This window comes from Budorcas taxicolor, chromosome 18, assembly GCF_023091745.1.
Source record: "Budorcas taxicolor isolate Tak-1 chromosome 18, Takin1.1, whole genome shotgun sequence".
NCBI classification, from domain to species: domain Eukaryota; kingdom Metazoa; phylum Chordata; class Mammalia; order Artiodactyla; family Bovidae; genus Budorcas; species Budorcas taxicolor.
The window spans coordinates 22,501,511-22,789,868 of record NC_068927.1 but is presented as its reverse complement, the minus strand read 5'-3'; the positions used below and the strand labels follow the sequence as shown (position 1 = coordinate 22,789,868).

General features: G+C 41.6%; 1 protein-coding gene and 1 non-coding gene across 2 annotated transcripts; both read left to right on the top strand.

The window, feature by feature from the left end:
• Positions 1-76,085: 76,085 nt before the first annotated feature.
• TOX3 (TOX high mobility group box family member 3) lies at positions 76,086-195,157 on the top strand. Its single transcript, XM_052656610.1, has 7 exons — positions 76,086-76,172; positions 163,698-163,763; positions 167,958-168,212; positions 183,858-184,127; positions 188,183-188,410; positions 190,003-190,083; positions 194,477-195,157. Exons 1-7 carry the CDS (start codon positions 76,086-76,088, stop codon positions 195,155-195,157), a joined length of 1,668 nt encoding a protein of 555 aa, XP_052512570.1.
• Positions 195,158-203,971: 8,814 nt separating this feature from the next.
• On the top strand, positions 203,972-204,043 carry TRNAC-GCA (transfer RNA cysteine (anticodon GCA)). The gene has a single exon. It is a non-coding gene; the product is annotated as a tRNA-Cys (tRNA).
• The last annotated feature ends 84,315 nt before the right edge of the window (positions 204,044-288,358 follow it).

Here is a 288,358-nt window from a genome sequence, read left to right as displayed (position 1 = left end):
CCCCCATCCATCCTGAAGTCTGCAGCAGATGTGATCTTCTTAAATTTAATTTAATCATAGCACCTCTTTGTTTAACAACACCCTTCCACTGATAGAAGAAGCTCCAATACTTTGGCCACCTGATGTGATGAGCCAGCTCGTTGGAAAAGACCCTGATGCTGGGAAAGATTAAAGGCAAAAGGAGAAGAGAGTGGCAGAGAATAAGATGATTAAATCGCATCACCAACTCAATGGACACAAATATGAGCAAACTCTGGGAGACAGCGAAGGACAGGGAAGCCTGGCGTGCTGCAGTCAGCAGGGTCACAAAGAGCTGGACAGGACTTAGCGACTGAACAACAGCAAGCTTCCATTGCTACCCCGGTTTTACTTAGCTGTGTGTGACCAACCAGCTTCACCAATCTCTCAAGCTCCAACCCCACCTCACTTCTGCCCCCTCCCCACGAGCCAGCTCCAGAGTTCCACTTCAGTTCTTCGAACTGCCCCAACTCTTCTCTACCTCAGAGTTTTAAGTGGAGTTTTTCTTTACTTGGAACATTCTGTGTGCTTCCACCACTCAGCTGTTCTCTCTCTGCATTCCATCTCTGATTACCCCACTTAGATTGTTGTTGTTGTTTAGGCTCTAAGTCGTGTCTAACTCTTTTGTGACCCCATGGACTGTAGCCAAACAGGCTCCTACGTCCATGGGATTTCCCAAGCAAGAATCCTGGAGTGTGTTGCCATTTCCTTCTCCAGGGGATCTTCCTGACCCAGGGATCAAAACTGCATGCATCTCCTGCATTGACAGGTGGATTCTTTACCACTGAGCCACCAGGGAAGCCCCTGCTGCTGCTGCTGCTGCTAAGTCGCTTCAGTCGTGTCTGACTCTGTGCGACCGCATGCACTGCAGCCTACCAGGCTCCTCCATCCATGGGATTTTCCAGGCAAGAGTACTGGAGTGGGGTGCCATTGCCTTCTCCGAGGGAAGCCCCTACTTACATTAAATCCCCCCTAAACATTGTTTTCTGTGTCCATCTTTTGTTAAACTTCATCACACACCGCAGTTTAGTTATGTGATATGGGTGGGAGTCTCCTCTTCAGGACTGTCTTCCTCCCTAACAAGGGCAGTGACACTGTCTGCCTTATTTATCACCATGTCCCCCACACGTGGGACAGTGCTGGTGTAGAATAGGTATTAAATTAACTCATATTTGAGAAGTGGAGCTAATGACATCTGCTTTATTTGATATCCTTCACTTAACACAGAAAGACTGCTTGCTACATACCAGGGGCACACATTATTTTGAAAAACTTCAGAGGCTCATGAGGAAGGTCAAGTGCTGGAGGCTTGGTGTCAAGATCTGGGTAGAGGACGTGTGATTTGGGGCTCACTCCCCCTTTTCCTTCAGAGCTCTGTTCTTGGGTGTCACCAGCCCCGCATCCCAGGGACCTTTTCTTCCTCACTCCTGTTGGTCTGGTTGCCTTAGATTCAGAACAGAGTATACTTTGGGCATGCTCAAGAATGACCATAGTCACCTACTTAGGAAAATGAAATTAAAAGACACTTGCTTCTTGGAAGAAAAGCTATGACCAATCTAGACAGTATATTAAAAAGCAGAGACATTACTTTGCCAACAGAGGTCTGTCTAGTCAAAGCTCTGGTTTTTTGAGTAGTCATGTATGGATGTGAGAGTTGGACTATAAAGAAAGCTGAGCACCAAAGAATTGATGCTTCTGAACTGTGGTGTTGGAGAAGACTCTTGAGAGTCCCTTGGACTGCAAGGAGATCCAACCAGTCCATCCTAAAGGAGATCAGTCCTGGATATTCAATGGAAGGACTGATGCTGAAGCTGAAGCTCCAATACTTCGGCCACCTGATGTGAAGATCTGACTCACCGGAAAAGACCCTGATGCTGGGAAAGATTGAAGGTGGGAGGAGAAGGTGAGAGGATGAGATGGTTGGATGGCAGCACCGACTCAATGGACATGAGTTTGAGCAAACTCAGGGAGTTGGTGGTGGACAGGGAAGCCTGGGGTGCTGCAGTCCATGGGGTTGCAGAGTCGGACATGACTGAACTGTTTATCTATTTTATGGATAGCAGTTTGTATCTCTTAATCTCATTCTCCTAATCTGTTCCTCCCCACCCTCCCCTTTAGTAATCACAGCTTGGTTTTCTACATGAGAAAATGCAGTTCTGATCCTAACATAGGCTTGGGGTTTGGTGTGCTGTTTGCTTTTATTCTGAGGCACATGTTCCGTACAAGACTCTGGGACACAGTGACATAGGGATGTGCAGGGAACACTGGAGCAGGACTAGGAGCCTCACCTTCTTATCTCATTTTGTGTTGGTGGATTAGTTGCTAAGTAATATTTGACTCTTTTCAACCCTGTAGTCTATAGTCCACCAGGCTCCTCTCTCCATGGAATTTTCCAGGCAAGAATATTGGAATGAGTTGTCGTTTCCTTCTCCAGTGGATCTTCCCAACCCAGGGATTGAACCCATGTCTCCTGCATTGACAGGGGGATTCTTTACCACTGAACCACCAGAGATTCCCATCTCATTCTGCATTAACCATATGATATTGACAGAGAAGGTGTCTCTTTACCTCCCTGAGTCAAGGACTTTCACTCAGGTAAAATAGGGTGATCAATCACTGCCCCACCTACACTTTTGATCACAGAGGAAGGCTTTCTTATCTCTCCTTGCTATTCTTTGGTACTCTGCATTCAGATGGGTATATCTTTCTTTTTCTCCTTTGCCTTTAGCTTCTCTTCTTTTCTCAGCTATTTATAAGGCCTCCCCAGACAACCATTTTACCTTTTTGCATTTCTTTTTCTTGGGGATGGTGTTGATCACTGCCTCCTGTATAATGTCAGAAACCTTTGTCCATAGTACTTCAGGCACTCTATCAGATCTAATCCCTTGAATCTATTTGTCACTTCTACTGTATAATTGTAAGGGATTTGATTTAGGTCGTACCTGAATGGTATGTGGAAAATTCTTAAAGAGATGGGAATATCAAGCCACCTTCCTGCCTCCTGAGAAATCTGTATGCAGGTCAATAAGCAACAGTTAGAACAGGAAATGGAACAAAGGACTGGTTCCAAATCAGGAAAAGAGTATGTCAAGGCTGTATTTTGTCACCTTGATTATTTAACTTCTATGCAGAATACATCATGCAAAATGCCTGGCTGGATGAAGCACAAGCTGGAATTAAGATAGCTGGGAGGAATATCAGTAACCTCAGATATGCAGATGATACCACCCTTATGGCAGAAATAGAAAAGGAATTAAAGAGCCTCTTGATGAAAGTGAAAGAGGAGAGTGAAAAAGTTGGCTTAAAGCTCAACATTCAAAACACTAAGATCATGGCATCTGGTCCCATCACTTCATGGCAAATAGATGGGGAAACAATGGAAACAGTGACAGACTTTATTTTCTTGGGCTCCAAAATCACTGCAGATGGTGACTGCAGCCATGAAATTAAAAGACGCTTGCTCCTTGGAAGAAAAACTATGACTATCCTAGACAGCATATTAAAAAGCAGAGACATTACTTTGCCAACAAAGGTCCATCTATTCAAAGCTATGGTTTTTCCAGTAGTCATGTATGGATGTGAGAGTTGGACCATAAAGAAAGCTGAGCGCTGAAGAATTGATGCTTTTGAACTCTGGTGTTGGAGAAGACTCCTTGAAGAGTCTTTTGGATAGCAAGGAGATCCAACCAGTCAATCCTAAAGAATCCTGAATATTCAATGGAAGGACTGATGCTGAAGCTGAAGCTCCAATTTTGGCCACCTGATGTGAAGAACTGACTCACTGGAAATGACCTTGATGCTGGGAAAGATTGAAGGCAGAAGGAGAAGAGGGTGGCAGAGGTTGAGATGGTTGGATGGCATTACCAACTTGATGGATACGAGTTTGAGCAAGCTCTGGGAGTTAGTGGTGGACAGGGAAGCCTGGCATGCTGCAGTCCATGGGGTCGCAAAGAGATGGACACGACAGAGCTCACTGAACTGACTGAACTGAACTGACTGAACTACTTTTTTGAGTTCTTCTCAGACTTGAATAAAATAATAAGTAATTATAAGGGAGCTTAGAGGAAAATGAAAATACAATGAACTTAATGGCTGTGAAACGCTAAACTGAGAGTTAGATAAAAAAACCTAATGTTATTTATGTCTTTCCTGGGTACCTGTGCTGAACACTTGATGTACAACACTTGCACTCTCCCCCAAATAATCTCTGAAGAGGAAACTGGGAGCGAGGATGTTTAGGTCACTTGTTCATGACTATGCAGGTAGTAAGCAACACAGACACACAGAAGTCGCTCAGTTGTGTCCGACTCTTTGCGACCCCATGGATTGTAGCCCACCGGGCTGCTCGGTCCATGGGATTTTCCAGGCATGAATACTGGAGGGGGTTGCCGTTTCCCTCTCCAGGTAGTAAGCAAAGAGGTTCTCAATTCTCAAACCAGACCTGAGTGACTCTGAACACCAGGATTCTCACTTCTCTGGGCAGTTCAAAACAGCCAAACACTATGTGCCATTCTAGAGTCCATTCCAGAGCAACATTCAGCCTCTAGATAAATGTTTCCATGTGTTTGTGGTCTGACTGCTTTGAGGTCTTGACCCTGAGGACAGGTAGGATGGACGCAAGATCAGCGCATCCTCCATTGGTGACATTAAATCTTCTGTGCTCCCTTAATCCAACCACAAGTCCCCTTGTAGAAGTCACAGATTTGCAGGCAATGGGGACAAGTCTTGAAAAATCAGTTTCAGACAATCCACGTTCCTCCAAGTCACTATTGTGGGCTGTCAGCCTTCTAATTCCAGGAATGCCTCCCTCGCTGCTGGAAACTCCATCACATTGACAGCTGCTTTCTGAATTCTGAGAACGGCTCCCCATTCCACTGGTAATGGAGTAACAGGGTCGCGGCTGCATCAAGAGAGATGAAGCCTGTAGCAATTTGGTAGCAGCTAACACCCCAAATACCCCGAGCTTCATCTGTATTCATTCTCCCCCGGTGCCATGGATGGCTCCCGCGGACCTGAGTTTATCTCAGCCTCAAAGCTAATAGAGTTAAACCAGCTGGTCAATTTAAACAGGAGCAGAACCAGTGAGATGTTACTGTATTCTGAGATGGTGCTAATAAACTTTAATAGATTTCAGCTAACAATTTGGTATAAATTAGACATCGCACTGCTGCTGAGGTAATAACTTTTGGCACTAAATAACAGAAAATCAAGCTCTGTGATGTGCTTCAAAAGCACCTTCATTGAGCCTCCGAGATTCAGGCAGATTTCACTATTGATTACCGCTTACTCTTCCCAAAGCTTTAAGAAAACAGCAAACTGCTCCAAAATGTACCCCCTCCAAAGAGCCCAGACTTTTTCTCCCACTGGCTCGATAGCTCATTTACATGGAAAGGACTTTGGAATCAAAATGGGGGACATGATGGGGAGAGGGGACCTCCAATAGTTGACTCAAGGGCACACAAATTTGAGTTTATACTTTTCTGGAATCTTCCAGAATGTTCATCTGCTGAATTCATTTTAATTCAACTCTATTTAATACTATAATTTGTAATTAGCAATCTTATAATTAGCTTGGGTTAAGGACTGGAGTCAATTTAGTGTCTGGACATGGCATTAGAGAATTTGCTCAGTTCCTGGCTATGGCACTAATTATCCCTGTGACCTTGAGTGAGTCAGTTAACTTCAGTCCCCTTACCTGCCTGCCTGAAAGTGTTGCTGTTAGGTGGAAGGAAATGCGGGAATCCATCTGAAAGTGTGTTGTAGACTGGGACAGGCTCCTCAAGCATGAGCTGTGAAATCCAGTTGGCCACACGACCTCATGCTGGGAGTCTGAAATTCAGAGATGCCAACATGAGCTCTGGAATGGACAGAAGGCTCCTTGTTACAGACACACTGGCCCCAACCCATGGGTTCTGGCATCTAGCCTGCTCTCTCCCTCCACTGCCTGTGTGGGACCCTCACAGACCTGGAACCATGTTCAGGGTCAGCACTATGACTTGTGTGGGTCTTCACAGGGGTCAAAAGATTTCTTCAAGAACTGAGCTCTTCATAGAGTCATTGTTATGGAAATATTTGCATGCAAGACACACATACCCTCCCCCCCTCAACAATTTAACATCTCTGCTCCGGGATGTGTCTCTCAGTCACAGTCAGGGCAGAGTTTCATTAGGAGCCTCTTCTTCTTTCTTAGTGGCACAGAGGAATGATGCATCTGGCAATCGTGGTCATCTTAGATGTGATGGATTATGGAATCATGTGTCTCTTAGAACTGGGTTCTCTTCTGGATGCTGCAGAGAATGGGGCCCAAGACTATATGTTCCCTCTCTTGTAATAGTCACATCCTGCCACAGAGGAGTGGGGCAAGCCAAACAGGCAAAGAACTGCATACAGTATTGTGTTCTGAAATGACTCAACAGGAAAAAAGGATAAAGAATACTGGGAGGCTTGGGCTACTGTGGTGAGGATGGTCCACGAGGGCCTTTCTGAGGAAGTCAAGCTGAGTGCAAGAAGAGAGATTACATGGTAAGATCTGGGACAAAGCTTTCCAGTGTGAGGACAGAGAGAGGGACCCTGAAATGGGAGTGAGGTTAGTGGGACAATGGCCGTGCGGACACAGTTGGGACGAATGGGGAGATTGGGATTGTCACACATACACTCAGTCAGTTCAGCTCAGCTCAGTTGCTCAGTTGTGTCCGACTCTTTGCGACCCCATGAATTGCAGCATGCCAGGCCTCCCTGTCCATCACCATCTCCCGGAGTTCACTCAGACTCACGTCCATTGAGTCCGTGATGCCATCCAGCCATCTCATCCTCTGTCGTCCCCTTCTCCTCCTGCCCCCAATCCCTCCCAGCATCAGGGTCTTTTCCAATGAGTCAACTCTTCACATGAGGTGGCCAAAGTACTGGAGTTTCAGCTTCAGCATCATTCCTTCCAAAGAACACCCAGGGCTGATCTCCTTCAGAATGGACTGGTTGGATCTCCTTGCAGTCCAAGGGACTCTCAAGAGTCTTCTCCGACACCACAGTGCAAAAGCATCAATTCTTCGGCACTTTGCCTTCTTCACAGTCCAACTCTCACATCCATACATGACTACTGGAAAAACCATAGCCTTGACTAGACGGACCTTAGTCAGCAAAGTAATGTCTCTACTTTTGAATATACTATCTAGGTTGGTCATAACTTTTCTTCCAAGGAGTAAGCGTCTTTTAATTTCATGGCTGCAGTCCCCATCTGCAGTGATTTTGGAGCCCCCCAAAATAAAGTCTGACACTGTTTCCACTGTTTCCCCATCTATTTCCCATGGAGTGATGGGACCGGATGCCATGATCTTCGTTTTCTGAATGTTGAGCTTTAAGCCAACTTTTTTGCTTTCCTCTTTCACTTAAACTAGATAGCTAGTGGAAAGCTGCTATATAATACAGGGAGCTCAGCTTGGTGCTCTGTTGATGACTGAGAGAGGTGGGGATGGCAGGGTGATTGGAGGGAGGCCCAAGAGGAAGGGGATATATGTATACATATATAGCTGATTTCTCTTCATTGTACAGCAGAAACTAACACAACATTGTAAAGCAATTATACTCCAATTAAAAAAATATATACAAGTCCTTTCATGCATAATTACCTGAATATGTGCAAATGAGAAGAGTTACATGTGGCTCCAAAGACTGAATCTCTTAATTCTCCCATGATTTTTCTCCCCAAACCTCCACTTGATCGTAATCAGACTATATTAGTTTCCCAGGCTGCTGTAACAAAATACCACAAACTTAGATGACTTCAAACAAGAAAAATGTATTCTCTCCACAGTTCTAGGGGCCAAAGTCTTAAAACAAGGTGTTGGTAGGGCCATGCTCTCACTGAAGAATCTAAGTGAAAATATGCCCTAGTCTTTCTCTTAACTTCTGATATTTGCCTGCAGTCCTTGGCATTCCTCGGTTTGAAGATATATCACTCTGCTCTCTGCCTCCATGAGCACATAGCATTTTCCCAATGTGTTTGTGTCTTTTTTCTTCCTATAAGGACACAAGTTATATCGGATGAGGGGCCAAGTTCAGCACGACTTCATCCTAACCTGATTATATGTACCCCATTTCCAAATAAGGTCATAGTCACAGGTACTGAGGGTAGGGATTTCAATGTCTCTTTTGGGGGGACATATTTCAACTCATAGCAGAGACACTGATGGGACTTCTTGGGAAAATTTCTTAATGAAGTTCTAATGCTACTTTGATAACATGGGGGTCAAACCCTCCTACCGTAAGATAGGTCTCCCATATTTTGCCTACAAAGGGCAGAAGCCTTGACTCCATCTTCAGCATGTAAGAATCCAATGCCTGGCTTCCCTATGGACCTTTTCTTATTTGTCTTTTAACCCAAGTGATTTTGAAGCTTTATTTTGGTGGAAGCAGCTTACCGTCACTCACACCTCTAAATTGAATCATTGATTTAAAATTAACGTTACTGCCATTGGATGGTACAAATGGCAGCAACAGCAAATTGAGAAGTTTCAAACAACTTAGTGACTGGTTGTCATCAGTCATTTTGGCATAAAAATAGGTAGTTAATTCCTCAGTCTATTCCCTTTACTATCCATTGCCACCTTTGAAAGTCATCATAAAATAAGAACAGTGAACATTTATTGAGTGTGTACCATGTGTTAGGTATTATGACACACAGTTTAAGTAGATTGGGAGCCCATTTAATTCTTGCAGTAACCCCAGGAGGGAGGTACTGTGATCCTCCCTTTACTTAGGGGAACACGAAGCTTACGAGAGCTTATGTGTCTTATACAGGGTCACAAGACTGGGGAGCCCTAGAGACGAGATTCTCACTTAGAAGCCCTGCCTCTAAGGTCCATGGATGCAACCACTCCGCTTCTTCTCTTCAACAGGCAGCCCCCTCATCTTACAGCAGAAGTGAGATGCATCATTCCCAATGTCACACAACTAAGAGATACCAGAATGGGGAGAAGAGCTTGGGCTTGCTCTTCTGTCTCTTGCTTTCTCAAGACTTTGTTGACATCCAACGCCCAGGGGGACTTCCCTGGCTGTCTAGTGGTTAAGACTCAGAGCTTCCAATGCAAAGGGCATGGGTTCGATCCCTAGTCAGCGAGCTAAGATCCCACATGCTGCACAGTCGAAACCAAACCAAACAACAACCAAAAAACCCCAAAGCCCAGTGAAATGTTCCAGCTCAGCATCTGACCCTCATCTCCAAGAGAAGGACTCAGATAGTCCATGAGACGACCTAGTTGGCAAAGACTTGCCCAGCAATATTGCTCCTGCTCAGTGGATCTCAGCTTCTGGGAAACCCAGAATTTCCTCAGGGTGTTGTGGGCACAGAGATGCCCAACTGAAACTGTTATCATGAAGCTAATCTAATCAGAGCCAGGTCATTTCTGTCCCAGATGACCACTGGGTGACAGAGACTAGAACCAGAAAAATGTAGCTGGCCCACTTTTCTGAGATTGAAAGACTAGATTCTAAATGGGAAATCAGTTTCATCTCCTGATCCCCATCCTTCCAAAGCTATTGGATGCCTTGAATATAGTCTCATAAAAGATTCTGAGTCTGAGCACCTTGGTCTGAGTCTGGGGAAGGGAACTGGGTGGCTGGGGACCAGGGGTGGGAGGGACATTTCTCAAGTATATACTTTTGTATTTTTTCCCCTGTGAATGTACTAGAGAATACATTTTAAAAGATTTGAAGCCCTACCTTGGAATCATGAGAAAATATTAAATACATTGTAATCAATTCATTAGGTCTCCCATGGACACAAGATAAAGCAGTGTCTGCATAAGAGTGGTGTATTTCTTATCTCTGGACCCTAGTCATGATTTCCATAATTTATACCTTGTGAAGATAGACCTTCTTATTTCCCAAGGAGGAGATTCTAGGGCAGTTGCCAATGTTTACACATTTCTCATTCTTCCTCCAAACTCATCATGACTACATGAGTGGCAAAAACTTCTCAGCTGTAAGAGGGGACACATACAGAAACTCATGGGGGGAGGGGATCTTCGTTGTGTCAGGCCTTGCTCCTTCCTGTTGCCTTCACTGGGAGTAGGAGTTGGTATCACTTTACCCACTGGGGGCATCCTTCCCTTGTGCTCCTGGGAGCCATTCCTTCCTCCTTCCAGCAGGAATTAGATAGCAGTTGTGAGGGGCCCTCCCTGGTGTTTGGGACATCAGCCTCTATCAGAGTTTTAAACAGAAGAGGAGCCCAGGTGTGGAGATTCAGGATGAGCCTGCTTCGATGCTCCTGCCTGGGGAAACTGCCCTTGATAAACACATTTGTTGCTCATACATTTTCTGTTGGCTGTCTCCCCTCATGTCCATCTTTTGAAATGGCAGTGTGTCTGAACCCAAGTCCCAAAGCCAGCTCCCTGAAACCTAGGTGCCGACTACGCATGATCCAGCTGCAGGAGAGAGATCATCCTCTGGAGACCCTTCTCCTCACCTCCCCTTAAGAATATTGAGAGTCCCCCCTGCCTAGCACGTTGCCGACCTTCTCACCCGTACCTGGGTGAAGGTATAGCCCCCTTTGGAAAGCCCAGCTCAGGATGAGAAATGTTTTTTCTCTGGAGTGCAAGGTTCTGTGTAAGCTGAGACTGTGCTGGGGAAGGTGGAGAGATGGTGACATTGAGACATATTATGAGTTGGATGGGATCCTGCCTGGGAACATACATGTAGAGTAGTCAGAACAGCTTGCCTTCCACTAAATCTCATATGTGTGAGCATGTGTAGGTTTCGCCTGCCTGCCTGCTCAATCACTAAGTTGTGTCTGACTCTTACAACTCCATGGGCCATAGCCCAGCAGGCTCCTCTGTCCATGGGATTTTCCAGGCAACAACACTGGAGTGGGTTGGCATTTCCTTACTCCAGGGGATCTTCCCAATCAAGGGAACGAACCTGCGTCTCCTGCATTGGCAGGCAGGTTCTTTACCACTGAGACACTGGGAAAGTATGTATGTTTAGGGAGCACTAAATTCATTCACCTCATCAGTAATACATCAAATGTCTTTATTCCCCTCCCTTGTTCCAAAATGGATTGGAAAGGACAGAAGACATGCCAATGATCTGTGCAAGCTGCGTTTAAGCCCCAGGAGGGTACCTGGCAGGGAAGAAAAAGTTGATGAACTATGGCTTGTGTCTGGCATGATGTCAGGCACAGAGTAGACACTCAAGCAAAACTGTTGAATGACTGAATGGATAACAGAGGTTCTCTCACAGCGTGATTGTGTGAATGAAATGTGATGATGTATTTGTTTACACTAACTTTTTAGCACCTTCTATATGCTGAGTACCTTTCTAGGCGATCGGGAGTACTGGCAAGCAGGATAGATAAGATCCCTGCTCCCATCAAGCTTATCTTCCATCAGGCAACCGACCAAAACAAACAAATAAATGCACAATGAAAGGTGTGGAACTCAATTACTTTGGATCTTTTGCTCCTGTGGAAAGAAGTGGAAAGGAGGAGACCTGTAAGCACATCACACTGATGGGCAGGCCCATTCATCTGTTTGCTGGGTGGCTTTCAGAGAACATCCGCCTCCATGGGACATGTGCTAATGTGTATAAACATACACATGCAGACTGGCACACCATCTTCTTAGACTTGTAATGCTCCAGAAATATACAGGATAGTTTTCTGAAAAAATGCGCAGGTATGTGCCCTTACCAAGAATCTAGTCAAGGATCCAGTGAGATCTTGGTTTGTTTGGAGCCATTGTCAGATGGCTCAGTTGCTCAGTTGGGTCCGACTCTTTGTGACTCCATGGACTGTAGCCAGCCAGGCTCTTCTGTCCATGGAATTCTCTAGGCAAGAATGTTGGAGTAGGTTGCCATTCTCTTCTCCAGGGGATCTTCCCAACCCATGGATCGGACCCAGGTCTCCTTCATTGCAGGCAGATTCTTTACTGTCTGAGCTACCAGGGAAGCCCATATTCTCAGATCACTGTCCTTCAAATCAAAACATTTAGACGTATATTTTTTTGTTTTCTTGACCATGCAGCAGGGCATGTGGGATCTTAGTTCCTTGACCAAGGATGGAACCTGTGCCCCTTGCATTGGAAGCATGGAGTCTTATCCACTGGATCACCAGGGAAGTCCCCATCTCTCTCTCTCTCTCTTTTTTTAAGTTCTAAAAACTTTTACACAATTTTTAAAGGTTTCTTTCCATTTTCAGTCCTTACAAAGTATTCCATGTGTTGCAACATACATCCTTAAGCCTATCTTGTACCTAATAGTTTGTGTCTCCCACCCCTCTCTCCCTGTACTGCCCCTCCCCCACACTGGTACCCCCTAGTTTGTTCTCTATGTCGTTGAGTGTTTCTTTGCTTGTTGTTATACCCACTACTTTGTTGTATTTTTTAGATTTCACATATAAGTGATATCAGACAGTATTTGGCTTCCTCTGGTAATTTTTTTTAAGATTTTTTTTTTGAAGTGGAGCATTTTTAAAGTTTTTATTGAATTTGTTATGATATTGCTTCTATGTTTATGATTTTGGCTTTTTTTTTAATGTTTGTGGAATGTTAACTTCCTAACGAGGGATTGCACCCACGACCCTTGCATTAGAAGGCGAAGTCTTAATCACTGAACCACTATGCTTGTTTCACTTAGCATACTTCTCTGAAGTCCTGAAACCTGCGTCTGACTCTGGCTGTATCTGGGAAAGGGTCATGGCTCCTAGGTCCTGTACCCTATGTGTCTGTCCTAGAAAGGTAAGGAGCTAGAAGGTGAGGGAATGTGAGAGGAGGAGAGATTCCTAAAGAGGTGACATGTTGTGCTCCTCTTTAGGATCTTTAGGATTCTAAGATCCTAAAGATTTGGAATTCCTTAAGATTTGGAATTCCAGTGATTCCTGGAATATTCTAAGACTCTGACCTCTTTGGGCTGGTTAGATGCTCCGGAATTGAAGGGTGGTGGGATCTATGGCTTTTTCATGTGGTTGACCTCACTTGGATGTCACAGAGAATACCACCTACATTTGAGAGACCACACTCAGGAAAACTTAACCTTTTAAAAGATCAAGATTGAGTTTCCTCTTCAGCATATTTGGACCACTCTGATATGTCTAATATGTGAATTACTCACAATTTGCCCATTATAGTGTTGTCATGGTGACTCACCAATTATGACCAGCAGGATTAAGAAGATGAGAAGATGTCTGTGAAGCTCTCCAAAGCTGATCAGTGAGTACCACGGGAGAGAGAAAGAGGAGGATTGGGGATGATGGGTCCTGCTTCTAGTGTGCTGAGATGGAAACAGATTGTGAGCCCCGGGCAGTCTGCTATGTTGGTAGCAGGGGCCATCTGCTCCCTGAAGATAGGCATCTTGTCAGTCTCATTCATCACTCTACCGTCAGCACCTACCACAATGCTGGTACAATCCATGCACTCAGTTATGTTCAATGAATGAATGAATGGTTACGAATTTCCTCTTTCTCCCTATCGAGTAAATATGGTACAAGTATAACGGGTGCAGGTGTCCCAAGTGTAAAGAAATGAGTAGTGTTGGTGGTGGTGACGGGGAGGGGGAGATTATTATCAGACTAAGAGACAGGGCATTACCTTGACTCTGCTTGCAAGAGCCCAGAATAAATCAAACTGCCAATGAAATAAAAAAGAGGGACATCGCTGGTGATCCAGAGGCTAAGACTTCACCTTTCAATGCTGGGGGTGCAGGTCTGATCCCTGGTTGAGGAGCTAAGACCTCACATGCCCCATGGCCAGAAAATTCCCAAACATAAGACAGAAGCAATATAACAAATTCAATAAAAATTTAAAAATTCATTAAAAAAAATGGTCCACACCAAAAAATTTGAAAAAAAAAAAAAAAGATAAAAAATAATCATCGTCAGTGTGTTGAGCCAATAAACAGACAACTTCTTGCAAATTTTGTAGAAGCATAATTTGATATCACCTCTCTGGAGAAGAATGTTGGCAATAAGCTTCAAAAAATTTAAAATATGTTCAATAGTTTGTACCTATTGTATCCAGGTACAAAACTGGCTACAAAAATAATACCCAGGGAAATGGTGTACATAAACTTACTCAGGAGTTTACCCTTGGGAGAGATTTGAGGATATATCATGGATGTTTAACTACTAGGATGTTCATTGATGATTCATTTAAGATAGAAAAATATCAGAAATAGCTTAACCATTCTACAATAGTAAATTGTGGTCTTTCCTGGAATACCATGCTGCCATTCATTTTTTTCCCTTTTTTAGCTTTTTAAATTATGTAAGTATGATAACACATTTATAGGAGACTTGGAAAATACAGAACCAAGTTATGTATGGCTCCACTATACATTACAATTATTTTTTAAGTAGATAAATTGGGATTTTTAGTTGGAGTTTCAATATCAAGCTCTCAAAAGTTAATAGAATGAACATACAGAAAATTAGGAGGCATAGTAGGCCTGAAAACCACCATGAACCAATTCAACATAATTAAGTTTTATAAAATTTTCACACAACAGTCCATGCTGCCGTTTAAATGATGCCTTAGACATGTGTTTGTCAACATAGAACTTCGTGTATTCATGAGGATTAGGTCAGGCTCAGGTGAAAGAGAAGAAAAAAGGGTTGCTTTAGTGTCTTATGTGCAAATTTAAGGCTTTGATGGGACTCCACCGACTTCTAGAATTGAGCTTCCAGAAGGTTGCTCTGCTAGGAATGATAAAAACCCTAAGCACTGGGTAGCCATCAAAGAGTTGTAAGAAGCACATGGCTTTCCCTTGCACTGCTCCTTCTTTGTAAAGAGGTCCTTATTCTTCTCAATGAAGTTTGGAGCTGTTCTTGTTTGTGTGACTTGTGCAAACTCAGGCAGGGCTTACGAAGACTCTATAGACGATAGGGTTGGAAACATGGGACTCCAGACAGTCATGACTCTGTGTCCCTGATTAAGCTGCTTTTAATTTTTGTTGGCTCTTTCGCTTCCATTATATTCTAAATTAATAAACAAAGTTTGGAGAAACACATTTTTTTCAAATATGATGCTACAATAATAAAAGGCGTATGTGGAGGGTAAATTAGGTTTCGTTTAGTCTTTCCCAGAGTAGCCCCATGTGTAATTGTGTTGGGTGATCCCTGAGACACCAAGAAACATTTATAAAGATTTTCTTTACAAGCCCACATTTGGAGCCTTCTATGAAAAGGCAAGGCAGCAGCATTTGTTCATTAGGATGGACCCTGAAGCAAGGAAAACATCACTAGTCTTACTAGAACACTCGATTCAATCAAATTAGATAGGAGATCATCACCTCATTTCCAGCACTGCAAGGCTGCGGCCCCAAGCCAAAATAACTGGCACCCAGTGTTGACTATGATTACTTCTGAGAGGCAATAGAGTTCTGGGAATCTGGTGAGGTCTGAGAAGGAGGGGGTTTCAGAGGACTAAAGTCAGTGGTGAAATGTCGGTGGTGACATGTTCACGGCAGGAAGAGCTCTGATTTCCTTGGTGGAAAAGAAGTGCAACACGGGTCCTGATTGTGGAGCAGTGCATCAGTTTATATATTTACCCCAGTTTTACTGAGATACAATTAACATAATAGAATTGTATTCCTTTAAGGCCATAATAGCTTCCCTGGTGGCTCAGACTGTAAACAATCTGCCTGAAATGCAGAAGACCCCAGTTTGATTTCTGGGTTGGGAAGATCCTCTGGAGAAGGGAATGGCTACTCACTCCAGTATTTTTGCCTGGAGAATTCCATGGACAGAAGAGCCTGGCAGGCTGTAATTGATGGGGTCTCAAAGATTCAGATACAACTGAGCAACTAACACACACACACACACACACATACACACGGTGTATAACATAATGATTCAATACATGTATGTATGTGTGTATATATATATATATATATGTTGCAAAATGATTACCATAGTGTGCTTACTTAACATCATCACCTCAGAGAAGTACACTTTTTTTTCCCCTTGGGATGTGAATTTTTAAGATCCACTCTCTTAGAAACTTTCAAATATTCTAATCAATATCATTAACTATAGTCTTCATGCTGTACTTTGTATCCTCTGAACATTATATCCTTACCTTGTAACTGGAAGTTTCATTTTGACCACCTTCACCCATTTCTCCTACCCCCACCTCTGGCCTCTGCCAAGCACCAATCAGTTCTCAGTTTATACATTATTGATGCAACTTCCATTTTACTGACGTTTTGTGGTTCATTAAATGTGCCTTTTCAGTAGAGGCATTTAACAATAAAATGGAGAGAAGTCCATGGTAGAAATGCTTTACTCTATGAGGCATTCACTGGGTTGCAAAAAATGGCAACCAGTTTGAGTGCGCTTATGTACTAGGAAACTTTTGTATCTTATAAGTTCCTGAGTAAGAAGCATGGCTGGAGGAGGGGCAAAATTTAGAACCAGGAGTTGTAAAGCTTTAAGGGGTCTGGTAAGCTTAACTGGCCAGCTCTTTCTAATTGCTAGTGGGGGTACAATGTTCAAAATGGTTGCTTCAGATACAAACTATTATATATAAAATAGATAACAACAACAAGGTTCTACTTTATAGCTCAGGGAGTTATATTCAATATTCTACAATAAACCATAATGGAAAAAAATATGAAAAAGAGTATGTGTATAACTGAATCACTTTGTTGTACACCAGAAACTAACACAACGTTGTAAATCAGCTATGTGTGCATGCCAAGTCACTTCAGTCATGTCCAACTCTTTGTGACCCTATAGATTGTAGCCTGCCAGGCTCCTCTGTCCATTGGATTCTCTAGGCAAGAATACTGGAATGGGTTCCATGCCCTCCTCCAGACGATCTTCCTGACTCAGGGATCAAACTCGCATCTCTTATGTCTCCTGCATTGGCAGGAGAGTTCTTTACCACTAATGCCACCTGGGAAGCCCAAATCAAATCTACTTCAATTAAAAAAAAAAAAAAAGATGGCTGCTACAAAAAATGGCTGCCCTGGCCACCCTCCAAGCCTACACAATCCTACAGTTTCAACACCCCAAATTACCTGATACTGTTTCTTCATGTTCCAAAAATCTGAAAAAATAGAACATGATTGGTTCACCTTACGTTCTATGTTTATCCATTGTCCAGTCAGCTGTGGTTGAGGGGTAGGACCATGTTGGCATAGGGAAGCAGAATCTTTGAGAAAATACCAGTAAAAGAGCAGATCTTCTAAGAAGGAATATGGAGCAAATTGAAATTATCAGCCTAGAAATGATTTGCATCTGTAATGTATTAGCCCAGAAGGAGAAGCAAAAGCATTGAGCTCAAAGACTGGAGGGCAGATTCCTGGGAGACAGGAATCATGCTCTGTTTTTCCTTCTTGTGGCTTCTCCATTTACATCTCTACCACTTTTCTAATTACTACCAGCAGAGCAATCAATACAAGGTTATCAACAATAGTGACAAGTTAATTAAGATGAGCAAATTAATCAGGTAATTAAGTGGCCTTCCCTGAGAAGGTGAGCCTATTGAGGTGTTAGTGATATTAGGTTACATCAAATTGTCTTTATGGGGGCTCTTAGGAATCCTGGTAACTGTGGAACATGTCAGCTGGATCTAAAAGTTTATCCTCCTCATTAATGGGTACATGATTTCTCTTGATCTTATCTATAATAAGTCCGTATTCCAATACACTCCCAGCGCATTGATCTCATCTCCCTGTATGAGCCCTTTGTTTCAATGGCAGACATGGGTAGTTAATATCCCAATACTTATTCTTTGCTTTTACCCAATAAACAAAACTCTATCTCTTTCCAAAACTCTTTCCAGCTGAAAGACTACATCTCCCAACCTCCCATGTAGCGAGAAAGTAGCCAATGAGATTAAGTGGTAATCTTTGAGTTGTTCCTCTGGGTTTTCTTGAAGAGGCTGACCCAGCTGGAAGATATAGTCTATTTCTGTTATTATATTTTTCGGTCTATAATTTCCATTTGGTTAAGACACACACACACACACACACACACACACACACACACACACACTTCTATCTCTGCTGAGATTTTCTATATTTTTCATTTGTTTCAGAGGATCGTGTTGATGGCTGGGACATTTTTGTGATGGCTGCTGTGAAGTCCTTGGCAGATGACCCTGCCTGTGATTCATCTCAGTCCTGGTGTCAGTTGATTGTCTGTTCTCATTCATTTTCTCTTGTGATTTCCCTGGTTCTTGACGTGATGGTTTTCAACTGTATCCTGGACATTTGGGCTATTCTTTTTAGGAGACTCTGGGCCCTATTTAAATCTCTTATTTCAGCAAGCAAACTCAGTACCCAGTTCCTGACATGATTTTGTGGGCTGGGGAGAGATAAAGCTGAGATACATCTCATAAGATGAGAACTCAAAGGATGAGTTCATAGAATGAACATATCCAATGACCATTTAATTTTCAGAGCTATTCTAGTACAATTTTGGTCAGCTGGGTAATGCTGAGGCTCCCACCAGTCTCTAGTCAAGCCACTGGATGGGACTGAAGGGTCTCCCCAGCCGGCAGGATGGCACTCTGTAGGCAGGAGAGATTCAAGTCCCCAAGACATAGAGGGTTTCTGGGCTGGTCTGGTTCTTGGGGCTGGAATATGCTCTCGGTGGAGTCAAGGAGTTTCTGAACAAATGAGGAATTATGAGGAAGGGGGCACTTATTTCAGCTGCTTCGTCTGTGGGGCAGAAAGGCAGAAGAAACCTGGTTCTGCTGAAACCCACCATACCAGCTTTAGATAAAATATCTCTGTCCTTTTCTTACATAAGAGAAAACAATGCTATCATATTTTAGCCACTGTTATTCATATTGTCTGTAATATGCAACAGAACTTAATCTTGATTGACATGGTATCTAAAGGAGGGAAGAATAAACTGGTAGTCTTCAAAGCTGTCTGTCTCCTGTTCCTCTGAACTGAGTGGTCTAACAACCCCATGTCTGTAACTCAATCTCTCCTTCTTGGCTACAGGTATATCCTCTCTTCTGCATCAGAGAACACCTTCTTATATGAAGGGATGGAGTGATTGTTTTAAAAGACTCTGATAAGCTTGAATCTGAATTCCAGTTTCATCACTGACTACATTTGTGACCGTGTGCAGTTATTTCAGTTATAGCTATTAATATAAAACAGCGATGAGGGACCTCTCTGGTGGTCCAGTGGTTAAGAATCCACCTTGCAAGGGACGTGGGTTTGATCCCTGGCTGGGGAACTAAGATACTACCTGCCATGGGGCAGCTAATCCCATGGGTCACAACTAGAGAGCCCAAGCATTGCAAAAAAAAAAAAAAAAAAAAATCCCATATAATGCAACTAAGTGATGCAAATAAGTTAAAATTAATTAATTAAAAAATAGAACAGTGATGAAATAACTGTGATTCAAATCTGTGTTGTAAAGATTAAAAAATACAATGCATATAAGGCACCTAGTCTGATGGCTATTTTATCATCATCACCATTACCATCATCTTCATCATCATAGAAAACAGTAAGAGTAATTTTATAAGAAATGACTCACATAAAATACTGCATATAAATAATCATTTTCAAAGTACTTACTATGAGCCAGGCACTGAGTTACACAACTTGTGTTTACTTATTTAATTCATACAAACTGACGAGGTGGTTTCTGCAATAAGCATCATTCTCCTTAGGTAAGTTGAAGAGACTGGGGCTCAACGACTGAGAATGTAGAATAACTCAAGGATAAGAGTTAGAGCTGAGGCATGATCCTGGGTCAGTCTACCTGTAGAGGGAAAGCTTTTATCAAGGAGAATATAGATCAGGAAGAGGTCTCTCAGAGGTTGGGACAGTATCTGCCAAACTCTTATTCTGTGCCAGGTCACACATACAAAGATGGGCAAAACATGGCCACGCCGTCAAGAGGCTTCCTGTGTGATCGAAGGAGATAGACAGCTAAGGAAATGTTCACCCTAAAAACCTTGCGTTGTGTGAGATATGTGAGCATGGGCTTCATCTGGGGCAGGCAGCAGAAAGCAGGCAATTCTAGGGAACTAGAGAAATGAGTTAACCCTACCACTCAGAGAGCCTGATTCTACATCTCCTGAAAGGTCTATTTTCTAATAGAATTTTGAAGGGTCTCTGTTTTCTTGTTCTGCTTTTAGCAGAACAGCATGGCAGCACTAACCAAATCATACCTTTATAAAAATTGTGTAATTGTGAATGAAGGAAACGGTGGCTGGCAGTTAAAGCCAGGAAGTACTGGAAGACTTCAGCAGGCATGGCACTTTCCTTCCTAGAGGTCAGAGGAAGCACCAGGGCAAGTTATGCTTTGCTTCTGTTTCTGTTGTGGCTTCCCTTACACTTCTTTTGCTTTTTTTGCTTGCAACTTCCACCAGCATGGGGCTTCCCTGGTGGCTCAGCTGGTGAAGAATCTGCCTGCAAAGTGGGAGACCTGGGTTGTTCCCTGGGTTGGGAAGATCCCCTGGAGAAGGGAAAGGCTACACACTCCAGTATTCTGCCCTGGAGAATTCCGATGTTCTAGTTCATGGAGTTGCAAAGAGTCAGACACAACTGAGTGAGTAGATGCCAGTTGGTTGGATTTTTGGCAAAGCCCATGTGGCAAGGGAGACAGAAGTCAAGTAAGAAACCAGAGGCTCGACTGAGATTGAAAACCAGGTGCTCTTGAATTCACATGAGGTACCACTGGTCATTTCTTTTTCTCAAAAGCAAAATAAATTAAAAACTTCTGATTTTTGGAAAATATAAAGAGAAGCCACACAGAAGAACTGAATAGACATTTTTCCAAGGAGGAAATGCAGATGACCAACAGGCACATGGAAAGATGCTCAATGTTGCTAACCACTGGGGAAGTACAAATCAAAACCACAATGAGATATCACCACACACCTGTCAGGATAGTAATCATCAATAAGAATGCAAATAACAAATGTTGCAAGGATGTGGAGAAAAGGGAACCCTCATACATTGTTGGCACCAATGTAAATTGATACAGCCACTGTGGAAAACAGAATGGAGGCTTCTCAAAAAAACAAAACAACGAACCACCATATGAGCCAGAAATTCCACTCCTGGATAGATATCCCCCCAAACCAAAAACATTAATGCAAAAAGACATATGCACCCCAATGTTCACAGAAGCATTGTTTACAATTGTCGACATATGGAAGCAACCTATGTATCTGTCAACAGATGAATGGATAAAGGCATGGCATACATATGCATATACATATAATGGAATATTACTCAGCCTTAAAAAGAGTGAAAGTTTGCCATTTGCAGCAACATGGATAGACTTGGAAGACATTACACAAAGTGAAATAAGAAAGAAAAAGGCAAATACTGTATAAAATCACTTTTATGTAGAATCTAAACATTACAATAAACTAGTAAATATAACAAAAGAAAGAAGCAGACTCACAGACATAGAGAATAAGCCAGTAGATACCAGTGGAGGGGGCAGGGAAAGGCAATTCATGAGTGAAGAAGTGGAAGGTAGTTTTACTGGGCATAAGATAGGCTACAGGGATGTATTGTACAACATGGGAATGTAGTTAATATTTTGTAGTAACTGCAAATATAATGAACCTTTAAAATTGTATTAAAAATTTTTAAAAATGTGAAAAGGGAGAAAAAAAGAAAAGTCACAACCTAGGAGAAAATGTTGTGATACACGTAACTGACAAAGACTCGTGTCTAGAATATATAAAGAACTTCTAGTAAAAGACAAATTGCCCAAGAAAAAAATGGACAAAAAGTTTGAACAGACAGCTTACAAAATAAAATATACAAATGACCAATAGGCACATGAAAAGATGCTCATATTCTTAGTCATTAGGGAAATGTAAATTACTGTTACAGTGATATACCACTACACGTCCACTAGAATCGCTATAGTACTGGGAATCCAAGTTTTGGGAAGGATGTAGAATAACCAGAATTTTCATACACGGCTGGCAGGGTTGTAAAATGGTATAACCATTTTGGAAACGAGTTTGGCAGTTTCTTAAAGTGAATCATTCACTTTCCTGATGATCCAGCTATTCCACTTATGGATATTTAGCCAAGACAAATGAAAATACTTGTCTGCAAAAAAACTTGTCCAAGAATTTCACAGTAGCTTTATTCATAATAGCCCCAAACTAGAGACAGCCTAAATATCCATCACCTGGTGAACGAATAAACAAAAATGTGGTACAGCCAAACAATGAAATACTACACAGCAACAAAAAGGAATCATCAACTGATTGAATAACTTACTGAGCTACAGATAACACACTAGAGGGATGAATCTCAAAAACATCCAGGCTGTGTTTGGCAGAAGCCAATACAATATCATAAAGCAATTATACTTCAATTAAAAATAAATAAATTTAATTATTAAAAATAAAACACAAAATATCCAGGCTGAACCTGAGCCACAGAAATCTGACACATATACTATACAATTCCATCATATGAAACTTTAAGAAGAATCAGTGACCGTATTAGTTTTCTACAGGGGCTGTAGAGATGGGTGGTTTAAAAAGCTGAATTTACTTTCTCATGATTCTAGAAACTAGAAGTCCAAGTTCAAGGTGCCAGCAGGGTTGGCATCTTCTGACGCCTCTCTCCTTTTTTTGGTTGTGTTGGGTCTTCACTGCGGTGCACATGTTTCTCTAGGTGCCATGCACAGGCTCAGTACTTGAAGCACATGGACTTAGTTCCCTTGAGGCTGGTGGGATCTTAGTTCCCCAACCAGGAATTGAACCTGCGTCCCTTGCATTGGAAGGCAGATTCACTACTACTGGACTACCAGGGAAGTCCTTGAGGCCTCTCTCCTTGACTTATCATTGGCTGTCTTCTCCGTGTCCTCACGCTCTTCCCTCTGTGTATGTCCGGGTCCTGATCACCTCCTCTCATGATAACAACAGTCATACTGATAAGTCCACTGTTCGGTCCATACTGAACAGTCCACTCATAAGACCTCACAACACCTTAATTGCCTCTCCAAAGGCCCTATGTCCAAATACAGGCACATTCTTAGATACCGAAGCTTAGGACTTCAGCATATGAAGTTTGGGTGTGCGTGCTCAGTTGCTCAGTTATGTCTGGCTCTTTACGATGCTACGGACTGTGGCCTGCCAGGCTCCTCTGTCCATGGGATTTCTCAGGCAAGAATTTTGGAGTTGGGCCCCCCATTTCCTCCTCCAGAGAATCTTCCTGACCCAGGGATTGAACCCATGTCTCCTGCATTGGCAGGTGGGTTCTTTACCACCACACCACCTAGGAGGCAGGGAAGGACACATTTCCGTCCATAACAGTGACAGATAGTTGCTTTGAAACCAGAGGTGGAAAAGGACTTGGCTACAAAGGGACATGAAGAAACGCTTTAGGATAGTAGAAGAATACTGGAGTGGGTTACCATGCTTTCTTCAGAGGTCTTCCCTATCCAGAGATCGAACCCAGGCCTTCCACACTGCAGATTCTTTACCATCTGAGCAAACAGGAAAGTCCAGAAATTAAATTATAATTCTGTAATTTAATTTTTCTGTATCTTAATTTGTTGGTGATAATGCAGGATATACGTTTGTCAAAACTCATTGAAATGAATATGTGAAATGAGTATTTTATTATATGTAAATTATACCCTTATATAATTGATTTAAAATCAAAACCTTCGCAAAATATTCAGAATTTTTGGTAATAAAAGTAACACTATAGATCACTTATAAAAATTGGCAAAAACAAGCTATAACTATGCATGATTGTACCACTGTCATAATTTTGTTCTGTGTCATTAAGACATATTCATATTACATATTTGTACATGCATAACTTTTAATGGCAAGAAGCAATACATATTTTTATTTTTAGCAATGTCTTTTTCCCCGCTCAGTAATAGAGTGCAAGCATCATTCACTGTTATTAAAGTTTATTCCATTACTTCAATTTTGAATAATTTCATAAATTGTACATCATCCTTTAATTAGCTGGTCTCAATTGTTTAACATTTAGGTCATTCGTAATATTTTTTTTCCTTATCATAAGCAAAGATATACATTCTCATAGTTAAATCTGTGCGCAAATCCCTAATTATTTTTTTAAAATCCGTTCTAGAAGTAGAATCTGGGTCAAAGGTTCGGCAAATTTTAAGACTTTTGATATCTGTATTTCATACATATGTAATTCATCTACATATCACCTCTAATTGGGAAAATCTGAACTATGACAACAGAGTATTTATAAATATATTTGCCAGTAAGTGTTAGTCGCTCAGTTGTGCCTGACTCATTGCGACCCCATGGACTGCAGCTCACCAGGCTCCTCTGTTCATGAGATTTTCCAGGCAATGATATTGGAGCGGGTTGCCATTTCCTTCTCCAGGGGATCTTCCCAACCCAAGGATCGAACCCAGGTCTCCTGCACTGCAGGCAGATTCTTTACCAACTGAGCTACAAGGGAAGCCCATATTTCCCAGTAGAGGGGAAGAATATGGTATACCATTACTGTTTTAGTTTCCTTTTCTTTGGTCACTTTCACCAACCTAGTCTTCCTGGCTTGGCTGTGATGAGATTGGACCCAGGAGTTTTAATACAACTCAGTTCAGAGAATGGAGCAGGAGCGAAGACGGATGGCTTCTGACTGTCTAAGTTCCTCCATGCCAGGGTCAACCAGCTGATATTGGCCCTGACGCTGAACAGATCCCTAGGCAAAGGGAATTTCTGAAGCAGATCCCTAGTTCAATTACAGCCCTGGCCTGTGGGTTGTATGTAAAAAAGCTTCTCTGCCCAACAATCCTGTTTCAGTTTTAGGCAGTTAATACGGAGGGTGAACTATTTCACATTTACAGAATAAGAGCGATCAGGGCCAACACCCATTCTGTTATCTCCCTCACAGGCTCAGAGATCTACTAACACTTTGATGTATTAACACTTTGTTCAGTTACTAAGCTCGCCTTTGGGGAAATCATCATCAACAACAACAATAACAACAAAAAGGAAAATGTTGATATGCAAAGAGGATCACTATTCCTACCACCTCCTTCTGAAAGGAAGGGAGAGAGACCAAGTAAATGCTCCTTAGTAACTATGGAAAAACAAAGCATTTCCTGGTTGGTAGAGGGGCACGTTTTTCTTTTCTACAACATTCTGAGCTCTTGCTCCTGCCCCTGACTTTTGCTCGACTTTCCTGATGAGGGAGAAAGTCTGTTCGTCCTTGAGACTGGAATGTTCCATAAAGGCAGAGCTGTTGATGCCGGTAAAAGAACAATGTTGTGTATTGTGAACAGGGGAATTGATGAGGTCAGAACCACCCCAGGGACAAGAAAATATATATTTATATAAGAGGCAGTAAAACTTGTCTGCAATTAAGTTTTACCCAAACCCTCAAATCTGTTGTTTGGTTTTAAGCAGATGTTGAAAAGGTTTATCCTGGATTCTGTCTTTATTGATAGGATGTCTTTTGATCTGCAGCCAAATAAGAAATCTGGATGTTATTTTGGATTTGGAAATTTCCTTTAAATAAACATATTAGTTAAGTATGTAAATCTGCTTATCATCACTTTGGGCATATTGCCAGAGTGGGAAACATCTGGGACCTAGTGTCAGCCGACTTATTAATTCACACTTAGAGTATGTTTCACCCAGGTTATTGCTGAATAATATTATCTTGATTGCCTAAGTCAGCTGTGTCTTGACAACAGTTCATTATGAGTTTGAGGTTTAAATTTTGACTCATGAGAAATCCAGCAAGCAAGACCTGTCTGAGTCTAGGGATTTGGGCTTCCAGCCCTCTTCAGGATTGATTTCGGAAATTAATTGTTAACATTTTGGATTATGAATGGTGGAGATCTGTGTTATTTATCTGAACTGGCCAGCATGTAATTCCGGGAAGGGATTATATGACCTCCTCCTGATAAGCACTGAAGTGGGGTCATTAATACAACTTTCTGCCATAAAGCTCTCTCCACTTGATGGAAGCGTCTCTCCCTCCAGTTAAGATGATACCTAATTGACTTCAAGTCTGTAGTGAATCACTGTGTCCGGTGGGCTGGCCAATGATGAATGGCTTCAGCCTGGGGTTCTCACTAATAAAGGTAATAGAGCGTATAAATCCAGGGAGCTTCTGTCCCTCACTCGCTTGTGGGCCAGGAAAGCAGCACCAGGGGATGAATGTGTTTGGAGGCACCCAGTCAAAGAAGACTTTATGCTCAATAGAGAAAACAGCTCTAGTCATTGGTTGCTGGAGCAGCCAGAATCCATATTGTAAGGCCCAGAGACTTGAACTGTGGAAAAGAGGAACTTCAGAGAAGCTATGTTTATGCGGGTCTTCTTAGTACACGCTTCTTAGTACACGTCTGCAGGACTTTGTTGGTGTAGCAGCTAGTGTAAGGAGCACTAGCAGCTGTAACAAGGATCCCTAATTTCCACAATAGAAGAGAATGAGAGTGTATTCCTAATTCACATACCTGTGCAATGTGGGTCAGCAGAAGTGGAAATGGGAACTCTCTCCCACAAGTCCTTTCTGGATCAGGCTCTTTCCATCCAGTGGCCTGTCACCCCTAGGACTTTGGCACTCTCCATAAGGCTGGAAGGTGAGAGAAATGAGAGGGTGGGGAGAGATTTTCTAAGCCAGGCTGGGAAGTGGTCCTTGTCCAGAATTCAGTTGCATGGTTATATCTACTGGGACGGTACAAAAATGGTTACATCTATGATAACTGTCAAGTAAGCTAAAAATGTCATGCCCTGAGTCCAGGGGGAAAACATTTGATACACATTTCATCTTGCAGTGGGGCCTCCCAGGTGGCACAGTGGTAAAGAATCTGCCTGCCAATGCAGGAGATGCAAGAGGTGCTGGTTCAATCCCTGGGTCAGAAAAATCCCCTGGAGTAGAAAATGGCAACCCACTCCTGTATTCTTGCCTGGAAAATCCCATGGACAGAGGAGCCTTGCAGGCTACAGTCCATGGGGTTGCAAAGAGTTGGAAACAACTGAGAGAGTAACTCTTTAAAGGGGGATAAAAAAGAAAGATCAAGAATGGAATTAAGAAGGATACAGCACCTAGAGTAGATGTTTGTTGTGACCAAGACACCCTACTGGGGTTGGGGCATAAAGTGTCCAACGGCAGGAAGCTAGGGTGGCAGGTCACTCCGTTCAACACTGGTCCTATGGCCGTACTTTGCTGAATGTGGAAAGGGCTAGAACAGAGTTGAGAAGTGAGCATGACTAAACTTAGGCCTCTTGTCATCGTGGTTTTCCTGTTCCCAGGATAGCCAGCTCTCCTTTTCCCCACACCTGACCCCAACTGCATCTTTGTCTATGTAGCCCTAATGGAGAAGAAGAGGCCATGAGTCACTGGTTAGAATGGCTCATGGACTTGGTTAAACAGAGCTCTTCCTGTCCTCCTCCTGGGCAGGAGGAGATAGAGTTAGCAGGCAAAATATCTATTATCCAGAGGTTTTAGTGGCCTGAGAGCAAGGATGCCCAGTAGCCAGGGTAAAGATTCTAATCTTTACCATGTTCACTAACATGTATGTTTGTGAAGACAGGGGTGCTGTCATGGAACAAGCTCTCTGGGGTGACTTCACGGACATCTGCTCTGTCTGTAAACATGCTCAGACAAGAACAGGGGAAAAAAAACAAATGATGTGCCAAGGTAAGGATGGGGAGAAGTTGAGAGCAGTGCACCCAGGGTTCAGGAAAGTGTAAAGAATTAAATTTAAATAATTTAATTCTGTGAAGAATTAGAAACAATGATAAAATTGACTTAAATTTTTTCCATATAATTGTCAACATTGAAAGTGTTAGTTGCTCAGTCGTGTCCAACTCTTTGCAACCCCATGGACTGTAGCCCTCCAGGCTGCTCTGTCCATGGGATTCTCCAGGCAAGAATACTGCAGTGTGTAGCCATTCCCTTCTCCAGGGCATCATCCCGACCCAGGGATCAATCCCAGGTCTCCTGCATTGCAGACAGATTCTTTACCATCTGAACTACCATCTGAGGGTATCATGGTACTCCAGCAATTCTAAATGGTTTTCCCCGCCCTTCACACTATGCCCTGAACAGCATACTTGAAGCCTGCAGGGAACACTGGGGAAGTTAACTGCCATGGTTAGGGTTGGTTCCCTGTCCCATTTTTTCACACTGCCCCCTCCTGTCCTCACCCATCAGTAGCCCTGGGGGATGTGAAGATTCAACTGGCACAAACTCCAAAGACTGAGAAAGGACACATCTGGGTTGTTGCTGTTGTTGTTTTAATATTTTATTGGACTCTATATATTTTAAAAATATATGTTGAACATGAGTTTGAACAAGCTCCAGGAGTTGGTGATGGACAGGGAAGCCTGGCGTGCTGCGGTCCATGGGGTCGCAAAGAGTCGGACATGACTGAGCGACTGAACTGACGGACTAATAGTTGCTTTACAATGTTATGTTAGTTTCTGCTGCTGCTGCTGTTGCTAAGTCGCTTCAGTTGTGTCTGACTCTGCGACCCCGTAGACGGCACCCACCAGGCTTCGCCGTCCCTGGGATTCTCCAGGCAAGAACACTGGAGTGGGTTGCCATTGCCTTCTCTGTGTTAGTTTCTACTGTACAGCAAAGTGAATCTGCTGTGTGTAATCATAGACTCCCTCGCTTTTGGACTTCCTTCCCATTGCGGTCACCCCAGAGCACTGAGTAGAGCTCCCTGCGCTCTACAGCAGGTTCTCATTTGTTGTTTAGTCACAAGTCATGTCTGACTCTTTGTGACCCCGTGGACTTTGGCCCGCCAGGCTCCTCTGTCCATGGGATTCTCCAGGCAAGAATACTGGAATGGGTTGCCATTTCCTTCTCCAAGGGAACTTCCCAACCAAGGGATTGAATCCACATCTCCTGCATTGGCAGATGGATTCTTTACCACTGAGCCGCCTGGAAAGCCCGGTTCCCATTAGTTATCTATTGGCTTTCCCTGGTGGCTCAGACAGTAATAGTATCAGTATTGTGTATATGTTAATCCCTATCTCCCAGTCATCCCATCCTCCCTTTTCCCCTTGGTATCCGTACGTTTGTTCTCTACATCAGGACGCATTTGTTTTTAAAATGGCATTTTGTTTTATTCAATACTTGGTGAATGATTGTTTTCTTGGAACAAGGGGAAGCCTTATTAGGGAAGAGATGGGGGAGGGTCAGTCATGTAGGGTCATAAGACTATGATATGGAATTTGTATTTTATAATACAAGAAAGGGGGTGAGTGACTAAAGCTCTTTCCTGCTCCCCCCTTGTCCCCATAATTTGCATTCCTGCTGTCACTCGCTGCTCTTCTATTTACTAGTTTCAACAGAGTGTGCTCCGTCACACGCCAGCTTCCCTGTCTCCCCAGAGTTTACCTACCCCACCTCTACCCTGTTCATTTATCTATCTTCTGAATATCTTCTCACTGAGATCCAATTTCTCAATCTGGTGTGTTTGCTAGCCTGCAGACTTGCAATCTGATGAGGAAGGAAAGTTTGAATGGTTCTGGACCACATCATGATCAATGGCAATTGTCAGACCTCACATCAGTTATCTAGGTTGGGAGAGATCAACCAGATGAAGCCGTATCTTCCTTTTCTCGTGAATGGCATTTATTACCTTGGACTTTTCTTGAGTCTTTTGGGGAAAAGAGATGAGCCTATAAGTAAGGAGGATTGAGAAGGAAGGAAAGAAAGATTAGGAGCTGTTGAGGCCTGGGAGAGTTTCAAGAGAAGGGTGAATGTCAGCCAGTGATTCCCTCACCTGACCTCTGGACTGAGAGACGTTATCTTCGTCAATAGAGTACATTTCTCTTTTCAGTTTTCAACAAGCCCTTCTTTCTCCTGAACACTGGCTGTGGACTTGAGAAAAAACAACCATTTAAGAACCTAAAGTGTAAGCTCACTGGTTATCCTCTGATTAAAGAATAAAAATAACAGTGTTTTTTTTTTCTTCCCTTCTTTTTACACACACACACATGAACACGCACACCCATGCTCACAATTTGTCAACTAATGGTGAGAATTTGTTGCTGGATTCCTCTCTGACATAGATCAAATGGATTTTATCTTTTACTGGCGTGGAGTATGGTTTCTATGGAGTCCCTGCTTTACTTTTTTTCTTAAAAAAAAAAAAAGAACATAAATTATAGGAATAATGTGGCAAGTTATAGCAATGAATGGATGAAGGCCTAGAGGAGAGGGAGGGCAGGTGGATCTGGGCTTCTTGCCTAAAAAGAGTACGTGCCTTTTATTTTACAAAAAGAAAAAGGTGATACTTAATTTCAGGTTTCTATAGCAAGGAGAGTGGAACTGAGCCCTGGACTTTTCTGGATTCCCTTGAGGAAGATGACTCAGTGTGGTTCCTTAGACACTTGAGCTTACCTGTTTTCACCTACTGTGATGGTTGAAAAAACCCATTATATCTTCCAAATTCCTGTAGAGGAGGAGTAGGCTGAGTAAACTCTGACCCCTGTAGAGATTACTTTGGAGATTCAAGAGCAAATATATCCAAATGTGATTTGAGAACCCGCCAAATATTATGCAACCATTAAAATTTATTGATTACTCACTCACCCTTGGATCCCAATCAGACAAACCTTGGCTCCATATCAGACAGATAGGATCCCTATCTGGCTGGAGAATGAAGGCATGCATTTATTATGTTAGGATTCTTTCCATTTCAAGGGACAGAAAACCCAATCCTTAACTGACTCAAACAAAAGAGATAAACTATTGGTTCATATAAGTGAAAAATTGAGGGGTGTAGCTCTGCGTGTGAGTTAGTTATTGATGAGCAGTATATAATGAGATTCCTTCAACATATAGTAGTTAAAACGACTACTTTTGGACTTCTTTGGTGAGCCAGTGGATTCCATGATCCCACTGCAAAGAGTGTGGTTTTGATCCCTGGTCAGGAACTAATATCCTGCACGCCATGCAGTGTGGCCCAAAATTAACAACAACAATAACAAAACCCAGCTCCTTATTTTGTTCAAAATCTGTGGGTCAGCAGAGTAAGCTAGGCTCAGCTGGACAGTTCTGGTCTCCACTGACTTCCCTCATTCATCTGTAATCGCTGTGGATGGGGTTGGTAGCACTGCTTCTGGCAGTTGACTGGAATGCTTGGCTCACCCCTTCCCCGTCTCTCATCCTGCTATGCTGGCCCAAGCCTTGCTGCATCCTGGGCAGATTCTGAGGGAAAGAGAAAGTGCACACCACCACCTCCACTGTCACTACATTGGCCAAAAAAGTCACAGGACCAGTGCATAGTTATGGGGCAGAATAGTTTCCATCTCTCAAGGATCCCGGTGAGAGAATTTATAGACTCATTCCAAAGGGTTTGGATGCAGTGAAGGGTAAAAACTTGCTTCCGTTTTTCTCCAGTTGGTTTCCTTAAGATTAACTTTAGGCAAAGCTGTACTGGGGACTTGAGCAATGTCATCATTCTGTTCTGTTGACTTCAGCCTCCAGCTCCACATGTTGGCACAATGGCTGCAGCAGTTCCAGCCCTCATGTTCAAGTCTAGTGGGAAAGAACAGCCCATCAGATCACTTCCTGCTTTCAGTCTCATTGGCTAAGCGGGTCGTGTGTGCCCATAACTAAATCAGTCTTTGTGACAGTACAGTGATCAGCCCAGTTCTGACTATGTGCTCCACCCACGCACTGCAGATGAAACCCCAGTAGAAATGCAAAGGCTTTAAGTAGGTGAGTGATTGAATCTCAAGTAAAAATCGTTGGCTCTTGCCAAGAGGAGTAAAGGATGCTGCTAGTGACAGTGATAGTGCAGAATGACAGCAGACATCCATAATGTACTCAGAATAGAATGCAGCACGTTTGCGGAGTCTCAGTTTGTTGGTTTTATAGACTAACACAGAAGGGTAGGAGCAGTGCCATGCAGCCAAGATTTGAGCTCAGATCTTCAGACCCCAAAGTCTACACTCCAGTTTGAATTATTTTTTTCCTCCTCATGACTGAGCATAACTCTACATTATATGAGGAATATATGGTCCTCCCTGGAGGGACTTTTACTTTGTAATAGAAATATCACCCTGATGGCAGCTTCAGCTTTTCACGATCATCTTCTCCGTGTTGCGGGATCAATACACTTTCAAATACTTTCCCATTCACCAAGGCATTATCTCCCCAAACTTCTTTGTCCCTGCTTATATTTGTCAACTTTACAATCCTTTTATTACCAGCAAAAGCTTTGGGAAGCAACAAATAAAAGCAGGGATTATAAAAGGATTCTTATTAAAGCACGCTTTCTTTGAGCACAGAGTACAATGCCCTCCGTTCTCCCCTTGTGAAAAGATGTGTTTTCTTGTTTAATTAGAACAGACCTCCATTCCATTAGAAGAGGACAAGTAGGGCAGCCGGATTGAGACTCCAGGCCCCAAGGAAAAAAAAAATTATTTATTTAAGCTCCAGCCGACTTTAAGAGCATATTGCAACTTTGTGAAATGTTCGATCATATTCTGAGATGATGAATACATGTAAAGCACTGTGTCCTCACTGTATGGTAACTGGTCATAGCCTCCATTTTTGTTGTTTATTTTGCTGTTGTTGTTACTTTGCAATTAAAGCCTGTGTTGGAGAAACGCAAAGCCAAGTGCATCAATTAGGGTCCTAGCAGCAAACAGATGGCACACTCAATTTGGATAATTCAAGGCAAGCTTAGTAAAGGATTGTTTGCAAAGATGTGAGCAGGGTTAAAGGAAACCATGAGGGATAGTGTCATACCCTAGAGTTAGCAGACATGGGCCCTGTCTCAAGTAGAGCAGGGGTTGGCTCTATGTGAGACATGATCCGTGGTCCAGATCCAACTTGCTACCTGTTTATGAAAATAAAGTTTTATTTAACCATAGTTGAGCCCATTTGTTTTGGGCTTCCCTTGTGGCTCAGCAGTAAAGAATCCACCTGGAATGCAGGTGACACAAGAGATGTGAGTTTGATCCCTGGGTTGGGAAGATTGCAAGTTCAACCCCTGGGCCGGGAAGATCCCCTGGAGAAGGAAATGGCAACCCACTCCAGTATTCTTGCCTGAAAAATTCCTTGGACAGAGGAGCTTGGTGGGCTACAGTTCATGGGGTCTCAAAGACTCAGACGCAGCTGAGCTCTCACGCAGGAGCCCATTTGTCTACTATTGTCTGTGGCTGCTGTCGCATTTCAAAGGTGGAATTCAATAGTTGCATCAGAGACTGGATGGTCTGCAGTACCTCAAGTATTGACTCTCTGGCACTTGACAGAAAAAAATGTACATCAGTGCCAGGACAAGGCAAGGGTCTTAAGAGTCAGGAATTATTTTAATTTTGCACCCTAGCCACCACACTTGGCTAGCCTAGTCTCAGCTTGATTTGCTGATTTCAGCTTCCTGACAGGAGCTGGGACTTTCTGGGCAGAGATTCAATCAGTGCATGGCAACCCTGCAGATGGACATGGGGCACACACACCACCATCTCCTCCTGCCTTCCAAGCCCTCGTATGGCCCTATCCACTCGGAAGGTGCGGGGTCTGGGGGCTGGTATATAGGGTTCATATAGATCAGCCTCCTGGGGAACAGAGTTGGGTGAAGATGGCGGGAGAGGACATGATAGTTGTTAAGAGAGATTTGCTCCTCTCTCCAGGAAAGGCACCATGGTATCCAGCACTACCTGCCAGCGCTTCTCACACTTCTCCATGTATCTGAATCACCAGGGGATCTTGTAAGATGTAGATTCTGACGCTTTAGGTCTAAGGTGGGGCTCAAGATTCTGTACTTCTGACAAGCTCTGAGATGATGTCAAAGATACCAGTCCCTGGACCACATAGTGAAGTCCCAGGGTACAGAAATGAGGATTTAGGGGTGGTTATTCTAACTTAGGATCTGGATCTGTTGTGGGTGAACTTCAGGGTTTGGGCAAAACATTTTCTTATTTCAAAACTCATGTCCCGGGGACTTCTCTGATGGTTCAGTGGATAAGAATCCTCTTGCTAACAGAGGGGCCACGGGTTTGATCCCTGATCTGGGAAGATTCCACATGCTGCGGAGAAACTAAACCGGTGCACCACAGCTACTAAAGCCCATGCGCCCTAGAGCCTGGGCTCTGCAACAAGAGAAACCACTGCAATGAGAAGAAGCCCGCCCAATGCAACAAAGACTATCCCCTGCTTGCCACAACTAGAGAAAGACTGCTTGCAGCTATGAAGGCCCAGAGCAGCCAATAAATCATTTTATTTTTTTTTAAAGCATGAAAGGGTACAAAACTCCAGGGCTTGTTGACAAAGCAAGCAATAATAATCATACCACCTCAAGGTGGCTTACATGAGATCATACACGTGAAAACCATTGTCTCCCAGAAAGCGAAAGTGTGAGCTCTGATTCTTCTCAGGCTGAAAGGACCCGGCTGTCTCTCAACCTGAGGGATCCTGTCCTCTCCCTGGCTCTGCAATGCCTTGCGCAGCAGATATGTAAGAAGCCTCGTCCCCTGATGCTGCGGTAAGCACATCTCAGCTTCTAGAGAAATTTTACCTTGGGCAACTGACAACTGTCAGGAAAATGCGGACGGGGAGGGTCGACCTAAGCTGCGTACATGTTCCTGTGGGTGGGGAGCTTGACGGGAGGGTTGAGGGGTGGCCCCCAAGCTAAGGAAAGTTGGTCTGAATTGTCCACGCAAAGGCATCTTTGGCAAATAGAACCTGTTAACCAGGCCACAAGCAGTGAGACCCTACTTTTTCTTATGGGATGCGGTGATAAAGAAATTACATAGTTATTTGAGAGGAACATAAATAAAGATTAATAGGTTAATGAGTTATTTTCCTTTCATTACTACACTATTGTACTTTATTATAATTGCTTTGCACTCATTTAATTAAATTTGAACTGGGGCCAACACAAGATAATTTGTTTTCCCTGTACTGAACAATGAGTATGCAGATTGGATGTACTGAAGCAGTAATCAGCCCTCTGTTTGCAACACTTTTCTACTCTGAGTAGACATTATAATTGATAATTTGATTGTTGCAGCACTCTGTGCAATATATTTTAAAGCAACATTAACATAATGGAAATTGTGTTGTGAGCTTAATCTCAGCTTTTCACTGAGAGGCTATCTGGCTCCTCGGTGTAAACCAGTGAGGATACGACAGCTGCAGAGCTAGCCCTGTCTCTCTGTGCCTCTCTCTCTCTTTGTCTATCTCTCTCTCTCTCAAGCTTTTCTCTCTATCTCTCTCCCTCCTTCCTCTCTTCATTCCCTTCCTTCCTGTTCCTTCCTCCATCCCTCTCCAACCTTTTCTGTAATTTTTCCTTCCTCCTTCTCTTCCTTTCTCCCCCATCTTCATTTTCTGTCTCTCCCTCCCTTCTTCCCTCCTTTCCTCTTTCTCTTTCCTTTCTTCCCTTCTTCCACAACCACGTTCACTTTCTTGTCTTGCCTGGTTCTCCAGAACCGCTGAAGAAGGCAAAGGGAAAGTGGGGAGTGTGGACAGCAGCCCACCCAGGCTGCGTCTCTTTATTTTGAGACCCATTCACGTCCCTGGGACGTTCGGGAAAAGCAAGCGAAGGCCTTTCCCGCAAACAACCAAATGAGATATTATTCAAGGTGGTCAGAGGGACAGCCAGCTCCACACTTTGTGTTCTTGCTGATCTTATGGTCATAATGGATTGATTTGCAAAGCGGTCATGAGTTCTTTGAGGGCAGAATCTGCCAAGGTTGGCAGATGAGGAAAAAGCCACTGGCATCACCTTTGTCTAAAATCCTTTATTTTCTTGGAACTGCAAACACTTTCTTGAAAAGATGCAGCCCTTATCCTTATGAATACACTCTCAGAACCAATTCTTTTTGGCCCAATGGTTTCTTTGTCCCATAGTGGAAATTGACGAGGTTCTGCTTAATGATTCCAGGCCCAAGATCTTGGGCACAAGTAGGGGAACCTCATGCCCAGGTGACTTACGTTGAACTTTCACAACTCTGTAAATATTTGCTTTGGGAGAAAACCACCTGTGAGTGGTTGAAAATCACTGTTTTGCAAGAGCCTGTGGAGGGGGGTTCTGAGTGTTCTTTGTCCTCCTCTACACTGTCTGGGCCCTGATTTTTTTTGCAAAAATCTAATTTCTTTGAAGAAAAGCCTGTCCTTTCATCTCTGCTCTTTCTGAGGCCTGGGCACCCACACTCTAGTCTCCTGTTAGATTTTCAAATGATCTGTCAGTGTGACGGAGCGTGTTCCTACAAACTCCATGTTCCTTTGGATCAGGCAGGAGGAGAAGGGGGCGATAGAGTATGAGATGGCTGGATGGCATCATCAACTCAACGGACATGAGTTTGAGCAAGCTCCAGGAGATGGTAAGGGCAGGGAAGCCTGGCGTGTTGCAGTCCATGGGGTTGCAAAGTCAGACACGACTCAGTGACTAAACAACTTGGATCAGGCAACTTTGAACAGAAGGTAGATTTGTCTCATAAATGTATTAATTTTCTCCAGTGAACACTTGAGTGTCAGAGCTGGTTCTGAGTATCTTGTTTTGTTTTTCTCTTCTGTGTTTTTATTTTTCACAGAAAATTGAGCTAGAATTTGACTTGCTTACACACCAGTTACTCAGTGGAGAAGTAGCTCTACTGAGTTTTACTTTTTCCCTCACTGTCTCCTTTTTTTAAAAAATCGTTTGGCCATGCTGCATGGCACGTGGGATCTTAGTTCCCTGACCAGGGATGGAACCCATGTCCTCTGCATCGGCAGCGTGGAGTCTTAACCACTGGGCCACCAGGGAAGTCCTCACTGTCTCCCTTTATGTTTAGGGAATGCATCTTTCAGTCACATTGTCATGAGACAGACTCTTCTCAGCTGGGTTTCCTGTTCTAATTCTTTTCTTTTTTTCTAATAGAAAGAGGGCCCAGAGACATAACTATTTTTATATTTTACCTTTTTTTTTTTTTTTAAAGAAAAAGAATGAAGAGAGAACTCCTATTTGTCTGGCTGGAGTGTGCTTCCTCTTGTCCACAGAGGCTGTGTTTGAGTTGAGAAGCCTGCAGCTGGGATGTGATCCCAGCCTAGTGACACGATCCCAGCTTCTTGCATCAGCCCAGCCATGGCTCCTCGCCTCTGGGAACATCTCTAAGGGAGCCTGCTCCCAAACAGGGACCTGAGGGTAGATTCGTGGAGCTCAGGTACCAGGTCTTCAGGCCTACAGCAGTTTCAGACCAAGGGAAAACCACAGCAAAGATCATCTCTCCAGGTCCCGATCGTGGATTCCTGCCGCCTGCAGCGTATGCAAACATCATAGCACTTTGGGTTACTCAGTGAGACTCCTCAGTTTGTATCTGCTGTGACATGGTTACTAAGACAAAAATTCAAGTGTACATAACTTATTTGGAGATGATCCCAGTAAACATCAGGAGAGGAAGGAGGGAATGGGGCAAGGTAGGAAGATAGGCAATAAATGACATGTCATCAAGCCAGTGGGCAACTGGGGCTCAATCCTGTTGTGGGAACTTGGGGATCCAACACAGAACATGCACACAGAGCTGTCTCACTGACGAATGAGAAAGCTGGGGGGTATCTATACGAGCTGTCCCCAAACTTTTTGGCACCAGGGATTGGTTTCACAGAAGACAATTTTTCCATGGATCCCAGGGGGTGAGAGTGGGTGAAGCAGAGGGTTCGTTTCAGGATGATTCTCATAAAAGAGTGCAATATAGATCCCTTACATGCACAGTTTACAGTAGGGCTTGTGCTCCTATGAGAATCTAATGCTGATCTGACAGGAGGGTGAGCTCAGACAGTAATGCAAGCAGTGGGGAGAGGCTGTAAAGACAGATGAAGCTTCGCACATATACCCATTGCTCACCTCCTGCTGTGTGGCCTGGTTCCCAACAGGCTGTGGGCTGGTACCTGTTTGTGGCCTGGGGATTGAGGACTCCTAATTTATACAGCAGTTCCCATTAATCATTTCTTGAGAATGGCTCCCTGCAGTGCAGGGTGAATTTGGCGGCATAAAATCTCAGGGATTTTGGTTCTGCTGAACATGTGAACAGAGCAGGCTCTCTATGCCAGAGAAGGATCTCAGGTGAGATGCAAAGGCTGGCAATTGGAAGGTGAGCCTCTGCAATGCATGTGATGTAATATAATGCATGCAAGCTCAGTCATGACCCACTCTTTGCAACCCAATGGACTGTAGCCCCCGAGGCTCCCCTCTCCATGGGATTCTCCAGGCAAGAATACTGGAGTGGTTTCCATTTCGTACTCCAGGGGATCTTCCCGACCCAGGGATTGAACCTGGGTCTCCTGTGTCTTCTGCATGGGCAGGGAGATTCTTTGCCACCATGTCACCTGGGAAGCAATGCATGTGACACTTGTGTGTTTAGTCATTCAGTTGCGTCCGACTCTTTGCAACCCTTTGGACTGTAGCCCTCCAGGCTCCTCTGTCCATGGGATTTCACAAGGAATTCCTGAGAGGACATGAATGGGTAGCAGGAGACATATTCTGTTTTTCCCTAGAAGATAAGCTCTGTAATAACATGGGTGAGCTCATGCACTGTTCTATGTTCCATAGTGCTCACCTGGATAATCATATTTCTCATCCATTTGGCACTCACGGTAGGTGTACTGCTAAGCACATCCCAGGGTGGACGGCATTATCAAGCCTCAAAAGAGCCCCCTAAGGTAGGTCATCATTACCTCCATTTCAGGTGAGGCTATGGAAGTGCAGTGAGTTAAATTTACTCGCTAAAGTGTTGTCAGGGTTTCCCTGGTGGCTCAACTGTAAAGAACCCACCTGCCAATGCAGAAGCCGCAGGAGATATGGGTTTGATCCCTGGGTCAGGAAGATCCCCTGGAGAAGGGAACGGCAACCCACTCCAGTATTCTTGCCTGGAGAATCCCATGGACAGAGGAGCCTGGCGGGCTACAGTCTATGGGGTACAAAGAGTCAGAAACGACTAAAGCCACTTGGCACACACAGACACACAAAGTGCTGTCAGGGTGGTCAAACACTTGGGGATACTCTGCTAGAATGCTTCTCCAGCTTTCTGGTTGGATTCTGAGTCTAGAAGCTCCAGAGATCACCACTTCTCCAGCTATGAAAGTGAAAATGTTAGTCACTCAGTCGTGTCCAGCTCTTTGCGACCCCATGGACTGTAGCCCACCAGGCTCCTCTGTCCATGGGATTTCCCAGGCAAGAATACTGGAGTGGGTTGCTATTTTTTCTTCAAGGGATCTTCCCAACCCAGGGATCGAACCTGGGTCTCCTGCATTGCTGGCAGATTCTTTACTGTCTGAGCCACTAGGGAAAGCCCTTTCCAGCTCTAGCTGTCACTTGATAACATCTCACGTGTCTCATCCTAAGGGAACTGCTTTACATTCGTTGTTTTGCTTTAACTTTCTCATTCCCATTTTGGAGTTAAGGAAGGCAATGTTCAGAGAGATTAATTCACACACCTGGTGAATGGAAGAGTCAGGCTTCGGACAGACCTGCACACCAGACACCAAAGCTGCTGATTTCAAGACACTGACTTTCCTACCTGGCCCACCCCCTCCCCCACCCCACCTCCCACTCCCCACCGCAGGGAGCCGGCCAGGGATGAAGGAGAGAAAGAAAGCAAGTTACATCCCCTGATTTGACCCAGAGAAAGCAGGTGGGTCAAAGGTCAGGCCAGAGAGGAGGGTCATTAAGAACATCAAAGACCCCCCCTCCCCCGCTCTGCTTCCTATCAGGAACGTGGCACAATCAGCTCCGGTGGTTGCTGTTTCTTTTGAATAACCTGTGATAATGCCCAGAGTGTTTTACAATCTACTTGCCCTTCACCTGGCGCAGTGGCAGGTTTCCCAGAATGGAGCCAACCCCGCCAAGTCTGTCAGAAGCCACGCCTACAACCCTTCGGAAAGCTCTTGGTCAGTCTTTAAGACCAAGCGCACCACACAGCACCATGCCCCACAAGGAGGACTTGAGTGCTTTCTGCTCCGTGCATGGGGACAACAGCCAATCCTGCCCAGGGTGCACGGCCTTTCTGGGGGGGCTAGAGCATGCGGGAAGAAGGGGTACCCGCCTCGGCTCTTCTGCGGGGCATGCTGGACCCTCACTAGGGGGCGCCAGGCAGGGGCTTCCTCTCTCTCTCCTTCACTGGCTCCTTCCACCCTCTTCTCTTTGGTGTGTCTCTCGCTCCTGCAGAATCCTTTCCAGAAAAGGAAATCCGTGTGGTCAAGCAAGCCCTACCCAGGAAATCAGGACCCCCGGTTTTAACTAGCAAAAAACAAAAGATGCTGGTCGGAGGTACGAGGTCCCAGCTCGTTCCTTCCATTGCCCACCAGCCAAACATCCCTCCTCTGCTCTAGATTGCAGCTCACAATCTGCACCACGGGCCAGTGAACCACTTTATGGTTTTTCAGCACTGTTGAAAAGACAAGAAATTTTTTCTTATGCCACTTACAATTATTTTTGAGCCTTAAAAAAAAAAAGAGTCAGTTACCTATGCTTCCTCTGGAGAAGGGAATGGCTCCCCACTCCAGTATTCTGGCCTGGAGAATTCCATGGACTCTGTAGTCCATGGGGTCGCAAAGAGTCAGACACGACTGAGCGACTTTCACTCACTCAGTCACACCTATGCTTAGTTTTATTTTTTAAATGTTTTCATTTTTATACAATTTATTTTAAAGTGGTAGATTTCATCCCTAAGAAAATGCAAGATCATTGTCATTCCTTGGAACGTCAGATCTGGCCACCCTGGACCTCTGCTCATCTGTGCCAACTGTCTGTTGGCACTGAGTTCTGCTGTCTCTTCTAGGTGGGGCATGTACACCCCACCAGAGCCCCTGCTCACTCTGTTTTATGCCACCCTCCTTCTGGGTTTCCTCCTTCTGGGCTTCCCTGACGGCTCAGTGGTAAAGAACCCACCTGCCAACGCACCAGATGCATGCAGGAGACCCAGGTTTGAACCCTGGGTAGGGAAGTTCCCCTGGAGGAGGAAATGGCAACCCACTCCAGTATTCTTGCCTAGAGAATCTTGTGGACAGAGGAGCCTAGTGGGCTATAGTCCACAGGGTTGCAGAGAGTCAGACACGACTGAGCAACTAAACGGCAACAACCACCTTCTGGGTTTATGAGTCTATGGAAAGATAGAACCCCAAAGGGACCTCAGACGCAACGAAAAATGCGCACAGTTAAGGAGTTTACATGTCTGTGCTTTTACTGTGTGAGGAAAGGTTGAAAGCAAAAGGCCAGCAATAACCTGAGATGGATCTTAGATCAGGCAGAAATGAGGTGCCCTGGATGCACCATTTTCAAGGTACCCTGACACATAGGGGATCATGGGTTCTCCAAGCCAGAGAGGCACAGCCACCAGGTTCTGCTCTGCTCATTGAGAGATTAGGAAGCCAAAGCCCAGAGAGGGGAAGTGACTTGCCCAAAGTCACAGAGCTGCTGATTGTCAACACCCAAGGTCTAAGCCAGGATTGCTTACTCCCGGCCCAGTGCTCCTTCCCCGCCAGGAAGTCTCTCCACCTTGATTTGAATACTGTCTAATGTTTCCCCGTCACCTGATCCGTTAGGCTCCTGTGATGATGTGTCTGGTGTGCAGAGCAGCTCTCACTAAACACATTTCAGTAAGTGAGGAAAATGAGGCAGTGAGCTCAACTGGCATAAAAGCGGAGTAGGTAGCTTTCTGGTGGCATAATTTGAAGAATAATGGAAGGTGTGTGTGTGTGTGTGTGTGTGTGTGTGTGTGTGTGTGTGTGTGTGCTCAGTCAGTCATGTCCAACTCTTTGCGATCCCATAGACTATAGCCCACCAGGCTCCTCTGTCCAGAGAATTTTCCAGGCAAGAATACTGGAGTGGGTTGCCACTTCTTCCTCCATGGGATCTTCCTAACATAGGGATCAAACCTGTGTCTCTTGCATTGGCAGGCAGATTTTTCACCACTGAGTCACCTAGGAAGCCCCCTCTCTCTGCATGGGGGAAGCCCTAATACATTCTTCCAGCCCTTTTATAAGAGAGGATAAAAGGGATAGGGAAAGAAGAGATTAAAAACTACCGAACACCAGTCTTGCTCCCTTTCAGTTCAGTTCAGTTCAGTCGCTCAGTCGTGTTCGACTCTTTGCAACCCCATGAATCACAGCACGCCAGGCCTCCCTGTCCATCACCAACTCCCAGAGTTTACCCAAACTCATGTCCATCAAGTCGGTGATGCCAGCCAACCATCCCATCCTCTGTCATCCCCTTCTCCTCCCACCTTCAATCTTTCCCAGCATCAGGGTCTTTTCCAATGAGTCAACTCTTCCCACGAGGTGGCCAAAGTATTGGAGTTTCAGCTTCAGCTTTAGTCCTTCCAATGAACACCCAGGACTGATCTCCTTTAGGATGGACTGGTTGGATCTCCTTGCAGTCCAAGGGACTCTCAACAGTCTTCTCCAACACCACAGTTCAAAAACATCAATTCTTCAGTGCTCAGCTTTCTTCACAGTCCAACTCTCACATCCATACATGACCACTGGAAAAACCATAGCCTTGACTAGACGGACCTTTGTTGGCAAAGTAATGCCTCTGCTTTTGATTATGCTATCTAGGTTGGTCACAACTTTCCTTCCAAGGAGTAAGCGTCTTTTAATTTCATGGCTATAATCACCATCTGCAGTGATTTTGGAGCCCAAAAAAATAAAGTCTGACACTGTTTCCACTGTCTCCCCATCTATTTGCCATGAAGTGATGGGACCAGATGCCATGATCTTAGTTTTCTGAATGTTGAGCTTTAAGCCAATTTTTTCACTCTCCTCTTTCACTTTCATCAAGAGGCTTTTTAGTTCCTCTTCACTTTCTGCCATAAGGGTGGTGTCATCTGCATATGATGTACTCTACATAGAAATTAAATAAGCAGGGTGACAATATACAGCCTTGACATACTCCTTTTCCTATTTGGAACCAGTTTGTTGTTCCATGTCCAGTTCTAACTGTTGCTTCCTGACCTGCATATAGGTTTCTCATCTGGTATGCCCATCTCTTTCAGAATTTTCCACCTTTTATTGTGATCCACACCATCAAAGGCTTTGGCATAGTCAATAGAGCAGAAATAGATGTTTTTCTGGAACTCTCTTGCTTTTTCGATGATCCAGAGGATGTTGGCAATTTGATCTGTGGTTCCTCTGCCTTTTCTAAAACCAGCTTGAACATCAGGGAGTTCATGGTTCACGTATTGCTGAAGACTGGCTCGGAGAATTTTGAGCATTACTTTTCTAGTGTGTGAGATGATTGCAGTTGTGGGGTAGTTTAAGCATTCTTTGGCATTGCCTTTCTTTGGGATTGGAGTGAAAACTGACCATTTCCAGTCCTGTGGCCACTGCTGAGTTTTCCAAATTTGCTGGCATATTGAATGCAGCACTTTCACAGCATCATCTTTCAGGATTTGAAATAGCTCAACTGGAATTCCACCAACTCCGCTAGCTTTGTTTGTAGTGATGCTTTCTAAGGCCCACTTGACTTCACATTCCAGGATGTCTGGCTCTAAGTGAGTGATCACACTATTGTGATTATCTAGGTCATGAAGATCTTTTTTGTACAGTTCTTCTGTGTATTCTGGTCACCTCTTCTTAATATCTTTGCAAATCTGGAAACATCGGTTTTGGATTTTTCCCCTCTTTCTTTCTTCCTTTATTTTTACTATGTAAACAGAAGAATGGCCTAACAGTACTTCACATTTTCAAATTACTCCATGGACTCCTCAATGATCCTTGTCAAAATCCATAAAAGGCAGAGTGGATGATGAAATCTACTTTCCGAGCAGGATACTGAGTCAGCAATGGGATGAACAACCCCAGATTCACTCAGTGGCTTAGAGATGAGGCTGAGTTTGAACCCAGGATCACTTGGGACTTCAGCATGAGCGAAGCTGAGTCTCTCAGAAGAATTGTTATTTAGTCGCTAAGTTGGGTCCAACTCTTGGCGACTCCATGGACTGTAGCTCGCCAGGATCCTCTGTCCATGGGATTCTCCAGGCAAGAGTACTGGAGTGGGTTGCCATTTCCTTCTCCATTCAGAAGAATTATAGCTTCGGTTTTGGGAGCATCTGCAATGTGCCGGGTATGTGCTGGGAACTTTATAGACAAAATCTCATAAATCCACAAGACGCTTCAAGGTAAGCATATGGCCGGCTGCATTTCACCACTAAGGAAGCTGAGGAAGGCCCCAGCATGCTCAGAATAGCGCCCAAGATCATCCTGCAGGCCTGAGACTGATTCCAAACCCTGCATTCCCTCTGCCACACTGATTCTGCAATAGAGAGAGAAAAAACAAAAACTGTCCACAATGCTCTCCTCTCCTCCAATAATCTTGTGTCAGGGTCTTCCTTAATCCCCGCCTTTCCAGTGACCTCTCCTGGGTGTTTGCGGGGTGTCCTCCAGTTCCTCTGGGATTGTCTGAAGGTGAGATAATGTTTGGGTCATGTTGCTACTAAAGAAAAATAAATCCTACATGATAGCTCATGGTGCACTGATTCTCCATTTAGCTTAGGGCTGTCACTTTTAATGATTCTTTGGAAGGGAGTAGGGCTGGTTTAAGCTGAGTAACGAACATTTATTCAGGAAGCAGAAAGGCCATGCCACACCCTTGACGTGGTGTACTAGAGAAGAGAGACTAAACATTAACCAGAAGGCAAACACGGAAACATAGGAAAGTTGGTGCATGGAGCAAAAAGCAAGGGATGCTCGGCAGCAGTAGCTAAGCTCGTGGCCTCAGAAATCAGCCAAGGCCTGCGTTCAAACCCCTCCTTTGATGCTCACTAGCTGCATGTGTGTGTGTGTGTGTGTGTGTATTAGTTGCTCAGTCATGTAGACTCCTTGTGACCCCATGGACTGTAGCCACCAGGCTCCTCTGTCCATGGGATCCTCCAGGCAACAATACTGGAGTAGGTTGCCATTCTCTTCTCCAGGGGTCTTGGGCAAATGACTGAACCCTTTTTAACCTTCATTTTCTCCGTGAATCTGGGGGTACTAATAACATATTCCTCTGAGAGTTGTGATATAGATTAAATGATATGATGTATAGAACATATTTGGAGACTGCCTGGCATTCTTATGGGCTCCATCCATGAGAGCTCTTGTTAGATACAGTCAAACTGCAATTAACCTATTTTCAGGCTGTCTCCTCTCAAGTTTTTGTGCTATGCTCATATTTCAAGAAAAAGGTCACATCGGGCTTTTAAAAAATTATATTATTCTTTTAAATTTTCGAAAGCGTGTTCTGTGGCCACGACAGATTCAGGCTAAATTACCTACAACGGGAATCAGTCCTTGCAATAAGAATGGCTCTTTTACTATGACAGGTGAGGCTCCACAGGCAGCGAAGAGAGTGGGGCATCCACTCTACTTATGGAGGAAAGATGGTAGACAGGAAAGCAACAGGTTATTTGAAATCTATGCAGAGCAGCCCTTGGGGAGAACGCCAAGTGTTGATTAACCAAGTCCTGGTCCTGGGTTGGGGCACCCTGGTCCACTGATGCCATGCAGAAATGAAACCTGGCAGAGGGTGGAAAACAGCAGCCGCGAGACTTAGGGGAAAAGAAGCTCCCGGTTCGCACGAGGCAGAATGAAAGCTGACACCAGTCCTTCCTGAAAAAAGAAAAGGAGCGTATTCGATAGAACAGTGCGCGGTATCTGTGATGAATGCGGTGACTCTGGGCCTGTACAAAAGTCTACTGTGCCATTTTGGATACCTTCTGATGAAAAGGATATGGTGCCATTAGTGAGGCCCAGTGCAACACAGCTGAAGTGATCCGGGGCACACAGAGCCGTGAGTATTTTCAAAGGGAAGTGAAACCAGGCTGGCATCCTCCAGGAAAAGGGTGAGCGAGAGGAGGGCATCACGGAGGGACACAGCATTCTGAAGTGAAAACAGCAAATAAAAGCTACAGAGGCTGTTGGAGTTCATAGGTCTTTCTCTTTGCCTCCCCATCCACTCCCGCTCTAATTCAAACGAGGCAGGCAGTTTAAAAGAATTGTATGTTAACAAGGCATTTAATATACAGGCATTTAAAAAATGCTAAATATTTACCTGAGAACCAAGCAGAGAAAAAAAAGAGAATGATGCATTACAGGATTAAGGCAAGGAACTTCCCAGGTGGCACTAGTGGGAAAGAACCCGCCTGCCAATGCAGGAGACACAAGAGATGTGAATTGGATCCCCGCGTCGGGAAGATCCCCTGGAGGAGGGTGTGGCAACCCACTGCAGTATTCTCGCCTGCAGAATCCCATGGAGAGAGGAGCCTGGTGGGCTATGGGCCACAGTGTCACAGAGTTGGACACAACCGAAAAGACAACTCAGCACAGCACATCAAATAATTGGAGAAAAAGGGAAAAGGAAATCAAGAAATACTAAGCAGTTGATACGTTCTAGAACTGCCTTTGAAGCCCAATATCTGGGTTCAACCCTCATCCATGAACTGTGTGACTTTGGATAAGTTCCTTAACTTCTCTGAGCTGCAGGAACAATACAAGCCCCTACCTCATTGTGCTTCAGTGACGATTAAAAATAATAGTGTATGTAAAATAGCTAGAAGAGGGCCAGCCATGGAATGGAGACTCATAGTTACTATCATTGCAGATTTTATCAGTGTTGCTCCACTGAGCATCCCTGGGAGAGCATTCATGTTTTACATGCAAGGACACTGAGGCTCAGAGAGGGTAAATATTTTGCCCAAGGTCACAAAGGCAGTAAATGTTGCAGCTTGTATTTGATCCCAGGTTTGCCTGACACATTCACTCCCCATCCTGCCTCCTGGCAGGGAGGTGATAAGAGGACACACAAAATCCTACAGCCTTGTTATGTTTAATCCATGCTTCCTTCATAGATACACTTTTGTCTAGGAACCTAAGTCATTAGCACATATATATGCTTTCTACACCTACGAGGGCTCTGCAGCCCTCAGTGAAAACCTGACTTATATTTGGAGATCCTAGGGAAATGAACATTCTCAGAAGTCAAAATAAGTGGGGCACACGACTGCCTGCCTTACAATCGGGTAAAAATAGCATTCAAGACAATGGCTTGGGGAGAGAGGGTTCAGTTTTGTAGCAAGTGAGTATGGAGCATCTCTGATGATTCCTAAAGCTTCTTGTTGCATGGAAATGGTCCTGCCCTCAGCAAGCTTACTGTCCCACAGGGGCATCTGTGGATAGAAGCGGCTCTTCTTACTTGCCGTTATCCCTTTGTAACTTTCAGATCAGAGGTTGGATTTTTCTCAGGACTGTCTAACCACAATGATGGATTGTGGTACACCTAAAGCAATCTGAACAACATATTCTCTTTTTCCAGTAGTAGGTCCAGTATAGGTATGTGGCCCAGTTCTAAGCAATGAGATGTAAGGAAATATCTGCAGGAAACTTCTGGGCTCTCTTTCTCTGGTAAAAGAGATGTGAGAAGAACTTTTTTCTCATGCTTGCTTTGTTTCTGCTTGGTATGCTGGTGTGAGGATGTGATGCCTGGAGCCACAGCAGCTATCTTGCAACCATGAAGGAAGACATTACTGATTCATTGAATGATAAATCAGAGAGACAGAAAGAGTTTAAGTTCTTGGTGATATTTTTAAAGTATTGGGCTAATACTAAAACCACTTACTTCTACTACCCTTGCTGTGTCAGTTAACTGTTTTTAAGAATGTTTTACTGAAACCACTGTTACTTGGAGTTTCTCTTAACAGGTCAATATTATGAGATGACTTTGGGATGGGAAGTGGATATGAATGTTTCATATACTCTCAAACCACCCTAATATGGTTAGAGATGAGAACCACTTTTCTATCCCACGAAAATCTTAAGTTTCACAGAAAAGATAAGAGTGTTCAAAATAGTAAGAAACTTCTTTATGGATGGAGTATCAGTGGGAAAATATCTTGGAGAACAGAGCATATTATTTTCCCTGGGTGAGATGATAGGATCTGTGCCTGTGAAGATAAGACAGAATGGTATTTGAGTGAGCAAAATCCTAAGAAGCAGAGGCTATGTACGAGGAAGGGCAAGTAGCTCAAGTTGGTTGGAGCACAGTGTGCGAAAAGTAGGAGATGAAGCTGGCAAGATGGCTTGGGGCCAGGCTGGGTGCTGGATGGTTGTTCAATGCCATGCTAAGAACCTGGTGCCTGACACTGAGCTCATATCTATAGACAGTGGCAAGAGAAGTTTAAGACCCAGTCTGTGCCACTGAAATGCTTCCAAAGCAATTGGGAAGATAAGGGATGCTCATGTGAAACTCTCAGGGATGCAAAAAAGCCATATATAAACTTCCCAGCAGATGGCTTGGGGAGAAATAGCCTCAGGACAGCAGAGTCTGGAAAGAAGGGTGTGGGGTAGAATAGGATCAAGAATAGTAGGATGTTAGAGGTGGAGAGATACCAGTTGCCTCAGCGTCTGAATTCCTAAATGATGCCAGAGTTCCATTTATGACGCTCTCAGAAAATGAATCATTGGATTCTAACTTCATCTGGGACAAGGGTTTTGCTAGTTTACACCTATCATTGGACAGTTTCAATGATCATTCCGTTTTTAATACATTATAGCAGAATCAGTGTTCTTTAGTCCACTGAACTTAGTTTTGCCCTATGAGTCTGGGGGTGGGCTGTGTTGGATTATTGGTTTTACTACTCAGTAATACTAATACGTCCAGTTTCCTTCCCATGGCCTCATAGTAATTTCTTGACCCTTGAGTTTGAGATGATTTGATTTGGGCAATTGGAGTATTGGTGGATGTGATACCAGAAGAGGCTTTGATTTTTGTGTGCCTTTTTGTGCTTCTTCCATCACTATGAAAAAATTATTCCCCAGGGCACCTACTGATTCTCAAAGAAAAAGGAACATAGAGAACAAAACTGAACCCAAACCATGACCTGCAGCCAAGCCCAGGCAAGCCTACATCAGATCAGACAAACTCCAGTTCTCCTGCAGATACCTACAAGGTCAATGAATGTAGTAACAAGCCACAGTGTTAATGTGGCAATAGCAGACTGAAACGTACGGCAACAAAGATTCGGTTTACTCCCTTTTACACCTGAACGCTCTTCAAATAGATCGAGGTCATTATTATTCCCCGAAAATATTATCACTTTGTTCTCCTTTGTCCCCAGCGCTGATAACCATTTCTTGTGTGACATGCATTGCAAATCCCTGCTGTATATAATTGCTCACTCTTTCACCCAGAACTGAGCAAACGATACTCCAGATGTAATTTGCCCCTCACAGAGTCTATTAGGATCATCATCGCCCTTCAACTGAAAATAATACTTTATTACTGCTTAAAATTGCATTAAATGAAAAAGCAGTTCTGTTGTTGGATTGTATTGAGCTTCGGGTTAATTAAAACCCTCCGATCTTTTCTTACTCAATTGCTGTCAATCTAGCTCTCTGACCCTGTATTTACATCGTTGACTTCTGAGATGCTAAAAACAAGATTCTATTACACTTAAATTGTATATGGTTGGTTTTGACCTAACAACCTGAACTGCCAATACAATTTAAATCCTTATTCTGTCATCAAACACACCAACTACTCCTCCTTTATATATGCCATCCATAAATTGGGTGAGTATGCCTGCTATGTCTTTATCCGAATCACTGAAGAAGGAATATTGAGCATAATAGGTGTAAAGACAATAACCTTATGACATATCTCTAGAGAGAATGTCTTCCAAGTCGAAGATATTCTTCCAGAGCATATCCTCCAGGTTAAATATAAGTATGATTGGTTGACTGATTTCAAGAAATCAGTCCTGAATATTTATTGGAAGGACTGATGCTGAAGGCCATAATTTGGCTACCTGAAGCAAAGAACTGACTCATTGGAAAAGACTGATGGTGGGAAAGTTGAAGGCAGGAAGAGAAGGGGATGTCAGAAGATGAGATGGTTGGATCGCATCACCAACTCGATAGACATGAATTTGAGCAAGCTCTGGGAGTTGGTGATGGACAGGGAAGCCTGGCAGGCTGCAGTCCATGGGGTCGCAAAGAGTCGGACAGACTGAGCGACTGAACTGAACTGATGGTTGGGTGAAATCAGCAACAAATTCCCTTTTAACCTCACAGTCATCCTACCTGCCTTTTGGCATATCCATGAGTATTGTGAGTGACATGATTAGAAGCCTTGCTTTGAACAATGTTTAGCACTGGAGTAATTTTATGAAAAATGGAAACTGGGGGGTACAGTATTATCTGCTCTTGGAGAACTGATGTTGAGTCTTGGTAATAATTCCTTCCTATGTGTGACATGGTTTAAAAATCTCTCCCATATAACTGTCAGGAAACCATGTTGAAATAATGTCTCTCTCATTGATATAGTAGCATAATTTGGTACAATGCACTCTAAGATGATGTGTCTTAGGACATACCGCCCTGCACTTGGTCCAGTTTCCCACATGGCCTCCTGGACCAGAGGCATTTGTGCACCATGCCAAATCCATCCTGGCCCCAGCATGGGCATGCATTTCTCCCACAGTCATGAAGCTGGATTACCACAGCATCTGCCCATGTTATAGATGGAATGGCTTGCTGAGGACCCACACTTCTCATGTCCTACCCCAGGGGTTGCCTATGCCCCGGAGGTGCAAGCTGCTATAGGACGTCTACTAGGCACCTTCACGCCTCTGATCCAGAAGTGCAGAGAAACTGAAGTCCCTTGGACATCCTTTTTCCTTCCTCCTCGCAGATGGATGAGACTGAGATGAGGCAGTTTCCTATGGTCTTCAAGAAGACATCTGTTTTTATTTTTAAATAAAATGAATAGCACAAAAATATTTTCTCACTATAATTATGTTATTAATAATATTCTAGGTCCTTAGTTGCTGACAGTGATGCTTCTGAACATTATTCATTAATATCCTAAGTCATTTTATGTTTTTAACAAGAGTGGCTATGGAGTTGTGGCTTCAAATACTGTCTACAAATCCCCCCAAAACTTCTGGAGATACACATGCTAAGTCACTTCAGTCGTGTCTGACTCTGTGCGACCCCATGGACTGTAGCCTGCCAGGTTCCTCTGTCTATGGGATTCTCCAGGCAAGAATACTGGAGTGGTTTGCCATTCCTTCCTCCAGGGGGTCTTCCTGACCCAGGGATCATTGGCAGGCAGGTTCTTTCCCACTAGCGCCACTTCAGAGACCCATATATATATGTGTGTGTGTATATATACATGCACACACACACATATAAAATAAAATTTTAAAAAGGAAGGCATCCAGTAAAACTAAGCAATCAGTGTGTTATCAAGCAACAAGCTTCCCTGTGTGGCTTTCTCTCCTTCCCTGCTTCCTAGGTACAAAAGTTCTTACCACAAGCTTTGCCTCCAGCTTAGCCAATGCCCATGGTGTCCTTTGCTCTAAACCCTTGGCACTCATGTCCTCTGCTCATGGATGACTTCCTGTCACCAGCACCCTCTCTGGCATCTCAGCCTGCGGTGGGGAGAATTGATGCCACCAGGAGCAGAGGATCAATAACCCATATTCCTTCCTCTTTGGGTGGGATAACTCAGCAAGTTCTACCCTGTCTCTCAGAGGTCCCCAGGGAGACTGAACTCCAGCTACCCACAATGCCAACCATTGACACGTTCCTTATTGGCTCTCTTTCCTTTCTTGTTTCATCGCCCTACTCCTGTTTTGGTGCTTCTCAGGATCACCTCCTGAATAAATGACATCTAAAATCCTTGACTCTGCATCTGCTTCTTGGAAAACTGACCCTAAGGCACTAGAGAACTTGAGACTTTTCCCATGATAAGAGCCCCCTCCTAGTGAGTGGCTCCCAATCTGATGGAAAGAGTGACAAGGGAATCCGTTGACCAGATGAGTTTTAAATTATTTCCTCTATTTCTGTATACCATTTCTGGGTAACATTTAGTCAAAGACCTGAATCATCAAGGTTAGTGTAATAGCCTGTTACCATGCTATTGTGGCATGTCATCTGCAACTTTATGTTAGTAGAGTTTGCTTTTTTGCTTTGTTTTTGTCAAAATGTTATTTCTGTCATTTGAATGGGTAATAAATGGGAACATGGTAAAAAAAAAAATGTGCAAAATGATAGATAATGAAAGTAAGCCCCCTCCCCAACCTAAGTCTATCATTCTGTTACAAATGTCTTTCCAGAAATACTGTATGCCTTAACAGTCACACATACATACTATACACACAACACACACATCCTTGCACAGGCACGCATGCTTATGTCCCTAGAGGACGGGTAGAATCCTGCCCTATACTCTCAGACTCTTCTGAATACTGGTGTCTCAAGTGAGAGTAGATCATTGGTTTTAAACTTCTTATTCTATACTGGAGTGCAATTGATTAGCAATATTGTGTTAGTTTTGGTTGTACAACAAAGTGATTCAGTTGCACATACGCATGTATCTATTCTTTTTTCAAATTCTTTTCCCAATTAGGTTGTTACATAATATGGAGCAGAGTTCCCTGTGCTATACAGTAGGTCTTTGTTGGTAATTCATTTTAAACAGCAGTGTGTACATGTCAATCCCAAACTCAAGTGAGAGTAAATCTTGGTAATCGTTTCACACCAATAAACCTATACCTGCCTTCTCCTTTTAATAAATGTGAAGTTCTCCATGATATGGATCAGTTTTGCGTTGATGGCTGTTCGGGTAATCATGGGTCTTTAAAATAATCTAAACTATAACAATAAAACCTTAGAACAACAGCTGTTTTCTTTGCGATCTGACCTGGGCTTGGCTGGGGAATTCTGCTGGTGCTGTCTATGGTCATGCACAGAAATGTGCTCAGTTGGCAAGTGGACTTGGGGCTGGACACTGGGATGGCTGGGCCTCTTGCTGTTGCTCCATTAAGTCTCAAGGCCTCTATCTTTCCCCACGAGCCCTCCATGGCCTCTCTATGCGGGCTCCCCAGCAGGGTAACTGTTATACAGTGGCTCAGGGTTCTGGCCCGGTTCACTTCCTGGGTCTGGAAGATCCCCTGGAGAAGGGATGGGCTACCAACTACAGTATCCTTGGGCTTTTCTGGTATCTCAGATGGTAAAGAATCTGCCTAGAATGCAGAAGACCTGGATTTGATCCCTGGGTTGGGAAGATCCCCTGGAGGAGGGCATGGCAACCCACTCTAGTATTCTTGCCTGGAGAATCCCCACGGACAGAAGAACCGGCGGCTACAGTCCATAAGGTCGCACGGAGTCAAACACGACTGAAGCAACTAAGCAACAGGGTTCTGGAATCTTCCAGCCTTCTTAGAGTTAGGCCAGAAACTGGCTTATTTTTACCTCTGTCTTCTATAGGGCTTCCCAGGAGGCTCAGTGGCAAAGAATCCACCTGCCAGTGCAGGAGCCATAGGAGACACAGCTTTCATCCCTGGGTCGGGAAGCTCCCCTGGAGGAGGCAGTGGCAGCCCACTCCAGTATTCTTGCCTGGAGAATCCCACGGACAGAGGAGCCTGGCAGGCTACAGTCCATGGGGTCGCAAAGAGTCGAACATAACTGAGTATTCAGGCACACTATCTTCTGTTGGTTGGACCAGGTCACGGGCTCCACACCGATTCGAGGAGAAGAGACATCATGGGGGTGTGTATACAGGGAGCTGGGGTTCATTGGAGGTCGCCAATCTGCTAGACCATTATGGGAGACTTCAGGGGAAACTAACTAGTTAGAGGATCAGGGCTCCCAGCAGATGTATAGCTCTTTTTTTAATCGGATTTGTGATATTTTATTTGAAAAGATAATTATGCTTTTTAATAGTGGCTGAAAATCACTAATTTACATCATGGAGTTATAAGAGGATTTAGGGAGATCATCCAACCCTTCCCCTTCATTTGACTGATGAGAGATCTGAAAATCTCAAAGGGTAATTAACGGTTGAAGAATGACAACATGCCCCTGACTCATGGTCCTGGGGTCAGCACCGCAAGCCTTTATTCCCCCTTCTTGAGCCCTAGTTCCCACTGATCTTCCATCTATGAGCTTCAACCTATTCAGTTGCTGGTTTAACAAACGTTTGTTGAGCACCTGTTATGTGCACGAGCTTCTAGAGCACTGCCCAGAAGGTCAGTATTTCAGTTATTCTAGCCTCACATGCAGGAGTGGTGTGCTTGGGCCATCTCAGTGCTCATGTTCAAATTCACATTGAGTGACATCTTGTTAGTGGCTTGAAATCAGCCATGGTGGAAATATTCACAGCACAAAACCCAGCAAACATTACAAATCATTGCTCTTTTATTTTTCCCAAAGGGTTGGTTGTTAGTCATTTACCAGCACCAGCACACCCTGGACTGATTCTTAAATCACATTCTACTTTGGGCCGAGAGGGAGGGATTCCTTTACCACAGGCCCTGGTGACCTACATGTCTCTCTATTTTTGTTCGTTTATTCACTCACTCAGTAAATGTTTATTGATCAGCTGCCATGTGATAGGCCCTGTCTTAAGAAGACAGCCTCTATTCTTTTCCCGACAATTGTTTTCAGGCAAGAATGTGGGCTTAGTTTTGCTAGATCTGATTTTTTTTTAAAGAGAGACTGCTCATTCAGATTTTTGTGTAGAATGACCTGATTTTTCAATGGAAGCCACAACATTTTTAAAGGTTGATACTACTGCCTGAGCCAAAGTAAACACATCCTTAAGTTGTGCTTGTCATGGAGGCCACCGGTTTGTAACTGCTGCTTTGACCCTAACAGAAGTGTGTGACAGCAAAGCCCTGGTCTCTCCGATGTACTTTCCCCACAAGTCATGCTGCAGTTAAATCATCTGGAAAGCCAGGGGCACACACGGAGTGCTCCATCTTCTACACTGTGTCTCTCATGATAAGTTTGAGATGCATGTTCAAAGTAATTCTTTGCTTAAAGACCCCTGTGGCCTCCCCTGCCATGCCCGCTTCTCCAGTCTGACATTCCACTTTTCACTAAGCCGCCTTCTTTTGGTTTCTTGAACAGTTCGTGCTCTCTGCCACAGGGCCCTTGCACTTGCTGTCCCTTCCTCCTGCAACACTGAACTTTCACCTCATTGACTCAACACAAAGATAATTTGCTCAGGGAATCCCCATCCTCCTAGACCAGATCGCGTTCCTCTAATGTAGCCTCTGTTATGACCATATTTCCCTCCTTCGTAGCATTTTGATGGTCACAAAAATGCACTTCCTATACGTCTCTTACTGTTGTTGTGGTTCAGTGCCCAGTCTTATCTGACTCTTCGTGATTCCCATGGACTGCAGCATGCCAGGCCACCCTACCCCTCACCATCTCCCAAAGCTTGCCCAAATTCACGTCCACTTCATTGGTGATGTCATCCAGTCAGCTCATCCTCTAATGCCCTCTTCTCCTTCTGCCCTCAATCCTTCCCAGCAGCAGGGACTTTTCCAGTGAGTCAGCTGTTCGCATCCTCTGTTACTGAAAGTGAAAGTGCAAGTCGCTCAGTCGTGTCCAACTCTTTGCCACCCCACGGACTATATAGTCCACGGAAGTCTCCCGGCCAGAATACTGGAGTGGGTGGCCTTTCCCTGCTCCAGGGCATTGTAACTGACTGACATCTCAAACTTCTGACTCTGAATCTCCCACCAGCAGCTCTGTGCTGGGGCTGCCCTCCCCACAGGCCACTCCCAGCCTATGACTAAGCACAACAAGAATACAAAGGCAGGTCCATTCTTGAGAACTTGAGACTCTGAGTGGGCCTTGGCCTTGCCTAAACTCTGGGAGATAGTGAAGGACAGGGAAGCCTGACGTGCTGCAGTCCATGGGGTTGCAAAGAGTTGGACATAACTGAATGACTGAACAACAACGTCTTCCTTAGAACAACTCTGCAGCCTGGGACTACCCCTCTCTTCCCTTCCCAGAGCTGCTTTACTGCCTCCCAGGCTCTCTGGCCCTCCCAGGCTCTCTGTCCCCCTCTCTAGCCTTCCCTGGAGAAGGAAATGGCAATCCACTCCAGTACTATTGCTTGGAAAACCCCATGGACAGAGGAGCTTTGTTCACAAATAAATCTTTTTCATGTTCAGTCCTGTCTTGGAGGCCATGAAATAACACAAGTTTCTATTCCAGTGGTAGATTTATATTTATATGTGTAATTATTTGACACTATTCCAGTGGTAGATTTATATTTATATGTGTAATTATTTGACAAATGTTTACCTCTCAGACTAGGCTACAAGGGTCAAATCAGTGCAGGGATATCTTGGGCTTATGTTGGGGCTTACCCAATGGCTCAGCTATGAAGAATCCACCTGCAATGCAGCAGATGTGGGTTCAATCCCTGGGTCAGGAAGGTCCATGTGGTTGCAAAGACTCGGACATGACTGAGCACATTATCTATCTTGGCTTATGCCTGGCACACAGTGGGTGTTCAGTAAATACCTGCTGATTTAACATATGAAGGAAACAATGGAAAATAAACAGCATTATGGAAATGGAAGTTATAGTTCAATGTAACATAGGCTTGTCCTAACTGCTTCTGCTGCTGCTAAGTCACTTCAGTCATGTCCGACGCTGTGTAACCCCACAGACTGGATCCTACCAGGCTCCTCCGTCCCTGGGATTCTCCAGGCAAGAACAATGGAGTGGGGTGCCATTTCCTTCTCCAATGCATGCAAGTGAAAAGTGAAAGTGAAGTTGCTCAGTCACGTCCGACTCTTAGCGACCCCAAGGACTGCAGCCTAGCAGGCTCCTCCGTCCATGGGATTTTCCAGGCAAGAGTGCTGGAGTGGGCTGCCATTGCCTTCTCCGTGTCCTCACTGCAGCCTGTGCTAATTTCAACATGGAAAACTGAAATTGGGGCACATCTCCTGGAGAAAAGGTATATAAACATAAGAGAAATTCAGCCAGTCCAGGCAGCCCATGTGGTAACTTAGGGACTTAGAGCTGGATTGCATTCCAGTACACTTGGAGGCATCACTTGTTTCTCCTTTCCCTAAGTCATGATAGTTTGGTAAAAGAGTAGCACTGATCTAACAGGAAGGATCGGTTCAGATATACGAGATAACCTCAGGAGTTGGCAACGCAAACAGACTTGACAAAAGAGCTTTAGACTGGGCTAGCTTGAAACTTACAAAGACTCAACTCAGTACCTTGGACAAGTCATTTCTCCTCTTTGGATTTTTTTTAAGGTTTGTTTATTTAATTGTAGCTGTGCTGGCTGTTTGTTGCTACACTCAGGTTTTCTCTAGTTGCAGTGAGCAGGGGCTACTCTTTAGCTGTGGTGGCTGGCTTCTCCCTGCAGTGGCTTCTCTTGTGGAGCACAGGCTCTATGGCGTATGGACTTCAGTACTTGCAACACACAGACTTATTTGCCCTGAGACATGTGGGATCTTCCCAGATGAGGGATCGAACCTGGGTCCCTGGCATTGGCAGACGAATTCTTAACCACCAAGGGAAGCCCTTTTCTTCAGATTTTGATGTTCTCATCTGTACCACAAGAGAGATGGCCTGGGGACTCTGAGGCACTTCTAGACTGAACAAGTCTGAATTCTAAGTGGAGTGGACAGAGATCGGTGGGGCCGGGTCCTCTCTCTTGTTCCTGACTATATGCCAGGTATCCACCATGGAACCTGGTACTTAGGAGGCTTTTGATAAATCTTGCTTGAATGAATTAACACAAACATGAATGGAGGCCACCTCCTCGTTCCCCTGGGTACGCAGTGTTCCAGGCCCCAATCTGTGCTAGCAAGAAAGGCAGGAAGCTGCTGTTTACCTTCAAGGGAGCGGCTGGGTGATGTGCCTGTGTAAACAGCCATTTACCCAGGTGTCAAGAGGAGCCACTGAGAGAGAACACACATTTATTCCTTTCCTCATGGTAATGACCCAGAAATCCCGGCTTGCCTTTCTACATTTTCCCAGGCACTACTGGAGTGGGAGCCTGGTGTTTTTCTGCTTCAGCCTGAACAAGACTCCCACCTTCACTCCACCAGCCTTCCCCTAGTCACTCCTCTAGTGACCCTCCATGGCAAATATCAGCATCTGAAGTTATCGTATTATTGAACGTTTTTGCCTGCTTGCTCTGTCCTTCCCCTGCAATGGAAACACCTTAAGATTGGCCTGTTTTGTTCCCTGCCCTATTCCCACACCTGGAGGAGTGCCCTCTACTGGGTGGGACTGCCCAGTCAATAGATGCTGACCAACTGATGAATGAGTAAAGTTGACTCCAAGCCTGGTCCAATGTAGTCATTAGCCTCAAGTGGGGCCTGAAATTTCCACCACTAAACTCACCTCTCTGGGGTAATTCAGCATTCTTCGCTCAGTTATGACACAGCACTGTTGAAGTTTGGGTCATATCTCTTACTCTAATTTACTTAATATATTTCTCTAATTCATGTCTCCTCTTTTCATAAATTTATTTCCAACACACTCTGTATGTCATAACTGTAAATGGAAACCATTAATCACTTTCCATACAGAGAAGGGGACTATAAAAATAAATACAATGAACCTTCCATGGTGGATAGAACTCTACTTCAATATTTTTTTTTCTTTTAATACTATGCATTTTGTTGTAGGCATTTACAGATGGTATTGTGATATAAATAATAAATAATAGGGTCCATAGGTTTTACCAGACTTCCATAGGAGACATGGCATTATTCCAAAAACTCCGAGAAGAGATACGAGGATATAGTCTGCAATGGTCCAAGCTTGAGGCCTCTTCTTTCTTTGTTAAAAAGGAAAATCAGGGACTTCCCAGGTGGTGCATTCATTAAGACTCTGCACTTCCTATATGGGGGATGTGGGTTCGATCCCTGGTCAGGAAACTAAGATCCCACATGCCACAAAAAAAAGTAAAAAAAATTTTTTTAAAGAAAAATCAAATAGTATTAAGATAGTATGCAAGACATGCTAATACCAACCTGGATATACTTTCTGGTGCACATACGTATTCATTTATGTTGGTCATATATCTTTGAATGGAAAGTTTGGACCATAGGGTATCTGTACGTTCAGTTTTATATACACAGTCAAAGAGTTTTAAAAGTGGTTTTTTACCAGTTTATAATACCCACCAGAAGTATGAGAATTCCAGTTATTCCATTTCCTCACCTCGTTTACTACTAACAGTCTTTTTCATTTCAGCTATTCTAGTGGATACGCAGTGCTCAATCCCTGTTGCTTTGCTTTACATTCTCCCTGTGACTAATAAGGTTAAACAGCTTTCCAAGTTTATTGGCCACTTGGATACCCCTTTGAAAGATGGCTCTTTAAATCTTGTGCCTTTCCCCACCCCCCACCCCCGTATTTTTCTTATCTACTTGAAGGAGTTTATATATATATATATATTCTGGATATGCTTCTTTTAGTATTCCAATTTTTCCTCACTCTATAGTCCCACTCTCTTAATAATGTCTTTTCCTGAAGAGAAATTCTTAATTTTAAAGAAGCCCAGACATCTGATCTTTTCCTTTATAGGGTTTATGTTCTGTTAGGAAATCTTAGCTGGGACTTCCCTGGTGGTCCAGTGGTTAAGAATCTGCCTTGCAATGCACAGGACTTGCGTTCGATCCTTGGTCAGGCAACTGAGACCCCACATGCCACAGGGCAACTAAGCCCAAGCACCACAACTACTGAGCCTGTGCGCTCCGGAGCCCATGTGCCACGACTAGAGAGTCCGTGCACCGCAAAGAAAGATCCCGCATGCTTCAGCTAAGACCCGATGCAGTCAGACAAATAAATACTATTTTAAGGAAGAAATCTTAGCTAATCTCAAGATCATGAAGACGTTCTTCTATTCTGTATTCTAAAAACTCTATTGTTTTACCTTTCACATGTACATCTATAATTCACTTTGGGTGCATGGAGTGAATTATGAGTAAACACTCTTGTTTTCATTTCATATGGGTTTTTCATAGGATTTCAAAACCATTTTCTGAACAATCTATCCTTTCTCGGTGTTCTGCAGTGTTGCCTTTTTCACAAAACAAGTGTCCATATATGCATGGGTCTTCTTCTGGACCCCCTATTATCACCTTTGGTCGATTTGTCTATCCTTAGCCCGATGCCAGGCTTCCTCAGTGGCTCAGTGGTAAGGAATCCACCTGCCATGCAGGAGACAGGGGTTTGATCCCTGGGTTGGGAAGATCCCCTGCAAAGGAAACGGCAACCCACTCCAGTATTTTTGCCTGGGAAATCCCAAGGACAGAGGAGCCTGGAGGGCTACAGTCCACGGGGTCGCAAAGAGCTGGACATGACTGAGTGGCTGAACACACACGCACGCAACCATTTACGCTGGTTGCTCATTATGCACTATTTCATTTGGTATACTACATATTTTGTGAAGTTTGGACTTCACTTTTTGATGAGGATATATTCATATATAAGGGGAAATAATATGGTTATTTTAAAAATTAAAGGAATAAAAAAAAGTAGCTAGAAAGAAAGCTCGTCTTTATATGTTTCTTGGGAAAGCCAAGCTTACAGAATATCAAGTTATATGTGGAGAAATTGTATTATGGTTAGACTCCTGCTGTCTTACAATAGCTTCTCCTTACTAAGCTACATTAGGGAGGCATTTCTTAGTTCAGCGATTTTCCAGGTTAGTGAGTTACCTATGGGAACACAAACTTACTTGCTTTGTTACCTACTAGATAACAAAGGACCAAAAGTTATAGGAATCTTCCAATTCTAGGAAAACATTGACTTTCTCAAACTAACCTTAGCATGCAACCAAATTTAAAAAAGAAAAAAACTTCTTTCTTAGAGAGACATAGATCTGTAGAGTACTAAAATTTATATAAAGGCTCAATTTGTAAACTCCATTCCACTGCTTTTCTAGACTTGAAATCCAAATTAGGAAGTGAATATTTGTCTGAGATAACTTTCATCTTATTCATTCTACCCAGGTCTTTTATGATCATTTTGAGTCTGAATTTTGTCTCCAACTGTATTAACTAATGTTTCCATCATTTCATCAACTAAAAATTCAGTAGCTGTGTCTATGTCCTAATTTATTTATGAAAATGTTGAGGAAATTTTTTTAAAAAAATCAGAGTCAGGAATAGAATAAAACCCTTTACTAAAGGGTTTCTGTAGGTTGTCAATAATAAATCAACACCCTTTGTGTATGATATTCAATCTATTTCAAATCCACCTAACTACAGTATAAACCCATTAACATTTCTGTTGTTTTACTAGAGCTACCAAATATTTTATTCCCATTCAAACCTTCTCTTTGGTGAACTTCTCTATGACTAACTTAGTCATAGACCATAAGACCCAATCCTCAGGTACCTGACCACGTTAGATTAAACCAGGGATGAACAAACTGGGCCAGATTTTCTATCTCAAGAGCCTGGTAAAGAATTTATATGACAGATCTTAAAAGTTCTCATCACAAGAAAAAAAATCATAACTATGTAAGGTGAATGATGCTAACTAAACGTACTTGCCGACTAAGGTCCGTCTAGTCAAGGCTATGGTTTTTCCAATAGTCATGTATGGATGTGAAAGTTGGACTGTGAAGAAAGCTGAGCGCTGAAGAATTGATGCTTTCGAACTGTGGTGTTGAAGACTCTTGAGAGTCCCTTGGACTGCAAGGAGATCCAACCAGTCCATTCTGAAGGAGATCAACCCTGGGATTTCTTTGGAAGGAATGATGCTAAAGCTGAAACTCCAGTACTTTGGCCACCTCATGTGAAGAGCTGACTCATTGGAAAAGACTCTGATGCTGGGAGGGATTGGGGGCAGGAGGAGAAGGGGACGACCGAGGATGAGATGGCTGGATGGCATCACCGACTCGATGGACGTGAGTTTGAGTGAACTCCGGGAGTTGGTGATGGACAGGGAGGCCTGGTGTGCTGCGATTCATGGGGTCGCAAAGAGTCGGACACGACTGAGCGACTGAACTGAACGGAACTGAAACGTACTGTGGTAGTCACTTCACAACATGTTTTCAGCTGACCCTTGAACAGCATGGGTTTGAATTGCTGTTCACTTACACACAGTGAACAAATAGGTCCACTTAAACACAGATTGTTTTCAACAAATATAGCACTTGTAATTTCATTTTTCAGATCTTTAAGTTAACGAAGTGTGGGGAAAAGTTTGCATTTGATTAGAGATCGCAATAGATGGCACCAAAAGAACTAGGCTTTGAGTCCTGTTTCTATCCAAACTGTTTCATCTTTCTGCCCTTAGGCAGGTGTGTCATTTATCATTTACCAGTTCCTTTGCATGTGAGGCAGAGATAGCAGTATGCAGAGTTTTCACTGAAGGAGGGGTACAGGTAGTGGAACCCCTAGTACCCATATTGTTTGAGGGTCAACAATTTTATTCTCACACTCACACACATACAATCATTATGTTGTATGCCTTAAACTTATACAATGCTGCTGTTGCTGCTAAGTCGCTTCAGTCGTGTCCGACTCTGTGCGACCCTATAGATGGCAGCCCGCCAGACTCCCCCGTCCCTGGGATTCTCCAGGCAAGAATACTGGAGTGGGTTGCCATTTCCTTCTCCAATGCATGAAAGTGAAAAGTGAAAGTGAATTCCCTCAGTCATGTCTGACTCTTAGCAACCCCATGGACTGCAGCCCACCAGGCTCCTCCATCCATGGGATTTTCCAGGCAAGAGTACTGGAGTGGGGTGCCATTGCCTTCTCCGAAACTTATACAATATGCAGTCTCTAAGTCATGTCCAACTCTTTGCCACCCCATCGACAGTAGCCTGCCAGGCTCCTCTGTCCATGGGATTCTCCAGGCAAGAATACTGGAGTGGGTTGCCATGCCCTCCTCTGGAGGATCTTCCCCACCCAGGAATCAAACCCATTTCTCCTGCATCTCCTACACTGCAGGCAGATTCTTTACCCACTGAGTCACCTGGGAAGCCCGAACTTATACAATGTTGCATGTCAATTGTATGTCAATAAGACTGGGAAAAAATTTTTCGAAAAAGGCATGAGGCTTGAGTCAGCTCTAAGAAGCCAAACAGGAAGGTCCTGTGACTTGGGACCTGAGACCACCATCACACGGCACCCATGATGGGCCTTGTACAAGCAGAAAAGTGGGAGTGCTGATTGGCAGATGGAAAGAAAAGAACCAAAGCCCACAAGCTAAGAAAAATAGAAGTTTTTTCCCATGAGGTCTAACTTTATAACTCGCACTTTGATTCTGTGAAATATTTTTATAGTTTTAAAGTAAGCTTCCTTTTGGCTTGGGCGAATCTCATAACTGTACTCTCTGCAAAGTCCGTATGTTGAAACCCCAACTCTCAAAACCTCAGGATGTGATTGTTTTTGGAGACAGGGCCTTTAAAGAGCTGATCAAGTTCAAATGAAGCATTTAGGGTGAGTCCTTAGTACAACCTGACTGATGTCCTTCTAAGAAGAGATTAGGACATGCAGCAAGATGGCATGGAGGCTCTGGCACAGAGAGATGACCACGAGGAGAGGCAGCATGAGGGTGGCCATCCACAAGCGAAGGACAGAGGTCTCAGGGGAAACCAGTCCTGCCAACACCTTGGTCTGGTGCTTCCAGCCTCTGTTGTGTAAGTCACCCAGTTTTTGGCATTTCATATGGCAGCCCTAACCAACCGATATAGCAAATCAAGTGGGTTTCACTGCTCTCAGTTGCAAGTAACAGAAGACTTCAACTTAATTGACTCAGAAGATAGAATATATACTATTTCACATAGCTAGAAATCAGGAGGAAAAGAGCTCCGGGGCTGGTTAATTCAGTGACTCATGACATTGTCAAGGATCTATGTTCTTTGCATGTTTCTGCGTTACCATTCTTATCTCAGTGTGTCAGCTCTGACCTCAGGCTAGACTCCCTTCACGTTGACAACATTTCCAGACATGACACTGTCCAGAAGAAGAAATTATTATATCTTCTTGCTTCCTTTTAAGAGCAAAGAAACTCTTCTTAACAAGCCCTCCTGCACTCTTTTGCACGTCTCATCAAACAGATATACATCATAGCTAAAGACTAAACTTATCACTGGCAGTGAAAATTGGGGACATCATGATAGAATCTACTCTGAATGAATACGATCCAGTGGAGGAAAATGGGCCTACATAAAATAAAGGCAGGGTTAAGCAGTAAGAGGAAATGGATTTGGGCCAGGAAAACAACTGTGTCTTTCTGGTTTCTTTTACCATGTTTCCTAGGCCACAAGCAGAAGGAATTGGCACCCCACTCTAGTATTCTTGCCTGGGAAATCCCCCTGACAGAGGAGTCTGGCAGGCTACAGTCCACGGGGTCTCAAAGAGACACAACTCAGTGACTGAACATGCATGCTAGACCACAATTGTGTGTACAAGAAATTTGACGAGTGCATTGCAGAATTAGAAACACTTCTTTAATATCACTGCTCTAATCTGTTGACCTTGTTAATATTTACAAACAGAAACAAATAAGTTTAGATGATGATATCTTCATAATCTTGCATAATTTAAAAGTTTTGTATACATGCTACAGATCCCTTTTATAAGAATGAGGCTCAGAGACTTAAAATGATTTCCTCAAGAACATACATTATTTACTCCTGGAAGAATGGGAAAATGACTAGGGGGCACATGTCAGTGAGTCATGATAGAATAGATTAGAGATATAAAATTAGAGATGTAAAATCAAAGGAATCTAGGTCACTTTATGAGGGCCTTGCATGTTAGGGGAAGGAGGTTTAAAGCTGATTAACTTAATATCGTAAGATCTTAATCTAAGGAGGGACAAGATGCAATGGTATTTCAGGAAGACTGATCAACAAGTCATTTCCAAAAACAGTTCATAGGTTTCTTAACTAAATAGCACATAAGGACCATATTCAATTCTGGATTCATTCATTATCCTTCAGTCGTTGTTTATTGAGCCCATGCCTTGTGAAAGACCCTGTATTTAGCAGGCAACAGTGCTGGAGTGGATTGCCATTTCCTTCTCCAGGGGATCTTCCTGACCCAGGAATCGAACCCAGGTCTCCCACATTGCAGGCAGACGCTTTACCATCTGAGGACCAGGGAAGCCCCGTAGTTAGCAGGAGGGACCAGTAAATGAGTAACATAGATACAGTGCCTTTCCTTGTGTCACTTTTAATTTTACTTATTTATTTTTTGGCTGCACTGGGTCTCCCTTGCTGCATGCAGGCTTTCTCTAGTTGCGGCCAGTGGGGGCTCCTCTCTAGCTGTGCTTCATGGGCTTCTCGTCAAGATGGCTCCTGCTGTTATGAAGCAGAGGCTCTAGAGCTTGGGCTTCAGTAGTTGCAGCCCATGGGTTTAATTGCTCTACAGCATGTGGAATCTTCCCAGACCAGGGATCGAACCCAGGTCCCCTGCATTGGCAGGCAGATGCTTAACCACTGAACTACTAGGGAGGTCCTCCTTGTGTCACTTAAAGTCAGGGGAGTCTGTATTGATCAGGATAGGCTAGACTATGCAACGGCAACAAACACTCATATGGCTCAAAAACATAAAGATGTGTTTTTGCTCATGTAAATTCCGAGGTGTGAATGGCCTTCCTCTGTTTTCTATCTGTGGCATTTGAAACACCTGGCCCCCAAGGACAGCACAGTAGGGCAAGAGAGATACGGAGGATGCATGCATGCGTGCGTGCTAAGTTGCTTCAGTCGTGCCTGACTCTTTGCGGCCCTATGGACCGTAGGCCCCCAGGCTCCTCTGTCCATGGGATTCTCCAGGCAAGAATACGGCAGTGGGTTGCCATGCTCTTTGGCAGGGGATCTTCCCAATCCAGGGATAGAACTCGTGTCTCTTATGTCTACCTGTATTGGCAGGCAGGTTCTTTACCACTAGCGCCATCTGGGAAGCCCACAGAGGATGCTTATTGGATCTTAAATGTTCTCAGCCTGAAAATGACACATTTGCTCATGGTCCATTGATCAGAACTGGTCATATGACCCCTTGTCTAATGACAGAAAAGGTTGGGAAATACACGATGAAGGGAGGGGGCAGCACATGAACACTTGAAAATGGTAACTGTCTCTGCGATAGGGTTTTATAATAAATAAACTCGAGTAAAGATTTGTTTCTTCTTAATTCACTTATAAAATTGTCCTACTCAAGGAGTGGTTATATAAACAGCATTTTAATGACAACTTCTGCTTGAGGAGAAAAAGTATCATATTAACCTTGCTCTCAGACTCTGGGTATAAGGAGAAGATAAAGAATAACAAGTCAATACTAAAGAAAGGTGGCATTTTTATTTCTTTGCCCTGCAGTGATGCAATAGAAAGAAAAGACCTCAGTTTGCATCATGGCTCTCCTATTGCTCCTTTTGTATCCTTAAGCAAGTCATTTAACCTCTGTGAGCTTACTTCTAAAACTTAAAAAAAAAAAAAGGGAATAATACTATCTACTTCAGAGAGATGTCATGAGGATTAAAATTTTAAATATACATATGCAAATGTCTACATTGCACCACAACTGGCACACAGGATAAACTCATTAAATGTTAAATGAGTCTGCTGAATATGAGTCAAAGCAAATTTTAGATCAGAGAACCCAGCCATGTTTTCATGTCATCCTCCATGTAGACTCTTGCATGAAGTCTAACTCAGCTGCAGGGACTTCAAAACTTCATTACCTTTCACTTCTCAGCCTGCCTCCCCCCGACCCCCCACACAACTTGCTGGCATCTTATCTCACCAAGCTCTTCAAGATTCACTCACTGCTCCAGCTAAACAATTTTACTTGCTGCCTGAGATGTTTGATAAGTCTCCTAAAAAAACTCTTCCCTTGTCACTGATTTCATTTTTTCAAAATATTGTGAGCTCCTCCATATCAGACCATTTCCTATGGAGGACTGTACTTTCTGCCCCATTGACGTCAGGCGTGGCCACCTGATTATCTGACTCACTTTGACTAGTGAAACGTGAGTGGAAGTGATGTGGGCAGAGGCTTCAAGAGCCATAGCATGTTTTCACCACCTCTTTTTTCATTTCCAGAAGACCAGATAGAAACTTCTGCTTCAGCTTTGGTCCTGAAATGAAAATGTGGCTGGTGGCAGATAAAATTTCAGTGAGAAACAGTCCTCTGTAGTGGTAATCCACGAAGATATTACAGGTCGTCACTGTAGCATAATCTCTCAAGGATGACCGACAGGACTCCATATTCCGGTTGCACATATGAGCTCTTTTCCTTAATGACTGTGTTCAAAAGCTCCTTTACTTAGGACACTTATTCCTCCCTCTTGTCTCCCCCAAATGCTTTCTGCTTTCAAATGCCTTCTCCAGGAAGCTTTCCCTGATAACCTTGATCCTAAACCATCTCTCCATTCTCTAAGTAATACCCTAACATATTATCTGCAAATGTATCTGTGAATAAACGTTTGTTGACTACATTAGGGAGGAAATGCTTCTCCTAAGACATGAACGATGGGCTTCCCTGGTGGCTCAGATGGTAAAGAATCCACTTGCAATGCAGGAGACCCAGGTTTGATCCCTGGGTTGGGAGGATCCCCCGGAGAAGGGAATGGCAACCCACTCCAGTATTCTTGCCTGGAGAATCCCATGGACAGAGGAGCCTGGCAGGCTACAGTCCATGGGGTTGCAAAAAGTCAGGCACAATTGAAGTGACCAAGGACTCATGCAAGACACTAATGATAATATTTCATCATTATAATACTTTCCCTGTGTCTTATAATCTTCACTGTGAACAGGGATCATACTTGCTTCCATTTCTGGAAACGGCATCAGGTACCTAGGAAGGCACAGGAAAGAAAAAGAAGAATAAATGACATGAATTTCAGTTCTGACTAAGATGGGATAATCACATTCTACCCCATCTATTCCACTAAGCACAGCATTTGGTACTTTCAAATACACAGTGGGGACTCATTTGGTGATGTTTCTAGATTAAGAGAGTCTTTCAGTAAAATCATTGCTGATGATATGTGGCTCTGGACAGCAGAATAGGTTTCTTGTTTAGACCAGTTTAAGCGCTTCCCAGGTGGTGCTAGCAGTGAAGAATCCGCTTGCTAATGCAGAAGATATGGGTTCAATCCCTGTGTTGGGAAGATCCCCTGGAGAAGGAAATGGCAACCCACTCCAGTATCCTTGCCTGGGAAGTCCCATGGACAGAGGAGCCTGGTGGGCTACAGTCCTCGGGGATTACAAAGAGTTGGATATGAATGAACACAGCAACAACAATAGAACAGTTAAATGCAAAAACTTTTGGAAACTCTTATCTCTGGGACTGAGCTAGACTCACAGGTGTTCGCAAGAAAACTAGACCTTTTATGGCTATAATTTTGTTATTGTTGTTAAGGGAATGTGACAGGCCAAGAAGTGTTTGTGGGGATCTCTCCAGGTTTACAACTGCAATGTCCCCAGTGAAAGATGGGGAGAAGCATACGATGGACCACCCCATGGGGTCAAAAGGGAGATAAATGGTGGGAAAGGATGGCCTATGACACCCAGGGCAGTGTTTGTATGATGACCTGCATAGCTTGTGAAACTGGCTTCATTTTGCAGGGAAAAAGAAATGCTGAGGCATAGTAGAGAGTCCTTTAAAAACTAGTTGTTTACTTCAGGGGAAAAATAAAATGGTTATAGACATAGCGGCACTGGACAGATAGGGCAATAGCTAAGCAACTTGAGGGGAAAAATTAAATTTTGATTTTGTGATTTAAGGTCTAGAAGAATCCAAGACTCTCATGGGAGGTGTTGAGGGTGAACAAGGGAGGAAACCATAAGCAGGAAGGAAGGCAGTGGGTGGGGGCAGAGGCCAGCCTTAGGACCAACCGCAAAAGTTAGGAGGCTGTCATTGTTCCTAAATTTTATTTTTAATTGGAGGATAACTCTTTGACAATGTTGTGTTGGTTTTTCTATACAACAACGTGAATCCGCTATAAAGGTACATATATCCCCTCCTTCCTGAACCTCCTTCCCAACCCTCTAGGTCATTGCAGAGCACCAAGCTGAGTTCCCTGTGTTATAGAGCAGCTTCTCACTAGCTATACAAATCAAATCTACAACGAGGTATCTCTTCCTACTGGTCAAGATGGCCATCGTCCAAAAATCCACACACAGTAAATGCTGGAGAGGATGTAGTGAAAAGGGAACTCCCTGGCACTGTTGGTGGAAGTGTAAATTGATATAGGGACTATGGAGAACAGTTTATGCGAGCCCCTAAAAAACTAAGAATAAAACTGCCACATGAGCCAGCAATCCTACGACTGGGCATACACTCTGAGAAAACCATAATCAAAAAAGACACAGGTACCCCAATGTTCACTGCAGCACTATTTACAATAGAGGGTGTTATTTTTACTGGAGCGTCTACCTCAAGAGGTTTCAAGCAGGCATCAGTTCTGAAGAGCCTTCCATGATCTTCATTTCCTGCCTGTCCTGGGTTTCTGGGCTGTGGCTTGGGTAAGTGGAAGAAGGAAAAGGAGGTGCTGTTTCATTGAACAACTCTAGGGGGCAGCATCCACATGGCTTGTATGTAAGGGAAGGAAGTTGTCCTCTCCTTTCCCACGGATAGCCATAAAAGAAGGAAACATGATGTTTTCTCTGAAACACTTGCCATGACCCTCTTTCTATTTAATTTCTATTACATATGTAACCAGTTTTCAATTCTCAGAGTCCTGGTTGGAAATTTTTGATATTTCCCTTTTCTTCAACATGCTGTTGATCCAGGGCACACTGAGTAGATAAAATGAAATGGTTTTACCTGCTTACCTTCAACAGAAAAGCTCTTTTGCGAACTAGCTTCACTTCTTTAAACATGTTTTCTTAAAAAAAAAAAAAAAAGCAAATCCTCTAACCTAACTTGTAAAACATTTAATTTTTTGGGTATACGGCTTTCATGACCATCCAAAAGTCAGGCTGACTGGACAATGGGAGCTGCCGGGAGTATTGTTCATTGGCCACAAAGCCATGAGGTGGTTCTCTCTCCCGGGTCAAGAGGTCAAGCTCCACAGCATTAATTTTGCTGAGTTTCATTGTTATAAATAACAAACAAGGTCATGTATTTTCATTTTCTTGTTTCTAACTGCATGCATCTACTCCCGAGGATGAACTCCATAAACAGGTGGCTGGAATGCTGGGGGAGAAAGCTTGAAACTGTTCCAGGAAAGAGGGCATGTCCCACTCTGGCGAAAACAGTTTGATGAGTTAGAGATTTCGTTACTGCAGGATACGCACCTGCACGATTACTCGAAAAGCAAACACTCGTGTGTTTGGCATGCACGGATCTATATAAATTAGGGGAGATTATTTTGCTGCTAGTCCTTGGCTGTTCGGGGATCAAAATGTAATTGTTTCCTAATTCTTAAGAAACAGAATCTCTACTGGACTCAGTTCTTTTTTTGGTGCCTTTTTTTTTTTTTTTTTTTACAGTTTTATTGTTTCTATGGTTATTAAAAATAACATGCCCTATAAATTCAACCTAGAGACTTGGGTGCTTATCAAAGAAAGGATATCATCAGAGGCTCTAACTAAGGGAGGTATTTATGTGCATTGGTATATAGTTCTGTCGTGGAAGGACTTAATATCTGTGTAATGGGTTTTTTTGCCTTCATGGCCCTATAGCTGTCCTTTGGTGAAGAATAAAAGATGGACCGACTGCTACCCATCGCTAAGAGAGTCCTGGGTCCTCAGCTTTCATTGTTCAGTCAGGAGGCTTCGTGGGCGACCCTGCAGGGCCCCTCTTGCTGGAAACCCTCTGAGTTTCCTGATTTCCAATCCTGTAAAAACCTCCTCCCCCATCACTACCTTTGTCTCTTTGGGGGGTTGGGGAGTGGGGAGAAAAAACCTTTTTCACTTGAGCAAAATAAAAACTACCCAGTATTTGTTTCTGGAGTGTAATTATAAACTTCATTGTACATTCTTCCTGGCTTTGATGCTTATCTTGAAGAGTTCAGTGAAAATAAATTGTTTTTATGAAAGCAGAGAAACCATTTGATAAACACGCTGTCTCTGAAAATTGTTCCTGCAAAAGAGGTCATTCTTTCACTTTAAAAGAAATAGAATATATTTCAGAAAACAGGCAAGGCAACAGTTTAGGATTTCTGTGAACACAGGATATTTTTTTTTAAAACAGGGTGTAAACACATTGAAAATTGCACACCTCCTGGTTGTATGGAGTGTATTGGTTTTTAAAACAGCTTTATTGAAGAGCTACTTAGGTCACAAGCAAATACTGGCTATATTTCATATTTCTGGAATGAATTCTCAGCTCAGTACTTTTTTTTGCTACTAAGGTTTTGGGGGTTACTATTTCATAATTACTATATATCTGTTGGAACCTATGGGTATATCTATTCTTAGGAAAAGTCAAACTTAGCTGGGAAAATGATTCCTTTTCTGGAGCTCTTCTTGTGCTTGGTAGCACAGAGACCCATGTGGCCAAAATTGGTTGTAGTAATATGAGAAACAACCTCATGTGCATAACAATACACATTTATTATTTTTTCCCCACTGTCTCATGTGTTTGTACATCTTGACCTAAGTAAAACTATAAAAATAATTCACATTTTCAGACCAGAAAAGTTCGGATTTACTGAAACTAACCATGGCAGTGCTTGGGGATTTTTTTTCACACTGTAATTCCTAGGTGAAACTCTTTCCTGGTGATTAGTTTTGAGCCTGAGCTAGAGATGTGTAATGAGGGCCCCGAGGTCAGAATGCTTTCTCCATACCATGTGTACATTCACTATTGTGAGAGCCTTGGTTGGTCTTGACTTGATTTTATCTGCATGTGATTTAGACTATGAAAGTGAAGTGTTGATTCTTGACAGGAAACTCTCTTAAATTTCACGGAGATGAGTTATACAGACACTAAGAATCCATGCTAGATAGAAATGCTATGCTTTATGACGTGAAGCCAAATTCAGATATAAAGCCAAGTATAAGACATTTTACCAATATAATACGTTAGCTGTTACTGTGGGAATAGAAAAGAAACTTCAGTAGCTCTGGCCTTGTTAATTTCCATTTGGAGCCGCTGTTAATTTGGCTACATTACATATTGCAAACAAGGACCATAATGTTTGGATAGAATTTTTTATGCCCCAAACTCAAGAAAATTAAACTGTATATAATGTTGAGTACAATCCTCATGTGAGGAAGCAGAATACAGGTTAAATTACCATGCATAGGTCCCTAAAAGTGGGGAGGGGGGGGTCTCATTAAGATATTTGGTTATAAAACTCAGCAGGCTTAATGCATCCTCATGGGGACTCTCTTGCTTAATTTGGAGCCAGATAAAGCAGAGAAATAAAGTTTTTGAGTCCTGTCAAGATATAAAAATGGTGTTTCGTAAAGTTTGTGTATTTTACCCCCATTTTTAAAAGATGTCTCGGATGATACCAAGTATCCAATTACAAACATCAAGCTAATAAGACTGATATTTTGGACCCAAATCATATTAAAAACACTACAGGAATTTTCTTATGCCCCAAAGTTGTATTTTGGCTTCATAACTGATTCTTGTGCTGCCTTCTTCTAAATCAATGACTGTTAGCACCATGCAGCATAAATTCAAAGCATGTTTAAGATATGCTCTTGGAGAAGTTTCTTCAAATTCAAGGCTAATGTAATACAAAGAAAGCCTTTGTCTGTGGCATAAAATGCTGACAGCCTGAAAAAGGTGACACCCTTACGATGACAAATAGCATGACAGTTACAATTGCATTAAATTTTTTAAAGCATCATTCTAAAATTTTTAACCAATGGGCTTCAGATCCACTGGAACCCTTAAAACTGGGGCGGCATTCTGAATACAATGAATCATCAGAACAGCGCTAAATGAAACAACGAATAATTCTAGTCTTAATGCGGACAAAGGCTTGAACACTGCAGGATACACAAGACCCCCCTCCCCAACCCTCAGGCAGTTTGTTCTTCTCCAAATCCGAACTGCTGGGTTTACTCTTTCCAAATCTTACCTCAACCGGGTTCCCTGGGAAGGATATTCCACTATGAATACATCTGTCTCTCTTCCCTCCCTCTCTTTCCCTTTCTTCCCCAACTCCTTCTTTCTCTTCTTCCTTCTCACTTTCCTTTCTTAAATGCATATTTAATTATTGCAAACCACCTAAGTACCAAGGGTGGTTGTTGGGAAACAGCAGTGATCCTGTCTGGGCTCTTGAGCAGTGGTTCTGCCCCCTCCCTGGAACTTTCTTTTACTATGGATAAAATACTATGGATGCAAATTTGCATATCAGATGGCTTCTCCCCATAGCAGCAGCAGGTATGTCATCACGGGATCTCCAGGTAACTAGATGCGAATGTGTGCGTGTATATAATGTGTGCGTGTATATAACGTGTGCAGGAGTGTGACGGGTCTACTTCTTCTTTGAGGACTTTCACATGTGTCATTTTGGGCTCCTCCTCACTCCCAAGTGCCCAAAACAGTGTCCAGCACAGGGGAAGTCAGGCGAAAGTAGCTGCTGAAGGCACAGGCTATGCACAGTGGCCAAAGTCAGGGGTTGGTATACAGCCTTCCCGGATGACTATTTCTGGTTTAGGGATTTTTTTTTTAATTCAAAGTGTCTCAACATATGTATCTTCAGACGCATCAGTTTCTTTTTCCCTCTCCTTAATCAAGATCTACACTCAGAACTTTCGCTTACATTACTTCCTAAATCATCATCATCTTAAAATATCGACGAACAATATTGTTTCCTTCCCCCAAAACATCTGCATTGTAACGGGGAGGAGGATACTAAGAGCAAGCCTTTCTCACAACAATGGCCAGGAGGTGGTACCCCTAGCCCCTGACATTCCTGCCTCTTCGGAGCCTCCTGGGAGAAGGTTGTCAGTTTCTAGTCTCTACAGCGCAATGCTCAATGCCACGCATGCGCTCACATGCAATTCCAAATCTCACAGCTAGTGGGGTTTCCAGTGCGAATATTTGTATTCCTGATCCTCGAAGTCTGATTACAGCTTCAGGTTTTGTCTCTCTGTAACTTTGATTATACTTTGCTTCATCCTCTGTAATCAAGCTCAGATTGCTTCGGATGCGTGACAGAACGAGCAGAAGGTGAGGATTGTGAGTGCGCGAAGAAAAACTCCCCTTCCCAGCCTTTGGGGGCTCCTTTAACAACTATCTGGAAGAAAAACAAAAAAGATTTCTTTTTTGGTACCTCAGCTCAGCAGGCTGCTCCTTTCCTGTGGCCAGATGCTGCACTCTCCACCATTGTTAAATACTAATAGTGAAACTTAACTTAAAAGATGTACTCTTGCGAGACAACAGGTGGCCACTGCAACCTCGGGCTCTGATTGGTGGAAAAGGCCACAGGCGCCCAGTGGCCCGGAGAAAGGGCCTCCACTTCTGCGTTTCAAGAACCTGCTCGATGGGGTGTTGTCCTGATAATATCTCAGCTCACTGCCAATTTGTGCAACCCGCTGGGCCATTAGGGAGCGCCGCTGGGTTGTCAACGTTAAATGGAGACTCGGGAGAGGAGACCAAAGCTTTTTCAGAAGGGGGGGATTGGAGTCAACCTCGCGACAATATAAGTAGTTGTTCCTTCCCTGAATACACACAGCTCTCTCACGCAGTTTCCAAACACCTGACTCTACTAAGGGCAAATACACAAACTTTCGCCTAATTGAAGTTTATTTTTTCCTGCTTGGTTCCAGAAAGATAATATTGGGCAAAGGTACAGACACAAGGTGTCACCAAGCCAGGGAGAATAGACGAAACGGAGAGAAAGTCCTGTGATGCTTGTCCGAAAAACTTCAGGCTGTGGGCCAGCAAAGTGTGATCAGGGATGAAAGTGTGAGAGAGTGTCAGCTAAAATATCTGTAAATTTCTCCCTTCCGGTTAGTTTCTAGATAACCAAATTGGGGCGGGGGGGGGGGGGGGGGGGGCAAATCTCACAGCCTCTCCCTAACTTTCTCTTCTGCTGTAAAATCCCTTCCGTTCTGCCAAGGCTGAGGGCCAAACTCTCAAATGAACCCGAAGCAAAGTGGAGGGTAGGGACGTGGGAGTAGGGGGTAAGATGCAGCTTAAAGAAAGAGAAAGAAAGGAAGAGGGGCTGGGAGAGTGCAGTGTGAGGACGTTAATCACCCAGAACCTTTTAGGAAAATAGGGACATTTTCTCTCCGAGAGCAGTGAGTGATCTGCCTAGATCCAGTTACTCAAATGTCTTTCGAATACAAACAAGAGCAAAGAAAACACGAAGAGAAGCGACACGAGCCAGAACCCCGGAGCTTCAGGTCTGCCTACCTGTGAAAGGCCAGGCCCCCACCCCTCCCCACAGGTGTACCCTGGCCCCCGGCTCTCGGGAGGCAATCCTGCAGGTGACCTGCTGGGTTAGGTACCTCCGAGAGGAAGCGGACACTCGCAAGGGAAGGCGGAGTGCCGTAAAGGGACCCGAGGACCCACGAGAGAGGAATGGGGGCGAGGAGTGGAAACCGAGGGAAAGAGCGGTGGTGGGAAGGGAGTGGACGGCGCGTGGATGCTGATGACTGCAGCCGGGGGGCCCAGGGCAGCGGTGGTGGGAAAGGGGGCTGGAGGGCCACACCGGGCACCGCTTCGGGCTGGCCGAAGCGGCCGAGGGAAGGAGGGGAGCGAGGAGCGCTCCGAGGCAGCGGGGACAAAGAGGACCGGAGAGGGAAGGGGGGCGCGGTGGGAAGAAGAGGGGCCCGGGAGAGGGGGAGGCCGCCGGCAGGGCGACGGGGCGGGTGAGGGCTGCGCGAGGCGCGGGGTGAGCTGCGAGGGGCCGCGCGGGGCCGGGGCCGGCGGGGCGGGGTCCGCGCGCCCGGAGGCGGTCCGGGCCGAGAGCGCACCGGCGGGGCGGGCGGCGCGCCAGCTGCCCGCGGTGGGAGGGGCGGAGCGGCGGCAGCGCGGGGAGGGGACCGGCGGCGGAGGGAGGCAGGAGGGGGAAAGGAGGGGAGGGGCCGGGCCCCTTGTCTCCGCGGCTCCTCTCCTCAGTCCGCCCGGGGAGGAGGAGGAGGAGCGCGGCCAGCCGCCGCCGCCGCCGCCGTCGCAGCCTCGCCCCGCGCACCTGAACTCGCCGCGCCGTCCCGGGCCCCCGCGCCGCGCCCCGCGCCCCGGGCGCCCGGCCCGCGCGCAGCGCTGCCTCGGTGCCCCTGCGGGGCGCGTCCCCCGGGCCGCCTCCCGCTCTCCCGCGGTTCGCGTGGCCGCGCCTTTGTGTGCGGCGGCCGCGGCTCCCGGGCTCCTTCGGCTCCAGGTCGCTGCGCCCCTCCGGCCCCGCGTCCCGCGCGCCGCCCCCGGGACAACCCCAGCCCGGCGCCCCCCGACGGTGGATCTAGCGGCTTCGAGGAGGCGGGCACCGGCCCCGGCGAGCCCTAGTCCCGGCCCCGCGGCCCCGGGCCCGGCTCAGGCATGGATGTGAGGTTCTACCCCGCGGCGGCCGGGGACCCCGCCGGCCTGGACTTCGCGCAGTGCCTGGGGTACTACGGCTACAGCAAGGTGACCGGGCCGGGCTGAGGCCGGGGGGCGGCGGGGCGGGGGCCATCTCTCCATCCCGGGCGCGCCCAGCTCCGCCTGCTGCACTTTTCTCTCCCCACTCCACTCCTTTCCCTTTGCGCCTTCGTCTCTGTCCAACTCTCTCGCTCTACTCTTTCTGCCCCCTTCCCACCCCCCCTTTTTGTCCCTCATCCTGCGCTCCCCTCTCCCCTCCGCCTCTCCTCCCACTATCTCACTCCCCCACCCCCCACTCCGCCGACTCTCTTTGGCTGCCCCCAAAGAAGCGAGGAGCAGCCCAAGAACTGCAAGGGGGCACTCGCTTTGTTGTTGTTATTAGTAAACCCGATCGCAGGCTCCCCGAGTTTGGGGTGGAGGGGGTCAATGCAGGAGTCCCCAATCTTGTGGTCTGATGACCTCGCCACCCCTCTCCCAGTCCATCTCACCTCCCCCACGCCCCCGAGAGCTGGACTCTGGGCCGCTTAGGGAAGGAAAGGAACTAACTTTTGAGCGTGCCCTGGATGGGGGGAAGAGGGGGCCGGGAAGTGGTGGGACCCCCGCAGGTAGCCTTTGCTGCCCTTTCGCTGGGGCACTTTGGACCACGCAACGGAGGGGCCCGCTCTTCCCGGGTTAGCGCGAGTGGCTTCTCATCTTTCATTTTCTGGGGAGGGGTGAATTTGGCATTTCGGGGAGATCAGGGTGGGAGACCTCCACACCACGCCCTGGATCACCCCACCTCCGTCGCCTCCCCCTGCGCCAACTTTGAGGACCGAGCATTTCAGGTGGAGGAAGGTGGATCTCTCGGAAGGGCAGCTGGCGCCGCGCGCAGCGGCGAGTCCGTGCGGGAGCCGGAGTCCTTGGGCCAGGGCAGCGCGGACTCGCGTTCTCCATCCTTTCTGAAGCCCCCAAGGCCAAGCTTTGAAGGAAACATCACCCCGAGGGCGATATTCAGAGAAAGAGCTGTGCCTTTCGAATGTGGTTTTTCTTTCTCCTTCCCCCTCCCTGCTCCTCCCTCCCCCACCCCTACCCCCCTTTTTCTTTCAAATCGCAGTTTGTTTATGATTGCTGGGATAACAGAGGAGGAAATAAAGAGCCTGCAGAAAGAAAGGTGCTATACAAAACGAATGAGTACATAGCAGGAAGAAGGGGAATTGTATCTTGAGGGAGGAACGGTTTGCAGTGCCCCGCGGCTGATGGAGGCTTATGTTCCTTTCTATTTGTTTATACTCCCATTCGATCGCAACTCCAGTGCTGAAGTTTGTGAAAGACCATCAAGGTCTCTCTCCTTCACCCTTGTCCCCTGTGTCATCATCGTCCAGCTCTGCGCCTGGCACTGAGGGGCCTCCCAGCAAGTATAGAAGGAAGGGACATTATTCAGTGTGTTTTAACCCTTTGGTGATGGGAGGGCGAGGCGGGAGCATTCAAGCTCTCCAAATTCCTGAGCTTTGAAAGAGAAGCAACAAAAAGCCCACCGAGGTAGCTAGAGTTACTGTTTAGTTTCTGTCCTCTGATTTTGGATTTACTCAGCTTATTAAATGCTTTAAAAAGTCCCCCATGTATGCTCAGTTAGGGACTCAGGCAGCCTAATTAAGTATGTAGTGTATCTGAGAATCCACCTAATTGTTCCAGTGGGGTATTATTTGTCTCCTTACAACTTAGCCTTGTGTATGCAAGCCTTGTCTAACTGGGCAGGTTCTTATTTTTGGAAGCCATTACCTTTCCTAATGTAACTACTTCTTTCTCTGATTTGAGATCAGCAACACTCCAATGACACCAAAATAGAAACCTTTTGTACTAATCCAGTCACTGCAATGCGTGGCAAATCTCTGTTCACTAGGATCCCAAGGGTACTTCAAGGGACCAAAGGAAATTGTGGGTGTTTTGTGTGTGTCTCTTTTTATTTTTTGAGAAAGGCTATTTGGAGTCAATTTAAACTCAGAACATTATTTATTTCAGGGAGGGTCTAGAAAGCTTAAAAACAGACAATATTTATTGAAATGCTTGTTCACCTTCAGGAGTAGGGACGCAAGTTGGATTGCTGTCATATTTTCTTAAAGCAGCTATTTGCCTGAAATAACTCGGTTTCATAGTAATTCTGCAATCTGTCGTCTTAAGTGCTCTGTGTACCCAACTTATGAAAGTTAGCACTTAATATTGGTACAAATCAGATTGTACTTATTTTAAGGGATGTTTGCATTTCATTCCTTGCAGATAAAAATACAAAAATCTTTCAACTGAGCCACGATACTATATTTTCCTACTCTTCATTTCATAAGTGAACAACCCAACTCTATTCCCTGTAATTTTTCTTTATGGAGAGAATGGAGAAGAAGAGGAAGTATTAACTTCATGGGTATAAAACAGCAAGTGCTAATTAAAGGTTTATAGCACTTCGTTTCATAGCTAACTTGTGTGTCTGAAGTGGCATTATTCAATACAGATTTATATCGAAAATGTAAAAACTAGCGGACAAAGGCATGCATTTATTTTATTTGAAAACACCTGTAATTATTAATCTCCAAAGACTTTAACTTTTAATCATCTATATTATCTTTCTGGATGGGAAATGATGGCTTTCTAAGAAAGTCTGTTTCTGCCCTTTCTTGTTTTAATGACCATCTGGGAAACTTTAGAAGAAATACAGAGCCCTCTGCTCCAGGCTTAACAAGTGCAAAGTTAGCGCTTATCTTTAAATTTATTTACAAACCGTGAATAATAGGGTTTCATTCATTTCTGTCTTTAACAAATGACTAGAGTCCTTTGTATAAATTATATCATGTGCATTATCTTTACATTCTGTGAGTATATGGATCCTTTTTAAATGTCAGCGATCATGAAAGTGTGTAACTCTGTCTATGGAGAATGGATGAAAGAGTTTTGAGGGTTCAAAAGTCATTGCAAGTAGGAGAATAACTTCAAATAAAATATAGCCAGGATCATTAAAATCAGTTAATAATTCATGAACCAGCCACTGATGTATAAACTTAAAGTCATCTCTATTTCCTCAGGGCTAATTTCCATTTTAATTTCAAGCGGAAAATCTATTGTTTGAGCATTTCTTTTTCTGATGCAGCTAACAAATTAAACTAACACCTATATATATATATTTGAAAAAGGCCTTATCTTACTCAAGTGAATTAATGACCCATTGTCTATATATCTGGATTTTTTTCTTTCTCCGGGTTCAATTTGTCTTCACCAGTAAGAAGATAATATGCAATCTATCCATCAGCATGTTCAGAAGTCTGTTTCCCCTAAATAAACTGTTGTATTTAACATGGGTGTAAGCAAGATAAAATCACACTGCGGGTTAATAATGAACTTGGACCCAACTCTAGTTACTTTCCTGCATGTTCTTAGGGCTTCCCTGCCCCCTTTCAAAATACCAATATTGACTTCTTACCCTATATAGAATGGTCCTAACTGTTGTAACCCTATCAGTCCCAAACATTCCTTTCTAATTACTATATGTGTTATTGATCACTCTGCTTAATTAAGACGCTCTGATGTGAACTCTTTTCCTCCACCTCATGGGCTTCTACCTTAACTAGCTTGAAGAGTAGGAGGACCTGAAGGGTGATTTGTCATTGGTCTATATTGGTGGAGACCATGGTTTAAATTGAGAACATATTGAGAGGGGAGGGGTGTAAGACTGAAACTCTCTTTAAGTTAATATCTTGCACTAACATAAGAACTCATGATTTCATCTACAGGTTCTAGAGTATGGGAGTATTGAACTTTGAGAGCAGATTGAGAGATTTTTCATGTCTGGTATTTAAATAAGATGTGAAAACCACATTGTGAAAGAAATAAAATGTTTCTAAGGACCTTAAAGCAGGGGTCATAAATGCAAAATGTCTTTAGTGACATCTGGTTAACCTTCATGAAGCCAGGTGTTGTGGTTAAGTGGAGAACATGCCCCATTGAAAGGGGGCGCCTTGCTCAGCATTATTAGATTTTTGTTATACCAACATTTGACCCAGTATCTCCATATTCTGCATTTCTGTTTTTTTTCAAGATAATGATAAGCTTGGTTTTTATGGAAATAGCCTGAATTTTAAATATTGCAAATTAACAAACAATTATGTAGCACTCTCAAGCATGCTCAGCTCTCGTCTTGACAAACTCATAGGCAGGTGAGAATTCAAAATATCATTTTTTAATCAGTCATTTCTAGTTTACGTTGAACTATGTGGGCGATTCTACTGCAGTGTCCACCTACATGGATTGTTCATTTGAGTGAGTGGGGGAGATACAATTTAACTACTTTCAGTGTAGTTCTAATCCAATGGTTTGGATTCTATCATTTGTTACTTTTATTGTCTCAAACCAATGGAATAGTTGTTATAGACCAGGATTTGGCAAACTGTATCCTGCAGGTCACATCTGGCCCCTTGACTCTTCTGGTATGGTCTGCAAGTTAAGGTTGGTCTTTGGATGTTTAAATGGTTGAAAGAATTTGAAAGAAGTATAAGATTGGATTGGCCAAAAGTTCATTCGGATTTTAAGTAAATTGGTACAGAAAGTCCCAAGTGAACTTTTTGGCCAACCCAATATTTTGTGACTGTGAAAACTACATGAAATTGACTTTTGTGTTCCATAAATAAAGTTTTATTGAAACACAGCCCCACTCATTTGTTTACATCTTATCTGGGAGGTGGGCTGCTTTCATGCCGCAGTGGCAGAGTTGAGTCATGGTGACAAAGACTGCATGGCTTGCAAAGCCTGAAGCATTTGCTGTTTGCCCCTTTATAGAGAAAGGTTGCCAACCCCTGTTCTAGATAATTAGTCCACTGATGGTGCCATAATCTTCCTGTGTTCCAAGCCAAGGCAGCAGAAAGAAAATCAAGCTGGTCTAACTGGAAAGATGTCTATCTCAGAGAATGTTTCTGGAAATGGTTCTAAAATTGTGGGGTCTCAGCCCTGCCTTTGGTCATGGTTATGTAGGAGGAGGCTTGTAGAAGATATTGAAACTTATCTTCAATAAGATCTGATTGAAGCTCTTACTGATCTTATCATCAATAAGAATCTCTGGGAATGGGATCTAGGCAGCAGTGTTTAAAAGCTCCTCAGGTGATTCTAATGTGCAGCCATGGCTGGAAACTTTATTTTAGGCTGAGGATCCTGGAGTGAGTAGTGTCAAGGGGCAGTAAAACTGGGTATGAAGTTTGTGATTGCTATAAAGAAGATAAGACCTAGGGCAGAATGGTTGGTTCCAGGTCGGCACTCAGGGTCTTTTGAGGACCTTGGCAATGCCTCAGTCCTATTGGTCTGGGCTCCCCTTCACGTCCTCCATTTAATATAAAATGATGTGATACCATATCTCAGTTGCTATTGATGAGGTGGCTTGTGTTTGTATTTTGTAGACATTTAATTAAGCATCTGTTTGTTTTAATTTTGTGGTGTATGTCTGTGTGCACATGTGTATGTGTGCTGTGTGGCCAATTATTTTTTTCTCATATTTTGAACATTTTTATAGGCCCCCAAGAGGCTTGGAGTTCTAGGTGTCCAGTCTGTGGTGACTAATGAATAAAGTGATCTTTCTGACAGTAACTAGATATCCATAACCCTCCCCCTGCCACTCGCATTTTGCCATCCCAAACAGTGGAGTGTTGATGAGAACCCTGTGCTCAGTGGAGCCTAACACAGTTAGCCAAAGAGTGTTAATTTCAGTCATTTCAGGTGAAGTCAATGGTTGTCTGTGGCCACCACATTCAAAGTATGTGTGGATATTGGAAGAACTTTCTATTCCAGATCACAAACTGTCAGGGGAATGCTGAATCCCCTTGAGGACTTGTTTTGTTCACTTTGCACCAGTATTTTTTAAAAAAATAAATGAATCATACGCTTCTAAAAGTCTTTGCACATAAGGCTGGATTTCCAGCTTTTCCCTCCTCATAAGTTTGGCAGTACTAGACCTGTACCCACTTGTGGCATCATCTCTTGTTGCCCTGATTCAGATGGCCATGCATTCCACCGTTCACCATGGTCCTCTCCTCCCTCTCTTCCTCATACTTAGATCTCTGTAAACCTCTGAGGTCCCAGGAGGCTTCAAGTTTGGAAACTTTGATTAGAAAGAGATGAAATTAAGTGAGCATCAAATGATGCCCAGACCTAGTGAAATGAGGTCACTGTCATTAGAGAAGTGTTCCTTATGGTATGTAGGAGAGTAGATTAAATGGAAAAGAGTAATTTGTGATCATATTATAGAGCAGTGTTTCTCAAACTTTAGCATATACGGTGATCACCTAGAGTGGTTTTTATAACACAGACTGTTGGACTTCACCCCTAGAGATTCTGAATCATCGGTCTGGGGTGGGGCTGCCAGGTGATGATGTCATGCGGTGAGTAGCATGGCATGGAGGGTGTTAAGTGATAAGGGAAAGAGTTTGTTCTGTATATGTTTATGGGCTAGAATGCTTTGGGCTGCAGGGAATAGAATGCCCAGCAAACAGTGGCATAAACCATAAGGACACTGGTTTACTTGCAAGCCTTTAGGTGGGCCATCTCTGGCTGTTTTGGATGGTTCAGTCATGTCTTCCCTGGTGGCTCAGATGGTAAAGAATCCGCCTGCAGTGTGGGATACCTGGGTTCTATCCCTGGGTTGGGAAGAACCCTTGGAGAAGGGCATGACAACCCACTGCAGTATTCTTACCTGGAGAATCCCATGGACAGAGAAGCCTGGTGGGCTACAGTTGATGGGGTCACAAAGAGACAGACACGATCGAGTGACTGAGCACAGTACAGTCATGTCTTCAAGAAACCTGTGTGCTTTTCTTTTTATTCTGCCATCCTTGGGAGTTTCAACAGTCTCCTCATGGTCACAGGGTGGCTGCTGTAGCTCTTGGCATCACATGCCCACGTGATATCATGCAAAATGGGAAACAGGAGAGCGATGTGGTGGGAGTGGTAGCAAAGGAGCACTTTCTCCTTCTGTACGTCTCTTATGAACACAAAGTGGGGAAGATGGGGTGGGAGATTGCGACCGACATATACACACTGCTATGTGTAAAACAGATAGCTACTGAGAACCTCCTGTATAGCACAGGGAACTCTACTCAGCGCTCTGCGGTGACCTAAATGGGATGGAAATTTGCAAAAGAGGGAATATATGTATACATATGGCTTCCCAGGTGGCTCCGTGGTAAAGCATCTGCCTGCCCATGCAGTAGATGTTAGAGGTGCAGGTTCGATCCCTGGGTCAGGAAGATTCCCTGGAGGAGGAAATGGCAACCCACTTCAGTGTTCTTGCCTGAAAAATTCCATGGACAGAGGAACCTGGTGGGTAGGCTACCGTCCGCGGGGTCACAAAGAATCAGACATAACTGAGCACGCTCGCACATACTCTGGCTGATTCACTTTGCTGCACGGCAGAAACTAATACAACATTGTAAAGCAACTATACTCCAATAAGATTTTTTTTAAAAAAGAATAGCTTTCTTGATAACAGTTCCACTAAACTCTTTTGACTTATTGATCAGAAATGGATCACATGTCCACCCTAGACCCATCATTGGCAAAGAGATTGCTGTGATCAACTTCAGCCAATCCTGTGTCATCCCCTGGGGCTGGGCACTAGTCTCATGAGCATAATGAATGTTATGCTCTCTTAGCAAGGAGGAAGGCTGTCGGAAAGACACCTGTGTCTACTGTGGGGCACGTCTGAACAATTTTGAGAGGACTGGTGGTGTGGGTGGGGCTGTCCTGGGTGAAGATGGCTCTGACTTTTTTGTGTGGGACCTGACAAGAGGTTGTGAGGGTGGGGGCAGGGAGGAAGGATTTGAGCTAAGGAGAGGTGGGTATGGCTGTGAAAGAGAGAGGCAAGGAACAGAGCATCTCTGTAGCTTAGGAAGGAGAAAAGGAGGCTGAGTGTTTGAACTTGGGACCTGAATGAATGTTGACCTCAAATAGAAGCAGAGAGGCCAAAGGAGGAGCTGGTGTTGAAGGACAGATAAAGCTGATCGAGGATGTTTTCCTGGAACATTCCCACAGAGATATCAAGTAGGTGCCCTAGAACCTGCCAGTGCCCTGGAACTCAGAGAGAGAAAGAGAGATCGGGGCTGAAGGACCAAAGTCGAGGTCTTTCTCTATGTGATAAAGCACTGCAAACAGAAGTGACTCCTTTAAATGTAAGGAGACAGGGGTGCAAGGATATATGCTTAATCAAGAGGATTGGCTGATGTGGTAGTCGTTAATTCAGCTTCCCCGTTAGGAAGGTGGTATGTTAGGACATCACATGTGAAACTCAGAAAATTTGGAAATCTTGCTATACCATTACAACTATGATACAAAAAAGGAGTGTGTGTGTGTGAGTGTGTGATGGCATATTTTTTCTATCTTAACAGTCATTTGGAAAGAAGCATTCTTAAATAGTGGTCATCAACTGGGAAGGATGCAAAATTTGTAACACTTTATGTTGCAACCACATCAGCCACTTTTGAATGAAAATATTTCATGTGTTTTTCTTGATGTAAGAGGTACACGTTCAAACTGGATTTTGTGATGTGTTAATGATGGCATTAGTATCTTAGGGAATCTGTTTTGAGTGTGGTTAGTGAGGAAAGACAGGATTTCAGCCAAGTATGTTTATAAATTCAATATATTTTACAGGTGGATTCAGCACTCTTTAAAAAACTGTTAAAATATAAGAAATAGAGGCTTTTATTCAAGGTCTGCATGAGCTTCTGACAGATTTTACTTTCTCTCTCTGTAGTAGATCATTTTATGTTCTTTGTTTCCTAGGTTTGTATCTTAATCCCTTCCTTTGGGAGGCCATGTTCTTTTAAATATGTTCCATGGGTGTGTAAAGCACATGCGCCATTGGAAAATGGCCCTTCTTGTAGGACTAACCTTCTGTCTTTAATCTTAATTTAATTTTACTTTGTTTATAAAAGAATACTTTTCATGTCTTCATAATCCTGAAGTTAAACAAATTGGCCGATATCAGGAAGTGTTTGGATTTCACTAAATACTATCTGGATGACGTAGATTCATTCTTTTGGAGGAACTGGATTTTAAGGTGGGCCCTTCTATTCCAGCGCTTGCAAGTTTAATGTGGCCTTTGCTACACTGACTATGAATTGTTTATATAAAAGTATTATGTTAAATATTGTAACGGAAGTGAGTTCTCAATATATGTTAAATTGATATGGTAGAACTATACCGTATTATGAGATTTTCCAGCAGTTTCTACAGCTAATTTGTAATGAGCAAGGGATTTTGATGTGCCATAGAATAACAAAAGTTTTCCACTTTCTTTTAAAAATCTTCTAGATACAGGAAGTAGAAGTTCCAAATGCTGACCTGCTAGAAAACTTGTATTAAATATGTATGTTTGACTTGAAACTTTTTTTTTTTTTTTTTAGAAAAAGGATGAGTTAAATTTAGAACTGTTGAGTACTCATGAAGAATACTAGCAGATCTGTTTTCTAATCTTTTATGCTTGCCTCTGGGCTTCCCAGTTGGTGCTAGTGGTAAAGAATCTGCCTGCCAATGATGGAGATATAGAAGACATGGGTTCGATCCCTGGGTTAGGAAGATTCTCTGGAGGAGGGCATGGCAACCCAGTCCAGTATTCTTTCATGGAGAATCCCACGGACAGAGGAGCCTGGTGGGCTACTGTCCATAGGGTTGCAAAGAGTCAGACATGACTGAAGCAGCTTAGCACTCACACATGCCTATCTTTAGGGAGAAACTCAACTCTTATTATTTGGCTTACACAAAATATTCTAACAGTGTTTAATGGAGAAGTCGTCAAAACTGTTGTACAGGTAAAACTTCTTTTGAATCCAAGTAGGGAAAATCCTCAAACTGAGTTAAATAGAAAAAGGGTTGTGAGTTTTGCTTCAGGCATAGCTGGATCCAGGAGTTACAAAGGGATGCTGTCAAGACTCTTTTATATTAGTTCTGTTTTCATCTGTTTAGCTTCTTTCTCAGTCAGGTTATACTCAGATGGTGGAAAGATGTCCAGTAACAGCTGCAAGTCACACCTGCACAGCGTTCCCAAGAGGGAGCAATTCTCTTCCCCACTTGTCTTAGTACCTTGTGTGCGTCAGGTCTCATTGGACAGAACTGGGTCACGTGCCCAGGCCCAGCGTCCCATCTTAGAATCAGAGGTGCGTACTGGCAGCCCCCACAGAAACCAGATGAGCCAAGAGTTGGGAGCAACGGTACCTCAGAGGGACACCAAAACACTGATGTTACAGTGAAAGGAAGTGGATGTGTGGTATTAAAAACAGAGAAAAAAAATCCATTTAAACTGCTAAATGAAGTGAAACTTGATGCTTTTGAAGAATTTTGAAGATTTGAGTTGTTCATGTTTCTTGTTCTTTGTGGAAACCAGAAATAGCCTGTGCCTATTCATTGTTACTTATTATGCATTTATTGGGAATGCACTTCTTATGAGGGCCTATTAGATGTGGTCTGCCTTTGAGAAAACTCTGGTTTGGTGGGAGAGCAGGTGTTTATATGTGAGTGTTCAGGAAATACGGGTGTGTGTGTGGGTGTGTCAATATGGGTACATGGGGATATATTCTGGACAGAGGCCAGTGGTTGGTTTGGTAAAACCGTTCCAGAAATGGTCAAGGAAGGGGAAACTTTGATGCAGGTAAAGAAGAACCTGTGAGTTAGGGTTTGCTTGCAAGTAACAGGAAAAAAAAATCTTGAGGGCACTCCCACTTGGTAAATAAGAGATGCTTGCTCTTTGGAAGAAAAGTTATGACAAAGCTAGACAGCATATAAAAAGCAGAGACATTACTTTGCTGACAAAGATCCATATAGTCAAAGCTATGGTGTGTTTCCAGTAGTCATGTACAGATGTGAGAGTTGGACCATAAAGAAGGCTGAGCACTGAAGAATTGATGCTTTTGAACTGTGGTGTTGGAGAAGACTCGTGAGAGTTCCTCGGAAATCAAACCAGTCAGTCCTAAAGGAAACCAGTCCTGAATATTCATTGATAGGCCTGATGCTGAAGCTGAAGCTCCAATACTTTGGCCACCTGATGCAAAGAGCTGACTCATTAGAAAAGACCAGAATGCTGGGAAAGATTGAAGTCAGGAGGAGAAAGGGATGACAGAGGATGAGAGAGTTGGATGGCATCGCTGACTCAATGGACATGAGTTTGAACAAGCTCTGGGAGATGGTGAAGGACAGGGAAGCCTGGCGTGCACAGTTCATGGGGTTGCAGAGTCAGACACGACTGAGCACCTGAACAGCAACAGCTATGGTTAGCAGTCTCTGCTCTCACTGCTGGGGGCCTGGATTTGACCCCTGGTCAAGGAACTGAAATCCCCACAAGCCGTGAGGTGTGGCCAAAATATGGAACAAAACAAGCAAAACACAAAACCTCAAAAAACTACTTGAGAAGCAGTGGCTTAAGTGAGGTAGATTCCCCTCGTCCCTAATGAACACTAGAGGTAAGTAGCGCAGGGCTACTATGGGGGCTCCCTAAACATCTGGGACCCAAGCTTGCCTCCAACTTCCATGTGCCCCTTGAACTTATGGTTCAAGGTGGAGGGCCAGTTATCTTCATGGTCCAAGCAGCAGGAAGGAAATGCGGTCAAGGGAGGTTTCCAGAGGCTGCCACAGGACGCTTGCTTATTCCTCACTGGCCAGAGCTGAGACACAAGGCCACACCTACCAGTGCAAGTTTGTAGCTGTCCGTGTGCCCAGGCAGACACTCAGGTACTGAGGAAGCAGGCATGAGTGCTTGTGAGTGTGGTCTGAGGAACCCTTTCTGGTTATCTCAAGTACAAACTGTGATGTTGTATTTTACTTCATTCAGTGTTTTAGCTTTTATTTGCCCCTTAGAGGGTGCAACGGAGAAGGCAATGGCACCCCACTCCGGTACTCTTGCCTGGAAAATCCCGTGGATGGAGGAGCCTGGTAGGCTGCAGTCCATGGGGTTGCTAAGGGTCGGACACGACTGAGCAACTTCACTTTCACTTTTCACTTTCATGCATTGGAGAAGGAAATGGCACCCCACTCCGGTACTCTTGCCTGGAAAATCCCATGGATGGAGGAGCCTGGTAGGCTGCAGTGCATGCTAAGGGTTGGACACGACTGAGCGACTTCCCTTTCACTTTTCACTTTCACGCATTGGAGAAGGAAATGGCCACCCACTCCAGTGTTCTTGCCTGGAGAATCCCAGGGACGGGAGCCTGGGGGGCTGCTGTCTGTGGGGTCGCACAGAGTCGGACACGGCTGAAGCGACTCAGCAGCAGAGGGCGCAGAGGTGCAAAGGCGCAGTGGGGGGGGGGGGGGTGCCATCTGTCTCTCCACTGTCTTCTGTCTCTTCACTGTCTCTTTTAGTGAAAGAGACACACCATGCTGTCTTTTCAATCCTTTCTTCAGCTTTGGGGTTTTATTTGGGCATACTTAAAATACGCAATGATTGATCTTTGCAGGAGCTGCAAATTCAATGTCCTGACATGAATTGATTACTTATATTTTAGGTCCAAATTTCTTTCCTTTTCGAAATACCTCTTGAATTTTTACACTATCATTTCTCAAGTCCAAACTCTTGGTAACAGAGTTGTATGCAGAAGTCAATCTTTAGTTGCATTTTTTAATGAGATTGTTTTTCAATGGACTTGCTTCTTCTTTGATCAAACCCAGCTTACTTCTGACTCATCATATCCGTATGTCCACCAAATCTTCCCCAGAAACCTATGGTTCTCTTTGCCCTTTCTCCTCACTTAACCCCCTGGTGCCTTTAGTTAACCTGTGACCACTGCAAAGCCAAGGCATCCCTCCCCACCGTGCCTCCTCAGCCCCCTCCCCTTTTGCTGTGTAGGCTTTGTCAGCCTTTGCTCAAGCCTATTTCTCAACTTCAGGGTAACTGAGAACTGTGGCCATTTTCCCTACTAAAAATTAAACCTGTCTGTGTGTACCTGAGTCCTTTTGTTCATCTGTTTATTCTCTTGGACATTTTCCAAATGGAGAGCCCAAGGGCTCCCCACTCTTTTCAAGTCACAGTCAGACCAGCTTGCCCCTCAGTCTTAGGAGTGAACTCTCAGCTTTCACTTCACAGGAACGTTGATACTATCTGCTGGGAACTGCTCTACTGTCATCCCAACTTGTGTAGGAACCACTTCTCTCTTTCATCCAGACCCAGAGGAGAGCAGTCTCTACTCTTCAGGGGAAATCCCCACCACCCCACCCCCACCCCCATGACAATGTCACTCCTTTTCTGACTGTTAAATATTCTTGATTCTGCAGACAACTCCTGTCTTTCCTGTCTGGTCCCTGTCAATGGTTACTTTCAAAAGTGCCTAGATGTCCCCTGACCTCTACTACATGCACTTCAGATTTTTCCACCTTCAGTTTGTTGAGGGCCACCTCACTTGTCATAATTTTGACTGTCTCCTCAGTCCATCCATGGACCTCCCTGGTGGCTCAGATGGTAAAGAATCTGCCTGCAATGCAGAAGACCTGGGTTCGATCCCTGGGTGGGGAAGATCTCCTGGAGAAGGGAATGACTACCCACTCCAGTATTCTGGTGCAGAAAATGCCATGGACAGAGAAGTCTGGAGGGCTACAATCTGTGGGCTTGCAAAGAGTCAGACACGACTGAGTGACTAACACACACACATTATAGTACGTGTCACAGTTTCGTTCAACTCACTTTTCTCCCTTACATAAATTAATGGTAAATGAACACTATCACCAGTGGAAAACCCTATCACTTCCCAGACTTAAAGGAAAATCCTAAAGATAAACACCAGGGGAGTAAACAGTATTCTGGAAAGCTCACTGGAGACCTTGCTGGCCTCAGGCTCTGCTGTCTGTTTGTTGAAAAGGAGGATTTGCAAGTGTTAGCGAGGTGTGGAAGCTGTGTTAGCATCAAACTGAGATGCTGCCTTTGATTTTATCTGGGGTCTTGAAAGGGAGTTCAAAACAGAAGGACTTGCTCAAGATGTGATTAAACATTCTTTCTTCCTTGTCTGTGGACCTTGCAGAGCAGTGCTTCTCAAACTGAGATGTGCATGCAGGTCAGCTGGGGGTTGGGATAAAATGCAGATCCGTGGGTCTCGGGGTGCTGGAGGGTTGGCGTTGCTAACCTGTTGGTGCTGGGTCCCGGCCACGCTGGTAGTTGTGAGTCAAGAAAGGACCATCTTCATTGACACTTATCTGACTCTGTGAACCCCTGTTTTTTTAACATCTCTCTACACCATTGCTCAAACAGGAAACCTCTACCTAGACTTCCATGTCTTTCCTACTCCCAGACCCTTCTCAACACACTGCAGTTTGCTTCTGTTTCTCCTTTTATTTATTGACACCGTCTTTTCCCTCTTCTCCTGTGAGCTCTGCCTTGCCCAAGGAGACTTCATTCGTTCTTGCAAGAACATGGAGTGCCAACTTTAGGTGAGATCCTACTTTAAGCCCTGGAGCTATGCTTTTCTGAGGGCTCCTTGAAATCTCCTGTCTCTACCCCTGCCCTTCTATCTGCTGTGACCTTCTTTGTCTCTGGCTCCCAAATATGGTACATTTGGGTACTTCTGCTCTTTTGTCCTGTCTGCTTTCTCTCCTCTTCCCAGACAGTGAAAATATCCTCCCATAACCTGTCTCCTTACTGTTTTGCCCCTGTATTCCCCCCCCCCCCCCCACTTCATGTGTAGGTCTTGTTGTCTGCCTTTCGTGTTCTCTCTCTGATATTGTTTGTATCAGATATCTATTGCTGTGTAACAAATTAAACCTTGTGGCTTAAAGAAACAGGTTTCCCTTGGGATTCTGCAAGTCAGCAGTTTAGGCTGGATCCAGAGGCGCAGTTATTCTACTTTTAAATTTATTTATTCTAATCGGAGGATAATTGCTTTACAGTGTGGCACAGCTATTCTTATCTTAGCTGGGTTCTCTTATGTGTTTGTGATCGATGGCAGGTCGGCTAGGAGGCTCTGCTTCTGGAGGTTGGCTGACCGTCTGCTGGGCGTCCTCACTTCTCCTGCAAGTACATGTAATCTCTCCCCTCTGGCAAGCCAAATTGTACACAGGAGTCTGGATGGCAGCATTTTAAGAAGTTCAAAGAACGCTTGAGTTCAGGCTCAGAAACTTGTCCTTCTTGCACATTCTACTGCTCAAAGCCAGCTTCAAGGGGAGAAGTAGATTCCATTTCTTGAAAGGAACTATTGCAAATTCACATGACAAAGGCGTGTGGATACAGGGAGATGTGGGGCTTTGTTTTTTTTTTTTTTTTTGCAGTCTACCCCTCAAGGCCTCAAATCTTCATCTCTGGCTCCATATGCATTTCTCACCTCCTACATGGCAGCTCTCTAGAAGATATTACCACTTCCCTGTCTCCCATCTATTCAAATCCAACAGAAGCCATATGGCCACCTGCATCCCTCTTCCCCCAAAGCTCCCCTTCACATTTTCACCATTTCTCTCCATGCCCTCACCATTTTCATATACAAAAAATTAATCATGATTGCTTGGCCCCTTTCATTCCCTTAGGGCAATAACTCTTCATGTTGTCTTCATTTTTCCTCTCATGCACTCTTTTGCATCTATCTTCTTCCTTTCCATTGCCAGCATCCTAGCCCAGGCCTCTGTCATAACCCCAGGCTCCTCACCAGCTCTGCATTCTCTACATTTCTCCCACCTGCAGCTGAGTCTGTGCTCCACTTTGATTTGATCCTCAAAAGGATATTAGTCTAAGCATCATTCGCCTTCTAAAAGCACTTCCAATGGCTCATTTTTGTGTATACCAGTGCTTTCTCAGCCTTGCCACCTCTTTTTGGCCATATCTACATACCACTGATATTATTTATTAAATATTTTGTGGACTTGACTAGCAGTCCAGTGGTTAAGACTTTACCTTCTGGTGCAGGAGGTGTGGGTTTGATCCCTGGTCAGAAAACTAACATCCCACATGCCTTGAGGCCAAAAAACCAAAACATTAACAATGAGAGCAATATTGTGACAAATTCAATAAAGACTTTAAAAATAGGTCACATCAAAAAATTAAAAAAAATGTTTTTTTACATAGGCTCACTTTTTATTTCATATCACTATTGCATAAGGCAATCTTGTATTGCTTGCAATATGTAAAAATTAGCCATACAATAAATGCAAAACTGTTAATATTTTTTAAACACTTATTTTATATATCAATTAAATTAATCCATTTATGCATAAAAGATATTGGGAGTATTGGCCTACTGGCTAAATTGCTTTGTCCTCAATTTGACATTGAAGACCCTTCATATCTAGTAACAAAGTTAACCACATTAAGGAAAAATAAAATTCCTTAGAAAAGATTATTGAATTTTATTAAGGGTCATTACAGTGGCTATAGATCAGCACCACAAAGTAGGATTGCCTGTCTTAATATTTTTGTGCATTACTTAGATATATCAGTTGTTTTGAACATATTAATTTGAATTAGCTATTTTCCCTGGCCCTCAAAGCTCTGTTGTTCATACTTACGTTCTTGGTAGCATAACAGTCTTGTTCTGTCTGCATTGATAATTTTTCAAATATTATCTCCAGTTCTGACTTTGACTTGACAGGTTTCCAGCTGCCAGTGGGCCAAAATTTTGTACTACGTATTCCCTTATTCATGGCTTGTCTTAATTCTAGATTCCTAGGAAATACTTTAGTTGTGATGTATACCATTGTGATCATCTGAAAAATCACCTCATTGTTAGACACTTTGAAAACACTGATGTTTGAGCAGATGCAAGATGGGGGGCACTCACCTGCCTTCCCCACGATTTTTGAACCTGTGTGTTTATTAGGGTAAAACTGGTGGAAGTTCAGGGTAGAAACCAAGTGAAGGAAAACCAAGTCAGTTTAAAGGAATTCTGATAGACTTATACAGAAAGCAAGAAGAGTGACAACAGAAGGCAAGAGGGACAGTGGTTGAGCGTGATCCCAAAGACACATATCTAGAGAGACAAAAAAATGATGTCCCGATGTGGGGAGGAAAAAGAAAAGGGTATTTTTTTTTTTTTTTAAGAGGCCAAGTCAACCTTAAGTTAACCGATAACTTTTGGACTATAGTCAACACTTCATTGCTTAACTACTAAAATTTCCCAGTGAAATGCAATCCACATGTGAGAATTCAACTTTTGGGGAAATGTTTTTCTGATGATAAATTTGGCCACTATACTTAATGGTTGACACAGAATACTTGTCCTTTAGTTTCCTATCAGAAATGATGCTCTTGAAGTCTGCTGCTCAATCCTTAGTAAAAACTGTTATTAAGAGATAATATATTTATGGCGAATGGTCTGAAGAAGATGCAGTGCAGCCATTCAACCAGATAACCTAATTTAATGTGAGGCTTCTGCCAGCCTGAGAGCTGCCTGCTCAGGGGGATGCCCTGTTGTAAACCCCGCTCCACAGTTGCCTTCACTGGGTCTTTCTCGTGTATTGATTGCACACTCCTAGAGCTTCACTTTGCACAAATAGTAGTTTCATGAATATCTTCTTTTCAGTTCTGTTTAGGCTGTATCCCATTACATATCCCAGGGTCCTCTTTTATGATGTCTTACCAGAGAATCTTCTTAGGTTACTGTACAGGAAAAGCTGGGGGAAGAAATCACTTAGCTTTAGCTAATAGGTATTATTAATCTTGTTATTCTCATTTCTTTGCATTGGCTGCCAAGAAGCTTGGAGTCCAACATGAAACTTACTCAGTAACTATCCAGGAAAGTAGAATGTACATTCCGGTCATCTTGGCTTTATTATTTTCTTAAAATTTTTGCCTTGATTCTTAGAAATATACTCTCTCTTAGAATCAATTGTACTTTTAAAAGTCACCCAACTCTTGTGGAGAAAGACAGGTTATGAATGAATACTTAAAATGCTCCTAAGTACAATGAGTGTGTTTATATAGTGTCAAGGATACCTTGCATATCTTTCTACAAGAGAAATTTCCACTTAGGAAATTAAAGTCTACTGGTTATGTCAATATTGTGCAACTGAAAAAAAAAATCACCGAACACATCCCTTCCCCCTTTGGTCTTTTTATAAGGACAAGTCTAATTCTCAACATAAAATGCTTGCTAGAGTTCATCACTTTTAGGATATTTTCCCCAGAGTTAGGGGATCTATTGAATTGATGAGTATAGAGAAATTGGGATAGTCCCCGAGCATTCAAATCAGTATTTGAGCTCTGTTATCAGTCAAAAATTTCCTCTAATTGCTATATGTTCACAGTATGCTATCATTAGCATTTATCTTGGACTTCCCTGATAGCTCAGCTGGTAAAGAATCCACCTGCAATTGAGTAGACGTGGTTTTAATTTTACCTGAAGACTGTGCTAAGATTATGCCAGCATTGGGACTCCATTGGACCAGTTGTCAAGTGGTGACTGGTCCACACATACATTCCAGGGCCCATGAGTTGGCTCCCTCATAGTTGGAAAACATTTCTGAGCACACCCAGGGCATTTGATCTTTGAGAAAGCACTGCTGTCTTGGTTCTGGGAAGCCTGCCCGGTGCCACGTGAGCTCTGCCCAAATTAAGAGAAGCAGTTAACCTCTTGTAAAACCAGCTACCCTCTTAGATTGCTTTAAAGTGACTCATGGCAATGCAGATGTACTTAACCATTGTCTTGGGGCCACTGTTTTGTTTAATCAGCTTCCTGAAAAGTGGAAAACTTTATTTTGGTAACTTTGGAAAGCAGCCTGACTCATTCCTCCTTCAGTTGTTTATCTAAGGTTGGCCCAAGAGGTCTAATGGATTTTAATGACTCTGAATGTCGAGCAGTTGGCAGGCTGGCAGGGTGTGGGGGCAGAAGCCCGGTTGGAGCCACTTTCCACTATGTATGGGCTCTTTGATCTCCAGCACATTTGTGAGCCTCATCTCTAAAATGGGAATTCTGCTCTGTTGGGTGGTAGACAGACACTGGTGAACAAAACGGAGAAATCCCGCTCATAGGACTTCCATTTTAGAGGATTCTAGACCCACCTGCTACATGGGATTGTTGTGTGTAATAAATAAGCTTCTTGTTTTTGTTCAGTTGCTAAATCATGTCCAATTCTTTTGCGACCCTGTGAACTACAGCCCACCAGACTCCTCTGTCCATAGGATTTTCCAGGCAAGAACACTGGAGTGGGTTGCCATTTCCTTCTCCGGGGGCTCTTCCCAACCCAGGGATCGAACCCAGTCTCCTGCAATGGTGGGCAGATTCTTTATCACCAAGCCACCTGGGAAGCCCATAAATAAATTTAGTTTGTAGAAATTAATGACAGCATTTATAGCATAGAGTTGCTGTAAATATTGACTGTAGCTCTTTGTATACTAATGGCTTCATTATTGTTAGCTATTATCATCATTGGAGCTTCCCAGGTGGCACAATGGTAAAGAATCTGCCTGCCAATGCAGGAGACACAGGTTCAATTCCTGGGTCAGGAAGATCCCCTGGGGGGAGAAATGGCAACCCACTCCAGTATTCTCGCCTGGAAAATTCCATGGACAGAGGAGACTGGCAGGCTACAGTCCACGGGCTCGCAAAGAATCAGACACAGCTAAGCACCATGCATGGCACAGTGATCATCATCATTATTCTAGGCTATTATTTTTCACCTGAGATCAGGTGAATTTCTTCAGATGTGGAGAGATTGCTAAAGAGACTGTGGGAGAAGGATCTTGCCCCGGAATATCAAATATATGAATGGAACTGTTTGGAGGACTTTCACCTTAAACATTGATAGATGGATCCTGTTTTCTTTGCTTAATGTATAACTAGATCAGGGTTTCTCAACCTCAGCACTATTGATGTTTGGGGCCAGATGACTCTTTATTTTGGAGCTTTTTCGTATATTATTGGGTGTTGGCAGCAACCCTGGCCTCTAGCCACTAGATGCCTGTAGCACCTCCAGTAAAACAACCAGAAATGTCTCTCAACTTGGCCAAATATTTTTTGGGGGGCAGAATTGCCCCTGGTTGGGAACCGCTGAGCTAGAGAAATATTTTGGAAAACTTTCTGGTTTTACCATTTAGAAAGTGCTAACTGGGATGAATTACTCTTTCACTACAAAGAGCATTTATCTAAATATAGGGCAGGTTTTCCTCTAGGGCCTAATGGAGCTAAAAGGAGGCTCCATTACCATGTGTGCCTCAGAATAGCTAAGAAGGCCAGTGTCTGTTTTGGGGAGTCACCGGGGAAGGAAGTCCTTGGACCAGGTAAGAGAATCAACAGCTGTCTTGGCATCTGGCAACTATTTTCTTTTTCTTCCTCTCTCTTTCTGTTTGGGGATCTCGCTGGGCTAATAGTAAAAAACTTTTGAATTTGCAAAGCTATGTGATACAGTAGATTGAGAGGAGAAGGTCTGTGTTCACTAGACAGAATAATTGTTCATGAACTTGGGACTTGGCTCAGTTAGGATCCACCTCTGCCTCTAGATACATGAATTAAGTCAGTCACAAAGCTATTTGGAGTGTCTTGTTAAAATACCACCAATGACTGGTTGTATGGTGCATAGAAGCTTAAGAAACAGTTTTGACTTTCTACACAGTGACCTCCATGTCTGTCAGTCTTGACTGTCTGTCCTCAGAACACATCCCTGTGTCTGGCGTGCAGAAAAATCTCAATTTATAACTAGCTGAAATGTTTTATGCCAATAGTCAATGTTCCTTGTTTAAAGATTCTATAGACTGATTACACATTCCTTGAACAATTGATAGGATGTCTTAAGGAACCTGTAGCAATGTGTTCAAAAGAACAAATTCCAAGAACATGTACTGTGGTGGTCCAGCATTTTCCAAGCAATAAACTGCCAAGCCTACCTGGCTGATCCTTCCCAGAGCAGTCATCGCCATGACCTTTCCCTCTCTACCATGCTTGGAATTCCCAAAGGGAAGGGGGGAGTGCTGCGGACAACAATGTGCCCTCTTGGGCTCTGATCAGGGTTTTATTGTCAGGAAATCCCCCTTTTCAGGGACTTCATTGTCTGCATCCTCTAACCAGCCCTCCTCTAAACCGCTCCCCCATCCCCTACCAGCCAACAGATTTCAAGGCTTTATGGAAATGAAAAGTTGCTCTTCTTCACAAAGAAAGATTGGGGGAGATAAAGTGATTAACACTTATTTTGTTCAGGAATCCATCCGAGCCACCATCCTTGAACACTCATTTGGCTTGTTGGAAGGGTAATCTCTTTCAGAAACACTGGACAGAATTGACCAATTCATTATGTATGTAAGTCTGCTTAAGAATGTTTAATTCAGTGAGTCCTCATCTCCAGGCTTCGTAATCTCCTGCCTTGGCTATTCTGTTCTCTTTGAGTTTCTGCAACTCATTTCTCTCTTGATTATTGAATCTTTCCCTGGACATTCCAGACATGGTAGAATCTCAATGAATAGATGGATGGGGGTAGGGAATTCCACACTCTTTTAGTTGGTTGTCGATGACGGAATTGTTCTGGGGTAATTAAACTTGGGCAACTACAAACTTGAAAAAAGTATGAGAATACTTAAGCCAGTGGAAATGTTGGAGCATGCCTTAGAGGCAGCAGTCGCTTATAAAATGTAGCTACTTTGGCCAATATGGGAGAAGTTCCTGGAAAGCCAATTCTGGAAGATCTAAAGGAAAACAAGTAAACATTTCATTCTTTATGAGCAGACCAATGTTTTTGCTATTTAAAGAGAGAAACAGTTCAATTGTGGGTATCTTTCAGTGGGATATATCTATATCTATATATATATTTTTAAAATTCATTTACTCTTCTTTTTGGGTTTACCTGGCAGGTTTGTGTTATAAATTAATGCAGTATTAATACTTATAACAGGGAAGGAAGGGAGTGGGGAAAATATTTTAAAAAATTGGGAAACGTTGAAAGGGGGTGTGTGTGTGTGTTTGTGTGCACATGCAGGCACGTGTACTGGGACTCAGATGGATGTCCCAGTGGTAGAAAGTAGCAGAGGTGTGAGATGAGACCTTCTCTTTAGCTATTGCCTTTGTAGTTCAGGCCTCCACGATCTCTGATTGCAAAGAAGCAATGAAATACATTTATATGTGCTTGACAGTAGCCACTGATTTGAAATTGATGTTTTTCCCTTTAGGTGTAGCTGGTAAAGTTGCTAATGGCAGGCTGCATGCTTCTTAACAAGTGGCCAGATGTCTGAAATAGAATTTGATTTATTATTTTATTTTGTATGTGTTTCACTCATGTGCCTAAGTAATTTAGGGAAGTGCTCTGGACTCCAGATAATTTTTTTTTTTTTCCGTTTCCTTTGCAGTAGGAGGGCTTCAGGGAAAAGGGCAGAAGGGAAAAAGAAAACAACCCCACAAACTTCTTCGAGTGGATCATTACATTTTAATAAGTACATGGGTAGTCCTCCCCCAATCATCAACCTTTGTATTCATCCAAAATGTTCTTCAGTTCATTTTATTTACTGTAGCTAATTAGTTGCAGTGAGTTCAACACACAAGGTGGCAGTCAAGTCCTGCATGTTTACTTTCCAAAACTCAACCCCCAGACTCATGACCTAAGAGGGGTGGGATGGGGGATGGGAGGGAGGCTCAAGAGGAAGGGAACGTATGTATGCTTGGAGCAGGTTCACTTTGTTGCACAGCAGAGACTAACACAGCTGTAAAGCAATTACACTCCAGTTACAAAAAAAGTCAAACCCCAAGCCTCCTCTTTTTCCCCTTAAAGAACATGCATTTTAGACTTTTGTGGAGAGGGGAATGGCAATCCACTCCAGTATTCTTGCCTGGAGAATCCCGTGGACAGAGGAGACTGGTGGGCTACAGTTGGTGGGATCGCAGAGTTGGAGACGACTGAATGACTAACACTACGCTGCTTAGACTTTTGAAACTGGAATAGAACAGAGCAGAATTTTTTGTTATTATTATTATTATCATTCCAGCTAAGGAAACTGGGGGATTTTACTTTAGCAGAACTTGGCGGGGGAGGTATGCGGAGGAGGAAAGTCATAGAGCCACGACCAGGCAGCAGAGGGAGGTTCTCAGTGGCAGCCCAGAGGGAAGGACAGAGACTGCATTTGGAAAGGTCTCTCCAGGCACACTTCAGAGGTTGGGCTTTATCTTTCAGGCACTTTGCTCCAAGGGTCATGCTTATACTTTTATTTTGGAGGTTGGGTAGACCTGGCATGAGGGGCTGGGGGCAGCCTGGGGAGGGGAGATTAATGGGTCCCGGGTGGGGGGAGGGGGTAGCCGTGTTCTTCTCACAAGACTTGGGTCCATTTTAGCGTCTTTGAGAAGAGGCAGGGCCTGGGGATGTTCATTCCCTTTATGTCTGGTTCAGAAATGCTGAAGGCTTCCAACATCTCATTAAGGGCTCTTGTCCTTGTCCCCATGGTGTACACATCCCCGTGGTGATTTGACATCATTTGCATTTTCTGGCCCATCATGTAAATCATAGTCATTTTTAGGAAGAAAGAATCACAAACACCTAAAAAAACTGACTTACATTCATTTCTCAAATTCCAGCTCTAATATGTCCTTTTCTTTCAGGCGATCAAATGTCTTATCAGAATTATTTTTAAAAACTGAAGTAGACCCCTTTTAGGGCCTATTGGATTCAGTGAGTTATTAAATTTCACATCTTCCAGGGTATATTTTTTCCTGATGCCATAGTTCAAGATAATGTTTTTTTAATACTACATGCAGAATTCCAGAGATTCATAATATCTTATGACATCTTAATGTCCATAGTGACATTCCACTGGTCATATCCAGCTGTGATAAACAGCTCTGTACTCTATAAAGACGACAGTCACTAAGTAAAATGCAAGAAGATGCAAACAGTCCCTGGGTCTTATGAATAATGTTACAGAACCTGAATGTTAATTTTGAAGAAAACACATGCTTAAATTTCAAGTTTATGCCTTCAATTCATAGTCCTTTTATTCTTCCAGGAAAAAAAAAAAATATCAAGCAGCTATACTTTAAATGAATTTAATGAACTGCAAAGACTGACATTTTCACTATAAAAGTCACACTTCATTTAATGAGTAGTTAAATATTGATGCTATATTAAAATACAGGCAGAATAAAAATGGCACAATGGATTTCAAAATAGGAACTCAGGGTTCTTTTATGTTGAAAATTTCATGAATGGAAAAAAGTATCATTCATCAGAATGTCTTCATAAACACAAATATTCCTGAACAAAAAAATCATATTAGTCTCCAGTACATAAATCCCAGTAGAGGAACTGAGATAAGTCTCTCTTTCACTGTTTGATTCTCTTATCAGTCTTTGTGGCCTAAGGACCCAATGGTGTGAAACAAGGTTCTTACCTTCAATGAGAAGGATGCTAAAATTATAGGGGTGGAACCTAGTTTGCTTGAACTGACTTGCTTAGATATGAAGAAAAAAACCACTGTATGTTGATGACTATTGTAGAAACATAATTGGGTCAGGTCCTATTGCTCCTGTTATTCCCCTGCTCAGAGCTCTCCGGTGACCCTCTGACTCACTCAGCCAAAGCCAAAGTCCATGTAAAGGCCTGTAAGGTCTCAGCTGGGTGGCTGCCATGATCTTGATCTCATCTCTTAGGTGAGGCGCACTCTGCTCCTGCCGCCCTCAGAAACTCCAGGCACCCTCCCGTCTTTAGTTTACTCCCTGTAGTCTGGCTCCCAAACCCCTTTCAGCAGATGTTTTCATGTTTCCCTCCCTCATCTTCCTAAAGTCTTTTTTCCCAAATGTCCTTTTCTCAGGGAACCTTTTAATGACCAACCTATTAGGACCTTTCATGGGCCCTCTTCCCTTCCCATGATATTTTTCTATCCCCCCTTCTCGTCTCCATTTTCCTCTACTCATTTGGTCTTACAATAGACATGGTGTTTATTTCACCGACTGCCTGTCTCCCTTGTGCCAGGACATAATGTTGTAAGGGCAGAGAGTTTTATCTCTTCTTCATTGCTTAATCCCCATTGCCCAGACCTGTGCCTGCTTTAGAGGAAACATTCAAGAAGTATTTGCAAAATGCATAAATGAAAAAAGAAACTGTTTTTTGAGGTAAAGGTGGGAAGCATTAGCCATGGTAGTTGGGCATGAGGACCAGAATATCAGGAGAGACTCCTGGGGTATAGATTTGGGAGCGATCTGCATGGGTAGGGTGCCCAACTCATCTTGGGTTTTCTGGGACTGTCCCAGTCTTCACAGGAAAGAGCCATGTCCTAGGAAACCTCTCCATCTCAGGTAGACTGGGGTGGTTGGCCATGCTGTGCACAGAGGACGTGCTGAAAGCTCTTCGAGTTTGCAGGAGGAAAGGGCTTACAAAGCCACCTGCCATAGGCACCAGGAAGGTAACATGTGACTGCAGCTGACTTGCCTGTGTATATGGCCGCAGACTGAGAGCAGAACATGGACCTCATCTAAGGGCATGGTTGCAACTCTACTCTGACCAACTCTAGCTCCAAGGAATTAGAGGAGCTAAGTCCTGTAATTTGGAGAAGGCAATGGCACCCTACTCCAGTATTCTTGCCTGGAAAATCCCATGGACGGAGGAGCCTGGTGGGCTGCAGTCCATGGGGTCGCTAAGAGTCGGACACGACTAAGCGACTTCATTTTTGCTTTTCACTTTCATGCACTGGAGAAGGAAATGGCAACCCACTCCAGTGTTCTTACCTGGAGAATCCCAGGGATGGGGTAGCCTGGTGGGCTGCCATCTACGGGGTCTCACAGAGTCGGACACGACTGAAGCGACTTAGCAACAGCAGCAGCAGCAGCAGCAGCAAGTCCTCTAATTAGCTAAGCTAATTGTTCAGTATTTTCTAAACTCCGGTTTTCAAGGGGATTCAGAACTTTTGATCCCATGCTATTTTTCAATTGTTAAATCTTGGCAGCTCGTTTGAAACCTTCTAGGGACTGCATATGGCCTGTGGGCTGTCATTTAGCTACCTTGGCTGCAGTAGACAGGCTCCCAATTCTATAGGAGACGAGTCCTCTGAACCTTAATTTTAATCCTTAAACGAAAACAGTCATTCAATGTCTTTGTTGTTTGGAGAAAACAAATCCCATTGTGAGTTGTAAGTAAAGGTTTCATGTGGAAATTTGGAGTATAAATGTTTGTGGAGTATTTCCAGAAACTAGTCTAAGCATGTTACCTCTATTGGTAAATTTAATCCTTAACTCATAATGTTAAGTCCTGTTAAGGTCCCAGTTTACAGATGAGGAAACAGAGGCGTGACTAGATTAAATAATTTATTCATGGTCACAGGCTCAGAGGGGATAGATCTGAGATTCAAACTCAGCAGGCTGGTTCAGAGCCTGTGCTCCTTACTCTCGTGCTTCTTAAAACGTAGTGAGCATCAGAATCACCTAGAGGGCCTGTTCGAACCGAAATTGCCGGATCTCACATCCAGAGTTTCTAACTTGGTCTGTGGTGGGGCCAAACAATTTGCGTGTCTAACAGGTGATGCTATTGCTGCAGCCTCAGGATCTCAGTCTGAGTGAGCATCACTGCTCTGAACCATCCCAAGGCCTCTGAAGGGACCAGAGACCATTGGAGAGAATATGATCCTATCCATTGGAGTTGTGTACTTTCAGTCCATTTCTGCAAAGTGGATAGTCTGGTGATACAGTGGCTTCCACAAAGGCAGCGATAGACAAAGGCAGAACACATTTAACAAGTATAACATGGGTTTCATGTAGAGTGAAGTGCTTCCTGGACCCCTGTGGTCTTACACAACTTAAGTTTCTTTGCAGCTGCATACTAAAGCCCTCTCTCTATGTGTATTTCCAAACAGCTGTCAGAGAAGGTAGGGCCAGCCAGGGATGGGAGCAGACAGCTGGGATGAGTTTGTGTAAGACTGGAGGGAGGGAAGTGGTGGTGAGCTTCAATCATCAGTGGGATGTGATTTGATTCCTGGCTATGAGGATATGTTATTAAACCATACCGAATGATGTAGAAAGGGTTTCTTTTCCATTTCCTTTTCAGTCTTTTTACAGCAATGAGAAAAATCTCAGTTTGGTGCCACTATGTCATTAACACCTAATACTTGCTAATCTCTCCTTTTTAACAGAGCTTGAAAGAAAGCGAGGCCAAAGCAGAGAAGAAGAAGGAAGGAGACATAGGCAGAGAGAAAGAGGAGGAAGGAGGGAAACATAGGACTTGGTCACAAACTTTCTGTAGCTAATAGCTTGCTAGAATGAAATTGATCATTTTTCTTTTATTGTATTACTTTTGATGGTTATGTTGTATTCATGGCAAAGTACTGGTTTTCTACTTATAAATTTTCATTTTGTTAATAAAAAAGTATAATTTTTCTTATTCAAATGGCTGAATTAAAGAGAAGTAAAGGCTCACAATGCCTTAGCCACAATTCCCAAATTCTGAAAGCTCTGAAAAACAAAGTTTTCTTTATTAAAAAAAAAAAAAGTTTACGATAATACACTTGCAAAAAAACCTGAACCGAACTTAGGTAAGACTGTTTTTATTTTCTACTTATCCCCCTTCGTGTAAATATTCAGACATTTTGCTGCAAAAATATTTGCGTGTTTGATTATGGGATGCTGCCCAGGCCACTAGAGGTATCATGTCATAGATGGACTATACATTGTATTACTTTTCTAAATCTTAAAAACGCTCAGCTGTAAAACCCATCTGTCCCCAAGATTTTGGAGAAAAAAGAATGTGGACCTGCTTTAAATAAAATTCATAGAGGTGGTATACAAATATTTGAAATTTGGCAGACACTGATCTGGGGTGAAGAGCTGTAATTTGAAGTGCGTGTTTTTGATCCCCTGGAGAAGGTCACGGCAATGCACTCCAGTGTTCTTGCCTGGAGAATCCCATGGACAGAGGAGCCTGGCGGGCTACAGTCCATGCGGTCACAAAGAGTTGGACAGGACTGAAGCAACTTAACATGCACACATTAGGGTGAGCAAAGCAAGCATAAGATTTAATAGTTTCTCAGCTTTAGCTTGCTGTGAGCAGTTGCTAGTGGTTCCATCTCTCTTTGTTGTATTTGTATTTTGCATCAGATAAGGTGCTTGTCCTGCTGCTAAGCCTGATCTTTGGAAATAAAGGCTTTTCAGGAAAGTTATAATAAATGACAATATTTTCATTGGCAAACTGAAGATAGTCGACCAAGAGCTAGTTTTTTTAATATAATTTTATTTATTTAGTTAGTTATTTTTGACTGTGCGGGGCCTTGGTTGCTGCATGAGAGCTTTCTCTAGTTGCAGTGAGCGGGCTCTAGAGTTGTGACTCAGCAGTTGGGGCACGTGAGCTTAGTTCTGTGGGCATCCCAGATGAGGGATTGAACTGGTGTCTCCTACATTGCAAGGCAGAGATATGTTCTCAGGATTTAAAAAATTAATCCTATAGATTCACTTTTTATATTTAGATCTTATATACCATTGCTTCATAAAACTGGGCATATCTGACATGTGATATCTGCACCCTTAATCCAGTTTCCATGAGGCATGGTATTTGTAGGTCGTTTTACTACTTCTACGTAAGAGGAGATGTCTGGTGTTTAAATGCATCTTCTCAGTGTGAATTGGCTGATTGCCCAACGACCATATCCCTTTATTTTTCTCAGCTAGGCTTCACTTCTTTCATCCAAACCAGTCCAGCAAAGAGACAGAAGAGACAGAAGTAGTAGAGAAGCAAGACTCAGGTGCTCACAGAAGAGACAGTGAGAAGTGATGAGGGGCATCCTGCTTCGGGGCATGGCACATGGCCTTGGTTTCCCGACAACCACCTCTCCCATAGAAAGACCTAATCTGGTGTGGTTGGCTAGTGGATCTTGGTTGGCCAGCTGACAGTATATTTTATCACTTTGTGTGAGGAGTGAACTGGTCCTTGTATTTTTAGTTTAAATAAGAAGAAAGCATTTGGGAATAAGGAGGTATAGATTTCAATATAACATCCATGAGCTAGTGTAGATTATATGGGTTTTAAACAATTTGTAGCCTCCAAAATGTTTGTAGATAAGGCAGTTTAGCCCATCCATCTGCCAAGGACATTTAGTGTGAGAAAAGGTTGGTTTTGCGTGCCTTGAGTAATACTCTTTTTCCTTTGATCTTGGCAATAGTTGTCTCTTAATTGTCCTTACCACGAGGAAGGATTTCTTGATAACTGACATTTAGCCTTTCTGTAACTTCTTCCAGTTACTAAAGTCAGTCTCACTGCTTATTGTCCTTGGTGTTTATACTCAAGTGTAAATTTTGGTAGAAAAAAAGAATTGAAGTGATTTACTTAATCACAGAATATTAATGATCATAAAAATATGATTCAAATCAGAAACATCCCATCCTACCATAGAAGAGAATGTTTGGAAAAGCGTGCCTTATTCCTCATGCTTGAAATCTGTGAGAAATAGATCAAGAAAAGCAGTTGTTCTTTTTATTTATATTTTTCAGATGGACATTAAGCCCCTGATTCTAAGTTACTGTAAGTTGCTTTTCCTCCATGTCACACACATAGTATTGCATTTTTTAAAGGTAAATGTAGATATTTGAGAAATACATAGCTGGCAATTCTTGTAAATATTTAAATTCTGTACAGGAATATTGATATTAAAGCTGTATTAAGACTGATACCATTAGCAGCAATATAGAGAAGATGTTTTATTAAATACTAATTTCATATGTTATTTAACAAGTAGCTGGCTTTGAGCACATTAATCTCTCTTTTTAATTCAAGGTTGATGGTCTGGGTCTTACATAGTGTATCCCTGAATAGGCCATTCAATAACTATGCAAAATATCTATTTCTCCCATGGGTATTTGTGCTTTGATATATTCTGATCCTTATTAAATTTAAACAGGATCAAATTTATACAGCTCTGGCAGAGATTTATTAAAATACACTGAATGGACAGCTTGTGGGAGCGTAGTGTACTGTAATAACATATGCCTTTTACCAGAGAATAGTAATTATTGAGAATCAAATAAATCTGTAGGAGGTTAAATATATATGGAAAAGATATCAATTGCAGTTCTTCAAAACAAGACTGAAATATTATTTGAAGATGTGTTACTGGGCAGAATAATGAACCTCATCCCTTCAGACTCTAAATATTTGGTAATATTTGGCATGCAGGTTTTTAGAGATGCTTTAAATTCCAAAGGAGGGGAGGGTGGAATTCAGCATTATCAGAAGTATTACATGTGTTTCGCATACTCCATCTGCAGAGGCACCTGTTTTTCACTTTGCCCTACTTTTTATTAAATAAAATTGAAAACATATGTATTATATGGTTTGCAAGAAATCATTTTTTGGAAGTAGAAATCTGTGTCTCCTTTGCTTGGGGGTTTGGGAGAAGGTGCACAGATGGATGCAATAGAAACTTTTTTCATAGTTTTCATTGCCTTTATTTTTTAAATATTATTTTTGTTCTTAATTGTGTGTTTCCTTACATATTTTCTTTTCTTTTTCTGTTAAGTAACTTTTCTTTTTTTTTTTTTAAAAAAATTTCAAATTTATTTTTTAATTGAGAGAAAATTGTTTTACAATGTTGTGTTGGTTTCTGCCATACAGCAGCACAAATCAGCCATAATTTTACATGTATCACTTCCCTTCCCTATATATTTTCAAAGTGGTCTTGGTGTGTTTAATCTGATGGGAAAGTTAGCGGTATTCCCAATGTATTGGTTTTTTTCCTTTGGTATGATGGCAGAGGGAGAAGGCAATGGCACCCCACTCCAGTACTCCTGCCTGGAAAATCCCATGGATGGAGAAGCCTGGTAGGCTGCAGTCCCTAGGGTCTCTAAGCGTCGGGCACGACTGAGCAACTTCACTTTCACTTTTCACTTTCATGCATTGGAGAAGGAAATGGCAACCCACTCCAGTGTTCTTGCCTGGAGAATCCAGAAACGGGGGAGCCTGGTGGGCTGCCATCTATGGGATTGCACACAGTCGGACACGACTGAAGTGACTTAGCAGCAGCAGCAGCAGCAGCAGCATGATGGCAGAGGACAGTTAGTACTTACTTAACTTGGAGGTAAGATACATGTAACCTATCAATTCCCATGGCTCTAATATTTTATCCTTCATAAACTGCTTAATTATGTTACATTCATCATTATTAGTGCTTTTCTCTTCTCCTCTGTATTTATAGACACTCTTGGGAGCTGATTAGGGCATCATCACGGTGAAGGGAGCTCTCAGTGAGGCAGGAAGAGATCTTCCTGTAGCAAACCATCCTGGCCTGCCACTACATCCTCCACCCAGGATCTGAGTTTCTTTCTCCGTCTAATTCTTTCTAGTATAGAGACAGAGGTGTAGGTGGAGTTGGCCGCTCATCTTTTCTGGTCAGAATAATGATGAGCATCAAGTGAGACTAGACTAAAGTGTCCAAGGGAAGCTTTGAGTGGTGGTGTCGAGGGGGAGTGAGTTAAGACACTCCCGGAAGTCCCCCCAACTCTGTCCTAAATTAGACCGGGTGCTGGTAAGGAATTATTGGGCTTCTCTGGTAGCCCAGTGGTAAAGAATCCACCCCTGCAATGTAGGAATCCCAGGAAATGTGGGTTCCATCCCTGGGTTGGGAAAGTCCCCTGGAGGCAGGCATGGCAACCCACTCCAGCATTCTTGCCTGGAGAATCCTATGGACAGAGGAGCCTGGCGGGCTACAGTCCATGGGGTTGCAAAGCGTCAGACACTGACTGAAGCGACTGAACACAACCCACAGCACCGCTCAAGGGATAGTTAGGGCAGGGGATAGGAAAGCTATTTTCTGCTCTGTATTAATAGTGTCTAATGAGAGCCAACCAGTCCATTCTGAAGGAGACCAGCCCTGGGATTTCTTTGGAAGGAATGATGCTAGAGCTGAAACTCCAATACTTTGGCCACCTGATGCAAAGAGTTGACTCATTGGAAAAGACTTTGATGCTGGGAGGGATTGAGGGCAGGAGGAGAAGGGGACGACCGAGGATGAGATGGCTGGATGGCATCACGGACTCGATGGACGTGAGTCTGAGTGAACTCTGGGAGTTGGTGATGGACAGGGAGGCCTGGCATGCTGCGATTCCTGGGGTCGCAAAGAGTCGGACACGACTGAGCGACTGAACTGAACTGAACTGAACCTAATTTTTGTACTTAATATTCATTAAACATCTCTCTCTCCGTGTTTTATTAGAGAGTCACTGTTTGCTTAATGCATTCATTGTAGTATTTTTTAAAAATAATTACTTATTTGGCTGCACTGGATCTTAGTTGCAGCATGTGGGATCCTTGTTGTATGAAGCAGGATCTTCCATCGCAGACCATGGGCTCAGTAGTTGTGAAGTGAGGGCTTAGTTGCCTCTCCACACGTGGGATCTTTGTTCCCTAACTAGGGATTTAACCTGGGTCCCTTGCACTGCAAGGTGGAGTCTTAACCATTGGATCACCAAGGAAGTCCCTCTTTGTAGTATTAGGCTGGGTCATAGTTAATGTTTGCATGTGCATGGCAGGCACTCTATAGAAATGATTCTTTAGGTTCATGGTACATTAGGGTTTGGGGTTTTATTTTGTCAGATTTATTGAGATATAATTTACATGCAAATGCAACTTTCCAGTCTTAAGTGTACTGTTTAAATTTTGATGAATTTGTACTGAATTTGTACCGTTAACAACCATCTCAGTGATTACAGAGCATTTCCATCCTCAGAAAGGTTTCTTCATGCCCTTTAGCACAACTTCGGAGAAGGCAATGGCACCCCACTCCAGTACTCTTGCCTGGAACATCCCATGGGCAGAGGAGCCTGGTGGGCTGCAGTCCATGGGGTCGCTAGGAGTTGGACACAACTGAGCGACTTCACTTTCGCTTTTCACTTTCATGCATTGGAGAAGGCAATGGCAATCCACTCCAGTGTTCTTGCCTGGAGAATCCCAGGGATGGGGGAGCCTGGTGGGCTGTCGTCTCTGGGGTCGCACAGAGTTGGACACGACTGAAGCGACTTAGCAGCAGCAGCAGCAGCACAACTTACCCCAATCACTGATCTCTCTACAAGATGTTTATAATATGTATTTATGTTTAAGAGAACTAGGTTAAATCAATAAATGGGTAAATGTTTAGCTATGTCCACATTTAGTAAACCACTGTGGTTAGCATTAATGTTAGTTTTTTCAGTCTGCTACATTTTGGTAATATGAGTCATAATCAAGAAGAGGAACATTTGAGTAAAAAGTTTATATCAATTATAGTAAAAAAGATTTTTAAATGCTCTGAATTATTTTTTACTTAGCAAATAATATAATTGGCTCTGTTGCCAACTTTTCTCCTTCATTATTGCTTATGAACAAGACAGATTTTTCTAAATGTGCACAAGTGATGCAATTAAATTGCAGGCAAGGGTCCCTTTCTCCTGCAATTATTTTTTTTTTAACTTGTGTGTCTGTTTCTACGTGGGAAAAATATCATATTTTTTCTTTGATAATATTAGATCCACAGGGCTACATAGAACTCCTTTCTGAAATTTGATTTAAAGATATTAAATGAGATGATTTTTCAATCTAAATGCATTCATGTTCACCTTTAGTCAGTTTTTTCAGACATTATACCTGTAACTATATTGGAAATCTGTGTGGAATTTGAAAGTTATTTTACATTCAAGGTCATCTACAATGCCATGGCTTTGAATTGTATCAGCTCAAAGGTCTTTTCAGTTCTGAAGTAGACAATTCTTTGAGGTTTTTTTTTGCAATTAGATGTGTGCATGTTTGATTTGTGTGTATGTGTGTGTGTGTGTGTGTGTATAAGTGTGTACTTATAGGACTGTGTATACAGATTCACACACAAAAAGAGAAAAACCCCAAATGATTGTGCTGTAGATATTTTAGAGCTATCATGTTCAGAGGATTGACTGTAAAGATCATTAAAATAAACATTCTATATGTTGATTATATCACTGTGAACAGTGATGAAGACAGAAAGCTATTTGCTGTTGTGTCGAACTCTTTGCAACCCCATGGACTGTAGCCAACCAGGCTCCTCTGTCCATGGGATTTTCCAGGCAAGGATACTGGAGTGGGTAGCCATTCCTTTCTTCAGACTAACTTCCTGACCCAGGGATCAAACCTGGATCTCCTGCATTGCAGGATGATTCTTTAACATCAGAGCCACCAGGGAAGGAAGTTAAAGGGCAAAAAGAAAAAAAAAATCAGCTTATTCGGTCCTTCCATTTCATCTCCTTCAAATTTAGAGTAGCCTGATCCACTAGCTTCATAAATGCCAGGCTCTTAAATCCTTTGCAGTAACAAGGGCATGTTTTAGTGTTGTCAGAACTTTTGTTTGCACCTGGTGTTACACTTGATCACTGAATAATTGAGTGATAATGACTGTTATTTTTAAACTAAAGTATAACATCAGAGGAGGATGAGAAACACATAATGATTAACTTCCCAAGGGGAGTAGGGAAAATATTTATGTGTCAAGCATGGTAGAACTGTTGAAAGTACATGCAATCAGCTATGCCAACTCTGAACAGAAGTCATGAAATGATTTGTCCTGCAGCTCAAAAAAATCAGACTCTTTTAAAAATTTCATAAAGATGAAAATTCAAGCAAAGGAAAGTGAGTAGAATTTGGACATAAGTGAACAAGAATTAAGAAACTATCATAACAAGCCAAACACAACTGTTCAGGACCAAGGACAGGGGCACAGGCAAGCCTCTTCCCACTTAAAACATTCCCTTTTTGTTTTTTTCCCCCTTTTTTGGTAAACTCCTCATAGTTACGCCTTAAGTTATCCATTTGCTTCATTTACTCATTCAGCAATTATCTACTGAGTATCTATCTTGTGACAAAAGAAGGCAGATCAGAGCTCTGCCCTCATGAGACTTGTTTTCTCTTGGGTCCTTTTCTAAAGTTGGCTTTTTTATAAGATTATATGCTCTTTCTCATCTAGGGCTTGGCTCCTCCTCCAGGGTAACTCCTATCTTCTCTATAAGTACCTGCTGTTAGATTCTCAACCTACTGGTCTTCTTCTGTTATATTCACCCTCCCTAGTTTTCACAAGCTTTCTATTTCTAGAGCTATTGAAGTTGCAAGTACTGTTCTTATCTCAGCTTTTATAACCATATTGAGAAAATAATTACTGTTTTCCTTATTTTTAAATGGCTGTTCTAAAGATGAATGAAGGGTGCTCTGAGTAGTTTAGTGGTTAAGTGTCAGTTGGGTTCTTGCTCAAAACCAGTTATTTGGGGCTTTCCTGGTAGCTCAGTGGTAGAGAATTCATGTGCCAATGAAAGAGACACAAGTTTGATCCCTGATCTGGGAAGATCCTGCATGCTATGGAGCAGCTAAGCCCATGTGCCACAACTACCGAGCCAGGGCTCTAGAGCCCAGAGCTGCAACTGCTGAAGCCAGTGCGTTCTGCAGCCCAGGCTCCACAACAAGAGAAGCCACCTCAATGAGAAGCCAATGCACCACAAAGAGAGAGTGGCCCGCACTCGCTGAAACTAGAGAAAAGCCTGATCAGCGATGAAGCCCCATCACAGCTGAGAAATAAATAAATAAATAAAATCTTAAAAAACAAACAACCATATGGAGTTAAGTTTGTAAGCATTGGCTCTTGAACTATGACTGAAATGATACCCAGAAACAGAAGACATACAATGTCTAATTTTTAAAAGGTATCTATTTAGCTTCTAATAATTTGGAATTTGCTAAACTTGCCAAAGAATTGATGCTTCTGAACTGTGGTGCTGGAGAAGAGTCTTGAGAGTCTCTTAAACTGCAAGATCAAACCAGTCAATCCTAAAGAAAATATCCCTGAATATTCATTGGAAGGCCTGATGCTGAAGCCGAAGCTCCAATACTTTGGCCACCTGATGCAAAGGACTAACTCATTAGAAAAGACGCTGATGCTGGAAAAGATTGAAATCAGGAGGAGACGGGACAATAGAGGATGAGATGGTTGGATGGCATTGTTGGTGATGATCAGGCAAGCCTGATGCATGTCCATGGGTTGCGAAGAGTTGGACATGACAAAGTGACTGAACAGAACTGAACTGAAACTTGTATTATATTTAGGAAGTCTGATATAGTGGAAAAACATAGATATGGAACTTAATAACCCTTTGTTTGACTCCCACAATTAAGCATTTATTAGCTTGGTTCCTTTGTGTATGTATTTAATGATCTCTGAACCATCATTTCTTTATAAATAAGGGAATAGTAATACCTACCTCAAGACATTGTAAGTCTTAATGAATGTAAAGCATGTAGAAAAATATATGTAAATTCCCTGCCCTCCTTTGTATTTTTGTAAGTAGTGAATTTCCCCTTATAATAAAATTCTTCATTTTAGATTTTTCAATTTTAGATTGGTCTTTCTATTTCAAATACTAGGTCACTCTGCTTTTACTCAGTAGAGCTTTAGTTTTAGAACTAGAATAGAAGCAACACAGAAAAATCATGTCAATTTTATTTTGGAGAAGAAACCAACATTTACTGAGCCCTTTTAGGACCCCAGAGATGGGAATACCAGGCCACCTGACCTGCCTCTTGAGAAATCTATATGCAGGTCAGGAAGCAACAGTTAGAACTGGACATGGAACAACAGACAGGTCCCAAATAGGAAAAGGAGTATGTCAAGGCTGTATATTGTCACCCTGCTTATTTAACTTATATGCAGAGTACATCATGAGAAATGCTGGGCTGGAAGAAGCAAAAGCTGGAATCAAGATTTCTGGGAGAAATATTAATAACCTCAGACATGTAGATGACACCACTCTTATGGCAGAAAGTGAAGAGGAACTAAAAAGCCTCTTGATGAAAGTGAAAGAGGAGAGTGAAAAAGTTGCTTAAAGCTCAACATTCAGAAAACGAAGATCATGGCATCTGGTCCCATCACTTCATGGCAAATAGATGGGGAGATAGTGTAAACAGTGGCAGACTTTGTTTGGGGGTACTCCAAAATCACTGTAGATGGTGATTGCAGCCATGAAATTAAAAGACGCTTACTCCTTGGAAGGAAAGTTATGACCAACCTAGACAGCATATTCAAAAGCAGAGACATTACTTTGTCCACAAAGGTCCATCTAGTCAAGGCTATGGTTTTTCCTGTGGTCATGTATGGATGTGAGAGTTGGACTGTGAAGAAAGCTGAGCGCCGAAGAATGGTGTTGGAGAAGACTCTTGAGAGTCCCTTGGACTGCAAGGAGGTCCGACCAGTCCATTCTAAAGGAGATCAGTCCTGGGTGCTCTTTGGAAGGACTGATGCTAAAGCTGAAACTCCAATACTTTGGCCACCTGATGCGAAGAGTTGACTCATTGGAAAAGACTCTGATGCTGGGAGGGATTGAGGGCAGGAGGAGAAGGGGATGACGGAGGATGAGATAGCTGGATGGCATCACCAACTCTATGGACATGAGTTTGAGTGATCTCTGGGAGTTGGTGATGGACAGGGAGGCCTGGCATGCTGCGATTCATGGCGTTGCAAAGAGTTGGACACAACTGAGCAACTGAACTGAACTTTAGAACCCCAGGTACTCTACTAGGATCTTGGTATTTCTTATCCCATTTTAACCATGAGAGAAATTGTTTTCAGTATGTTTTCAATTTCTCCCTCATCTAGGCTTCTGTAATTTTCACTCATGCCTTTACCCTTGTAATGATCCTAATTATATGAATGTTTGTGAAGTATAGGACTGGTCCTCAATATTTCTATACATTGAATATACAAAGAGGAATCAGTTGTCTATCATCTTTGTGATGAATATACCATACATCTCCGGGTATCATAACACAAAATGTTTCTGGAACACAGGTAACGTTGTATTTCTGGTTGTTTGTAAAATGGTGCTGCTGGTAGTGATGAGTCTCAGAGGGCAGAAGTGAAAATGGAGAGCCAGTTGGCTTTTTGTACAGTATACATCCCTATTATTGTGCTTTGGGGAAGAGTGTGAATATTCAGTCTTTGTGTTGGTGTCTCCACCTATTTTTTCTTAAGCCCTGCCCCCAAATTAGGTGCAGTCTGTTTGTGTTATAGCCATTCTTCCCTTGTGATTCTCTACTGTGGTGCCTAATATGGTATGTGCATATATAGTTTTTAGAATTGCAAAAAGAAAATTGATCTACTGTTGACTGTTATGAGGAGTACTATTTATTCTTTCTGCTTACTTTGCTTGCACCATTTTTTTTTTTTAGTCTCTTCCACCCTGTCCAAGCTTGTGTTGAAATCCTCCCTGGCATTCCCTTTGCTTAAACCATCTTTCTTTTTTTCTCTTTCTCTTCTTCCTTCCATCCTCATGCCAGGCGTGTTCCTTACTCAGGGCTCTAATACTTGTTCCTTCTTCCTCAAGGGATCTTCTTCCAGCTCTTGATCTTCTTCCAGCTGGCTGCTTCTCATTGTTGATGCCTTAGCACAAACTGTCAGCTCCTTCCAGAAGCCCTTCCTGTTCCCCCTCTCAAAAACATCCTTCCCACAAGGCCTTTTTAGTAACATAGCCTTATTTTCTCCATCTGAAATTCTTAAGTAAGGTCATCTCTCTTTGTCTGTCCCCCCCTCGTCTGGGGCAGAGACCTTGGTCTCTTTTGTTGCTAGCTACATCTTAAGTGCATAGTGTAGCACCTGGCATGTGATGATGAATATTAGCATTTGATTCATAAATGGCTGTATTGAGCAGTGGCTGTGCTTTGGTAAATAGGAAACAGAAGCTCTTGTTGACTGGAATATTTCTGGAGTAAAGTTCGGAGTTCTAGAGTATTTAGGGTTGGGATCATTTTTGAAGGAGTTGAACACAATCCATCAGTTTGTAGTTTTTTATTCAAAAATCACCCTGGCATTTTGGCAACTATATCTGAGGCAAATTTTTATTCTCTTGATTCAGTTGAAAGAAAATCAATTGGAACCCATATTTCTGTCTCTTTTCCAGAATATGCCCTGATTTTGGGGGTATAGTAACAAAAAACATATCATTCTTTTCATGGTCAAACTGTCTTGGAGATGAACCACCAAATATCTGTACAACCAAACAGATGCTATAGAGATGGTCACTTTGCATAGATTCTCTCACATTTGATCTTCATGTTTACTACAGAGAGAGATCTGATGGGTCTTACCATTTTAAAACCTGGGAAATAGCAAAGTGTAATTGGACTTGAATTCTGATTCCAAGTTCACTCCTCCACTGTCTCCTGTTTCCTCCCTCAGAACTGAATCTATCCAGTTAGGCAATAAATATCTTGCTTGGTTTTAAGCGTTCTTTGAAGTTATACAAACACAATTTTGCACTGAAGAGTGTGTTTTTCAAGTACACTCAGTTTTTGAGTCAGAGAAGGCAATGGCACCCCACTCCAGTACTCTTGCCTGGAAACTCCCATGGACGGAGGAGCCTGGTGGGCTGCAGTCCATGGGGTCGCCAAGAGTCGGACACGGCTGAAGCGACTTAGCAGCAGTAGCAGCAGCAGTTTTTGAGTCATTCAAGTGTGGGCTAATAGTTTTCAAACTTCTTGAGACCTGAAGACTCACTCTTGCAGAGGTTGCTGGGATTCTTCATGTTTTCTTGGAATAGTTCTTACTTTTCTGGGACTGTTTGGGTTACTCAGGGTTCATTAATACCCATAATGAAAAATGCAGATCTGTGCTTTATAAAGAAGCATGTGCCTAATAGGAGAAACCGAATATCCAAACCTGTGAGCACTTTACCACCTATTAAAATTGTTTTTAAGGGAATTCTCCTGCAGACCAGTGTTAGGGCTCTGCGCTTCCACTGCAGGACTTCAGGGGGCACAGGTTGCATGGATCCCTGGTTGGGGAACTAAGATCCCACATGCTGAGTGGTGCAGAAAAAAAAATCAATTTTAAGATTTTTTTTTTTCACATACTCACTCCTCTTTTGTATTACAAATACCTTTCTTTGGGGTATACTCCACATTAATGTTTCTATTTTAGCATCCTGAACTCAGAGCTTTTTATAGGATGTACTTGTTCTAATTAATTATGATGCATATTCTCAGGTTGATGCTCAGATGGTCACAGCTTGACCTGAGGGAATCTTCTTAAGCTTTCTCCTTGGTCCTCTCAGCATCTCTCCAGGCATTCCTGAAAGCACTTTTATTTTCTGAGAATCAAAACAATTTCCAGTTGACCTTGATTTTTTTTTCCTGTCCCCAACATGTGGAATCAGCTATTCTCCAAGGAGTTCTGATTCTTTAGTAGAGAATAGTATTGGAGTCTAAAATTTGGATGCTGTACCATTCAAGTGCCTTTGAAAAGAAGAAGTGATTCCCCTGTTAGGCCATTTTAGGGTGAGATCTGTAAAGGTTAAAGTCATGAGTTCAAATAGCTATTTCCAGTTTAAATCCAGTATTACTAAATCCATTTTTATTTTGTTCTAAATATAAATTTATATATATATTTCTGCTCAACAGACCTACTCCTAGATTTTTAAGGCCTTTGTCCTCTTAAGTATTATATTTTATTCCTTTCTCTTCTATAATATTTAATCTCATTCATCATTTTATTGTAATCACTTTATTGACAAAATAATTTTGAGATTATCTATGCTTGTCATAAGAGAAAAGGGAAAAATGCATGAAAACGAGACTTGCGTTTCATCTTTTAAGTGGCATCATTTGACCAAGGTTTATGTCTTTGCTCATTTTCTTGGAAATGCAACAGATATATTTTTCATGTATAAAGGGAGGTGACGAATTACTGGGGACTAGAGGGATATAGCTGATTTTGTACTTGGATGCTCCCTCCAAACCATTATCAGCAGGAAATAGCTCTGGTTTCTGGGGATGGGGGTGGGACACGGGGTCCTTTTAGGTTCATCTCACAAATATCATGATTGGCCATTATTTTTGCACCAGCTTAGTGTTTGGACTTGCCAATTCCTATTTAAAAGTTAATTATATTAGTAGCATTGCTAATATCAGTATTATGTTTAATATATAATAAGATTATATGCTAAAATCTATTTTAACCAATACCCAGCAGTTAATGTGTTTATACATATTTAAGTATTATGTGTGCTTGTGTGTGTACACGTACACACACATATGCATGCATGTTAGACTCCAGTGCATTATCTCAAGGAATTATGAGTGGGTGTGTGTGATTGACAAGTGTGAAATTAAATTTAATATAAGAGTCTCTGTCTTAGGTAAAATATTTGAAAGGACGCTGGTAGTGAAAAGCTGTCTAGCTTTGGAAAAAATGGCTTATGTGTTTTGGGAGCAAGAGGTCTGAATGTTAAAATTTCATTTAAATGGCAAAACATTTTTAGAACTACACTGATGAATTTGGCTTTAGTGGGAAAATGTTAATTTGCCTATAACATGAAGTACAAGTTATTAATTGCACCAAAGATACCATACTAATTAAAAGGTTCATGTATAGTTGTCAGAGGTTAACAGTGCACACTGACAGACTTGGAATAGAAACTAATTATGTTATGTTCTCTAAAAGGAGTATTTTTACCCACGAATGTACCATACCTTATTATAGTACTGTTTTTTCTTAGTGTGGAAAGAAGTCTATTAGATGTACTTTATAATAAAACTGCAGTGATAAGCATTCAGACCAATGGTGAGGCTATATAAATAGCTTTACTTGCAACATTAGCTTCAAACATGGTTACAGAGATAATTCCAAAGAAACATTTATTCATATTTTCAGCTCATAAGAAAGATACACAGAGTGGAACTTTCCTAAACTTATTATCTTGGGTTGAAAGAACATCACAAGAACCAGGATTTCTAGAAATACTCTAATGCTTCTTTTACAATTACTTTCTCAATAACAATCATCTTTTGATTGTTAGTATGCTAGAGATTCGTGCTTATTCGGTCTTTTATTGCACTTTAAGCCCCTTAATTGTTATATATATATATATATATATATATATAGATAGATATATTATATCTATATATATATAACTATATATAGGGGCTTCACCAGAGGCTCTGTGGTAAAGAATCCTCCTGCAATGCAGGAGATGCAGGACATGTGGGTTTGATCCCTGGGCTGGGAAGATCCCCTGGAGCAGGGCATGGCAACCCATTCCAGTATCCTTGCCGGAAAAACCCTATAGACAGAGGAGTGGGCTATGTAGTGGGGCTACGGTCCATGGGGTTGCAGAGTCAGACATGACTGAAGTGACTGAGCATGCACACATAACTATATATGTGAATTTAGATTGGAAAATATATTTCATGTGTAAGAATATAATTAATGTTTCAAGAATAATAAAGCCATCACTATCTAGCCAACACCCAGCTTAACTGAAAGTTATGAATAACGTTGACACCTCCACCGTGTCCTCAGTTGCAGCTCTTTCCATCCCACCCCCAGAGGCAGTCGCTTTCCTGAAGTTTACATTGATCACTCCCTTGTTTTTCTCTATAGTTTGACTATACATCTAGTTATCCCTCAACAATATGTTGTTTGGTTTTACATATTTCTAACCTGTTTAATAAGTAGAATTCTGCTGGACATTTCCTTTTCTGCTTGCTTTTCCCCCCTCAGTGTTATTTTTGTGACATTCATCCAAGTTTATGCATCTGGCTGCACTTTTTGGGTATACATTGCTGTACACTATTCCACTGTATGGACTGAACTGAATTCATCACCAACATTTTGCTGTTATGAACAAGATCCCTGCACACATCCTGTATCTGTATTCCAGTGCTCTCCTGTGTTTCTCTCCTATCTTTGCTTAGGAGTGCAACTCATGAGTTTTAGGGCAGAATATGTGCTGGACTATATGATGCTGAACTGTTTTCCAAAGTAACTGTATGAATTTACACTCCCACCCAGATGTATCTGTGTTAGACCTCTCCAAAACAGTCTTCGTATTAATGCCTCCAGATACTTGTATGATTAATTAATTCTCTAATTATATCAAAGGAATTTTTTTCCCTATATAATGGAAACTTATAGGAGTTCTGCTATGTTAGCTTATTTCTTTGATTACAATGCTTAGTCAAAAGTGCTCAATATTTTTGATCAAATATTAAACGTGTTCAGAAATAAGCCTAAAGCTCATTCATAATATTGTTATAGCTATGTCAAGGCTGTATATTGTCACCCTGCTTATTTAACTTATATGCAGAGTACATCATGAGAAACACTGGGCTGGAGGAAGCACAAGCTGGAATCAAGATTGCTGGGAGAAATATCAATAACATCAGATATGCAAATGACACCACCCTTATGGCAGAAAGTGAAGAAGAACTAAAGAGCCTCTTGATGAAAGTGAAAGAGGAGAGTGAAAAATTTGGCTTAAAGCTCAATATTCAGAAAACTAAGATCATGGCATCTGGTCCCATCACTTCATGGCAAATAGTTGGGGAAACAGTGGAAACAGTGGCAGACTTTATTTTTATGGGCTCCAAAATCATTGCAGATGGTGATTGTAGCCATGAAATTAAAAGATGCTTACTACTTGGAAGCATCTTACATTCTTGGAAGGAAAGTTATGACCAACTTGGACAGCATATTCAAAAGCAGAGACATTACTTTGTCCACAAAGGTCCGTCTAGTCAAGGCTATGGTTTTTCCAGTGGTCATGTATGGATGTGAGAGTTGGACTATAAAGAAAGCTGAGCACCGAAGAATCGATGCTTTTGAACTGTGGTGTTGGCGAAGCCTTGGACTGCAAGGAGATCCAACCAGTCCATTCTAAAGGAGATCAGTCCTGGGTGTTCATTGGAAGGACTGATGTTGAAGCTGAAACTCCAGTACTTTGGCCACCTGATGTGAAGAGCTGACTCATTGGAAAATACCCTGATGCTGGGAAAGATTGAGGGCAGGAGGAGAAGGGGACAACAGAGGAAGAGATGGTTGGATGACATCACCAACTCTATGGACATGGGTTTGGGTGAACTCCGGGAGTTGGTGATGGACAGGGAGGCCTGGCATGCTGCAGTTCATGGGGTCACAAAGAGTCAGACCCAACTGAGCGACTGATCTGACCCACTCCAGTATTCTTGCTTGGAGAATTCCATGGACAGAGAAACTTGGCAGGCCCCCCAGCCCATGGGGTCACAAAGAGTTGGACATGACTGAGCGACTAACACCTATGCAAACTCCATAGCTTAGTTGTGATATAATTGAGTCCTCTGATATACTTTCACTCTTTCCTGGGTTTTCTTCTGTCACCTAACATAATTGAAAGTCACTATTTTCAAATAATATAATCTAGACACCAAAAAAGAAAGAAAAAAAAATAGTATTAGGCCTGTGTATGTGCTTAGTCTCTCAGTCATGTCCGACTCTTTGTGACCCCCTGGACTATAGCCTGCCAGGATCCTCTGTCCATGGGGGTTCTCTGGGCAAGAATATTGGAGAGGGTTGCTGTACCCTCCTCCAAGGGATCTTCCTGACGCAGGGATCAAACCCAGGTCTCCTGCACTGCAGGCGGATTCTTTACTGTTTGAGCCACCAGGGAAGCCTACCTATTAGCCCTAATAAAATGTAATTAAGATCATATAATAGCCAAACTGTAAAAATGATATCATGTATAAATGAAATCCTCAGTATGTAACTTCTGGACTTTAGTACCAGTTCTGGACGAACTGATACTTTGGGTAGCCTATGGCATTTCTTTGCTCTATTAATAGGAAAATAATCATATGCTTCATTTTCTATTTTTGACACAATGTTTTCCTAAATACTTCTCTTCTTGTTTGTGGCTTGCTTTGCTTACTGAACTGTGTGCAAACAATTAAGCATAAATGTTGAAATGCAGACTTCATGACTCCTTTGAGGTGTACCTTCTTAGACTTTATCACAGAAGCCCCCCTGATGGTAAAGAAGGCAGGGAACTCACATTCTTCAAGATCATTTTGCTGCCATCAATTCTCTAAATCTCTTATTTTATTTATCTTTTTTGTTTTATTTTTTTAATACAGTTTTATTTTTTAAACATAGTTCCTCCATGTGTACTATAATACAAATCATGGCTTTCTCCCTCCACCCCCACTCTTTGAGTAAAATTTGTCTGGAAGATTGTCAACTTCATTCTGTGACTTGGATATTTTTATGTATATCCAATGCGTCCATGTACCCTAGTTAAATAGTGGTGTTCCATCTATTTTAGCATTAAATATGAGCTATGTGAGCTTCATCACCTTGACAGCCAGTGACCACTTTGTTGGAAGCCTTAGAACAGTGTGAGCAGAATTAAGATCTCCGTGGGGGACTCTAATCACAGTTTCCTGCCACTTAAATTCATTAGTCTCCATGATGACCTCAGTGAGTACTTGGCACAAGCATTTGTTGGTCAGTTGCTCAGTCGTGTCTGACTTTTTGAGACCCCATGGACTGCAGCATGCCAGGCTTCCCTGTCCTTCACCAACTTCCAGAGCTTGCTCAAACTCATGTCCATTGAGTTGGTAATGCCATCTAAGCATCTCATCCTCTGTCATCCCCTTCTTCTCCTGACTGCAATCTTTCCCAGTATCAGGGTCTTTTCTAATGAGTCAGTTCTTCACATCAGGTGGCCAAAGTATTGGAGCTTCAGCTTCAGCATCAGTCCTTCCAATCAATGAATATTCAGGACTGATTTCCTTTTGGATTGACTGGTTGGATCTACTTGCCGTCCAAGGGACTCTTAAGAGTCTTCTCCAACACCGCAGTTCAAAAGCATCAATTCTTCGATGCTCAGCCTTCTTTATGGTCCAACTCTCACATCCATACTTGACTACTGGAAGAAACTTAGCTGACAAACAATACTATATTATAAATGGAAAAACCATAGCTTACAAACAATACTGTGTTATAAATGGTAGTACTTTTTAGATGAAGTAGATTTAGAAGGACATTCTAAGGGAAATTAGAATTCTAAGGAGAATGTTGATGTATGATTTAATCATGTTTTTGAAATTTTTTTAATGACCCTAAGTGGTATCCCATTGTTGGAGGCCTCCACAATAATTCCATTCTCCTTACTCCCCCATAAAAATTCTTTTACCTTGAACCTTGCCTTCAGCTTCTGATTACTTTGTGAACCTGAACAGTATGCTTGTAATAAGCAACTTCTGGTAGGAGGCTGGCTGCCATGACCCTGTGAACTTTAAGAGAAAGGTCAAGAATCCATAAGACCCTTGAGTCATGCACTGCAGCTCTTTCATAATGACTATGGTCTACCATTCTGTGTGATGCATCACTTGATGAGTTGGGTTGATATGAAGGTTCTGATGACTATATGTTTTGAATTTTTTCCTATGGAAAGTTGTTCACCTTCTTGTTCTTTCCTCTTTTCTGTTGGACCTCGCTTCTAGCAGTTAGAGAAAAACACTCCTCTCTATCTGTTGTATTTGTTCATGTCTTTTGGTAGTTAGACCTTTGGGCATATGAGAAATGAAGCTTGAGCATTTTGTGTGTTTCAGGCATGTGCCTGCTAAGACTTGAAACCAAGAGGCACTCGGTGCATTGTTTTTAGCATAAGAGTTTCAATTGCACTGCTTCCCAAATTCTTGGATGTAGATAAAACAGCCTTGGAATTGAATATTGAGACCCCTCTCTGGTGATTGTAATTTTGTGTGTCCACTCAGGGCTAAGTTAATAAAATTCATCACTGAGGTTTCAAATAGATTTAGATAAAAATTGAGATTCTCCTAGAGACTCTTCATTCTTCTTGTGTTTTAAAATTATTAACTGGTTGATTGTGATCCTGATTTTGCATTCACCAGAAGGAACTTGGGGCTTATCCATGAGGTCAAAGCAGTTGATGATTTTTGTGGCAAAATGCAGTCATCAGCTCCATGAAAACTCAATTTCGTTACATTGTCTAGTATAATCTGTAATTATTCCTATGCTTCCAAATTGTCAATCAGCATGCTTAAAGCTTAGTTTGGACACCCCGACACTCAGAGTTTATTATAGCTAAAGGAACAAGCAAACAAGTCATCCCTCTGAAAAAAAAATGGATAAGCCAGTTATTATTGTTATTCAAATGAGAAGTTAATAAAGTCAGAACTATTGGTAGCAGAAATGAATCATTACATCTAAACTGCATTGATGACTAAATAAGAGTAGCAGAAGAGTCAGATTCAGAGATTCTTAGCCTGGCTTTTTCTTTCCCATGTATTCGTATCCTTAACTGATCTGTGTTTTCTTAGTTCTTTAAAAGTTTCTCTGTCTTTAATGTATCACTGCTGTTCTGTCTATCTCAATAGGTCTTTAAGAGGCTTCTTTATGTCAACAGTGAAGCACGCATCTCTTCCATCCTTTGAATCTCACCTGTGCTTTCCAGTGCTGTCGTGTAAGCAGGAAAGCAAGTGTGTGTGTGTGTGTGTGTGTGTGTGTGTGTGTGTGTGTGTGTGTGTGTAGAGTACTGTGTGCACACAGACATTTCTCATTCTCTTCATTTGAGAATGTGATCTTCTTAAGGGAGCAAGCCGGGCCTTTAGGTTCTTTCCCAACCACAAAAATTGTTGCACAACAGGAATGCTTGGCATATGTTGCCCTTATGTTCAATTTTGCTAAAAGAAACGACTTAATCCCTGGACTTTCAAGACCTGCTATTTATTAAATATCTCATATCATGCTATCATGAATAGGAAGTTGCTGATTCTACTGGAGGACAAATATCAGAATGTGTCTACTTGATTTCAAAAACAACAATAAATCAAACTTTGGAGTGATGTGTAATTATCTCACATTTTTGTTCTAAAAGAGTATTGTTTCGTAGTATTGAAACCGGTTAATTTACAATATGTGTGTTGTTTCCATAAATGCGTCCCCTGGTTCAAGCAAGGTTGTAAAATAACAGCTTCCATTTACTGTTTATTTCTTATTCTTTGAAGGTTGGAGAGAAGCGCATTATATATAATTTTCTCTCGAAAACCTGTTGATACAGTTTCAATATTAACTATTACTTTCTGTTGCCTTTCTCTCTCGTAAAACATTGGAAGATCCAGTTTATGCTTTGACTTGGAAGCTAAGGTAACATTTTGCCATCTCCCACTCTTTCATTTATTTCATTTGCTCATTCATTCAACACAGGTGCATTGTGCTGGATATTTTTGGAAGAAAGTTGATAGCAATAATTGTTATAGGTCGTGTAGTAGAAATGTGCTTTATGGTTGCTGTCTGGTCCTCACAAGGAATGACACTATGGGTTCAGGACTGTCATCATCTCCATTTTACAGGGGACAAAACTGACAGCTACCTGATGCTAGGTCACTTGGCCTGAGTCACACAGCTGTCCTAGAACCCATCCCTGTTTGACTTCATAGTCCAAGGCTCTTTCTTCATCCTGTATTTTTATGAGCAAACACAATTTTTAATGGGAAAATATCATTTTTATGGTGGAATGATCCCAATAAACAGCAAGCTGAAAAAAAATTCAGTAGATACAAGTAATTATTTAAACCAGAGGATGGAGAACTATGGCTTGAGGGCCAGTTGTTAAGTTTTTGTAAATAAAGTTTTATTGAAACACTGCCATGCTCATTCATTTATGTATGTCTGTCTTCTGTGACTGCTTTCATGCTGCCTCAAGCAGAGCTGAGTAGTTGCAATACAGACCAGATGGCTCATAGAGCCCAAAATATTGATTTGGCCAATATTCTGTGAAAGTGTACAGAAACCCAAACTAACTTTTTGGCCAACCCAATAATTACTGTCTGGTCCTTTAAGAAAAAGTTTGCTGAACTCTCTGAAATGTAAAAATGCATTGTTATTATTATTTTTCATATTAATATTATACCAGCAAGCCAAAGTTATACTTAGAACAAGAAGCAATATTGTTTGATTATGTTTTGAAATTCCCAGAAACTGAATTACCAAGGTTTAGTCTTCATCAAGATATTATGGAATTCTTATGTTAGTGTCTCAAAAAAAGTTGGTAATAATTGTAAAATACTTTCTCTTCTTTTAGTTTTGTTAAAAAGTTATATTTAGAGCTCATTCTGGCGTTCTTCATTTTGACTACAATATGATCCATTTATTTGATCGAAGTTCACTGCTAAAGATTATCTTTAAAAACCTTAGGGCTTTTCATTAGACATGGCAGCCAGGATCAATGGTAATTTTCCTTCTTTGCTACTGAACTATTTTCTCAATCTGTCCTTTTTGTTGAGAATAGACTTTTACATTTTACCTGAAAATTGTTTCCTTTTCTTGAAGACCCCATTCTTGTAGGTTTGATCTGTATGGTATTGACTACTGCTTATCTTGTTAGAAACTGGCTTTCTGGCTAATATACAAGAGAAGATATTTTAGAAATGAGAGTTAAACTTGAAGCATGGAAGAGTGTAGCTTTTTCTAGCCATGTTAAGTTTCCTTCCTGTTTTTTATGGTTGCAGCTTTTGTGTGTGTTTCTGGTAATGCTCATGGGCTGGCAAACAGCAGGCACTCAGGAAATGCTTGAGTATTTGCCTTATTGTAGGGTTGGAAGGGACTGTCAGGAAAAAAAATGTAGTTGCAGTGTTCCAGAAAACCATGCATTGATAAGCCATCTGGGAAGATGTGGCCACTTTATTGACAGGACTCATTGACATGCCCATGTTTTGTTTGGTGGGTATTCAACTTACAGGAAACTGATACCTTCCTTCCTTTTTCTGTTGCTTCCTTTCCTCAAGTAATTGCAGGATGGTGAGACAAGTCAGTACCACTCCAGGAAGGAAGGCAGAGGGAGCCTTAGTTGGTGGTATGGTTGTCTCTCATAGATCATTCTAGATAAGGAGGGTTGTCACAAGCAATCTGTTTAGCAGTGGTTTCCATATTATGGCCTCACATAGCTCAGGGAGTGACTTTAGGATCAGGAAAGAAAATATTAGTAATTGTCTCTATGTTTCTCATCCTTTTCATTACATTTTTTGGTACATTTTAAAGTATGTATACCATGTCAGAATGGTGGTAATTAGCTATATAAATTAAACTAAATAAACCTGCATATGTTGACAGTGGATGTCAGTGATTTTAGGGAGATACTTCAGTCGAGTGTGGAGTCTGCTTATCTGCATCACCTGGTCTCCTTGATCAAGGACCTTAGTTTGTCTCTCTGTAGAATGGGTATAGTCATGGTGCCTGTCTCAGATTGTTGTGAGGAAGTAATGAATTAACATACCGAAAGGGCTCTGAAGTGTGCCTGGTACAATGGTAAATAATATGAAAGTATTAGCTATTATTATTTATGAGAATGTTTTAGTAGAGATGTACAATAAAAAATTGTAGACTACTTAATTAGAACATAAGATTTCAGAATCAGACCATTCTTAGTGAGTCCACGTTTTCTTGCTGTGCAGTTGTGGACAAGTTACTGAACCTCTCTGAGCTTTGTTTCCTTAGTTGTAAATGGGGATAGTAATAATAAAAATACCATATTTCATTGATCAAGGCACACATTTATTCACATTTTAACAATCTGTAGTTGGATTTTATCTTACAATCGGTGGTGTTCTAGATTTTATAAAATATGATAGTTTCTTTTTTACATCATATAGATGTTGTGAAGGATGAATTAGATAATTAACAGGATGTGATTAGCAGAATGCCTAGCATACAGAAGGTACTCAATAAATGTTAACTGTTATTATTACTGAGACACATTGGCATATGAATTATTCTAAAAGGAGGTAAGAAAGCAAAACGCAGTGACCGTCACTGGAAGGTTTTGGAGATCAGCTCTTGATAACTAGCAGGAGTGTAGATTCAGCCTTCACAACTCACAATTCCTCTATGGTACCTAGCTTGAGAAATGTGGCGGCACTTAAACGTTCTCCAGAAGTCTTTGTGAAACATCCAGTGTGATACTGTTGGTTCATGTGATCAAATGCTGATGAGGTAGCGCCAGTAGTGGTCAGTTCGCAGGGTATTTGTTGACTATGAGGCTATGTCCTCGGCCAGTGCTGAGGAGCTGATATCCATGAGGTGTACGTGTTTTATTTATATACTCGATATTTGTTTGAGTCATAGTGCCATTCCTCCAGTGAAGGAGATGTTTAAACACAAGAAGTACTTGTGCATTTACAGGGTAAAATTTGACGTGATGTGACTTCCTTTGCCAACTAAATGTTAGTGTGTTACTTCTTTTAAATCTCTTAGGATAATTTCTTTCATCTGGAGAGGAAAACCATAGTCAGTGATCCCTTTTCCAGTTCTAGAATGCCCTGTCTTTGTAAAGATGGAAAACTTCTGGCTTGCATAACAGTATCCATTCTTACATAGAGCCAGAAGCAGGAATTCATAGCTGTCACTTTGAAGCCAGTGACTTTTGTGTTTAAACCAAAGATTGATGCTTGCTATGGTTTTGTGTTTGTCTCAGACATCTTGTATGCTCTCAGAAACTGACAGAGAACTGACTTGGAAAAAGCTTTTATGAAGGGTCATGTGTTTATACCCTGTACCTAAGATAATGCAAGAACTGCTGTTCGGTACTTCTTTGCTCACCCTCTACCTGTCCAGGAAGGTATATTTTTGAGACCATAGTGAAAGCATATTTTCATCTTGCTAGAACCATGAGTCCAGGTGTGCACTCTCTGCCAGCTGAGAGTTTCCTGAGGTGGATCTTAGATCCTTCAAGATTGCTGGAGAGGAGATTGGTTTAGAAATAAAATAATTGAAATGAAATTTACATCCTTTTTACTTGGGCTGGGAGACAGGAATGAAAGAGGGCCTTGGACCAAAATCCTTCAGGCAGTTTTGCGTCATCGTTTTGTTTATTCTGGACTTTTAGAATCACTGTGATCTTTAAAAATCTGATTCCAGAAGTGATGAATTCTTCATACTTTGTCTAGAATCCTCTAGTTCAGGTTTTTTTTTTCAATTTTTAAAAATTTTACTGGAGTATAGTTGATTTACAAAGTCCTGTTGGTTTCAGGTGTATAGCACAGTGATTCAGTTATACATATACACGTGTATTCTTTTTTTCAGCTTCTCTTCCCTTATAGGTTATTACAAAATATTGAGTATAGTTCCCTGTGCTATACAGTAGGTCCTTATTGGTTATCTTATGTCTTTTTTAAAATCAGAAACCTTATACTAATGATATATGTGAACACAGCTTTAGTGAATATTATGAGTATCTGGAACACGTGCCACGAAGAAAAACGAAGGAATATCTCTCAGATAATTCGCAAGGACAGGGTGTTTGCGTTGTTCCCAAGTAAAGCCGCCTGGCTTCCTCCAAGCAGCTGTCTGCCTCGCTAAGACTGGTGTGGGAGCACCCAATTCCCTTCTTGCCTACTGGCTTTCTAATTTTTCCCCTGTGATCATAGTTATAAAACCTAATTTCCACGGGGGTCTTGTGAATCATATTAGTAGCTTTCTGTTATAATAGCAATTTTATATTGCATTGGTATTCATTTTCACTATTACGGAATAATCAAATCAGCACCTCTCTTGTTATGCCGTTGAAATAGAAAATAATGGACTGTAATGTAAAACTGCTAATGTAATGAAACTCGCTCATTGTGTGAGGGTAAGAATGTCCTCCTTTCTTGTTCCAGCTCACTTGAAACTGTGATTGAGGAAGGAAATGGAAAGCATTTCTACATCTGTGATAAGGCCCTGCGTATATCCTTCATTTGAATACGTAATTGTCTTTTTATGGCTCAGGCAGTGACAGTCGGTCCACACGCTCGGAGCCCTTCCCTGCCACTGGGGCAATGCTCAGGCTGGTGAGCAGGAGGTCATGTGGATCAGTTTCATGCCGCAGTCTCCCTTTTAATCATGAGTAACAGTTGATGTCTCTTTGCTTCCAGAATTGTTTGCACTTGCTTTCGTGCTCATCCAGGCCTTCTCCTGGCTTAAAAAAAAAAAAAAAATCCAACTTGAAGAACACATTTAGGCTACATTGTTAGAAAGTACAACAACCTCCCCCCCCCCCCCCCCCCCAAAAAAAAAGGTTCTGATTTGACAGGAATCTTGGGAGGGCGGTCAAGTGACTGCCTAATGAAGATGAATGAAGAAAATTGCTGGTACCAGGATCATGCCGGGGCTCCCAGCCCAGGTTGTTGAAAGTGTGATGGAATCTCATCGCTTCATTTATCAGTGTCATATTTGGGCTAAAAGTGAGCAGTATTGTTCTCATTTCTCCCAGATGGATAGGTCAACGTTAATATTTATTGCTCTTGTAGAACATTTGTTTGATGTATTTCCATTAGCTAGGCAATAATAGAAAAGCAGTGGAGAGAAACATAAAGCAGTTCTCTTCCTATTCAGTTGAAATACAGCATACACTAATGCAGAACTGCAGCTTGAAGTGCCCCGAATTTCCCCCCTTTTGGTTGATGACATGATTGTATATATTAGAGAGTCCCATGAAAATAATGGGGAAGTGGCAGGAATATAATGTATATTGAGAGCAGCTGGTGGGGTATAAGTTGGGCTGTCTTTTGATTTTCATGATTTGGTCATGTAATTGGTGGATTCCTCTTGGCTATATATTAAATTCTTAGCCCGGTATCATATTTTGGAATTGGGAATAATGTGCAGTAGATCGCATTATCCTCTGGGTTCTATGGCGAATCTCAATAAAGCTAGCATTTTCTTCACATCATAGAGCAAATTGTTTTCAGTCGCTGAATAATGTTGATTTTTTTTTTTCCTTTCTGTCTCTGTGGGAGAAAAATACCGTGTTCCACAAAGTATTTTCCCATATGTTTTGAATATATGAGAAGATAAGACCCTAAACACTCGAAGAGATTGGCTCTGCAAGGACATCCCGATTTATTAGCTGATACTCACATTTTGCAGGAATCTCAACGTTGGGATATTATTTTCTGCTGTGGCACAAACCTAGCTCTTTGTGAGGTAGGTGTTGTCTTAAGTGCAAAGCAAACATCCTAGCCATATGTTTCTATAATTTAAATTAATTTGGTACAGTCATACTGTTAATCTTTAGTGACTTGTTGATTGGCATTTTGCAGACATATTTCTGGAAGGCTCCCAATACCATTTTCTGCAGCCTTTCTGGCAGTAGCAAAGAGCAACATTTCCACAAATTGGAATCTTGTACAGCACTGGGAAGCAAGCCAAGATTTAAATTAGACAATAACCTCTGCTCTGTATATAGCTTCTATTCTTCAGCTGTAGGCAGAATGATTTGTTTAAAACAGTCAGCCCTGTAGCATATAATAGACTGATATATGAGTCACTCCTTGGCAATGTGTGTTTCTTAAATTTATATAGATTGAACAACTGGTTGGTAATGTACTTAGTTACAGTTGTACAAACAATAACTATTAGCAGGGCTGAAACAGGCCTGGAAAAGCTACACCGGGCTGGTGTTTGCAAGGATCCTGAAGTATTGCCGAATTTCAGAATAATTCCCCTTTGGAGGCTGAGGGAGACTCTATTTCATAAACATGAGTGTGCTTTTTTAGCAAAGTAGCAATAAAAGTTTGATGTTATAGTTTTCTGTTTCTCATTTTCTATTTGTTTAAAATTGAATTGGGGAACCTAATTTGCTTCAAAAATTAAACTTAACATCAGTCTACCTTTGGGGCAGGATAATTTGGTTGCAGGGTCTTTGTGTGTGGGTTGTGTGCATGTATAAACGTTTCAAAGAACACGAGTATAAATACGTATTTTCCATTTTTTTCCCCAGGTTAGATTTGTCACTGGCATTAACCGTTCATAGGTTGAAAGAGATCTTTCTGGACAACAAAGATCTTTTCTTAAGGGAAAAACCTGTGCTCCAAGTTCAGTTCATGTTTATTTAAAAGATTAAATTCATTAGATCAGATCTCACTTTTTTTTTTTTGGTCCAAAAGAAAATTGATTTTGCTTACTATAAAAGTGGGATCTGAAAGAGGATATTCAGGAATACGCAAATGGAGGCGATGGAGGAATCTGTTTGTGCAGCTGAACAAAGCAATTGTGTTTTTACCGCTGAACATTTACTTAGCCTTGGTGTGAAAATTTCTGAACAGAATTGTCACCTGTCTTTAGAAAGTGCTTCTTTTGTAAGGCAAAGGGGATCATTTTGATCTGAAATGTTTTAATGCCTTTTTTTTTTTTTGGCTTATGCCAACTCGAGCATTTATAAAATAACACACCCTGTAAATATTGAACAATACAAAGACATCTTTCATAACAGTTTATAGTATGTTGCCTGTGCTCTGTGGAAGCCAAGCAGTAGTTAGTGGCAAATGATATGCCAATCAAAAATTATTATTGCAAGTATAACCTGGTATAATGCAGTATCTTATCGGGAAGTGTCAACTTGATATAAGCCAAGTCTTTGTCTTTTAAAGTTAAGCTCCTGTTTGCCCTCAGTTAATTCTGTCTCCCAAAGGCTCATTTGAATTGCATAAAGGATAATCTACTTGACAGTTTTATACATTTAAACAATCTTGATTATATGGTATTTTACAGGTTTTTTTTTTTTTTTTTTTTAAAGCTCTGAGTTACTGTTTTGTGCAGGCTTTTAAGTCTTTAGTTTAGAAAAGAATGAGAAAAACTCATGGGTAGAATTTGATCCTTTTTTGTGAACAGCATTTAGTAAAATTGGATACACAGCACCTCTTTTCACCGGCCCCATAGTTCTTAGTGATGATGTTTGATCACTGTTGATGGTGTAGAGTCTGCTTTCAAAGTTTCTCAGACTAAAATTCCAGCGAGAATAACTGGAAGAAAACGTAATACTCAAGTTTCACTCTTCTGAAATAGGCATTTATAGATCGTTTTTTACCCTCTCGCCACGGTCATTTCGAGAATTTCTAGATTAATTTGGAGTCGGGGATTTCAAAATCAAGTGCCTTGCTGCAAGAATTTGGAGATCATCAGTGGGCCAGCTGTGCTGTGGAAGGGCAGGGGTGGGTATCAACACTGTTGTGGTCACTGAGAACACAACATCTGATATGATCCACCTTGGCTTGGAACCCTGTGTCCACCACACATGCCTGCACTGTGGTTTCTGAACAAAGTTGCTAAAGTTCTCTGAGAATCAGCTTCTGCATCGACAACCAGAGGAGACCGCAATATACACCTCATTTAGGATTGTGATCCAGGTGAAATGTACTGAAACCCCAATAAATGTTATTCCAGTGTGTCTATCCTAAAGGAAATCAACCCTGAATATTTGTTGTAAGGACTGATGCTGATTCTCCAATACTTTGGCCACCTGATGCGAAGAGCTGACTCATTGGAAAAGACCCTGATGCTGGGAAAGATCGAAGGCAAAAGGAGAAGAGGGTGGCAAAGGATGAGATGGTTAGAAAGCATCACTGACTCCATGGACATAAACTAGAGCAAACCCCAGGAGAGAGTGGAGGACAGGGAAGCCTGGTGGCTGCAGTCCAGTGTGGCAAAGAGTCAGACAGGACTTAGAGACTGAATAACAATATGGTCTATTCATTCAATGTTTTAGAACTAGTGAGATTTGGGAATATGGATCCAGAGTGGTTAATACTTAAATTTCCTTTCACCAGCCAAATATTTAATAATTATTTGATCATTATTAGGAAGGTCACATGGCAATTCTCCATATCTTTTGAAGAAATGTGTTTTAAAGACAAAAATAAGGCATTGGAGAATTGCATTTTGAGGAGGTAGGAGGATCTCTGTTTCCAAAGTACCCGGTAATGTAGAGTTAAAGGCATCTTAAAGGTAAAAGGGGTTTTCTTTATCTCTCTTATTGGTGGATGGTCAACAGTCCTGCAAGGTCTAGGTCAGTATTATCTCTGTTCTCTGGATGAGGAAATGGGAGCTTACAGAGTTTAAGAAACTTATAAAGAGCTTACATAACTACAGCCCGTGGGTGGGATTTGAACCCATGTGCTGCCAACTGCAAACACATGCCCTCGTCAGTATCAGCAGACAGTGATCCTATTTTTAAGAGAAAAATTTCTCCTGTGGAATTTCTGAGACCCACCCCTCCATGTATGGTGCTGAGGTGGATATTTTCATCAATGAGCTAATGACACCCTGTTGGCCATTTGACATAAACTCTTGTACCTGCAGTATACAACACAGGTGAATGGTTTGTCATAGGAAAGCAAGCAAGCTAAAAAAAAACTTACTCTCTCCTCCAATGTGATAGCATCATTGTTGCCATATAACTTTGCATCTGATATAAGAGTACTGAATAAATATTTATCAATGGAGAGATGAAAAGAGTCATGTGACCAGATGCAAATGAGTGTAATACAAGCAATACATAAGGGCTGAGAATATGGTTTTTGGTGGAAGTTTTGATTAGAGAAATAGATTTGACTAGGGCTTTGAAGGTCAATATGGACACTGAATGAGTCATTCAGTGATGGCCTCAAAACCTGTGAGACTAGAAATGTTCAAATGGAAGATGAATAGACAAAATAGAAGATGGTGATCTGGTCAAAATAGCCCAACAGCTGTATAGCCTAAGAGCTCTAACACCAGGGGCTTCCCTGGTTCGCTGGTGGCTCAGATGGTAAAGAATCTGCCTGCAATATGGGAGACCCCGTTTGATCCCTGGGTCAGGAGGATCCCCTGGAAAAGGGCACAGCAACCCACTCCAGTATTCTTGCCTGGAGAATCCCAATGACAGAGGAGCCTGGTGGGCTACAATCCATGGGACTGCAGAGAGTTGGACACGACTGAGCGACTACACTTTTCTATAACAAATAGACCTCGAATGTGTAATGAAATACACATAATAGAGGTGTAGTTCTTGTTCACCCATACCGATCAAGATTGATTCCAGTAGTTGGGAAACTAGGCTGGTGGAGATTCTGCCATCTTCTTTTAAGTGCCAGCACCTTCTGTGATAGAAAGGGAAGCAGAAGATAGAGAAGCCACACTTACTTCTCAACTGTCTCCTTCCAAACGTGACACACATTCTTTCTGCAGTGATGACAGCTAGTTGCCCAGCCTGGCCAAAGGCATTTAGAAACAGCCAGTAAGTCTATACCATGAAGAGAGGAGCCTGACTTTTAGAAAATAATTAGCTGGAGCTGCCACACATGACAGAAAGATTTGTCTGCTAGTATTAAAGGATTCTTTGGGGAGTTGGAAGAAGAGATTATAAAATTATTCTTAGAAGTGTGGCTGGAAAGATTGTAAAGGAGTTTTGGATGATCAGTTGGGAAATATCTGCTCTTCTAAGATATAAAATTCAAACCTTTCAATGCTGGGGAAGATAAATGTTTAAGGAGCATGTGCCCACAGGGAGAGTTATAAACACTGGGAGAGCATCTAGAATATTGACACCGAATATAGAGAATGTGGCTGTGATCAAGAGTTGTCTGGCTGGTTGTGGGCTTCAATGCTAGGTCTTTGGGAAATAGTTCTTCCAAATAGAGGGGGAGACTTTATAGGAAAGGTGGGGTTTCAAGAGATAGAAGCAAAGGTACTGAGTATTTGGATGAAAAGATGCCTTTTCTAATAAGACATAGTCTTTAGGAAGGTTCTGAGATGGATAGGAGTGAAAATGAAACTGAGGAAATTTTCCTGTGGGTAAAAGAGAGGTTGGGAAGGACAAAAAAGACTGTTTAGGGTGGTCAAATATTTATAACCAATTGTCTCTCTTCTTGCTGGTAATTCTCTTCAGGTGATATTTGGTATAAAGTGGGCTTTATGGTTTCTCATCACCCTGTAGTTTATTAGTGCATTTATTTTTTTAAGCTCTCCTGGGAATTCACCATCACTTTTATGTTATGGTCCAATTTATGGATATGCTGAACTTGAATAAAGATTTTAGCTCTCACTTTTCCAAAGAACTGGTTTCTGAGAGGGAGAGGGTGGATATGCATATGTTCATATGAATCTGTCTGTGTGTGGGGTCGGTGTATGGCTGTATGTTCAAGGTTAAATATTTCTTGACCTCATCTTACATTTATTTCTCCCCTGTACATCACTCTGCACATGTTGTCTGGAATACTGAACTGAGATCCTCTTTCCTTTGCCCCAGTTTTAAGTCACTAGTTTCAGCTGCTTCTGCCTTTTGCAGGCAAGAAGTCCTTTGCAGGTGTGAGTATTAACGAAGCGAAGGGAAGCATGCTTCTGTCCACTTGTTCTGTGTTCAGTGAAAGTACAAAGTACATGTTTGTTTCGCTTGTAAGTATAAAGGGGAAAAACCCACCTGTTTTGCCTTCAGAAAAATTCTTTTGATCTGACTGTTCTCAGAACGAAAGCTGGGGTGAACTTTTTTTTTTTAGTTGGATTGTCTGATCTACCTTGTGCCTCGCATGAAAACAAAATTGGGAGTTGAAAGAGTCTACTCTTGAGGAAAAAGAAAATAAAGACGCTTTTCATCATTCTGCAAATCAGAAGCAAAGATACAGCCTTTCATTTTTCTCGTCATATCCGATAACACCTGGTAACGTTTGGAGCCCTGACTCAATTGAGAAGGAGAAGAGTGCCTTAATTTTGATCGGCCATCTGTCTTAGATCCCAGATACAGTGTGTGAAAATTCAGTTGTTCGTGAGCGTTCTACATAAAAAGGAAAATTAAGGAATTTTTGTATAATTTAAAAAAATGATTGACAACAATAGCACCATTAAAAAGTTTATAAAAATGGCCAAAGTAATTTGATACCCAGATTCATTGCACACATCCATTTTGAGAAACTGATCTAATTTATAAATCCTGGAACAACTGAAGGAATAATATTTCAAAGCCAACCTTTGTCGTGTCAAGGGGGCCCAGCAGATTCAAGTCCTTCAGAAGCCAGCCTTCCTCTTGCTACCAGCCCCAGGGCATGTGGCCCTGAAATTAGCTTGGCCTGTGTTTCATGAGAAACAAGAAATCTTCTGAGAAAATGATTATGGGATGCTGAAATATATGAGTGTGTCATCTTCTGATTCTTGATATGAAACCTGTACTTCAGTTTCTACTATCTAAGCTTGGAGACCATGCTGTCAGTGACCTCATGGAGTCACTTATTCCTTCTTGCAGGAAGTGTTTACTTAGCACCTGTCTAGTCCCACAGTGTGTCCGATACTCAGAACAAAATAGGAAAAAGGGATGCAGTTTCTATGTGACATTGACAGTCAATGGGTGGGTCAAGCACATTCATCAAATAATTACCAATACTTTGTCCACATGATACAAAGAGCCGACTCATTGGAAAAGACCACAATGCTGGGGAAGATTGAGGGCAGGAGAAGGGAGCAACAGAGGATGAGATGGTTGGATGGATGGATGTGTTGAATTTGAGTTGTTGGTAAGACATCCATTGCAACTTTCAGGAGGAGCTGGAAAACAGAAACTCAGTATAATGACTGATATTTAGCCTGGAGAGTGTTGGTAGTGACTGATGCATCAGACATGATGAATTTTCAGAGTATGCATTAAGAAGAAACTGCGAACTCTTCAGGGGAATAAGAAAACTGGCAGAGAGTCTTTCCAAATAAAAAATACTCTTTCCAAAAGGGGATGGTTGAAAGTGTCAGAGGAGGGAAAGTGACCATTTGAGACAGAGCGGGGAAGTGTCGGTGAATTTTGGTAATTAGGAGTCCAAGAGTTTTCCAGTGGACCAGGATTAAGAATCCACCTGCCGCTGCAGGAGACATGGGTTCAATACCTGGTCTGGGAAGATCCCACATGCCGAGGAGCAACTAAGCCCGTGTGCCACAGCTACTGAGCCTGTGCTCTAGAGCCCGGGGCCACAACTGTTGGAACCCATGTGCCCTGGAGTCTGTGCTCCGAAATAAGAGAGTAGCCTCCATTGACAGCAACTGGAGAAAAGTCTTCATTCAGCAGCAAGAAGACTCAGCACAGCCATAAAACAACAAGAACAACAAAACCCCCAGCAGTTCATTAAATAGAGGAAGACACTTGCAGCCTTAGGAATGAATGAAAGATCAGGTGTGGAGTCAGGGTGGGTAGGGGTGGGGTGGGAAAGAGGAGAGATTTATTTTAAGAGCGGCTCTGGTCTCAGTGGCCTTTGGTTCCCCTTCCCCTAAAGGATTTGAATTTTTTTATAAGTCTAGAGAGGACTCTGTGAAGTGGGAGAAGCTGAAGGATCAAATGAGAGGTAAATGAATAGAGGCAGGTCTAGATGGGAGTGGGATGTACAGGAAGAAGAACACGTTTTCCTTGGTAAAGGAAGCAAAAGGATGATTTGACGGAATGGTTTGGGGGTGATAGTCGAAGAACTCAATTGATGGCCTCTGCTTTCTTTTGATAAGGGACACAGTTCTCTTGTGGAGGAGTGGGTGAGGACTGGCAAAGAGCTGGAGGGGAAGGGAGAGATTTGGCAGAACCACTCTGGGATGTGGATCTGCAGTTGCAGGGGACTGCTGAGTGTTTTCAGGGCTCTGCTGAGATCAGAAACTTAAAAATACAGAGATCATGCCTATTGGGAGTTACATATTTTTGGTGCTGTCTGTGTATGGGTGTATGTGTATTCTATAGTGAAAGCTCCGCACACATTTGTTGAACAAGAGTCAGTCATAGGTTGGCAGATAATTTGGGGTTAGACACTTTTTCCTAGAACCCAAGTAATATGTCAAGATTTGAATTCCTTTTCCTTGTTACTTTCGTGACCTTGGTTTCCTTTCTCTTCAGTTGATATTTTCTCTGCCACTAAAATAAAAAGTTAATGTCAGAATGAAAAATTAAATCCAAACACTTACTGTGTCTCTTCTATGGATAAAGCATTGTATGTAGCTAGCCTTGCAGAAGAGTTGGAGGGGACAAGATGGTCCTTGGCCTTAAAGAGCTTCCAGTGTGGTAGGAGAGGTGGGAGAAAGCATAGGAAGAATTCATCATTTTCAGCACATGCTGAGCATCGTGAAAGACATGGGAAGGAAAGGCTTTGAAGATTTCAAAGAAGGAGAAGCAGCTCTGCTGGCCTGGGCCAAGAAGGATCCTGCAGAAGAGGAGGTGATCCTAGTGCATTCTTGCTGAATGCATAGAATTTCAACAGGAGGCCACTAGCTGGGGGCAGGAGTGTTTGGGGATGGGGATGGAGAGAAGCAGCGCTTCAGATGGAGAAGATGGCCTGGAGCTGGGGAAGGCTGGGATGTGTTCAAGAAGGAACATATATACCAGGAGACTACATATGGAGGAAGTACAGTCAGTTAGTTACTCATTTTCAAGTTTAGGGACCCAAAAGTTTATCTTTCACTTACTTAATAAAGCTGAGAGGACCTCAGATTCAAGGTAGACAAAGTTCATTTTTTATTTATTGGATTATAGTTTTGGCTTACAATATTCTGTTAGTTTTAGGTGTACAGCAAAGTAATTCAGTTACACATATATATGTATATGTCAATATTATTCTTTTGACTCCTTTCCACTATAGGCTACTACTATGAGATATTGAATATAGTTCCCTGTGCTATACAGTAAATTCTTGTTGGTTATCCATTTTATATATAATAGTATGCATCTGTTAATCTCATACTCCCAATTTATCTCTCCCCTGCCCCTTCCCTTTTGGTAACCATAAGTTAGTTTGTTTTCTATGTCTGTGAGTCTGTTTGTGTTTTGTAAATATGTTCATTTAGATTCCACATATGAGTGATATCATATCTTTCTTTGTCTGAGTTAATATGACAATCTCTAGATCCATCCATGTTGCTGCAAATACCATTATTTCTGAATTTCGTTCTTTATATGTGTCAGAATCAGGAGGAAAATTTTGCTTTTCCCTTTTAGCCACTACATTTTTGATCCCAAAATTTATAGACTTGTAGAATTCATACTGATGGCTTCATAGACAACGTGTCAGTTTCCAAAGGGCCCAACAACAACCTTTGTCACAACCAAATTGCTTTGTGAGAAATAGTTTCAAATTTATTAGAAATTTCCTCCAACTTTCAGTTAAAATTTCATGCATTAACTTTAACCACAACATCTAGACTGATTCTCTTGTTTTCAAAACAATATTGAGAAAATAATGGGACAGTCACAGTTGCAGGCTTACAAATTTGTTGTCCTAGAAACAGAAGCAATCCTTATAACCCTGTTTCTTCTAGATGGTATTTCCTTCTGGACATGTCTGGATAATTCCTTATGTTTAAATGGTGTGTGTGTTGGGAGGCACTTCCCTGGTGGTCCAGTGGTTAAGACTTTGCCTCCCATTGCAGGGGATGGGGGCTCGCGTCCTGACTGGGGAGCTAAGGTTCCACATGCCTCATGGTCAAAAAAAAAAAAAAAAAAAAAGCAGAAGCACTATTGTAATAAAGACTTAAAAAAAAAAAGTGGTCCATATGAAAATAACAATCTTTAAAGGGTGTGGGTGAATAAAAGTGGAGAGAGGAAGTGTTTCTTGCTTCATTACATGTATGCTTCATTTTGAACTACCCCTATTTTAGAATTAAATATTGTCCTAAAATCAATCTGTAATACCTTTTGTCTTATTTATTATTCTTAATTGGAGGATAATTGCTTTACAATATTGTGTTGGTCTCTGCCATGCACCAACATGAGTCAGCCATAGGTATACGCATGTCCCCTCCCTCTTGAACCCTCCTCCCGCCTCCCACCACATCCCAGCCCTCTAGGCTGTCACAGAGCTCCGGGCTGGGCTCCCTGTGTCACACCGCAAACTCCTATTGGCTCCCTGTTTTACAGATCGTACTGCGTATGTTCCAGTTCCGTTCTCTCACTGCGTCCCACCCTCTCCTTCCCCGCCTGTGTCCACAAGCCTGCTCTCTGTGGCTGCGTCTCCGTTGCTGCCCTGCAAATAGGTTCATCAGTACCCTGTCTCACAGTTCCTTTTAATATATGACACTTCTCAGCCATGAAAGAATATTGGGAAAGCTCACTTTTCTCTCTCGTGCCCCGACTCATGACAAAGCGGGTGTCTTCCTTTTGCCTTGTCTGTCCTCTGTGACTCAGCTGCTCTGGAGAGGAGGGGTGTGAGGTGGAGAGCCGACATGGCGTTGCCTCGTGCTCATCACCACCTGAAACCAACAGTTTCTGGGCCATCCAGCTCTTTGAGCTCATCAGCAAACAAGGCCTTTTCACTAATCCCAGAAAATGCACCTTCTGCTTTATTATAAGAGAATCTTGTTTGTCCACTTGTTCTAAGGGCTTTGCCTTTACAGATGTTTTGGGACTCTTGTTTATCTATTATGGGATGATTTATATGCGAAGACCATAATGCTTATTATTTTTTCTCCCATAATAAATGAAAATTATAGGGTAGCCGTCCATCACATTTATTTACTTACTTGTTCATTTATTTACATTGATTTATAACATTAAATAAATGTCATCAGTTTTTATTTTTAAAAAATTTATTTATGTATGGCTGTGCTGGGTCTTCGTCGCTGATGCCTACTTTCTCTAGTTGCAGAGAGTCGGGGCCAAGTCTCCATTGCGGTGTGCAGGCTTCTCATTGTGCTGGCTTCTCTTGTTTGTGGGCCATGGGCTCTAGGGCACACGGGCTCAGTAGTTGTGACTCCCGGGCTCAGCTGGCCTGTGGCATGTGGGATCTCCCCAGACCAGGGATCAAACCTGTGTCCTCTATGTTGGCAGGTGGATTCTTAACCAGTGGACCCTAGGGAAGTCACATATATACTATATATATATATATATTTTCTTTTTCTTTTACATAGGTGAAATCTTCCTTAGCCATAGGCGTCCCCCTTGCTTCTCCCCTTTTCTCTTCCACCCAAACTGGAGTTGAGTCCTGGAGTTTCTTCGGTAGGTGTTTTCGTGCCATCAGGCTTCCCTGGTGGCTGAGAGGTTAAAGCGTCTGCCTGCAATGTGGGAGACCTGGGTTCAATCCCTGGGTCGGGAAGATCTCCTGGAGAAGGAAATGGCAACCCACTCCAGTATTCTTGCCTGGAGAATCCCGTGGACGAAGGAGCCTGGCGGGCTATAGTCCACGGAGTTGCAAAGAGTCAAAAGGACACGACTGAGTGACTTCACTTTCACTTTCATGCCATTGCCTGTGTGTCAGTATTGTCTTCACAACTCCTCGAGGGCGGCTGGTACTCTCCCTCCGTCATCTTTCTGCTCAGCACCTTCCGTGAACAGCAAAGTATTTTGGTGTCACTAAATCCAACAGATGTATTTCAGCTTCATCCTGCTTTAAGTGTTTGCAGTATTTAACAGGACCCGTTCCTCTCTTTCTGAAGCTTCTCTTGGTGTCGGGAATGCCACTCTGTCTAAACTACACTTCTGCAACCCTCGCCATGCTTTCACAGGCTCCTTTGCTGTGTCAACGTCCTGGACTTGCTCACTGTTCTGTTCGAGGCTTCTTCTCCTCCTAGTCTCATTCCTGTTCATGGTTGTGTTAAACATCTGCACCCATGAGTCTTAACAAAGATTCTCACCAAAAAATTCTCACTGTTTCAGACCTTTCCCATAAACTAGAGATGTTTCTTGGGTCTCTGAATCCCAGTTGTTGCCAGACACAAGTTTGAGTGTCCAGTGCACAGTGAGGCCAAACAATACCTAAATGTTGGAGTTTAGAGCAGGGAAAGGTTTATTGCAGGGCCATGCAAGGAGACAGGTGACTTGTGCCTCCAAAACCTCGATCCGTGAAGAATTTCAGCAAAGCATTTTTAAAGGCAAGGTGAAGGAGGGGACGTGATTAATTGTTGGAAACTTCTTGGTGTCTGAATTCTTTGTTCTTGTAGCTATCCACATTGATCAGATCACAATGTTTCTATACACCTCCAACAAAACAAATGCCATTCTTTGTTCTGAAACTTTTTATCTCTATATGAATGAACTCTTAAAGGTCAGAGCCCTGAGAATAGGCTATCCTGTTTATTTCAGGCTGTAGACAACTTTTTTTTTTTTTTTTTTTTCCGCAAAAATACAGAACCAACTTGACTAAGCCCAGGCAGTAGAACAGAGCTAATATGGAGTCAGATTTATTCTCCCTTTTTGCAAAACTCCGGGTTTTTCTTGGCTCCTGAATCTCAACACAGTTAAAATAAACCCATGATTCAGACCACCCCACAATCCCAAGTCTGATTCTGTTCCGCATCCCCTGCTTAGATGAATGGCACTGCCGCTCACCCAGTCTCATGAGCCTCAAACCTTGCCACCTTCCCTGACAACAGCCTTCTCCCTCACTCCTCTCAAGTCATCATGAAGTCCAGGGAGAAATAAATTCCTGGATGCCCAGGATAAGATAGATAAGGAAAGATAATTTCCCCATCTTCCCTCCCTTACCCCCACCATTCCCACCTTAGGTCATCATGCTACTATCACCTCTCATCTGGTCTGTTGTAATATTTTCCTCCTGATCTACCAGCATTTATTCTAATCCATTTTACAGCCTATGTCCTTCTTCATGGCATATCTCACAGGTGAAGTCTCATCAAATATTTCTATAATCATTTAATTGCTATCTTATCTCTCTGCTCTCAGCTATATGCTCCATGGAGTCAGGAAACATCTTTTTTAGCTCACATTGTATTCTCAGTATTTAAGCAAACTTCCTGGCATGTAGATTTTATCAGAATATATTTACCGTAAGAATGAGTAAATAAATGAACAGTAAAAATTGATTATTTCTCTTTCTTATTTTCAGTATTTTTTAATTTATTATGTGTTTTGTGCTGATAGACATTGAGGAAATACTTCTTGGGAGCAGTTCCACTGTAAATAATATAGTTTTTCTAATTATCAAACTAGTAGGTGCTAATTTTAGAAAGCATAAAAGAAGAAGAAAAAATTTTCACATGATTTTGAATCATGACCATTGTCCTACAATATTAAAGTCACTTTAGAATTGTTTAAAGTAAAATTCACAAATGTGAGACATATAGCCTTTCTAGGATGTTTATATTTGATGCATATCATCCTTGGTAAGACCCTGTTTAGTAACAGTTAGGAGCTGTTGGAGTTCATAAGGTTTGATGACTCTTAGGCTTCATTTAAAATATACAGCACTGTTTATTGTCAAAGATATGTTTTCTACTTTAGGATGACTGCTACTTTGTAAAACCCTTTATTATTACCTGGACCTCCCCTCATTCAGATTTTTCAAGAGCAGGGTGAAGATTCCTTGATTAATATCTGTCCCAAAGCAACACTTGATATAGTCCCAGATGACCACCTATGACATCCACTTCAGGTTCTACCATTAGAAATGAAATCTTGTCTCTTTGGTAAAGTTACTTTCCTTGTATTAAAAACTTCCCTGACCAGTAGGGGAAGCAACATGAAAAACTTTTGCCCAGCAGGGGAGAGAAAGCAGGTGAGGCTTTCCTTGTAGCTCTTATTTTTGAAAGACATGTGCAGGGAGTTGATCATTGTTCAGCGCTAGAATGAGATGAACACTGAACACTTAGTGTTTTCTCAGCCCTTCTTTTCTGGTCAATGCAAGGATCAAGGACTTTGACTTAATAGAATACATTTCTTGTTATCTCTGGAGGGTTTATTTTTCCATGGAGATGTGTGATCTTATATGTTGAGAGTTTCCCTATTATATGTATCTCCCCCCTACACCCCAATGGTGTATTAGGATATGAAGCTTCACCTCTTTATAATCTGATGCAAGTCATTAAAACATGATGAGAGTAAACAGTTTGGGTGATAGTTGTGGTTTTTAAGGGCGTGGTCTTTCTGTGAGCATTTATTTTGGGTATGGAGCATTTAGACAGCACAGTGAAGGGAGCAGCAGCCAGTGCCAGATGGAATCCAAGGGGTTCCTGGAATCTGTTCCTTATCCCAGGGGCCCTGTTAGACAGGGTTCATTTTCAATATTAATCTTGATATGAAGGCAGCTGCGCTTCTTTAAAAAATCATGCCCTAGGACTTGCCAGGTGGTGCAGTGGATAAGAATCCTCCTGTCAATGCAGGGGATGTGGGTTCAATCCCTAGTCCAGGAAGATCCCACACACCATAGAGGAACTAAGCCTGTGTGCCACAACTACTGAGTCTGTGCTCTAGAGCCCAGGGGCCACAGCTACTGAAGCGCACACTCTAGAGCCGGTGCTCGACAAGAGAAACCACTGCAATGAGAAGCCCGTGCACCGCAACAGAGTAGCCCCCACTCGCCTCAATTAGAGAGAGCCCTCACAAAGTAATGAAGGCCCATAGGAGGCAAAAAAAAAGAAGAAGCAGCAACTGTTAAAATAACAATCGTACCCTAAATTCTTTTTATTAGGGCCAAAGAAATTTATAGATAGGCTTTATAGACGGATCTGACTTTTCCCCTCCATTATTAACCAGCACTATAGAACATGTAGTAATTTTTCCTTTGTGCCATATATATTCTTCCACTAGTAGCAGTGAGAAAGAAATTCTCTTCCTAGGAATAAATGAAGTCAGTATAGGTTGATAAATATGTACATTTAAAAAATAAGAGTCACTAAATAAAGTGCTAACATTTTACTTTAAAGCCAAGTAGTTTGCCTTTTTTAAGAAGTTTCCGAGCAAAAATTTCCTCCCCTAATAGATGGCATTTTAACTGTGGCCTATTAAGAGGGTTGGGGCCTCCCAGGTGGAACTTGTGGTAAAGAATCCACCTGCCAATGCAGGAGACATAAGAGACACAGCTTCGATCCCTGGGTTGGGAAGATCCCCTGGAGGAGGGCATGGCATCCTACTCCAGTATTCTTGCTTGGAGAATCCCCATGGACAGGGGAGCCTGGCGGGCCACAGTCCCTGGGGCTGCAAAGAGTCAGACACAACTGAGCAACTAAGCACATCAAGAGGATTGGTTCATGTTTAAATAGGATGCACGTAGTCCAGCCTAGCTAATATTCCTTTGTGATTGTTTTAAGATTTTCACCTGTTTTACCTCATTTGGGGTCACTTTTGCATTTACAACTTGATACGGTTTGCCTTCCTAGAGTTGAGTCACTCTTCTAGAATCGAATGTGGATTTTGCTGAAGAGTAAAATTTGATATACGATTTAAGAAGAGCTGCTTACAAATTGCTGTATAATCACATCTTTTTAAATTCATGCAAAGAAATGTTAAGGTAATCTTGAATGTACTGGCATACAACGACTGTTTGGGATTCCAAGAATAAAATGCCTCCCTTATTTAGGAATGCTTAAACTCATGGTTATTTTATGTAAAATGCTAAAATAAGTTTGAGCTCTACACCAGATTAACACTGACATCTTGACTGAATTCCATTATTTGTTTTTAAGATGAAAGCCAACAGTTCCTACTTTGAAGGGATTTTATTTTATGGTTATGTTTAAAAAACCATTAGCCTCATACTCCAACTAATTAAAATATAGGTCTAAAGAGGAGGGAAACCTCCTTTAAAAATAAATATAAGATATAAAATCTTAAGTTACAGATTTCAGAGTAGTTGTTTGGGAGGCATGTAATTTCCCTCCCTCCTGCCCTGAGACCTTATCAGAAGTGGGATTTAGAGTCTCCTGTGAGCCCTTTCCTAGTAAAAGATTTTAGCTAAATAAACAAACATAACTGGTAGGATACAGAGAACTAATGAAAGCTATATGATCGCCCATCTGGTAAAAAGTTGTCCCTGCAGAATTCAGGCAATCATAAAATCACAGAAAAAATGTATGTAATCAAGATATTCTTGCAGTGTGAGCAAAAACTCCCTGCCCTACACTGTAAACCACTAGTCCTGACATGTTTCCATAGCCAGCACAGAACCAGGGTCTTGTACATTCTTACAATTTCTTATCAGGTATCTGAGACATGTTCTTAAGCTTTTGGAAATGATAGATGTGAATTAATAGGCATTCATAGACATATGTAATCCTGTTTGATTTAAATGATTATGTATTTGCTGACAAAATCTTATCATTGATAACTTTTGAATTAAATGGGCTTCAAGTATTTGGTGCATCAAATACGTCTGAGACTGGAAAGTAGACACAATAAGTCACTTATCATTCTTTGGGAAGAATTTATAGGTTTATTTCTCTTTTTAAAACAGCCTTAGAATAACGGCTAAAACTATTTTTGTTTCTTGACTTATTCAAAACAGGGGGAAAACATGCAACTGAGTATTTATATAAGTGTAAAGCTTCAGAGCTGACAACCAACTAGTTGATACATATTTGAAACCCATTTAAGATAATCCTTAATTGCAGTCAATAATCTTATAAGTAGATAACATCCAAAGGCAGCATAATGCCCACTTGAAGAAAGAACACTGATTGTGTTTGGATAGTGTAACAGCAAGAATCCTGTAATATGTCTTTTAAAAGACTAACTTTTGTTTATGCTTAATGTATGAATTGATCTATATCCGGATTTCTCAGTCTCAGCACTATTAGCATTTTGGTTTTGTTTTGTTTTTTAGCAGCCAATGTTTTTTTCTGTTGTCATTTGCTTTTTAATTAAACCTATTTTGTATTGGAGTAGAGCCGATCAACAATGTTGTGATAGATTCAGGTGGACACTGAAGGGACTCAGCCACGCACTTACATGTGTCCGTTCTCCCCTAAACTCCCCTCCCGTCCAGGATATGGCACTAACAGCACTTTGGATAGGATAATATTTCGATGCGGGAGCTGCTCTGTGCATTGCAGGATATTTAGGAACATCCTTGGCTTTTACCCACTAGATGCCAGAAGTACTCTTTAGTTATGACAATAAAAACTCTCTCTAGTCAGTTAGTTTAGTCACTCAGTCGTGTCCGACTCTTTGAGACCCCATGAATCGCAGCACGCCAGGCCTCCCTGTCCATCACCAACTCCCAGAGTTCACTCAGACTCACGTCCATCGAGTCCGTGATGCCATCCAGCCATCTCATCCTCTGTCGTCCCCTTCTCCTTCTGCCTCCAATCCCTCCCAGCATCAGGGTCTTTTCCAATGAGTCAACTCTTTGCATGAGGTGGCCAAAGTACTGGCATTTCAGCTTTAGCATCATTCCTTCCAAAGAAATCCTAGGGCTAATCTCCTTCAGAATGGACTGGTTGGATCTCCTTGCAGTCCAAGGGACTCTCAAGAGTCTTCTCCAACCCCACAGTTCAAAAGTATCAGTTCTTCAGCGCTCAGCCTTCTTCACAGTCCAACTCTCACATCCATACATGACCACAGGAAAAGCCATAGCCTTGACTAGACAAACCTTAGTCGGCAAAGTAATGTCTCTGCTTTTGAATATGCTATCTAGGTTGGTCATAACTTTTCTTCCAAGGAGTAAGCGTCTTTTAATTTCATGGCTGCAATCACCACCTGCAGTGATTTTGGAGCCCTCCCCCCCAAAATAAATAAACTCTCTAGACAGCATCAAATATCCCCTGGTTGGGGGGGGGGGGGCCCAAAATTACCCCTGTTTGGGAATCACTGGTCTCTATACCTGTGTATTTATATCTGTAAATCTATAGCTTTATTTTATCTCTATATGAGCATAGTTTTAGGCACCCCAACATTATATGATACAGTTTAGGAGCATTAAACTTTATACTTAAGGAATCAAAGAGTGGAAGACAATGCAGAAAATCATTTTTGGTGGAATTCATACTAACTCATAATTAGAGAGATTGATTGAAACTAGAGAACACATGTTTTACCTTTGGTTGGGAGAGTTTGGTGACTGAACTAAAAAAATAGTGTAATTAGTTAAAATGTTTTCATTTAAAAATAGCGAAGAACATTTTGCTTAATGCATGGTTCCTTTTTTACATTTGAAATTTCATAGGGTTGTGCACGAAGACCCAAGAGACTTATTGAAGGTATTTAGAATAAATATGTCCCATCATTAGAGACCTTAAAGTTTGTTTTCAGTGGAAAGTTTCTGAGGTCCTGGGTCATTTGATTGCAGTATGAACTACAAAGTCTGGCAGGACAAGGAAAAGAACTCAGATTTTATCTTAGATGACTTTCCATTTCTATTTTAAGACTTGGCAGTGCTTTGGCAAACCTTCTCAATAGTTCACCTGAATTTGAAGTGAACTGAATCGCGTGCGCAAAAATAAATGGCTTAGAAAAAAAATAATAAATGGCTTAGCTACACACTAACGCTGCCAGTGGCAAGGACCCCTGAGTTGATTCTGAGGCTGTTGCCTCAGTAGTTGAGTACTTCCTGTGTGCCAGGCCATGGGGCTGTGATGGCCAATGGGCCACATACAGCCTCTGCCCTCGAGGGAGTCAGACATGGAAACAGATCGTTTTAGCACAGTATAGTGATGTCTTGTGGCTCAGCTGGCAAAGAATCTGCCTGCAGTGCGGGAGACCTGGGTTCAATCCCTGGGTTGGGAAGATCCCCTGGAGAAGGGAAAGGCTACCCACTCCAGTCTTCAGGGCTGGAGAATTCCATGGACTGTGTAGTCCATGGGGTCACAAGGAGTCAGACATGACTGAGTGCTCTTCACACTTCCCTTTAGAGTGATGTACAGTTTGCTTTGGAGCTTGAAAGAGGAGACTCTAGCAGAGCCCAGGGGTGCACAAGGTGCTGCCAAGGAAGGCTTTCCAAGGTGGTGGGTTTTTTTTTTTCTTTCAGTTTTATTGAGATATAATTGACATATGGCATGGTATAAGTTTAAGGTGTGCAACATAATAATTTGAAATGATTATCCTGGTATCAAGAACATCCATCATCTCATACAGATACAAAATTAAAGAAATATAAAAAGTAGTTTTTTTCCTAGTGAAGAACTCCTAGGATTTCTTCTTTTGATCATTGTCATATATTCCACGAAGCAGGGTTGATTATATTTATCATGTTGGACATTACATCCCTAGTACGTTTTATCTTATACTGAAAGTTTGTACCTTTTGATCACCTCCTCTGACCCTCCCTCTCCCAGTAACCACAAATCTGACCTATTTTCCTATGAATGTGTTCATTTGTTTTTGAAGTATAATTGACCTACAACACTATATTAGTTTCTGTTATACAACATAGTGAATCGATATTCTATACATTTCAAAATGATCACGGTGACATATCACATGCAAAGACATTGCATGATTATTGACTGTATTCCTTACACTGCACATTTCATGCCTGTGACTCATATACTTTGCCACTGGAAGTTTGTGCCTTTCATTCTCCTGCTCCTGTTATATTTCTATCCTCCCACCACCACCTCCCCTCTGGCAGCTGTTTGTTCTCTGTGTCTATGAGTCTGTTTCTGTTTTGTTATATTTGTTCTTTTTGTTTGTTTGTTTGTTTTATAGATTTCACATATACATGAAATAATATGGTATTTGTCTTTCCCTTTTTGACTTACTGCACCTATCACAACACCCTCTAGGTCAATCCATGCTGTCACAAAAGGCAAGATTTCTTCCTTTTCATGGCTGAGTAGTATTCCATTTATATATGTACCATATCTTCCTTACCCATTCATCTATTGATAGACACTTAAGTTGCTTCCATATCTTGGCTATTGTGAATAATGCTGCAGTGAACCTCAGGATGCATAGATCTTTTCAAATTAATATTTTTGTTTTCTTCATATAAATACCCAGGAGTGGAATGGCTGGATCTTCTGGTAGTTCTGTTTTTCATTTTTTGAGGAATCTCCATGCTGTTTTCCATAGTGGCTGCACCAATTCACATTCCCACCAACAGTACACAAGGGTTCCCTCCCTTTTCTCTGCATTCCATGGAATTGTCTTCTGAGCATCCCTGAAGATGATACCTACTGTGTGCATCAGTGGGTCTATTTATTATAAATTAAAGTGAAGTGAAAGTTGCTCAGTTGTGTCCAACTCTGCGACCCCATGGACTATACAGTCCATGGAATTCTCCAGGCCAGAACACTGGAGTGGGTAGCCTTTCCTTTCTCCAGGGGATCTTCCCAAGCCAGGGATCAAACCCAGATCTCCTGCATTGCAGGCAGATTTTTTACCAACTGAGCTATCAGGGAAGCCCCATTATAAATGAACCTACACTAAAGTGCCCATGAGAGATGAGAACAAAGTAGTTATTTCTTTCAGGGATGTTAGAATTTATCTTGAGACACAGCCCTTTCTAAACCCAAGTAACTGCTAGGAACAGAAATTTGCATGTGAATGTCAGATCTTTGGGGGACAGGCAGAGTCTTTCTGGGTTTTACAGTGACATCAAAGAAAGTAGCTGTTTTTTCCATCCATATTAATGGCTACTCTTCTCTCTCATTTCAGTCCTTTTCAACAACCCGAAAGAGACCAAGCACATCTAATGCACAGGTTGCTATCATTGTATAAAAGATGCCCATTTTGCCAAATACAAGGGAAAACCCTGTAAGACAAGACATTCTTCTTACCTTCTGGAAGTTATACTCTGGACCTTATCTTCTGCTTAATGTTGGCTGGTACTTCTACTCTTCTGTCTTTAGTCTTTCCTCGGCTTGCAAACATCCGTACAGCATGTCTGAGCTAAAGCTCTCCAAAGTGTAGTCTGTACTTGCCGTCTCCCATATGCACATTCTCTGTTCACTGCCAAGAATCCACACATCCCCATTTCTTTGTCTGCCAGGCCTGCTGATGACAACTAATTTTCTCTGCCAGAGTGCTCTTGTCTCATAGACAAACTCCTATACATCCTTCAAGACCCCATTTAAGTGGCCTCTGTTATTTGAAAACTTCTGCTGACCTTCCATGGGGAGTGTTTTTCTTATCTCTAGTGTATAGAGTGGAGAAGGCAATGGCACCCCACTCCGGTACTCTTGCCTGGAAAATCCCATGGACGGAGGAGCCTGGTGGGCTGCAGTCGATGGGGTCGGGAAGAGTAGGTCACGACTGAGTGACTTCACTTTCACTTTTCACTTTCATGCACTGGAGAAGGAAATGGCAACCCACTCCAGAGTTCTTGCCTGGAGAATCCCAGGAACGGGGGAGCCTGGTGGGCTGCCGTCTCTGGGGTCGCACAAAGTTGGACACGACTGAAGCGACTTAGCAGCAGCAGTAGCAGTGTATAGTGTGGTGATGTGGAGTCCTACCTGTCCTTAACATTAGAGCACTTCTAGGGTAGAAACTGAGTCTTATTCACCTGGATTCTACCAAATATGTACCACGGTGTCTTTTATATTATGTGTGTGTGCTCAGTAGCTCAGTCACGTTTGATTCCTTGCAACCCCATGGACTGTAGCCCACCAGGCTTCTCCGTCCGTGGGATTCTACAGGCAAGAATACTGGAGTGGGTTGCCATTTCCTTCTCCCGAGGAATCTTCCTGACACAGGGATTGAATCTGTGTCTCCTGCGTTGGCAGGCAGATTCTTTACCACTGAACCACCTGTAAAGCCCCTTTTATATTGTAAAAGTGAAAGTGTTAGTCGCTCAGCTGTGTCCGATGCTGTGCAACCCCATGGTCTGTACCCCACCAGGCTCCTCTGTCTATGGGATTTTCCAGGGAAGAACACTAGAGTGGGTTTCCATTCACTTCTCCAGGGGATCTTCCAACTCAGGGACTGGACTCGGGTCTCCCACATTGCAGGCAGATCCTTTACCGTCTGAGCCACAAATAAATATTACATGAAATGTTTCAATGATTCATTTATTTTTCCCAGATTACCAAACACCAAGTTCTTTACTCTCAACTTTCTTTTTTGTTTAGTCATGTGCCTCTTCCATATAAAACACTTTGCTGGGGGCTTTGTCTTGTCTTACTTCTCCTTACATAGCCCAATCCCATGAAGTTCTGTCCTTTCCTTCTTAGAAACAAGAAAACAGAAACTTAGAGAGGGAACATGAAGCATGGTACCTAATGATAACCCAACATGTAAGTGGTAAAGCTTGGATATGAACTTGGATCTTTCTGGCTCATTCATCCACTCATGCATTCAACTGATAATACTGATATATACTTACTGTGAGCAACGATACTTACGCCGGGGCTAGAGGAAACCGCATGGACCCAGATAAATTCCCTGTCACCACGGACTCTACTCTGGTGAGGCCAGAGACAGACAACTAAATACATTGAAGGAACTTTCCTGGTGGTCCAGGGGCTAAGACTGTGAGCTCCCAGTGCAGAGGGCCCAGATTCCATCCCTAGTTGGGGAGCTAGATTCCACACGCTGCAACTAAGAGTTTGCCTGCTACAACTAAGACCCAGTGCAGCAAAATAAATAAGGATGGGGTGTGCGTGCCTTATTCTAGCTAAGCTGATCTGGGGAGGGACCTTAAGCAGAAACTGACATGAATTAATGGTGGAGGGGAGAGTGGTCCAGGCAGGGAGAAGATCAGGGGCACTGGCCTGGAGAAGGGAGCGAGGAACAGCCAGGGCAGAGTACCTGGATCTGAGCGGCTTAGAGGTATTTTGGAGGAGGAATCAGCAGCCAGGTCATGTGGGTATGTGTAGCCCATTGATAGGGATAAGGCTTTTACTCTGTAAACCAAAGGGAAGCTATTTGAGTTCTTTAGGTAGTAAAATTCTCTTTTGCAATCTTATAAGCCTTTGTAGTTTGTAAAACAGACATGCTTGGTCTGTTTTGGTTTCTGCAAGACTCTGAAATGTCACCTTAGTCATGAGTACAGATAGAAAAAGTAGCTTTCTGTGCACAACCCATTTCGTTCTCAAAACCCCCAGGATGAGGCAAATGCTGTTCCACCCACATTAGAGAAAGGAAAAGTGAAAGCCATGGTGGCTAACTAGCTTGTGCATAGTTACATGACTCGCAAGCAGTCAATAACTGCTGGAGTTTGAACTTGTCCCGAAGGTGAGTTAGGTAACCTACCTGCCTTCCCATGACTAGCCCAGTGGGATTGGATTGCAAAGCCAGTTAGTCTGACTTGTAATGAAATGCTCTCTGTACTGTATTTTTCCTGCTCTTGGCCCTGCCTGGTCTCAGCATCTGCAACTTGGTGCCAACCTTGCCATGTGAACTGGTTTCTCAGCTTCTATCCTGATACCCATCTTGTACACCTCCTACAGGCAATGTGCTCAGGGGAAAGGGGCTTTACATCTCTCTCACTGAATCTTCCCTTCAACAAAACCCTTCCTGGACCTTCCTGTTTAATGCATTTCAAAATATTGGGTTGGTCAAGAAGTTTGTTTGGGTTCTTCCATAACATCTACGGAAAACCCCGAATGAACTTCTTGGCCCATGCAGTAAATACTTAGACTGGCCTTCAGGGCCCCCTCGGAGCCTGGCCACTGACCATCTCTCCATAGTGACCTTGCCTTTCCTCAATACCTGCCCTTCGCCTGCAGCCAGATGGATCTGTCTGTTCCTGGAAGGAAGCCTGTGCTTGCTAAGGTCTGCAGCTTTGCTCATCCCATTCTCTCTGCCTGGGCCATGCCCCACCCCCACCTTCTTACTTCATTCAAGATATGCCTTTTGAAAAGGCCATTCCCTTTTGATTCCATCTTCTAAGCTTGCAGACCATTTGTCTGTGTCACTCACCAACCAACCTGGCCCTTGATAAATGTTTTTGTGCTATCACTCGAACCGAGTTGTCATCTCTTAAAACCAACAGTCACGTCTCCTACTTCAACTTCTTGATGTCTGCAGATAGAGCCCCAACCACATCCTTTTAATTAGCCTCTATGAGGTCCTCAGTGAAGTGTTGGTAAGGCTTTCAGGAGGAGGAAGTGAGATAAATTATAATTACACGAAAGGTGTGGTCACTTCACAGCAAATGCCTTACCACTGGCCCCTTTGGGTATGTATTTAAGGAAAATTTGGCCTTTTCCTGTTCCCTGAATATCGGTGATACTCAGTAGCTGGACCAATCCCAAGGGCTGCTCCATTTTTGCTAAAAGGGAAACTTAATTTGAGAAATTTATTATCCTCTCCTCTACTTATATATATATATTTTTATATTAAACAAGTACAGTTGGGTTTGAGAGGGTGTTGGGTTTTTTTTCATTATTTTTCTTGCTACTTCTAACTAGTCCAGATGGCTATGCCATTCACAGACTCAAATGTGTCCAGATCATGAAACTCTAAAGGCCTCCCTGTTTGCGTAGAGCCCATATGTTTAGGCATTGTTGCTCCTTGTGTGGGTCCACAGAACGTGTTGAAAAATCTAACAGGGGAACTTGCATTTCCTACTTGGTCCAAGTTAGGATATTTCTGTCCTTCTTCCTGGTCGTGAGGGGAGGGGAGGGGGATCATGGTCACCTTTCAAGTGATTACTTTCTCCTCTAAGCGAGGAAGGTAAGAAGAGATGATAAATAATTGAACGAAGCCTTTATTACTCTAAACAGTACAGCTTGTGCTGTGTCAGCATTTTGGCAAGATCAGCATCAGATGTATGGAAAGGTTTTTTTTAAAAAAAGAAATTTCCACCCGTTAGCCTAAAATTAATCAGGCTCATCATTTTCAAATAGGAGTCTATTTTTGAGTTCCTGAGAAATTGGTTCAAAATATAGATTTAAAAAAAAAATAATAATACTTTTTCTCTTTTTTTGTCCATACCACGAGGCATGCAGAACCAGGGATGGAAACAGTGCCCCCTACAGTGGAAGCATGTAGTCTTAACCACTGGACCACCAGGGAAGTCCCAAAATACCGATTTTTTTTAGGTCCCCACTGCCAGTCCATTCTAAAGGAGATCAGCCCTGGGCGTTCTTTGGAAGGAATGATGCTAAAGCTGAAACTCCAGTACTCTGGCCACCCCATGCGAAGAGTTGACTCATTGGAAAAGACTCTGATGCTGGGAGGGATTGGGGGCAGGAGGAGAAGGGGACGACCGAGGATGAGACGGCTGGATGGCATCACCGACTTGATGGACATGAGTTTGAGTGACCTCTGGGAGTTGATGATGGACAGGGAGGCCTGGCGTGCTGCGATTCATGGGGTCACAAAGAGTTGGACACGACTGAGCGACTGAACTGAACTGAACTGCCTTGAGATTCCAATACATTAAATCCTAGTTGGGTATCAGGTCATCTGCCTTTAATACCAGGCATCTGATTACTCCTTGGTTCCTAGCACCAGACTTTGAGAAACTCTAACCTATACTTGAAAGCCAAAATTTCAAAAAACAGGATATCTCAATGGGAAAAAACATCAACTAACGAATTTGAAGCTCAAATTTTTGCCCCATTAGATTGTTGGCTTTCTCTTCTCTTCTTGCCTGTCAGCCAGAATCTCTGTTATTCATTGCAACTTGTTTTTAGCCACTGAAGGCATCATCCTTAACACTCCAACCCCACCCACCTATAGGCCTGTTTATCCTTCCTAGAAAGGGTTAATGCATTTTCTAGAATAAAGCATTTTTCTTCCAAGCTAAGTATCTCTAGTGTTTAAAATAGTCATTTTATTAGAGTATATAGGTGACAGAGGATGAGATGGCTGGATGGCATCATCAACTCAATGGACATGAGTTTGAGCAAACTCTGGGAGATGGTGAATGACAGGGAAGCCTGGTGTGGTGCGGTCTATGGGGTTGCAAAGAGTCAGACATGACTAAGCAACCGAACAATAACAGCAAATTCTTTTTCCACTTTTTCCCATATGCGTGGTTTTCCAAGGGACCCTCTGGTAATGTGCATACTCAGTTGCTTCAGTCATGTCCAATTCTTTGTGACCCCCAGAGGAGCCTGCCAGGCTCCTCTGTCCGTGGGATTCTACAGGCAAGAATACTAGAGTGGGTTGCCATCCCCTCCTCTGGGGGATCTTACTGACCCAGGGACCGAACCCCTGTCTCCTGTGTCTCCTGCATCGTAGGCATATTCTTTACCCCTGAGCCACTTGGGAAACCCAGTGGTGATGGATGCTTGGTTTCTCCTTCTTATTTGAATTTCATGTGCTGACTCTGTGCTCTGCTTGGCTTGGAGGACAATGCCACATACCATCGTTTCACAACTAGAAATGAATTTATCTATTTGTTTGTTCAGTTGAGATTTATTGAACACCTACTATTTATCAAACACTCACCTTGGCACTGGGACATCAGTGTAAACAATAGATAACACATTCTTATTCTCACTAAGTTTACAATCTAGTGGGGAAGAAAGATAAGACCTAGGTTACGTTGTGATAAGACCTGATGCAAAGAACTGACTCATTGGAAAAGACCCTGATGGTGGGAAAGATTGAAGGCAGGAGGAGATGGGGACAAAAGAGGATAAGATGGTTAGATGGCATCACAGACTCGATGGACATGAGTTTGAGCAAGCTCTAAGTGTTGGTGATGGATAGGGAAGCCTGGCATGCTGCAGTCCATGGGGTCGCAAAGAGTTGGACAAGACTGTGCGACTGACCTGAACTGACTGAGGTTACATTGAAAAGTGTTATGGAAAAGGAAAGTAGGGGAAGGGTAGTGTTCTAGAGGTGGAGGAGGGCTGCAAAGAAATGTTATATAGTAATCAGAGAGAAGGTGACATTTGAGAAAAGTCTCAAAAGGAGGGGAGTGAGCAAGCTATCAGGCTTCCCAGGTGGTGCAGTGGTAAAGAATATGCCTGCCAATGTAGGAGACGCAGGAGACTCGGGTTTGAACCCTGAGTCGGGAAGATTCCCCTACCAGAGGGCATGGCAACCCACTCTAGTATTCTTGTCTGGAGAATCCCACAGACAGAGGAGCCTGAAAGGCTATCATCCATGGGATCACAAAGAGTCAGACACAACTGAGCGTGCACAAGAATGCCCACGAGCACACCAGGGACACTTGGAGTGACAACAGTCTGGGCAGGGGAAACAGCCCGTGCAAAGACCCTGAGATGGGAATGTGTCAGGCATCTTGCAGGAACAGCAAGGAGAGGCTGGCAGGGACAGGGTGGGATAAGCAAGCAGGAAGAACATCGACAAAGGGCGGAGAAGACTTCGGGCCATTGTGCAGATTTGGGCTTCTTCCGTTGGATGAATGGGCAGCCACTGCAAAGTTTTGAGCAGAGGAGGGAGGTGATCTGACTTGGATTTTCCAAGGGTCTCTTTGGCTCGGTGCTGAGAATAGACTGTGTGGTAGGGGCTTGGCAGAGCTAGCGGGACCTGCCAGGAGGCTGCAACAGGGACCCAGGAGGGCATGGATGCTGGGGCCTGCCTGAATCCTGCAGAGGCGGTGGCAAGCAGTCGGTTTTGGATATAATTAGAAAGATGAGCCAACAGAATCTTTTGATGATTTGATGGGGGAAGGGAGAGAGAAAGACTGGATTCAAGGATGATTTTTGGCCTGAGTCACCGGAACTGAGTCACTTCCCTTTCAAAGGAGATGAGGAAAGGCTGAGGGTGATGTGGCTGGGGGAGAAGACGAGGAATTCAGTTTTGCTCTCATGACTGAGATGCCTATTGATATCCAAGAGGAACTGCTGTGGGTGACTGTATATATGTGTCTGGTGCTCCGCAGGTAATTATCTAGAAGTTTTTAGCATATGCACAGGCAAATAATATTTTTGAAAGTGTATTTCCTTAAAAAAAATGTTGCTTTGTACTTGAACCTGTTTATGTGTGCTTATGTACGTGTATGCACGCCAAGTTGCTTCAGTCAGGTCTGACTCTTTGCTATCCTATGGACTAGAGCCCGTCTGGTTTCACTGTCCATGGGCTTCTCCAGGTAAGAATACTGGAGTGGCTTGTCATGCCCTCCTCCGGGGCATCTCCCCTGCCCAGGGATGGAACTCATGTCTCTTATCTCTCCTGCAATGGCAGGCAGAATCTTTACCTCTAACTCAACCTAGGAAGCGCATGTCTGTGTATGTGATTGTATACATGTGTGTACATAATTCTCTCTGGTTATAATTGTATAATTAGGAGAATTGTGTTTGTATGCAATTAATACGCTACCACGTGTGTTGGGAGGGAACTTTCCATGTGGCTCAGTGGTAAAGAATCTGCCTGACAAGGCAGATGTGGGTTCAGTCTCTGGGTCTGGAAGATCTCCTGGAGTAGGAAATGGCAACCCACTCCAGTATTCTTGCCTGGAAAATTCCGTGGACAGAGGAGCCTGGTGGGCTACAGTCCATGGGGTTCCATGACTGAGCGACTCCACACACGCACACATGTGTGCTCTTACACTTAGTATACCTCATAGTCCATTATTTGCAGTTTTTTTGTGTGTCCAGCCTATTGTTGACCCCCTAACCTTTGGTAAAGACTGACTTTTTTGACAAAGCCACTCTTTGTTTCCTGGAGTGATGCTCCAGATTTACCCCTGATCACCATCAGTATTATCATTCGCCATTTTGGGCTTTCGAAAGACAGATTACCACTGCTGACAATGGTTAAATCTTGATGATCCCTGGCAAGTTCTTTTCCACGGGATAGTTAACAGAGCCTTCGCAAGTGTGTGGACTTAGCAGTGCAGCCTTCTCCATCACGTGACCGTGCTTGGCACACTTGGTCCATGATGGCACAGTTCATTTGTGTAAGCAACTTGACAGATGTCCTTACTGAGGCATCAAATTGGATGGTGTCTGCTAACAAATCTAATGGGAAAAAAGAAAAGAGAATTCCAAGGATTATGGCTTTTTTTTTTTAGGATTACATTTGTGCCATTTAGCTGTTTGATACCCTGTAGTTAATGCTGCTTTATTAGAAGCCTATACAATTCTTCACATGGGTGTCAAAATAATTTCAGTGAGAATGATGTTGTGTGGACTCATCAGGCTGAAGTCTTCGTCTTGTGACTACAGATGGGTTATTGTCTGCTGTTCCACTGTCTTCCAAGCCTTTTGCTGGATGAGCGAGACTTAACAATCTCCATTAATTTGCTTTGGCACTTCACATGGTTAGTCAGGCCATGAACACGATGGTCTTTAATAATTTTTTAAAAAAATATTGCAATGCTCCTTTTCAGTTGATGTTCTTCATAAATTGTATTTGCTGAAGCTATAATTACTCATCAAGCAGCAAAAGCAAATCTACCTCCAAGTACAATGAAGATGTTCTTTTGTGAAATTATTAAGATAGAGAAGTTTGACATGCCGAGTAATTTAGTTCTGTTTTATAATTATATCCCACCTATTAGAGCCTATCAAATTGGAAAGGACTGATCATCACCAGCACACCTCATAAATGCCCCTGACTCACAGTGACCATTTCCCCACACAGATGAGGTCTTTAAAACAGTTAAATTAGCCTGTTTCTTTCATAACATGTTTAAATGCTGTTTGGAGTAGTTAACTCTGTTTTACCTACAGGTTCATTTAATTTATTTGACATATTTTGTTTTGACTCTTGAAATCACATAGAAGAACTTTGTATCACCGAGTAGAAGATCTTGGAAGGAACATTAGTGAAGAGTTACCGCTGAGAAAGTTTGGAAATTGACCAAATTAAGGTGACTTGTTGCTGTTCCTGTTTAGTTGCTAAGTTGTGTCCAACTTTGTGACCCCATGGACTGCAGCACGCCAGGCTCCTCGGTCCTCCACTATCTCCTGGAGTTTGCTCAAATTCATATCCATTGAGTCAGTGTTGCCTAACCATCTTGACTTAGAATGTCAAATTCAGAAATACATATTGATTAGTAAAATACCTAAACTTTACCATGGTGCAAAGTTAGGATATTAGTTATTATAAGATGGATTCAGGGGAAAATAAGACAGTATTATCAATAAAGGATTTGGAACAAGGTGTCTAGAGTGTGTTCCCACAGGGTGTTGTGGGGGGAAAATGAAGTGTTCCACAGCCAGTTTATGTGGGACTGGGTTTACTAGCTCTCAAAGAAAAATGTCAGCTCCATCCAAATAGGAACCTTGTCATCTTTTCCATCATTTTGTCTCATGTCTTACACATTGTAAACACATAAATAAACATATAAATAAGAGTGAACTGCAGGACATCTCACAATCTTCAGTGTTACAGGGAGCCCTGTGACTCATCCAAGAGAGGGCGGTGATCCACAGCCTTTCCCAAATTTACTGGTTTTTGAAATACTTTTCCTGAAGTGCATTTTACTAGACTTAGTAAATGAGTTACCCTCTGGGAAATTTAAGCTTTAAGTAAGATCATTAAAAATGAAGTTCTGAAATTGATCACTAAGTGAAATATTCAAGTTTTTGCTGCAATTGGAATGTAATTGATACAGATTATGAGGCAGGAGGGGCTTCCCTGATGGCTCAGTGGTAAAGAATCTGCCTGCCAATGCAGGAGATGCAAGAGATGCAAGTTTGATCCCTGCATTGGGAAGATCCCCTGGAGAAGGAAATGGCAACCCACTCCAGTATTCTTGCCTGGGAAATCTCACGAACAGAGGAGCCTATAGTCCGTGGGGTTGCAAAGAGTCAGACACAACTGAGCAACTGAGCAGGCAAGTATGAGGCAGGAGGGATGTCAGACTTTACTGCTTGTATCTGGGTTTGGGGCAAGTTTCCTGACTCGCTAGAAGCCTCAGTGTATTCCTCTGTAAAGTAGGGGTAGTAATTTTATTTCTCTGTTTGTTGGGAAAATAAATTACATTTGGCCCCACTCTGGAAAGTGAAATGAAATATTAATTATGTATGTAGAGGACTTCCCTGGGTAAGCCTTTATTATCATTATCATCATAAAAAACTAAGGGGTAAAATTATTCTCCTTCAGATGGGTGATTATGATACACTGAAATTAAAATATGATCACCCTCCCTTCCACAAATATTGGAGGGCTTATAATATGCCAGGCATTGTTGTTAGTTCAGGCAGACAGCGGTGAGCACAGTCAAGGCCCCTTCCCTTGTGGACCTAGAGTTTTTGTAATACAATGTGTTTGCGGATGTCACTGTCCTTAGAATGTAAATCTAATTGTACACAATTCAGTTGAAGTTAATTGTTCTGAGGTCATTATATTATAGATCTGCCCCAAATGATCACTTTTTCCTCTCAGAATCAGATTTGTTCTTACACAAAAGAAGCACAACAAAATCCAGAGGTCATGTTTTAAAAGAAAATAAAATTAAGCTAGCATTACTTGATAAGGTAAAGCCAGTGACCAGGGGATCCTGTTCTTCCTTGTCAGGTCCATCAGCGCATGAGGGTAGCCAGATTTAGCAAATAAACACATACAACCTGCAGTTAAATTCGAATCCCCATAGATAAACAGTTTATTAGCATAAGTATACCCCAAATACTGCATGGGGCGTAATTATAATAAAATAAAGTGGATTTTTTTTCATTTTTATTTTATATTGGAGTTGCTGTTTAGTCACGTCCTACTTTTTTGTGACCCTATGGACTGTAGCCCACCAGGCCTCTTTGTCCATAGCATTTCCCAGGCAAGAACTCTGGAGTGGATTGCCATTTCCTTCTCTAGGGGATCTTTCCCACCCAGGGATCGAACCCACATCTCTTGCATTGACAGGTAGATTCTTTACCACTGAGCCACCAGGGAAGCCCAAATTGAAGAATAGCTGACTAACAATGTTGTGATAGTTTCAGGTGAACAGCAAAGAGACACGGATCCATTCTCTCCCAAGGCCCCCTTCCATCCAGCCTGCCCCACAACACTGGGCAGAGGTTCCCTGTTCTATACAGTAGGGCTTTGTTGGTTATCCATTTTAAATACAGTGGTATATTTGAAAGGGAAATTTAGCTGGACATCCTGTTTTTTTTTTTTTTTTTCCTTCTGAGTACCCTCCAGTTCCAAACCAGAGGAGATATTTTTACCCCAAACAGAATAGAAACCTTCGCTTCCATTTGAAATGATTTATAACTCTTCCCGCCTGATCACCAAGTGTTTCCAAATTAAAAGCCATTCATTAAGGCCTTATATAGATACAAAAGATATGCAAGGAGTGCTTTGTAATGCCAGCTCAGTACTTCAGGTGAGAGCTTTTCAAATTACGTGGACCACTGGAGCCACCTGCTTGAGTAACCACGGTGGGGCCATCCCGTGGCTCATCAACGCACCATCGTGCCTGCGTTGTTACTGATTTTTCTCATTTCTCCAGGGCAAATACTAATTAATGGATACAATTCACAGCTGATTAGCTGTAGTTTCTTCAGTAATTACATTCGCATACTAACTGTTCAGAAGAGGATTTCTAACCCAGTTCTTATTTCACTCTAAGCTTAATTTGTTTTTTGAATTGTTTAAGCCCTTCGTTTAATAGCCATTTTATTTTTCTTTGTTGTTTTAGGTGCTATTAGATAATAAGTGAGTTTAATCTTAAAAAAAAAACCAACTCTCTGATAATGAGCTGTTTGCTTTAAATGGATTTCTAATTCCCCAACAAAACCTACATTTAAATAACAGTAAAGCTGTGATACAGGCTGTTGTCAGTAGCTTGGGAGCCAGGGTTGGTACACGGAATATACATCGTGATCCAAGCTCTCATAAATACCCTAAAAAGAACATTTGAGATGGAGGCCTGAGATCTTAATTCTAAAATCCTTCATTCAACAGAAATTCCTGTCCCTTCTCTTGCGTGTATTTCGCATTGTGGAAAAATGGGCGGGTGGAGGGGGGATGCGCAGAATATATGTGTGTGTGCATGCACCCGCTCATGTGTTTTTTTTTTAATTTTAAAATTATTTTTGAAACACTTTATTGAGGTACCATAGACATACAAAAAAACCTGTCCATATTTAATGTATACAACTTGATGAATTCGGAGATAAGTAGACATCTGTGAACCCATCACCACGTGTTTTCGATATCACATGCCTTCAGAAAAGCTAGAGAAAGGGCTTTCTTAAGCGCTAACAAGTACATCTTTCAGAAATCCTCATAAAGATACTTATCCAAATGAATCTGAGGGCTCCTTGTGTGAGAATGTATTTAGGTGTCGGTTTACCGGGTGGGATTTTGCTTCTGTAGACTGTAACAGCGTTCTGGAACCATTAGAGCCTTCCGTATAAATCCTGCTTAGGTCTTGGATCCCTGACATGATAAAGTAGAGCGTGTCAATCCCGCTTCTGTGCACGAATCCTACAGGTTCAGAGTTGGAGGATGAGAGCCCCTCAGAAATAAGTGTTTGGGGGTATATTGAGAGGAGGATTTGTGGGTTCATTGTGGGTTTTTCATATCTGTATGTCTGTATTTATATTTATTCTCTGTCTTTATCAATCTTTGTATCTATCTGTCTACCTATCTCCTTGGGAAAATTGTGCCTTTTACTTTAAATAATTACTGGCTGTATTTATAATAGAGAATGGATATACATTTCACCCTTTGGAGACCAAACCTATGTGTTATTTGATGCATGAAAGGGAAGAAATAATACACTTTATAAAAAGAAGGGCGTTCTTTAACCATTTAAAAATCGTGAAAATAATATAGCTCCAGATAATTTTGTTCCCAGAACCTCTCTACATTGCCAGACTGATAACAGAAATGTTTAAAGCAACAAAAATGTGCCTTCTTAGACCATCTGAACCTGAAAATGCATTTCTGCCAAAATCCAAGTTTTACATTTTGATAACAGGTCTCTGGAAGGAAAGAGCTTATGTCTGAAATGCTGATACAGTCTTATTTGTGATGGTCTGAATGGGCTATTGTGTTAGGGAATTAAATAAAAATTGCTGTGTTCATGGGATCCTGCTTATTTTTTAAACCTCTTTGCACTTAATGTTATACTGAGAGATTAAATACCACTATTTTCAACAGCACCGATGGATACAGATATCGTTTTAAACTCTATTTGAAGGTTTAATAGATATTCTTTAGTCTTATTTATTTATATTCATGCCACACCCTATTCAGGGGAAAATAGAATTTGAGTCCTAGGAACTGAATTCTATTCAATTTAATTCACATTTTAATCTACCTACACTTGTGACATTTGTTCTTGAAAAGTAAGCTATGAAGTCCCAACATGCTTTAAAAATGTGTCAAGGTGATTTTCCTGGAAACTCTTTTCCTGCTAACCTCTGACAAATGCCAGTTCGGTAAACAACACCCACTAGTGACCAGTTGGCCAAATGTTTACCGTAGTCTCCTTTGCTGTTAGTCTTAATGAGAAACAACACTATTTTCTAGAATTATCACGTAAGCTTAACTCGATGCTCTATTTTCTGAGGGAGTCAGCTGACAGAATATAGCATAGTGCTCTGAAACCTGTCACACTTCACACTTGGTCTGAGTCAGACCACCCTTTTATCTCATCGCACCAACGTTCTTTCCAGATCCCATCTGAGCACTGAGTAAATCCCCAGCATGCTTTATGACACGGCATATTAACATAAAACAATGTGTTTTCTTTCAGTTTGGAAATAACAATAACTACATGAATATGGCTGAGGCAAACAACGCTTTCTTTGCAGCCAGCGAGGTAGGTGTCTGTCTTAATGTGTCTGTTCATGTTTTGTGTGTTATTTAGATCGTTTAAAAGGCTTGAAGGGAAAAGCCAAGTATTGAATTTATCTCACTCTCGCTCTTACATGGCACGAGGTAACAACTTTGGAGGAGAAATGAGAAAAACCTATTGGAAGAGAAAATAACCTGACAAGTCTTTATCACTCGTCCGTAGGCTGTTACAAGTGTTAGTAATTCACACACACACACACACACACACACACACACCTCTTGATGAAAAAATATATAGGTGCAAACAGAAATAAATATATAAGAAAAGAGAGACTATCCAAACTATATTGGTATCTAAGCAGATAGGGGTTATTTTGGAAACTAGGATGAAAGGCATTTCTAACAGAAAATATTTAAGCTTCACACAGCTCTGGGAATAATTTCATTAAGTTGCCATGGTTTGGGAATGATGTGGCAGAATGGTATCATGATTTCTTGGGTCTTCAGTGGGTGTGATGTAAAATGAGTGTTTTTTTGTTAGCTTCCCACAGTTGAGTACAGTGCTGTGCACATATTGCCTGCTAAGTTGCTTCAGTTGCGTCCAAGTCTTTGCAGACCGCATGAACTGACCTGCCAGGCTACCCTGTCCATGGAATTCTCCAGGCAAGAGTACTGGAGTGGGTTGCCATTTCCTTCTCCAGGGGATCTTCCCAACCCAGGGATTGAACCTGCGTCTCTTATGTCTCTTGCATTAGCAGGCGGGTTCTTTACCTCTAGCACCACCTGTGCTCATGAATGAATGAGTGTATGAGCATGCTCCAAGACTCTGTCAGGGCTAGGAAAATAGAGGGATGGAATCAAAAGGCAGCACCATGGTGGGAAACCATGAGATTGTGTGAAGGTCATCAGTGCATGTGGAATGAACATATTTTTGTTGCTGTTTTCACTGCATTCCTTACTCTGTGACTCAGAGCTGCTCCCTGGTCTCACTGGTCTGCCCTCCAGAAAAACCTCCATCTTGATTAGATCAAGAAATGTTTTCCTGAAAGTGGTAGACTGTGTGAGATTTAACGAAACAAAACCAAGCAGAAGTGAAATTGGTCCAAATGGAACATTTCCTCTTGCAATACCCATAATAAAAACTCTTCATTTTCCAAATACATTCAAATATAGGAAACTGAACCAGCTTGACCCCAGAGAATGAAAATCATAATGGCTTCGTAAATGATCTCCGTTACAGGGAGGCAAGTGGTATGGAAGAAATGAACTTGGCAAAATTAGTAGAGAAAGTGGGGAATCAAGAATTAAGGGTATCCGTAGATGAATCATTTTTGCAGTGACCGCCATCTCTCTAACCAAGAAGACTGCCTAGATAAGGGAATATTGTTTGGCACTGGCTGCTGTGTTGTTTGTGATAATGAGCACAAACCCCATCTGTAAGGACAACATGATGTTTCATTCTGTAGGATTTTTTTCCCTACATTTGAATCAAACATTGATGAAAGCTCTAGTGCCAGCAGCTGTTCAGAGACAATTTAATTCCAGCTGTGATAATTCACCGTGTCAGACATTGGCTGTTATATGTTGATACAACAGTTCTCCAGATTTGCATTTTTATCAAAAGGAACAAATGTTTTGAACATTTCAGTACAGATGGTATTTAACCATGTACATACTACTTTAACATGTACAAGGTAAACACTGGAAAGTCAATATCTGTAAAAAGTAATTATATAAACTCTGATTAATCTGATATTGGTCATATGGCGTAGTTGCAGAAGTCAATGTCTTTTTTTGGTTGCTGCCATACTTGGTTATTTTTATTATCTCAGATAACCAGTGCTTTGATTACTCTTTTCTCTAAGGAATGTTTAACTTTATATTTCATGGGTTACCTCTCTTTAAAAGTCATTTAAGGTTTTAGCATTTTCTTAGTTATATAATATAGTGTTATGGCATTGTTTTATTAGATTATGAAACTGTAATATATTGAATTCTAGGTCAAAATTAATTTCTTTAAAAAATATACTGGAGGGACATATTATATGTAAGATCTCTTTATACCTTAACAAAAATAAAAATGAAAATCTCCTTAATTTTAACTGCCTAGCAAAAGACATGTTTTATGTCCAAGTTTAAAAAATAATCCTATGTGATGATTTCACTGTACATCTTTTCTTGAGCAAAAAATAAAGCCCAAGTTAACGTTAATATACTACATTATAGTATGTGCCTAATTTCCCAATCATTTCATTAAAAGCGTTAAAAGTAAATTTATTTGGTTTTTTAACATTTTAATGAGTGCAAACTCATTCAGGAAGACTTTAGGTTTGATGCTGTGAAGTCAAAATTGTGCCTGAAACTTCCCATAGATATCGCCCAGTAGATAACACTATGGGGACCAGGATGCTCTGAGTTTGAAATTCACACATTTGCTTTATGTTTTCTGTCTGTGTCATGATTACCCTGACCATTTTAAAAGTACTTTAAATATTTATTGAAATAATATTTCAAGTGTTAATTACAGTGGTAATGAAAACAGCCAAATGCCACATATCAAGAATGAGTGTTTATCCGTATTGTTAATGTGATATGTTAGATTTCATTAAGCAGTAATGGGGTAGCAAATGAGTCACAAATTACAGTTGCATCTGTTACTAGACCACATTAGTGCCAAAATAACAGCAAATGCAGCCATAGGGTTACATTCATTAGCCAGCCACGCTTGTGGCCAATTCATCCTTTGTGTTTGAGAACTCGGGGTACCGCAGTCGGAAACTGACATCTTTGGGGAGTCGTTCTTGGAATCAATATGTCAGAAAATCTAATATTTCACTCTAGCTTTCAAATGTGCAGTTGTACCCTCATGTTTTGCATCTACTGAATCTGCGGAGAAACTCAAGATGTTCAGTTGCCCAGGCATGGACACCCATAGCTTGTGACTTCTGTATTTCTGGTGAGATACAAATAGCAGTTGACAGGTTCTATAGACAAGAAATGGGGTGTGTGTGTGTGTGTGTTTCTCCCCTTGGGTTTGTTTCTATTTTCTTTCAAATGGTTATTAAGTTACATCATCATTGATGGCTTGAAGAAGGATGATTTTCAGCTCTTAATTAGTTTTCTTAACCAATTACAGTAGATTCAAATTATCTTGCACCAATTCATTCTTCAAAAAATACTATTAATAATAAATGAACTATAATGTTGACCCTCTGAGCTGGAAATAAAAAGTATCTTAACTGCTTCACCCTACCAAAAAGAATATTCTAGACATTGACCCCTCTTCCCACAAAATCAAAGTTCTATTTTAAGAAAGATGGTTCTTGGGGTTCAGCAGGCAGCTCTAATTTATACCCCAAGGTCCTATGTGAAAATTCTATTTTTAAGGGTCTAAGTAGCACTGAAAAAAGTATGCATTATTTACTTAGGTCTTGAGAAATAAAAGTAAGTACTTGAGTAATATCCATGGAATTAGTACATTTCTATCAATATATCTCTATGCTCCTTCTATGGCCTTTTAAAATTGAAGACTGGAAGAGAAGTGTTCCAATAAATACAAATCAAAAATCTTCCTGTAAAAGAAAATTCTCCTTTTTGTTTAAATAAAAGCCCTAGATATATATGCTCTGATCATCCTTATATAAAATGCTTTATTACAAACAGTAACAACTTCCATAGAAGCAGGTATTACACTTGAGAATATACCAATAAGGAAACTTTAAAAAGCAAACCATACATTTGGCATCACTTGTTTTATATGTTGTGGCAGAAAGTAAATATGTGTTATGTTCACTTCTGGATTAATGTTGTGTGTGCGCTCCACAAAATCGTCAGCATTTGATGAAGCATGTGGATAATGTAAGCATTTGAGCTGTTTCACTAACATATCAATAAAGTGGCAATTTGTTATATAGCCAAATCTAATGTCGCTGGTGCTCCAACTAACAACAAAGACAGATGTTGCTAATTAAGTACGCATTAAAAAACTGTTAATACTGATACTCCATTAAAACCATATGATAATGAGACTTAAATCTTTAATCAGAATGATCAGCAAAACTTTATATATGGAAATCTGTGTTTAAGATGTTTTCATTTGAGAAATAAATATTTGGTCTAGCTATGTAGTGTTTTCATGTGACATAGTTCTTTTTCCCTCCAAGGAGAAATAAGATCTAGGAACAGAATATGAAGATATCTGTATTTTGTTTCCTTTTAGCAGACATTCCATACACCAAGCCTTGGGGATGAGGAGTTTGAAATACCCCCCATCACGCCACCTCCAGAGTCGGATCCTGCCCTGGGCATGCCTGACGTCCTCCTGCCCTTTCAAGGCCTCAGCGATCCGTTGCCTTCCCAAGGAAGTGAATTCACACCCCAGTTTCCCCCTCAAAGCCTGGATCTTCCTTCCATAACAATCTCAAGAAATCTCGTGGAACAAGATGGCGTGCTTCATAGCAGTGGGTTGCATATGGTAGGCAGCAAATTTACTGCTTGAAAGTGTTTTACTTATCGTTTGAATTTCGCAGGGTACAGATCTGAGAGCCCATGTTCTGAAACATGCTCGTGCCTGTCTACTGGTGGACATGTCTACTGGTGGACATGCAGATTGTTCCTCCTGGTGCCATTTAAAAGCACATAGTGGAGCAGTCACTGGTGTTGGACAAGATGGCATTGGGTTGGTTGTCTTGAAAAAGGAGGACCCCACAAGATCCTCTGGTTTGAATTGATTTTTTAAAGAAGTCTGACTCATTGGTTTGAAAGCAGCCAGTTTTCCCTTGCTTTTGGTTTAACAAAGGTATGTCCTTGAGTTGAAAAGTTTGCCCAGGAGAGTTTTTTAAGAAGGGAGCCCTTACCAGGGCCCAGGTCTTTTGCGTTTGTTGGATTAAAGCATCAGGTTTGTGATATGTGATTTGCTCCTACCTGAAATGAAATATCAAACTGTGATACAGAGAAAGGGAAAAAGAATAATTGTTTATAACCAGCAGAGGAAAGTATAAAGTGGGTTATTTTGTGAAATATACCTAATTGTGTTATTTATTGTTGTAAACATCAAATAAGGCACTCCAGAGAGCCAAAATTACTAATGCAATAATTTTGGTTCTGTGTTTCTTGGTGTGCAATTATAGTTAGCAATCACCAGAGTAAATCTACTTAAGTATTTTAAACTCTTCTGCTGGGGCTGTCTTTTTCCCTACCATGGTATATAAGGCATTGGGTGTCTATCTAGGTGAAGCACGAAGCAGACGTTTTAAAACAAGATTAATAGTTTATAGGGCTTTTTTTTTTTTTCTTAAACCCTGATAAAATGAAACAGATGTGTTGGTATAACAAAAAACAAATCCTGTTGCTTGTTTACATATTTCTCTGCACATTATGACCATGCCAGTGATGTTTATTGGTTTCATTGTTAATTCCCCAGATAACGGCAGATGATTGCAAAATATGTAGTGGATTAGCAGTGCAAAGATTCAGTGTGCTCTCTGAAATAGAAGAGGACTTTCCCAAATAGGATTGCAGCAACATAATTTTCTTTGCCTGTGATCTTTTGTGTTTGAGCTGAACATCAGGGTTTTTATTTTTACTTTTTTGCCAGAAAAGAGTGCAAGGAGCAGTCGGGAAATGGTCATTAAGTATTCATAAATGTTCCTCGCCATCTCAAATAATTGTTTCCTGTGGACTTTCTTGCATTTTTGTCCCTTTGACACTGGAAGGGAGGGTTCTGTCCTCTGTTTCTCTACAATCAGCCTTGCAATGTTGTGCCTGGAAAATAATAAAAATAAAAAGGGTGTTTAGTTGCCAAGGGAGTTTGCCCAGGGTTCACCATTATTCATAGACGCTCAGCGAGGCTCATTTAAGTTAGGGAAATAGTTAAAAGACCATATAATGCATGCTAAAATGTGTGCTTTATTAAATTGGTAAATATTTATTAATAATATAAGAATCTGCCTTTAAATTAAACATCTGATGAATTACCTTGCCTTAAAGCTATAAAACTGTTATTGCTGCTATAAAAAAGTGTAAAGGAGGCATTTTGACTATGAAATTTCATTTCATGGTCAATTGAATTTACTATATTGGAAAGAACTAAAGATGGAATCATAAAATAATTATGATATTCACATACACTTAAAGAACAATGCTTTCACGGAGTGGCGTTGGGAGAGAGGACTCAATTTTTAATGCTCCTTCTGTAATGTATTGCTAATCACTCACGCAGTTGAATTATTTCATTGATTTTTAAAAGTAGAAGTCCTTTAGGTAAGTGCAAACGGTTGTCATAGTGTTTACGTGGACTTCATCGCATTTATTGGTGCCTTTCTGAAGTTCTGCTGAACCTGAATGATATTTATTTTGCCTGGAAACAAACTAATCTTGTTGAAAATTCGAGTAGAATTTCACCTTGAAGAAATGTCATGGGATTTTAAATCACAAATGTTGGAAAAAATAAAATGTACCAGGACAGAATTACGATGAATACAATGTGTCGTTGGCTTTGTTCTATGTACTACCTGACATGTTCACCTATAAACTTGAATTCAGAATCGCCAGAGGCATGGTTAAAAATAGGTTATGTCAAGGTTCTTCTACATTTCCCTCCGGGTACCGAGGTGGCTGGCGACATCGTAATGCTCCACAGCAGCTCCTCGGAGATTTCCCTCAGGAAGGTCACCAGAAAAATAATAAATAATACTTTATACATCATGCATTCAGTTTCCCAGTGTGCACTGGCTATTTCGTACCTTATGCAACTCAGAAGTTTTATTATCCAAAGGAGTATGGCTGTCAGTTAAGAATTGCTCTGGTAAATTAAGACTATCATGTAAGAAGAAAAGCCAGCTTGTTTATGTAGTATTGAACCAGCTTTTCTTCAGAGCTTCATTGGTTTTCCTTTAGAGAGTGACAGTTTGTCACATTACTGATTAACTGCATTTTGTTGGCAACATGTTTATCTTCTTTAAATTTCTGCTGTTATATTTTAAAAACAGAAAGCAGGAACAAAAAAGAAAAGAGGGGGATTAAAAAGAGTCTAATGGTTAGCATTCCCATTTCAAAATATGCAAATAATGCCCTGGTATTCAAAAGCAAATTGTTGAAAAAATTGAAATCTGATGCATTTGTGACTTCAAAGAACAACCTTGATTTGCTTGTTGTGGATATGTGTATTTTCAAACAGGATGTGGTTGGCAAGTCAAAATCAACAGTCATAGTTTGGTTAAAAATTCTTTTTACCTCTAAGCATGATTGTCAGTTCAGATGATCATCTGGAAATTATTTTAATCTGCAAAAGATGGCAATCCTAAAAATCTACAACATGCGCTCCAAAGGGTTTCTTTTTTTTTTTAAACGCCTCTCTATAATCTGCCCAGCCTGCTGAGTAGCATTGACATCAGTAGTACATCAATTTCAGAAAGTGGATTATTTTTACTAGACAGCTATTGTGACATATTGGGTCAGTCATAAATGAAAGATATTCATGCAAGCATGCAATACTTGTAATGAAGTCTCACTCTGACCTTCTGTATGATTGATTCTGTAATTTAGTTTTCTCAGGCAGTGCCTGAAATGAAATGAAATCATGTTGAACAAGTTTTGAATACCCACAGTGCACCAGGAGAAGAAAAATCTGCAGCCCTAGAGGCTTGAGAGAGAGCAGCTGAACGATTTATCTCTGTGCTATTATAGCCTTTGCCAGCATTCAACATTTCTTTTTTTTTTTTTTCTTCTTATTTGGCTTAAGTACTTAATTCTGCAGGTAGCTGTAAATGGGAAAATAAAATGCTGTTCAGATTTAAAATGACAGGACAGGAGTATGTGCAGGGGACTGATAAAATATCTTGAATAGAACTGACCTTTCATGTAGCTGAAAGTTACTGGGGGATTCATCCTCATAATTACCATATAGATTATTTTTATTTCTTTCCTGCAATGAAACATTTCAGAGAGCAGTAGTGCTGATTGAATGAAAATTGAACTTGTTAACATTCTTTTCAGCTTAGCCCGTTGTACATAACAGAAGGTTAGCTTTGATGAATTTCAAAATTCTCTTTGATATCCAAGAAACAGACAGTAAAATAATTGTCTCTAGTCTGATATTTTAGATGCCCCCCAAAGAGAATTTATAAAACACACTGATAATTCATATACTTGTTCTTTGTGCATTTTATTTCATGTTTGAAGGACCAATGTTTTCTGTTTGATATTTGCTTTGGACTTAATTGTGATAGCATATATTTATAGAAAATACTCCTGGTGCTCTGGTAATATCAAACATAGTGTTAGAAAATTGAAAATGGTGGAAGTAAGGGAGGTAAATTTGAGTATAGTAGTCTCTGTACCTGTTAAAGAAAGAGAATAAGAGAGAAAAAGAGTCCTATAGAAGATATGCACACAGAGAAGAAAAAGTAGCAGCTTTTAAAATATTCATAAAGCTCTTAAGACATCATCCAGGCAGACATCATTTTTGATCAGAAAAATCGAAGTGAATCAAAATAATTCTAAAATTACCAGGCTTGTTTTAGAAATTTTTATTTTTCATATAGTTATTTAGTATGGGTCTAATTCTGGATTATTTTTATTTTCACAAAATAACTTTCTTGTCATTTTTGTACTTTCCAAAATCTTAAGAGAAATAGCCGACTTTCAATTAATATATTGTTTTAGCAATGTTGCTTAATGTGTTACAGATAAAACAGTTATTTCATGGGTCATTAATGTGTTTAATGCGTGGAACATTCTATTAAAACAAGCCCTTATTATTGTTATGGACATGTTCATTGCTATTGTCGATAGAAGCGGCAAAGCTAAATTCCGCTGGACGATTACCATTTAGCCATTGGAGGGGACCAACAATTTCTCATACAAATTGAACAGTTACTTCAATAATGTTAATTTTTGGTCAAGTATGGTCGAAACATTTTCTTGTTATAAGTTAACAGTAGAAAAGGCATGTCTTACATAAGCGAAATGACTCATTTTGAATGCAGTGGGACCCATCTCTTAAAAGTCCAACTTCTAAAATTGAAACCATATTAACTCTAGCACACATTTACTGAGCACCTACTAAGTGCTATATATTCTTAATCATTAGAGACTGATCACTTATAAATTGAGTTTTTGGTTAGCAGTGTCTCTTCCATGTAATACCAAAATGCAGAGTCTGATGACCGCTTCATAGAGGCATGTTGTCCGGAGTCAACTTTAATTTAGCTGTTATTACACCTTGACAATTGTCTGCTCAGAATACCAAGGCCACAGACATCTTACAAGCTGCCTTTCTTGGTAGAGCAAATAGCTTTGTACATAGCTCTATGGACCTGCTGAGCCTGAACATCAGTGTTTTCTTTAAGGCTGGGTTAACTTTAGGATCATGTTTTTGTTTTTAAAAGGATCATGTATTGAAGGAGGGGAATGTTCCAAATTTCTACTAAACCCAATTAGCTGTTGTGAAGGGCAACCTGTGATGACTTGGCTGGTTTATCACATTCAAGGAAACATGTTATTAAAAAGTTAGTCTATGATTTATTTCCCTGTGTCTCATTTTGAACATATAATCTACAGTTATAATCTTTTATAGCATTGGCAGTACTTCCCTGTGGGTTAGGGACAGTAGACAGACCATTTTACAAATTTTTATATATGCATTTAGTTTAGTTTTGGTGGCACTGAGTCATTGTTGCTGCTCATGGGCTTTCTCTAGTTTGCCGAGAGCAGGGTCTACTCTCTAGCTGCAGCGTGCAGGCTTCTCATCGCAGTGGCTTCACTTGTTGCGGAGCATGGGCTCTAGGGTGTGAGGACTTCAGTAGTTTCAGTGCGTGGGCTTAGTTCCCCTGTGGCATGTGGGATCTTCCTGCACCCAGGATTGAACTGGACTTGCTTGCATTGCAACGTGGATTCTTAACCACTGACCCGCCAGTGTGTGTGCATGCTCACTTGTGTCTGACTGGGACTCCATGGACTGGAACCCACCAGGCTCCTCTCTCTATGAGATTTCCCAGGCAGGAATACTGGAGTGGGTTGCCATTTCCTCCTCTAGGGGATCTTCCTGATCCAGGGAATCTTCCTGATCCAGGGATCGAACTCACGACTTCTGTATCTCCTGCATTGGCAGGCAGATTCTTTACCACTGCACCACCTGGAAGGCTCCCTGGACCACCGGGAAAGCCCTCAAACAATTTTTAGAGGGGTGAGAGTTACTCCTGTTCTGTTGTCTCACTTTCTTGTATTCACAGCCCTTGTTGCCCTTAGGAAACAGTCTTCTTTGCTTGGCCTTCTTTTTAAGGCCTGTCCTCCCCTCCTTGCCTGTCTTGTTTGCTACTAGTTCATCCTGAGACCTAGAAGTAATATTTATTGGTTATTAAGAGCGTACTTTGAATGCTAAATAAAAATGGAGGGGAAGGGGATTTAAAACATCAACAGCTGTAAAAATAGAATTAATCTTTAAAATTTTAATTTAGGATCAAATAAAATCATTATAGAGCTGACTGCTTGGTAAAACAAAGGAGTTAGAGGGTGTATGAGAAAATACCATTGTTTTATCATAAACTCTTTTTTTATTTTGCTGAGAAACTATTAATTAACTTTGGGGAAGACTGTTTTTCACAAAACTTTCATGTGTAGGTGTGTTTGATTATAACCCTGAGAGTAGTTATTAAGTAAAAATGATCTATTTCAGTGTAGATATTTTGATGAATATAAAGTTTATGGTATGTAGGTCTGTAATTATCATTGGTATGCATCTGGCACAACTTTATTTGTTTGAGGTTCTATTTGGGTTAGGAATACGTTAGTTATGCCTAAGTATTGATTAATTGCTTATCTGCAAATAAAATTTTAACATTGCTATAGAATATAAATAATTGAGCTTAAAATTATTGGATTTCCTATTTATAGTTCTCTGATATTTATAAATACAAAGCAATTTTTATTACTAATAATTGTTTAATTACTCCATTTCTTAAGAAATATTGATTAAAATAACACATTGTGAAAATTTATTTAGTCACACTTGCTAATGTGTTTGGGCTGTTTGCTTCTTAACTAGATGTTCTCCTGTATTATGAAAACCTAAGGTTGAATTGTTACAGAGAATATTTGTTTGTAAATGCAGATGGTAGATGCATTAAATACATTTGCATCTTAAATTTTTAAAATTCCTTTTGATAAAATCCTTTGGCTTACTTTCAGAGATGGAAGTAACCACCATTGTGCTGAATAACAATCGATAAAATAGAATACTGTGTGATACTTAAAATTATAAAATCTATTTGAATATATTTTACTTTGTAAAAGAAACAAGAAAGCAATACAGGAGTATGTATGATTATGTGTCACCAAGTGTGTATCACAAAGATAAATGTCAGGCATGGGAAGGAAGGAGAAATTTACTCTGAGAGGACTTCATGGAAGGACTGGTCCTTATGGGCCTAAAAGTAAGAGTGGAAAAAATTTGAATATGTAAAGGAAGTAAAGTTTTCTTGGCTAAGGTAGTAAGAACAAACTGTTTCCATTCCCCTCCCCATCCCCTCAAACCCCATATATCTTCTAGGAAGTACGGACATGGTAATATGCGATCGTGATTTACACAGTAGGGACATTTTTCAACTTTTCATCCTCTTTCAGTCTTGATTAAATCAAGGAGGCAGCCTCAGTTGGAGGCTAATTAGTCTTTTGCATCTCTCTTTCATCCTTTTTCAAAAGGAGAAAGCAGAATCTGGCCCCAAATCTTAGGTAGATCCCCATATTTAGATGGACTGTGTTGTTATTTGCTTTGCTTGGTATTTACCTGGCATTGCAATGATCATGGTGATTCCAGTTTCTAATTTATGCTAGCGAGCTAAAGTGTCCTTTTTAATATAAAATTATTCAGATGTTTAGCCATTCGCTCCAATGGTTAATGTTCATTAATAGACTGGATTTCAGGCGATTGAAGAAAACAAGGAACCGCTACCCAAAACATCCATTCCTTGGTTTCCTTTTTAAAAAACAAACAACGAAGAGGCTCTTTCATCAGGTGGAGAGAGGAGCAAGTCTCAGCTAAGCACTCTGCCCATGAAGACATAGACAAACCATCAAGGCATCATTGCCCAAAGACTTGGTTGAATTGCATTTATAGGCAAGTAGAAGGCAGTGTGCTTCCTGTAAGAGGTCTGTGACCTGCCCATTCTGAATAATCTTCTCTGGTTGCAAATGCTTGAGAACTCTTCAAATCATGCTACCATATGACTCAGCAGTCCCACTCCTGGGCGTATACCCGGAGAAAACCAAAATTCAAAAAGATACATGCACCCCCATGCTCAATGCGGCGCTATTTACAATAGCCAGGACATGGAAGCATGTCCATCAACAGAGGAACGGATGAAGAAGATGTGATACACGTATACAATGGAATACCACTCAGCCATAAAAAGGCACAAAATCGTCATACAGAGGGACACAAAAACTGTCATACAGAGTGAAGTCAGAAAGAGAAAAATAAATATCGTATACTGACACATATGTGTGGAATCTAGAAAAATGCTATAGATGAGCTTGTTTGCAAAGCAGAAATAGAGACCCAGACATAGAGAACAAATGTATGGATACCAAGGGGCAGGAGGGAGCGTGTGGGATACATTGGGATTGACATATATACACTACCATATACAAAATATAGATAACTAATGAGAAACAAAAATCATAAACTAAAACAGCCTGGGCTTTTAGGAGCTATGGTATATATTTTATTGATTTACAGTTCAGCTTTTATCAGAAAATTAAAATTTATGGCTTCCTTGATAGCTCAGTTGGTAAAGCATCCACCTGCAATGCAGGAGACCCTGGTTCAATTCCTGGGATGGGAAGATCCACTGGAGAAGGTATAGGCTACCCACTCCCATATTCTTGGGCTTCCCTTGTGGCTCATCTGGTAAAGAATCTGCCTGCAATGTGGGAGACCTGGGTTTGATCTCTGGGTTGGGAAGATCCCCTGGAGAAGGGAAACTCTACCTACTCCAGTATTCTGACCTGGAGAATCCCATGGACTGTATAGTTCATGGGGTAGCAAAGAGTTGGACACAAGTGGGAGTCTTTCACTTTACTTTTTATTAGAAAGTAAATGAAAAATTGCTTCATTCTACAAAAAATAAAAAGTTCATACCAATTAAAAAATAAGTTGAGGTGTTAGGCTCTTAATACTATTTATAAATAAATCCAAGTTGTCCACAATTGATGGGTTGCCCATGAAGTACAATCAGTTAATATTTATTGGGATGAATGACATCATTAAATAGGTACCAAGCTTTTAAACTTTCAATGGTTTCTTTCTTCATTGTGAATAAAATCCAGAATGGATTATAGACCCATTACTTACGGCCATTCCTTGTTCTCCAGCTTCACAGTGAGCCTTGCTTTTCCTGGGCAGTGACATGGACCTCTTCTTTACTTATCCATCATGTGCTTCCTTAGGGGTTCCTAAGTGGCGCTAGTGGTAAAGAACCTGCCTGCCAGTGCAGGAGATTTAAGAGACGCGGGTTTGATCCCCGAGTTGGGAAGATTCCCTTGGAGGAGGGCATGGAAACCCACTCCAGCATTCTCGCCTGGAGAATCCTTTGGACAGAGGAGCCTGATAGGCTGTAGTCCATAGGGTCGCAAAGAGTTGGATGCAACTTAGCGAGCACACACGCACGTGCTCCCTTATGCCACGGGACTTTGTACATGTTCTTCTCTGCATACAATGCTCTTCCCTCTTTTCTGGCTCTGTTAGCTTCCAGTCATCCTTTGCAACTCAGCGCAGTGGGTTACCTCTGCAGGGAGCATCCCCCAGTTTTCTCACCTCACCTGATCTGGCTCATCCCCATCTTTCCCAAACCTGTTGCACTTGCTGTTCACCTTGCCTACCCCGCTTCTGCCTCTCCTGGCCTCCTCATTTCTCAAGCATGACAAGCCTTCTCCCATCTCAGACTTTGCACATGCTCTTCCCTCTGGCTGAAACATACTTTTTCCTCATTGCCTGATGGACTTCTTCTTACTCTTCAGGTACCAGCTCAAAAGTCACCTTGGAGAGGCCTTGCCTACTAGCCGAATCACATATAGCTACCCTTTCCTGAATAGTTTTTTTTTTCTTGCATAGCCTCTTTATTTTTCCACAATATTTATCACAGTTTGAATCTTTTTTATGCACATATGTTCTGTTTTCACAGACAGAAACTAATTTTGGACACCCCCTTCTCTTCCCTCAGAAAAAGATGATTTCTGTTATATTTCTCTAATAAAATCATTTTCAAATGGGGCGTTGCAGATTTTATCCATCAGGGAACTTTGCTGTGTCTGGAGACATTTGGATGTCACAGCTTGGAGGGGAGGGGAGGTTACTGGCACCCAGTGGGTAGAGACCAGAGATGCTATTAAGCATTTACAATGCTCAAGATGTATTGCAAGCAAAGGATTTGATGCATCTGCCAAACAAAGAATTATCCAGTCCAAAATGTCAATACTGCTGAGGTTGACAAACTCTTATCTAATATTATCAGTTAGAAGACAAAGTGAGATAAGAAGAAAGAAGGAGTTGCTTTCCAATGATGAACAATTTAGGAAACAATACAAGTGAACTCTCCATATAAAACATAATTGTATGAAGAGTCAAAAAAGCCACCAGCATTCAGTCCTTCTTGTTGGGTGTGATAATAGCATCTCTTATAACCCAGTAGTTGCTTTGCCTTTCAGTGATCACTGGTAAATGTTTCAATGCTTAATTTTAATAAGTAAGATTAATGATTTACAAAAACACATTAAATTTCTTGGGGCTATATCCATGGTTATACATTTCCATCTCATGTCATTGGTGGTGGTGATGGTGGTGAGTTAGTCGCTAATTCATGTCTGACTATTTTGCGACCCCATGGACTGTAGCCCACCAGACTCCTCTGTCCATGGGATTTCCCAGGCGAAAATATTGGAGTGAGCTGCCATTTCCTTCTCCAGGGGATCTTCCCAACCCAGGAATCAAACCCACATCTCCTGCATTGCAGGCAGATTCTTTACTGACTGAACCAGCAGGGTAGCCCTGTCGTGTCATTACTACTAGGAAAAATGGTGAGCTATTTCGGAGGAATATAGATGAATTATTCTTGCCTACACTTTTTTATAGTATTAATAAATTCATTAGTCCATTCTAAATTTTGTCTAAATAGAGTCATGTTTAAGAGAATCACATGGTAATTTTCTAGTTTTGAAAGATATGAGCATTAGTATATTGGCGTTGCTGGCCTGCCACATCGTAAGTGCTCAATAAATACTTTTCAACTGAGCTGATATCTTTTTTCTTCTTAAGTGGAAATCCTAAGATCACAGGAGGTTTTTTTTAAGGTTACTTTTTTGAAATAGGAAATGATTGGAGCTGTTAAGGATCACCAGGTTCCCCAAGGAGGTTGTTAATAATTGGTGACCCTAAGGGAACTTGATTCTCTAAAGAGATACTTTCACCATTAATCTTCTTATACTATAATCCTCACACATAGGAAGTTGTTATCAGATAACAAAGGACCATGGTAGATGCTAGCACATTTTGTTGCATTGATTATGTGGTTCACAGGTTACCTGACAATATTTTAGAGGTCCTTGGTGTACGGTCCTGTGGGAGATAAGAAAGGTGGGCCAGCGTCTTTTGGATTTGAAGACCATGTGGATGGCTCTAAGTTTTGGCAAGATCTTGGCCCCACCGCCACCAGTATGCTTCGGGAGTGGTTTTCACACTGTCCCCAATTCAGAAACCAGCCCCCTCTTTTTTTTGTGAAATGAGTCTCAATTTATATAAAACAGATAAAAATGGAGTTGCTTTTGTTAAAGGAGGGTGGTGATGGTACAGAGTTCAGAGCCCATTCAGCTCTCACTCTGTTGGCACAAGCTTCCACCGGTGGTGGCACCATGGCTCCTTTGTTGTGTTGTTGTTCAGTTGCTAAGTTGTGTTATTGTTCAGTTGCTAAGTTGTGTTGTTGTTCAGTTGCCAAGTCAAGTCTAATTCTTTTGCCACCCCATGGACTGTAGCCCGCCAGGCTCCTCTCTCCATGGGACTTAGAGAACGGTTTCTCCATCAATCAATCACCCCAGCGACCTCTGTGGCTTAGGGGATCCTTCTTATCCAAGAAGAGGTACAATAGTATCTAATTCAGGAAGTTATTTAGAGGATTGAATTGGAAAGTGCATACTAAGCTTAGCACAGGTCCCAGATCCAAAGAAACACACAGGCAATGTTCCTTGTTCATGAAACTTGGCTGTTTGTCAACAGGATCTCTTAGGCAACCAGGTCCATCATAAATGCACAAATTGCAGGTGGAATTCAGGAAGAGTGGACAAAGCCAGAAATCTAACCCCATGGCCTTCTGTGTAAGCATGAGATTCCTCTGAAATATTGTACATCTGGGATGCACCTGTCAAGTGTCTATACGTGCTGATGTTCATGGGCATGGGAGTAAAGAAAGCAAAGTGACTTCTTGGTTACTGAGAAGGCTGTGTAAATTATATCCTGATATTTCATGGCCATGCCAGTTAACTGGTCATTTTACCATTGGAATTAAAGTACTCTGGAGTTGCCTGCAGATATTTTAAAATAGTTAGATTTAAAGAAGTCTGAAAGGACCTCTGAAAAGCCTCTGAAAGATGTAATTGGAGACTAAAGTTAAGAAAAAGATAGCATAATTCCCACTTGTGGCGGGCTGAAATACATCAGTAAGCTATGGTAGGACTTTAAAAGAACATGGAAGAGTGGACAGTCTCCTCAGATTTTTGAAGAGAAATAGCTAAATGTGTGAGGAGTGCCAATAAAAAGAAATAAAGACACACTGATAACGTGAAACCCACTTTTGTGATACCAGACTGTAGAAGGACTCCTACAAGAATGTGGTATTTTTGGAGTATATTGTTAGTGAGACAAAAAGAGTTGGGGTTGCTCTGAAATGTGGAGCACCTTTTTCCAGGATTACATAGGAATGTGATAACTCAAAACTTATTAATGGAAAATATGTATATTTTCTATTAAACCCTGACAATTAGCCACAGACTCTTTTAAGTGTTTTTGTCTCTTGGTTTTAGATTTTCCTAACTAGAGTGTTTTAGTCTTATTTGTTTTGTTTTGTGTTTTTTGTGAATGGGAAAAGCTAAGGTGCTCCCTTCCTTACCCCTCCAATCCAGTATAATGTAACTACTGTTTACACTTTATAAAAATATTTATTTATTTGGTTGCCTCCAGGCTTAGTCACAGTATATGGGATCTTCCTTTGCTGCAGACAAGGTTCTCTCTAGTTGTGATGCAAATATGTGGAATCTTAGTTCCCTGACTAGGGATCAAACCTGCATCCCCTGCATTGGAAGGTGGATTCTTATCTACTGGATCACCACGGAAGTCCCTTAACTTAAAAAACAAAAACAAAGAGGGGCCTATACTCTATAACTGTTTTGCAACTTGGTTTTTCACTTGCTGCTGCTGGTGCTGCTGCTAAGTTGCTTCAGTCGTGTCCAACTCTGTGCGACCCCATAGACAGCAACCCACCAGGCTCCCCTGTCCCTGGGATTCTCCAGGCAAGGACAGTGGAGTGGGTTGCCATTTCCTTCTCCAGTGCATGAAAGTGAGAAGTGAAAGTGAAGTTGCTCAGTCGTGTCCGACTCTTTGCGACCCCATGGACTGCAGCCCACCAGGCTCCCCCACCCATGGGATTTTCCAGGCAAGAGTACTGGAGTGGGTGCCATCGCCTTCTCTGTTTCACTTGCTAGATCTTGCATATCTTTCTAGATTAGTGGCTCTCTAGAACTGGAAGCAAGTTTGCCCTCCATGGGGCAATGTCTGCAGACATTTTTGATTGTCATGACTGGTGAAGGAAAGGAGGTTGCTATTGGCATCTCCAAGTTCGATTCCTGGGTTGGGAAGATCCCCTGGAGAAGGGAAGGGCAACCCACTCCAGTATTCTTGCCTGGAGAATTCCATGGACAGAGGAGCCTGGTGGGCTACACTTCAAGTGGTCACAAAGAGTTGGATAAGACTGAGTGACTAACACTCACAGGGAGAGACCAGGGTTACTGTTAACATCCTACAAGGCAAAGGACAGCCACCACAGCAAAGAATTATCTGGTCCAAAATGTCATTAGAGCCAAAATGAAGACACTCTTCTCTAGGTCAATACACATAAATCTAATTCATTATTTTAAAAAGCTTCATAATACTTTGTAGCATGATCGATCATAATTTATTCAACTAGTTTCCTATTGATAGCTCTTGGCTTCTGAATTAGTGGCATTATAATATTTACAATTCATTTGTTTCTTTAAAGAGCAAAAATAAGCTTTATCAGAAATATTGAAAAGAAGAATTCATAGGGTTATGTATAAAATTAGATTCTGGGTCACTGTGAGTCAAGAGAATTTGGTTTCAAGAAAATTGCAGGCTCACTCTAAATGACAAGTCTTAAATGAAGTCATTTGAAAAGCATGTTTTCATTTTTGTATTCTTTGGAATGAGAAGAAGAAGCAAATCTAAATCCTTTTCTATGCCTCCCCAAAACAGAGAAGGCTACTTTTGAAGTGTCGGCAGTAATTTTCAGAGGAGCTAATTCTGATGGTCTCTACCTCCTTCTTATACATATTTTAAACAATTCATTAAAACATTAAATCACAATGGGTTAAGCAAAAGAAAACAAAGCAGGTTTAAGATGAAAAAAGTGATATCCAATCGTAAAGACATGGAATGGCTTCCAGATGCCATTGACAATGTAATTCAGAATTGGAATGATCCTCTGGTTAACCACAAAGGGTTTTACAGAGAGGGTGCCCTGAAGCAAACAGATGCTTGCTCCGTGTTTCTCTAGCCCATCCTTGTTACATGGCGTATGCATGCCTGGTAGAATAAAATAGAGAACAGCTTCTCCCCATTTTGCAGAGCTGGAGAAAGGATCATTGAACCAGCACTGTGTGGAAGAAGGATGGCCAATGAGTTGGTGAGCCTGAAAGGCTTAGACCTTGGCATCACCCCTTTCCTTGTCATCAGTTTCCTCAGTAAGGAGCAAGAGGTGGATATTTCTCTTCCCTTTGCTAATAGTCCTTTATTTTCACTTAGTTAAGTCATCCAGTGATAGTTCTAGGCTTCCCTGGTGGCCCAGTAGTAAAGAAAATCTGCCTCCCAATGCAGGAGATCCCTGGGCAGGAAGATCTCTTGAAGGAGGAAATGGCAACACAGTCCAGTATTCTTGCCTGAAAAATCCCATGGACAGAGGAGCCTGGTGGGCTAATCCATGAGATTGCCAAGAGTCAGACATGACAGCATGCACGCACACTCACACAAGACAGTTCTACAGTGTAATAGTTGAGGCTGAATAATTTGGGCTTCGTGCTTTTGATCTTTCAACTTTCTAGCATGAGTCCTTCTAGTTAATAAATTAATAGAGACCATTATCCTGCAATAAGTCAGATCTAACAAAATTGGAACACGTCAAACCTATCTAAGGAGCTGCTGAAGTTATGTTCATTGATCTTTTTAATTGAGGTATTAATTGACATATAATATATTAGTTTCAGGTGTACAACATCATGATTGGATATTTGTATATGTTCCAGAATTATCACCACAGTAATTGTAGTTAACATTTGTCATCATACAGTTACAAAAAAAAAAAAAACACAAAAAACGGTTTTTCTTTTTCTTGTGATGAAGACTTTACGATCTACTCTTTTAGCAACTTTCAAATATGTCATAGAGTAGTATTAGCTACAGCCAACCAGGCTGTGTATTCCATCCCTATGAAGTGTTTAGGGCTTCCTGGTGGCTCAGCGGTAAAGAATCTGCCTACAACGCAGGAGACACGTGTAGGAGATGCAAAGTTTGATCCCTGGGTCAAGAAGATCCCCTGGAGCAGGAAATGGTAACACACTCTAGTATTCTTGCCTGGGAAACCCCATGGACAGAGGAGCCCCACAGGCTATAGTCTGTGGGGCTGCAAAGAGTCGGATATAACTTAACAGCTGAACAACAGTGCAATGCAATGATGTATTTATTTTGTAACTGAAAGTTGGTACCTTTTGACCCCCTTCTCCAACTCCTGCAAGCTCACTGATGTTTGGGAAAACTAAGAGTTTCCCATTTCTGTTGCCCCTTTAGGATCAGAGCCACACACAAGTTTCACAATACCGCCAGGATCCCTCTGTGATCATGAGGTCCATCGTCCACATGACGGATGCTGCTCGCTCTGGGATCATGCCTCCTGCCCAGCTCACCACCATCAACCAGTCTCAGCTCAGCGCCCAGTTGGGGTTGAATTTGGGAGGGGCCAGTGTGCCCCACACATCTCCTTCACCTCCTGCGAGCAAATCGGCGACTCCCTCCCCTTCCAGCTCCATCAACGAGGAGGACGCTGATGAATCCAACAGAGTAAGTTAATTGGCTTTAGTATATAGGGATCACCCCTATGTTCTTGTGTTTAAGCTTCATTCACAATATTATTTTCCTTTACTTCATGGATGTGGACTAGCACTTAGATTTATGATGGTTTAATTTTTTCTTAACTCTTATATCTGTTTATTTCTGTGGAAAGTATATTCAACTGAAACTTGGAAGATCTGCCTTCTCCTACTAGTTGTAAGGTGTTGAGCAAATCACTTAATAGGCTGAATTTTACTTAAATTGGCAAAGGAGAAGGCTTGTGCTAGACTTTTCAGAAATTCTGAACTGCTCTGGTTCTAAGTTAATGTCCAGGTGGGCAAGTTTCATCTGGTTAGTTGGCTGAACTGCTGCCCGGTTGGACAGTCTTGCACTTCAGTGGTGTTTACCACATAGTATGTTCCAGTGGTTTGGCACCTTTGCTTTTGTGGAGGAAATGATACATGATTCAAATATACACAATTTGAAACAAAAACTTAGTTGCCAGTTTGACTTTTTTGCATGCCTAGAAAAAATATTGTTTCATTAAAGTTACTTATTCTAGGTACACAATTACTTATTCCTCATTTATTAATTATGTGTGGTACACCTACTCTGTGCTTGGCATTTTACTTGGTTCTGGTGATACAAAGACTTATAAGAGAATTACTGCCCCTGGGACTTCCCACTGGGAACAAATAAGAGTGTTTAAAACTAGCTCCAGATGTGATTAGTGGCATAACTGATGTATCTGGTGTACTGAGATTGTCATTGATTCTGCTTTGGAGAGTGATTTGAGGAAGACTTTATTGAGAAGGTGATGTTTGAATTAGGTCTAAGAGAATACATAAAAGTTTGTGAGGCAGAAGAGAGAGGCCCACATTGTGGTAGAAAGAGCAAAGGAATTGTATGTCCATTTTTGGGTACCATGAATGGTGTGACATGGAGGAGGAAAGAAATGGGATTTGAAAGAAATTGCTGGAATGTGGCAGCCTTTCCCTGCTGGTAGTTGAGAGCTGATTAATTCTTTGCATCGAGGAATGGCATGAACAGATTTTCTGCTTTAGAAAGATAGCTTAGGCTGTATATAGAACGAGTTACAAAGAGAGGGACCAGAGAGAAGGAAACCAATTAAAACATCCTTTTGTTATGATTTGTTTCCTTTAATTTTAGCAAAGGAAGGCATACAGGAGGTGCCAGATTAGTGAGACATTTAAGAGAGAGAGAATCATCCATTAAGGTTTGATGATTGCCTGGAATTTGAAGGAGTAAAATGTATGTTGGGTTTTAGTTTGAGAACAGCATGGATATCCATAAATGGAGAGGATTAACCTAGGAAGTGAGGAGTGTTATTTTTTTTCCCCCCATGGGGAAGCTGAGAGTTTGGCATGGTAGGGGTTGAATTTGAGACGCTTCCATTTGAGTCTAGAACTCAGTCCATTGGAGAGAGTCTAGAATTCAGTCTGTTAGAGATGGAAGTATAGATTTTTGAACCATCGGCATATAGATAGAAGCACATAGAAGTAACCAGAATTTCTCAGAGTGGGTAAGGAACAAGTCAAGGCCAGAATATTAAGCATCATTTATTTACCTTTAGTATCATTTATGTTTAAATAGAAATGGAAGAAAAGTAGAGAAGATTGCTGGTGATAAAAAGAGGAGGGAGTTTAGCTGAAAAGAGCAGAAATGTGCAGGGATTTTAAGGAGGGTTTGGTCTGTCCAGATATGTTAACTCCCCACTGGACACAGAGTGGGGAAATTTGCTTAGCAGTCTCTACTCACACTCACAAGGACTTCAGCAGGGTGAAGTGGGAAATAATAAACTCAAGGGATGTGTATAAGATATGGGTTACAGCTGGCTATGACACAATTCAAATGGATTCCTTTCATTTTGTTCGCATTCCCACTGATCTTAATACTTACCTCTGTATCAATCTGAAATTGTCATTTCTATAAAGAAAATTTTATGTAACTCTTAGCTTGTTCCATTTTTAGACAGAGTCTAGGTGTTCAGTAAAGACAAGGAATCCAGTTTATCTTTTAAGTAACTTAGCTGAAAAAAGGAAGATTAATGTTATTGTTGACTATGTCTTTGGGATAAAGCTATTTCTCCACTTTTTCATAGCCCTTTGAATCAACTATGCAAAGTTTCTTTAGGAGAATTAATTCTGAGCTTTTATTTAAACTGTGAGATTCTTCATTTTGGGTTTATTCTTAAAAGGTAATGATGACTATGGCAAGTCATAGTTGTCCAAGAAAGATGACAAAGTTTGTCGACATTTGAATGTTGTTTTGCAAAGAATGGACCTGAACTCTTATTTGGAAAAAGCTACACTGGAAATAGGTCAGGGTATTGTTGGTGCAAACAGTGCCAAATTCTCTTCCAAGAAAAGAATAGTGTTTGAGTCAATTAGAAAAATCTGTGTATAAATTTTTTTCTTGTGGCTAAAGTAATATTTTTCATTGAAGGAAAATTTTGCTCAAGTTGAAGCTCTAACTAGAAGACATCTGACTCATTTGCAAGTTCAGATTCATTAACTAGAATACAAGTTTCACTTATTCTGAAAATTTAGAAAAAAGAGTGGCGTCTATGGAATTTTATTTAATTCATTGTGTGAGTTATGAAAGATGGCATTTTGGAGGAGAGGTGAAGTCTAGCTTAATACCTACTGACATCTGTAAGCTACTTGTGTAAAGTATGGGTGTGGTTATTACTCAAATAGTGCAAACAGGCCCACCAAGAAGGAGGTTACTGGCTTCCTAGGGTTCAGAGCCCTCAAAGAAAAGTTACTCATCATTTTCCTCCCTACAAATTCTGGTCATTGAATTAATTTCCAAATGACCCTCTTTCAGAAAGTAATGATACTCTTGGAAAATTTGAGTTAAGATTCAAGACTCAAGACCATTAAAAGCCAATCTGTTAGTAACTTGAATCTATCTCTGTTGATCTTGCCCAGAGCTGGCTTTTAAAACATATTTTGTCAAACACTTCAGGATTCTTGGTAAAGTTAACTGCAAAATTATCTCCAATATAGTCATCATAATCTAGGGGATGAGGAAGGGGATAAAACAAGGTTGATGAATCATTTCCCCTGCTTCTCTGATGAGTCTGTTATATGATTGTTGAAATTAGATGATGGTGGCAGGTGAGTATTAGAGCTCAGTGATATATAAATTTGGTAAACTATGTCTATATCATTCCTATGGTTTTGATCATTGGGAATACGTGTGAGTATCACTAGGCCAGTATTTTTGTGGCAGCGTTAATTTCTATAGATAATAGTAAGCATCTTCTTATTAGTCTTCTTATTAGCCTTGGTGATTTTAAGTATCTACTGATGCTGCTCTTTTACAGGTTTTTAATTTTATGAAGAGTATCAATTTCCTTTCTAGCTCTAGTTAGAATTTGGACACTTTTACATTCCTTATTATCCTATTCTTTAGCAAGTTTTTATTATTTTAGAAAATAAAAGTGGCCTTTCCCTTTTTGTGCAAATTTAGGGATTAGAGCTAATTTCTATTTGAGTTTCTGGAGACCATTAGCAAAGTAAAGTTCTGGTTTAAAAAAAAAAAGAAACCAAGCTTCAAAAAATCAATTCAGACCAATCATACTTACGATAGTATGTGTCTTTGGCCAAGGGACCTCATTTAAAATATCTGAGTATGGTCAACATCCTGAATATTATTTAGGTTTACTTCTAAAACCTCTGAAAATGTGAAATATTTTGTTTATGGGTACATATGTAACACACACATACATACACACACACACATACATACATGTTTGGTACAAAGCGTCCTGTTTTTCATTACTCGTAATTGCTATTTAAAGCATATGTTGTAAATGTATTGAAGATACTTCTGGGTCTCATTAATCAATGTTCTAAAAGCTAATCTCTTCCATCCAGTTAACACTAAGCAAATTTACCCCTCCCCCTCTTTTGATGGTGATTCATCTGTTGGTGATGTATAACAAAACCTTAAAAGAACAACCAGGGATCTGAGCAAGTCTTTCTGCATTCTCTGCAAGAACATTCTAGGCAGTGAATTTTCATCTTGCTTTGCAGGCCATCGGAGAGAAAAGAGCTGCTCCAGATTCTGGCAAGAAGCCCAAGACTCCAAAGAAAAAGAAAAAGAAAGATCCCAATGAGCCACAGAAGCCAGTGTCAGCATATGCTCTGTTTTTCAGAGACACACAGGCTGCAATTAAAGGTCAGAACCCCAATGCAACCTTTGGAGAGGTCTCAAAAATCGTAGCATCTATGTGGGACAGCCTCGGGGAAGAACAAAAGCAGGTAAGTTCAGGCAAAGACCCATCACAGCCATATAATTCAATGTTCCAAGAATATCCCTGACACCTTTTCTGGGTGAATAAGTCCCCTTAATATGACTGATTCTCATGAAATCATTTTTCTAAGCTATGGAATTAGAAAAACACAAACATATAACTCCAAAGTACCTTCCAGTTATCTGGATTTCTCAGTTCCCTTAAGGGGTGTGTGTTCAGAACCCATTCAGAAGAGAGTTGGAGGAGATCCAGGCAGTATCCTGCAAGCATAAATTTTTGATGATAATCTTTTCATTTTAAATAATGCAGAATTTCCCCAACCCCCCATTTGTCACAAAGGGCACCACAGAGGGGTTAGGTCCATCCTGCTTGCCATTTTTTGATCATCTTTCTGAACCCTTGTGCTCTCCTGGTGGGTTTCCAAACTTTGAAGCCACCTCTGTGTGTTTCATTATTGTCAATGAGCATTTGAAATTTTATTCCATGTTCATTTGAAAGTGTGGCCATATAAGAGGCCTTGAGCGATTAGCCATGCTGGTGGGAGACGTTCCTTAGGGTCTGGTGTCCTGTCTTTACCCATGCAAGTCCTCCACACTGATGCAGAGAAGAATGGCTTCCTTGGAGCTCAGTTCTCCTCTGTCTTCTCCGTGAAATTTCAATGACCATTCACAGGTGTTAATTTCACATATCCTCACAAGTTACTACTACCCTGTTAGTAGTAAACCAACCAGAATAATTGTTTCAGGAATAGAATGGAAAACCCTTGATTTTCTTTCTTTCTCTCTTCCTTCCTTCCTTTAATCATGAACTCATTCCTACCAGCTGGTTACCTTGGGCTGATGCTCCTGTAGAATCTGCCTGTTTGTTTGCACTGAGCTCCATGCTCTAGGCAGCAGCCCCATCTTCTACCCTAGAAATGTAATCCTAAGGGGCTGGCAAACTGCTGCGTCTAACTTTTAAATCCTGGAGAAAAAAAGAGAGTTGCATTTTGGTGCAACAGCTAGCCATCAGACCATTGTTTAAGAAAAGGAAGCTCAAATCAGGTTTTGTATACTGGGATTTATTTTTGTAAATCACTGGTCTCACTAATGGAAATCTTTTATCTTTCACTATTTCTGATTTTTTTTTCCTCGAAGAGAAAGGTCTCCATCTTTTCTCTTCTATCTTCACTCGCTCTCACTGTTGTTGCTGGGTTTTCATCCTCTGATTTGTTTCAGTTTACAAATGGATGTGAGGGAAAGAAGACATGATGGAGAAATTGTTAATTTTCTATAATTTAAACTGTTTGCCACACATTTCATTCTCATTACCTTATTCACTGCCTGAGCAGGAGGCCCTCAGCTGTTATTCTCACGAATTCTGTGCTGCTAGCCGAAATCGTTTTCTGTTTGTAATAGTGAACATCAAAACCGTGTCCCAGTGAGGGTGGCAGGGTTTGGTTTTGTTTTAATACCTGTGTGTGTGTTTTCACATTTAAAAATCAAAGCCAGGGAGACCAACTTTTTATGTGAGTTCTGTTGCAACCTAATTTGCACAGCAGTTATTTTATGGCTGAGAATGTGTATGCTAAAGGTGGTGCTAATTGTGGTCTTTTAATAGGTATATAAAAGGAAAACGGAAGCTGCCAAGAAAGAATACCTGAAAGCCCTTGCTGCATACAGGGCCAGCCTCGTTTCTAAGGTAAAAGAGCGGCCAATCTCTGCATTACAAAGTTGAAAACAGCCCTGGAGCATTGAAAACATAAATGCGATTCCTCAAAAAGATAGCACCTCGAATAACTCATAAACTTATTTGTTCTCATTAGAGATAACTCAAATGACGGCACGAAAAATAAGAGTTCATTCAAGCTAATGAATCCACATTGTTTCCAAAAGATTCACTGATCTCTGCATATGTTGGCTGAAGCTATTTAGACAAATCTTAAACAGCCCCCTTTCTTCCTGTCAGGGGCTGAGATCTGTGTTAATGTCCTCTATTTAAATTGAGAAGTAGGTTTCTCAGGCATTTTTGGACATCAGATCATAAATTCTCCAGTGGTTGCATTATTGTAATAGAGGATGTTGCATTTTTGACCAAACTGTTCCACATCATATAAATAAATAAACCTCATGATTATTTAAAATAAAATTATGCTCCAAGTACTTAAAAAAAAAGACACATATACATGTATTATACATACAGTATACAATGGGCCCTGATGTATTATAAAATGCACTGGTATTCTAAAGCAAATGTCACTCTGGATTATTATTACCTTGATCCAAAAGGAGCATGAGCTGTTACCTTCTATTTTAACATTTAATTAACTTTGTCTTTAGCCTTCCTAGAATTTAGAAAGGCTTTGGGCAGGATAATGTGAACTAATGTTTTTGCTCTTGATGTATTTCCTCCGGCAAGCAGAGACTCCATTTCATTGTCTTTGTCGTGGCCTCAAAGTACCACATAGGGCCTCAGGGCATGGTCAGTGTTGCTGGCAAAGCCATTTAAAAAGAATTTAGCCCTTTTTTCTCTTTTTCACCTGAGTTGTTTCTTCTTTATATTAAGATCTACCATTGGCAGCTGCTCAGAACCAGATCAAGAGAGGTTGTCTTTGACAGTTCTTAGGACACTGCCCATTTCATTAGAAAGAGAAAATATTCATCAGGCCCATAGCAAAGCCTTTTTCTGGGACTCTGGAAGATGCACATTGAGAGAGATACTGATTCTGGATGCAGACTTGCACATTGGTAGAAAACCACTGAATGTGTGGGCTATAGATGTTAAGAATTAAGGTGTACTTGATGGCTAATTAGATGGAGTGACGTGAATAGAGTAACAATGTGCATGTACTCAAGTAGATCATTTATTCATTCACTTAGCCAGAAGCAGGTATAGGTGATCTTTGTGCATTTGAGTGTGAATAATTGACCATACATGGATTTAAGCCAAGAGCCAGTAACTCAAAGTGCACTCTGGAAATAGCATCTGTGATTGGGCTGATCAGGTCTGTGACTGACTTAAAAAGTTTTACTTTTGGATACTAAAAACTGATTCAGAAATGTTTCCCAATGGATAGCTTGAGCCCATGGATACTGGAAAAACTATCCAATAGGATGGGATTTAAAAAGAATAAATCTAAATTCTTTAGGGGCAGGTTTGTTTTGCTTTTGTTTTTTCAATAGGTAAGTACTGTTGCTGCTTAGTTGCTAAGTTGTGTCATACTCTAGCAACCCCGTGGACTGTAGCACATCAGGCTTCTCTGTCCATGGAATTTTCCAGGCAAGAATACTGGAGTGGGTCACCATTTCCTTCTCCAGGGGATCTTCCCAACCTAGGGGACCAAACCCGTGTCTCCTGCTTGGCAGGCAGATTGTTTATCAGTGAGCCTCCTGGGAAGCCCCAGGGCAGTTAAGAACACCCCAAATTTATAGTCAGAGACATAGCAGGCAACTAAAATGGCCCTTGAGGTATAAGTTTAGAATAACTTCAACCTGACCCTGAAGTGTGAAATAGCTACTAATATGGTGATCTCGCAGGAAGCAGCATCTAACTGTATAGTTTGATGACCAGACCACATCTGAAGAATTGGTTCTCTCTTTTTTGGTCCCCATGATATAAAGAGAAATGGTGACTAATTGAAGGCCCTTTAGTGGGTTGTCTCCATGATGGTAAGGACTGAAAATCAAATCATATTTAAATAATTAAAAGAATCATGGAAGCAAGGATTTGCGAGCATTTGATTTTGGTCCTCAAGTATAACAGCCATCATGGAAGGAAAGCTTAAGTTTGATCTCTGTGTCCTGGATGGAATTCATTCAAGGAGTGGGATTCCAGGGAGCAAGATTTCAGCCTCAGCATTAGCAATAATAAACAAGGGTGCATCACATGTGCTTTTAACTTAAGCCTCTGCATTCAGAGGGCTTCTCCAGGGGCTCAGTGGTAAAGAATCCACCTGCAGTGCAGGAAACACAGGAGATTCAGGCTCATTCCCTGAGTGGGGAAGATCCCCTGGAGGAGGGCATGGCAACCCACTCCAGTATTCTTGCCTGGAGAATCCCATGGACAGAGGAGCCTGACGGGCTACAGTCCATGGGGTTGCAAGGAGTCAGACGCTACTGGAGCAACTGAGCATGCACTACCTTCAGAGCCTGGAACTCCCTCCCTTGAGATGTGACTTTGCTATCACTTTTAGTCTTCAGAATAACCAACAGAATTAATCGAAGCTTAATATTAAACCATAAAGGAGTAGAACCGGCAGGTGAGCAGGAGCTCTTCAGACTCATCCGCTTTTCCATTCTCCGCTAGGGGAGCATCTTAAAGGTGCAATGGCGTGATTGCCCAGGTTTCTAAGTATAGACTTTTCTCGTAGTTTCTTCCTTAAGACTGTCTTGGCAATTTTTAAATATCTGAGTATTTTAAAATAATGTGTCGTTTACATGTAGAAAACTGCATATTCTACTTTGTGGATGATGTAATGGTTTTTAAAGATCATTATGAACATCTGTGGGTTTCTTCTTAACCAAAGACTTTAGAACACGACCCTCCACCCTCAAGTCATGTGCAGCCCCCACCCCCACCCCAGCCCCTGAGCTTTAGTGCAAAATCAGAAAACTGTCCACCAATGGATGGAGTCTTACACTGATAAGGTCTTCAAACAGAAGACATCAGCCATGGCTTTTCCTGCCTTCAGTGACTCTCCATGTAAAGTCATTCCTCAAGTGTCTTCTAATAGTAGATTTTATAAATGTAAGTAATAAAAATCTAGAAATAAACATTCAAAATCATTAAAGAGAGTAGATGGCAGCTTGATGCCTCCAAGTTCCCCTGTCCCTACTGCCCTCCAAAAAACTCTAATTTTATGAAGAATAGGAAGAAAAAGTAGTCTTTAAAAGAAGTCATTCCAATCACAGTTGCATTAGTAAAATATTTTTGTGAAGGTAATTATGTGTTTTTAGTACAAAATATATCAGGCAGTTTCTCTGCATGTTGAGCTCCAGATTGTTTGTTTGTAACAGGTTGTTTAGTCACATGAGAGTTGAACACTCTCCACTTATGCATGACATCTTTGATAAATTTTGGAAAACTTTGAAAATATTTGGTAAACCAAAATATTTCTAAAGTTGTAAAGTTCTTCAATTAAGTGTTCCTAAAGAATTCAATTATGTTTTTCTTATACGCAAGTAAGCACTGTTATAAATTATGATGGCTCTGTATATTATATACAGGGCTTTGAAGTTTTCTAGTAATAGTCATTTTCTGGCAGTAGAGCTTGTTAATGAGTGAAAATAGCTAACATTTACCAAGTGCTTTCTGTAGGCCGGGCACTGTTTTAAATGCTTAACAATTATATATGAGTACATTTAAATCTCACAACCCCTACACAAGGTGAATACCATTAAACCCCATTTTGTGGATAAGGAAGCTGGGTGAATGGAGATGGGTGAATTAACTTGCCGCAGATCCCAGAGTTGTTGAGTGGTGGAGCTAGGCTTGGACTCGGGCAGTCTACTCTCATTGTCCTTCAGAATGGTTCTTGGTGGTGATCTTGGTTCAGGGTTCAATGCTGAACAACTGTTACTCACTCAAACATGTGCATCAGTCATCTTTCAGTACAGTAGTGCTGTGGAACACTTGTATGGACCCAAAGTCCAGGGACTTACAAAGATAAGCATGTATCTCAGAGACTGCCAGGTAACTAGCTGGGTCTTCAAATCTAGGCCAAGGCAGGGCAGCATCACCAAGTCCTTCTCACCTGTGTGCAGCTGGCACACATATACCCAGACATGGCAGTGGGCTGGCTGGCAGGAAGCTGGTAATTGAGTCTGGTACCAGGGCCACATGTCTGTCATCACCTAGGGGTAGGTTCTGAGAGAGACAGACAGTCTTTGAAGCCTCATTTCCGTCACTTTCTGTTGACCAGAGCAAAGGTGCCTAGCCAGCTCAGATTCAAAAAGTGGGGAGTTGGGCTCCACCTCCGGGAGGAGCTGCCTAGTCCTCCCACAAAGTGCTTGGGAAGCAAGAGTAATGCTGACCATTTTGGTCATCCATTCACAGTCCTTATAAAAACACTCCAACCATCTCCCCTCAAATGCAGGCTGCCGCCGAATCAGCAGAAGCCCAGACCATTCGCTCCGTTCAGCAGACCCTGGCGTCCACCAATCTGACCTCCTCCCTCCTTCTCAACCCTCCGCTGTCTCAGCACGGAACCGTGTCAGCGTCCCCTCAGACTCTCCAACCGTCGCTCCCTCGGTCAATCGCTCCCAAACCCTTGACCATGAGACTCCCCGTGAACCCGATGGTCACGTCGGTCACCATCGCCGCCAACATGCCGTCGAACCTTGGGGCTCCACTGATCAGCTCCATGGTGGGCTCGGCATCCTCCGCCCAGGTGAGCCCCTCAGTGCAGACGCAGCAGCAGCAGCAGCAGCAGATGCAGCAGTTGCAGCAGCAGCAGTTGCAGCAGCAGCAGCTCCAGCAGCAGCAGCTCCAGCAGCAGCTGCAGCAGCAGCATTTTCAGCACCACGTGCAGCTGCAGCAGCAGCAGCTCCAGCAGCATATCAACCAGCAGCAGCTGCAGCAGCGTCTCCAGCTGCAGCAGCTGCAGCACATGCAACATCAGTCCCAGCCTTCTCCCCGGCAGCACTCCCCAGTCACCTCCCAGATCACGTCCCCCATCCCCGCCCTCGGGAGCCCCCAGCCGGCCTCTCAGCAGCATCCGTCGCAGATACAGTCTCAGACACAGACTCAAGTATTATCGCAGGTCAGTATTTTCTAAAGACGAACGCGCAGGGCAGGCGGTTGTGCCGCGTCTGGAAGAGAGTGGCCGTCGGAGGATACACCCCAGGCGGCTGCAACTCGTGGAGTCGGTGTTTGGTGATGCAGAAAAGTGTAACGATCGCGGCGGTCCTCTCCAGTGTCTATTAGATAGGCAAGAAGAACTAAACAGTGGAGCTGAAAGATCTCGAAACTACTCTGTTTTTAATAAGAAAAGCTGTGCTCTGCTATGTGATGGCTTTTTTATTTATTCAGGCTCTACCTACAATATGTGAATCAAACCGTGTCATGAATCCTAGGACAGACTGATGACTATAATAAACTGGCCTCTCTGAGTCATAGCAAATGGCCTTATTTTTCCTGAAGTGAAGAATCCCCACTTCAAGGCGACTGGAACTTCCGAAGCCCTGAAAATAAAAAGCACAGTCAGTAACTACCTGAAATCTGAAGATCCAGTTTCATACAAACATTTGTATGATGTCAATCGTTGATGGCATTTTTTTGTCATGAAAAAAAATAATGTAAATCACAGACTTTTGCCAAAGCTCTTATTTTTTTCCTTGAATCTCTCCAGAAAAAAAAAAAATGAAAAAAAAATGCAAGTGATTAGATTCAATTATTGACTCCTTTTCACTTTTTACCCATGACTTCTCCAAACCAAACCACAGTATATGTTGTAACGCTATGACCACTGTTAACCCATTCTATTCATTCCAATTAGAAGAAAAGAATGTGAATATTATATTCTGTGTTTTGAGTGACAAGTTTCAAAAATTAAAAACACTGTATTTTTAAAAGGGAAATGCACTTAAATGAAGACAGTTATTACAAAAGTTAAGATTTAAAAAAAAGCAAGAGTTTTTATTATGATGTAATACCGGTAGAATATTTAAAAGGCGCATCACATCTGAATAATCAATGTAAATATTTTCTTTCAAAGTTGTAAGTTTTCATATCATGTGTTGTAAAGTTTTCATAAACGAGGCTTTAACGTAAACACTGGTGACATAAACCATTCATTGCTATGTTGCTTATTGTGTTTTTATGCTGTTTTATACTTTTTTATGAGTTATGATAGCAGCAATTAAGTTGTTTGTATTTTGCTTAACTAAAACAAAAATGCTTTTATCTTGCTATAGAATAAACACATTTCAGTAAAAACTGTGGACTGTATTTTGATGCAACAACCAGGCAACTGTTCACTTTTCAAATAAAATGATATGTCAAATTTCACTTGTGGTTCCTTGAATATGTAGGATATGGGGGAAATAGAGCCCATACCAACCTGTGTTTAAGCCCAGGTATCTTCTATTTTTAGCTGAAAATACGAGATGTACAGCTAAGAATATGGATTGCATGGCCCCCAAACCAAGGACTGTTAAAAAGAAGCTAAACCATTAGAAATAGAACCATTAATGGAATTCCCTGGTGGCCCAGTGGTTTAGGACTCTGAGCTTTCAGTGATGAAGGCACAAGTACGATCACTGGTGGGGGATCTAAGATCCTACAAACTGTGCAGTGGGGCCAAAAAATAACAAAATAAATAGAACCATTAGTAATTATTTATAATTATCATTTTATTAAGATGCAAGGGCAAGGTATGTCTAGAGGAAAAAGCAATTGCCTTCTATTTGGGGCTCAAACTAGCTGGCATTGTGTCTTTATTGCTATTAAAATGGATGGTGGATGCTAATTCTTAAGCCAAAATAATTATTTCGGTGCCCATTCCTTCCCCCCTTTTCTTGCTCTGTAGCGACTCCTCTTTGAGAACACTGTGACCACTATCCCCAGTTGTCCTGCATGATTAATTACAGCATCTGTCCTGTCAGAAGCTATAATGAAGAGGTCTTGATAAAAATTGCAAATTACCACTGGCAACAGTCTTCAACTGCTTATGATAAAATGAAAATTAAAAACAGCAAGTGTCAACCCTGACCAGAATCCTAATCTGGAAAAAAAAAATGAGGGTGTGAGTGGTGGTATCCATGGCTACTGTGTGCAAGACATTCAAGAAATAATGGAATATGGATTCCTCAAAGTTGTTGTTGTATTTCAAAGAATATTTACTGTATGTTGTGGGCTATGAATAATGAATTCAGCTTTCAATATTTCATAATCCTCTCATCCTCTGTATTATGTACAAATATTGAACAGCAAGAGATTCTAATTATAAATTTATAGATTTCTGGCTGTAGAAAAATTTATGTCTAAATTGAAGCTTTTCATGAGATGTATTAGTTGACAGGTATCAGTGTTCAAACAGTCTACGAATGATGCCTAATCACATCTACAAGGGGGCAATTGTATTCCACAAAGAAATGAGATGCTTACACCAGACCCATCAGAGGCAGAGCTGATGGTAAAAGATTTTCTGTGAATTGAAACTAACATTACATAACAATAAGAACCATTTTATATTCTGTTGTGAAACCTTTAGACAAATGTCTTCAAAATTAATTGCTAAACTACATGTGACAGTAATTGTGTATTAGTTCTGTAATTGTCATTTTGAAAACCCATGAAGTATTGCTCGGAAAAAAAATGTCACTAGTGATAAGACTTAATTGCAAATGAAGTCTGTTTTCAACTGTTTGCAGTTAGAAGCAGGTGTTGTATCATCTATTAAATGATTTTTATAAATCTTGGGTTTTATCACATCTGATTAAATGTTGCTAAGCCACTGATGGTCCATTTCAAGAAAAAAAATAGCTTAATTACTACAGTTTAAAAAATTAATCACCAGGCAAAACTATATCTTGAAAATGTCAAAAAGCTTGAATCATGAAACAAATTCCCCAACCTTGTTACTATATTATTCTCAGGATCTGCTAAATGCATATTATGAGTCAACTTGTATTTCATTTTGTACATAGGATTGATTCCTATTTCTGAGACATAAGTAAGTACATGGTGTATTTGGTGTGTGGTTTTTTTTTTTTTTGGTTACAAGTCAGAAATGAATCAGGGTAATGAAAAATAGGCATGAACATTATAGAAGCTGATTAGTGGGACACCTTTATACTTTCCCTCTTCAGGGGTCCATGGACATTAACGAGGCGCCCCTCATCCCCTCCTCCATGACACACACACCTTTTCTCCCCTGCCGTGTGCACGTTATTTTATTACTCTGGCTAAACAGGCTCTATTTTTTGCATTAACCTGTCCTGCTTTATGATGAAAGAATATAAGGAGTTTTCATTTTCTAGCTGACATGGGGTCGTTAGCTCCCAACTCACAGAACAGAAGCTTAAATGCCTTCGTGCAGCATAATTTCTGCAATACATTACCACCGGACGGAGGTTTGAAGGCTTTCTAGACAGATGGATGAATATCTCAGGTTTAAGTAGAAGTCCTCTGCTGTGTCCATTCAGACATCTGAATGGTTTCTCTCCCATTTCTCACTTCACGGAGCATTTTTCAGCACTGGACTTCCATCTAACCTTTCCTTCCCCCCCTTCCCCACCCCCTTTGTTTGGCTTTTGTTTTGCAACAGCTGTTATTATCGTTTTTGGTCAGCTGTGATTGCTGGAGGCAAAATAGGACCAGATGGTGTTTTGCTATGCATGAATGGCGAGTTAGAGGAGTTGGGATTGAATAGGCCAAGTTTGAATGGTGTCTCCGCACCACCTGCCTGCCTGAGCCGTGGCACACACATCACAGGAGCATGATCCGCCTCAGACCTACTAGGATCGGATGGGAAAGTGGGGAGCTGGGCTGGATTTTCCCCATATTTATTGATCTTCCATGCACTCACAGAATAACGTGGTGTACAGTCAATTTGAGTTAATTGGAAGTGACACAGCATGGGCGTGTAATCTATCACTCAAGAATTCTGGTTAGCTTAAAAGATTTCCTTGCTCCTCCACACACACACACACACACACACACACACACACACACACACAATACACAGTACTAGCAAAAATTAATGGGCATAGTGAGCACAAAATTTTTTGAAATATCTGTCTGAAGTGCTAGAATTAAGGCATGAAGTTTTGATAAAGGGAGGATTCTTCAAAATGATATTTGTATCAGTTAATAATGCAAGGTGAAAGAAAAGCCATGATGCTAATGGGTATAAAGAGCCCTTGTACTTGAAGATTATCCATCAAATATTTCATGCTTAGAAGAAATGTGCCTTACTTGAAAGACCACATAAATAACAACCAGATTAAAATTCTCTTAGAAAATATTCTTATCTAGGTTTTGTTCTTATCCTCTCAAATACGGTTCTTTTTGCTGACTGTCTGATGTAACTCGGAGGATTAGCACTTTGCCTAAATCTGAAAGTTGGTGAACGGGTTTAACCCGTGTTGACTGTGACTCCACAGGTGTGTGGGTTGTGCGTGCTGGGGTGTTACCAAGGAAAAGCATAACCATCCAGGAAACGTGGAGTCAGAGATGCAGACCGACCGCTCTATTTGCCTAAGGCCCTAATTACTTAAATTTACTTCTGCTACATGCAAAACGCTATGATAGATCCCAAAGGAGATGCAAAAATAAACAGGACCTTCTGTTGATGACTTTGTGTATGTTTGAGATTTTCCATAATACAAGTTAAAAAAATAAAAGCCATCCTTAACTTTGGGAGTTTTAAATTTTTTTTTCAATTGTGGTAGGGAAAGCACTCAGTAGATGATAATCGATATGCCGGCTAGAGACAGAGAACACACATGGGTGGTTGTGAGGTTTTGTTGTTGTTGTAGTTGGAGAAAATTACAATTTATTTGGAAAGGGAAGGGATTGCAATTGGTCAGGGGTATTGGGGAAAGCTCCTTGGGATTATTGGCATTTAAGATGTGCCTTAAAGATTGGGCAGAATTTTACTAGGCCAGAGATGGAAGCCCCATCCTAGTAGAAGGAGGCATCTCCAGACAAGCAGGAGCAGGAGAAAAGTCACCTGGGTTGAAAGCACAGACACCATCAGAACAGCAACCGAGGACTTCCTGGTGGTCCAGTGGCTAAGAATACGCCTGCCAGGGCAGGGGCTATGAGTTCAATCCTTGGTCCAGGAAGATCCCACATGCCACGGGGCAGCTAAGCCCATGCACCACAACTACTGAAGCCCTCATGCCTAGACTCCATGCTCTGCAACAAGAGAAACCACAGCAATGAGAATCCTGCTCACTTCGACTAGAGAGTAGCCCCCACTTGCCCCAACTAGAGAAAGCCAGCGCACATCAACCAAGATGCAGCACGGCCAGAAATAAATACACAAACAAATCTTAAAAAAAAAACAACAAAAAAACAAAAAACCAGCTCCTAGAGGATATAGCAAATTGGACACACAGTGCTTTGGGTGGTGATGGGGTGGGGGAGGGAAGATTGAGCAAGAGAAAGAGCTAGAAAGGAAATTTGGGATTAGATTTGTAGAAGTTCTTGTACGCCCAGCTGGGGACTTAAATCGAAAAGCACTGGATGTGTCTGAGTAAGGAACGTATGATAATCAGGGTTGATTGAATGCATAAAGGATTTTATCTTAACTTACTTTTGAAAATGAGAGTATCCACTTGGCCCTAAAAGCCAAGGGAGAAAAGGAACAAGACTCCCACTTGAAAATGTATCCCAATATTTTAATTCTTCACATAAATAACAAGGCAATGGCTGCAGACTCACTCTTACCACGCCCAACTTCCTGGTACAGAAATGCCACTGACAAAGCCGAATCGAGGCATTTTGGGAGACGACTGCAGAATAAGCCTCATCCTCACGTTAGCATCCAGAGGGAGGGCATTTTCTGTGTTTCTGCTGTGAAAAGAAAGCTATTTTCTCCACTGGTAAAAAGTACCTCTTGGTGCTTGAACTCAAATGCGATGAATGATAAAAAGAAGGCCTTGCTTTGTTGCTTGAGTAAAACCTCAGGCAGCACTGGGAGGGATGTTGGTTATGGTCTCAATTTAATTTCAAAGAAGAACCTTCACAGACAGAAAACGCGAATGTGGATGTACACTTCTTAGCAGAGAAATAATGTTCTTTTGTAAAAATCTCATTATATCCCCAGCATTTGTATAGCACTCTGCACTTTTCAAAGCAGTTTGCTATGGATTTGCTCATTCAGTTCCCTCTCTAGATAGTACAGGAGTGAACCCCACGTCACAAATCAGGAAACTGAGGCACAGCGAGGGTCTTAACTTGTTCCAGTATCTCTTTGCTTGTAAGAGACATAGTCAGAAATGGAATGGAAATCTTCTCCTTCTAGACCTGTTATTTCATTTATCTTCTAATATTTGTATTTGTATGTATGTATGACATATATATTTGACATGTGCTTGTATCTGTCATATGTTTTTATGTAGGATGTATAAATATGTGTGTGAATAGATGGGTGATATATATAGATAATAGGTAGATATTAATAGATATATAGATGACAGAAATCCATCACAGTAGCAAAGAGAATAATTAATCCATGTTTTCCTCATGGCTAGTCAAGCAGTAAACCAAAGCAAATGCCCCCTAGCCTGTGTTCTCAATGGGGCATAATGCCACATGGCAGTTTTTACAGTGTGAATATCTTCCAGTCTGATTGTTTTCTCTACTGAGATCTCTCTGTAATTATTTTCTATTCAGGTAAACAACTTTGACCTCTGGGTTTCGAATGCTGGGGCTGGAGGTGCTGCAAAAGTGTGAAAGCATGATATTTCTCTATGTGTTTATGAACAGAAAAATTAAACAGGCTTTAGGGAAAATTGGGAGAGATAAACACTACATAGGTGCGAGCTGTTATACATAATTTAAGGAATCCTGTGAATCAATATTGAGCATGGGAAATCAATGACAGGATAGGGAATGTGTTTCCCTAGGGATTATGGGTAGGGACACTGATTCATAAGTTACCTGTTCATTTCCCCCTCATTAAGCGGGCAGTGTTCTGCGAGAGGCTGCCACTTGTTAAAGGAAATACAGAAGTTAAGTATGTCTGCTGTCCACAAGATTTTATTATTGTCTTAACTTTATAAAAACACTGCTAAAGATACCTTGAAATTAGTCACTTGCTAAGGTTGAACAGAAATGGATACCATTCTAACAGATTCATAATACCAGATACCAGCATTCTGGTGAATGAATACTTGGGAGCTTTCATTCATAATGTATTTGAGTGACTTTTTCAAAGTCAACAGGATCGTGGTTATTTTGAGATCCCGGTCTTATGTTTATTTTCAGATTTTTGCCTGCTTTTTCTTTCTGGTCAGTCTGCCTTGCTTCCACGGATCTACTGTTATCAAGTAAGATCCTTTTGATAATATTCCTTATTAAGTGACATCCCTCTGCCATGCAGTGCAAACCTTAATTTCCAATTTGTAACAATGAGCGAGGATGATGCTATGTTCTAAACCCACCTTAATTGGTAATTTGCGAATTTGATACAAGATCTTAGCCCAAATCATTCAGACCTGCTGTTCCACACTCACCCTTTCTGCCCATTCTTAATCCTCTCCTCCATAATTGGTATTGAGTATGTGGATTCCCAGGGGACAAATAATAGCATCTGAGGAAATTACCTACATACAATCTGACCTCTCATGTGCTTTTTTTTTTGGATGCCAAATTAAGATATCCATCTTTGGCTGTTTGGATGGTTACCTGGAAGGACTAGCACCATTTTCCTCATAATAACATTTTTATAAATTGTATCCAAAGGCTGGCATACCTAGCATGGAACTTTTTAATGATGTTCAGAATATTTTGGCTGACTAATGTGACTACAGTTATAGCTCTTCCCAAAGCAGAATCTAATTCCATAAGGGAAATGCACTTTTTTCCCCTTAATTGATCCATTGCTAAGTTGCTTCAGTTGTGTCCGACTCATTAGGACCCTATGGACCAGAGCCCACCAGGCTACTCTGTCCATAGGGATTTCCAGGCAAGAATACTGGAATGGGTTGCCATGTCCTCTCCAGGGGATCTTCCTGACTCAGGGACTGAACCCATGTCTCTTACTGTCTCCTGCATTCTTTATTACTAGTGCTACCTGGGAAGCTCAGAAATGCAGTATTTTTTTGCATGTAGAAAATAAAGTCATCATTGTTTATGCTATTTGGAGAAAATGTCTTACCAATAAATATCATTTTTTTTCTTGCAGCATAAATTCTAAAATCTTAGCAAGAAGAGCAGGACTTTCTGGCACAGAAAATTTGCAAGATGTAAGTATGTTAAAAGGGTGGCAATAACATTTGCATATAGATCTTTAAGAGCCCAGAAATGGGCCTCTGGGGTTCATTCAACTGCTGGACACAAGTTACCAGTTGTCAGTTATGTCTGAAGTTTGTTTATTGTCAAATAACAACTTACTTGTCTGTTGGGGACAAAATATGTATGTCATTCATTTTTTGGACAAAATTTGAAGGTCAGATTCTTGAGATAAGTAATTGTCTATAGAGGTTTAAATTCTTTTTCTTTAATTTTTATTTTATATTAAAATATAGTTGATTTACAATTTCTCTTTTTAATTTAGTATTTTATTTATTTATCTTTTAATTGGAATGCCATTGAATTACAATGTTGTTAGTTTCAGGTATTCAGCAAATTGAATCAGTTATACATTACATATATTCACTTTTATTTTAGATTATTTTCCCATATAGGTCATTACAGAGTATTGAGTAGAGTTCCCTGTGCTATACAGCAGGACCTTATTAGTTATATATTTCATATATAGTAATGTATATATGTCGATCCCAATCTCCCAATTTATCTCCCTCTCCCCACCCCGGTAACCATAGGTTTATTTTCCAAATCTATGATTCTATTTCTGTTTTATAAATAAGTTCATTTGTACCATATTTTAGATTCCGCTTATAAGTGATATCAGGCTTCCCTGGTGGCTCAGAGGATAAAGCGTCTGCCTGCAAAGCAGGAGACCCAGGTTCGATCCCTGGGTTGGGAAGGTTCCCTGGAGAAGGCAATGGCAACCCACTCCAGTACTGCCTGGAAAATCCCATGAACAGAGGAGCCTGGCGGGCTGCAGTCCATGGGGTCGACTGAGCGACTTCACACAGGGCTTCCCTGGTGGCTCAGATGGTAAAGCGTCTGACCGCAATGCGGGAGACCCGGAGTTCGATCCCTGGGTTGGGAAGATACCCTGGAGAAGGCAATGGCAACCCACTCCAGTACTGCCTGGAAAATCCCATGGACAGAGGACCCTGGTAGGCTGCAATTCATGGGGTCGCAAAGAGTCGGACATGACTGAGCGACTTCACTTCACTTTCTGTAAGTGATATCATATGATATTTGTCTTTGTCTGATTTTACTTCACTTAGTATGACAATCTCTAGGTTCATCTATATTGCTACAAATGGCATTATTTCATTCTTTTCTATGGCTAAGTAATGTTCCATAGTATATGGACCACGTTTTCTTTATCCATCCCTCTGTCAATGGCGACTTATACGGCTTCCATGTCCTGGCTCTTGTGAATAGCACCGCAACATTGTCATTTCAAATTACTGTTTTCTCTGGGTATATCCCCAGGAATGGGATTGCTGACTCTAGGGTTTAAATTCTTGAACTGAAAACTGTGCAGAGCCCAGAGTCATGTTTTTTTCATGTTGTTCTTCCCTTTCATTGTTAAAACCTTTTGCATAGAAACAAGCATCTTCAGGGGAAAGCTTCATTTGGAGATTTCCGGGGGAATCGTCTGGCACCCAAAGACCTCGATAGCATTTAGCCAAGGGAAATTCAGGAAGCGGTGCTCTTGGCCAGCTTCAAGTGCTTAAATCACCACTACACATAAAGAAAATGAACAGAACTCTGCAGAACAAATTAAGCACATTCAGTGCTAAGCAAAACCTCTGCAGAAGCATACCACTGGTCTGAGCACCTAGGCATCATTCCCGCAAGGATGCTGAGCACACGGTTAACTAGGCTGTGTGTCAAAGAAGCAGGACGGAGCCCAAGGAGAAAGAGATCGTTGGATTCATGTGGTTTGTGGGCACCCGGGCAATAGCCATGAAACTACTTGGCTCCAGAACTAATCAGCTACGTTTCGTCAGCCTGTGTTCTTAGAGCAACTAAGAGTTTTATGTTTGATACAGATGGTGTTTATATAGAGTCTACGAGCTCAGCGTGAGAAGTAGTCGTAAAACAGACTGGGGTTTGGTATAATTATTCGCAATTACTATTGTATAATTGGATGCCATAACTATTATATAAAAAATATTTTAAGAAGTAGACTCTGCTTCTACTTTCACAATAGTTCTTAACAATAAGAGACATATGCTGTAAACGTTGTAACATATTTTATGGTGTTTACAAACTCATACCAGGTTTGGCAAAATGGCAAATATAAAAGGCCAGGTTCTCGCATCCTTGGGAGACTCACTTGCGCTAACTTACCTCCAACAGTAAGGTCACTTTCTAATCACCCGCAGGGCTTCAGAAGCTTACTGCATTCGGTCACCCAAATGAATGGGTGGGTGTGAATAACAATATTTTAGAAGTTAAAAAAAAAAACAAAAACAGGTCTGTTCTGTGGAAAGTACTCATTTCTTCATCTTTCTCCAAACCAGCAAAAGAAAATTCTGTTGGGCCAAATTACGGCCATCGCACATCAATTCAGTCCTTATTTCAATACTTCTAAATGGAATTAGTGAATCTACAGACATCCAATCATTATGTATGTGAACACCCATGTCTTCTAAAAGGAAAAAAAAAATGAGCCTAGTCCTAATTGCCCTCAAGGAAAGCAAGCAAAAAACAAATTCATGAGAGTTTTAAGAGAAACTTCGTTTCGTCTTAATTGCATTTACAAAGCGGGTCTGTGTTCATGAGTTCGATGGCGTTTCTTGCAGGCAACAGTAAAGCATGGGAAGTAAATTTCAGAACGACTGACTTTGGTGAGAGACTTGTTTCCGAGCACATGTGTAATGGGCATGGAAATCAATAGAGCTCTCCCATTGCCCCTTGTGCAAACTCATGGGTGGGCAGCCACTGTTAAACTTTCGCCTGTGAATCTCAAAAGTAATTGCTATGTTTTAATGAGTGGAGTCTTTATTATAGTAAGATCTGGGGTTTCCAAGGTGCATAGTGTTATCATCGAGAAGTGAAAAGCATCTTTCCCGTCTGGACACTGGGTGCCAGGATGGAGACCATTATTTGTGCAAGGCCACCACCTGTTGCTTTAATGATGGTGTCCTTGAATATTTATCTACCACGTAAATACAAGCATGATGTCTATGCCTCAGGAGCCAGCGAGAGTGAGGGTTATGTCTCTGTTATAGCAACGGCCAATACTTAATGTTCCAAGCCTGGATTGAAACAACCTGTTTTAAGTATGGTTTCCAAAGGGATTGCTTCCAGGAATCCTCTTTGGCCCTAGAAGAGGAAGTAGTGAAGTATAGCTTTAGTACTGTATTATGCCAGAGTGAGCAGACCCAGCCTTTCAGAAATTCTCAGGCATCAGGCTATTCCCTATACCTGGCAGATGGCCAGGAATGCTCCATGAGAGCAGTGACCTGCACAATAGGCCCTGAGATCAGCTTCTCCTACAAAAGAGAACATGAATGAACGCTTAGTGTGCGAGGGTGCTGGGGTTTTGTCTACTTGGACCTGTCCTTGCACACTTTATTTGTTCTATGTAGAATGTATAACACATGTGTATGTATTTATGTACTGCTAAGTTTGATCAATATATTGCAACTGGTTTTTTTTTTAATTTTTGGCCACACTGCATGGCATGTAGGATCTTAGTTCCCCATCCATGGATCAAACCCATGCCCCCTGTAGTTGAAGCATGAAGTCTTAACCATTAGACTACTGGGGAAGTCCCAGCAGTTTCTTTATGACTGTATTATATGGTATGCCTTTTTAACAACCAGGCTTAATTTTCTGGCACAAACAGCCCAAGGGAATGCTAAAACAGAACAGTTGTCCATTCTGATGTTAACCTCAGAGCTTCAGATTTTATTTCCAACACCATGCTTTCCATTAATAGCTCTCTGTGAATATGTTACCTATTAATTAGTCTTACCTTTTCGTGTTTACAGATTTTATGGGTTTTCTCTAAGCTTTATGAAATAGAGTATCTATTTATTCTACTTCTTACCCTTTATCCCACCATCTCATTGGTACACTGGTATTATTATTAAGCCTAATAATACCCAATTGAGTCATTGACTTGTGCGTTTGTTCAGCAACTATTTTCATGGTGCCTTCTCTTGTGGAATTATAATGTGAAGGGGGATATGGTTTTACTAGTTCAATAAGAATTTGGGTACCAAATGCAGTGGATAAAAAGAAGCAAGAAAGGGGGATGGGGAGGTATCAAGGGATGGGGAGAGGATGAACTGCTGTTATCAATAGTCAAAGAAAGCCTAACAGAGAGAGTGATGATGGGCAAGGTGAAAAGGCATTTGTCCACCTTGGGGAAGAGCATCCAGGCAGGGAGAATGGCAAGTGCAAGGGCTTGAGACTTTGTCTGAGGCACTGCAAGATAGCGGTGTGACTGGAGGAACTGGAGGAAATGGGTATGGGAGATAGTAGATGAAGTTCAAGTGGAAACAGGGAGTTAAGCCTTGTAGGGTGGTGGCTCTCAGTCCTCAGTGAATCACAATCACTGTTCCCTTAGCTGTGATTATGATATTGTGGTTATGTTCAAAAGAATGAGTCCTTAACTTTTCAAGCTAATGAAATATGTCTGAATAGAAAGAGGTGATGTCTAGGGTTTGCTCATGCAAGATGGGGGACGTGGACGGGAGTGTGAAAGGCCATCCCCTTTAGCCATGGATTTGAGAAATGTGGGCACTGGGTTATGGATATATGTATGTCAGTGTACTTTTTTACTTTCTTATCTAATTTTGTATATGTTCAAAATTCACCATAATAATAACATTAAAAAAAAACCACCTGGGGAAACTTTACAAATAAATTATGGCCCCAGTGAGTGGTACAGCTGGTTTGGGGTACAGCATAGATGTTGTTTTTGTTTAAGTTGTTGTTGTTCAGTCACACATTCACGTCTGACTCTTTGCAACCCCATGGACTGCAGCACACCAAGCCTCTCTGTCCCTCGTATCTCCCGAAGTTTGCCCAAGTTCATGTGCATTGCATTGGTGATGCCATCCAGCCATCTCACCCTCTGATGCCCTCTTCTCTGTCTGCCTTCAGTCTTTCCCAGCATCAGGGACTTTTCCAATGTGTCAGCTGTTCACATCAAATGACCAAAATACTGGAGCTTCAACTTCAGCATCAGGCCCTCCAAAGAGTATTCAGGGTTGATTTCCCTTAAGGTTGACTGGTTTGATCTCGTCGCTGCCCAGGGGACTCTGAGGAGTCTTCTCCAGCACCATAGTTCAAAGGCAGTTCTTCGGTTCTCTGTCTTCTTTACAGTCCAGCTCTCACAACTGTACATGACTACCGGGAAGACCATAGCCTTGACTATACAGACCACTGTTGGCAGAGTAATGTTTCTGCTTTTCAACACATTGTCTAGTTTTGTCATTGCTTTCAGGCCAAGAAGCAAACATCTTCTAATTTCACGGCTGCAGTCACCATCAGTAGTGATTTTAGAGCCCCAAAGAGGAAATCTCTCACTACTTTCGCCTTTTCCCTCTCTATTCACCATGAAGCAATGGGGCCAGATGCCATGATCTTAGGTTTTTTAATATTTAGTTTTAAGCTGGCTGTTTCACTCTCCTCCTTCACCCTCATCAAGAGGCTCTTTAGTTGCTATTCACTTTCTGCTATTAGAATGAATTCATCCACATGTTTGATGTTGTTGATGTTTCTCCTGCATATCTTGATTACAGCTTATAACTCATCCAGTCCAGCATTCCTCATGATGTGCTCAGAGTATAGATTAAACAAATAGGGTGGCAACAGACAGCCCTGTCATACTCCCTTCTCAATCATGAACCAATCAGTTGTTCCACACAGGGTTCTAGCTGTTGCTTCTTGACTGGAATACAGGCTGCTCAGGAGATAGGTAAGATGGTTTGTATTCCCATCTCCTTAAGAGCTTTCTGTAGTTTATTATGATCCACACAGTCAAAGGCTTTGATGTAATCAATGGAACAGAGGTATATGTTTTTTTGGAATTCCCTAGCTTTCTCCATTGGAGAAGGCAATGGCACCCCACTCCAGTACACTTGCCCGGAAAATCCCATGGATGGAGGAGCCTGGTAGGCTGCAGTCCATGGGGTCGCTAAGAGTTGGACACAACTGAGCGACTTCACTTTCACTTTTCACTTTCATGCATTGGAGAGGGAAATGGCAACCCACTCCAGTGTTCTTGCCTGGACAATCCTAGGGACGGGGGAGCCTGGGGGGCTGCCGTCTATGAGGTCGCACAGAATCGGACACGACTGAAGTGACTTAGCAGCAGCAGCTTTCTCCATGGACTGTAGCCCACCAGGCTCCTCTGTCCATGGAATTCTTCAGGCAAGAGTACTGGAGTGAGTAGCCATTTCCTTCTCCAGGGGATCTTCCTAACTCAGGAGTCGAACCTGGTCCCCTGCATGCAGGGCAGGCAGATTCTTTACCATCTGAACCATCAGGGAAGTGTCCCTGGGTTTTGTTAATTTCCTATTCCCTGAGAATAACGCATATAGGATCTTTTAGGCCATTATCAGAACTTGGGTTTTTCCTCTGAAAAGGAAGTGAGAATTTTGAGCAGTAGAGGGATGCAAACTGGCTTACGTTTGAAACAGATCCTTCTGGGTTCAGAATAAACTAAGGGGCAGCAAGGGCAGAATCAAGGTGATCTAGGCAATTATAGATGAAAATCATTATAAAACAGTTTGGTGAGGACTGTGATAGAATGTTAGACACAAAGAAAGGTAGGCTGAACCTGCATATTCTCACTCTACCCAACTACTGCTGGACCATGAGGGACATCCCAAAATATGCTAGATGATTTACGGGAAAAGAGTAATGGTAGCAGACAGGTGCTGGACAGAATACAGTTAGTATGTGACAGCACAATAACCCAGGGAAATTCCCACAGCAGGATAAAGTCACTTGCCCTTTAAGACTTCTGATTTCTTTACCTGAAGCAATTATGTCCTGCTTACTTGTCCAAATCTTTTCCCTGATTTCTGATCTTTAACAAAAAGGGCAAAGTGAAAGGTTATAAAGAAGAAATGCTTTTTGAGTCCAACATGCAGGAACTTAGCATCTCATAAACCATCTTTCACTGATTTGTGAATGTACAGAATGCTTTGGAAGTTCAGCCAAACTAATCAACCAGTTTTTCAATGACAGTTTAGCATATTTTCCCACATGATGGAAACTTACAAGTAGAAATGGAGTATTTCTCATCTTTCTGACTTGTATCTTTCAAATATTACTCTCAGCAAACCTTCAGTGCTGTGTTGTGCTGCGCTTAGTCGCTCAGTCATGTCTGACTCTTTGAGACCTCATGGATAGTAGCCTGCCAGGCTCCTCTGTCCATGGGGATTCTCCAGGCAAGAATACTGGAGTGGATTACCATGCCTTCCTCCCGGGTATCTTCCTGACCCAGGGATAGAACCTGGGTCTCTTGTGTCTCCTGCATTTCAGGCAGATTCTTTACCCCTGAGCCACTGGGGAAGCCCAGACCTTCAGTAAACCTTGTTTCATCCACATCTATCCACTGAGTGTGAGTTCGGTAAGGTCATGAATTGGACTTCGTAAGAATGAGTAGCCGAAGATGCAAACCCTTACATTTTGACCTCCCTCTTCTTGAATCAACCACTATGCATTAGTTAAAACCAATAAGTACCTAAAGACTGTTTTAATTTTTTGTGTACGTCTCTACTGATTTTAAATCAGATGGATACAGAGATCATGGCTTACATGTGGTCATTTGTATTCCTTCACCACCATGGAAAGTGCTGGGTCTGCAAAACATGCTTAAAAATATTGGTTGACTGATTTCTAGATAATTTTCATGAGAAATCAATAGTAAGACATTTAAGAATAGTGCATTCCCTAACAGTAACTGCAGAGGGATGATGGGATAAGTTCAGCTGACCTAAATTAGTCTCTGGAGCATCAGTATGGTTCTCAAAATGCAACTGACCAAAGAGCACACAAGAAAGGAAAGCTACATTCATTAGATTTCCTGGTGGCACCAAAGAGGATTATGGAGTTAAGCAAGGCTCTTAACACTGGCCAACCTGAAGCTCTCTCCCCCAGGCCTGCAAGGGGAAAGAAACTCAGTTTACCTCACCTCCCAGAAAACCTCCCTTTACCTTCCATGTGGATCTTTCTCTTTGTATCACTTCAACTCTTTTAGATATCATTTGGTATGATAACTCTTTTCATTGCTTTAAGTAGGAGAGTGATTCCATACCTTGTGCAGATTGGAGCAGTATGAGCATTGTCTTTTCCTTCAGCAAAGAAGCAAATTTTGGTAGAAGGACAATGTCTTCTACTTCTTTAGAAGCCCACAGTAAGTGCTCAATAGGTAGTATTTTTTAAAGAAACAGAATTACCAAAATGCATTATTCTGTTCATTCCTGTTTTAATTAGGGTTTTTCAATTGCAAGAAGTGAAAACCCAAATCAAATCGGCCAAGGGAAAATAAAGAAATTGATTTGCTCCAGTAACTGAAAAGTCCAGGGACAGGACTGGTTTCGGGCTCAGCTGGTACCAAGAACACAAGCAAGTCATCAATAAGTCAGGGCTCATTTTCTCTGTGCCTTTGCTCTGCCATCTACAGAACCATCTGCAGCCTCAGGTTCCACTTATTGACTCTCGGAAGTGCCCGCTCAGGATATCCTGTCTGCTGGCATTCTCAACGGAAAAGAGGATGTACTCCGCTCACCATCCCAGGAAATTTTCATTGTGTTAAGTTGGTTCTGATTGGGTCTTGTGCCCGAGCATAAACCAATCACTGTGGACTACTGTAATGTCCTGCTCTGATTGGTTAAGCTCGTCACCTCTTCTACCTTGGAGAGAATGGATGCAGCTCGTCTAGAAATACACGGACTGAAAACAGGGAGAGGTGGTTTCCCTGTGAAAACAAGAGTACTGTTGCCAGAAGGAGAAAGGGCACGCTGGGTAGCATGAACAGTGCTTTGCAGAAAGTCAAACACTTTCTGCAAAGGAAATTCTTCTTAGAGAGTTGGCTGATACAAAGCGTTTAGCAGGAGTCTGGGAAAAGGGTACACTTGCTTTGGGTGTGTGCCAAAATTAGTTTTGCGGCTTTGGGAATGTGTTCCTCTTGCCCTCAGCCTGCCTTTTGAAGTGAGGACATTGCCTGGAGTCTATTCCAGTTGTCTGTCCCTCAGAGTATGACAATATGACCTGCTTATTGTTCAGATTCCTTGAACAATATACAAAATAAATTCCTCGAACAATATACAAAATAAGGAGAGACATTCTTCCCCGAAACATCCAGTAAAGCACCCAGACTTCACTTTTCTCCGCCAGTTAGGTTCCCTGTGTGGCTGTTGAATAAATGATTGAACATGGGACAGCACTTAATCTTCTGAACAATGGCCCTCCAAACATCCAACACTGTCAGATGCTTTTCTGGCATTTGACAATACGCCTGCAGCAAAGCCATCTATTGAATGTTCACTGTGACTAAGACCTCGTGGACAAAGGAGACTGTAAAGCTTCCATTATTGGCAAAATCAGTCGCTGTGGGGCCTCCTAGGGAAACAGGAGAAGACATGGAAGGTGACCTCCTGAAAGCCAGCTGTGGGGTGTTGGGGTTGTCTCAAGCTTACCTATCGACTTGATGCTTTCCATACAGCACAATAGGCATGCACTCCTATTTGGGAACATTTCAGGGTGTGGGCCTGAGGGCTGGGGAGAAGGGTTGTCCCTACATAAGTGTTGTCTCTGATGTTTCATTTGTCACTATAAGGCTCTATATTTTTATTTCTTTCCGCTTGCTCCATCCAAACTCCTAATCCAGGTTGGATTTGCAAATAGGACATTTCCTCCAACTTTCCAGCACAATTATGTTTCATAGTTAAAAAAATTATTGATACAGTATTTCAGAGCTCTAAATGAATTGTAAAGACCTGATAATGAATTTCTACATGACTTGGCATATTTTATCAGTGATATAGAATGATTTAGTGGTGATTTCCAAGCTATTTGTGATTTCTCCTTCTTTGGAACTGTATCTTGGTGCATGGGATAGTGTCCCCTGACGCAGCCCTTCTGGTCATAGCTGATGGATCAGAGACACTTTTCTCCAGGTGAGCAAATCAGATTATCTCTTTCTGGAATTGCCAATCGTATTGGAGCTAGAGGACCAATGGAGCAGAATTCATATTACTACTTCTCAGTGGTTCTTGTTTTTTTCTGTTAAGTATGCTGATTCTAGGCTACTCCCTGAAAACTGAGTTGTTTTTGTTGTTGTTATTTTTAAAATTTTACTTATTTTTTAAATTGAAGGATAATTCCTTTACAGAATTTTTTTGTTTTCCATCAAACATAAATGTGAATCAGTCATAGGTATACATATGTCTCCTCCCTCTTGAACTTCCCTCTTTTAACAAGCACTCCTAGGTGAGTCCTATCAACCCATTGATGTGGAAAATGGTAGTTAGGGAAAGAATCTAGGAACTTCTCTATGGGATCTCCATAGTAGGCTAGGTTCTTCCTTCCCAAATTCTTGTGAGTACTCAACTCTTCACTCCATCAATAAGCTTAATGCATTCTCTTTTGTCTTTAAATTGATCAGAGATAGTTTTTGTTACTTACAATGGAAGACTACTAATATGGAAATACACTTGGTGCTTGAGGCACCAACCAAAGAGTATGACTTGCTGAAGTCAGAGTTACCGATGAGCTGATAGAATAAACTGGCTAGCTGGTTGAAGAAGATTCTATTCTATAGTATACCCTTCATTTATTTGCCCTGGAAAGAAGAAAAACATGATAAATGAGGGACTTTGACCCTTTAAGCAAATGAACAAACTGTAGCTATTGTTTTGCAAACCTATGTGACCTACAATTATGTGTCTGCTGCCTTATTTTGCTTCCTATCATTTTATTTTCAGAAAGTAGCCAATGCCCTGGGCTCTCTTGGTCAATATCCCCTTTGTGTGAGAATGAATGCTCATTTTTGGATGTAACATTGATGTATGAGATAAACATGTGATGGGAAAAAAAAAAGAACCATGATCCCCTGTTTGACAGCTGGGTCAAGAAAGGCCAACAGGCCAAATGCTTTGACATGAGCACATAGTCAGTGAGTTGTTCTATTTTCATTCAAAGTTTCTTAATTCCCAGGCACTGGGAAGTAGCTTCTGCCTTCTTAAGTGAGATGAGTCTGCTAAATGGACATGGATATGCTTCCCAAAAGGCCAAACTCTAGGGGGCATATTACTTGTTTTTTTTGTTTTTGTTTTTGTTTTTTTTTACTTAACCAGAAATCTCTAGCTAAACTTCAGTCTTAAAACTAGATTTGCAACTCTGTGATCTTCAAATTAGTACAATGCAATGGGCAGAGGTCTCCCAAATGGACAGTCTTTGTAAGAAGGAATTTCTTTACACTAGGAATGTAATGTGTGCATATTTTAAAATCCCAGAGGAAGGAATATCTGCAAAAAGATATGTTTCTCGAATTGAGTTCTATAGCACTAATATACTTTCTTTTATTTCTGTTCCTGAAAGCCAAACCTTAAAATAGCTTCCAACCCCCCTCCCCCGCCCCCCTCTCCAATATTTGGTTCATGGATGGGATTCTAAGTCACTCTAGATTTTCCTAAAAAAATCCTAGTTTGGACTTGCCTGACAGTGTGACTCTTGGCAAACCAAGATAATTTGATCTAGAGTAACAGTGTCCACTGTAATATATCAACCCTTTCTTCTTATTCCTCAACCCTGAGCTGCCTTTTGTCCCCTCTCACACTGACAGCCTGCTATCAATTTCCAGCCGGGAGAACACAGCCTGGCTATGTGGCAGGTAATTAGTTGGCTCTATATCAGCAAGAGTTGGTCATTTTATTAAGCATGTTCACATCTTGTTAGCAGTTCCTCACCAGGCCCCATCAGCACTGTGGCAGCTTTAGTTTGTTAATCTAATATTAAGTCTCCCGGCTAATGAGGAATTGGGAAAGAACAGTCAAGTAGGGCAATATTTGCTGTCCTTATTTTTGTATTGCACCTGAATATCTAACATCAGCTTTAGGAACCCACTGTCAGGAAGCAGTATCATCTTGTCCTACTTTCAGTCCCTATTCTCCTCCCCGCAAAAGTGTCATCAGTCAACTTTGCTCAAAATATACCAGAATGGAATTAACCCCATGAGTTCTGAAAAGTTTCAAATCTCACTCTCTTCTGCTGTCATGAAACTGTCTTTAGATCTAAGTTTATGGACTCCCCCCACCCCTCCCACCTAGCTTTGTTGCTACTTTGAGAAAGCTGATGTGTGCCATGGAGTGAATGGTGACTTTTCTATTTTTCATGTCCTATTGACTTCCTATATGGACAAGACTCACCTGAATTTGGGGGTTGTCAGTTTCAGTATCAAATTTAGCATTATTTCATCTTCTATTCTTTCCTATATTCATAGTTAAGTAGAAGTTTTAAGATTTTTTTTTGCTTGCTAATAACTATTCTGGGCTTCCTTGGAGGCTCAGTGGTAAAGAATCTGCTTACTAATGCAAGAGATGTGGGTTCAATCCCCGGGTTGGGAAGAATTCCCGGAGAAGGAAATGGCAACCCACTCTCGTATTCTTGCCTGGAGAATCCCATGGACAAGAGGAGACTGGAACAGGAGCTGTTCCTCTTCTTTTTGTAACTAAATTCTGGCTCTCCCTTGTCTATACGATATAGGTATTGCTGAATCCTTTCCTGAACCAGAGATAGATGATCGAACCAGGCATGGCACATCAGAGAATCACAACTTACTGGTAAGCAGGATTTGGAGGTGGGCAGGTGGCTCAGTCACAGTCAAGGTCTCTAAGGATGGAAGAACCTCTGGATTAACTCAGGTTGCTCAGGAACAAACATTAAGTTTATCACAGTCAACTCTAGGAGAAACACACTAGGGTGAAAGTGATGTCCAAGGGAGGAAAATAAAGCCAAGAGGTGCAAGAGTCAGCCTGAGTCTGGTGACATGATGTCAGTCTCTGGTTTCAGGTGCCTGCAGCATAGATTGGACTTCTCAAATTTTCATGCCAATACATTCCCTTTCCTACTGAAGCCACTGGCTTGGTTTTTGTCATTTGTAGTCAGATTTTGTCATTTGTAATATATGAGTCTTGACTAATGCTCATACCTCTTTTCATCCTGTTTCACATGACTGCTTTTCTTTCCTTTCCCAACCTATTGTATGCATCTCTGTCAAAATCTGCTCGTCCTCTAAGATTGACTACACATGTCCCTGTTTCCAAAAAGCATGTTTTCCTGGTATTTCCTCCAGTCAAGATAAATTGCTCACTCCTCTATCCACCAGAAAATTCTCTATGGCAATTTTCACATTCACATTTCCATGTATTGTTAAGCTTTCTGTTTCATGAACGTTTTAGATATTCGGTAATGTATTAAACTGAAATTAGGACCTTTGGAGGCTGTGAGCGCTTTTGCCTTCTTAGGAAACATTAATTAGATTAGTGATGAGTCCCCAAAGCAGCATTTCTGAAACTGAACTGTGGAATACTGTGCACTTGAAAGTACTTGAGTCATAGGTATTCAGCTCTTCAGAAGGTCTCATGGCCAAATAAACCTGGGAAACTTAGTTAAACAGAATTGAACTGGTGCTTTTTAGAACCTTGTTACACTAGTCAGCAATATGACACTGCAGGATATGGGTGGTGTGGCTATGAATGGTATTAGTCGGGGTCTACGGGTGGTGTGGCTATGAATGGTATTAGTCGGGGTCTAGTCGGGAAATAGAAGCTACATAGTAATTTGAACTAGAAAGATTTAATAAATTATTTTATATATATAAATAAAATAATTATTAACTAGTTTCAAGGGATAAAGAGAGCTCTATAACCTAGACAGTATATTCAAAAGCAGAGACATTACTTTGCCGACTAAGGTCCGCCTAGTCAAGGCTATTGTTTTTCCTGTGGTCATGTATGGATGTGAGAGTTGGACTGTGAAGAGGGCTGAGCGCCCAAGAATTGATGCGTTTGAACTGTGGTGTTGGAGAAGACTCTTGAGGGTCCCTTGGACTGCAAGGAGATCCAACCAGTCCATTCTGAAGGAGATCAACCCTAGAATTTCTTTGGAAGGAATGATGCTAAAGCTGAAACTCCAGTACTTTGGCCACCTCATGCGAAGAGTTGACTCATTGGAAAAGACTCTGATGCTGGGAGAGATTGAGGGCAGGAGGAGAAGGGGATGACCCAGGATGAGATGGCTGGATGGCATCACGGACTCGATGGACGTGAGTCTGAGTGAACTCTGGGAGATGGTGATGGACAGGAAGGCCTGGCGTGCTGTGATTCATGGGGTCTCAAAGAGTTGGACACGACTGAGCGACTGAACTGAATTGAACTGATACACTATCAATATACATTCTTATATATTCATTAAGGGCAGTGATATGGAATATGTGTGCATTAGTTCCTTAATATGTCTGTGAAAATAAGAAAATACAGATGATGGGACTCAGTGTGGTGTGATGGGCACTGTTTGACTTTGAAACTCGATGGACTGAGAGTTTCCCTGGTAGCTCAGATAGTAAAGAACCTGCCTGCAATATAGGAGACCTAGGCTTGATCCCTGGGTTGGGCAGATCCCCTGGAGAAGGGAATGGCTACCCACTCCAGTATTCTTGCCTGGAGACAAGACTACAGTCTATGGGGTCGCAAAGAGCTGGACATGACTGAGAGCGACTAACACTTTCACACTTCACACACTAGATGGACTGACGCTTGAATATGAATTTGCTTTCATTACTTACTAGCCCCGTGATCTTACTCAGAGCTTATTACCTTATCTTTCAAAGGCAATGATAACCCTTTTTTGCAAGGAGGTAGTACAATAATGAAAACGTAGTGTTATCTGCCACAGTGCCTTGCTCATAATGGTTAATGGATTGTAGATATTAGTTTAATAGGATTGAGTCTTCCTTCCGCTTTATTAAAATCTCATACAGCCTAACACCTCAAATCCTTATAATGACCTAAAAGGCTTTATATAATCTGGACACTGACTACTTCTCCATCCTGAGTCACTACCATTCTCATCTTAGTGAAGGAGCTGTGCTGGCCTCCTTTCTAGTGGTCTCAGGTGCTAAGCTTGTCCCTGCTTCAGGGCCTTTGCACTTGCTGCTCCCTCTGCATAATATGCTTTTTGAAAAACTGGTTCTTATTTAGCCAAAATGTCATCTCCTCATCCCACATCACTTTCTGTTAAGTCTCTATTTTGTTTTCTTTATGCAACTTAGCACTCTAAAATGATCTCTTCTTTTAATTCATTTTTTTAACTTAGATATTGCCTGTCTTTTGCCACTACAATGTGAGCTCCCAAAGAACCAAAACTATACCTGTCTCAGTTTCTGCTGAAGCCCTAGTGTATAGAATAGTCCCAGGAAATATCTGTTGAATGGAGGATTTTTTATTAGTCACTATCTTCTTTTCCTATTTGAACAAACACAGCTGCATCAGTCATAGTATTTCATTGAGATTCAAGTTGTAATACAGATTGTTTGGCATTGCACAAATGAGGAAACTGAAAATTAAGAAGCAGAGATGCTAAGAAAGAGGAAAAGTTGTGAAGAAAATCCTCAAACTTTTTTTTCCCTGCACAAAGTAATATGACTGATTTTCAATGTTTACTTCAGGGTCCCTTTTCAGCATTTGTTTTTTTCCTCTATCATCAATCACTGTCAATTTGAAAAAGTACAATACTTAGGGTCATTTATCTAGACCTATTGGAGTCTGAAATTATGCAGCTTCAGTCAAATATACGTGAATAAAGACTGTCATTTCTGATTAATGACATGTGACTTGAATGTCTCACAAAATCACGTGTGCCATCCAGGCTTTACAGAAAGGTTATTATGTAAGGTCTTCCACTAATGTTTCTGCTTTTCTCCCTAAGAATCCTAGAGGATCTGATTTCTCCACAGGGGGATAAAAAAGCGATGCTTAATGATTTCAGTTGTAATTGTTACTCAGATCTTTGATCTGCTGGACCAAGAGTGTTTTTCAAGTTGAAAATTCTCTTCCACTGGATGGTTAGGCAAGCTTATGATGTTGCTGTTTTGCAATTTCTGTTGCCAACATAGCCTTCCCTATTATTGAAAAAATAATCCATGTAAGACACTAATCTTACTCAGCTGATGCAGAAAAAAAGAAGAGTGAAAAACATGCCAATTCTTTGTCAATTACACTTTCCATGAGTCATCAACTCTCTTCTTGAAGCATAAAATTCCACTTCAGCATAGTCCCAAAAACCTGGAAAAGAGAGACTTTAGAAAGCAAACCCTGAAGGAGAAAAAGCCAAGGCTGAAATCATGAGAGAAGAGAAATTCTTCATGTGAAGTGACAGTGTGTCTACCTCGCCTCAATGGTGTCACAAAGTCTCTTGGATTAGCTCCATATAATCACTCTGAGAACCTTTTTCTATCCCTAGGAGTGTTTCTTGCTTTTTTTCTGGCTGAGCCACATGTGGGATCTTAGTTCCCTGACCAGGGATTGAATCTGTACCCCCTGCATGAGAAGTGCAGAGTCTAAAGCAGTAGACCACTAGGGGAGTCCTCTATCACTAGGAATTTAAGAGGAGACCACTAGCAAGTGTAAGTCACAAGCCCCTAAGGTTTGACCCAGGTAAGTAGCTAGAAGCACATGTAGGGGGAATGCTTCTTTTCTGCCCTTGATCTTTCCTTCAGGGTGAAAGGAATGTCTCATGTGACACCTCTGATTTTCTTCTCTTCATCCCTTCCTTGGATCAGGAAAGTGATATATTTGATTGTAAACATGAAGGGATTAACTGGCTATGGTAGGTTCAAATCTGACTTTATTCCTCTTGGGAGTGAGCTGTCTGTTGGCAATAAAAATCAGAGTATGATTTCTCTGTTTCTCCTTTCACTCCAAAGGAAGCTTTCCTGGTTCAGTACTGTCAAGACTAGATAGTTAGCTCTTCCTGATGTGGGCCTTAAAGTTAGTAAACTCATGAGACTGTCATTCCTGATGGCTCATCTTCCATCTTTGTTGCTGTTGTTTAATCACTAAGTCATGTCTATCTCTTTGCAATCCCGTGGACTGTAGCCCACCAGGCTCCTCCTTCCATGGCATTTCCTAGGCAAGAATACTGAAGCGGGTTGCCATTCCCTTCTCCAGAGGAATTTTCCAACACAGGGATCAAAACTAAATCTCCTGCATTGGCAGGTGGATTCTTTACACTGAGCCACCATGGAATCCCCATCTTCCACCTTGGTCTCTGTTAATTTAATAGGGATGACATTTTGGCCTTCATCTTTTTTTCCCCTTTGTTTCTTCAACTTACACAGATGCCAGCGGTGGTTGGGGGTTCTAATTTTCAAGGACCTCTGTCAGAGATTGAGATAGTTGTGTCCTCTTGGGTCTTAGCAGGAAACTCACATTATATCTGAAAAGTTCACCAGCATCTTGGTCCCTTCTCACGTACCCTGTGCATAGTAAGTATCTTTCGCTCATTTTTTAAAGTCTCTACTATGTGCTAAGCTCTATTTTAGGTTTTGATATGACTACAAAATATCTGTGAAACATGGCTTTTTCCTGCAATATTTTACTTAGGGCTAAAACCCATTTTTTGCCCATTAAATGGCACAATAGGCCATAAATAGCGGGAACTGTTTATAGGTTGGGTACTATGTGTTCAGAAGAGAGAGGGAAAGTGAAGCTTAGGATTGATGAAGGAGAATTCTTGGAGGAGGTGGCACTGTACTTGAACGAACCTTTACAGACAAACAGAATTAGAATGATGAAGAAGGGACCATGTTAACCATGGTTGTCTTGGTTGCAAGTGATGGAATGACTTTCAGATTGGTGCAAGTGAAAAAGGGGATGCTTTGGTTCACAGCTGAAAACCCAGAGGTAGTATTGTGTTAGGCATAGCTGGATCCTTGGTGGTCAGTGGTCCTCTCCAAGTTTGGTTCCATCTTCTTCATTTCTCTCTCTTTTATTTTTTAGCCAAACCACATGCAGGATCTTAGTTCCCCAACCAGAGATTGAACCTGTAACTCCTGCATTGGAAGTGTAAAGTTTTAACCACTGGACCACCAGGAAAGTCCCTCATCTTCTCCATCTCTTGATTTATATCTCCTTTGCCTTATGTTGGCTTTATTCCAGACAGATCATCTCTGTGGTAACAAGGGATACCTGCCAGGATTTCCAGACTTAAATCTCATCAGCACCCTCAACAAAAAGCAAACTCTCTTCTAAACAGTGCTAAAAGTTCTGGGTTTCAGCCTCATGGACTCTGATTGGGTCATGTGTCCCTCTTTAAAATAGTCATTGTGGCTGCCTGGTCCTTATTCCCTGTTGTGTGTCACATGGATTGAAAGAGGGGAAGGGATATTTTTCAGGAAATTTAGAGTGCCATCAGCAAGACCTATGGGAGAGTAGATATTGGATAGACAAATGTAAGACATGGCTGTAGGAGGTAAGTCAACAAATGTATGAGGGGACGATGCTATTTAACTAAGAGATGTTCTATAAATATAAGTAAGTATAAGGGGTTGGTTATGGAGTGGCAGTTGATGTAAAACTTGATTAGGACATCATCCAGTAAGAAAATGCTGTGTTCAAGGAACAAGGGAGAATAAAAATTGATTAGAACGTAAAAATATCTTGAAAATGGTGAGCAAATAAAGCTAGAGAAACAGAGTGGACCAAAGCATAGAGGAAGGTGTCTAGAGGCTAGTTAAATTTTATGCCCTTGGCAAAAGCAACTAGCCATTAAAAAACTTTTAAATATCTTCATTAAACATTGCACCACATTATTTGCAATGTCAATATACTAAAAAAACCTCCCTACCTGTTCTCATTTTTTGAAGGGAATGGCAGGTGACTCACCCAAATGCATTCCTAGCGAGAAGCTTGGTGTGAGCCAACTGGGGTAGGCCCTTTTCCTTGACCAGGGAGGGACTGAGTCAGAAGTGGGCATGAGATCCAACTCTATCTCATGAGAGGTGAGAAGTCTGTTGGAGGAATTTCTGCAGAAAGTTTTATTTTTCCTAAAAACGGTCTAAAGGGAGAGATTTTCTTTTTCCATGGGAAGCTGGCCCTGATACCTAGAACTGTTGAACCTTTTTACTACAAGTCTGAGGATGGAGCCCATGCTACAAAGACATAAGAACCTGGATCCTTGGTGTCAGAGTACTGCACTCTGATCTACTTTGGGCTTTCTATTATGTGACTTGATAAATATCTTTATTGTTTCAGCCAATTTGAGATAGGTTTTCTATTATTTGTAGCCAAAAGCAACCTGAGCTATATACTTTATGTATAGAAGATATAGACATAGACACCTTTATTGTAATATCATTTATTTATTCTTTTATTATTCACACAACAAAATTCACTAAAATAGAAAGAGAAAGCTATGCTACCATGTACAGAATTGTATATATATTGGTACTACAATCTCATGGAAAAAAAAAAGACTAGAAGTAAATTGATCAAAATCTTAATACTTCACTTTAGGGACATCTATACTTAATATAGAGAGCTTCCCTGGTGGTTCAGATGGTAAAGCGTCTGTCTACAATACTGGAGACCCAGGTTCGATCCCTGGGTTGGGAAGATCCCCTGGAGAAGGAAATGGCAGTCGACTCCAGGACTATTGCCTGGAAAATCTCATGGACGGAGGAGCCTGGTAGGCTACAGTCCATGGGGTTGCAAAGAGTCAGACACGACTGAGTAACTTCACTTTCACCTTCACTTTCACTTTATACTTAATATAGAAGGGGCTTCCCAGGTGGCTCAGTGGTAAAGAATCCACCTGTCAATGCAAGAGGCAATGCAGGAGACATGGATTAGATCCCTGGATAGGGGAGATCCCTGAAGGAGGAAATGGCAACCCACTCCAATATTCTTGCCTAGAAAACTCCATGGACAGAGGAGCCTGGTGGGCTAGAGTTCATGGGGTCTCCAAAGAGTTGGACACGACTGAGCACACATGTAGATGGTGTGGTATTTCTCTTCTGTCTGGTTCTTTTTTTTCCCCCAAAATGCTATATTTAGAAACTTGTTGCTTTTATAAAAATTAGAAAATGGAAAATTTTTCAGGACCAAAACAATTCAATCAATCTAAATTTTGAGTGATTGGTTACTGTTGATATCTTAATTTTCTGTGTAATTTAGAACGCTTCTGATTCCAAATGTTGTGATTAGCAATTGTTCTGAAATACATGAGTCACTTTTATATCTTAGTAAATCGGGCAGTAACCAGAATGGAATTTATCTTTGCGGATGGCAGATGTCTCCGGGTTTAGGTCAGCTTTCTGAAGGTCAAGGCCTGGAATTACAAGCTGAGCTGGTGTGGGAAATCAGGCTTAGTCTCTACTGATGGAGTACTGTCCTGGAAATTGCCTGCCCTCCTTGTCCTATATGTGAGTTCCTGGGAGTCATTTGTACTCTATTATTTGAAGGATTTACTTAGAATTTATTTTTAAATTAGTTTACTCTCCTTCCAGAAAAAGATTTAATTGAAAAGGAAAATTTTTATCACAATGAAAACTGGTATCCTTTGAGATTAACAGAAAGCAACCTATAAGGATAACCCACATGAAATGTAAAGATATTAATCACATTCTCTCTTGATACTATTGAATGTTAAAAGGTTCTGAGCCAAGACCTGCTATGTTTCTATTTAAGAGAGAGATTACTAAGTGTTAGAGAGATATTAGAGAGCCTATTAGTATCAAACTGGGTCTTCTTGAGTAGGGAGAAGTGTTGAAAAGGATTAGCTTTCTTTCTAAGAGATTCAATATTATTTAAAATTGTGTTCCAGTGTTATTTGAAATCATATCCTCCAGACCACCCAAGGTGACTTATCTGTCATTATTTGGATGTCACCTATGTTACCTGCTGCAGTCCACATTTTAGGAAACACTGAACTACATCAGTGGCTGCACATTAAAAGCACCTGGAGGGTTAACACACACACACACACACACACACACACACACACACACAAATTCTCAAGCAATAGTGTGTGTCAAAATCACTGGCAGTGCTTGTTGAATTAGAGTTTCTGATTCAGTAGGTTTAACATAAGACCTCAAAATCTGAATTCCTGACAAGATTCCAGGTAACACTGACATTGCCTCCCAAGAAACCGCTTTGAGAACCACTTTGCACAATAATAATAATTTAAAAAAAAAAATCAGTGTAAGACGAAGCTCAAAAAATGTTGTCTCCTCAGTTTCACTGAAGCCAATCCAGGCTGGTCTTACATGTTAAGTCAAAGACTAGAGCAGGGTTGAAATCCAGATGAATTAAGATGCACATATTTCTTAACCTTTACTCCAGCTAGGAGTACATCACTTCCTACAAGTGGAGCTGTAGCACAAAGTAAATAGATCTGCTCTGAGAAAAGGTCAGTACACATGTTCAGCTACAATCTAATTTCAATCTATTGCTCTGTGCCCTATTACTCACTCTGGTGCAAGAGAGCCAATGGTGAAAAGCTTGAATTTAATTGTCTCTGCTATACTAAAAGCTTCTCGGCCTACAGAATATTCATGAAGCTAAAGAGAGCTGCTGGAGAAGGCAGGTTTGTCCAGCCACAGTATCACACATGTCCCTTCCACTCTGCCTCTGAGACTGCTGCTTCTCTGGTTTCTGTCAGTGTTTGGGAGAAGGCTCCTTTTAAATCTTCAAGCAGTCCTCAAGTCTATGTTTCCCTGCCTCTTCACTTACTGCATGTCATCATTGAGAACCAGATATGAGGAGTTACTGGAGAAAGAAGCCCCGAACAATTCTTACTCTGGCGTGCTAGCTATTTGCCAGCCCTGCTGTTGACTGTGGAATTGCATTTCGTTTCTATGACTTAATAATTACTTTAATTTCACTTCACACTGTTCTGAAGAACTCCTTTTGAATGAAGGGCACTTACCACACTCCTAGTGCTCGCCTGGCACCGACACAGCAAATCAGAATGTGTAGAATTAAATAAAAGAGTAATTATGGGAGACTGTGATGTGTTATAACAGATGTACCAAACAAGCCTGGATCAACTCATTGCTCGGAAGAGATATAATTTATTAAGGCGGTTTCAGCACAGATCTTACAAGCACAAGTGGAAGTATTTAACAGGGTAGAGGAGAAGAAATGGAAATTTTTGAAGCATGGAATTTAATAAAAAGATTCCAATTACTTTATTTATTCTGTGCACTCTTCAGGTGCATCTTCAAATAGTCCTTGGTGCTCAAATCTGTTTGAATTTCCTGTCCATGGGATATAGGTCCCTTTTTGGTTCGAATGACCATGAAGGAAACGTCTCTAAGAGTAGAGTGGGGACCACTGAGATATCTCTCCAGGATAAGTCTCTAGTCAACAAACTCCTCATCTCTCCCTTTCTTTTAAGGTGATCTATGGTATGCTAGGAGAAGGCAATGGCACCCCACTCCAGTACTCTTGCCTGGAAAATCCCATGGATGGAGGAGCCTGGTAGGCTGCAGTCCATGGGGTCGCTAAGGGTCAGACACAACTGAGTGACTTCACTTTCACTTTTCACTTTCCTGCATTGGAGAAGGACATGGCAACCCACTCCAGTGTTCTTGCCTGGAGAATCTCAGGGACGGGGAGCCTGGTGGGCTGCCGTCTATGGGGTCGCACAGAGTCGGACATGACTGAAGCGACTTAGCAGCAGCAGCAGCAGCAGCACGGTGTGCTAGGTGGAAAACTGAAGGTGAGAGCAAATGGGAGTCAGGCTACTGAAAGTAGCTGAATTGATGGTGTGCTTCTCATCTAGCTCTGAGCTTTGCCAGCCTCTCAGGGAATGTTTTCCCTAAATACTGCATGGTTAAAGCAGCCATGTACTTAGAGCTCATTAGCTAAATTAGATTTATTTCAATACCAGTTTTATAGAATTTAGCTTTTGCTGTGGATACAGACTCTTGGTGAGGAGGGGAAGAAAAGGTAGAAAACAAGGTTTATTTCTTAACTTTAACAAGGCCTATGATTAACTAATAAAGACAAGACAAGCCCATGCACTTCAAAATTTAAGAACAGTTCCAGTACGTCACTAGATCCTTGCTGAGAATATAATGTCTAATTGTTCATAAACAGCCTAAGGGATAGGGTTTGCCACGCTTTTAGGAGGACCCAAGTCTTAACCCTGAACTTCAAGCAATTTGCTGTCATACAACAGGTTTGATTTGGCAAAGAGGGTCTTTAAAAGGTGCCTTTTTAAGATGCCATTTTTTTCTTTGAACCTATTCTTCATTTGCCCTCTGTACAATTTGTAAGGATTTTTTTATTGTTGATTGCATAGGGACATCTTTCCATTTATTTTGTCTCAAACTCTATCTATCGTCTATCTGTTTAGACTTTTATACAACTTACAAAAGCATAGATAATTGTTTTCCAAGTTTGTCTTGTGTCCACAACTAGGCATCAAGCTTTTTGAAGATTAGTGATATTTCTTATTCATCTGTGTATCTTTGTGTTTAGGACAGTGGCTTTTTTTTTCTATAAAAGCAATCAATTGCCAATTGATTGTACTGAAATAAAGTGATGATCTTGGCTGTCTAGGTCTGAAGCAGTACAAATCACAAGTATGGATAATGAGCAAGTGGTTCTTTGCCTTATTCTTTCTTTTTCATATTGTACCAATGACGAATGAGGCCAGAGGGTATGTGAGTAGGGTGGGGACCACTGAGCTATGTCCCCAGGATAAGTTACAAGGCACAACAGACTACACCAGAAGAAGCATGGTGTTCAGTCGGGAGACCTGGGCTCCAAGCACCATATGCCTGGCACCAAGTTGAGTTCTGGAAACCTTTCATCACTTAGGCTGCCAGAGTCCCCCTTGGTCAAGCAGGCCTGGCAATGGTACTTATCCACACATGGATTTGGTGCGGATCAAATGAAATGATATGTGAAAAACATAAAGAAAAGTTCTGGTCCTATGTAAACAAATAGAAATGGTTGTTTATGATAATAAAACAGAGAGAACGGAGCACATATTGAAACCAGCATAAACCAGTTTGATCAAGTCCAGACAGTCTGGCAGTTTCAATAAATCTCATAGCTTTATAAAGTTTCTACTGTTTACTTGAAAAATCATAACATTTTCCAAAAAAACAAATACAGGCCTCTTTAATTGGGGCTGCCTTGTGGAAAGAGAAGGGCAGATGGTTACCAAATGGGCTGGTGGATTAGAGCGAGGCAGCTGGATTAATCATCCTTTTCATCAGGTTGGGAGATCTTGGCTGGAAGAAAGCAGGGTGGTTCCATCCTGGCCCGGTACCTGCATGTGCCTGTCGGATGCCACAGGCCTGAGGCAATTGAGGATCTGCCCTTAGATTCTCTCCTGCTCAAAACAGAACCCTAAGGGAAGCTGGGGAGAGGTGAAGCGTAGTTGGTGGTGCTTACACAGACATCTGCTGAAGTGTGCCTTTCTGCCACCCTTTTCCAGTAAGGATAACTTGTTTACCTTGAGAAACCACCCTTCTCTCAGCCCCAGAAAAGGTTATGTGGCCCAAGTCTGTCCAAGCAGGGTACTGTATTGTCCCAGCTCTTATGGCATACGACCCAAACTAGGCCATCCAGGGCCAAACAGACTCAATTCGATAACTTGCCTTTAAACTATCAGAAAAGAGATGCCTTCTCGCTCTCTTTTTTTTTCCTTTTCTTTTTTTATTGAGGTAACTTCTCAGGTGGTGCTAGTGGTAAAGAACCCGCCTGCCAATGCAGGAGACATAAGAGATACAAGTTCCATCTCTGGGTCAGGAAGATCCCCTGGAGGAGGGCATGGCAACCCACTCCAGTATTCTTGCCTGGAGAATCCCATGGACAGAGGAACCCAGTGGCCTACAGTCCATAGGGTCACAAAGAGTTGGACATGACTGAAGTGATTTAGTGTGGCAAAACTGATTTACAATAGTGTGTTGATTTCAGGTGTATAGCATAGTGATTCGTTCCTTTGTTGTTTCAAGATTATGCTATAGAAATTCCATTATAAGATATTGGGTATAATTCCCTGTGCTATACAGTAAATCCTTGTTGCTTATCTATTTCACGTAAAGTAGTTTGTGTCTGTTAATCCCATACTTTTCATTTGCTCTTCTTCCTACCTTCTCCCCTTTGATAACCATAAGTTTGTTTGCCATATTTATGAGCCTATATAGATTATATAGTTTAATTTGTATATAGATTAATTTGGATTATTTTTTAGATTCCACATGTAAGTGATATCATATAGTATTTGTCTAATGTTTCACTAAGCATAATATTCTCTAGGTCCATGCATATTGCTGCAAATGGCAATGTTTCATTCTTTTTCATAGCTGAAATATTGCATTATATATATGTATATATATGAAATGAAATGAAGTTGCTCAGTTGTATCCGACTCATTGGGACCCCATGGACTGTAGCCCATCAGGCTCCTCTGTCCATGGGATTTCCAGGCAAGAATACTGGAGTGGGTTATCCATTCCTTCTCCCGGGGATCTTCCTGACCCAGGGATCAAACCCACATCTCCTTCATCTCCTGCATTAGTACATGGATTCTTTACAGCTGACCCAACATATATATATAAACATACACACCATACCACATTATGTATGCATGGGTATATACATATATATGTATATATAGTCACATCTTAAACCAGTCTTCTGTTGATGGGGATTTGAGTTGCTTCAAAGTCTTCTTTCTCTTGATATTGGTAAGATGTAAGTTTGGAACTCTTGGTAGCCAGTCCCGTGATAGTGCCTGCTTGAGAGTGGGGCCGGTGCTGAGACAAGCAAAGCTGAGAGATAAGGACACCTCACTGACCATATTGTTTGAGTACCTGGACTTAGTGACCCATCAGCAAGTCCTTTCTTGGAATTTATAATGGGAGTAAAACCAACACATTTCTCAGAAATGAGTGGGACAAAGGTAAAATAAATGACTTATCAATAATAAGGTCTTACGCACTGGGGAGTGCTGTGTCCTCTTCTGAGAAGATACCTGTCCCCACCCCTCACTGTCCATCCTTCCTAACTGGAAATACACAGTTATATATGGTTTACTATTTGCTCTTGAAGTTATGTCAGTCATGTCCCAGTTTAGACTCTGTAGTAGATTGACTTAACCTTGAGGGCGGGGCTTTATTTTGTTTTGGCTCCTATTTGGCATACAGAGCTACTTAGAGTTGGAGAAGGCAATGGCACCCCACTCCAGTACTCTTGCTTGGAAAATCCCATGGACAGAGGAGCCTGGTAGGCTGCAGTCCATGGGGTCACTGAGAGTCAGACGTGACTGAACAACTTTGCTTTCACTTTTCACTTTCATGCATTGGAGAAGGAAATGGCAACCCACTCCAGTGTTCTTGCCTGGAGAATCCCAGGGATGGTGGAGCCTGATGGGCTGCCATCTATGGGGTCACACAGAGTCGGACACGACTGAAGCGACTTAGCAACAGCAGCAGCAGCTACTTAGAGTGTACAGGCTCAAAAATCTATGCCTTTAACTATTGGGAAAATGGGGATGTTTGTTAACTTCTCAGAGGACAGTGCTTCTCCACTGGGCCTGTGTGGCCAGAGTGGACAGGCTGTGGCCTTAGCTAATATTCATTTCTCTCACCCGCCACAGCAGTTATCATAAGGGAATTGGCCTGAGCTTTTTAGGACATGTCAGATTTGGGGCAGGGATAGCTCTGCATACTGAAGAGCCAGTCTCCTCTTTGCCTTCTGCCTTTACCATCTTGTCAAGGCTTGCATCACCACCTATGTTTCCTGAAATGCAACAGCATCCAACTACTGATGCTGAGGATGTATATCCAGTGTATGTGGAGAAGTGGGTCACAGGACAAGACCCCTCAACAGCGTTGTCATCCAGACCCTGGATCAGGACGTTGGCATAGGTCCCACGCAGCTGTGGCTCTTTCAGTTTCTCCCCATCCCTTTTGCCGGGGGGCAGTCATTCAGATTGTTCCAGCCCACAGAGGTTCTGTCAACACTTCCTTGACCCAAGGCCTTCTTTCTTTCTTTCCCATCCCCTCACTACAGCAGAATAACTTTTTCCCCTATAACCAAAATGCAAGAGCTCTGTACGTAGTCAATGATCCTCCATTAGAAGCAGCGAAGTCTTCCATCCACCCCAGCCCAGGCATTGTTATCTCAACAACCATTGTAAAAGGGGCTCTGATCATGACTTACAAAGTGCTTTCACCTCCATGTCTTGTTAATGCTCTATAACGCTGTGGTGAGTCAGGACACTCAGCCAGTGAATGGAGCCCATGATCACATAGTTTGAAAGGTGCAGGGCCAAGTTCCGAAAATGTGTCTCCTAATTTCTTATTTTTTATCAAATTATTTTTCTTCCATAAAATCAGCTTCTGATCACGAAGACTAAGACCAAGCCCATGCTTCCCCAGTCTCCTGCAAAACTTTCTCCTGTAGCTTGTTTGGGTGAAAATAGAGCCCCCTCCTTTCTCTAGTCTATCTGTGAAACTTTGAACCAACTGGGCTGGAAATTTAACACGACCTCAGCAAGATACACGAACAGGGCCCCTGGTACATCTTTCATTGCTGAGCAACCCTGAGGGTTCCAGGAGAGGGTTAGGTTGGGATGGTATCCTAGACCCTTTGAATAGAATTCTTCCCTCATCAGATGAGTTGTGATTATTATGAATGATAAAGAGGTTCAGTGCTTTATTATTCTCACTTAAAAAAACTCTGAAGCAAATGTTTCTCTCTGCACCCTAACTGATCATTTTAATTTCCTTGCTTTTGCTGTAATAAAAATTGACGTTAAAAGATGCCTGAGGCAGTGTAATGAGAAAATGAAATTAGTTTTTCAGTTGACTGATCAAAAGCATTTTATATGTGATAATAAACAGTTTATTTTACTCTTTTGCTTATGACATAATTAATGGCAAAAATATTTTCCTGAAATTCATATTGTCTGCAAAACTCTCCTTCCAAGTTCTAGGAAAGTAATATTTTTGTAATTCCACAAACTGAACAAAAAATAAACTTTACCATCCCCTGCAGAAGAGAATTCGTAATCTTTGTTTAACCCTTCATGATCTGTGGCTACTATTAGACCAATCAGGTAGCAGAAAAATGTTTGTCTGCATTTCCTTCCTGGGGGACAGCAATATTTCTCTGCTGAAACTGAAGCCAAACTTCCCAGTGGTCTTTCTTGTGGGAACGCGCTTCCTAAAGCCCTTACAAGCTCCGGTTTGTTGTCAGGATTAAACAGCAAAAGTTTTTAAAAAGTAGACTCATCGCAATCCAGCAAACTGAATTGGAACTTTTTTGATTTTTGACTTTGAAATTTGTGTTGCTTTTGCTCCACTTAGCAAAATAAGACGATGGTGGATTTGAATAAATATTGAATTGAATTTGAAGAACTGGCTACTAATCCCCAAATATCTCCCTCCCCATGTGTGAGTTTGGAATTTCAGTTTAATTTAGCTATATCTCAGTTTCTTCATCTGCGCAATTTCCTAATTTATCTAAATAATAATAATAGTACCAATTGCTAGGGGCTTGCTATGTGCTAGGTGCACTAAGATGTATATGCAAAGACAGTTCCTAATGCACTGCTGCTCAGAACAGAAAACTGCAGACCACCTGCAGCAGTTAGCTTTTACTACCTAACAACTACTCTAAAATATAATGGCTTAAAATAACAACCATTTTATTTAGCTCATGATTCTATGAGTTAGCTGGGTGGTTCTTCTAGTCTCAGCTGACTTGGCTTTTCGACTCCTTTTTTTACTTTATTTTTTCAAAAACATTCTTCTTTTATTCATTTATTTTCTCTTTTAGCAGTGGCTCGTAGCATGTGGGATCTTAGTTCCCCAACTGAGGATCAAACCTGTGCCCCCTCCAGTGGAAGCACAGAGTCTTAACCACTGGACTGCCAGGGAAGTCCCACTTTTTTGACTTTATTATGTCTGTGATTAGCTGTCATTTTGCAGCTGGAAGGTCTTGGATGGTGTCTGGAGGTTGACAGGCTGGATGATCAGTTGAGATAGCTGCTCTGTGCTCCACGTACTCTCTTAACCTTGAGTAGGCTAGCCTGAGCTTGTTCATGTGGTGGTCTCAGAGTTCTAAGTACAAAAGGAGAGAGGAAGCCCCAGTGTACAACATTTTTGTAAGTCTCCACTTCCATCAACGTTTGCTATCTTTCCCTTGGCCAAAACATGTCACATGGAGTAGCCCAGAGCCCATATAATAGGGTACTAACCCAAAGGAAGGGAATCTTTGCAGCTTCTTTGGCAGACAGTCTACCACATGACCTAAATAGCCATCAATACCAAGAAAGTGTGAAAGTGAAAGTGTTTGTTGCTTAGTCTAATCTGACTCCTTGTGACCCCATGGACTGTAGTCTGCGAGACTCCTCTGTCCATGGAATTCTCTGGGCAAGAATTCTGGAGTGGGTTGCCATTCTCTTCTCCGGGGGATCTTCCTGACTCAGGAATCAAATCTAGATCTCCTGCATTACAGGCAGACTCTTCACCATCTGAGATACTGTGGCCCCCGTACCAAGAATGGTTGATTCAGTTATGGTTCATACATGCTCTTTGCACAAATGCTTTGCACATGCTATTGCTTTTGTTTGGAATGTTCTTTTCTCTTCATTTCTTTAACTGATTTTCTTCTTCAGTGCTCTCCTTGAGAACTCTTCCTTAGTTCTTTGACGGGGGCCGATCTTTAAAGCTCTCAGAAACACCATATACCTTCCTCTGTAGCCCTTCCCATGTTTGCAATATAACATTTAATTTGCATGGTTATGGTTATTGATTATCGCACCGGACTGCAAGCTCAAGAGCATAAATGACTTGTATGCTCAGTCAGGGTTTTTGGCATACAACATCAAAGTGCTCATTATGTTATTGTTTTTAGATTATTTTTAATATTTCTCAATGTCATGCAGTTGTTATCATGGAAGTCTTACATACCTTTCATTAGATTTATTTTTAACACTTTGATGTTTTCAGTCAGTTTTTTAAATTTCCTTTTCTTTTTCTTTGTTGCTGGCAGCTAACAATAAGTTGAATTTTGTGTATTATCTTTATGGCCAGAGACTTTGCTAGATTCACTAATTTATTCTAATGTTTTATAAATTAAAAAAAATTCTTATAAGAAACAGTCACCTATAGATACTGATTATTTTATTTCTTTCTTTTAAATTTCTGTCTTTTTATTTTCTTGCCTTATCATAATACCTAGGAACCTCATTCCATGTTTAGTAGAAGTAGTGGTATCAGGCATCCTGATTTATTTGTGATCTCAGAGCGAGGCATTCTGTAAGTCACCACTCCTCTGTGGTTTGCTAAGGAGTTCTTGCATTTCTGGCTTATTTTCAAAATGACAAAGTACAGAAAAAGACAAGTGACCACAGTGAAACTGGATGTGTTCTCAATGCCAGATGCAAGGCACTACCTTGTCTTTATCCCTCTCAGCAAGTTATTTGATATAATACACTGAAATAATAACAATATGAGGGGACATTGCAGGCAGGCAAATAGCATTAGGACTCCTAATCAGGAGAAGAGACCTCAATGAGCTCATCTAACACCAACAAGAGATATTTCTAGAAGGAGAAGACTAAGTTATTTCTACTGGAGGCAGAGGAAAAGCAGAGAGGAAAATCCAGGAATCTTGAGTTAGAGATTCACTTCCCCTCCCTGAGGGTCAGTGTCCTTGACTATGGAATGAGAGGAGTGATCCAGGTAAATACAGTATGATTTTCTCCAGAAACTTAGGTTTTACTGGAAAGGACTCTGGGGCCACCTCCTGGGACAAGAAAAAAACTGACTAGAAATCTGTGAGTCCCCACCCCCACCAGAGTCTACCAAGGTCCAATCTGTTTCATATTAGTGAGGTTTCTATCAATATTTTGTCTGTGAAAAAAGTTCCCATTTTTCAAAAAATAAAAAAATACATATGTAAACTTAAACCAAGTTCCCTGATCTAAGTAATGAGAGTTAATATATATTGAGAACTGATCACTCTTCTTAATAAATAACATGTATTATGTCATCAAATTCTGACAATAACCCTGTAATGTACCTGTTATTCCATTTTACAGATGAGGAAATTGAGTCTTGGAGCAATTTAGTCACTCACTCAAAGACAACATTTTTACATGTGGAGTGGTTGTCTGATTCCAAAGGCTGGTTATGATACCATATTTGCCTCCAAAAGAAGGCAGAAACCTAGATGATTTTTAAGTCTCTTAAGATTTGACAGTTGGTGTCTATATCTGCCATTCTAAATAAGTAACATTAAGTTTACTTGAGATTCATTCCTTCAGCCATTCAATGAATGGTTTTTGAGCACTTACTATGGGCAAAGGCTTGGGAGCATTGAAGCAAAGTGGGCTCCTGCCCTCATGGAACATCTACCACCAGGTCAGCTGGGGGCACTGTCCAGGAAGCTTGGGCAGCTGTGAATACAGCCAGAGGATGTCCCACGTTGTTGTCATTTAGTTGCTAAGCTGTGTCTGACTTTTTTGCTACCCCATGGACTGTAGCCTGCCAGGCTCCTCTGTCTATGGGATTTCTCAGGCAAGACTACTGGAGTGGATTGCTGTTTCCCACTCCAGGGGATCTTCTGGACCCAGGGATCGAACCTGTGTCTCTTGCATTGGCAGGCGGATTCTTTACCACTGAGCCACCAGGGAAACCTGGATGTCCCATGGGCTCTGTCTTTTGTAGTCCTGCTTCTTATCCTGCAGGGACTACATTGCACAGTTCCTGAAAGCACAATTAATTTTTGTTCACTTCCTGACTGCAGTGTCATCTGTCATTGAGACCAACAGACCCCGGTGACGGGCTGCAGGAGTTCTGGGCAGCTGTGGGGAGGTCAAAGTTCCCTGTTAGGTCATAGCTTCTGCTTGGAGGCAAAGATAAAGCGATTTGTAACTCCCACAGGAACAAGTAAAATGGATGGGAACTAGTAGTCAGGGAAGAGGGATTGGCATTTAAGATCTTTGGAAATGTCAACAGATCCATTAAAGTTTCCTCAGCCCAGGTTTCGTTCAGACTCACCTGGAGGGAGAGAATCAATTTCAGAAACATCAGGGATCACCAGGTACTCAACACAGATAAATACAGGTTAATGAGGCACATTTAGTTAGATGATTTTATAAGCCCTGCTATGCAGATCTTTCGATGGGGAAAAAAATGCATAGTTAAGCTTAGGTGGAAGAGAATTTGGCCTCAGCATGTGTACCCAAGCTTTATCCAGTAGTTTGAGGGGGGTGATTCTGATGAAATGTAAAATCACTTTCTTTAATCTGAGTTTCTCATGCAGTGTGTGTTAAAATTTGTCTTCTTCCTTAAGTGCCTCAATGGTTACATTTTCAATTGCATAACCACTGAATATGCAAGATATAAACCACAGGCAATTAAATGATAGCTAAGGTAGTAGGGCTGACTTAACTGGTGTCTTATTAAGATTATAAACACAGTCTGTTCAGTCACTGATGAAAATATTATGTCTGGCTGAGGGTCCTTTTTCCAGTGAGCATCTGGATGTATGGAGGGAGTTTGAGAGGCAGGACCCCAGTATCTTCCTGCCATTTCTCCTTTGGTGCTTAACATTTTGTTTCTGGGGGACACCAGTGAAAATATTTTGGTTTTTAAATTATTTAAAATGTATTTGGCTGTACCAAGTCTTAGCTGCAGCTTGCAGGATCTTCCATCTTTGCTGTGACATGAGGGGTCTTCAGTTGCAGCTTATGGAATCTAGCTCCTGGGCCAGGATCGAACCCAGGCCCCCTGAATTGGGAACATGGAGTCTTAGCCACTGGACCACCAGCTGCTGCTGCTGCTGCTGCTGCTAAGTTGCTTCAGTTGTGTCCGACTCTGTGCGACCCCATAGATGGCAGCCCACCAGGCTCCCCCATCCCTGGGATTCTCCAGGCAAGAACACTGGAGTGGGTTGCCACTTCCTTCTCCAATGCAGGAAAGTGAAAAGTGAAAGTGAAGTCGCTCAGTCGTGCCTGACTCCCAGCGACCCCCAGAGAAGTCCCCAAATACAGCTTTGTTATGAGGGAAAGAGAGAGAATCACAAGGACCACTGAATGGAGTTTCCTATTTTTCTTTCTGCCTCATTGATGGCTCCTTTTCTTCTGTCTGACCCTTGAATGTTGGGGCTTCCCAGTTTGGATTATTAATTCTTCCCTTCTTGTTCAGCAGTGGGAAACTGACACTGAAGTCTTACTCAGAAAATAGAACCAACACCAGATAGTCTAACAGAGGACAAGTTAATAAGGGCAACTGGTTATAAAATGGTGGAAAGTGAGAGGGCTAGTCCCTTAGTCATGTCTGACTCTTTTCTACCCCTTGGACTGTAGTCGTCCAGGCTCCTCTGTCCACAGAATTCTCCAGGCAAGAATAGTGGAGTGGGTAGCCATTCCCTTCTCCAGGGGATCTTCCCAACCCAGGGATCGAATCTGGGTCTCTTGCATTGCAGGTGGATTCTTTCCTCTCTGAGCCACCAGGAAAACCAGGAAAAGGGTAGGGAGAACAGCGAAGCTGAATGCAGGAAGTTGAGACAACCTAGAGAGTAGTAATGGAGAAGGCAATGGCAACCCACTCCAGTGTTCTTGCCTGGAGAATCCCAGGGACGGGGGAGCCTGGTGGGCTGCCGTCTCTGGGGTCGCACAGAGTCGGACACGACTGAAGTGACTTAGCAGCAGTAGCAGCAGCAGAGAGTAGTAACAAGGGGAAACCTCCGGCACTCCTAGGCTTGGAGGTATAATTGTAGCAGGTGGCAGGATCTACGTCCCAGAGCCAGGGCTGCCCGTGGAAGCTGGAGCCACAGCAGAGGCTACCTAGCCTGGAGCTGGGCCCCAGGGGAAGAGGCAACCACTGTGGGAGAAGTGACTAGAAACAGACAGAGGAAGCAATACCCTGACTTTTCCCATCTCTGCCCTCCTGTCTCCTGCAGAGTCTCCCACTGGGTGAAGCCAGACAGAAGCTAGTAGTCAATGACGCTCAGGAAATGTACTACAACTAGCAGGAAAGGGGCAAAGAATGGACCTGAGTGAACAGGAGATAGCCAGACAATAGTCTATCTCACTCACTCACCCTTATGGGCTGTAAAGTTCCTATTTCCAGCCTGCAGCTCTTTCCTGAGCTTCAGACACACACGTCCACCACTTGTAGACATCTTCACCTGGATCTTCCTCAAGTATTTCAAAGTCAACATGTACTTTATGTATATGTATTTGTATTCTCCCCAACCCATCTCTTCCCACCAGCCTTTCCATCATGATTAGATTATTGAGTGGTTTGTGTATCTGTTGATTTTTTAAAAAAGAAATCATCCTTGATCTACTTCTTAGCTGTTTACTGGATTTTATCTCAATAACTATGCTTTTATCTTTACTATTTCTATTCTGCTTCCTTTCACTTCTTCTTTTTTTTTTTTTTTTTACTATTTTGACTTGGAAATTTGTTTCAATGGCTTTATTTTTATTGGCATAAATATTTAAGGCTATAATTTTTCTATGATTATCACATTATTAGTATCCCAGAGATTCTGACAGGTAGCACATTCTACAATTTAATATTTTTAGACTTATGCTATTTGGGTTTACATTTACACTTTTACCTGAGAATGTTAAATGGATTGTTTTTTAATTTCAGAGAAAAGGACTTGTTCTTTCTTTTTATTGTCAATTTCTTATTTTATTGAAAAAACCTGAGAATGTTATCTGTATCCCTTTATATCTTTTGGAAAGTATTTTTTTTCCCTGTGAAATAGTGTTCACTTTTCATAAGCTATTTATTGTATGATGCTTTAGAGAAAAGAACATTTTTCTGTTGTTGGGAAGGACATTTTAATGTTTACCCTCAAGATCTGATCTTTCTTATGCTATTCAAGTCTCTCACATTATTATTTATTTTAGTTCTACTTGGCCACTGTTAAAGTCTTATAAGTTTCTATCTGTTTCTACTTGCATTTCCAACGCTGAAAACTTGAAAATAAATACTTAATTAACATTGAAGTACTAGGTTAAATAAATTACAGCATCCATTCAGTAGAACATGGTATGGCTATTAAATGTAACAATGAAGAAAGCTATTTATTATACAAGATATACTGTTGAGAGGATCAAATATACTACATAGCCTATATTTTGTTAGAAAGCATTCTTTCAGACAATCTAAAAATATACATTGCTTAAATTTTCTGTAAGAAACATGTATTATATATTTAATTAAAGAAAAGGAAATCTTGAAGCAAAGGCTGAGTTCAATTCCACAATATTTATTATGCATCTAGGAAAAATGGGTCAGGTGTTATGCTGCAAAGGTGAATGAAACACAATCTTCTCCCCTAAGAAAGTCATAATTTAATACAGAAGACAAATTGTATTTTTAAATGACTATACCATACAACAAGAGAATAAATAAACAAGTTGTTATCCAGAAAACAGAGTGATTAATTCTTAATGGGTAATGAGGGGCCCCTCATAGAGAAGATACCTGGCTAGGCAAGCCAGAGTTGAGTAAATATATACTTTTCTAGCTAAGCCTATAGATATATATTCTCATACAAAGAGAGCGGATTTTGGGATGATCCTTTAACTTCCTAAGGAGAAGATTTTTAACATTTTATAGCTAACTTAATTTATGAACTTTTAGAGATATTTAGAAACAATCAAATATTTTATTATGTTCTTTTGATTAGTTTAGACATACATATTAAAAATCATGAATTACATACTATAACTATACATATTGCTTTTGTGCTCATAATTAAAGAAATACTTATCATAACTTCTTAATTTTCAACTTCAGTGTTTTATGATATCCAGGACCATAGTTTGAGACATCCAAAATAATTTTTAGATCATCATATTCATGCTTGTCTAAGTTGTCTTTGAGATATATCTCTGTTAGAGGTTGAATTGTGCCCCTGCCAAATTTGTAAGCTGAAGTCCTAATCCTCAAGACCTCAGAATGTGAACTTACTTGGCAATGAAGTCTTCACTGGATGAACTCTTCACCAATATGAAAATGTCCTTATTAAAAGGGGGAAATCTGGAGACAGACAGGTTTACCTGGAAGAAATGTGAACCGTGTGAACATTCAGATGGCAACCTACAAGCCAAGGAAAGAAGCCTGAAATGGATCCTTCCCTCAAACCTCAGAAGGTACTCACCCTGCCTACACCCTGCCTCACACTGCTAGCCTCCAGAACTGTGAGATAACAAATTTCTGTTCTGTAAGCCACTCAGTTTGTGGTAGATCATTATGACAAATTAATACAAGCACTTTTTGACCTCCTGGAAAAAAAATTAGTATTTATATATCAAGTGCAGAGATTTGGTCATTCTTATTCCTCAGTTCACAGCATACTATCATCTGAGCCTTTGAACCATTTTTATTTCATTTCTGACTGTGTTCTGCATCACTTTTCATCTCCAGTCCCACACCTATTTTCCCTATAGATGTCCTTGCTAATATCTTAAATGCACACACTCCTTCCGATCCAGTTTATATATATTTATACGTGTACTGAGAATGCAGTCTTGAAAAACACTAGTGTTGTCTTCCATGTGTTTGCTTTGAATTTGAATTATGATATTGTTTGTTAAACCTTGCTCTAATTCTAACTTGGTTTACGTGATGCGATTCTGCTCTGTCGCCAGAGTTCATTATTTTCGACTGCTGCATAGTATTTCACTGTCATATACCACGTTTCACACACCTGCACATCGATTTATGGATATCCGGTGACATCCAGCTCCTTGCTACCACTGACAGTGTGATGCAGCACTTTTGAGCTTGTCCATGACCTTGTTGCTAAAAATGCTTTCTATTTAGGAATCCTCCCAAAGAAATTTTTAGTAAAATAATGTCTTTCACCAGATGAGATATTATTTCTGCTCAAATGTCTTCTTATTTATTGTATTATTGGATGCAGTGAGCAATCTCATTAAGTAAGGATGAAATTATTGATCCTGTTCCACAGATGAATAAGCAGAGTCTTAGGGATCTGGAGATGTTTAAGGCTTACCTAACTCGTCAGTAGAAGATTTAAACTGGAATCCAGATCTCCTGTCTTCTAGATGGAGGTGATGGTAAATGGGTCTATGGGAAGGGTGAGAGGATGGAGGTGAAAACTGCAGAGTGTCTGCATGTGCATATCCTCACCATTTGGCTGAAGTTTTTCAAGAATGGAGGAAAACAAACAAAAAGAATACATATATAAGAAGAGTTTGTTTAGATAATTTTTTTGTCCCTTAAAACACTTCCCATTTTGATCACCTCATACTCTTGTCATGGAAAACAAAGCATGAACATTTTGGCTGCAGATATCACTGTAATACCAGGTCTAGAGTGAGAACGCTTACAGGTCGACAAGATACGTTGACCTGCAGGACTGGTCCTCTTGTTTGCTGAAGGTGGAGACAGTGCTGTTCTTTAGGTCATGTTACACCAAGAGAGTCAGCTGATACCTGTTGCGGAGATCATTACTTTTCGTGCTTTAGTTTTTCCAACAAATACATATTGTGTAGTTTCTTTGTGCTTGGCTGTGTGCTCAATTCTAGAGATATTAATCTGCTCAGTCACTTCAGCTGGGTCCAACTCTTTGTGACCCTGTGAACTGTAGCCCACCAGGCTCGTCTGTCCATGGGATTTTCCCAGATAAGAATACTAGAGTGGGTCACTGTGTCCCTCTTCCAGGGGATCTTCCCAATCCAGGGATCAGACCTGCGTCTCCTGTGTCTCCTTGCATTTGCATGTGGGTTCTTCACCTTCTGATCAATCAGGGAATCCCAGAGAAATACTAATAATCTAGTGACAAAAAATTCCTCCCCTCAGCATATTCCCTATCCAGAGGCTCTTCAGATAGAGTGGTGACTACTGGGACTGGAGAATAAAGGATGTGATGGATACACAAATGTGGGACAATGATTTAGAGAGAGCCCTGCTCCCCATTCCTGTGTAATCCTACTTTCTTTTACACCCTAATTTCTTGGAGTTTGAGGTACCATATGAAAACTATGATCTGTCTGCCCTCAGCAACAGGGAGATCCATTTTTATGCTTTGAATATTTTGTCTTTAGGATCCCCTGGAGGAGGGAATGGGAACCCACTCCAGTATTTTTGCCTGGAGAATCACAGGCACAGGGGAGCCTGGTGAGCTACAGTCCATAGGGTTGTTGCAAAGAGTTAGACAGGACTGAGTGGCTCAGCACATAGGTCTTTAGGTTTAATGGATTAACAAAGTCAGAAAGGACAAAGAAATAGAGAAAAGCAATAGAATAGGAAAGACCAGAGATCTCTTCAAGAAAATTAGAGATGCCAAGGGAATATTTCATGCAAAGATAAGCTCAATAAAAGACAGAAATGGTATGGACCTAACAGAAGCAGAAGATATTAAGAAGAGGTGGCAAGAACACACAGAAGAACTGTACAAAAAGATCTTCATGACCCAGATAATCATGATGGTGTGATCACTTACCTAGAGCCAGACATCCTGGAATGTGAAGTCAAGTGGGCCTTAGGAAGCATTACTACCAACAAAGCTAGCAGAGGTGATGGAATTCCAGTTGAGCTATTTCAAATCCTAAAAGATGATGCTGTTAAAGTGCTGCACTCAATATGGCAGCAAATTTGGAAGACTCAGCAGTGGCCACAGGACTGGAAAAGGTCAGTTTTCATTCCAATCCCAAAGAAAGGCAATGCCAGAGAATGCTCAAACTACTGCACAATTGCACTCATCTCACATGCTAGTAGTAATGCTCAAAATTCTCCAAGCCAGGCTTCAGCAACACGTGAACCGTGAACTTCCAGATGTTCAAGCTGGTTTTAGAAAAGGCAGAGGAACCAGAGATCAAATTGCCAACCATCTGCTGGATCATCGAAAAAGGAAGAGAGTTCCAGAAAAACATCTATTTCTGCTTTATTGACTATGCCAAAGCCTTTGACTGTGTGGGTCACAATAAACTGTGGAAAATTCTGAAAGAGATGGGAATACCAGACCACCTGACCTGCCTCTTGAGAAACCTATATGCAGGTCAGGAAGCAACAGTTAGAACTGGACACGGAATAACAGACTGGTTCCAAATAGGAAAAGGAGTACGTCAAGGCTGTATATTGTCACCCTGCTTATTTAACTTATATGCAGGGTACATCATGAGAAACGCTGGGCTGGAGGAAGCACAAACTGGAATCAAGATTGCCAGGAGAAATATCAATAACCTCAGATATGCAGTTGACACCACTCTTATGGCAGAAAGTGAAAAAGAGCTAAAGAGCCTCTTGAGTGAAAGAGGAGAGTGAAAAAGTTGGCTTAAATCTCAACATTCAGAACACTAAGATCATGGCATCCAGTCCCATCACTTCATGGAAAATAGATTGGGAAACAGTGGAAACAGTGTCAGACTTTATTTTTCTGGGCTCCAGAATCACTGCAGATGGTGACTGCAGCAATGAAATTAAAAGACGCTCACTCCTTGGAAGGAAAGTTATGACCAACCTAGACAGGATATTAAAAAGCAGAGACATTACTTTGTCAACAAAGGTCTGTCTAGTCAAGGCTATGGTTTTTCCAGTAGTCATGTATGGATGTGAGAGTTGGACTATAAAGAAAGCTGAGCGCCAAAAAATTGATGCTTTTGCACTGTGGTGTTGGAGAAGACTCTTGAGAGTCCCTTGGACTGCAAGGAGATCCAACCAGTCCATCCTAAAGGAGGTCAGTCCTGAGTGTTCATTGGAAGGACTGATATTGAAGCTGAAACTCCAATACTTTGGCCACCTGATGCAAAGAGCTGACTCATTTGAAAAGACCCTTATGTTGGCAAAGACTGAAGGCAGGAGGAGAAGGGGATGGCAGAGGATGAGATGGTTAGATGGCATCACCGACTCAATGGACATGAATTTGGGTAAACTCCGGGAGTTGGTAATGGACTGGGAGGCCTGGCGTGCTGTGGTCCATGGGGTCGCAAAGAGTCAGACATGACTGAGCAACTGAACTGAGCTTAACTGAAAGGACAAAAGAAAGGAATGTTTTGGGATGAATAGAAAACTACACAGGAAGGAGGGCGTGGAGATTCCCCTGGCTTTGGATATAAGAGCCCTGTTGTTATAACTTGACTCAACCACTGCTCTGGGCCAGTTCCCTGAAGAGACGGCCTGGCCTAGAGGGTATGAATGCATGGTCTACCTAGAGTAGAAAGGTTCAGAGGCACGGGAAAGCTTTCACAGATCTCTCCAGGCATGAAAATGGGTAGCAATGAGGCTCCAAGAAAGCAATGGAAAAGCAGACAAAGATTACTGTTAGAAAAATACAGTGGGAGGGGGTCTAGAATTGTCCCCCTTTTTGTTCTGCGTTCTGAATTTTAGTACAGCTTCATTAAAGATGGAGGAAGGATTTCTCACCAACCTCTTGTAATTGAGATTTCAAGGAAAAAAAACTGATTAATGAAAAATAAAGAATTGTGTTATTGTCTGTCTGAATCTTAGGACCAAGGTTCCTGTCTGTGCTGGGTATACTCAGGTGAAGCTCGATTGAGGCAGGGCCATGGCCTCTGGCCATATGCTCAACTATGCTGATTCTATAGCTCAACCTTGTTGAAAGATGCTGACTATTTACTTCACAAGATAATTCCTGGCTCCTCTGCCACCTTTCTCCACAGTCTGTCCAGGAATTCCAGGTGCTCCTCAGTGGTGGTTTCCAAGGAGAAAGGCAAATTTTGGAGCCTTAGGCTCTCACCCAGGAAGCCTGTGCAGCAGAGTCTGACTCTGGCAGGAGTTACAATGTTACCATCCCATTAATGGGTAATATGCAGAGGGATAGGTTAGATTGCTTCCATTATTCAAGGAGCTCCATGTGCCTGGTAGCAACAATTACCAAGACGCATAAATACAACAAAGTTAATTAAAATGTTAGCTGATATAAATAACCTAAGGTTATTGAACATTGTTCCATTTTAAATTAATAAATACGCAAAGGTAATGTTTATAATTAAAGCTATAATTTATCTTCATGCTCTGTTTGTTTAATAGCAGTGGTAATATAACGCTACATGCAGAAATGTAGTAATAGATTTGTTTAGCACTGACATTATAAACAAATGTCTCAGTCTATTTATTCTAAGTTATGATACAGATTCTTTTCACATGCATCTGATGGCCTTTAAACCATTTAAAATGAACTGCATTAACGTAATCTAATCTTGATACTGAACATAACATTTCAGTTTGAATTATCCTGAATCCATGATCCATTTTATTACTCACAAGGCACTTTATACATTTATGATAATGGCAAACCTTGCTCTGTTATTTAAATCCCATTTCAAAAGGGATGTTATTTTTTCTTAAAAAAATAAATAAACCCCACACATTTGGGGTAGTAAAGTACAAATAAGGAAAAGTCAATGCCCAGCAAGCCCTTTAACAAAGCAAACAATTCAGATTTTTATGACATTAGCAAATAATAAAGGGAAGAACTGACATTTACAGTTGATGAAATTTTATGTTATAACAGACGATGAAAATGGAATGAAAATCACACGGAAAAATTTGTCCAAGAGGTTCAGCCATTCTGAGGCAATCTCTACCTGTGGACTGTCTTTAGGGACTCTTTCCTAACTTCAACCTTTATTCAACCCTCAGAAAGGTCTCAGGTCTACCCAGAGAAGAAGGCTTGTTTGGAAGAGAACAGGGCACATCCCTTCAGTGGCCTTTGATTCTTCCTCCTTTTGGCTTCCTTCTCTGCCCTCCCCACTTCTTCCTCCCTCCCAATCATTCACCTTCTTCTGCTCTCAAGGGAATACTTATTCTCCACCCTCTCATTTAAATTATAATAGGCAAACTCGCCTGCTTTCTCCTAAGGTTGCTTGAGGTATAGCAGAAAGAGAAGACAGGTTTTTGTTTTTTTTTCTTTCTTGTATATTTCTAGTTCTTTTCCTTAACACAGCTTCTCCTTTCTCTCCCTCCTTAATCCCTTTTAAAATAAATGTTTCTTCTGGGTTCGTTTGCAGTCACTGGGAAAAAAAAAAATCTCACTTTATTTTAGTAAGAATATTTCATTGGATGTCTTAGAAATAGTTGCCCCTGAAGTGAAATAAACAAGAAATTTAATTTTTTAAAAAGGCATTTCTTTCTTTCTTTTAAAGGAAGTTAAAAATGTAGCAAGCCTATTTTTGGAGAAAGAATGGGCCAGAGAGGTTTTGTTTTTTTTTTTCAAATTTCTAAACAGATTACACACTTTGAAAAATCCTAAAAGGATTTTTGATACTGGAACATCTGAAATTCAGGAAGGATTTAAATTTAGGATTATAAACTATCCCACCGCAAAATCCTCCTGTGATCAAATATCACATTTTAGGAGACGAGTGTCTTTGTAGCTGCCACTCAGGCTGGTTCTTCTCGTTCTGTGCAGTATTAATAAAACAGGAGGAATGCGGGGCTCAGGGCAAACTTTGCAGAGCTGGGCTGCCAGGCTGGCCTGCTGTCAAAGGTTCAGGCTTCAGAAATAAGTCAGAGGGCTCCAGTCAGTCCCCTGCAGAGGCTCAGAGGGGCTGGGGGAGGCTGAAGTGGTTGCCTGTGCTGGTAGATCTGGGTTGCATTCAAGCCCTGAGCACAGAGGCAAGGAGCTGGGCCAGAGAAGGTGATGGTTGAGGAGAGAAGAGATGATTAAACTTCAACTTCAAACCCACTCCTTTCCTTTGCTACCATCTCATATATCCTTTAAATTCAGGCTCTTCTCGATGTACAGTAAGTTTCCTAGATACTAGAAAGTTCTGTTCCAGGAGTGTGTTCATTAAGTCCAATTTATTAAGTCCAACACAATTAGCCTAGGTACCCAACTGACACATTCATCTATACAGTATTGTACTATAATAGGTTTATAATTCTTTTCACACAAATAATACATAAAATACAAAGAAATGCATTAAAAAAAAAGGAAACATTTTTAGCCTTACTGTGTGAAAATAGTGAAAGTGTTGGTTTTTCACTCCTGTCCCACTCTTTGGGACCCCATGGACTGTAGCCCACCAGGCTCCTCTGTCCATGGGATTCTCCAGGCAAGAACACTGGAGAGGGTTGCCATTTCCTCTTCCAGGGGATCTTCCTGACCCAGGGATCAAACCTGGGCCTCCTACAGTGCAGGCAGGTTCTTCACTGTCTAAGCCACAAGGGAAGCCCAACCTTACTGTATAGTGCTTTAAAAATACAGTAGTGCAGTACAATAGCTGGTGTATAGGGCCTGGCATTGAATGAACAGGCAAGAAGAGTTACTGACTGGAGGAGGGAGAAGGTGTGGGAGATGGTAGAGATGAAGGATCGTCAGCAATAGGAGACGAAGGGCAAGCTGCACAACCATCTGTAGAGGACGCATGGACGAGACAATGTATGCCAGATAGGTGAACTAATTTACGCGGCTGGGTATATGAATGCTCGTGTGCGTCTTTGAAAGTTCGAGGCTTGACGTTTGTGTGTAGAGGACTTACTTGTACTCTATTTTTGGTCCTTTCCCATCGCAGTTATGCTGTATCAGTGAAGTGAAGGAGGAATGGGTTGACAGGCTTCAGAACACTCTATGCCAAGATATGGCCCTGTGGCAAAACTAGTATTTTAAACTGAAGGAATTTGGGAAATGGGAGGGGCAGGAAGGACTTTTTGGCCTCCCCTGGAAGCAGATCCTAAGACCCTCAGATGAGAGGAGTCCTCCCATCTCCCATAGGAACACCTTTATCTCTGGAAGTGGAAGGACACCATCAGGAATCCAAATAAGCAGGCCTTGTTAAGCTTAAGCTTCCTCCATTTACCTGGACTACCTCCTATCCCATTTTGTCCTGTCATTTCCCCCTACAACTGTTTCATTCTTTATCAGAGCTGGTATAAAAATATTCCTTTGACTGTTCTTTGGGTATTCATTTCTTAGGAAAACTCCTGTGTTGCATAAAACTTACTTTAAGTAAATTTGTATATTTTTCTCTCATTAATCTGTGTTTTGTTATAGGGACCTCAGCTGAGAACTTAGAAAGGTAGAGGAAACCCCTACCCTTGCTCTCCCTCAAATTCTTGGTCTCTTTAAGTCTGGCTTCTAGTGGCTATTCAAATATTTTTGTACACAAAATTATGTCTATATTAAGAATTTTTCTAGAATTCTAGAACCGGAAGGATTCGTTGATATTATCTAACCTAGAGATTTTAAAACTTTAGTAACAGTTATGCCTCCCTGCCTGCTAAGTTGCTTCAGTCGTTTCTGACTCTTTGAGACCCCATGGACTGTAGCCCACCAGGCTCCTCTGTCCATGGGATTCTCCGGGCGAGAATATTGGAGTGGGTTGCCATGCCCTCCTCCAGGGGATACTCCAGATCCAGGGGTCAAACCCAAGCCTCTTACATCTCCTGCACTGGCTGTTGGGTTCTTTATCACTAGCACCACCTGGGAAGCCCCAATAACACTTATACATACTGATAAAGATTGCTTGACCAAACTTTAATCAGACTCCTGAATCTTCTCCCAGGCCTATCTGTCCATTTTTTGGGTAAAATCCAGTTTTAGCAAGAATACTAATAATGCAGTTTAACCAGAATCCCCCGTTCTCAATGTCTGATCACCTTTGATATCTGATCGGATTCCTCATTCTCTACTGCCCACCTCCAGGTAATATCTGACCACCCTGGCCAGTTTTCAGCAAGAGTTGTGTTAGGTGGATTTAGATGGAACCCCTCTTTACCGCTGTTATTTTCTCTTAGTAATTTTCCATCCACTGACCCCAAACACTTACCCATAAATTTCCTCTTGCCCATGCTATATTCAGAGTTGAGTGTAATCTCTCTGCCCTTTGCAAAATCCCATGCCTGTGGTTGTAACTACTGAGAGAGCCTCCCCACCCTTTGACTGAAGTCTTCCTTACTGTGACTTAACAAGTGCCATTGAATTATTTCCTTTAAACACACACACACACACAAGATGCTGAAACATTCTCTCAGGAAGGAAATTTAACCTGGAAGTCCAGTATGAAGAATAGATAAGAAGACAATTGAACTTATTGACTCAGCATTTGAGTGGCAGCCTACCACTTCTTATCTCACATTTTCTCCCAAGGGGGTTCCTGCAATAATACCTTTATTAAACTTTAGAAATACACACAACAGTTTGAAGATCCTTAATTGGGTCCAAGCTCTTCTTTTTCTGCACTTCTACTGAAAGAAAGTCAAACAAGGCAGCCAAAGAAGGCAGGGGAGTTGCTCAGTGGCTCCCAGATGACCTGAACCTCAAACCCACTTGCCCTAACTCTGAGATTAGATCCCTATCTTTAAGGGTATCATCAAGCACTGCCCAGTTTTGTTCTACATACTTTAATAAGCAGAGAACCCCAACTTGGGTATAAGCATTATCTAGCAAGTTCAACAATTAAATTTAGAGCCAGGAGATCTGATAGACCAATAGAAATGTACAGCTTCATGTTGACCCTCAGGAGACAGGTCAGTGATTTCAACATGATATCATTGTGTTGGTTTGGTAGAGGGTGCCAAGGAGACTAGAGGTAGGAAAAGGCATGATGAGTAAGTGAGCCTAAATTTAAATTCAACAGTTCACTTTGTCCTAGGTTATCACCTCTTCATGAAATTGTGTTCAGGTTGGTCTTGTAATCCTGTGATGTGCTAGGATGGTTGTTCTCAGCTGGGGTGATTTTGCCATTCATGGGCTCTTTGGCAATATCTGCAGACTTTTGATGCTCCTAAACATCCTACAAAGTATAGGACATTCCCCCCAAACAAACAGTTATCAGGTCCAAAATGTCAGTAATGCCCAGGATAAGTTAACCTGCTTGAGAATTTATCAATCACTTCACATACCTGGTCTCATAATTATCCAACTAAATCCTTATCCACACTTTGATTTACAACATAATCAAAACTCAGCACTGAATTAGACAATATACCACAGGTAAATAGGGCAAACATGTTGAAGAGTTCCAGCCTTTTGGAGGGGCTCCCTCTTTCTGATGGGAGAGATGGGCATACTGGACACAAACAACTGTGTTGTTACGGGTGGAGGGAGAGAGGAGATTGGGGGTGGGTGTCTTGGCTTATGTGGGAGGGGTATAGTGTGTGTTCCAAGTTTCTTTCTTGACGTTTATTTTTGGATCAGATCAGTCAGATAATCACTCAGCAATGACATGGGGGAAAGAGAGACATAGGGAAGTAAAAGAGAGGGAACAAACCCATTTAGTTACTGAGGATCAGCCTGGAATAAGAATGTAGAACATCATGGAAAACAGATGGTGATAAGGATCAGGGGTGAACATGATTTTGGGTGGCCTCGGCCTGTAGCAACTCAAAGCAGGGCTTTTGGTTCCCAGTCAGAGATTGAGGTTGGGTCGAGGAGGTGAAAGAGCAGAATCCTAGCCTCTAGACCACCAGGAACCAATGGCCAGTGACAAGGCCCTGGCCTGTCCGCTGTGTAGAAATAAATTTCCACATAGATATGGAAAGTAGTGAAGCAAGTAAAGCATTCATTAGGAGGAAAGTCAGTACAGTATATGTGGATAGACACACAGGTGGGCTCAGAGAGAGATTTACACCCTCATGGTGATTTGAGACCCTTTTATGGAGCATTTCTCTCCAGTGTCCTTTGGCCAATCATCTTGCTTTGCCTGGTTCTGAGTGCATATTTGGTTTGTCTCAGGATCCTCCCATGTGTGCAGATGCATCTTTTAACCGAGATGGATTCTACCGAAGAGGCCTATGGGTAGATAACATCATTTGCTATGGGGTGGCGCACCCTCCTTTTTGAACCTCTGAGGAGTTTTCTGCCCATGTGTAGTTGGGGAGGTCTCTTGACTTGAGAATGAAGAATATGTGGTCTTATATCTGGGAAGGGCCTCACCTCCTCCCTTGATTGTCCTGCCATACTCTTATTGGAGTATCTGTCCACAGAGAATGAAGTCCAGCTCTTTGTCCTGGGGGTCCATCTATCTCCTGCCTCAACTTGGCCGGAGGAAGCAAATTACAGCATGGACAAGTTAGGTGCAGTCTCTCCTGTGGAACCGTGGCTGCCTAAATGCAGGCGCTTAAAGGAATTACAGAATCAGCTCCCACCTTGGATCCTATTTTCTAAAAGCACTGCCCACTGCCTTGAAAAAAGAGCTTTCTCCTCTGCCAGCCCAGGAGACAAAGAGCAATGCTTTGCAAAATCCATAAAACAAAAGACTCCAACAGTGTCAAGCCTCTTTAAACAATCACTTGTGCTATGAGGCAAAACAACTGAGACATCCGGATAAGCACTGCGGTGGTATTTTTCATGTTGATTGCAATAACACCATCAAAGCCACGCACATTCTGTGTAAAATCAATGTCTGCTTGTTGGAGGAGGCGGGGGAGGGGAGAGGCCTGGGGATTTTATCTTGTAAGTCAGCTTTGCAGATAATCACATGCCTGGGGCTTGGAAAAAATTGATGGTGGATCAATGGTCAGGAACATGAACTGGATTCATTTGTGACTGTGCAATGCCCAGTGTTAGCTGGGAGTCTTGCTATGTATAAGAGAGATGGGGGACTGAGATGTTACTTTTGAATGGGCTGGTAAGGTCTTGGCATTATCTGCAAGGTAGTGAGAATGATTACTCTGGGAGGGTTCAGATACTAGAAAAGATGAGCTATAGTGAGAGTGAATTTCCAGGGGCTGGAGGATGTTCCTATCCAAGAAGGGAGGTGTGTGTGTGTGTGTGCAGGTGCACACACACACATACATGCACAAACAGCCCTTATATTCATAGGGAAAGCACACTTGAGTGTGTGTCAAGGAAACGTTTGTTACCCAACTACTTGGGTCCACTTCCCCATGAGCAGTAAAGCCAATCTACAGACACCAGGTTGTGGTGAAGGAAAGAGCAGCTTTATCAATGGGGGTTTGTTACTCTGGGAAGGATGTCAGCAAAGCATTTCTTTTTTAAAAAAGCTTTTTATCTTATATTGGGATATAGCCGATTAACAATGTTGTGATAGTTTCAGGTGAACAGCAAAGGAACTCAGCCACCCATATACAAGTATCCCTCCTCCCCCAAACTCTTCTCCCATCCAGGTAGCAAAGCATTTTGAAAGGCAAAGCAAAGGAAGGGTGGTCCAGGATATGTGATCAGCTCATGCATAATTCCGATTGGTTCATGGTGAGATAACCAGGTGATGTCACAGGGGTTAATATCATCCCTCCTTAGGTCTGGGGGCTACTGTCCCCGGTGTTCAAGTAGTACATTTCTTCCATGTGGTGGTGGTTTTAGCATCTGAAAAAATCAAGAAACAACATCAGATACTATTATCTAGGTGCTTCAGAGAGTAGCTAAAGCAGAGGATATGGGGGAGAGGTCTGTTTGGGAAGGCCCCTTAGGTCCTGCTCCCTTCTACTTTTACAAGTTATTTTTGTCCTGATCAAGGGCATTTGCTGGTTCCTTTGCTTCATAAGCCAGGAAAATATTGGGTTGACCAAAATGTTTGTTCAGTTCGGGTTTTGTGTAAAATGTTTTGGAGAACCCAATACTTAGGCCCAGGGTGGAGCAGAGGGGTTGAATTGTGCATCTAACTTGGTACCAGCCTCCTTATGTTTGACCCATGGTTTTGCAGTTCTTCTCTACTGATGTGGATGCTTAGGGGTGGTGATAGGAAGGAGTAAGGAAGAGAGGGCAATCACCTTACTGTTTCTTTATTTCCAAATGAGGTTTCTATAGGAGTGGACTCTTTTTCCCCATATTTTTCCCCAAAGTGGTTTCAATTCCCTTTCACTGATGAGGAAGAGGGAGTGAATTGCATCTTCCTTCTGTTGATCCCTGTGAGGACTAAATGAGTTATTTCACTTAAAGCACTTACCGTACCCACTAAAGATTTTAGTTACTGTGGTCTCATCATTTTTAGAGACTTCCCTAGTGGCTCATATGGTAATGAATCCACCTGCAATGCAAGAGACCTCAGTTCGATCCCTGGGTCAGGAAGGGCTACCCACTCCAGTATTCTGCCATGGACAGTGGAGCCTAGTGGGCTATAGTTCATGGGGTAGTAAACAGTTGGATACAACTGAGAGACTAACACATTTCAAGATTCTGGAGAGGGACAGTATGATATAAGACTTTCTGTTGGACCTTTGGTACCAATACCTGCATGTTACTTTGATGGAGCCTCTTTGATTGTGATAAAAGTATAGTTAACATGTAGTGTCTGGATCACCTACTGTAAGACTTTACACTAAAAGTTACCTCAGCTGTCATAAGGCAGTGGTTCTGAATTTTGGGGGGATCAAATTCTTTTGAGAAAATGATAACACCTATAGATCCTCTGTCTAGAGCATACACATATACACACACACATTTCATATGATTTTGAGGGAGTTTGTGGACCCTGTAAATCCTGCTGACCCCTGTAGGCCCTTTGTTAAGAGTCCTTGCTCTCAGGGGAATAAGAAAGTGGGCTGCACAGAAAGTTTCTGGAAGGGGGACCCCAGAGAGGGGCTCTTGTCTAACACTTGGAAAGGAACTGTCTGAGGAGATACACATACTGACGAAAGCAAAAGGCTATTGAAAAGGGGTGCTGGGGTGAAGAGCAGCAGGGTAAGATAACCCCAGAGAACTGCCCTGCCACACGGCTTGCAGTTTCTTAGGTTTTAAGGGAATGGTGTTATCTTTCTGCTTGTCTGTGGCCAATCAGCTTGCTTGTGCTCATATCTGGTCTGACTCAAGGTCTTTCCTTGTGGCACATGCATCTCTCGGCCAAGATGGATTCAACAGTGAAGGTTTCTGGGAGGCCGACTGGCATCTCCTCTCTGCATTCAGCCCCTCCCAAATTCTCCTGGTTAGTTTCTGGCAGCAGCACTAGAATTCCTTATTGGGACCTCCTCTTGTGTGACAACTCATGCAAGTGGTTATTATTGTGACTGGTCAAGGCAGGCGTGTTTCATTCAATGGTTCCCTAACAAGAAGCCCACTCTCCTTTCTGTTATGGTAAGTTGTTACTGCAGCTCTCTGCTTTTGAACTAGAATCCAATCTGACTCAGCTTCCTTATTCAATGACATCATGTAAGGTGAGAGAAGAAGATAAAAGAAGTACATAACCTATTCTCCCTCTCAGTGAACTTTCAAACCCATCCAGAATATAACTTGACCAAGTTACTGAGCCTTAGTTTTTCATGCCTAAAATGGAAATAATTGTATCTACCCCATAGGGTAATTGAGAAAATTACAGACTGGGATTAGAATGAGGAGCTGAGGCATTCTTCTAGGGTGCAGAATTTAAGAGAAAGCCAGAAAACCCAGTCATTGAGATAAATAATGTTTTCATGGAAGAGTTTTAAAAATTAGAATGAATATAAGCAATCCATGATGAGCAAAAATATCATAATTTTAAAGAAAGACAGGATCAGTAACACTGTTTTTTTCTTTGCCTCAGGTCCCAATAGGAAGAGCATAGTACTTTTACTGATCCTAAAATCTTGGTACATGGCAAAAAAAAAAAAAAAAAAAAAAAAATCAGCATGGCTTATCTAAATCCAATTTCTGTCTGAAACCTTAATCTTGCCTAAAGCATGTCCCAGGACATGTGTCAAGCCAGAAGTTTGTAAATTTGGCTAGTGTTCAGCCTAAAAAGGTGGACCCTACAACTTAGCCCACTTTTGGTGTGATCTGAGAAGGGCCAGGACAGATAATTGTGGGGGAACAAATAGCAAGATTTGTCTTTTCCTTCCTTACACATCTTAAAAAGGGAAGCCAAGTCTCCAAGACAGTGTGGTTTATGATTTTTTTCCATACTTCCTTCATGACATACCTAGACAGTCATATGTGGGTAATTATGATCTGAAGTGAATGTGAATTATGATTCTCAATGATACTTCCTTGTGATTTGTTGCAATATAAATAATGGTGATTTATTGCAGCTTCACCAACTGCTCTGTTGGTGATGGATCATAATAGTAGATCATGATAATTATGAAATCAGCACAGAGCTGTTTTCTCCTTGTAATTCAATTGTAACACAACCGCCAAGGCTGCCGAACATCACAGCTTGTCTGCTGGAGGCTGGATTGTGTTCAAGAGGGGTTTTTTGGTCTTTCATGTAATTCACAGCAGTTCATCTCTAATAATTATCCAGGTGGTTATAGTATTATATAGGTTGATGGCATTTTACTTGTAGATTTTTATTCTAGATGCAAATTTAAATTCCAGAGTTTGTCATTCCTAGACCAGAGGAATTAGGAAACTGCTGAAGGTCTGGGGAGGCCTGATCAGGTGACAGAACCCAGATCCTTCTCCTTCACTCTCCTGGACAGACCCTCCCACTCCCCTACTCTCAGGCCTGGGCTGTGTCATGCAGGCTGTGTCAGAGTGTTTATTAATTTTTCTGATTTACACGGAAGAACTTTTTCTCCAAAGAACATGAGATACATGTCATTTTGGACTCTGCACTAGGCAACTCTGATCTATAAAAATCGACTTCATTTTTAGAATGCTTATTTCCCAAACTGAATGCAAAGATACTAGTTCCAGGAATTCTCTGAATAAAAAAAGCACCTATGGTCAACTTACCTTGAAAGACACTTGGGTTAATATAAATGAAAAATGTGTACAGATATAAATATACAAAAGATACATTTTTTTAAAAAACAGTAAGTGAAATCATGTTCTTTACCATAAGACTTCTTAGAGACTTGGCTTTGATGATGAGCTCAGTGAATGTTTGTGAAAAAAACATGGTACACAGCAGTTTCTCAACTGTAGTCAGTTCCTGTTTCTGCTTGGTGGACTGAACAAGGTGGTCAATTGTTCACTAATCCTCCCATCAAGAAGTAGAGCCAGAAGGTCAGGCATAAATTAGGAGTTTGGAATTAACATATACATGCTCCTACTTACAAAAGAGACAACCAGTGAGGACCTACTGTATAGCAAAGGGAACTCAACTCAATATTTTGTAACAACCTATAAAGGGAAAGAACCTGAAAAAGAAAAATGTATATGGGGCTACCCAGGTGGCTTAGATGGTAAAGACTCTGCCTTCAATGCACAAGACCTGGGTTTCATCCCTGGGTGGGAAGATGCCCTGGAGAAGGGAGTAGTAACCCACTCCAGTATTCTTGCCGGGAGAATTCCATGGACAAAGGAGCATGGTGGGCTGCGGTCCCTTGGGTTACAAGGAGACCCACAGGACTCAGCCACTAAAACTTTCACTTTTATAAGAGGAAATAACCTAAAAAAAAAAGAAAGAAAGAAAACAATGGAAACAAGATGGTGGAAGACTAGGTGGATGTGGAGTACATCTCTCCATGGATACACCAGGAATACACCTTCAGACACAGAAGTGTATGCAGAACACCAGCTGAGAGCAAACAGGAGTACCTGGCCAGCGGGAAAGACACATAGAACCATGTAAAACTAGGTGGGATGAAGGAACTAGCGGGAAAACCGGGAGTGTTCATGGGACTGGATGAGCCTTGGGCAGGTGGGGGAGCTGAAGCAGGGGTCCGATCCCCATATCGGGGCAATTGTCTGAGTCAGAGGAGAAACATTTAAGGCTGAGAGTGAAACAGCTGATCTGTGGTAGCTGAAATGGAATGAGAACCAGATAGTCCTTACTGCAGCCATACATACCCCAGACAGGGACGCAGGTCCCCTAAAAAACACTCCAGCTCCAGGCTGGGAGCTGGAGTTTAGGGATTGTGGAGCAATCCCAAGGCGTGGGCTGCTGTTAACTGCAGAGACAGATCGAGGGGATGTGAGGGAGGAGATTGTGGTGGGAAATGCCTGTGGAGGAAAGCCAGGCAGCCATGGAAGCAAGGCTATACTGCTGAGTCATGCATAGGAGGTGGAGCCATCACCATAGCCTCTCTCTCCCCATGTGCCAACATCGGCAGCTGAACAATAGAGATGCTGGCCCATCAAACTCCTGACAAACTGAACTACAGAGTAGGACCCCCAGCTAAGGTGCTCCTTTAAGTGACTGATGCCCCAAACTGTAGAGTAGGACACCACCTAGGAAGCTTCTTTAAGTGCTTGATGCACTGAACAACAGAGAAGGACCCCAGGCAAGGGAGCCCTCTAAGTGCCTGAATGGATGGAGCTATGGAGAAAGACTGGACAAAGAGGCTTTCTGATCGCCAGCTACAAGAGGCTTGAAAAAAGACTCTGGTAGGGCCATAACTACTGTGGCAGAGGCAGTCTGTGTCGCTGCACACTTGGCGCTGCCAGGGTCCCCGCAAGCCAAGCAGCTGCACCACCTCCACGCTCAATCCTCACTGGGGCAGAGCCGCTACACGCAAATAGACTTGCTTCTGTGTGCAGGGTCACTTCAGTCGTGTCTCTTTGCAACCCTGTGGACTGTGTCCTGCCAGGCTTCTCTGTCATGGTGGTTCTCCAGGCAAGAATACTGGAGTGTATTGGCCAATACTGGTTGTCATACCCTTCTAGAGCACTCTATTTCCTACTGCCCTAGACACCAACTCCCCTGAGTACCTGGTGCTGCCAGAACCCCTGCAACCCAAGCAGCTGCACCACCTGCATGCCTGACTTTCACTGGGGCAGACCCAAGTCCTCCAGGGCAGCCTCAGGAGCAAATCCCAGGGGATGACACACATGCAGAGGTGGAAATAAGACCACAGATGAAACCCAGGGGGCAGTGTGGCTAAGGAAGAAGACCCAAAACCTTCCCACCAGTTGTACAAGCTGCAGATTAAATCCACACAACCAGCTAGGCAGACTCTGTGTCTATGGAATATACAAAAGGACATTGAAAGTTCCCACAAAAGAAAACGCACTAGTTTTGATAGCTATGGACATTGGAGGCAAGAACACACAGGAGTAGGAACAGAGTAGAATCTGAGCTGCCCCCACAGTAGGTCCAGAGACCAGCACAGTGTTGGAGGGCATCTTAGGGAGGTGAGGTGGAGTGTGACTTCCAAAGAGGGAAAGGACTCTGACAGCAGTGACTCAAGAAAAGTATTTATTATTCTTATGTTTTGACTTATTCTGTAGATTCTTTTGGATTTTTTTTTTTAACTTTCTTCTTCCCCCTGTTGTAGTTGTTGATTTTATTGGCACTATGAAATTTAATTAAGCTTTTGAGGTTTTTTTTTTTTCCTCAGTAACATTTTTTATTGTTGTTATAAACCTCTGCCTCTACATTGGGCTTTTGCAGTTCTGTGGAGTTTTCCTTTTTTTTTCTTTTCTTTCTTCTTCCCTTTTTTCTATCTTTTCTCTTTTTTTAATTTTAATTTTTAAACCTATTATTTTTTTCTACATTTATTCCTTTGTTTGCTTTTCCTACTGCTGTTCTTTTCCCCTTTCAGTTAATCGTTAATGTATATAAATCTTCTTTATCTACCTCTATTTAACTTTGCATATCTACTCTTTCTTTCCTTTCCTCTCAACATATTTGTTAGTTTTGCTTTTATTGCTTTATTCCTCACTTCACACGTTGCTTTAGTTTTGTTTTCCAGTTTGTGCTTTAGTTAGTTTTGTTCTTAATTGGTAGATATAATTTTTGGTTTCCTTTGTTAGCTGGGCCAAACTATTGTACTTTATTTTAGTTGGATTGCTTTGATTTTGCTCATGGGTGTATATGTATATGCATATATTGTCATACTTTTTATTGTTGTTATAAACCTCTGCCTCTATGTTGGGTTTTTGCAGATCTGTGGAGTTTTCCTTTTTTTCTTTTCTTTTAATTTTTAATCTTTTTAAACCTATTATATTTTTTTCTACATTTATTCCTTTGTTTGCTTTTCCTACTGTTCTTTTCCCCTTGCAGTTAATCTTTAATGTATATAAACCTTCTTAATCTACCTCTATATAACTTTGCATATCTATTCTTTCCTTCTTTCCTTTCCTCTCAACATATTTGTTAGTTTTGTTTTCATTGCTTTATTCTCCACTTGGCACTTTGCTTTAGTTTTGTTTTACAGCTTGTGCTTCAGTTAGTTTCGTTCTTAACTGGTAGATAAAATTTTTGATTTCCTTTGTTTGCCAGGTCAATCTACTGTACTTTATTTTACTTGGAGTGTTTTGATTTTGCTTATGGGTGTATATGTATATGTGTATATTCCATTAAGTTAAACGTTATTTGCCTGATTTTGTAACTGCCATTTGTCTGGGGTTCATCTTTGGTTTCTCGTTTTGAGGTATCGGTTTTAATCTCACTTAGTGCCACAACAAACCACTTGTGGAACCTTCGTTCCACACCAGGGGAGGGGGGAATTTGCTGTATGTCTCAGGAAGCTCAAACAGGGTCTCTGTATCAACCTAGAGGGGTGGGATGGGGCGGGAGATGGGAGGGAGTTTCATAAGAGAGGTGATATATATGTATACTTATGGCTGAGCAATGTTGAGGTTTAACAGAAAACAACAAAATTCTGTAAAGCAATTATCCTTCAATGAAAAAATAAATTAAAATAAAAAGTATAGATCTATATCAATGTATAACTGAATCACTTTGCTGAACAACTGAAACTAACACAACATTGTAAATCAACTATACTTTAATTTTTAAAAAATTAAAAAGTTAAAAAAAAAAAAAGAAGTAGGGGCAGATGGATGTAGTGATGTCATTCTCCGCTAGGCCCAGGCCTAAGCCACACCAAGCAAGGGATGGAAGATCACGGCAAACGCAGCTGCTTTTTTGGTTCCGTCTGCGAGAGTCTCGCCTCCCCTCCCCGCCTGTAGGTGGCCTGTAGTGTGTGGAAGGCTGGGGTGCCGCCTCAGGTCAGACCCCGGATGTCACACCCACTACCTCACAGCGCGGTAGGGTCCTGGTTCTCCGCGCAGCACAAGCTCTCGCGCAGTCCCCTTGCTGTCTCGCGAGAGGGCCTCTTGCTCGGCTGGGCGGGAATAGCGGTGGGGACTTCCTGCTGCAGCACTGCGCTCGGCAAAGGCCCTAGGCGATGCTCCTGGAGAGATCCGGGCAGTCCATTCAGGTGCCTGAGGCCCAGCGGTGGCATCCTCTCCTGTGCCCAGCGAGCTCCTGGGGCCCCCACTGCGGAGGTGCTTCCGGTAAGCAGTTCTCCGTGGGTGGAGATGGTCAGGGAGGCACGCCTCTTGCCTCGTGGGACCCAGGGCCGCCTCCTCGCAGTTGTCCTCTCTGCGTACATGACGGGCACACGCCTTGTGTTCCGGCTTCTCTCAGGTCCCGCGTGGGGCCCCTGGTAGTGACGGTGATGGACCGGGGGCTGCGAGGACCCCCTCATGCTTTTCAGAGGTGCCTGAAAGCAGCACAGGTTTTGCCTTGGCCCTGACCGCCAGCACTCATGTTTTGAAAATTTTCTAAAAAAAAAAAAAATCAGTTTTTTTGGAAGTAGAGTCAGGTTTCTCTACTCTTGAATCTGAAATAACCTCATGACTTGTTTTGACCAACAGAATGGAGCAGAAGTGATCCTGTGTAATTTGGGGGCTGGGCCTTAAGATATCTAAAGTTTTCATCTTTTCTACTCAGAACACTGCTTGAAAGCCAGCCACCATGTGGATGAAGTTCTAGAAGGTTTGTGGAAAGGCTTGTGAGCACTCTGGCCCCAGTCACCAGTTGGGTTCCCAGCCAGCACCCCTACAGCCACGGGAATGAGGCCATTTTAGACCTTTCAGGCAGCTCTGCACCCCAGCCAATAATACCGTGGCAAGCAGAAGAACCTTCTAATCAGTCAACAGAATTGTGAGAAATGGTAAGTTGTTATTTTAAGACACTGAATTTTGCATTGGTTTTTACACCTCATAGATGACTGAAGCACTCTGCCACTTCTTCAGTATTTCTTATTATAACACACTGTTCATGTCTTACACAGAATTTAGCACTGTTCATTTCTTACACAGAATTTAGTTTGTTTACATCTTTAGTTTTCTCCCATTCTGCAAACTCTCAGATTGCAGGATCCATGTTTATTTTGCTTAATTCTGTATACTCCTACCTAGCAACCTAGCACAGTGACTGGCGGAGAGATGACCTTAACTAATCTTTGTTAAATGAATGAGCATCTTTTAGAAAGCAGCTTCAAACCTTACTCTAGTTTATAGACAGAATTAGGCATTGACTACTTAACAGAAGCATTCTTTGTTAAAGCAGGGATTATTCAAGTTTCCCTTAAATATTGAACCTCCATAGTATACCTAAAATAGGATGTAGTGTGGAAAGCCCCAAATTGCTGAAATTTTTCTAGAAATGAGGACTAGACCTAAAGGCAGTCATGTAGTACTCATATCAGAAACAGAAGTTTCTACTCACGGGCCTTCCCTTCTTCCCTCTGCAGAGGAAACAATATTCTGAGGTTGTTGAGTGTCACTCCCAAGTATATTTTTATTTCTTAGTACACAGGCAAACAAACATAAAAATATGGAATATACACTATATTTTGTATTACATACTTCCCATCCATTTGTGTTTTGCTTTGCTCACTCTTAGTTTTTGAAATTTGTTCACCTTAATACAGGCATATCTAATTCATTCATTTTGACTGTAAAAGTGTTCCATTTTATGACTAAACATCAATCTCTTTGTTTATTTTCCTACTGATGGATTATCGTCAGTTCTTTCCTGTATTTACAATGGTAAACCAGGCTGTGATGAACATCTTTCTGCATGTCTCTGGGCATGGTAAGAGTTTATTGTGGCCCCTTTTCAGATGAAAAGATTGAAGCTCAAAGCATTCTCAGAAATGTCTAATGTCAGAAAGTTAATCAGGTTAGGGCTAGCTAGAATTCAGATTCAGTCCATGTTCTGTCCTTTGCTGCATTTAGCCTCCTCCAAAGGCTAGAAAGTCCTCAGACAAAGTTTTTACTGCTTGGAGGGGGTTCTGAGAAATGGAGATTCATGGGTGCCTCATTGGATTGGCCTGAGATTGACTTCTGTTTCCTGAAGTTGATCACTAAGTAAAGACATGACAGGGAACCCAATGGTGTGGGACAGTACAGGACCAATGATCATAAGTCATGAGATCAAAGCCTAGCTTTGCCACTTCTGGGCTGAAGAACTTGGGCTTGTGACTTGAGTTCTCTGATGAGATAAATGTGGATTCTTATTTCTTAGCCTTAAAAAGAGGGGCTTAAAGAAAGTGATTGCATTTGCTGAAAATGAACTAGGCCTTGAGCTCTGGAATATGTGAGAGGTGGGCTGGTGAGTTAAGATAGAGGAAGATGAGCTTCTAGGGGTGTGGAAGGAGCTTGGGGATCTGAATGTCTCCAGAGCCACAAGGTGGTTTCGATTCTTTTGAACTTAGGGGTAAATGTTGCTTGGAGTGTGCCAGCTATCAACGTGACTTTTACACTTGTTTTTCTCATATTATTTTCAACGTTCTTCAGTGTGATCCTGAGACCCATCTCTGCTCCTCTTATCTGAGTGCAGGAATGGTTTAGTGAGTTCCTTTGGCATCTTCATTTTTCTAATTGGAATAGACCCGACTATGGGAATCTTCATGTGTGTTTGATACTCACAGCAGCACTGGAACATTAGACATCCAGAGCTAGAAGGATTCAGAGACCCTGTGCACCATCTTCATTTGGCAGATGAACACCTAAGGAACAGAGAGAGGAAGAGACTCACTAAGGATCTCACAGCCACTGAATGGAATACAAAGAATCAGAAGCAGGTACTCCAAACCTTGCCAGTGTTCTGTTTTCTTTCTGTGATGAACTCCTTGCTCCTGTAGGAACTGTCCAACGGGGCCCTTCATACAGAGCTGGCACTTTGTGACTTTGCCTGGGGGCAGTTCTTAGGTGTCTCCTTGGGCAGATGGGGTCAGTTAGAGTCAGATTGTGTCCTGAGTGCCCCTCTGAGGTCTTGCCAAGGGAAAAAGAGGTTACTTGTCTACAGTTTCTTCCATCCCATTGTCCAATCCCACAGCTTGGTTAGCCATGGAAGATTGTTTACATGAGTTGGGAATATCAAACCACTCAATTTGGCAAACCCTCCTCCCAGGATAACAACAGGTGGCCATGCCTACCTGGAAGACCATGTTGACAAATTTTCAGAGGTTGAAGTAGGTCTGTGATCCATTTTTGCTGTCTGCCATGAACATGGGCATAGAGAATGGTAGTGTTACCAATGATAAATACATGGCATGTGTTTACATTCCTGCTTTCCTCCGTGTGTGATGTCAGCACTGCCCTCCAGGGCTAAGAGTCCTAAGAGTCTTGGAGGTGCAAAAATGGGCATGTGAAACCTTGTGGTGGTTGTTGCAAGAGCCACCACTCACATAAGGAATGTCTTTATCAATTCCAGAGTGCATACTAAGCAGGCTCTGCAACTCTCCTGCCTTTTCCTCCCCACAAGTAGAGCAGCGACCCAGTTCCTGGCTACCCAGATCCTGACTAATTGTCATCCCTTGCAAGCAGACCTTTGCTGAACCTTAGAAGCAGAAAAATTAAGAAACAAAAGCAAGATATAAAAGAGCTGTCAGAAAGAATCTACATAGAACCCTGAAGTTGTGCTTTCATAACTGAATAAATAACTCCTTGAGCAATAATTTGTTTGCAAGCTGTTAATTAGCAGCATAATTAATTTCTGCAGATTATAAATAACAGAGCACAAAGTGGCATTCCCAGTAGAGCCAATGAAAAATTACCTAAACCATTTTAAGAACCAAAAATAGTCCACAGTGTAACAGATTTAAATGGGCTCTAGAATCTGAGTGGTGCCATTTTCTTTTTCCTTTGGGTTAAAAGGAAAGAAAGAAAAAAAAAAAAAATCCCCAGAAAACTCAACAACTATGAGCTTGTATCTGAAGTCAGAAATCTATTGGCAAAAAGCAGAGTTTCATTAATTACCCTGTTCTCTCTTATGCCTGGTATGTCAAGAAGAAGAAGAAAAAAAATCTCTGTTTATCTCTGCTTCAAACAAACAGCCGCATAAGTGGATTATTCCCAACAGAAAGATTTTCCCTATGCTCTAATCTCAGAGCAATCATTCACTATTCTAAATGAGCAGTTACTTAAAATGTTAAGAAGGGATGGTAATTAGCTCAAGGAAAACCCTGCCAAGTATTTAATGTTCAGAAAATAAAATGAAGATAAGAAAGGCCTCTTACCTTTGCAACCTGAAGCCATTGTTTTCTATCTCATCTCTTGCTTCGAGTGCCTCCCTGTTTTAGGATCTGGACTCAGAGATGCTAACTGAGTGGTACCAAGTAATCTCTAGTTTCAGAAAATCAAGGGTAAATATATTCTTGAAACTTGAGGAGAAAGAGTCTTAACTTTTTTTATAACCTGGAATCTTTTCCAAAAAGATTTAGCTAGTTTGCTAAAAGAAAAAAAAAGTGAAAAAATTAGTCTGTGAAAGACCAAGTTGGATAAATGCTGGAAGGAAATAGACCTAAGAGAAATGAAATAGGCATTCCAATTATGCTGCAGTTTGGCACCACTTAACCCTGAGCTTCCCAATAACCAGTGTAAGGAGAACAACATGGTGCTAAAGGGCTCATGTTATCTGAAAGGAAAACCGGTGAAGACAGGAACATGGACTACAACCCTTAAGACCTGGGCTTTAGAACCAGAAGAACATGGGTTCAAATTGATCTCTTCATATACAAACTTTGTGATCTGGGCAAGCTGTATAATCACCCTGTGTCCCAGGATTATTCTTTATTTTAAAAAAGTGTTTTTATTTTGAAATAATTTTACACCCATAAGAGGTTGTAAGAATAGTTCAAAATTCTTTTGCATTCTTCACCCAGCTTCTCCTGATGATGATATTTCAGATTCAAAAGGACATGATCAATACCAAAAAATCTGGTATTGATATCAATGATGTCATGACATATCAATGTCATTGTAATGATACAATACTAAGTACCAAACAACATGCCATATTCAGGTTTCACCATTCCCAGGTTTACATTTTTTAAAAAGGGAAACACACCAACAACAATAATACTTAGACATAGGATTTTTATAACAACTACAGTGTGGCATGTGTAACTCACTAAACATTTAATCAACCACATAATATGCATTCAATAAATGGTAACTACTACCTTCCTCCTCAGAAGAGATTAAGAAGAGGTGACAAGAATACACATGAGAACTATACAAAATAGGTCATTAAGATAATGACCATGATGGTGTGGTCACTCACCTAGAGCCAGACATCCTGGAGTGTGAAATCAAGTGGGGCTTAGGAAGCATTGCTGCAAACAAAGCTAGTGGAGGAGATAGGATTCCAGCTGAACTATTTCCCATCCTAAAAGATGCTGCTGCTAAAGTGCTGCACTCAATATGCCAGCAAATTTGGAAAACTCAGCAGTGGCTGCAGAACTGGAAGAGGTCAGTTTTCATTCCAATCCCAAAGAAAGGCAATGCCAAAGAATGTTCAAACTACTGTACAACTGCACTCATTTCACATGCTAGCAAAGTAATGCTCAGAATTCTTGAAGCTAGGTTTCAATAGTACGTGAACCAAGAACTTACAGATGTTCAAGCTGAATTTAGAAAAGGCAGAGGAACCAGAGATCAAATTTCCAGGATCCACTGGATGGTAGAAAAAGCAATAGAATTCCAGGAAATCATCTACTTCTGCTTCATTGACTGTGCTAAAAAGCCTTGACTGTGTGATATAAAACAAACTGGAAAATTCTTAGAGATGGGAATACCAGACCACCTTACCTGTCTACTGAGAAATCTTTCTACATGACAAGAAGCAACAGTTAGAACTGGACATGGAGCAATGGACTGGTTCAAAATTGAGAAAGGAATACACCAAGGCTGTATATTGTCACCCTGCTTATTTACCTTATATGCAGAACACATCATGCCAAATGCTGGGCTGGATGACTCACAAGCTGGAATCAAGACTGCTGGGAGAAATATCAACAACCTCAGATATGCACATGACAGCACTCTTAATGGCAGAAAGTGAAGAGGAACTAAAGAACCTCTTTTTTTTTTTTTGGTTTTTAGTATTTTATTGAAGCATAGTTGATTTACAATGTTGTGCTAATTTCTGCTGTACAACACAGTGATTCAGTTTACACCAAGGCTGTATATTGTCACCCTGCTTATTTAACTTATATGCAGAGTACATCATGAGAAACACTGGACTGGAAGAAGCACAAGCTGGAATCAAGATTGCTGGGAGAAATATCAATAACCTCAGATATGCAGATGACACCACCCTTATGGCAGAAAGTGAAGAGGTACTAAAAAGCCTCTTGATGAAAGTGAAAGAGGAGAGTGAAAAAGTTGGCTTAAAGCTCAACATTCAGAAAACAAAGATCATGGCATCCAGTCCCATCACTCCATGGGAAATAGATGGGGAGACAGTGGAAACAGTGTCAGACTTTATTTTGGGGGGCTCCAAAATCACTGCAGATGGTGATTGCAGCCATGAAATTATAAGATGCTTACTCCTTGGAAAAAAAGTTATGACCAACCTAGATAGCATATTCAAAAGCAGAGACATTACTTTGCCGACTAAGGTCCGTCTAGTCAAGGCTATGGTTTTTCCAGTAGTCATGTTGGACTGTGAAGAAAGCTGAGCACCAAAGAATTTATGCTTTTGAAGTGTGGTGTTGGAGAAGACTTGAGAGTCCCTTGGACTGCAAGGAGATCCAACCAGTCCATTCTAAAAGAGATCAGCCCTGGGATTTCTTTGGAAGGACTGATGCTAAAGCTGAAACTCCAGTACTCTGGCTACCTCATGTGAAGAGTTGACTCATTGGAAAAGACTTTGATGCTGGGAAGGATTGGGGGCAGGAGGAGAAGGGGACGACAGAGGATGAGGTGGCTGGATGGCATCACTGACTTGATGGACGTGAGCCTGAGTGAACTCCGGGAGTTGGTGATGGACAGGGAGGCCTGGCATGCTGCGATTCATGGGGTCACAAAGAGTTGGACATGACTGAGCAGCTGAACTGAACTGAACTGAACCCTCTTTTCACATTCTTTTCCACTATGGTTTATCATAGGGTCTTGAATATAGTGCTATACAGTAGGACCTTGTTGTTTATCCATTTTCTATATAATAGTTTGCATCTGCTAATCCCAAACTCTCAATCATTCCCTCCCCCGACTCCCTCTCCCCCTTGGCATCCACAAGTCTGTTCTCTATTTCTTTTTTTTAAAAATTAATTAATTTTAATTGGAGGTTAATTACTTTACAATATTATGGTGGTTTTTGCTGTACATTGACATGAATCAGCCACAGATATGCATGTGTCCCCCATCCCTATACCTCCTCCCACCTCCCTCCCCATCCCATCCCTGTGGGTTGTCCCAGTGCACCGGCTTTGAGTGCCCTGTTTCATGCATTGAACTTGGGCTGGTCATCTGTTTCACATATGGTAATATACATGTTTCAATGCTGTTCTCTCAAATTGTCCCACCCTCCCCTTCTCCCACAGAGTCCAAAAGTCTGGTCTTTATATCTGTGTCTCTTTTGCTGTCTCGCATATAGGGTCATCATTATCATCTTTCTAAATTCCATATATACACATTAATATACTATATTGGTTTTTCTTTCTGCTTTTCTTCACTCTGTATAACAGGCTCCAGTTTTACCCACTTCATTAGAACTGATTAAAATGCATTCTTTTTAATAGCTGAATGATATTCCATTGTGTATATGTACCACAACTTTCTTTCAATTCATCTGCCAGTGGACATCATGGTTGCTTCCATGTCCTAGTGTTTGTAAACAGTGCTGCATTGAACACTGGGGTACATGTGTGTCTTTCAATTCTGGTTTCCTAGGTGTGTAGGAAATGCTCAGCAGTGGGATTGCTGGGTCATATGGCAGTTCAATTTTCAGTTTTATTTTTAAGAAATCTCCACACTGTTCTCCATAGTGGCTGTACTAGTTAGCATTCCCACCAACAGTGTAAGTGGTGTTTCTTTTTCTCCACACCCTCTCCAGTATTTATTGTTTGTAGATTTTTTGATAGCAGCCATTCTGACTGGCGTGAGATGGTACCTTATTGTGGTTTGATTTGCATTTCTCTGATAATGAGTGATGTTGAGCATCTTTTCATATATTTGTTAGTCATCTGTATGTCTTTGGAGAAGTGTCTATTTAGTTCTTTGGCCCATTTTTTGATTGGGTCATTTATGTTTCTGATATTGAGCTGCTTGAATGTTTTTGAGATTAATTCTTTGTCAGTTGTTTCATCTGCTGTTATTTTCTCCCATTCTGAAGGCTGTCTTTTCACCTTGCTTACAGTTTCCTTTGTTGTGCAAAAGCTTTTAAATTTAATTAGGTCTTATTTTTAAATTTTTGTTTTTATTTCCATTACTCTGGGAGGTGGGTCATAGAGGATTTTGCTGTGGTTTATGTCAGAGAGTGTTTTGCATATGTTTTCCTTTAGGAGTTTTATAGTGTCTGGTCTTAAATTTAGATCTTTGATACATTTTTAGTTTATTTTTGTGTGTTGTATTAGAAAGTGTTCTAGTTTCATTCTTTTACAGGTGGTTGACCAGTTTTCCTAACACCACTTGTTAACGAGATTGTCTTTTCTCCATTGTATATTTTTGCCTCCTTTTTCAAAGATAAGGTGTCCATAGGTGTGTGGGTTTACCTCTGGGCTTTCTATTTTGTTCCATTGATCTGTATTTCTGTCTTTGTCCCAGTACCATACTGTCTTGATGACTGTAGCTTTGTAGTGTAGTCTGAAGTCAGACAGATTGATTCCTCTAGTTCTGTTCTTCTTTCTCAAGATTACTTTGGCTATTTGAGGTTTTTTGTATTTCCATACAAATTGTGAAATTATTTTTTCTAGTTGGCAACCCACTCCAGTACTCTTGCCTGGAGAATCCCATGGATGGAGGAGCCTGGTAGGTTGCCCTCCATGGGGTCGCTAAGAGTCAGACACGACTGAGTGACTTCATTTCACTTTTCACTCTCCACTTTCATGCATTGGAGAAGGAAATGGCAACCCACTCCAGCATTCTTGCTTGGAGAATCCCAGGGACGGCGGAGCCTGGTGGCCTGCCATCTATGGGGTTGCACAGAGTTGGACACGATTGAAGTGACTTATCAGTTCTGTGAAAAATACCATTGGTAACTTGATAGGGATTGCATTGAATCTGTAGATTGCTTTGGGTAGTATACTCATTTTCACTGTATTGATTCTTTGGATTCATGAACATGGTCTATTTCTCCATCTATTTGTGTCATCTTTGATTTCTTTCATCAGTGTTTTATGGTTTTCTATATATAGATATTTTGTTTCTTTAGGTAGATATATTCCTAAGTATTTTATTCTTTTTGTCACAATGGTGAATGGGATTGTTTCCTTAATTTCTCTTTCTGTTTTCTCATTGTTAGTGTATAGAAATGCAAGGGATTTCTGTGTATTAATTTTATATCCTGCAACTTTACTATATCCATTGATTAGCTCTAGTAATTTTCTGGTGGTGTCTTTAGGGTTTTCTGTGTAGAGGATCATGTCATCTGCAAACAGTGAGAGTTCTACTTCTTTTACAATCTGGATTCCTTTTCTTTCTTTTTCTTCTCTGATTACTGTGGCTAAAACTTCCAGAACTATGTTGAATAGTAGTGGTGAGAATGGGAACCCTTGTCTTGTTCCTGACTTTAGGGGAAATACTTTCAATTTTTCACTATTGAGGATAATATTTGCTGTGGGTTTATCATATATGGCTTTTATTTTGTTGAGGTATGTTCCTTCTATGCCTGCTTTCTGGAGAGATTTTTATCAGAAATGGGTGTTGAAATTTGTCAAAGGCTTTCTCTGCATCTGTTGAGATAATCATATGGTTTTTATCTGTCAGTTTGTTAATGTGGTGTATCACATTGATTGATTTGTGAATATTGAAGAATCTTTGCATCCCTAGGATAAAGCACACTTGGTCATGATGTATGATCTTTTTAATATGTTGTTGGATTTTGTTTGCTAGAATTTTGTTGAGGATTTTTGCATCTATATTCATCAGTGATATTGGCCTGTAGTTTTCTTTTTTGGTGACATCTTTGTCTGGTTTTGGTATTAGGGTGATGGTGGCCTCATAGAATGAGTTTGGGAGTTTACCTTCCTCTTCAGTTCTCTAGAAGAGTTTAAGTAGAGCCTCTTGATGAATGTGAAAGAGAAGAGTCAAAAAGCTGGTTTAAAACTCAACATTCAAAAAACTAAGATCATGGCATTTGATTCCATCACTTCATGTCAAATAGATTGGGAAAAAGTACAAACAGTAACAGAGTTTATTTTTTTGGACTTCGGAATTACTGTGGATGGTGACTGCAGCCACGAAATTAAAAGAAGTTTGCTCCTTGAAAGAAAAGCTATAATAAACCTAGACAGTGTAATTAAAATGCAGACTCCAATACTTTGGCCACCTGATGTTAAGAGCCAACTCATTGGAAAAGACCCTGATGCTGGGAAAGACTGAATGTAGGAGGAGAAGGGGCCCATAGAGAATGAGATGGTTGAATGGTATCACTGACATAATGGACATGAGTTTGAGCAAACTCTGGAAGACAGTGAAGAACAGGGAAGCCTGGTGTGCTTCAGTCCATGGGTTTGCAAAGAGTCAGACATGACTGAGAGATTGAACAACAACAATCTTCCTCTTCATTAATATATACATTAATGAGAAGAAGATCATTAGCCATAGCACCTACATGATGTTTCCTAGACAGGAAATGTGACTAATATTTTGTTATCGCCCAGACTTCCAGTGGGGAGAGAGATATTTGGTCAGGTATGACAAGGCTGAGACTGGAAAGAGGGTCCATTTAAGAGTGAGGAAATGCAGACTGGCACATTTAATCTGGGTTCTGATGATAAAACACAAAGAATCGAAGCATCTTCATTTCTGTTTCAGGCACTGGTTTATTTTCTGCTTCCGCAGCCACCCAGAAAGTAAGAGCTCCTTTCTCATCCCTCTGATATAAAAAGAACAAAATGCCTAATTATAGATAGTGCTTTTCTAAGATCTGAGCCAGTGCTGCAGAGGAACTGGGTATGAGTTTGCAGTTTTATTGTTGCTGCTTGGATGTGTTTGAACATTTCTGCAGATGCTTGTGCTATTCTATTCAATTCCATTTGACACAGCTAAGCTGTTATTATATATGTGCATTTCACGGTGCTTGCTGGGCATTAAAGGAAGCACAGGATGAAAAAGAGATGACTTTTACCCCCAAGGAGCTTATAATCTAGTGAGTATGTGACAAGGATATATACTCTAATATTATTTCCCACTGAGTTTGTATATTACCAGTTATTTTATTCAACTCTTGAGTAATGCTGTCTCAGATACAGTAAAGTGATTGTAAATGGAATATCTGCTCTAGAAGGTATTGCCCTGAAGCTTCTAATATTATTGGAAGAATAAAGAAAAAATATTGATTCACCTAGTAAGTATTTATTGTGTATATACTATGTGCTCGGTGATTTTCTATGTGTTGGATGTTCAGCAGTGAACACAACAGGTAAAATTCCTATTCTAATGGATTATCTCTTACAGTAGGGGAGGAATATGGAAAATTGTGTAAACGAATGAAGAAAACCGATGAAGAATAACTTGTGGGAGTAGGATGCAACTGGGAAACAGTGAGATGTGTTCTGCAGAGGCAGTATTTGATCTGACACTTATAAAATGGGGAGGATCAAATTATGTGACGTTGCAGGGGAATAGGAAAACATGGCAGAAGATGGAGGGACCAGTCAGTGCAAAGACTCAAATGCAATCCTATGTGATAGGAGACAGTGTGATGAAAAAAATCTTAGTACAGTATAGATGTTCTTTCAGTGTTGACTGAAAGAAGTGCCAGAGTGCATGGTTCAGAAGGTCAGAGACAAAGGACGGTTTTTAGGTGGTGAGACTGAGCTTCCCAGAAGGAGGCATTTAACTTGACTCTGAAGATGAAACCTTCTGGATAGATGGGGAAGGGTTAGCCTTTCCCTGGGAAAAGGAATGAACAAAAGTGCTCTGTAGGGTGGTCTCATTTAGGAGAATGTGAGAATGGGTTGAAAGAGTGGAGAGGATGACTGCAGGGACTGCAGAAATAGTAATCGTCTATTAATGAGACAGGCTGGGACCTGGAACCCTTTGCTGTGGCGCTGCAGTGCTTTCACCTGGACAGATGTCTCCTTGAGCAAAAAAATACAAAGAAACTATAAGGGACTAAAGGTAACTGTGTGCATGTGCAATTGGGGCAAATTCTCGATAAAAGATACAAAAAGACTAAAAAACACAGAGGCCATTTCTGAAGAGTTGGGAGCTAAAGCAGAGGTACTGTGCATGCTCCCTGCGCACAACATCACAGAGGGGTGGGCAGAACACCCGAGCCACCCCTTTGACCTCGCCCCTGGATGCACCCCTACCCTCACCCCATATAAGGAACCAGCTCACCTGGACTCCAGGAGCAAGCAACAAGGAAACCTGTTACTTGTTTTCCCTGTTCCCTGGTGCAGCAGGGGCCCAAATAAAGCCTTGCCTGAATTTCTTGTCTGGCCTCTAATTAATATCTGTTGATTGAGGAAGACCAAGAACCCTGGCTGGTATCATTATTATTATGACACAATTGGGCTTGGTATTAAAATATTTAATGACATTAAATATCAAAAGTTTATTGTGTGCCAAGGATTATTGTGTGATAAGTATTTTGCCTCCTATTCAAAGTGTTAGTCACTCAGTCGTGTCTGACTCTTTGAAACCCCATGGACTGTAGCCTGCCAGGCTCCTCTGTCCCTGGGATTCTCCAGGCAAGAATAATGGAGTGGGTTGCCATTTGCTTCTCCAGAGGATCCTCCTGACCTAGGCATCGAACCCAGGTCTTCTGCATTGCAGATGGATTCTTTACCATCTGAGCTACCAGGGAAGCCCTTCTATTAGTTCATTATTATTCACCTTCAGTTTTACAGTTGAAGGAACTGAGGCTCAGAAAAGTAGCTTGCCCAGGGTCACATAATTGAGTGGCAGGGTCAGGACATGAACTGGTGTCTGTCAGACTACGAAGTTCATGTTGCATTATATGAAAATATAGTTCTTGAACATGGGCTGTTGAATTTGTTTCCCCAGGTCTTTTTCTCTGAGATCCCAGAGGAGTTTGGCAAATGCTGACTAAATTTTATGAAACAGTGAAAACATACAGTGTCTAACAGTTAGATAACTTTAACATCATCCTCAGTGATGATGATGTCATCGCCTATGTCTTTGCCATAATCTTGCCCAGTGTCAGCAGTGGTGATGGTGGTAGCGTGCGTTTTGGGGAGGGACTGAGTTTTTCATTTTCTTACTTGGCTCTTTTTGTGATAAAGGGTAGCACTTGGCTGTGGTGAGAAAGCACAGTACTTCCTACTGATACAGCATGTGGTCCTGGAGTAGGAATTTTTCTGTGCCAAGCAAACTGGTTCTTGTACATATTAAGTACATGGCTGAGATTGTCACCTGATAAGGCACGGCAGCTGCCTTTAAGAGTGCCACGCTTTCTGGGCATAGGTCCAAAGTCATCATGCTAAAGTGAAAATGTCTGATAAGAGCCTAGGGGTGATGATAGCAAGGTCGTGCCTTTCATCACACTGCACCCATGACCTAGTTAGCATCACTCAGCCCATTGCCACAGTAGGAGCAATCATCTTAGCACTGTGTCCTGTATATCTGTGCTGTTGTCCGTATAGGACGCTAATCAAGAGAACAGCTGATACCACACACTTGCAGGACCTGAGGTCTGTCCTAAGATGATATGTGCAAAGCAGCAAGCACAGTGCCTCAGTTACATGGCAGAAACACACTCAGTAAATTGAATTTCTTTTCCTTTTCTGATTTTTCCCCCAGCCTCATTCTCCCTTTCCAGTGGTCATGTATGGATGTGAGAGTTGGATTGTAAAGAAAGCTGAGCACCGAAGAATTGATGCTTTTGAACTGTGGTGTTGGAGAAGACTCTTGAGAGTCCCTTGGCCTGCAAGGAGATCCAACCAGTCCATCCTAAAGGGGATCAGTCCTGGGTGTTCATTGGAAGGACTAATGTTGAAGCTGAAACTCTGATACTTTGGCCACCTGATGCGAAGAGCTGACTCATTTGAAGAGACCCTGATGCTGGGAAAGATTGAGGGCAGGAGGAGAAGGGGAAGACAGAGGATGAGATGGTTGGATAGCATCACTGACTCGATGGACATGGGTTTGGGTAGACTCTGGGAGTTGGTGATGGACAGGGAGGCCTGGTGTGCTGCAGTTCACGGGGCTGCAAAGAGTTGGACATGACTGAGCGACTGACCTGAACTGAACATTCTCCCTTGCTCTGATACTTGCTCCTTTTGTGCTCCTGGATAACTCATTTCCCCCTTTCAACTTCTCCTTTGTCATCTAAAGGTTGGTCAGGGATGGCAGGTTGTATTAGTCTCATGTTCCAATATGTATCCATGTTTAAGGAGCACTGAATGAAGAATTGTGGAGCTGTGTTCAGGCTCACAATAAAAGGGTCTTGGATTGATTGGTGATGTCTGCCAAGTATATGAACGTGCTGTTTACTGACCTGGTTGGTTTCTATGTTTCTGCCATATTTAGTCTTCTCTGATTATGTTTCAACAACTCATCATATGTGCAGGAAACCAGTCTAAGCTGCCCTCTTGGGGTGGACCAGTAGGGTCACCTTTATACTTAACCCTAGCACGTTGTTATGGCAACTTGAACAATTCAAGAACAATTCAAGGCTTGGCAGCTGTGAGGAGTGGCCCAGGCTCCCACTGCAAACCGCTTTCTCCTGTGACTCTTGGTCTTCTTGCCAGCTGTGTGGACCACAAAGGCACTCTACCTTTTAGGTCTGCTTGGAAGAACAAATGAACGAAGATCTGGGCCTCTGCATGGTATGGGTGATGAGACACCCCCGCTGTAGTTAAAAGTGGTGAACAGCATGGGAGGCACAGAAAAGGCGGGTTAAGGGTGACCTTTATCAGGCTCTGATTCACTCCCCCCTTTGACTCTAAGCCTGAGCAGCACAGCCATGCCTTGACTTATTTTATTTAAAGCTCCAGCCTCTTCTTTCCTCTTCATCATTTTCAGTTTATACTTTCCATTACTTTCTCCTATTTGGGATGAACGAAACTTGTTCTTCACCACCAGACTTTTTAGGGGTTCTGAATTCTTCTCAGGTATGCCATGGGGGGAGATCTCTGAGCAAATCAATCATCTTTTTCATTGTTCTCATTGCCATATTTGATTGTCTGAGGGTGAAAGTTTGGAATCATAAAGACCTTCTTAGTATATTAGATCTATTAACTAGTTATTTGTCATATGTGTATTTGTCTCATAAATATATATCATATATATATTACATATATGTTTTGAAGATTTTCCTAAAAGTAATTATCTTGTGATTTTATACATTGTATCCTGTGCATCATCAAATTGATAATAAAAAGACCAACAACTCAAGAGTTCTTTAGAGAAGAGAGAATCCAAATGGACAAGAAGCATATGAAAAGATGCTTAACCTTACTGCTAGTCAACAATATTTCTAATTAAAGATATAATGAAAACATTTCAAGTGCATTATCACCTCTTGCTGGTGATGTGCCAAGGAAAAGGAGGCACTCACACGTTGCTGATGGAGATGGAAACTGTTGCAGCCTGTTGGAAGGCAGACTGGCAATATCCTTTCCCTGCAATACTGTTCCTGGGAATCTGCTGCTGAAAAAAAAGAAAAGACCAGTATATTGTCTTCATTCTAGCATAGTTTGTAGTGGGGTGGGGAAAAAAAGAAAAATAAAATGAAACAAACTATCAAATAACAAAGGGATGGCTGTGTGAAATGTGGCTTATTCATCCAGAGTATATGAATTGTAATCAATAAAAATAATGGCTTAACCCCCTCCCACCTTCTCCCCATCCCATCCGTCAGGGTTGTTCAGTATGGGGGACACATGTACACCCATGGCTGATTCAGGTCAATGTATGACAAAAACCACTACAATACTGTGAAGTAATTAGCCCCCAATTAAAATACATAAATTAATTTTAAAAATAATAGCTTAAATCTGTAGCATTTAACTTGGATGAGTTTTTATAACATATTGTTAAGTGAGGAAAGTTATATGCAAAGACAGGTATACCGTATGATACCATTTTTATAATAGCAAGAAACAACAATAAAAATATAATTCTAAATACATATATTAATGCATACATGTATTTGATCAAGACAAAATGTATGGAATAAAAACACTAGGCCTATAACATTTGCTGGGAGGTGGGACAGAGGATTAAAAAGTGAGGAGAGAAGTAACAGGGAAAGGGGGACAACATTAAATTGCAGAATAAAAAGAAGAATGTTTATAATAAAATAGTATATATTGAGTTGGCCAAAAATTTTGTTCCAGTTTTTCCATAAGATGATCTCATTTATGAAAAACTGTTTGTTCTTTCTTATTTTATATATATCATAAAAATGTTAACGGAGACTATCTCTGAATGATGAGGTTTCAGGTGAGGTTTGCATTTTCTTTGTACTTTTTGAATTTTTTTTTTTCATGGTGGTCAAATAATGTCATCAGGACTGACCTCTCATTCTCTATATCTGAATTCTGTATTTTGTTGGTTTTATTCTGTTTCTTTTCAAGTGATAACTAATATAGCAAGAAAGAACAGAATATATTATTACCTCAGGGAGCCCGGTGCAAGAACATCTTGTTTGTAATAGTTCCAACAAAAAGTTCATACTCTGATTGGTCCTACTTTGCACCACAATCTACTCCTGAAACAACCACTGTTGCCAGGGCCAATGTTGATTGACCAGTTTGGGGTTACATGCCCAAATACCCTGAACTGACAGTGGAAAAAGGCAGTTTGCTAAAGGAAACCCCATGTGCTCTTATCAGAATATGGGTAAATTACAGGGAGTTATTACCAGAATATATCCATTCTAAAGTGGGGGAGGTGGGGAGGGAGGATCTAATACTGCCTTGAACAACAGTGTCAAATACTATGGTGAGGAAAATAAATAACTATTAGAGATTATAGCAAGACCACCTAGAATTTGCCTAAGTGCACAGGAGAAGAGGAAAGCTTTTCCAGAGAAAGAGACAATTAAGCTAAACTCTTCTATTTGAATGTTTATCTTTCTCTATATATTAATCAGAGATTTAGTTACACACACCAGATCCATGCTGATATATGATACAGAGTAGTTCATTTAAGGTCTAGGGGAGTTGGGGAATTAAGCTTGGATGCTACATACTGGGAAAAATGCCCTACCCTGCCAAGCTAGAACCATACTTCTGCCACTGGCCTAGGTCCACACTGATGAAAGTAGGGAATGATCATGAGAAACATGGACATAACTATCACAGAAGAAAGAAATACTTGCACTATGTGTGCCAGGAGAGTCATGTGGCCTTAGCCTTATGATATTTGCTTCATCCTTTTAATCTGAAACTTGATCTACTTGATCAGGACAAGCTATTTGCAGAACCATAGCTGCAAGAGAGTCTGGGAAATGCTGTCTTTGTTGTTGACTTCTACTGTGAAAAAGAAATACAAGGAGTTTAGAATAGTAATGGGTGAGCCATTCTGCAGTTTCTATCATATTTTGGTCCATTGTATATTCAGCAGCATACCTACTCTTTCTATCCCAGTGAAGCTTCCAGAAAATAAGAATATCAATAACATGGTCTTGCTTAATATAATAAAACCTACTTCTCAAACAAGCAAAGCGGCTCATCCTCATATCCAAAAGGTAAGAACCAAATTCCTATCAGTCATTGCATCCATCTCTTGAGTGATGTTACCTTATTTTTCTGGTCATAATCTGTCTTGATACTTGCAAGCTATACTTTAATTTGTAAAGGTAATTACTGTGAACACTCATCATATGAAATAATAGGGAAAATAAAATTAGTTATTAGAACAAGTATGGGTAACGTCTTCAGTCTTTGATTCTGCAGTGTGTCATGAGCTCATAGTTAGAATTAAAAATTTTTTTCCTCTGCATCCCAGTTCACATTACCTTGTTGGGGTTTATCTACTGGATCATTCATTTCTAGGGGTACAAGCCTTGGTATTACTAAGTTGCTGTTTCTGTCATCTCTCATTAAGTTTTATCACTGAAAATGGTAGTAACAGGAACTTTTGGGTTCCTTTCTTAAATTCTCTTTCTCTTTCAGAGTAAGGCTTGATTATCTTAGCCAGCACTTTCTTTTGAGGAACATAGTGTGGCCAACAGGGACTCTCAACTTCATATTCAATGGAACACATATGTCCTTTATGGACGAAGATATTTCTGCCTGAATTATCGAGACTGCTATGTCAGGACTGTGGAAATAGATACCTTTTTAGGGGTTACTAGTTGTGGTGAAAGGAGCCATTCACCTTCCTGTTTGTGTTTCTGTCTCTTGTCTCTTCGGTCTGTAAGAGAAATGGCAAAATATTGGCCTCTTGTTTGTTCAATGCACATGTTACATGCTATAGGACAGTTATCTTGTCTCTCAAGATATTATCTCCAACAGCTGATAATTCAGTAGATCACTCTATCATTCTGTAAGACCAGCTCCAGTGGGTAGTGGGGTACATGGAAAGACAGTAAACCCTCATGAACATTAGATACTGCCTTACTGCTTTTGTGGTAAAATAAAGAGACAGTGTTGTGTATGATACCATGATCATAAACAAAGCACTTAGTGATTCTGTGCCTGGTGGGACTGTGGGAGACATGGTGAACAAGGACTGCAAATCCATAGAGAGAATAAATATCTATTCCAGTAAGAGCACATTTTTGTTCCTTCATAAAGGAAAAGTTCTAATGAAATCAGTTGCCACCAGGTAGCAGTCTGGTCCTCAGAAAATGATGCAGTATTTAAAACCCTGGTGCACTGGTTGATGGTGATAGCCAGAATTAGTTTTGTTATTAAGCCTGTGCATTTCTTCTGTCTTTGCCTCTGTGACCACTTTGTCCATGAACCCATTCATTAGTGTCTGGAAAAAGGTTGACAGACAACCATGGGGATATGATTTGAAGCATTATTTTTGAGAACTTATACAGTGGGGTTCTTTTCTGAACACTCACATGGAACAAAAGTACTCTCATATTCTGAGCCCATTTAGAATCGCCCAACCTTCATTAAAACCTTCTTGTTACCAATCCCGGAATGTTATTCTTTCCAAATGCCTAGACCTTGCATCATGAGACGAAGTCCTTAAAATCCTACCTATTGGAAAACTCTCCCACTCTCCATTGCTGTTTAAGGTCATTCTTGAGTGGGTCTGAAATGGCACAGTTATCCATTTCTTACTGCCACCATCGATCAGGCCTGATTTTCCTCCTCAGCCATCTGATCATAAGGACTCCTTATGAGTCCTGGGACTCAGTGTGGCGGGAATAATTATACTGAGAGTGAAAATAACTTACAGCTTAAATATCTGCTCAAGCCCAGTTCTGTATATATCACATCTCCTTGATGATGGACCACCGCAGGGCTTCTCTGACTTTTTGGTTCGGTAAATCAGACAACGTCTACTTCATGATAGCAAGCTCCATTTTTATGACGTTGTGGCATTTAAGTGCTTTAAGAAAGCTGTTTTCTTCAAAGGAGGAAAGAGTATGGCTTTGCTACCAACCCTAAAGGCTGCAGCTCTGATTCTCCTAACATTTGTCGCCTCAAGCCTTTAACAGTACCTGGACCATTCGCAAATCAAACATCACTGGATCTGAGGAATCATAAGGGCCAACTGACTGAGCTGGGCCAGCTGGAGAGTCTTCTCTTGCTCTGACTTTCTTTCTAAATTGGCAGCCTTATGGGTTACTTAATAGTTACTTTTGATATTTTCTGCTAATGGGGATAGAGAAAAATGCATTAGACGGATCAATATCTGCACACTAGGTGCCAGAGGCTGTATTGATTTACTCCACTGAGAAGACAACATCTGGAATAGTAGCTGCTATTGAAGTCAACACCTAATTAAGCTTAGAATAAGCCATTGTAATTCTCCAAGATCCATCCATCTTCTGCTGAGATTAAATAGACAAACTAAATGAGATTGTGATAGGGTTGATCTTCCAAGACTTGGTTGGTGGCACTAATCTCTGTATTCCTAGAGGGATTAGGATTGTTTATGGTTTACTATTGTTGTATCAGTTCAGTTCAGTTCAGTTGCTCAGTCGTGTCCGACTCTTTGCAACCCCATGAATCGCAGCATGCCAGGCCTCCCTGTCTATCACCAACTCCCGGAGTTCACTCAGACTCACATCCATTGAGTCAGTGATGCCATCCAGCCATCTCATCCTCTGTCGTCCCCTTCTCCTGCTGCCCTCAATCCCTCCCAGCATCAGAGTCTTTTCCAATGAGTCAACCCTTTGCATGAGGTGGCCAGAGTACTGGAGTTTCAGCTTTAGCATCATTCCTTCCAAAGAAATCTCAGGGCTGATCTCCTTCAGAATGGACTGGTTGGATCTCCTTGCAGAGAGTCTTCTCCAACACCACAGTTCAAAAGCATCAATTCTTCGGCGCTCAGCTTTCTTCACAGTCCAACTCTCACATCCATACATGACCACAGGGAAAACCATAGCCTTGACTAGACAGACCTTTGTTGGCAAAGTAATGTCTCTGCTTTTCAATATGCTATCTAGGTTGGTCATAACTTTCCTTCCAAGAGTAAGCGTCTTTTAATTTCATGGCTGCAGTCACCATCTGCAGTGATTTTGGAGCCCCCCCAAATTAAGTCTGACACTGTTTCCATTGTTTCCCCATCTATTTGCCATGAAGTGATGGGACCAGATGCCATGATCTTCCTTTTCTGAATGATGAGCTTTAAGCCAAATTTTTCACTCTCCACTTCCACTTTCAAGAGGCTTTTTAGTTCCTCTTCACTTTGTGCCATAAGGGTGGTGTCATCTGCCTATCTGAGGTTATTGATATTTCTCCCGGCAATCTTGATTTCAGCTTGTGCTTCTTCCAGCCCAGCATTTCTTATGATGTACTCTGCATATAAGTTAAATAAGCAGGGTGACAATATACAGCCTTGACGTACTCTTTTTCCTATTTGGAACCAGTCTGTTGTTCCATGTCCAGTTCTAGCTGTTGCTCCCTGACCTGCATATAGGTTTCTCAAGAGGCAGGTCAGGTGGTCTGGTATTCCCATCTCTTTCAGAATTTTCCACAGTTTATTGTGATCCACACAGTCAAAGGCTTTGGCATAGTCAGTAAAGCAGAAATAGATGTTTTTCTGGAACTCTTGCTTTTTTGATGATCCAGCAGATGGTTGGCAATTTGATCTCTGGTTCCTCTGCCTTTAGAGGAGAGCTAAGGCACTTCCCTTCAATCCTTTTCCCATAAACCTCTCACTGGAACAGTGTTCTGAGAATATCTGTTCCTTCTGTACTCAGGAACTAGTGAAATAACTAACATGGGTTCATGTATCCATTGAACCCATGGTTATGTGGCTTAGGCCTAGATTCTGCTATCAACCCTGCTCTAACCGTTGGTCCATAATTGCATTGTGAGGTCCCAGATTAGTGATAATTCAGAAGAATTCAGTCCAATGATGCTACAAAGTTCTGTGTATCTCCCCTTTCCCACTGCACAGTTATCAATAAAACGTAAATCAACTATGTGTTAATCACTTAGTTGTGTCTGACTCTTTGTGACCCCATGGATTGTAGCCTACCAGGCTTCTCTGTCCATGGGATTCTTCAGGCAAGAATACTGGAGTGGGCTGTCATTTCCTGCTCCAGTTACAATATTATGTTATGTTATGTTATGTTATGTTATATTACAAAGAGAGAATAAGTGTATTGGGAAAAATCTGCATCAAATATTTGAAAGACAGAAAATACTTCCTCGAGTGCTTTATTCTATTTTGGGTTGTGTGAACATAGAGATTTTCTGAAGACAGAGATAAGAATAATATACAAATGGAATGACAATGTAAATATATAAAGTATTAAACAAAAATAACTACATCAAAACATAATTTGATTTAAACCTAATCTCATATTGGGAAAGCCCCCTATAAAAAATAAAGAACTCCCCATTCTGAAGGAGATCAGCCCTGGAATTTCTTTGGAAGGAATGATGCTAAAGCTGAAACTCCAGTACTCTAGCCACCTCATGCGAAGAGTTGACTCATTGGAAAAGACTCTGATGCTGGGAAGGATTGGGGCAGGAGGAGAAGGGGACGACAGAGGATGAGATGGCTGGATGGCATCACTGACTCGATGGACGTGAGTCTGAGTGAACTCCGGGAGTTGGTGATGGACAAGGAGGCCTGGCGTGCTGCGATTCATGGGGTCGCAAAGAGTCGGATATGACTGACTGACTAAACTGAACTGAACTGAACTGAAGTTATATGTACATGCAAATGCAACTATATTGCTGGTAAGTCACTTCAGTCGTGTCCAACTCTGTGCGACCCCATAGACGGCAGACCACCAGGCTCCCCCATCCCTGGGATTCTCCAGGCAAGAACACTGGAGTGGGTTGCCATTTCCTTCTCCAATGCATGAAAGTGAAAATTGAAAGTGAAGTCGCTCAGTCGTGTCCAACTTGTAGCAACCCCATGGACTGCAGCCCACCAGGCTCCTCCATCCATGGGATTTTCCAGGCAAGAGTACTGGAGTGGGGTGCCATTGCCTTCAAAAATCTAAAAATTGACAGAATAAGAGTTAAAACCCAAATAGGAGATTAAGATGACTTATGTGTAATAGATAAAAAGTTACATGTACTCAAATAGAAGGGTTTTTTATGTTAAAATTATACTCATTTTCTAAAAAAATTAGGAAAGGTCATGAACAGGCAAATCACTAAAGAGACAAAAATGATCGATAAATACATAAAAATATTCAACCATAACTAGGATTATTAAAATGCTAATTATAATAGTCATGACTATAAATTCAGTCTCTTTATATTATAAAATTGCTATAATAGCAACCATATAAAAATTAGAACATTTATATTTTAATGATAACATCTGAGTTTTGTTTAATGATTACATTCAAATCAACGATACTTCAGTTAAAAGAAAAAAAAACCTTCAAAAATGACCCCTAACAGAAACCCCTCTGGATCATCCTTCCAGCCATGCTGATCATCCTTCTGATCAGCCTTCCAGCCATGCTGCCTGTTATAGTAATCATGCTAACTTTGCCTCTGGTGGTTGTGCCACCCCATCAACCCCACTGAAATCAGACGGTGCTTTTCAGTGACAGTGTCTTGAATCTACACTTCTAGCATGGAGTTGAAGCCACTACAGCCCTTTTCAAAGGTTCTGCTGCTTCTGTTGTGAGTGCATTTCTCACCGCTTTGGTAAGGGAGTGTTCTTGAACGCTCTCAAAGGTGGGTGAGTGGAATGGAACATAATGAATTTGCTCCTACATCCTTTCTCCCTGCATCATTGTTATCTTCCTTCTATATTATGTCATGAATATTGACTTTATTTACAGTATGACACCACAGAGTCAAAATTTCTGTCTGTCATCTGGAACCACTCCCAGTTGCTTGAATGAGCCCATTGATATTAGAATCTCTGGTAGATAAACCCACATCACTAAATTCAGTCATATTCAGAGTTATGTTACTCCATCTTTAATCTCACATATGTTTCCTGGGCTGTGTTGACATAGTTTAGCAAAATCTTGCCATTCTTTTAGTGTGGCCCTTCTTTTCTGATTTTACTCCAAAATGGACAACCCAGGGCACATTGAGATCTGACTCTGGTTTTAAGCCTGAAGCCCCTGAAGAGGTAGTATATTGAGTCAAAGAAATAGTTGGATTTCTGTGATAGTAACTCTTCAGTGAGGCTTTTACTGGTTGTTTTAGGAAGCAAGGCCCCCTTCATCAGACAGCTAAAGATGGGCTGCTTCTGTTGGTGATGGGAGGTCACATTTGGAAAGTTAGAGGTCTTCAGAAGCCTTAAAATCCTCTCTACTCTCATCATTCTTATTCTAAACATCCTTTTCTTTCCAAATAATTTTCTAATTTGTACATAAGAAATCCAATGAGGCTGTTTAATCAATCTGTGTTGAATGTTGAGCAACCCACAGGATTAGGCTTGGCATCTTATTTTTGTAGCTACCTCCTTTTAGGTTACTCATGGAAACTGTGATTCTCTAATTATGCCTTAAATAGGGAATGAAATCTTTAATTTGTCATTTTATTTTTTAGACTTGCCAGTGCAGTTAGAATTAGCCAACCGTTTTGGTAATCTGCTGCTATATAACAAACCACTCCAAAGCTTAGTGGCTTACAACAGTGCCAGTTACTGCCTCTCACAATTTTGTGGATTGACTGGATTTAGTGGTGACTGCTAGGACAACAATCCAAGGGTCAGTGTGGACTGGAATATTCAAGACAGGTGACAAAAAAAAAGGCTGGTAGTAGATTCTGGATGTTGGTTGAAGATTTAGGTGGGGTTGTCAGCTAAGGACACCTTGGTTCTGCTCTCTCAAGCCTTTCTTCCTGGTTGCTTGTGCTTCCCCACAGCATGGTGACTGGCTTCCAAAAGAGAATGTTCTAAGAGGGAAAGGCATTTACTGCAGACCTAAGGCCCCGCCTCCATAGTTATACAGGACTAATTTTGTTATATTTGTATTCATCGAAATCAAGAGACAATTGCAGCTTGGGGGAAGGAGGGAACAGATGGATAAGTCACAGAATTTGTAACCATCTTTAATCTACTGTATCAATCGACTCTATTTTTTCCTTCTTTGTGCCTTGTGATGGTCTCTAGCATCATCCACTTAGTCCTACAAAACCTTACAAGAGTTCCATTTTCTAATGCTAACTGAATCTGCATTGATTTCAGACTCAACCAGGCCCTAATCAATCTCATATTTCCCATTTCCTTGAAGATTGATTGCCTATAATCATCTGCTGTATTACTTAGCTTCTTTAATTGCAGACAAAATAATGCACTCTAACTAGTTTAAGTAGGAAAGGATTTATGATAGGTCATTAAGTCACTTACAAGAATTTCTAGGAGAGCTAGTGGAAGAAAATTAAATGCTACACAGCCTGGAGCAGAGAAGCCAAGAGAAAATCCAGTCACATGTAGCATACTTTCAGTGAAAACCTTGATGCTTCTAACAGTTGACGCTCAGAATAGAGCTAGAACCACAACTTTGGCAGAAAAACTTCAAGTGAGCTTGTGGGAGGGCTTTACCACTGTGGCCTCATGGATCTCACTTCTGGTTTCCAATTAAGTACATGTGGAACTCTAGCTGCAAGATATTTCTGTCTTGGGAAATAGCTTTGTTTTCCCATCTCCAGGCAGATTTCACAGCTTTGATTTTTATTGATATTTTAGACTAGATACTTTGTTGGGGGATGGGGATCATCTTACATGTTGTAAGGTATTTAGCAACATCCCTGGCTTCTATCCACTAGATGCTGATAGTGCTGGCTTGTATCTCTCCTCTCTTCTCCAGATTGTGACAACCAGAAATGCTTCCAGTCATTGCCACATAGCCCCTGGGGGAAGAATTGCCTCCTGTTGGGAAGTGCTCCTGCAGAGTAATAAAGCCTGGTGGAATGGAGTGGGAATGGGACAAAATAAACTGCCACACTCCACAGAATAGATTAACGGGAGGTTGTTGGTTATTGTTGTTCAGTTACTAAGTCATGTCCAACTCTTTGCGACACCATGGACTGTAGCCCACCAGGCTCTTCTGTCCATGGGACTTTCCAGGCAAGAATACTGGAGTAGGTTGCCGTTTCTTTCTCCAGAGAATCTTCCTGACCCAAGGATTGAACCCAAGTCTCCTGCATTGGCAGGTGGATTCTTTACCATTGAGGAGGTTAGTGTAGAAGAAAAAAAATTCCTTAATAGCGCAAGGATCAGTGATACAAAAATGTCATTTTAGATATACTAATAGCATTTAGATATTTAGATATATGAATACCTATTTAGATATACTAATGGCAGTGGAATGAAAAGTCCAGCTAGATAGTGGTAGATGAGAAAAAGGGGAATGCTTGACCATTTTCCCCAATGATGTTAACAATTAAGGTTTAGAATAAGAGAAGTTCTCCAACACAGTTGCCCTCAGATAAACTCTCTTCAGAACCCCTCTTTACTTGAGGTTCTGTCAGCTTGGCAGGGGTGATTCTTGCTATCTATGTGAGTGCAGAATACCACCAGTCTGTCTGCATTTCTCTCCATTTAACTGTCTCAAAAAGCCTAATATGAGTCCATAAGTACAATATTGCTATCAGTGTCATCTGACAATTTTCTGCCCTCCATTCCTTGTACTTTTATTACTGGAATCCAAGTTCTATTTGGGATATTTTTTTAAAGTGGCAGTAGGAAACTAGTGGACTAGAGGAGTGAGGGAAGACTAGCCGCATCATTGTGGATAAAGGATTTTTATTCTGTGCAGCTAAGGATGTCAGTCCCACAGGAAATTGCTTCCCTAGAGAGACAGACGTGGAAGAGACAGTACTGTTATGTTGTGTGACAGCAAATGGTGAGAATGCAATTGGTCAGCCAGCTCTAATCTTCATATTAAAACAAGTGTCGTTGTGGGATAAGAAATTGAGTTAACAGGTTTAATCTGCTCCTTCCTGATACCTTGATTAGTGTGGTGTATTCCCTAGGCACTTACTGTGAGCTCAGTCCTATGAAAGATAAAAGACAAGTAGAAGATATTGTCCTGCTGTTAGCAACTGTGATCAGTTATTCAATCGTATCAATTATGTCAGTTCTTCTCTTCATTTAGTGAGAACTCACAACATGCCAAGCATCGGTTGAACTGCTTTGCATACATTACTTCATTAAATGCTTGAAATAACTCTTTACGGGATATACTTTATTCCATTTTACTTAGCTCTCATACTACATTACAACAGGAGGACTTCCTGCTTAAAAAAGTAGATTAGATAGAATCTAGAGTCTCAAAATACAATATCCAAACTTCCCAGGATACAATAAAAAGAATCACTGTTCATACCAAGAATGAGGAAAATCACATCTTGAGTGAGAAAAGGCAATCAATAGATGCCAAGACTACAATAAAGCAGAATTATCTGACAAGGATTTTAAGGCAGCCGTCTTATAGCAGTTATGAATTCTCCTGACACAAAAGAAAAAATATCAAATGTCAGCAAAAAATTGAAGTTATAAAAAAAGAACAAAATGGAAATTATAAAACTGAAAAATAAAATAACTGAAATATTCACTGGATGGGTAAATAGTAGAGTAGAGATGACAAGAGGATAAAATCTGTAAACTTGAGGACAGAATAATAGTTTCCTCAGTTTAAACAGGAGAGAAAATAAATTGAAAGAACAATGAACAAAGTCTTCAGGAACCTGTGGGACAACAAAAAGGGCTGACGTATGTACTACTGGAGTCCCTGAAGGAGAGGGAAGATAGAGTAATAGTGAAATGTTTGAAGAAATAACAACTGAAACTTGGTAAACTTGGCAAAAACCATAAACCTACATGTTTACGAAGCTGAGTTAATCCCAAATGGGATAAACACAAAGAAATCTATGCCAAGACACACCATAATTGAAGTACTGAAAACTTTGAAGTAAACACCTTGAAGGCGACTACAGAGAGACAAAGGATAGCTTAAGGAGAAGACAGAATTCAAATGATTGTGGATTTGTCCTTTGAAACCATGGATGTAAGAAAAATGATGTTTGACATTTTTCAGATATTGAAATAAAAGGACTGTCAACCTTAAATTCTAAATTCAGAAAACTCCATGGACTTGGGGGAAGGAAGTTACACGCAAAAGACTTGAACAGTAGAAGGGAATCTAGCTGTTGGGGAGACTGCAAGAATACATGTTGCCTCAAAATATAATGGGTAATTAAAGCCATTTCCCAAGTCAGCTAAATTTTTTTTTTTTTTGCTTCTATGATTATGCCTATTTCTGTATTTTTTAAGAAAATATATTAGATGTCTCCCACCACTGACAAATCTCTACATTTACTGCTCTGTGCTTGTCTTCCCAGTCTGTGGAATTATCTTCTTGCTACTACTAGAGAGTAGTTTCTGACCAGACTGAGTAGGCAAGGCTGCTTTAGGATTAGTGTCTGTCCGAGGTACCAGATAAGGCATTTGTGCATGAAATCCATGTCCTATCTTTGCTTTGGCCACCAGGAATTGCATTGACAAACCAAACTTCCCTGAAAAAGAGATTGGGTTGAATTGAATCAGATATAATGATGACATCAAATTCTTATCAGTATTAGACCTTTGCCATTCAGTGGGAGTAGGTGTTTGTTTATTGAAGACGCATAAACAAAAAAGTTGGCTTTTCCAACCCTCTCAATGCAAAAATCTTAACAGATGGTTCTAAAGGGAGAAAGGCAGAGCCTCAGAAAACAGAGGTGATGAAGAAGGGTGGAAGCATTAATTACAAGGAAAGACAGAAAGTTCTGTCATTTGAGCTTAGACTAAAAGGCTCTATCAATGAATGGATTCTGTTCCTGGAAGTATCTAAGCACCTTTAACCATTCTAGGTTTTATTTAGTAAACTTTATCTTATGTAATGTCCTTCATATTCTGTAAATATATTCGCCATATGTGGTTGTACCCATTCCTTAGATGAGAAAATCACTGCACAGATTTTACATGGTATCTAGAACTTGATGCTATTTAAGTATTCTACCTACTGTACCATAGACTTCTTTTGCTATAGACTTAAATTTCCATGTGACTTAAATAATCCCCTCCATTCTGGCTCCTCTCTGGCAAGTGGACTCCAAATAGACTTTGCCACTCAGTGATGAGGAGGTAATTCTGTCATGATTAAATGGATCTTGCAAAGAATCATTGAAGAGAGGCCCTTTTCACTTGGGAAACCACAGCTTGAAGGCTCAAAGCTGTGAAAGATAAATTAACCTTCCCTCGGACTTCGTCCAACCCGCCAAGCAAACTGGAAGTAATTATTTTATGTGGAATGCTTATTGCCATTACAGTGGCAGGGACTTGATTTCACCATTTAGCAGACCCATCTGTTCCTTCCTTGGCAGGCACTCTGATCGCACGTCACCTGGGGCGCTGGCACTGCTGGGCTTGGATTGCAGGGTAGGTCCACGGCTAAGATGTGGGCATATTGAGAGAGTGAGAAGACCTGACTTCCATCCCTAGTCTAGCTGGAGAGGTAGGAATAAGAGTGAAATGATAAACACCCTTAGAGGCATGTTAGTACCTCTAAGGGTTGATGAGACAGTACATATTCAAAAATTAGAAATGATGCACTGTGGTCACAGCCCAGGCCCCGGTTCCGTCACTTGTTAATTGTGAGATCTTGGGCAAGTTACATAACCTCCACGTGCTTCAACTTTTTCAGTTATAGGCAGGATAATGTT

Excerpts from the sequence above, each read along its gene's own strand:
- TOX3 (XM_052656610.1), top strand. The coding sequence starts at position 76,086 with ATGGATGTGAGGTTCTACCCCGCGGCGGCCGGGGACCCCGCCGGCCTG. Across the intron at positions 168,213-183,857 it reads ATAGCAGTGGGTTGCATATG|GATCAGAGCCACACACAAGT; the intron begins GTAGGCAGCAAA and ends TTGCCCCTTTAG. Across the intron at positions 184,128-188,182 it reads ACGCTGATGAATCCAACAGA|GCCATCGGAGAGAAAAGAGC; the intron begins GTAAGTTAATTG and ends CTTGCTTTGCAG.